General features: G+C 43.1%; 25 protein-coding genes and 1 gene segment (V, D, J or C); 12 read left to right on the top strand and 14 right to left on the bottom strand.

The window, feature by feature from the left end:
* Positions 1 to 15478: 15478 nt before the first annotated feature.
* Positions 15479 to 20001, bottom strand: LOC128459308 (protein FAM104A). Its single transcript, XM_053444442.1, has 3 exons — positions 19442 to 20001; positions 18836 to 18953; positions 15479 to 18157 (listed from the first exon to the last, which is right to left on the bottom strand). The coding sequence occupies exons 1-3, from the start codon at positions 19456 to 19458 to the stop codon at positions 17942 to 17944; spliced, it is 351 nt and encodes a 116-aa protein (XP_053300417.1). The 5' UTR covers positions 19459 to 20001; the 3' UTR covers positions 15479 to 17941.
* Positions 20002 to 20738: 737 nt separating this feature from the next.
* On the top strand, positions 20739 to 29701 carry hid1a (HID1 domain containing a). Its single transcript, XM_053444403.1, has 19 exons — positions 20739 to 20921; positions 21639 to 21788; positions 23253 to 23423; positions 24021 to 24137; positions 24868 to 24974; positions 25107 to 25223; positions 25479 to 25686; positions 25775 to 25831; positions 25914 to 26054; positions 26255 to 26345; positions 26435 to 26586; positions 27213 to 27291; positions 27424 to 27588; positions 27686 to 27913; positions 28005 to 28156; positions 28237 to 28323; positions 28549 to 28640; positions 28733 to 28891; positions 28978 to 29701. The coding sequence occupies exons 1-19, from the start codon at positions 20856 to 20858 to the stop codon at positions 29039 to 29041; spliced, it is 2403 nt and encodes an 800-aa protein (XP_053300378.1). The 5' UTR covers positions 20739 to 20855; the 3' UTR covers positions 29042 to 29701.
* Positions 29702 to 30381: 680 nt separating this feature from the next.
* Positions 30382 to 33824, bottom strand: LOC128459283 (proton channel OTOP2). The gene is made up of 7 exons (XM_053444411.1): positions 33697 to 33824; positions 32757 to 33151; positions 32542 to 32678; positions 32390 to 32448; positions 31913 to 32037; positions 31026 to 31831; positions 30382 to 30926 (listed from the first exon to the last, which is right to left on the bottom strand). The coding sequence occupies exons 1-7, from the start codon at positions 33747 to 33749 to the stop codon at positions 30756 to 30758; spliced, it is 1746 nt and encodes a 581-aa protein (XP_053300386.1). The 5' UTR covers positions 33750 to 33824; the 3' UTR covers positions 30382 to 30755.
* A 996-nt stretch (positions 33825 to 34820) lies between these two features.
* Positions 34821 to 36236, top strand: amn (amnion associated transmembrane protein). Its single transcript, XM_053444415.1, has one exon. The coding sequence runs from the start codon at positions 34821 to 34823 to the stop codon at positions 36234 to 36236; it is 1416 nt and encodes a 471-aa protein (XP_053300390.1).
* A 151-nt stretch (positions 36237 to 36387) lies between these two features.
* Positions 36388 to 40267, bottom strand: LOC128459285 (E3 ubiquitin-protein ligase TRIM16). Of its 2 annotated transcripts, XM_053444413.1 has the most exons (6): positions 38831 to 40267; positions 38500 to 38595; positions 38168 to 38401; positions 37778 to 37949; positions 37319 to 37393; positions 36388 to 37244 (listed from the first exon to the last, which is right to left on the bottom strand). In XM_053444413.1, the coding sequence occupies exons 1-6, from the start codon at positions 39233 to 39235 to the stop codon at positions 36709 to 36711; spliced, it is 1518 nt and encodes a 505-aa protein (XP_053300388.1). In that variant the 5' UTR covers positions 39236 to 40267; the 3' UTR covers positions 36388 to 36708. The 2 variants fall into 2 exon arrangements, with proteins under 2 accessions (XP_053300388.1, XP_053300389.1); XM_053444414.1 differs by lacking the exon at positions 37319 to 37393.
* On the top strand, positions 38807 to 52180 carry LOC128459282 (proton channel OTOP2). Of its 3 annotated transcripts, none has more exons than XM_053444410.1 (7): positions 38807 to 39040; positions 49380 to 49750; positions 49847 to 49983; positions 50077 to 50135; positions 50543 to 50685; positions 50781 to 51628; positions 51719 to 52180. In XM_053444410.1, the coding sequence occupies exons 2-7, from the start codon at positions 49381 to 49383 to the stop codon at positions 51887 to 51889; spliced, it is 1728 nt and encodes a 575-aa protein (XP_053300385.1). In that variant the 5' UTR covers positions 38807 to 39040; position 49380; the 3' UTR covers positions 51890 to 52180. The 3 variants fall into 3 exon arrangements, with proteins under 3 accessions (XP_053300385.1, XP_053300384.1, XP_053300383.1); XM_053444409.1 differs by lacking the exon at positions 38807 to 39040 and adding an exon at positions 48584 to 48679; XM_053444408.1 differs by lacking the exon at positions 38807 to 39040 and adding an exon at positions 48603 to 48679 and having other exon boundaries at positions 49259 to 49750.
* ush1ga (Usher syndrome 1Ga (autosomal recessive)) lies at positions 40404 to 47418 on the bottom strand. The gene is made up of 3 exons (XM_053444416.1): positions 47110 to 47418; positions 43124 to 43577; positions 40404 to 42598 (listed from the first exon to the last, which is right to left on the bottom strand). Exons 1-3 carry the CDS (start codon positions 47271 to 47273, stop codon positions 41798 to 41800), a joined length of 1419 nt encoding a protein of 472 aa, XP_053300391.1. The 5' UTR covers positions 47274 to 47418; the 3' UTR covers positions 40404 to 41797.
* Positions 52181 to 52742: 562 nt separating the features above from the next.
* Positions 52743 to 55499, top strand: LOC128459306 (Golgi apparatus membrane protein TVP23 homolog B). Its single transcript, XM_053444439.1, has 7 exons — positions 52743 to 52822; positions 53026 to 53093; positions 53178 to 53322; positions 54108 to 54197; positions 54366 to 54482; positions 54589 to 54717; positions 54799 to 55499. The coding sequence occupies exons 1-7, from the start codon at positions 52811 to 52813 to the stop codon at positions 54823 to 54825; spliced, it is 588 nt and encodes a 195-aa protein (XP_053300414.1). The 5' UTR covers positions 52743 to 52810; the 3' UTR covers positions 54826 to 55499.
* Positions 55500 to 55854: 355 nt separating this feature from the next.
* LOC128459290 (5-hydroxytryptamine receptor 3A) lies at positions 55855 to 58731 on the bottom strand. Its single transcript, XM_053444419.1, has 9 exons — positions 58493 to 58731; positions 58259 to 58404; positions 57978 to 58022; positions 57788 to 57894; positions 57539 to 57708; positions 57084 to 57199; positions 56683 to 56893; positions 56440 to 56598; positions 55855 to 56302 (listed from the first exon to the last, which is right to left on the bottom strand). Exons 1-9 carry the CDS (start codon positions 58566 to 58568, stop codon positions 56046 to 56048), a joined length of 1287 nt encoding a protein of 428 aa, XP_053300394.1. The 5' UTR covers positions 58569 to 58731; the 3' UTR covers positions 55855 to 56045.
* A 6025-nt stretch (positions 58732 to 64756) lies between these two features.
* LOC128459294 (inward rectifier potassium channel 16-like) lies at positions 64757 to 65902 on the top strand. The gene has a single exon (XM_053444422.1). It carries the CDS (start codon positions 64757 to 64759, stop codon positions 65900 to 65902), a length of 1146 nt encoding a protein of 381 aa, XP_053300397.1.
* A 3718-nt stretch (positions 65903 to 69620) lies between these two features.
* LOC128459289 (inward rectifier potassium channel 2-like) lies at positions 69621 to 71066 on the top strand. The gene has a single exon (XM_053444418.1). The coding sequence runs from the start codon at positions 69621 to 69623 to the stop codon at positions 70926 to 70928; it is 1308 nt and encodes a 435-aa protein (XP_053300393.1). The 3' UTR covers positions 70929 to 71066.
* Positions 71067 to 88417: 17351 nt separating this feature from the next.
* Positions 88418 to 98777, bottom strand: LOC128459295 (dual specificity mitogen-activated protein kinase kinase 6). Its single transcript, XM_053444423.1, has 12 exons — positions 98440 to 98777; positions 94507 to 94576; positions 93892 to 93940; positions 93694 to 93807; positions 93316 to 93435; positions 93106 to 93222; positions 92349 to 92400; positions 92109 to 92236; positions 91578 to 91655; positions 90986 to 91125; positions 90663 to 90708; positions 88418 to 90399 (listed from the first exon to the last, which is right to left on the bottom strand). The coding sequence occupies exons 1-12, from the start codon at positions 98456 to 98458 to the stop codon at positions 90322 to 90324; spliced, it is 1011 nt and encodes a 336-aa protein (XP_053300398.1). The 5' UTR covers positions 98459 to 98777; the 3' UTR covers positions 88418 to 90321.
* Positions 98778 to 100457: 1680 nt separating this feature from the next.
* On the bottom strand, positions 100458 to 103760 carry btbd17b (BTB (POZ) domain containing 17b). Its single transcript, XM_053444426.1, has 3 exons — positions 103655 to 103760; positions 101871 to 102156; positions 100458 to 101532 (listed from the first exon to the last, which is right to left on the bottom strand). Exons 1-3 carry the CDS (start codon positions 103746 to 103748, stop codon positions 100458 to 100460), a joined length of 1455 nt encoding a protein of 484 aa, XP_053300401.1. The 5' UTR covers positions 103749 to 103760.
* A 2931-nt stretch (positions 103761 to 106691) lies between these two features.
* LOC128459291 (G-protein coupled receptor family C group 5 member C) lies at positions 106692 to 110891 on the top strand. 2 transcript variants are annotated; one of them, XM_053444421.1, is made up of 4 exons: positions 106692 to 107129; positions 107958 to 108972; positions 109404 to 109496; positions 109601 to 110891. In XM_053444421.1, the coding sequence occupies exons 2-4, from the start codon at positions 107994 to 107996 to the stop codon at positions 109642 to 109644; spliced, it is 1116 nt and encodes a 371-aa protein (XP_053300396.1). In that variant the 5' UTR covers positions 106692 to 107129; positions 107958 to 107993; the 3' UTR covers positions 109645 to 110891. The 2 variants fall into 2 exon arrangements, with proteins under 2 accessions (XP_053300396.1, XP_053300395.1); XM_053444420.1 differs by having other exon boundaries at positions 106693 to 107129; positions 109404 to 109507.
* Positions 110892 to 112537: 1646 nt separating this feature from the next.
* ccdc137 (coiled-coil domain containing 137) lies at positions 112538 to 115967 on the bottom strand. The gene is made up of 6 exons (XM_053444427.1): positions 115806 to 115967; positions 115033 to 115178; positions 114732 to 114951; positions 114096 to 114178; positions 113470 to 113549; positions 112538 to 113377 (listed from the first exon to the last, which is right to left on the bottom strand). Exons 1-6 carry the CDS (start codon positions 115853 to 115855, stop codon positions 113177 to 113179), a joined length of 780 nt encoding a protein of 259 aa, XP_053300402.1. The 5' UTR covers positions 115856 to 115967; the 3' UTR covers positions 112538 to 113176.
* A 2412-nt stretch (positions 115968 to 118379) lies between these two features.
* On the bottom strand, positions 118380 to 148830 carry LOC128459296 (tetraspanin-10). The gene is made up of 6 exons (XM_053444424.1): positions 148753 to 148830; positions 123167 to 123668; positions 122414 to 122652; positions 120259 to 121639; positions 119577 to 120145; positions 118380 to 119451 (listed from the first exon to the last, which is right to left on the bottom strand). Exons 4-6 carry the CDS (start codon positions 120346 to 120348, stop codon positions 119145 to 119147), a joined length of 966 nt encoding a protein of 321 aa, XP_053300399.1. The 5' UTR covers positions 120349 to 121639; positions 122414 to 122652; positions 123167 to 123668; positions 148753 to 148830; the 3' UTR covers positions 118380 to 119144.
* Positions 123294 to 125981, top strand: si:dkey-282h22.5 (uncharacterized protein LOC107988040 homolog). Of its 2 annotated transcripts, none has more exons than XM_053444441.1 (4): positions 123294 to 123400; positions 123543 to 123644; positions 123779 to 123905; positions 125356 to 125981. In XM_053444441.1, the coding sequence occupies exons 2-4, from the start codon at positions 123551 to 123553 to the stop codon at positions 125633 to 125635; spliced, it is 501 nt and encodes a 166-aa protein (XP_053300416.1). In that variant the 5' UTR covers positions 123294 to 123400; positions 123543 to 123550; the 3' UTR covers positions 125636 to 125981. The 2 variants fall into 2 exon arrangements, with proteins under 2 accessions (XP_053300416.1, XP_053300415.1); XM_053444440.1 differs by having other exon boundaries at positions 123776 to 123905.
* Positions 129947 to 130907, bottom strand: LOC128459299 (immunoglobulin kappa variable 3D-7-like). The segment is given in 3 exon segments: positions 129947 to 130101; positions 130513 to 130657; positions 130750 to 130907. Coding segments are annotated over 3 exon segments (252 nt in total).
* Positions 133167 to 142489, top strand: LOC128459302 (immunoglobulin lambda-1 light chain). Of its 3 annotated transcripts, XM_053444434.1 has the most exons (5): positions 139279 to 139431; positions 139524 to 139819; positions 140963 to 140996; positions 141303 to 141332; positions 141996 to 142489. In XM_053444434.1, exons 1-5 carry the CDS (start codon positions 139392 to 139394, stop codon positions 142319 to 142321), a joined length of 726 nt encoding a protein of 241 aa, XP_053300409.1. In that variant the 5' UTR covers positions 139279 to 139391; the 3' UTR covers positions 142322 to 142489. The 3 variants fall into 3 exon arrangements, with proteins under 3 accessions (XP_053300408.1, XP_053300409.1, XP_053300407.1); XM_053444433.1 differs by lacking the exons at positions 139279 to 139431; positions 139524 to 139819; positions 140963 to 140996 and adding exons at positions 133167 to 133323; positions 133416 to 133745; XM_053444432.1 differs by lacking the exon at positions 140963 to 140996 and having other exon boundaries at positions 139524 to 139853.
* Positions 134981 to 160065, bottom strand: LOC128459300 (immunoglobulin lambda-1 light chain). 4 transcript variants are annotated; one of them, XM_053444429.1, is made up of 4 exons: positions 159914 to 160065; positions 159495 to 159821; positions 136165 to 136197; positions 134981 to 135474 (listed from the first exon to the last, which is right to left on the bottom strand). In XM_053444429.1, exons 1-4 carry the CDS (start codon positions 159951 to 159953, stop codon positions 135149 to 135151), a joined length of 726 nt encoding a protein of 241 aa, XP_053300404.1. In that variant the 5' UTR covers positions 159954 to 160065; the 3' UTR covers positions 134981 to 135148. The 4 variants fall into 4 exon arrangements, with proteins under 4 accessions (XP_053300404.1, XP_053300406.1, XP_053300405.1 ...); XM_053444431.1 differs by lacking the exons at positions 159495 to 159821; positions 159914 to 160065 and adding exons at positions 151780 to 152103; positions 152196 to 152353; XM_053444430.1 differs by lacking the exons at positions 159495 to 159821; positions 159914 to 160065 and adding exons at positions 143635 to 143960; positions 144053 to 144210 and having other exon boundaries at positions 136165 to 136198.
* LOC128459303 (immunoglobulin lambda-1 light chain) lies at positions 148578 to 150680 on the top strand. The gene is made up of 4 exons (XM_053444435.1): positions 148578 to 148734; positions 148827 to 149156; positions 149461 to 149490; positions 150186 to 150680. Exons 1-4 carry the CDS (start codon positions 148695 to 148697, stop codon positions 150509 to 150511), a joined length of 726 nt encoding a protein of 241 aa, XP_053300410.1. The 5' UTR covers positions 148578 to 148694; the 3' UTR covers positions 150512 to 150680.
* On the top strand, positions 154597 to 156685 carry LOC128459304 (immunoglobulin lambda-1 light chain). Its single transcript, XM_053444437.1, has 4 exons — positions 154597 to 154754; positions 154847 to 155176; positions 155482 to 155511; positions 156192 to 156685. The coding sequence occupies exons 1-4, from the start codon at positions 154715 to 154717 to the stop codon at positions 156515 to 156517; spliced, it is 726 nt and encodes a 241-aa protein (XP_053300412.1). The 5' UTR covers positions 154597 to 154714; the 3' UTR covers positions 156518 to 156685.
* Positions 160066 to 161641: 1576 nt separating the features above from the next.
* aatka (apoptosis-associated tyrosine kinase a) lies at positions 161642 to 193921 on the top strand. The gene is made up of 15 exons (XM_053444402.1): positions 161642 to 162074; positions 162210 to 162321; positions 174443 to 174576; positions 180202 to 180343; positions 183693 to 183772; positions 184254 to 184372; positions 184479 to 184566; positions 184683 to 184816; positions 185490 to 185574; positions 185685 to 185806; positions 186163 to 186312; positions 187077 to 190470; positions 190558 to 190717; positions 190807 to 190989; positions 191565 to 193921. Exons 2-15 carry the CDS (start codon positions 162240 to 162242, stop codon positions 191591 to 191593), a joined length of 4902 nt encoding a protein of 1633 aa, XP_053300377.1. The 5' UTR covers positions 161642 to 162074; positions 162210 to 162239; the 3' UTR covers positions 191594 to 193921.
* Positions 193343 to 244842, bottom strand: LOC128459281 (brain-specific angiogenesis inhibitor 1-associated protein 2). 3 transcript variants are annotated; one of them, XM_053444406.1, is made up of 15 exons: positions 244570 to 244842; positions 231397 to 231472; positions 227556 to 227642; positions 215104 to 215165; positions 213998 to 214069; positions 211406 to 211543; positions 203267 to 203419; positions 201424 to 201666; positions 200592 to 200823; positions 200217 to 200418; positions 200028 to 200096; positions 199789 to 199942; positions 199236 to 199273; positions 195174 to 195217; positions 193343 to 194657 (listed from the first exon to the last, which is right to left on the bottom strand). In XM_053444406.1, the coding sequence occupies exons 1-14, from the start codon at positions 244639 to 244641 to the stop codon at positions 195190 to 195192; spliced, it is 1626 nt and encodes a 541-aa protein (XP_053300381.1). In that variant the 5' UTR covers positions 244642 to 244842; the 3' UTR covers positions 193343 to 194657; positions 195174 to 195189. The 3 variants fall into 3 exon arrangements, with proteins under 3 accessions (XP_053300381.1, XP_053300380.1, XP_053300382.1); XM_053444405.1 differs by lacking the exon at positions 244570 to 244842 and adding an exon at positions 231590 to 236656; XM_053444407.1 differs by lacking the exon at positions 244570 to 244842 and adding an exon at positions 231561 to 231701.
* A 964-nt stretch (positions 244843 to 245806) lies between these two features.
* LOC128459305 (charged multivesicular body protein 6) lies at positions 245807 to 250681 on the bottom strand. Its single transcript, XM_053444438.1, has 8 exons — positions 250476 to 250681; positions 249759 to 249868; positions 248684 to 248771; positions 247958 to 248044; positions 247553 to 247618; positions 247137 to 247217; positions 246307 to 246382; positions 245807 to 246203 (listed from the first exon to the last, which is right to left on the bottom strand). The coding sequence occupies exons 1-8, from the start codon at positions 250539 to 250541 to the stop codon at positions 246154 to 246156; spliced, it is 624 nt and encodes a 207-aa protein (XP_053300413.1). The 5' UTR covers positions 250542 to 250681; the 3' UTR covers positions 245807 to 246153.
* A 2279-nt stretch (positions 250682 to 252960) lies between these two features.
* Positions 252961 to 280632, bottom strand: LOC128459284 (protein tweety homolog 2-like). The gene is made up of 14 exons (XM_053444412.1): positions 280133 to 280632; positions 276859 to 277031; positions 272287 to 272398; positions 266237 to 266457; positions 263661 to 263756; positions 262076 to 262148; positions 258874 to 258943; positions 258696 to 258751; positions 257198 to 257290; positions 257017 to 257109; positions 255854 to 255996; positions 255548 to 255733; positions 255384 to 255462; positions 252961 to 254050 (listed from the first exon to the last, which is right to left on the bottom strand). The coding sequence occupies exons 1-14, from the start codon at positions 280259 to 280261 to the stop codon at positions 253970 to 253972; spliced, it is 1605 nt and encodes a 534-aa protein (XP_053300387.1). The 5' UTR covers positions 280262 to 280632; the 3' UTR covers positions 252961 to 253969.
* Positions 280633 to 282463: the final 1831 nt, after the last annotated feature.

The following is a 282463-nucleotide window of genomic DNA, read 5'->3' as shown; positions in this document are numbered from 1 at the left end:
GATGATCATGACACCAGACAATAATTAAAAAGTGACAGATTTCTATAGATAGACTACGAATCATTAAACAAACCTCGTTTTACCCTCTGACAAAAATGCATTTGGCCACCGGCTCCCAAAGGAAACATGTGACGCTTAAGATAGTTAAAAGCCTTGTGTTTCGATCTGTATCTACAGCATCAACAATGACAAGATGAGAAGTGCACTTAAGTAGGATGATGTTAAACTGCCATGACTTCTCCCAAAAAAATTTAACAATCTAATTACAACTAAGAAAAAATTACCTACTAAGCATTTTTTTCTCTTGCATTGAATATACAATGTCACAGTGGCAGCCTCGACTTTTCCTTTTCTTCCAAGCATCCCCTTCTCTCCTCATGTCTCTTTGCCTGCTGTCATAAATCCAGCTCTGCCATCATACCAACGAATCAGTTTATATGACATGTATATGCTTTTCGTATGAAGTGTCCAATTAAAAATGTCCTCTGCAAGGCCTGAACCAGTGTTCCTGGTTGCCATTCGCCCCCCTCCTTAAAGCAGATGGCCTTTCTGTCATATTAATTTCACATCCCGATGGCCGATTGTGGTTCCTACATAAAAGTGATGAGCCGTATTTCAGTGCCCCAGCTGATGGGACTCCCAAAGATATGGGTGCTCCTTTTATGGATCTTCAAATATGCAGTTATCACTCTCGCTGCCCACCTGACAAGTCTGCAACGTCTGCCAGAGATAAAAGTTTAACAACGGCAGATCACCGCAACAATGCTGAAGTGGGGAAGAGGAGAAACAGCAGCGGACGCAAGCAGCTCAAAGGGCAATCTGTGCTCTAAACTCCTCCGAGTGATATGATGGTAGAAGATGATTCTTGAGAATAAACGGCTTTGCGGAATCTTTTTTTAGGAATTGCTCAAACGTTGCTGTCTGATCCAACATAAAAGAGAGAGAACGAGAGAGTGAGAAAAAAAAAACAGATCTTCACCATCTTTTTTTTTCTTTCTCCACTTCAGATTCAGCCATAGCAGTAGGTTGTCACATTTGATTAAACTACTATATGCATATGAGAATGAGAATGGGAATCATTTGTAAAGACCAGGACCGACTTTAAATATAGTCCAAATACAGTGGATGTTGTCTCATTATTAATCTGCTCCGGTACATGTCAACATGTCTTTTGCATTGGGATTTTTTTTTCTGTCAGAATTGTAATATCTTTGTAGTAATTTAAAATGAGGGTTTACAAGTCTCTGCCTGTGCATGTGCATCGCTTGCCCCTCTGACAAAGATATTGCAAAAGATTAGGTTATTAGATTAGGTTATAAACAAATATTATTGTTTGACCAAGGAACCATGTTGCCCGTCTTCAGGAGGACGTGACACATGGCCTCGACCAAAGGACAGAATAATGTGTGGAGGAGTGAATGGCTGCACATGCTCATTAGTTTCATTAATCACCGGGGACAGAGATGCCTAATGATAGAGGGACCAGGGACTTCACCGAGGGCAGGAGGAAAAGGATGTGACAGAGATGAAGGATTCCTGGAGAATAATAACATTTGGAACATATACGTTTCTTTTAGATTCATTTAAATTGAACTGTTTGGGGTAAACGTGGCTCTGGCAGCATCACAGGGATTGCTGGAGACAAAATGCACAGTGTAATTAATACCATGCCTAATTGTCACTCTAAATTGTCGTATCATTATAATTTAATGTAATGCTCTCACTCAGAGTGTGAGGGGAAACTGGGCCGAGCCTGTTCCCCTGAGGAAACAAAGGATCTCTGTGGGGATCAAATAGGTGTGCGGCATTTTCTCACAGACGTTTGATTGTGAACTGAGAGACTCCTCTTCCTCTCGCATTCTCGGCCGTCCCTTGCCCAATATAGCATGCAGTTAATGGGAGTAGCCGAGTCTCGCACCAGATCGCTGGGTGGAGAGCGACGGGGGTAGCTCAGCCAGCTCCTCTGCAGCCTGTTCGATGGGAGCGAGAGGCCCTGAGCTTGGCCGTCCCTCTGCAGCAGCAGCCGAGGCCCCTGGGATAGACGTGCACGGCGAGGGCAGGCTGTTTGATCAGCACATCTTTTTAATTGGCTCCGGGCACCCTGGAGTGTCAGCATTGCCACGGAGTAGACTCCTATTGCATCTTTCCTAATTACAATCATTATAAATTCAAGGCACATCATAAAGGATTAAATGAGACTTGTGTGTGTGTGCGTGCGTGTGTGCCTAGGTGAGTGTGTGTGTGTGCGTTATCTGTTAGTGTGCCTGTGCATGGGTGCGTTGTCTCCTTGATAGCTAACATGTATAGCTTAATTGTTTTTCTCCTAAATAACAGTAGATGAGTAAGGGCCTGAATCCTGGTCCACTAATCAAATTATATGAAAGGGAACTTCATAACATATTCACTCTGAAATACCGTGGCATGAGATACGTCTCTGTACGTCTGTTAAATTGTCATTAGGAAAGAAAAAAAACTTTGGGGGGTGTTGAACCTGCAGCTTTATTGAATATTCACATCTGTCCCGCTGTGAACGACAGGTTTAACAGGAACAGTTTGTCCTATTTGAAATAACTGATGTCACACAAACCGCGCAACTCTACGGAGAATTATTTCTAACAGGCTTGGAAAACAAATGATCTTGAGAAAACGTCAATGTTTTATTCATCACTACTTTGAGGGGAGCAGAACTGGTTCTTTCTTGTCTTAAATTAGACTTATAGACGATGATGATATTGTGTCGAAGCGCAGTCCGTTTTTGTTCCCTATACTCTGCGTTAGAGAGCGAGAATAGGAGGGGGATCAGTTCCCTAAACAAAGGAGGCTTAAATCTATTAAATATCTACCAGTGCTACTTTACCCCCGAGGGACCAAAGCAACAAGGCAGCGTTTCTTCGGTCTGATATTGGAAGCTAGAGTTCACGAGGGCAAAACGCATGCGATGACTATGGAGGGATTTTAAGAGCTGGCTCTGTTCGAAAACATGCCCGTGAAGCCTCAGCACACACCCTGACACAAACATTAAAATCATATGACATATGACGGAGAAAATTACTACAATTTATAATGGTAATAACCATGTCTGACCAAGGTTTGAGATGAATATCGCAGTCATGAGCCGTTACAAGAACCTCTGCAGCATTCAGGGACAACAGATAAGTGTTGGACAGAAGCCTCTGAGCACAAGCCAATAGTTACGGGGATCGAGACTGATAATGTCTCTTGTGGAACACAGTGGGACTTCTATTCACATCAACATCCAATAAAACTGCAGCCGCTCATATAATAGTTAAAGGACATTATTGTACAGCAGTGAATGGACATGCTGTGGGGAGGCAGACACAACAACTCGACAATGGATGTTACAGAAAAGCCACAAGGTTTACTCTAATTCTTGCGGTTAGATGTGAGGACTAAACTAGTCCCAGATGGAAATGTGTAAACAGAGAGAACTGCAATGTTTCGATTTGTCAAAAAATCGGACGCAGATGGAAGAAACGCTGTTATTTTTCCTAAATGAAATGAATTTGGATTTTTCCTTTAGTTCCTCAGCGTTGCTCGCAACCAGCGCAACAAGAGTGAATACAGGGAAGAGGTCGGACATTGTGTGGATATATTTTGGAGTGCGATCGCTTGGCTCCTACCGAGTCACGGAGGATGGACCACAGAGGAGTTGTGGCAGAGGAAAGAAAGTGAAAAATGGATCAGACAGATGAGTGAGGGTGGGGCGTCTATTCAACCATCGCTGTCCGGAAGAGTCCATTCATCATTCTCACGTCTTGGTGTCACGGCTTTACTTTGGCAATGGCCAGAAGTGTGGCAATGAAGACACGGAGGATTGATGAGGTGCAGGCAGGGGTTGGCTAGCAGGGGTTCGGGGGTGGAGATGGTCAAACCAGATGTGGTGTGAGGTGGGCTAGGACGGACCACAAGCGGGCACCTGATGAAGGTCATGATGTTACCCACTGCCCCCATTAACAATATCCATTTGTGGACACGCATGAATGTAGGCCACGCACAGAGACTGTGGCATATTCATGCATATTCCAGACAGCCTTCCACCAGCAGGGACGCTTCCTCGTGATGTGGACACCGACCTTCCGGAACTCATGACACTGCAACTATACCACAAAGACAACACACTGTGGTTAATGTAAAAACCTGCACAGGTAGACGTGTGCTCATACATTTTCTTGCCAGGACTTGATATCTCTCTTATAGCTCACCACAAAGACTGGAAATGACAAGAAACTGTTCGTCTGGCTCTGTCCAAATGTAAGAAAACCCAGCACCTCTAAAGTAAACACTTGATGTCTTATTGGTTTAATCCACACAAACTAAATTAAAATCTAAATTTGTCAGTTGTGGTTTATAATTATAATTATAAATTATTTTGGGACCTCCTGTGTCGACAGTGGACATCTGGGTCGAACACGTCTCCATATAAAAACATAAACAGCAATACTTTTTGAGAGCGATAAATAAAAAATATATTTCTTTCACCGTGTTCAGTCTTTTTTTTACCTATTACTACCTATTGCATTCTTTATGCAAAAGATCTTGTCTATAGTGTCGGCTCATTGTGAGGTTTTAATCATTAAATCAAGCTACACCCAAGTTCCCAGCCTTATAGAAATCAGTCCTCTTAATGTCTGATTTTGTTTTCATCAGGAACCATGAATTATTCCCTGGGAAAGCTGTTAATATATAAAAACGCTACCTCACAATGTTAAAGAAAGTGAAAAAAAATGTAAATAGATCCCTAAATATAATGGGTTCTTCCCTGACCCATGTTCCATCCATCCAATAAGTTTCGTGGAATTCCTTAAGGTAGATTTACCAAAAAGAAAACAACAACAAACAAACAAATAAAGAAATGGACAGGGGTGAAAACTTAAACTCCTTGGTCAATTGAATTGAATTGAACTGAATAAAATTTAAATTAAATGTGTCAGGCTGCATCTTATTGACAAAATTAAATATTAAACCTCTGTTAATCTCTTCTCTGCCTCAGCTCCACACAGCAGACACAATGATACACACAGTTGATATTCCTGGACTCCCCCTTGTGGTTAAATGTCACACAACTGTAAAAGACTACAGTCTGCCAGACAGGGAATACACCGAGAAGTGAGGGGGGTAACTCAGGCTGATTTAAATTAGTGCCAAGAGTAATATCGAAACGTGTTTCCTCTTCCTTCCCTCCCTCTCTTCTCACTCTGCTGTGTAGCGTAGCCCCTGCTGGCACCGGGCGGACTCCGAGGAGTGCGGTTCTCCCAACTCAGTAGCTGATCAGAACCAGGTGGGTCGGCCTCCATGTGCTTTCCATTTGCACAGGATGTAAATGGATTCAATTAAATCCAAATGCACAACCTGTCAGCCAGGGGGAAGTGGCAGACTTTCAAAGGCCATTAGATTATGGACAGGATTTGGAATAAAAACTTCACTGGCCCGGGATTGTGCCATTAAATTGGTTGATGTGAAACTATTGAAGTGATTTGAGCTTGCATGCTGACTGAGCGATAACAACGTGGGTGCAAAATCTGTCACACGCACACACCCTCCCAAATTGTCATTAGCAGCCCACCCCATTCTTTTTCCGTCCCTCTCTCATACACACAGACACAAACGTACAAGCGACATACGCAGGGCTGTGTGTGTATCCTCGGACATATTGCGAGTGGCCTCACAAACTTGTCTGCATTAACAAACGGGAGCTGTTACAGCTTTTAAGCCAAACTTCTCCATCAGTCACGGCTGTTAAGAAGCCCAGCCGTAAAAATTAAAGACTTCCAGCAAAGCGGACCAACTGTAACACGTCTCCTTTGTTTTGATTGGCCTGGAAAAATGTGATGTCCACTGTTAACATTCGGTTTCCTTCGCCGGCACGTGTAAACATGTAAAATAAAGTAAATTGTTAGCCTGCTGAGGTCAAATAAAATCACTTTTATAAAGCAGCTCTGTACAGATGTGTAAGGCCGAGCAGATGTGTCACCTGCAAAACAGTTTTCACTCGTCATGAATTGTGGATCGGGTGTGTGTGTTTGTGTGTGTGTGTGTGGGGGGGGCTGATAGTGTTGAAAACAAAGAACTTGGAGACAGAATAGAGGGTTCACTTGACCTCCTATGATTTGAATGTAGAGAGCCTTTACTTTACAGGCCTGATATAGAAGTGAATCAATGGGACATTTCTGAGCCATTATTATCAATCACCATTGCTTATGACACCCTAATGAGCTCATTAGATAAGATGAACAGCAGATTGATTGCAAAATGGGCCAAGTAAAAAGTAGGATGTAGAGAAGCAGAAGGTGATGGAGGAGGAAGGAAATAGGTCTCATGTTTCTGCAGAAAGAAGAATGGGTGAGAGAAATTAAACGAGTAGGAGACAGGCCATGTGTCTTGGACTGCATTTTTATTCTATCAAAGTTTGTCAAATTCAAATTCTTTGCATCTTTTGAGACCGCTTAACCTCCTACAGAGGCCATAATAAGATCACATAGAGGACCACTGAAATATCATCAAACCTGTTGACAAAATGATCCCACATCTCTAACAGCTATAGAGATTTTTGGACTCGGCGTGTGTCTCCCACACACATGCAACTGCTGATGTTGGCCGTCTATGATCCACAGAGGAAAGCAGCTCAAGGTAATTCACTTGCTGCTGTGGACCCGAGAAGGAGGGAAAGGCGACAGGTCAGAAAAGTGGAGAGAATAAAGACGAAGTAAAACAACAGAGGGAGGGAGTCGCGGAAAGTCAGTGGAATCGCAGGAAGAAAAGAACACAAAGAAGGAGGGGGGGGGGGGGGGGTGGAAAGGATGTGTACAAGAGTGTAAACGATGTGATTTGAGCAGACATTTGTTCCCCTTGGGCGCGCATGATAGGCCATTCTGTCTGAATCGGGGGGGAACGTAAGAGAACCCTGCTGGTGCTGGATTTTGGCTGCTGTGGCACTAAAGTGGATTGAAAAGTGAAAATATATGTAAGAGAAGGTCAGTATAAAAGCAGCAGCAGCAGCAGCAGCAGCCTTCTCTGTTTCCATCCAGGACGGAACAGATGTGCTCACGACTCCAGCTGTTGCCAGATGTGGATGCGGCACCATCTGCAAGAGCTGTTAGCGCGTGTGCACGCTGAAGTGTGCGTGTGGATTTAAAGGGAGGGACATAGAGCTGCAGCTCCCATGAGTCAAACTGAATAACAATAATCGCTGTTCTTTAAGATTTAAGTCTCACAATCAACTCTCTGATTTCTCACTGTCACCCTCAAGTTACAAGTTGGTTGGAAAATACAGCTGAAAGTTGAAATGCTGTATACCTTCACATTTCTGCATTGAAAAGCAGATCATAAAAAGTTGCTGCAGAATAACACTTTCATCTTGTGTGTGGTCGATTACATCCTGATGACTGCGTCTATTCATCAGTACATCCACACAGACAGCATTCATTACAAGGTGAATCAAGAACATTGACAATGTACATTTCTATATTAGCGCACATATATATATATCATCTTTGAGTCTTCTTAAGGATTATGTGTCCATTCATTTGGCTGAAAATAACCAAGAAGTAAAAAGAAAATATGATGAAGGCTAAAAAGCCAAGAGATTAAAAGGAATAAAAAAAGTGGGAAATCATTTCTTGTGTGATCCTCGACAATAAAACCTAATGAGACATACGAGTGTTATGAGACCCCGGGAGATGGCAGATTAAAAATGTGCAAGGGCGATTTCCACCAACAAAGCGGTCGCTCCACTGCTGTGCCCTGCTCCACCAGGCAAGGAGAATGGTCTGAATAGATTTCAGCAACCTTCATAAAGCCCAGACTAAAGCCACTTCACAAAAGGGAATAGAAACCAAGCCAATCAATTAATACCCCCCATCAACAATGAGGGGCATAGAAGGGGAGAAATGCTTTCAGACCTGGTGTACGTCTGAAACTTGCTGGGTTCCATCGTCCTGTGACATTGAACAACAGAGTCAGGGTCTACTCACTGCATGTTCACGGCTTCTTTCTTTGTGTGTGTGTGTGTGTGTGTGTGCAGGTGTGCGTCCCCTAATGTATGTGTGTGTGGCTAAGTGCGCGTCGAACGGCTACATTCAACAGGGCGCCGTGCTCTTTAAATGCCAATGAAAATAAAGAGAGGGAAATTGTAGGCACTCCGAAGCAACAGGGAAAAAAACCAACAGAGCGAGACGGAGAAAGCAAAACCTTCCAGCGCCAAGAGAGACTTCATAAGGTTTAGCAGCCCTCCACTCAAATATATGGCGGCCATAAATCCTCCACTTAATGTCCTTTGGGCTCCACTTTTTATGGGTAGTGACAATGACAGTGAGTGACTTCTTTTAAAAAAAATGTTAATCAACGTAACAAATTTCAACAAGGCTGCCTGGACAAACTCCAAGGTTTGCTCTTTCTAAAACTCCCATTCCAGTAATGCAAGTTGACATAACGCTCTGTTGCACTACACAAGACGTTCTAAGGGTTGTGAAATATTGTGTTTCCACCGAAGTATGGAAGGAGTAAATCCTTAAATAGAACGCAGACAGGTCCAATACATGATACTTGAGTGTTGAGAAGGTCCACGCTCCATGAAACAGTTTGTCTCGGGTTTCGTGTCTTGGCATTGATTCCAGATTTTGTCCTAAAAAAGAACATTTATTGTGACAGGCTCGGAAGCAACATGCTCCTTAAGGATAAGAAGTGAAATACGCCGCCCAGGGATCGAATGTTACAGCCCCCGTTGTGAAGAATGGCTCCTTTCAGAATGGTAAATTATTAATGCAGAAAGCTGAGGAGACTATTTTAATGTCGCTGGTCAAACTACGACATCTCAACTCCAACCATGTATCTGATTAACATGTCATTGCTATAATGTCTTTTCATGCAAATAGTATACATGGATGTTTTGTTAAAAGTGGTTCAGTGAAAGCTTAGGTTTCACACTTAGGGAAATATGCTTATTTAAAAAATTGCAACAGCAGCCGTTAGCTTAGCATCCGCACACGACAGGTGTGGTGCAGCCCTGGTGGGACGCAGTGACAATATCAACCAATCAGCATCCCCGAGGCTCACTACATAATACCTTACATTGTTTCTGTACAAAAATCTAAATGTTACAACAATTTGTCATTTGAGCCCCATCAGTCTTACGAACTGTCAAATTGACCGTTTATGATTTTTTGGCTCCGAGCAGTTGCCAGGCAACCAGTGGAGAATCCTGTATTTCTGAGTGCATCCTCTATATAGTGCCCTTAAAAAAAAAAACACACACACAAAGAAGAAGTACGTGATGCCCACAGCACGCACACCCCTCTCTGTAACTGATCCCACAATGCAGTGCTCCACGTGTCATGGATAGAAAAGATGACGACGATTTAGATAGAGTTTGCATCGCTGGTTTACTTCTTATTATTAAAGGAGTGTTATTAACGAATGAAGGAGTGGAAGGACACAGTTTTGGTTGTAGTCGGCACAAATGGCAAAGGGTGACTTCTACACCTGGTTGTGGGTTTTGTCACTGTTTCCCTATTTCCAGTCCTGGTGCCAAGCGACGCTAGAACCACCTGGAAGCTGTGGTCTTTTATTCTTTAGACCGTCATGAGAGCGATCTCCATCTTCTCTTCTATCGCTCCACTAATAAGTGTATTTCCCAAAATGTCAAACCATTACTTTAAAGTGTTATTGCCACTATTGAGCATTGCACTTTCATAAAGCTTCGGGGCCTCAGAGGAGAAAGATTTGAAAAAGGAGTGGTCAAGATCGAAGCAGCACATGCCAACATATCCTGACAAGCTTCAACAACTACAATGCCCACAATGCGACTCAGCAGTATATTATCTGACCCCCTCCTGCCTCTTAATTCCTAGAGACAGTGTGACACTGAGTCAGCATTATTAAGTAGTGCTCCTCATGACGGCTAAACCACATGCGAGCGTCCCTGCAAAGATTTCCCCCTCGAAATCTGGAGGAATAAAGTCTCACAAGGTGGAAATATTCAGGAAAAAAACAAAAAGATGAAATAAAAAGTTCAACACCCACCTAGCCCGTAGAAATCTATCAAAATATCGTTGTTTTGCTAAGAATGTCTAACACAAGAATAAACATTTTCCCTTTTCTTGTTTGCATTATTGAAGCACACCCCATCAAGGCGTGTTGGACGAAAAGGCTCGTCTTTGTGTATTTATCGTTCATGGGAATGCGTTTCTTTTCTGGTTTGGTGATTTCTCGTGTTTTTACACCCCCCCCCCCCCCCTCCCACACACATAACCAGACTTTGTAACTGGCCCAGCATAGACAAGCGTGCTCCTTCATTCACTGTGGCATCGGGGGTGTTTCGGCAATCGTGTGCATGCCCAAACAATACTCAGTCCAAGGATTACTCACTGTTTTCTTTGGAGAGTCAAGTTTGTTTTTTCTATTTTGTCCATATATCCATGACTCCATACACCCAAGCGCTGTGATGCTGTGATGTCAGGCCCCACCCCCCCTGAATGTTTCGGGTTGTTCGCAGACAGTCTTGATGGCTCATCAAGTTGTCACGGCCTTGCAGCTTTTTTACTGCATTCCTTTCTTTATGTCCTGAGAGGGTTTTCCTTTCTCTTTTTTCGACTGAGCCGTAAAATGAATCCGTGAATAGACCAAAAGGTTCGAGGTGCACTCAAGGCCAGGTACGTTGTGTTGATATCGGAGGAGTCATGCCTTCCCTCGGAGTGTGATGCCACTTTGGGCCTGGCCTTCCTTTTTTGGGGGCGGCGGGAGGTCGCAGTCTTTGAAAGTCCGCCTTAGTGTTTTTTATGTGTGTAAAAAACAAAAGGGTTTTGTGCAACATGAGAGATTGGGAGTGTGGGAGAGGGAAAGAGAAGGAGAAGGCAAGTTTGGTCGCCATGGCCTTGGTTTCATGTTCAACAGAGGAGTGATCATCCCGAGGAGGAAGGGGAGGGGCGGGAGTGGTGGTGACTGAGTGACTGCTAGCCCAGCAGACATGATAGATGTCTTTAATAACCTCTGGCTGCTTTTTTAGTGTCCTCCAGGATTTGTTGTTATTAAGATCCAGGTCTTATTATGATGACCACCTCTTTCACCGTCTCCCACATCACGCTGGGCGTCAGTCCAGGCAGTCAAAATAAACACAAAGGCAAAAGGCGCCCCCTCCTTACCCACCCTTGGACTTGTGCTGATGTGGCACTTGTTGGTGGTGCCAGCATGTCTCAATCCCGACCCAGGAATACGCGGCTTCACAAATAGTCAGCGGTTTAGGAGAAAACAAATCCCCCCGCGTTGTGATCACCTGTTGAACCAACTGAATTCTGCACTGCCAAGCCCCTTGGACACCGATCTAACATCCCCACATAACAGCGGAGATTGGAAAGGCACGTTTAGGGTAAATGGTTATGATGATAATGGCTTTATTAAGCATTTCTATTATGAAAAGAAAGGAGGTAGGAGTAAAAGGTGATCATTGCCAGTACATGTAGGACCGTGGGACCCATAAGAACTCATGCTCATCGCTGCTGAAAGATAACAATTTCAGCAAATAACAATCACAAACACTCTTCTTCAGTGTGTCTAAGTAGCTTCAAGCTCCATCACAAGCAGAGATTTGGTAAGGGCCCATGTTTTATTAATTTTCAGATGAGCTCAGCTATTGATGGCGTTGGCCGCCCATGGGTTCAATTAGGATAATACAAGGAGATGGGCAGATTATGGGCAGCTACTTAAGTGCGAGTATATCTCTTCCTGACAGTTATAGTCCAAATGCAACAAATTGCACCTTGGTGGCTGTGAGCGGCGCCATATCGGTCCTGCAGTGATGAAACATGCCAGTGCGGCAGGTCAGCCATGTAGAGACAACACCAGGCAGTGGGAGCCATGCGGCTGTCCTCTCGGAGCACACAACACAAGCCCAGCTGCAGCCGATTCCCATTCACTTAATAGGGGCCATTTAGAAAACAGCGCTACACGGTGCTGCGCTGAGTGCCCGGCCAACCAGTCCCACTTAGCACGACTCTCTCTAAACTATTACTCCCCGGCAGTCTCCGGATTGAAAGCCTGAGAGTGTCGACAGCTGAACAGGGCGAAAACTGAAGCACGTAAACATCACGTTTTACAAATGCAAAGACAGGGTGTGGGAATATTCTCTTGAGCAGCCATAAAAGGAGGAATGGTTGTGGTCTGTGTGTGGGACAAGAAACTGCTCACAGCCTTTCTTTCTGTCTTGTGGGGTGAACATTTATTATGATTGATCGCGGCCTTGACTGTAACTTCGCTGTGCAATGAAAACAGTCTACTGTACATTGTCTCTGGAGCACATTGTGTGAAATTGAATAGCGGGGCCATAAAGTGGAACTGGAGACAGTGACCCAAGCAGGCCGAGCCTGTCGGTTATCTTGCTTTTCTGCTCGGTACGCTCGGAGCACTGAAACTGCACGCCGCTCTATAGAGAGCGGCTGAACTCTGTTTGCTTTCCTCTGCTTAGGGAAATGACGATTGTTTCTCAGCTGCATCAGGGCAGCGTGTTTAGGCTACAGTCAGTGAGATAACCCAGTCCTCCTCTCAACAGCCTGACAGCAACACTTGGGGGGAAGAGTGAGCGCTAACAGGAGCCGCGTGGGCCAGCCCAGAGAGGATGAGGAAAAGGATCCTCCTAAATTTGTGTTTTTACTCAAGAGCAATTCGTTCCTGTCTGAGTGCCTTGCCTTAATAGCCAGGCATTTTGTATTTTAACAACCTACTCTCCGCGAAATGAATCCCCTGGCTTCCTCTGACAGGTGGTGGGCTGTCAAGACACAAAGCAAAAAAGAAGAAATCTAGCTGTAATCCAGTTTAGTCTGTCAACACAGTTGTAAAGATAACGAGGAAGGCGTGCGGAATAAAATGTAGCTTGCCTACTTAGGGCAATATCACCTGAATATCAATCCATCTTAATTCCTGACCTGTGAAGCACTTCATCATCCCGACCCACCAACCCTACCCTCTCCTTGTTCGCCTGCCACAAGCCTTCCCTATTCCCCGCTCCAGCCAGGCCGGGGCAGTAGGGCACCGCTAATGTGCTCGGCAGGTCATTAATTCTACCGATGGCCACGGGGGCAGCAGAGCAGGCGAGCTTTGTTGTTTGATATCAGGTGGAATGGTTGATGGGGGAGGCAAAGCAGATGTTTGTGTTGGCTGTTGAGGGAAAACAGCGACGTCGATGCCAACCAAATCACCATCCCATGCCAGGCAACAGCTGCCCAAACACAACTCAGCCAAAGTCTGGCAAAGGGAAGCCAGGGTGACCAGATCAGCTTCAACTCTTCTTTACCCAATGAAATTATTATTATCACTTTGGAATGTTCAAAAGCCTGTCACATGAAGGACTGTGCCGTGACCGGTTTCCTTTTTGTTTCCCCAATCTTCCTCTTGGCTGTGAGATTATTCATGGAGATTTTCGAAAAACTGAAGGTGAAATGATAACTACAAGACACGCGGGAGTTTGTGAGCTTGTCGGTGGTTTGTTGTGTTGTTGTGAGGAGCTGATGTTCTCTGTGCTTACTTTGCCTTTGAAGACAGATGAGAATCTCAGCAGAGAGGACACAAAGAAAAGGAACCATACACTAGCCCAGATTTTTTTCCGCTGGCCACAGTAAAAATATAACAATGTATGCGCATACATAGACCCCAGAACAAGGACAGTTCATTTAACTCTCTCCTGCCTCTCCACTCAACTGATATGAGCCATTCATCACCGCCCACCTTCAAATCTGCGTGCTGCATGGAAAGGACAATGAGGGTATGCATGTCTGTGTGTCTGCATGTGTGTGTGAGTGTGTGTTTGTGTGAGGGAAAAGAGATTAAGGATAAATATCTTCCACGAATCACACACATTTTGATCCTGTTGAAGAATTCCCCAATATTTATCTGATTCAGACTAAGAGGAGTGCATTTAGTGTCAGGGAACACTGAGAGAGTGCTGCCCTCTACTGTTCTTTTCACAAACAGGAACACGTTTTAATGACCAACGATAACGGTTTCAAAGGGTGTAAATACATTTTACGTCCAAAAAAAGTGTTTTAACTCTTCTGTCGCGTTCGTTTCATGTTGATTCATTTTGTGTTCCCCATTGAAAAACGACTGACCAATTCAAGCTGATCATAAATCCATGACAATGCATTTACGAACACCTACTGTGTTGTTAGACTTTACCAACTTAATTCCTTGAAAATAACAGAATCTTGTTTCGGCTATTTAGGGCCTGCAGACCACATGAGCATGTTTTCAGATTTAAAAAAAGGGGGATAATATATGGATTATTCTGACTGTAAGAACCCTTTGTGTCCAAAATCTAACAATGACATTTGTTTGAAAACCTTTCATATTTTTAAACAGTGGCACAAAATAACATCTGCTGTTGCCGTGTGCCCATCACATGAATAGACTTGTGCCTCAATAACCCTAGTTATTAATTATCATTGCCTTGAGATCAAAGGATTAAATAAAAAGTTGATGAAAATCATCCAGGCCCTGGTTAAACAGAATAATTCAACGCTTTGAAGCCCCACATTTAAACTCGTGTCTGTACAAGTTATTTAATATATTCTCTTCTAGAACTGCCTTGTTGTAAACACACATTTCTATTAGTGAGTACTCGTAACTAGAACATTATGAAGAGGTTGAAAAACTGAAAACCACAGACGTGTCCGTGTATTCGCTTTTTAGGGCAAATTATTTCTTAAGTATGTTCTAAAAACAGAAATGTGGATGATCAACGGTAAACGGCTGCTAATTGAATTCTCAGCTCCTTAATTACACTTACCAGATGTGATGTTTTCATCCAGATACAAAAGCCTGTTTAAAAAAGACAAATACCTCATGATGATGCTTAGATTGGTTTACTTAGTGTTCACTAATTATGCCTCCATGTCGCTGCACTGTGTATTTGGAAGCCGTCTTTCAAGATAACGAGAAGGGCTCCACCTGAGGAAAGACCCAGAAAGATGGTTAATCCTGGATTATCATTGGCTCGTTTGTCACCTCCAACCTGGTTGAGGTGGAGCGAGGGTATCAAAGAAGGCGAGTAATGAGGACCCACAGTGGCCAGCGAGGTAACCGTGGTTACGTGCTGTGCATTAATGCATGTAATCTGTTACCGCGTCTGTGACAAGACAAGGACATGTAGTGAGCTAATTAAAGAAACCTTTCCCTGCTCCTCCCTTAGACACAGGTCATATCTCATTAATGATGCTCTCAATGCATGGGGAGTCATTCATTACCGGCCATTTGGAGGAAGAAGAGGAGGCGGTGGGGATTCCTGCATGCACGTATTGTATGGCATGCAAAGCTGACAGGTATTTCCTCAGAGAAACACGGTATGAATACCGCCAGACGAACCAAGCATCCACATATTTGAGATTTAAATTTAAAGAAATTCCACGTGTTACCCTGACACTTTACGCTTCTGTAAGTTATGTATATCATGCATATGAAAGAGTAAGAAAATGCCTTTGTTCAAAACATTTATTTTTATTTTTTAAACGAAGGGAATTTTACAAGAAAAAATATAATTAATGGCAAGTTAATGTCATGTACATTTACCAGATACAAAAAATATTTCATTGAAAAAAAATAAAAAACATTAAGCTACATTTACAAATATCCATTTCTGACACGCCAGCCAAAAAGAACAGAAAATTTAAACAAAAAATAAACAGCTGAGCTAACTCCCGTGATAAAAGCTTCGGGAACGACACCCGACAGGAGGAGGTCCGCACAGCGTCGCGGTCAGTGCTCGTACCTGGATGTTCAGTGCACACGGACATTAACACCGCGACCATGGAATGCTAGTGCACAGGCAGAAAGGCTCATCTGCAATAATAACAGCATTTTTGTGGCTTCAGTGATATTGCAAACAAAGCCAGGGCAATGTCTTTCTTGTTTCTAAAGGCTGTACTGTAACCGCCTCAGGATTGACACAACTGTATTTCCCTACAAGCTCAAACGCATCATCGTAAAGGGGGGGAAAAAACATTTGAGTGAGTCTAAAAGGTTATTGAGTTCATCGGTCTGACTGTGGTCGTTTTGAACTTTGTGGCCACTAGATAACAAAAGTTAGAACTATCACTATTCTCTCAGAAATCTCCACAAACATAATGTAAACCTGCTGGTGGATATTGGTTCGTGTCCACGCTCAACTTGTTAACTAATTGCTGACCGGCACAAGAACAACATCACTCCCCTGTGAGGAGACACAGTGACGTTACCTCCTTTGGTTTGCAGTTGCATCAGTTTATAATAGCAGCAGTGTTCATCTCCGATATCAAACCCGAGCAACATTTGGCAAAGCTGCCGATTATAAAAGGATTACTCCCTTGTCACAATCCATAGACTTATTACTCACCAGCACCAGCGGGGCAAGTCCTATAAAAACTGAAATGTTATGGAATGAGTGTTGAAGTTGAAATTACGCCATTGGTTGGCCGAGCGACTGCAGGAGTTTCCCCGATTAGCCAATGCACTTTGAATATAATTTTTAATGACATCGTTAGGGGGCCTTCTACAGGCATTGTGGCCAACTAAGCATCGTTCTAGCTGTATTTACTTACTTTTAAGACTTTTCTAGAATCAAATGAGTTTGGGGATTTAGTCTTAATGGGCCTTTTCTAAGTCACTACTTCATTCAATGTATGCGAGGTCAGAGATTTAGAGAAAAGCAAACAGATAAAGGGCTAAAACCTTCTGACAACAGGCAGAATGCAAATACGATGCAATCAAGTCATAAATATATAGATAAGCACATTATGTCATCGTGCACATTTTCAGGCAGGCTTTGGCTCCTCTCCTTTAGTTGTTAACAAGTGGTTCCACAATAGTTTACGACCTCAATTTGCACATTGACTATTCATCCAGCCACATACTGGACTAGGTTTGGACCTCGTCTTGTCTAATGATCATCAGAAGGCCAGATGTTTAAATCTAGAGCCGACAAGATATATATGTATTTTTTTTATACGTGATGTGAAGAAAATAAAACAGAAAAATGATAGCTTGGAACCAACATATGGCTACACTACCTCCAAGGCTCTGCACTGTTTTAAAATCAAGATTGAAATTGGAATTTGAAACCAGATTGGTATCTCAATAAACAGCTGTGCTAATAGTTGAATATGGGATAAATGTGCGAGAAACTTTTACTTTCAAAATTATTTAAAAAAAACAACAGTTTGGCAGTGTCATTGAATCAGTTTAATTTGTAATCTGTGCAAAAATCCTACTCACTTATTTCATGGACTAACTCTCCATGACATTTGACTGAAATCTACGTACAAGATTTAAATTACTCTATTAACTATCAAAATAAGGACAGGTAAGCACTTCCTTAGCCAAGTTAACGCCCATGGCTTCTACAACCCCAGAGTCCCTGTCTGAATATGAGAACCAATGAGCAGTCCAAGACAAGTGCAAGTCATCCCTGAGACTGGTCCATGAACTTCCACAGACTTCAAATTCAGCATATAGAAACCCTGCTGGGAGACTAAACAAGTCAAACTGACAGGCCTAAGAATTGGGTTTGGTGCCATTTGTGCAGCTCCAGTAGCTCTACTTTCACACAACATTTAAGACAAAAACACAGGGGTTCATCATCGTCATCAATCAGTCAGTAAAAAGGCTCTTCGAGCAGCATGTAAACCAAACTGGTCAGAAATCAAGTAGATGACAAGACGATTTTTAAGTGGATCACACAGTTATTATTGCTAAAATGATTATCGCTTTGACTTATTTGAATGATGAACACCGTCCAGATACCTGACCAGGAGCTGGTCTCCATCCACAGATATGTAGAGCTCTGAGATTTCACTGTAACCGGAGATGGGTGGGGAAGAGCCGAGTGAAGTGATTGAGCATGTGGTGCTCCAAAAATGCTTCAGGGCCTTGGCCCTCCGGCCGCTGACAGATCGACATAAAGTCCTCACGTGTCTCTGAGATGGACACGGCTCTCTAGGCTCTGGAAGTGCGCCTCCCTCAGGAGGCGGTTGATATGCAGGTAGGACAACAGGTCTGTTGGGCCGGCCAGTTCTGAGGAGTCACCAGAGCTGAGGGCACTGCAGGGGCCCACAGCACACCGACTGCTGCAGCTCCCGGCTGCATGTTCTGGACTGCCGTTACTGCTCTCACTGTTGGATGACTGAAAGACAGATGTCAACATTAGCAGCGTCCTTGCAAACCTTGTCCATTGTTTAAGACAAGACAGATATGAATCTCTCTGCATCCAAGGCTAGTTCTGTGTTCATGCACAGTGATGAATGAAGGTCCACAAGGTTTTGCTCTGACAGAGTTACTGGAGTTCACTAGGAATATAGACCGTGAGTGGAAAAATATAATAAATATGCAATCTGCACAACTAACATGCAAACCAATATGTTGACTATGTAGAAAGCTGGACTGATTGAAGTAGAAATATGGATTCAGTCACAGAAGATCAAGACAACTGTAGCACCTCCTGTGTTGACATGACATTTGTCCACTTTAAAGCAAACTCTACTGTGGTTTGTTTGTGGTGTTAAAGCCACATTGGCCAACACGAGGCACTAGATCTGTGCAGCTATTGTTGTCCAAACTGCCCAATACATTGTACCCGTCTGTGAATATAAGTTCAGGTTCTGCTTGTTTGTACTTGAATTGGTCACTGCAAATAAAAAGGCACCAATGTTTTTGTCATTTTTGTCTCACACCCAGTGAACCAATAAAAGTAACCCAGGTCCCCACTAAAAAAACAAAAAACTGCTGCTCCTGGAAATGTGTTTGTTTTGCTTATTTTTCTTCAGTATTAACATTCCCCCCCCCCACTGACACTTATCTGTACCTCGGAGTCCCAGGCATCCCGGCCGGGCTCCGGAGAGAGAGGCTGAGCTCTGCTTTGCCTCTTGGCTTGGGGCACCAGGTGGCCACCCTCCTCATCACCAGCACTGCGCTGTCGTTTCCTGCAACGCAGCAAGCACACAGACATTCAACTCACAAACATATGTACAGCATCTGCCATCATGGATGATCGGTCTCGCCATTCTTTCAGAGAAAAGAGCAAATAGCATCTGACACCAGGGTAAATCTAAGGAAGGTATACTTGTAAGCAAACAATAAAATCATCAATCATATTTTTCTGGTTCGGTCAGTGTTTACTAAACATTGCTGACACCATATAAATCATTCTGTTGTAGCCAAAACAAACGTTCTGTTACCAATATGCGAGATCAAGTAAAGTAACATGTACAATTGTCATACATTTCTGTCGTTGGTAATAAATGCACGACCGGCTGCTGCTAGCACGTATGCATCCTTATCACCTGCTAGCATAATGCTCTGTCTTTGTAATGGCTGCTGGGAGAGACGAATAAAGGCCACAGTCACTGTTATATAAAACCAGTTGATCGATCAGTAAGTGATCGATTCGCAGCGCGAGGGCTTCGCTCACCTGTTTTCAGTCAACATATGACGACGATTAATCGGTTTCTTCTTTGTGTTTGTGCTGATCGGACCGGGGGAGGCGGCTGGGTGATGTTATCGACTTGGTAACGTAGCTTGTGTGCCGTCAGTCGACGGCCTACGACCCGAGTTAGCTCCACTAAACGTGCCTGGTTTAGCTACTAACGTCGAGCAATACAGTCATTGTGTCCTCACTAACAAAACGATCGAGTAAAGCAAATAACCACAGACACTAATTACCCACAACGCGCGTTAACGGGCTAGCTAGTTTACTAACCCTAACCCCTGGCGCTTCACCACTGCCTACAAGCTAATGCTAACGTCACAGCTCGCTAGCCTTCTTAGCTGCTGTATATTCTTGATTAGTTTTCCCACTAAAGCAGATACTGTGGAATTGGCTTAGTTTATCTCGCGTCAGGCCAAAAGTCTCTGTAGCTCCACCCGAGTTAAACTGCGGCTCTTTCAGCTCGATGTTCGCCCGAGATACAACCAACCGCAGCAGCCGTGTTTACATGTCACCGCGCATGCGCATAGACCAGGAACGATGCCTTTAAGGGCTGTCGGACAAATACAATATCCACAGTGCTAGTGTGTTAACAATGATTTGTCAGAGTATAATAGGGAGAGAAACGTTAATTATAATACGTGTGATAACTATATTGAAAATAATGTTGACTGATGTTGTCAACCTTATTTATTTGGATCTTGTAGGTTGGAAGTTAACCAGTTTCGGGTTGAACTAGGGCGCTTACGAGCAGCACTTTAACGCAACTAGTAAAAACTGTGCTGATCTTGCTCTGGAATAATTAATGTTTAAAAAATAACAGCTCATTAATGTAATTTTATATTTGAATTAGCAAAAAAATATCGAGTTTAATAATTTGTGTCCTGCTATGAAACTATGTTTAACATAAATCAGACATTGTAATTGGCAATTTGCCCTGACACGATGTGATTGTCCCAAATAGAGGTCGCTGTTTACAATAGAAATGTGCTACTAGACACATTGTAGCCGGATATGAAAATAAAATAGCGAATTGTGATTGCATTAAAAAATACATATACATCTAGAGTGTAACATACAGGACTCAGCAGCCCGAGTCCCTATACAGGAAAGATGGCTATTTTATTGCAAAATGTGGACCAATTTCCAACCTACAATTACACTAGAAAGTATATATGTTGGTTTTGTATATAGCTGCTAAATGTATAACGGCAATACATATAATTGAATTGAAGTGTTGACATCTTCCCAACCCGGAAGTTACACCACGGATCCTGCTCGTCCAGCCAACCAATCGTGCGTAAAAACGCCTCCGCCAATGACTCAAGCGTAGGACGGAGGTGAGATTATCAGGGATCCTCGGCGGCGGCAGCAGGTCCTCTGAAGGGAAATAATCGCAATGGGCAGCACCGACTCCAAACTGAACTTCAGGAAAGCGGTGATTCAGCTGACAACCAAGACACAGGTAACATGCGCCGCCACGCAGCGGGATGAAGGAGCGCACTTAGAGAGAGAGAGAGAGAGAGAGAGAGAGAGAGAGAGAGAGGAGGAGGAGGCGAGGAGCGCATCATCACCGAGGAGGAGAGGAAATAACGTTTTTCATGTGGATCAACAACACATCTCCGACAGTGTCATGTTGCATTCAGCATTTCAAATTCTCATGCGTTTATCCCGCATGATAGAAATGATAATAAGACGATTGTTATATATTTGCATCCACCGCGTTGATCGTGGTTGGATTAAATGTCGTGTCTGCCATGATCGCCACAAACCTTCAACGCAGCCCTGAGGCTGAACGCTTAGTTTGGGCGACAAGATAAATGATGGCGTAGCTAAATAAACGCTGATGACGTGGTTCTGCAAATGGGCACACTTTGCAGATGCGGCAGGTGGACCGTGCGGAGATCAGTGTGCCAGATAAAGCTGTTCTCCTCACTGCTGCCAGGGGAGAGGGGAGGCTGTGTTTACATTGCCATTAGGCAGGCCAGGCCTCTGGGTGAGCCGTGTAACACAAGACTAAGCAACCATGTGTGCATCATCGGGAGAATGACGAAGTGGTGCATTGCAATGAGATGCAAGGCCATTGTATTTGAGAGCTCACTGACATGAAATGTTTACTCAGCTATAGTGGAAGTGAAATATTAGAATCATACAGCATATGTATGTGTGTGTGTTTTTGCAGCCAGTGGAAGCCACAGACGATGCCTTCTGGGACCAGTTCTGGGCAGACACCACCACCACAGTCCAGGATGTTTTTGCACTGGTGCCGGCTGCAGAGATAAGAGCTGTTCGAGAAGAGTCCCCCTCAAATTTAGCAACCCTCTGCTATAAGGTAATACCCGTAAAGCACCAATGACATCAGTGCAATGTATTTTTCGTATGCCGACGGGATGTGCTTACTTTAAAACTACCTCGTGGGAGAATATTATTTTGAATCAATGCAGGGGTGTGTGTTAGAGCACAGCACTGGCGTCTATCAGTGCCTCTCAGATGTGGGAACAAGTGAGTCAACTCCCCTTCCTCTCCCCTGGCTTCCTGTCTCTCGCTCCCAGCTTCCATTCTAGGCCGCCTCTCCAAATCAAAACAGACATTCTGGTTATACTCACAGCCTAATTAAATAAAGAGGAGGAGAGGAGAGCCCTCGAATCAGAGCCGATTCAAAGGGGTTTGTTTACCTAGTTCAGACAGAGGCTGCAGCCGACTGTTGATTTAAGGCAGACGATTAATCATTGTCAACAGGAAATCTTAATGGCCCCAAAACAAGAGCCCATGTCCTTATCTCATAGACAAAATAGTTTAATTATGAAAATAAAAGTGCTGATATTTAGTGTTCTTTCCAGTGTAAATTATATAAGGGATAAACAAAGACCTTAATTAGGCGCTTGTTGGTGAAAATCAAGACTCTTCAGTTTTGTTGACAGTTGCCTTTGTTTTGCATCTTCGTTCTCCAAAAACAAGATAGCTAGTGTCAGGTTAATGGAATCATGAATGAGAGACGAGAGCCAAACGATTATTTCTATATGAAATCTGCCAATGATCGCTCATATGGATACAAACTAGAAATAAAAAGAAAACTAAATTTAACCAAATATATAAAACTTGGATTAATTAAGTAAACATAATTTATGTAAAGTGAAAACATAATGTAACATATCACATGTAACAGTCTTATATGTCTTTGAATGGCAAACATATCAAAATATTTCATTTACAAATTACTTTATGTTGTTTAAAACATTAAAAAACAAACAGCACCACTATAGTTTTGATGGATACACATGCAGGAACAATGTTTTGTTATGCTGTGCAGAGTATAGACAACAGGGTGATGCCTCATTAACCAACTGAGAATGAGCTCGATGTTGCTGAGGCAAATTGGATTAAAAAAATTCAATAAAAACATGAACCTTTATTTGTCTGGACATGAAATAATCTCATTGTGTGTCCTGCTCAGTCGACATGTTCCCATGCTACACATACTCATCACACTTTGACTTTATCTGTATAGCACTTCTCATACAACCAATGTAACACAAAGTGCTATACAAAATAATACAAATAAGACAAACTATATGCCCAGACATCCACCCATTACCATCCACGTTCAGAACAAGACAATATTAACATGAGCAAGTCGATAAGTGAATAAATAAATAGAATAAAATGATATTTTTGTAAAACAGGCTTAGATGTATGAATCAATAGAGAGATTAATTAATAAAATCCAATTAAAAGATCGGTCTTGACTTTGCTCCTATCCCCATGTGGTTCCTCACCGTGTCTCCTGTCTCTTCAGGCCGTGGAGAAGCTGGTGCAGGGTGCAGAGTCCGGCTGCCCATCAGAGCGAGAGAAGCAGGTGATCCTGAACTGCACTCGCATCCTGACCCGCATCCTCCCATACATCTTTGAGGACCAGGACTGGAGAGGATTCTTCTGGTCGACCGTGCCTGGCGCTGGGCGGGCCGGGGTGAGTTGGCAAAAGAAAAGGGACACTTACTTCAACACAAACTAAAAAGACATAAATACAAATATTTATAAGCATCAAAACAAGGGGGTTTCATCTCTTTTTTAAACATCAATTACCTCCACCAAGGTAAAAATAAAAATCTGGATCTAAAGTGAATTAAAATGTGGGTTCATCAGAGGACAATCAGGTGGAGGTATGCACCAGACTGAGTGCCGTCCCAGTTTTCAGAAAGCAATACTGTTGTTTGTGCAATCTTACCTTGGACATAACGTGCTTTTGTTTGTTATTGAGACATAACAGCTTAGTTACAAAGATTCTATGTCCTCAGACGCTTATTCAGTCCGGTGATGCAATGCAATGAATGTGCAGAGGTCACCAGCCCGTCCTTGTCATGAATACATCTGTCACTCAACTCATTCCACCTGAAAAGAGATAGATGTGCGTTTTCAGGGAATATAATGGTGCAAGGTAATTTCAGATGTATGGAGCCATTTCTTCTGAGCCATAAGCCCCTTTTAATTGATTTTTTTCAAGGAATTGCAAAGAATAATGTTTAAGATCTGGATTTAATCTCAGAAATCGATCCTCCCTTTATAGACGGATGAGCTTGACGACGATGACGGAGCTCGACCACTGGCCGAGTCGCTGCTCCTGGCCATCGCCGACCTTCTCTTCTGCCCCGACTTCACGGTGCACAGCCACAGGAGAGGCCCAGTGAGTACACCCTGTCCTGAAACACTGTGTGATCTACTGTCATCAGCTCGTCACCATCAACGACATAACAAAAACTGCTGCTCACACGTCGAGACAACAAAGGGTCACACATACACAAATATTTCACTATTGTCTTGTCCCAGATCCTAATCCTTCACCTGTTAGAAACACTTTGTGAGCACTGTTTCCTTCTTCCTGCTCTTAAGTTGCTCAACCACCCCATTGACGTAGAAGTGTCACCAGGAAGAATTCCTCGTTCCTCAAGAAGAACACTGAAGCTTTGCTGATCACAGTGAATGTTCTTGAAGGTCTTAAAAAAGTCTCACATTTAATAATCTGGATTTTAGGCCTTAAAAAGTCTTCTTACTTCACTTTAACTTTAATTATGGGGGAAGTGGAATTACAGGACTCTGATATTCCTGCCTATGTGTCGTACTTGAGATAAATGTTTCCTGAAAAGAAATTCTGGTCATTGATGATGCGTCAGTAGGAGGAAGTGAAGTGGAAAAACAAGGGGATGGTGGTGGATAAAGCCTTTGTCTCCATTTAACAAGACTCATAATAATGACTATCATTCCGTTATCTTTCCATTATCTGTTTTTTTGTTTGTTAATTTAATCTTGTAGTTTTAGATGCAAAAACCTATCTGTGCTTCAGTTACACACAGCAGACCCACATAATGTCTCACACTGTCATCCAAACATTGTGTCATGTGGTTTGTCCCATCTAGGACTCGGTAGAGAGCATGCAGTCTATAGACAGCTGTGAGTACATCTGGGAGGCAGGGGTGGGCTTTGCACAGTCCCCCCCTCTCAACTACATCCATGACCTGAACAGGTGAGTCAGCCGGCCGGTGTTTTACCTGTGCTTCGAGTGCGACACAGTCAAACACGTCTATCTCATCCACATGTTGGACTTAGCAGCTTTTGGTTTGTCCACCTCTGTATCTTTGTGTCTGATCGTCTTCAGGGCCGAGTTGCTGAGATTGTTACTAACCTGCTTTTCGGAGGCCATGTACCTGCCACTGTCATCGGACAACAGCGTCCTCAACCCCTGGGTGACCTTCTTCTGCTCCGCGGAAAATAGGTAACGTGCAAAAGCGCTCGATTGGACAACATCCCTCAAACTGTCAAGTGGTTTGTTTATTTAGTTCCATCAGACTTTTGGATTAAAGAGATACAACCTTGCTTTATGAGGTTATTACAGAGCTTTCCACCATATTTCACATTAAGTTAAGATCTCAAGTTATTATATTTTTCTGTCTTTATGTCAAGCTACTCTCAAGAATTATGCTGAGATGTATTTTCATTTCTCATCACTTCATAATGTCCTTGTCCCTAGACATGCTCTGCCTCTGTTCACCTCTCTGCTGAATGTGGTGTGCGCCTATGACCCAGTGGGCTACGGCATCCCGTACAACCACCTGCTCTTCTCGGACTACCGGGAGCAGCTGGTGGAGCAGGCCGTGCAGATCCTCATAGTGACGCTGGAGCACGATGGAGGGGTTTCCCACCGCCCTGCGTCGCCATCCAGCATCGAGGATCAAGAGGTACGTCGCCAAGACCCCGAAAGACAAATCAAATCATATGTGTGATGTGATCAGTGTCCTTTAAATAAATCTCTGTATCTTTGTGCAGTCGACAGGGCCTGAGAACCTGTTCGTGAATTACCTGTCGCGGATTCACAGGGAGGAGGTACTAATCATTTCTCTTAGAACATGTAGATTGTCCCTGAAAAGAACAATCGATAAAGCTTCTTCTCTTCTCACGCCTACAGGACTTTGACTTTGTGTTGAAGGGCCTAGCTCGTCTGCTGACCAACCCTCTGACTCAGACCTATCTGCCAAACTCCACCAAGAAGATACAGTTCCATCAAGAGCTGCTGGTTCTCTTCTGGAAGCTCTGCGACTTCAATAAGGTTGGTGAGAGCTTAGAGTGCAGCTCGGACCGCAGGAAAAAAACGATCTATCTATCTATCTATCTATCTATCTATCTATCTATCTATCTATCTATCTATCTATCTATCTATCTATCTATCTATCTATCTATCTATCTATCTATCTATCAATTAGGTGCTTTCTTTTTTCAATTCCCTCCTCTTTCTTTTTTCCATTGCAGAAGTTCCTGTTTTTTGTCCTAAAGAGCAGTGATGTGCTGGATATTCTGGTTCCCATACTCTTCTACCTGAATGATGCCAGGGCTGACCAGTGTAAGTCTCATCCCACTGTTGTTCCCGCAACACACTAAACACGGTCTCCCCTGTGCATTTTAACCTGTGGTCTGTTTTCTCGGGTGCAGCCCGTGTTGGACTCATGCACATCGGCGTGTTCATTTTGCTGCTGTTGAGCGGGGAGAGGAACTTTGGCGTGCGCTTGAATAAGCCCTACACCGTCCATGTGCCGATGGACATCCCGGTGTTCACAGGGACTCACGCTGACCTGCTCATAGTGGTGAGACACCGACGTAACATTATCTTAAGAGTCAAATGATTCAAGAGTCTTTGTGGTTGTTGTACTGCTGCAGACAACAATACTGCAACTAACTAACGCAACAACAGCAACAACATCTAAAGCAAATGTTAGTTGCTGTAGACATTTTATAGATCTGTTCCTGCCAGCCTCCTCGTAAAATGTCCAGAAAATCAATCAATCAATAAATCAGGAACATTGCTGGAAAATCCATTGAGCATTCCTTTTCTAACACGGGACAGACACGAAACAGAAAGGATACAAATATCTTAGAATCGAAATAAGTGCCATGCACGTAGAAGATGCAGATCTCAACTTTGAAAGACTTTTTTGAAAACCGCTTTAGAAAAATAAATAAAGACAAAAAAGGCTACAAGTATAGAAATTTACAAATGGAAGAATAAAGTATATAAGAAACTATGTACATAATTAAAATAAGGCATTATTTTTGCAGAAGGAAGGAACTTTTTGTCAGTCATGAGGTGTGTGATGCACATAATGTCCTGTATCTCTTGGAGGGGGAGGGGCTTCAAGTGGTGACGCTCTTTATTGCTGGCGACTTATTAAGAGACGCTGTGTTCACATCTGTCTCTCTCTTTGTTTTGTAGGTGTTTCACAAGATTATCACCACAGGCCACCAGCGTCTCCAGCCTCTGTTTGACTGCCTGCTCACCATCGTTGTGAATGGTGAATTTCTCTGGCGCCATCTGTTGGGCAATGCTCAGATTTGATTTGCAACATCCGCTATGATAAAGATGTCCAAAAGTAGTAGTTATTTCGATTTTTACGTTTATTATTTTTCTTCTGCTTGCTCTGTAGTGTCTCCCTACTTGAAGAGCCTTTCCATGGTGGCAGCAAATAAGCTGCTCCACCTGCTGGAGGCCTTCTCCACCGGCTGGTTCCTGTTCTCCGCAGCCCAGAACCACCACCTTGTGTTCTTCCTTCTTGAGGCTTTTAACAACATTATCCAGTACCAGTTTGACGGTGAGGGAACCCTGAGCCAGTGAAAAGAACATTGTTTGCTTTTGCAGATTCAGCTGTTTGTATAAATCCGTCTACTTATTCACCCCCCCCCCGCTAGGAAACTGCAACCTGGTGTACGCCATAATCCGCAAACGTAACGTGTTCCACCAGCTGGCCAACCTGCCAACTGATCCCGCTTCCATTCAAAAGGCTCTGCAGAGGAAGAGGAAGTCACCGGACGTCATTTCCCGCACAAGCTCCCAGGAGACGGTGTCCATGGAGGGCTCCCGTCCTGCTGTGCCGGCGGAGCCTGGTACTCTGAAGGCCAGTCTGGTCGCCATACCAGGTACAGTCATGGATATTAATATTTGAATGTCAATTGGTGAATCTATTGCCTTTTTCACGTTAGTTGAAAACCCGCAACCCGTTTCCCGCAGCCATTGATAAACTCACAGAGAAGTCCCAGGTGTCAGAGGATGGCACCATGGTGTCCATCCCAAAGGCCGACCAGACACACGCTGTCCACCCGGACCAAAGTGCAGCAGCAGGGACCAGTGACACGGAGTCGAACTCAGGCAGAGACAATGAAGTAAGTGCACGTGTCTCTGTCTATGTGCATGTTCATTTAGGAATGTGCACGTTTGTAATTCTATCTCTTCACCTTTTCAGGATGTTTTCTACACTGAAGCTGAAATGGAAAGGAGGCGTTTGTCGAGTGCGTCTTCAACATCATCTTGGGCTCCAACACCAGACTGGGTCAGTTACATCCTGTCCTCTCATCCTTGCCTTTATTTTGAGATGGATCAGAATTATAATGCTTATCCTCCACAAATGATCCGATCTGTAGACGGTGACATGTGATTTCCACAGCTGAATTCATACGCACCTATTTTTCATATGTAAAAGGCAAAGTCTGGACAAAGTTTGGATATTTTCCAAATAACATGGTTTGAGTTATTGATTTACCTCTTTTGGCCTCAGGTTCTCTCCTGGAAGTGTAAGCTACCCTTGCAGACGATCATGCGTCTTCTACAAGTGTTAGTTCCTCAGGTGGAGAAGATCTGCATTGACAAGTATGTGAACACATCTTTTATCTGATGTAAAATCAACATCCTGGGCTGAGATTCTACATTTTTTTTTTAATTGCGCTCACTTTTCCCTGCAGGGGTTTGACCGATGAATCCGAGATCCTGAAGTTTCTCCAGCATGGCACATTAGTGGGCCTGCTGCCTGTTCCTCACCCCATCCTCATCAGAAAGTATCAGGCCAACGCAGGCACTGCCATGTGGTTTCGCACTTACATGTGGGGTGTTGTCTATTTGCGGTGAGTCCCACGTGAGAGCTGAGTAAAAATCGTTGTCTCTTCACTCTGAAGACAAGTCGTGTCTTATTGTTTTTTTGATTTTGCAGCAATGTGGACCCTCCTATCTGGTACGACACCGATGTCCGCCTCTTCGAGATTCAGAAGATGTAGACAGAAAAAAGAAACGCGGGGCCTGCTCAACGCCAGGGGTTCCTCTTCCCTTCATTATCTGCTGGTTTCCCAGTAAACCTCACTGTGTTTAACTTTCCTCCGTAATCGTCGTTTTTCAAAATGCTTGTCCCGTACACCGCTGACTCGGGAAGGAGAGTCATTCAGATGAGTGAGGAGATAATGTTCAGAAAAAGGGGACAGACGATTGAAGAATCGCCCGATAGGAGGAACTGATATCTTCAGACCTCAAGACCACAGAATGTCTATCGAAGCACCGAGACGACTGGCGCTGAAAGCTGAGGCGCTTCTCTTGACAGCGTAGACGTGAACCCGGAAACGTGGTTTAACTTTTCAGTCAGACTTGTTAGAGGAGATATCGTGTTTTTTTTTTCCAACTGAGGCTTGTATCATACGTATCCTGGATGGCACAGTAGTGTTGTTTCACGTTGTCGTACTTGCCATGCTTTTAAGTGAACTTGCACTCTTTACAAGTAGTCTTATTATGGTTGTGGTTTTAACGTGATGATGTAACTGAGATTAGAGACGATTCTACAGATGTTTTTATGTATATGAGAAGGTTTACGTGAAGAGTCGGCTGGATATGCTTATGCTTGATGTTGAAACTGTATTTTTCCTTAAATTTCCCTGAAAATATATATTGGTAAGCATCTGAATTCTGTGTTATTTACCATCAACCCTCAGTATGTAGCGCACCACAGACCATAGAATAGACAACATGAAGAAAAGTATTTTTTTTCTAAAACATGGTTTCTGTCTTTTTAGCTTGTTCTTACACCAATATGTTCAATTGCTAATTTTTCCATTAAGTTATTTTATGCTAAAAACGGGGTGAAACATGATTGACAGCTGAGCCTGGAAGTTCTCACTTTGAAATGCCAGCTCTGCAGACTGACAATTGGAAGCCAGCTGACGTGACAGAAATCTCTCTGTGGCCTGACCTAAATATTGAGTGGGGTATAATAATACTGCCGTGAATAAGCATTTAAGCATTGGATTTCAACTCAAGTAGGACAAAGACTCCCCGGGAACACAGATCATATCTTTAGAGACTTATCATTAAAGAGTCATGGATCCTGTCAAAAATATGAGACAAAATGACTGATACTAGATACTTATACCCCTCCATAGGAAAAATAAACTATATGTAGCTGTCGTGATCAAATATTTGAAGGGGGGACACAAAGTGTTAAGAACCACTGCCCTATGGCCACAATTAGTTTTTGCAAAGTTCAATATCAGAAAGTATTATGAACAAAATTAAAGAACCAATTAATACAATATAATATAAATGTACATACTTTAATGTTTAAATGGGGCAGCAAATCAACAGTTAAGACTTAATTCATGCTGATGGAAATTCCTCAATTCTCCAAGATTACAGTACAATGGAATAAAATGTAAAAGTGTATTAAGTACCAAAAATATGACAATATAAATAAAGCTTATATCGAGTAAATGTAGAACCTGTGCTGAGAATTTACAATAGGAATATAAGTGACATGCAAAGGAGAACTAAGTAGAGGTAATATTGCAGATAATGTGCTGAACATGAATAGAAATATTGCACACAACTTCGTGTGCAATATAGCAATGACAACTAAATCACATTTATTAATAAAAGATACATTTAAAATAAGTAACATTTGTCACCAAATATACTTTTTATAAATTACTCAATTCTATACACAAAAAGCTAAGAGATCAGGTAGACTTCAAACAGACTGGCCACTGAGTGCATGCGGTAAAAGATCCCAAAAGGAAGTCCGACGTTCACAATCGCAGCCCAAGCTGTGAACTTGTAGAGTTTCGCCTCCACGGGGTGATCGAACTGGGGACGAGCGCCGAACGCTGGCATGATCCACATCTGTCAGAGAACAGGTGAACAAGCCGGACACAGGAAAAAAACTGGGTTGGTTGCGTTTATACTCGATATTTTGTATAAATAATCAAAAAAACAACTTACTATGATGTTGGCGAGCAGCAGAAAGGCACACACTTCCTTCAGTATTCTCCTCTTCCAGTTTGGCGTGTCGACACTCGAGTTCAGGAAGTAGTTGGACTTGTTGCCCTCCATCACAACCATCGTCTCTATGTGTTCGTGGACGCTCTGGGCGTTTGTGTGCAGAGCCGCCTCCTCCATCACGTGGAAGGGCTCCCGGTGCAAGCCCTCGATGATGAAGTAGTTCTGGAGGCCGAGCTCGAGCACCGTCAGCACGGCCCACGCCAGGTCGAGGGCGTTCAGGTGGCCCCTGGCCCCCGTCGCCGCCACCGCCACGATAGAGAAGTAGCTGATGACCAGCTGTCCCATCGAGGCTCCCACCAGCAGCGCCATGTCCAGGGTGCGAGTTGGGTTCTTCTCCGACACGTGCTCCCTGCGGTCGAGCCTGTAGACGACGCAGCCGATGGCGGCGGCGATGGACATCAGGCTCACTATCACGATGTTGGAGATGAAATGAATCATCAACGCCTCTTTTCTCTTCTCCTTCTCCTCCGCCAGTATGCCCACCTCGTACAGGATGAACGTCACGAGTCCCGACAGAAGCAGGAGAATTCCCGTCACGGGTCCGAAACACACATCCTTTGGACGAAACTTGACCTTGTGGGAGCTGTGGTCGTCCACGAGGCGACCCACGTTCTTCCACATGACGTACGCCATCGCAGAGGCAAAGAGGCTGTACTCGATGTTGAAGGGGTACAGGTAGTAGAAGGCCTCACTGAAGGTGTCGCACATCGAGTGGCTGCATTTGCACCGTCGATCCCCGTAGTTCGCTGAAATGTTGACGACAGGTTAGAGTTATTATTCTAGGAGGGATCGCGAATTTATCCGATTACAAGTGCCGACACCGATACCTCTGTACATCTTGTGAGAGACGCTGGTATTTACATCTGGAAGCTCAGTCTGGTGAATCGATTCCTCGGTCACTGCTGCCATCCACACGACCAGGTTCGTTGACAGTGTAAGAGTAAGGCCACACCTGTAAGAGTCAAACATATCCTGAATCCGAAGGGCACATATCAGCGTGCACAACTCCACCAAGGCCCAACACCTCCCATAAGGTCCCCTAAATGTGCCTATTCTATTTTGAAAATCAAGATCCATTAATTATTCCTTGTAAACTGTCTCTCTCTCAAAAATGAAAAACATTTCCTGGATCCGACCCCTGATCAGCACCATAATGTAACGAGGTCGTCCCTGACCCATACTGCATCATTCCACCAATGTTCATGGAAATCTGTTCTGTTGTTTTCGTGTTATCCTGCTTAAAAACAAACAAACGGGTGAAAAAATAACCTCCTTGGCAGAGTTAATGAGTTGACTGGTCTTACCGAGTAAAATTCGTTTGTATCTGTACACAGTCTTTCGCATAAGTCCACAGGAAGTATGTCTACAAAAATATATAAATTTAAATTGTTAGGTTTTCACAACTCATCCAAATATGTAATATTCCTTAATGTTCTTAATATTGAGATGCAACAACCTGGGAAAGCAGAAACACAGCTTGCACGACAGGGAAGGCGACTTTAACAGCCGATTCACAGTGAATGTAGCCCACATAGTTGACAACCTTGAATGAGTCCATGAGGAGACTGAGGACGCCGAACAGCACAAGTCCAACTGGGAAATAACGCAAAAAGGTCAATCAGGCCTTTAAATGAATCTCATCTAAAAACTGGGATCCAAGAGAGTTCTCACCTCTGAGCCACACCGGCCCCGCATGGCTGTCTTTGAACTGGGCTTGATCCTTTCGAGAGGTGAAGACGCTGTAGATGAACATCCACAGCATTGTGAGGAGGAGGAGGACGATGATGAAGATTTGCTGTTGCACGGTGGTGATGACCCCGCTCATAGCACTGCCGCTGACCAAAGCACAGCCCACTATCAGGATGTTCATGCAGATGATGCCCGACAGGAGCCAGCCGCCACCGTGGTGGGCCCGCTCCATCCCGGCCTCCACATGGTGGACACAGTCCGTCACTGGCTCCACACTGGGAGACTGGGACAGGCTGGGCAACTCGTGGATGTTTTCCAAATGTGTTGCCGTTTCTATGTTCGACGGATGGGCCTCCACGATGTCGTTCTGGGTTTTTCTGCAGAGAACACATTCAGGTGATTTTAACAGCTGTGAATTCCAATATATATTATTCAAATTCAGAGTAAGCACTGTGTTGGACCACAGAACAATTCATCAATCAAATTTTATTTGTATAGCCCATATTCACAAATCACAAGTTGTCTCACGGGGCTTTAACATGGTGTGACATCCTCTGCCCTTAACTCTCAACAAGAGGAAGGAAAAACTACTAAGAAACCCTTTTAACACGGTCAAAAGAACCTAGAAACCTCAGAGAGCAACATGTGAGGTTTTAGCAGCATTGGTAAGAGTAAACATTTTAAAGCATAACTGAAAGTCAATGAATGGAAGGATTATTGTCAGTAATGGCCAAGTATCTGAGGAGAAATATATGTATGTATATGTATCAAGCAATCCTGCTGCAATCATGGTCTATGGTCGGCAGCCAGCAAGATCATGATCCACCATCAAGATTTAAAGAGATAAAAGACGTAACTTGTCTTAATGCGCATAAAGGAATGCATGTTTGTGTAGCCGTTGATTTAACAATTTAAAATTTACCCCGAGAAGAGTTTGTTGCAGGTCCGGAAAATCTGACGAGCTGCAGTTTTCATGACGGAGGATGAAGATCACAGGGACTGCAGATGCTGGTTTTGGGACACGTTTGAATTCATCTTTGGAGATGGACAGAGATGCTGTAAAAAAAAAAACAGAAAACTGTGTGAACCTGGTCTCTCTGCAGGTCCGACTGCACAGTGAGCTGCAGCCTCTCCACACAAGCTGCAGTCAATGAGGAAGGTCAGGTGATGGTAGTTGGGGCTGATTGGTTCTTTCACCTGTCCCCTCTAAGTATTCACTGGTGTTAAAGTGACAACAGCTGGAAGAGAGTCAGCGAACTCTTTTTAAAGTCAGACTGGTGTGTGTTATATCTCTTTGCATGTTTTGAAACTGCATTTATGTTTAAAGTGTTGTCATTTCTGTTTTATTCACTCAAGCTCTTTTGATCTAGACTCTTAAGATGTTTACTTTTTATACTAAAGTCAATGTTATATTATATTGAACTGTAAATGAGAGACCAGGAACCAGGACAATGTGTGGGCTTCCTTGAAAGAGCATGAACTCGTTTAAGTTTGTACCTCTGCTCACTCATTTTCAAAAAGGTGTCCTTGAAATCATTAAGTGTTTAACTTTATGTTTGTGTTTTTTTTTTTAATACAGCCTATGTTTTATTACAATTGGGAGATTTTAAATTAGAAAGGATGATCCCTGATTCTTTATTAATTAATCAGCTCATAGTTGACATAACAGGTAAAAAGACACAACAGGTTAATCTGAAATGTTTTCCCCACCTTGCAGCTTTAGCTTCTGGACTGAATTAACCGAAAAGGATAACTGAATACAAGAGATTACAAAGCCTACATCAGTATAACATGTATTTTCCGGATAAACAAAAGAATATATTCAGGGTATTCATACGTGTACATGCAGACAAAAGAAATGAAACGCAAATAAAGACACGTTAAAGTAGGTCTGTTATTGCAGCTAAAAGTGTAAATCTTTGACAGGTCACCTGGCATGAAGAGGTACAGAGCTCATCAACTTTAAAGCTGCGTGCACTCGTGTTGGTCACACGGTTGGAAACAAAGGTCACCTGGTGTTGGCTCAGTCCCTCACAAACATTCAGGATGCTGAAAACACCAGACGTGCTCCTTCTCCTCTGTCTTGTCGGGGCCGCGGACGCCCTGTACAAGCAGTGGATCCCCAACACCAACTACGAGAACAAGAGCAACTGGGACACAGGAGCGGTTCCCTGTGGCAGTGACATAGTTCAGTTCTCGGCCCAGAGGAGAGTGTCTGTGTTTCTGGAGACCGCACATGCCGTGCAGGAGCTGAGGCTGCCGGTTGACGGAGAGTTCATCCTGTATGAAGGAGCTGGGTTCTATGTTGTGTCAGGACAAGATCCAGACTGCGGAGAAGGTGTCACTGCCCAGTTCAACGATTCAGACTCCCTGCAGTGGTTTGACCCGGCCCTGTGGCAGGCAGCCGCAACACAGGATGAACTGCAGGGTGGACGCTTCCTGTTCTCGGTCCACGAGGAGAGCGTCCCCTGCCAGTACGATGATGTCGTTTTCAAAGCCCTCTCCTCCTTCAGGGTGGACACCAGCTCCAGTCAGTCCAGCATCCCAGTGAAATCCGTGTCTGTGCTGGGGGAGATGTTTGACAGCAGATCTGAGTTTTCACAGTATCTCAGCTCACGTTCTGGTCGGCTGCAGTTTCACGGATCCTCCGCAGTCACTGCCGGGAACCCAGGCTGCCGGGATCCTTCTGGCTGCGAGTGTGGGAACTCTGTGAACCGTCAGCGGATCTGTAGCAGGGTGACATGCGTGTCCCCGAACTGCAAGAAGCCCCTCTTCCCTGTCGGACACTGCTGTGAGGTATGCGGTGCCATCATCAGCATCCATTATGCCGCCAGCTTCGACCTACAGAGCTACAGGCAAAGGATCCATCAGCTCTTTCTTCAATGGTCACAGTATGAAACCATCCAGCTGGGCATGTCTAAAGTCTTCAAGTCCCAGCGTTTGATGGGGATCGTCCCTTTCGGCAGCGCACCCGAGATCCAGGTGGTTATTACGGATGGAGAGACGGGGGCCCGGTCGGAGGCTCTGGCCTTGGAGATCTTGGAGGATGCCCGCTCCCATGGCCCTAAACTCGGAATCGCTTCGACCGACCTTCAAGCCTCCTCTGGCAACAACCAGTCTGGAGGCAACACGGGGATGGTGGTTGGAGTTGTGTTTGGAGTCTTGATCATGATTACGCTCATTATCACCGTGGCCGCCCTGATTCACAAGGGCGTCGTACGAATGCCATCGATGCCGTCAGTGCCGTCTCTGAGGAGCTTCGGGAGAAAGACTGAGACAGTTGACCTTGGGGGGTCTCTTGACCACGGATTCAACAACCCGATGTTTGACGACCTCAGCATGATCCCTGACCTTCCGGCTCTAAACGGGAATGAAATCAACTCGATTTCCATCACTCAGACAGGTGGTGTGTACTTTGTGAATCCAGTTTATGATGAGAATGAAACTGACTTTAATGCCTGAAGCCGACTGCAATGTACTTTAGGTATGTTAATGATTTCCAAAAGTACTTTCGCATTAACTTGAAGGTTTTACACACCCTCCATGGACATTGCCTTCTCCCACGGCGTTATGATATAATGATTCAGCAATGTAAATAAACATTCACAAATACTGACAGTAATTGAAGCTTTTATTAACTGAATGAACTTGTAACACAAATAAAATCATTGTTGGAAGGACAATTGTGTATTTCTTTCTCCCAGCAGTAAAAAATACCATAAAGCCGCAGCAAATACCTGACCTATCTATATTGCTGCACAGGGTTCTTGAGGTCATGATGCAGAAATACCACTAGATGGCACTAAATTTAACTGTCAGTGACATATATGAGGAAAATGTACCTTGTTATGTAAAATCAATAAACATTTATGGGACTATTTTACCTGTACACGCCCACTGTGATGGCACCTGCTAATTATTTGTTAAACATGGGTCATTCTGCATTAACCAGGCAAACTACATTGTCTTTCTTTGACAGCCAGACGATCACATATAAAGGCTCAATGAAATCCGCCTGGTACCTGTGGAGCAGCTCCATAGGACCGCTCACATCGTAGAAAGACACAGAGCCTTTGTGGAAGTCCACAAACAGGCCGATTCGTTTGACCTCAGTGACCTCCAGAGACGTCTCCAGACCAGCGTGCCAGGCAAAGAAACCTCGGCTGTTCCTCCCCACGCACCAGGAGAAGTCGTTCCCGGTGATGCAACAGGTGCCGTGCTCGGCCTTACGATCGATGCTCTTGTAGGTGACCCCCACGTGAGAACCCTCCCCGCTCAGCTCTACCTCAATGTAGTGCCTCCCCGAGTAGACGCTCTGCGAGGTCAGCGCCTGCCGCCAATACTCAAAGCGCTCGTGGTGGACCGGGTAGCTGTGCTGCCAGGGGCTGGTGTTGGTGAGCTTTCTGTTGTCCTCCGTTACTCGCAGGAAGTGGTGGGCGGTGTCGGGGTCAAAGGTCAAACCGATTGTGTCTGCAACACAAGGGACATGCAAGTTGTGACTGGTAGCTTATGAGCCAATTGTCTTGATATATAAGTGCATTTACATTTCAAAAAGTCGTCTCGGGTCTCTGGATCAGCCAGGGATGGAGATTGCGATTCTGGCTTCGAGGATTTAGTACCTGGTTTATACAGAATAAATAAATACAAAATTAATCAATTAAATTCTGACACATATAGTGAAACAGATTCTACACTCACGCCAAGAGCTTTCTAAGGCTGTATCATATACTGTGTAAGTGTATATGAAGATGCATCTCCACTTTCTCTCGGTATCCAGAAATGAAGCCAAATATTCCAGATACGCATGGAAAAGCCTTTAGTTTTGTAAGTTGTTGATGACGGTGCCTCGGTAAAATCAAGGGACCATGAATGTATTCCTCATGTCATGGCAAAGCACCCTGCACTTGAGCCATTTCACAACAGACACATTTTCCAGCAAGGCTAAAAAGACCAGGAGCAGCCGGATGATATAAGGTAACATGTACAGTATAATATACACTCACCCCCTTTTAAAAACATGCTCAGTTGGTCCCTGTAAGAGGAGAGAATCACATCACACAGCTCCTGCGTAGGACCAGTCAGGGCTTGGACATAGGAGGTGAGATGGTCCATGCGGTTGATGGGCACACTGGGCAGACCCACATCTGAAGCTGCTTTCCTCCACTCGGAGTATTCCTAGAACAAGGGCGTGTCAGGAATTGTGATGTGAAACTAAGCTCTGCATCCAGACTGTTTGCTGTTAAATAAACTAAAATCCCTGTCTGTGTTTACACTGTCAACACTTACAGAGACTCATGTGATCACATTCATTTGACCAAAATGGTAAACACCTACTCTGCCATACGTTCCCTCTATTTGAAGACACCAAATCAAATATTTAACATATTTTGTACCTGCAGGAAGTCGACATCAGACTTGATCCTGGACATTTTGTTAATTTGAGCCAAAGTCTTCATCAGCTCCGTTCTCTTCTGCTCCAGATGTGCCTGGATGCCATCCGCCTGCCTGAGTGCTCTTCTCTGCTCCTCCTCCAGCACCTCCAGCACCTCTCTTCTGGCCTCCTTCACAGCCGCCTGCACGCTGGCAAACTGCTGCTCGACGAATTCACAAACCTCCTGCACCGAGGCCTGAAGGTATGTGGGGGGGTAAACAGTTGTGGAACATGATAAGGAGAAAAGAATAACATCACTCGAACCAGGCCATTATGGTGAAATATGTAATATACCTTTATTAGTTCATTGTTGCTCTGCAGCTTTGCAATGGTTTTCCCAGCTGCTGAGTTGTTCTGGTTGATCTCCTCTTGTTTCTTCTGCATCTCAGTCTGCAAACAATCATCACAAACAGATGCTGCATCAAGTTCTCAAATAGGAATTATAAAGTAACCAGTTCAAGACCATTACTGCCATACTCAGATTGAGTGATAAAAGGGACATGGTTTAAAATAATTTATGCAATTTTTTAAATAGGACTATTCAAAATATTAAATTTCACAATATTAAATGCTCTGATTTGTGTGTGTGTGTGTGTGTGTGTGTGTGTGTGTGTGCGTTTGAGACCTCGATCTGTGTGCGTGCCTCCCCTACAGGTGCAATGGTGTGCCCTCTGTGCGCTTGGCTCTCACAGTCCAGACACACACAGCAGCCGTCCACCAGGCAGAAGCGTTCCAGAGGAAGATGGTGAACCTCACAAATCCGACAGTCGACGTCGTGCAGGGGATCCACCAGACGGTGGTTTTGAAACCTGGTGTTCTCCACATGTGGCCTGAGGTGAGCCTCGCAGTAAGAAACCAGACAGGTCAGGCAGGATTTTATGGCCTTGCTTGGGCCGTCCATGCAGGAGTCGCACGGCACATCCTGAGTCTCACACATCTGGACGGGTGACTCCTCCGTTTCCTCCTTTTTGTTGGCATTGTGTTGAAAATCCTTCGAATTCTCCTCTTTGCCGCTGCTGAGCGTCGCCATGAGTGTTTCTCCGGTCCACTTAATCTTGATATTGCTGACACACGACCTGCACCGTGCTTCTTGCTGCTTTGTTCTTGCCTTTTCTTAGTTCTGAAGACCCACGGAGTACATGTGGAAACAATTGAAAACCACACCTACGGTATTTTGCACGTAGCCGTTGTTCTCCCCCCCCAACTATGTCTCTCTGCCCTGTATGCAGCCTCACTAAGCTAACGACAAACAGCACATTGCGATGATACAGAGGAAATGATGAGCTCATCATGCAGCCGGGGAGGGGAATCAACATCCTCTCATTTACTTTTATCTTCACATTCTCTGCTGAAGGTTTTTTTAAACAAATGAAAACACTGCCCCTGGGTTCTGATTCTGACTGGATATAAGGATATTTGCATTATTTATGGTTATGGTCTTAAATTTGTCTTTCATTGGGGAGTTTAATAGTGTTTTCTTTTGATAACAATGTTCGGGAGCATACAGACAAAACTGCTTATCTACTGTACAACTTCCTGACTTCGTGCCGTGCAGCAATGACGCTGTGTTTTGTGTATGCGAACGGCAGGATTATCACTTTGGCATGTAGATACCAAAACAAGTATTTTTCCACTCTTTGTGTCTGTCTCACACACGCACTCACACACACACACTTCTGCCAAGAAGTGTAAAATGATTGCTTAGCAAACACAGACCGAATGTTCAGTGACCTGTAATAATATGTCATAAGGGTGTTTATCTTTTTGTTTGTATTTAAAAAAAATGATTGTGTGTTAGGCAATGGTTCAACAAACATATAATGTTAAGGATCATCCAAATTCGAGCTGTAACATAAATAATGTGTAATATGAGTATACTCTTCGTTTGTAAACTTATCCTCATCCAAAAATACCAAGGAAAAAACTCCAGTGACCTTGTCTATATGGTTTATGGCCTTTCTTAAAACATGTTACTCTTGAATTTGAGCTTCTTTACTGATGAAATATCAGACATACGTGCAGTACAGAAAGAACATTATACGGATGATCAGTCAAGTTAATTACTGAATGAAAACTATCTGTTTCTAAAACTAAATAACATTTAAACAAAAATCTCTCTATATATATATGCAAGTGCAGTTGTAAATTATTTCGACAAACTAAGAAAACAGATGGAAGATAAATGGTCAAGGCAGATATGAGTGACATACAAAGGTTTATAATCCTCCTACAGTATAAACATTATAAATAATCATTTCTATTATAAAATAAGCTCAATATGGTGTTTTTACAGGCTTTTACAATATCACAACAGTAACTTCAATGAACAGTTGGCCTGCAGAGACACAAAAATGCATCGGCAAGGAAACAGCGTGTGAAAATGAAAATGCTTCTCAAAAAGTTATGGTGAAGGTTATTAATAAAGTTACAATGAAGTCAATGTCGAATGTTGTTTTTTGTTATGACAAAAATAAACTTTTAAGCAAATGCACAGGCACAATCAATGCAGGCACATGAGGTGGTAGGATTTACCCCACAGGGGCAAACGCATCCAGGGGACACAAACCCCACAATCAACTCTTTGTTGACGATGCCACATGGCATACAACGGCACGGCACGGCACTACACTCGATGACCGTCTTTCAGTTTGTTAAACCACGCAGCACAGAGGCCTCCAACCAATCGACTTACAGAGATATTTTCAGTGATCCTGAGGCCGAGGCCGACGCTGTACAACGAATCCCGTTAACAATTTATCTCGCTCGTGTCTTCTTGCTTTGACGTATTCATCTTGACAGTATCCTTTCTGCTTTGTTACCACTGGGTTAAAACGGGAGGTAAATCATTAAGTCCTCCCTGTGACATTCACTCCACAATGGTCCACTGACCTTTAAGGCTGGATAAGCACACAGCTGGAGAATCCATGTTTGTAACCGAAGAGGGTTTCTTTACACAACACATTTTCTCAGTGGCTTAACGGCAAGAAGCAACATGTCCAAAGCGGTCCATTATTATTTGGACAGTAATATATTTGTTATTTATTGTCTCAAATCCAGGAAAAATGAATTTAAAACGTATCCCTGCAAGGTTATGATCCTGATATATTAACTTAAAAGAGTGATTGAGAATGTTCACAGGCTGTCTGGATGGTCTTCTCCTGAAAAGTTTAGCCATTTTACCTAAATCCCAATTAAACACATAATAAAAACCAGAACAAAGGTCCCAAAATAAGCAAGAAATCCACTGACTGTAGTGAAGCCTAGAGTGTGACTCTTCTGCTTGAAGCCAACCAAGCCCCCCGATTACAGGCATTTGTAGAATAACGATGCAGATAGCCCAGGTATGAGGTGGTGCATATAGAAATGTCGGTTTGCAAAAGCAAGGTGCAGCTGCTCGCCTCTAAACATTGCAGATTCTTCTTCTATAGAAAGGTACATAAGTCCCATACTCTTCATCTGAGGTGGGTTGAATGTTGGCACTCCCTCACGTATCTAGTTTCATATTAAATCCAGTGTGCTGGAGCACAGAGACAACTAGAAAAACAATATGTTGTTGTTCCTTACCACACTGGGCAAATGAAAATGTCAGACATCACAGCGTTGTATCCTCGATGCCGTCCGGCTCCTCTATGGACTCCAGCCGTCTCTTACAGGCATCTAGGATCTTTTTCCTCGGGCCTAAGGGGATGTGGATACTCTTGAGGTCGCGGTCAGAGCACAGCAGCAGTGCTTCGAGATCAATCTTCTCCCTCTTGAAGATGGAGTTAAACTCGCCCATGCTCTGTGCAGCCAGGAAGACTTCCAGAGGACTCGTCTCGGGCTCGTCATCGTCGTCCAGCCCTAACTCCACTTCATCCCAGGGCAGCTCCTCAGCGTTCCTCTCCTGTAGGCTGCGCGCGCTGCCGATGCTGTCTTCGTCTAGACTCGGGTATGGCTGCAGCCGACTGCGTAATCGCACGTTGCTGCCCGACTGGTCCGCACTGGCCTCATCCCGACCACTAAGGTCAAACAGCCCACCACTCACATAGTTCCTCCTGAAGACCATGGTGCCCAGACCGGGCCGGTTGAACAGGGAATCATGTCCCGAGTCTGTGCTGATCTCAGAATAGTCCACATCGGGCCTGTGGAGATCTGGCTCGCTCATGGCACGTGAAATGGCATCGTCATTGTCCCGGGGGAACATGTCCCGGACATTGCGGCGGCCGCGGTCCTTTGTGTTCGCGTACGTCCCCTGTTTGACAAACATGACATCGTTGCCCAGCTGAAGTCCAGAGAGGGAGCGGACACTCTTTCGTCCGTCCTCATAGATTTTAAAGGTGCCGTCTCCTTGTTTCCTCTTATCCAGCTTCTTTTGGATCTTTGTCTTCCCTCGATTTGTGGCATGGAGAGTAGCCTGGCAGTACAGGGACACAACAGGGAATATTCTTAAAGCCAGTGAATTACTTACATCATCACAATCCTACTTTAAAAGCTTTGAGAGTAAATCCCATGTTTTTCATACTTTTCTCATAGGTATTAGTTTCATGCTATATATGCTATGCAATTATTAGCCACGCTAGCAGCAAAGTGCTAATATCCCTGTACCTTAATGGTTGGTCGGTCAGTTGACCATTTTCACCCAGAAGGAAATATCTTGATAACTTTTGGATGGATTGCCATGAATTTCTTTGGATGATGAATTGTAATATCTTTGGGAATTCCTTCAGTTTCAATTAGCAGCATTGAACATGGATTGTGACTACAGTAAAAACTTTACCTGTGTGAACACTGTGATGATGGTTAACAGTCATTAACATTCACGCAATGAAGACGAGGGAAAGATGAGAAACTGAACAATGAGAACATGCAGCTGTTTGAGGGATAGACGAGGTCAAACTAATATCTAACGATGTAGATACAGTCTGATAAATCTCCTGACCTGTGAATATGGCACACTGACGGTAGCAGCATTGAAGTTGTACAGCTTGTGGCTAACAGAGCTGCTGTTGTAACTGGAAAAACTCATGACGTCCGATGCCGACGCCTCAGAGGTCTCCCGGTGGAACTTTCTCTCCATGCGCTTCTGGTGTTTCTTCTGCATCTTCATGCACTCTTTGATCCGCCGCTCGGCCTCACGAAACGCCCGATCCTTCAGCTTTCCGACCAGCTTGGGGTTGAGGCCCGTCTGTTTGGAGGCGATGGAATCCAGGTAGCGGACGCAATCCATGTGGTTCTTCGTGGCGGCCATGTCCAACGGCGTGTGGTAGTCGTTGTCCAGGCACCAGATGTTGGCACCGAAACACACCAGGAAGAAAAGGCAGTTGTGGTGACCGTTGGCGGCTGCCAGGTGGAGCGGCGTGTTCCCCCACATGTCACACTTGTCGGGGTTTCCTCTGTGGCCCAAGAGAAACATATTAGCAACAAACTCATCTCATATTTACTAAACAAATGTTTTCCCTCTGTTTAAACTGTGAGGAAATTCATGTAAAAAGCAATCCCCCTTGGTCTGTAGTTTAGATGATTCACTCATAAGTTAAGATGTGATTTTTGAATATGTTTTCAACACTGAGCTGCCATCTGTGGGGTAATGAAGCCTAATTTAAAATGTTACAGTCTAAACGCCACATCTCACACCTTTTCCAGGAAACAACCATCGATTTTTTTGAAGGAAACTCCCTTTTTTAAAGACTTGGCAGATAGGATGCTTTTACTTTGAAATCCTACACAATGAATCAACTGTTATGCAGGGCCATTCCCGCAATCCTTGGCTGACAGGCCACGACCTCAGGGTTACCTCTGCGTGCGCTGCACTGTTGCTGCCGGCCTGTAATATGACCACCGGCTTGCCTGCACCACTGCTACACAACCTGTATCCAGTTTCAGGGGGAGGCCGAATAGGTTCACTCACTCAAAGAGCACCACTGCGCACAGCTCGTGATGTCATGGTGAATTCCTCATGTCAGAACATATAGTGTAAATGCTGGTTGGACGATATGCAAATCAGATGTGTATGGTGCTTTGTAAATATCCTTTCCCATCATACACTGTATTTCTGACTTTTTTTTTGCATACCGAAAAAATCTTGTTAAAGATCAAATATACGGAAAGCGTCTTACTGACAATCACTGACATTGAAAGGTAAACAGATTGTTTGTGGCCACGAGAACTAAAATATAAGATATACAATTTGAACATATCCTTCATGTCTTTGTGTTTATTTACAGCTTAGAGACATCTGGTTGGCGCCACAGCTCCTGCGTTTACATGTTTACTGAACTGTCTTGTGTCTTCCCTCCGTCCTCCCGACGTTGCCACGTACAGACTGCTGAATATTTGATACGAAAGACGTGAGACTGTCGAGGTGCAGATTTATTATTGATGCACATCGTTGCAAGCTTTTCACGCAGGCAACGTGTGACAGCTCTGCCGGACCCAACATAGGCAGCGATTGGCAAAAGCCCCACTCTGATTTCAGCTCCCTGCTCTTTCTTTCTTTCTCTGGACAGGAAGTGGTTTTAAACGATAAAGCAAATAAAATGACTTTCAGGCTCGTCGGCTGCTGTAGTACAGAGGAGTGGCTGTTATCAGTGTGCACGACAGATTGTGTGTGTAGATCAGCCCAGGAGGGGACAATAAAACAAAGCCTGTGACACCGCTATCCCTGCAGGGAATATACATGAAGGGGCTTAAAATAATCCATGCTATAAATTGATGAGAAAAGATAAACAGCAATTAGCAGCGTTCAATTTTTATGTTGAGATGAAATATTTATCACCCTCTGCTCTCAGATTAGACAATACGCCTGTCATCGTTAGGGGCCATCGAACACGATAGCTTTATGTGCAATAATTTATGTGTGTCCTTGTAAAATGTTGACCTCAGCTGTGATAGGTCTGCTCAGCTATTATGGGCTTTTTGCATCTTCACCTTCTTTTTGACAGCTTGATGTTATACTGCAGGGCGCCCGGTACAATATATATGCCAAATATAGAACATCAGGGCTTCGTTCCCATGAATATTACACAGCAGCATTTAACTTAACTCCGATACATCCCCGGGTCTCATGAATCTGGTGCCTCTGTGAAACATTATGGCCGCTATTAATGTTTAATTTTACTACCTCGTGTCATTCAGGAGAGCGTGTTGTTCTGCCATCTGTGTCCTTGGAAGCTGAATGCCTCCAGTGCCTTGTTTAAACTCCATCCGTGGGAAATGGTGAATTGACAAATATCGGCCACGGGACAGCTGCTGGGGATTATTTTTCTGCCTTTCTTTCCCCCGAAGTTCTGACATTTTGCGTTCAATGAACTTAACGCTGGTGAATGATGTTGCTTCACTTCTACAGTAAAGTCTCTAACACACTTGACTCAATTAAGCTGACTCATAATGGGCCCCTTTTTCTGGCAGGCAGGCAAACCAGGTCAGCCAGAAAACACGAGGAGTGGGCCGTTGTGTGTCTCCTTGTCCCAACTGTCCATATTAGCATATTCTGCTGATGAAAGGACTGCATGCTTTCATTCGGTAGTTGATTCAATCTCCCCATCAAACAGCATTAAGTCATTCAATAGCCTATTTTTAAGGGGGGAAAGGCAATGTAACAACTAAACCGGTTGATTGAATTTCAATGTTTATGTTTGCTGATATTCAAACTTTTATTTACAAGATGTGCAATTATGTTAAAACTAATTTGTGCATTTTCTTGATTTGAATTATATATCTTTGGCTGTATTTGTAAGTTCTTAATTTGTAGTTATTCACAACACAGTTTCTGGTGAAGACTCTAACATATCAAGTGACAAGGGTTTGAAAATGAAATATGCATGATTGCATGTCTTCTTCTATGTATACCCATATGTTTATTGGCAGATATGTCCGCACTGGAAATATTTTTGGCAACAATGGTGTGGGATTGGCCCTCAAAAAGTCTCCTGTGTAAACATTGTATTTCCTAATGAAACACACACATCAAGTGAAACACAAGTGAATTGTATTAGTGGACCATTGGAATAACTGTGTTTACTGTGTATTTTGTCAACTATACTCAAACACTGATTGCTATTTGAGATTTACCTCATGTATAATATATTTAAAATCCTGTTTTATAGGCCAACAAAGATGATTCATATTAATGCTGACTGCAGAGCATCGGCTGCACAGACCAGTCGACCTTGAACAGTGTCATCATGTTGAATGGTATGGAATTGTTCACTGCTTCTAAAATCAATAGTGCAACGAAGCTGTGATAATAACAAATCTTTTATCACGATGCATTGGTATTAATCAAAGTCTATATATGACCCCCAGGAGCTGTTTGTGCGGTTACACTCAACCATCCGCCTTTGGAAAAACCTCAATTATAATCTTATAAAACCCTAAGCTGTCCTAAATATTTACCTATGAATTTAGTACACATCGCTCTATGTAAGCTTTAGAATATATTGTAATGTTAAAGCAAATACATCCCTGTTTGTGGTTATTTGACTGCTATTATCGTGTGAGTGTTTTCTTGCCTCTTTTGTTTCATGTTCAAATATAATGTTGTACCAGCATGGGCTTCCAGACCTGCCCAAATACTGTTATGACACAGGTGCAAAAACAAGTCTTTGTGCACATATCAGGGTCTGAGAAGTAACCCTCATTATAAGTGGTGTTTTGTCAGTGCAGAGATGCATTTTCTTATTGTTTAACCACAAATTTATCTTCAAATACATTTAATATTTATATTTTTTTTTAGGTGCTACACCCCAAAAAGCTCAATATTTGCCTTATTCTGCATAATCCTCAAACACCCCTGAGGATCATCAATATTAACATGAACTAGTGGCATCATTGAACTGTTTTTGAAGACTCATTGCGAGGTGGTGTCAGTCTAAAAGAGGTTTTACGCACGCCACACTCAGAATAGTCGTAAAACTTTCTACCCACCCCCTCGCCACGATGAGCCGCAGGGCCTCCAGGTTGCCGTGAAAGGCAGCCCACAGCGTCGGTGTCATGCCATCCTCATCCGGCGCGTTGAGATCCTTCCGCGTCGCCTCCTTCAGCAGGTCCAGGTACCCGTCCCGGGCCGCCTTGTGGTACCTGTCATTCATGGCGCACCGTTTGTCCGCCCTGCTCGACTCCTTTCCGCTTCATCAACACCATCGTCGTCGTCGTTGTCATGCGGGCATGTGGTGAGGACAGACCGGCTGGAGTTCTCCCTTTCGCCCGCACCGGTTCTCCTCCAGGGTCGGTGGATGCTGGACGGCGCAGGAGCGACAGGAGGAGCGCGTCGCCGGTATCCAGGGACGCAGCGGTGCGCAGAGCGTGCAACAGCGCCCCCGGTGGTCAAAGTGGTCCAGAACAGGGACTTCTCTCGTCTCTAGAGTAAAAACCCCACAAAATACACATGCCAGTGGGGAAGCGGTGTTAAAAGGGCGCTCATAAGGGTTTCAGAAAAAAGACATACTCATTTTGTTGGCTATGAAATTTGTAAATGTGTCTACACGTTCATCTGTGGGGGATCTGATGGGATATTTCCATTTTTGCTAAATAAAATCAAAAAACATTCCTTTCATGGTTTCCAAGTCATTCAGGAATGAAGGTGGAGACACCCCCCCCCCCCCCCCCCCCCGCACCAAAGTTGTGAAATGATGAGCACTGTCATTCAAGGATGTAGCATTTTTCAACTGTGATTAAGAAAAACAGAACGTCCGTTGTGTCATTGGTTTTTCCAAATCCTTTTTCAGTAAACCATTGTTCTCATGTATATTTATGTTTCTGGGGAGATTTACAATGAAACCTGACCGTGGACGAAAAGGTTTCATGATGCAACAATGACAAGTACCTCCGCTGTGAGCCCCACCCTGATGAAAAGGATATAAATTTCCTTAGGTAATGGCCTAGGCACATCTGAAGCAGTGGCTCAGAGACTGAGGTCCTCAAGCCCAATAGAAACTTCCATAACAATGGGCAAAGATATCGGCGGGGCTTTTCAGGCACCACACCTTAGGCATTTTGCTGTGAGACTCAGGGGCACATCTATTTATTGAGCTGAAAGTATTCCCTCCAAGCACTAGATCAAGATTATTCAACAATTAATGCCTGCTACGCCTGTAAGAGAATTTCGATCACGTTTCTGTAACACATGCGCCTGCAGGTAGACACAACAAACATAGCAGCAATTATATTCACAGCTACTTTTATTTTGTGTGTGCGGGTAAAAGTGACTGACATTATTAACTCTATTTGTCCAAAATAAAAAAGAAGAGCTGTTAATCTGAAAAAAACAAAAACGGTTTCTTGTATTTTGGAATTTGTGAGAAAAGGTTTTTCCTAGAAACATCTTTTGAACTTCAAATGGTTATTTTGTGCATAACACACTGTGTTTGGTAATAATATGATGTTTTTCATAACAGATTTATTTAGATTTATGACTCACTCTACAATAAAGCAGAGTTTTGGAGGCATATAAAAGCTGTGGTGATTCAGACTGCCTCCCAGGATCACACTACACCAGGTAGGCTTACAGGTTTCCTGAAACCTTTCCTTTATCTTTAGAAGGACTTTTGAACTGCTCATTTTCGGAAGATGATTTTCCATCGTTATACAGCTGTTTCAATTGTCCTGATATTATTCCTGATTTTAGCAGATATGGAGAGATAACTTTAATGAAAATGATACAATTAATCCCTACAGACATGGTTTGGGATTTTTATTCCGTACAGCCCTGTTGACATGCATTGCTTGCCAAAATAAGAGCCACAAAGGGAGGAAATTAAATCCCATATGTTGATTTGAAACTGCCGTATTGTGTGACACCTTTGTTCATTAACTACCCATTTCTCACACCCCAGCCACAGACTGTTTGCTCGCCTCCTGACTCACGATTACGTGGAATTCATATGAATTGTAGTGCATTACTTCTAGTAGCATTTCCTACGAAATATTGATGAGACCAGCCTGATTGTGTAGCACCGACAGGGTGACCATTATGGTGATTTTTTGTCCATGGAATGTTTCACTTGGGGCGTGATCTTTCTTTAAAGGAAGCCAGCTAGTGGGTGTACTTGTTTAACCTGTAATGTCTTGCATTCAGCCAGATGCAAACAAGAGAAATCACTCATTTGTGACTTGATCTGGGGGAGAAGAAACATGTGTTTGAACACTGGCCATCCCTGCGACTGCTTGACTGATGGCAATCCCTGTGAACCATGCAGGATGACGGCCAAAGACCGGGAGACGGAGGAGGCCCACCTGTCCAACAACATCAACGTAGAGAGTCAAGCGGGGAGAACATGCGAACCCGAACCGAACATCCCTTCCAGTGTTGTCGCGAGGGAGAAGGGCCAAAACTGGGGAAGGATGTTGTCTGGGATCATCTGCCTCAATGTTTTGATCCTGGGTTGCACCTTGGCCAGTGGCAGTGCTCACAACGATGTGAACATCAAAACGACCGACCTGCAGATGTACCTGATCGTCCTACTTCTCCTCACCTCCCTTTGGATGATTTATTACATCATCTTCACGTCCAGGAAAGAAAATGCTGTTTTCTACCAGGATGCCCATGCTGGACCGGTATGGCTCAGGGGTAAATAATGTTCCCATTGCACTGGAATTACGAGTTGTTTCTTTAACAAAGTTATTTTTAAGGTTTAAAATTGTCCCCTGTTCTTCTTTCCTGCAGGAGGACTTGTGCTGTTTGGTCTGCTCAGTATTATCATGGATATTTTTAAGATAGCCAGCTATGTGGGCTACCTCCACTGTGACTCGGCTGTTAAGGTTGCATTCCCTGTGGTGCAACTGGTTTTCACACTTGTGCAGGTAAAAACGTGGCTAAATGTTACACGGCTCACTTTGTAGATGCACAAATTTAATGTTGTAAAATATGAAGCTAATTGTAAAATCAATTTGCAGACGTACTTCTTGTGGGTCCACGCAAAGGACTGTGTGCAGCTACAGAGGAATATAACACGGTATGTGAAAAATTCCTTTCTCTTTGTCTTGGTAAATATGCAGGCATTTTTAAGGGGCTGATATTGATCAATTCGGTGCTTTAAATTTGGATCTAGTGAATGTAAATGTGATTCATGAGGAGACTCTTTGGCCTCGTGGAAATATTTGCCCTACTGAGTCCTATTCCAGTTTTATTATTTTTTTTAAACAATGAACATTCAGAAAGCCTGAATGTATCCATTTGCTGAAGCTGAAAAACGTATCATTCATCAACTATCAGCTAGTTTGAGCTCAAAATTGCTATACAACAGCTTTGGTTCAAACTAAATTTGAGTATCGTGCAAAATGGCCCAGAAAACCTAAACATGTTTTTTGCTGCTGTTATTTTATATTTTTTCCCTCTGCTGTGTCTCCTCTTTTTTTCTAGTTGTGGTCTGATGCTCACCCTCTCCACAAATCTGGTCGTGTGGATGACAGAGGTCACCGAGGAGTCCCTTCACCAAACAACGGCTCCTGATTATCCAGAGAACATCACAAAGCACTCTAAGCGAAGCGAGTACATTGTTAAAGGTAATCGATTTAAGTGACTAAAAATAAATATATCAGTAATGAAAAATACAACTTCATAATCTTCCTCTCTCCCTGTGCTCCGTTTTGTCTTACAGCAAGTTACGGAGACAGTGAGTGCAAGTGCAGCCACACGTCATGTAGCATCTTCAAGGAGGCCTATTACTACCTGTACCCCATTAATATCGAGTACAGTCTCTTTGCCTCGGCCATGGCCTACGTGATGTGGAAAAATGTAGGTCGAGTAGCCGACGAACACGGACACCACAAAATCAAATTCAGTCTGAGGGATATATTCCTCGGCCCCGTGACAGGAGTTCTCTTAGTTGTGGCAGGTCTGGCAACCTTCATCGTATATGAGATAGAAATGCAAAAGGCAAGCAGTGATGACGATGATAATGAGAAGGCCATCATGATGCATTTTGTCACGAATATCATCATTGTGAGCTTGATGTCCATTTCGACCGTGATTGGCTGCGCGATCTACAAGGCCGACCATAGGGAGCATGTTTATGATAAAAACCCCACCCGCAGCTTAGATGTGGGGCTGCTGGTGGGAGCGTCACTGGGACAATTCATCATCAGCTATTACACCATCGTAGCCATGGTCGCAACCGAGGCCAAAGGATACTTGAACAGGCTCAACCTGGCTTTGGCTATCCTGATAGTGATCCAGCTTGGCCTGCAGAATTTTTTCATAATCGAGGGGCTGCATCGGGAGCCCTTCCACGAAGTGCACACAGTCACTGTGGTTTCAAATCCATATGTGCTGCAGCCAGGCAAAGAGCTGAGCAACCTGGAAGAATCAGATACAGAAATAAAGCCAGACCCTGCATCCACAGAGCACGGCCTGCACGGCCACGCGGCTGAGCACAGACACAAACTGTCATGGAAGAGACGGGTGCTGAAGGAGGTCTGTGCGTTTCTGCTTCTGGGAAACGTCATAGTAAGTACCACCCTACCCTCGCTGCCTCAGGTTCACTGTTTCAAAATTCACTAAATTCTCAACCTGCCCTGTCGTTCCTTTCTCTCACAGCTGTGGATCATGCCGGCGTTCGGTGCTCGTCCCCAGTTCGACCACGACACCGAAACGGAATTCTACAACTTCAGCATGTGGGCTGCCGTGGTCAATGTTGGACTTCCTTTTGGGATCTTTTACCGCATGCATTCAGTCGCCAGTCTGTTTGAGGTTTTTTTGACCTCGTAACACTGCAGGAGGAGCAAAGATGTCGGGCCAACTGTTTTAAAACAGTTTTTTACAAATTGTAGATGTACTTTGTTCTGACGATGCTCTGTTATTTCTCTGTAATGACGTAATTAGTTCTCTCTGTCTGTGAGGTACTCACTCACTTCGATGTTGCTCATTGAGTTATTGCCTATATATTTGACAATAAAAATGTATTCAGAATACTATTATCACACAAATATTGACATTAACCTTGTGTAATTGAATGCTTCATGCTGTATGTTCACAAAATAAAGGCGAGCAATAAAATAAGCTGAAGGAAAGGGAATGATTTATTGCCATATATTATTATTATTATTATTATTAGTAGTAGTAGTAGAAATAATAGTAGTATTAGTATTATTAGTATCATGCTGCTTAATGAAAGTAAATTCAGATTGCTGGTATCTAGTCTAGCCCACTTTAAAGACAGGTTTTTATTTGAGCTGAACACAATTGTTCATGATGTGTTGGCTGGTTTGTAGATAATTAATCTGTATCTATTTTGATCGACAAAGAATTGGTCACATCTCATATTCCAGCCTGTACATTTTGTTTTTCTTACATTAAAGTAAAATTAATATCTTTTTGGAATCTTGGACATATTTGCGGAGACTTAATAGGTAGTAAGTTATATGATTTTCTGGTTGTATGAACCAAATATTATTAAACAATTAATCAAACGCTGTAAATGAACATATGACCAAAGCCTCTGAGACAAACAACAAGACTTAAGTACAAGTGGCCAATTTAATATTTAAACAAATAATTGAAAAGTTGGTAGCGAAGGCTTACCTTTGAGTCAGGCATGTTTCAAGCCACATTCACCTGGGGGCCCTTAGCACACGGGTTTGTTTATAACCACGTCACCAGGAAGTACATCCTGAACTATCCCAATTCAAAATGCAGAGACAGGTAATCGGACAGTAAATTCTATTCAGTGACAATTAATCGTAACTTGTTTTGTTCTACTATGGTGCTGACAGTCTTGTTTAATATCGCAGACTCAAACATTCGCGACTTTATCGGATGTAAAACACGAAGTTAGCTAAAAGAACAAGTGGCGAGCTCGGTTTGTTAGCGTTAGCGTCAACATGCTAATGTTTGTGAATCCCCAGGACTCCCAGGACGCGCCTCTGTTCGGGGAGGATTTCGACCAAAGCAGACCACGGTCGTCTAGAATCAAGTGAGACGTTGTAGTTTATATGTGTTTCGAGCCAATGTTTCACTTCAAACTATCCGGACTCAAGTGACAACCTGTGTGTTGCAGACATCCTCTGGCTTCTTTCTTCCACCTCTTCTTCCGAACGAGTGCCATTTTGATCTACCTGCTGTGTGACGTCATCAGCAGTCGTTTCATCGTCTCGATGGTCGCCATCATCCTCCTGCTGTCATGTGACTTCTGGACTGTGAAGGTGAGGATTCCAGGTTGGGTGAGCTCATCTGCCAGTGAGTCTTTTGATTAGTTGATTAATCGTTTTTTGGTGTCCCATTACCATTATGAGTCCACACAGTCCAAAGCTATGTTCTAACATTGCTAGACATTGCTACATTGTCAGACTCAAATTAGAATGGCACTAAGGTAGAGTTCATACCATGGCCAAATTACAAACACTCTTAAATGTCAGTCCCCTAAGCATGAACATTTTTCTTTTTACCAAAGAAAATTCCAGGTAGGTACAAACCTACTTGGCTAAATCCTTTCTGATTCTGATGCTTGCTTTTTTTCGTTTCATAAAGAGCTATGAATTATTCTCTCAGACTTTTACAAACATGTTGCAAGTATCAATAAAGTGGGGGAAAACCCTCTTAGATCCGCCCCCTGATCCGGAGCGGCTCAAAATTGAATTGGCTCCTTCATCTCCCATCCTTTCTCTTTGTCTGGTTTACTAACATATAATCAAACAAGCGAACGCATAACCCATAAATGGTAACCTATTTGGTGGAGGTCAGTATAGCTGTGACGAAATTAAAGAAAAAAACACATTAAATATTCACGATATATAAAGCTACTATGATAGAATATTTATACATCACGTTCAATATTCTGTTTGTTTTTTTAAATGACAAAAAAGATTAGTTGATAACCTTCAAATGAAGCCTGTTGGATTAAAAAATATATTTTTTTTCATCAATTTACTTCTAATATTTGATCCTGTAATGAATATGATTTTTATGACAGTAACAAGTATTTTTCCAGAACGTATCTGGCAGGTTGCTGGTCGGCCTTCGTTGGTGGAATCAGGTGGATAAAGATGGAGGGAACCACTGGGTGTTTGAGTCGAGGAAGGTAAGCAGAAGAGTGGGCTGGTGTGTGCACAGGAGATAATCATGGCAAGATATGGTGTATGTAGTTTGATGTGGTGGGTCTATACCATATAATATAACTACATGTCCTTAATAGACAATTACAGGTCGTGTAACATAAAACAATTGCACTGTTGTTTCCTTTCGTTAGCCGAACACCACATCCAGTGCTGATTCACGGATCTTCTGGCTCGGACTTATCGTGTTCCCCATCATTTGGTTCATCATGGTGTTCAGCGCCATCTTCTCCTTAAAGATTAAGTGGCTGGTCAGTTCAGAATCTCTCTGTTAATTCCTCTCGGTTTAAATAGCTGCACAGACCTTTTTTTTTTTATGTCTCATTCCTGTTTGTGATTTTAATTTTTTCCCCACAGGTTATTGTGATAATGGCCATGATATTACAGTGGGCCAACTTGTATGGTTACATCAGATGCAAGGTGGGCGGAGAGTCCAGCCTGAGAAGCATGGCAAAGAAATACATTGGCGTCCAGATTTTAAAACAGGTGTGTCAATTTAATTCTAGGCTTATTCCTGCACATTTTATCCAACTTATTTCCACATTAATAATTTTTTTCTCACCAAAGGCAATGAAGAAAGGCGAGGGACAATAACTTGAAGGGAACGTCGCAACCAATGTGCAGAAGAAGACTGGATGAACACATTTTATTTACTTGATTCCAGTTTAAAAGGTGGCTGGTCCTTTCTGAGGGTAAAGGGATTTTGTATGTGTCGTTTCCTTTGAAATAATTGTTTGAAAACTTTAGGAATAATTCCCAAAAGTTTTCTGTAAATTCCAATTAAATACAGTTTAGTTCCTTGAGCAATTTTCATTAATTTATTCTGATAGTGCATCAGTGCAGAGTTAAGAGAGATTTTCAGTGATGTCTTCTACCTGCTTTATTTAGTGAGGAAATCTCACTGACATCAAGGTGTCTATTGCAAACTGAACAAGTGACGTTAACACAAGATACCAACAAGACAACTCACTACTGAAAACAACCATCCAACACGCACAGAGCCAGTGACATGTATACTTCTGGAAACATTAACATGAAGGAGGGTGATGTTACAATGTGCAATTTTGAAGTTTTGTCTCTGTTTGACAGCATCTATGAATGTGAAAGGGATATTTTGGGAACACAGATAATTTTGTAAGTGGCTGCTAATCAAACATAGGATGTGGATATTATTACTGATGTAGGTTTTCGGGATTTGTACAAAAACTGCTCGTTTACTTAGGGCTTCTGTGTAAATGAGACAATAAAGTTTTTCACATTTTAGAAAAGTGAGACTTATTAATGGCTCGTTTTAAATGATGTGTATTTGAGCATCACTTAATAAGATGAAGTAGTTGTCTGCTGGTGTCGGAGATTAAGCATCAATTAAATAATAGTATCCAATCTTTGTGCATCAGATAAAAATACTTGATACAAATATTAGTTTTTCTTATTATTTATAATTTTAATTGTCATGTCTTGAAGCAGTTTTGTTTTTATGTTGGACGTAAAGTTTTGGATTCAACTTGAGCTGATAAGCAGGTGGAGATCAATGCTTTAACAAATTCAACCACTAGGTGGCAGCAAAGCATCACTTCATTTGTATTGGCCCTTTATTTGAAGTTTTTATTTTTTCAGTAGAAGAAAAATCAACAAAAAGGGTGAGATTTATTTCTCATTTTCAGAAACATGCTAACACACATCAAACATGATTAAATACAAATCAGCACCACAACAAATGTGTGCTGGGATTTACATCTGTCTTAGCATTTAAATTCTTCCGTTTTATTAGATCTAGCAAAAGTACATTAAAGTGGAGGATGGTCACTGCAATATTAGTACCAGAAATCGAAATGGTTCACATTACATGGGTACTTTATCATCACAGCAGTCATTGAAATGAAGTATGTACCGCCTAAAGATAAATAGAACCAGAAAAAGGTCTGGTCCAGCTTGTTGGCTAGCGCCTGGTATCTCTCACTCTCCTCTTCCTTGGCTTCCCATGCTTGCAGGAAGTTCACCACCAACCTGAGCATCTTATTGGACTCCTCCGAGCCACTCAGCGGAACCACACTGATGTCGGCTTTGGCCTCTGGAAGGATTGAAGTAGCATTAGGAAAGATGGAATGTGTTCCAAAAAGTTGCACACATTTTCTCTACCAAACAGCAAGAGTAAAAACACTACACACATTGCTGCACAAACTTAACATATAATTGTTTCTTCCTCACCATCATCCTCTTCGTCGTCCTTGTTAACTTGTTTTTTTGGGCCTGACCGCTTTGGACAGCAGCAGAAAATGAAGCCGCCATCTTTGGCCACCCGAGTCAGAATCAGGGACACCAGCATGCTCAACACCAGAAGCACCAGGCAAACACAGAAGTGGGTTCCTGCAGCACAGACAAATGGTTAGAGGCTCGAGCATTTTGTCTGGCATCGTGAGTGTGTCTGCATTCAACTGCGAGGGGACTGACGGATGATGGGGCTGCACTGGCCGTCTCCGGGGAGCCTGTCGTTGAGGATGCCGAGGAACAGGGTGAAGCTGAGCACCAGAGTGACCTTGAATGAGTTGCGTTCGCCGCATCCCAGTGGCAGGGCGAAGCTGACCACATCAGCCAGGACTATCAGGATAGTGGGCAGCAGTAACGTGATGAAGGGGTTGAGGTATTTGATGCTCAGTGACACCTGAGGGGGACGGAAGGCACAATGTCATGGCTGTAGTGAGTTTATAAAGAAAGAATACTTTTCACCTCCGCCAAGGACGTTAAGTTTTCATCCCTGTCCATTTTTTTTTTTACCACTGTTGCAGGAATAGTGTGTCAATCACTACCGTGAAATGACTATGCTTGACCGTTCCTCATGTTGATGAACGTACCATTATGTAATTGCGGTCGTCTCTTTTTTTCTGCAAGACCACACTGTTGGTTTCCCAGTCTCCTGACTTGCCATCAACATTCCACAGTTGTCCCAGTCTCAGGATTGTACCACATCCTGAATGACACAAAGTCTTCTTTAGCATGGTTTGCTCTGCACAATATTTACCCAGGTAGGAAATACATAGGCAGTCATATAAGGTTGGATGAATTGAAATGAATTAATATTGAAACTGATGAAAGAAGGCGCCAGTGCCACACGCTTTTCCCTTAACCAAATTATGCATCTGCACAAGTTTCTAACTAAAAGACAAGCTGTCATCTTTTAAAGATAGATACATAGAATGTGAGAGGAGCAGGAGAGTCTCACGAATACACACATATTAAACACATGTTCCACATCCTCCATATCTTTGATAAAATATCGTATTGGCCTTTGTTCATGTGACGAGCTTACCGTCGACGGACCAGGCTTGGATAGCGACAGGACATTCATCAGAGGCAAAGGGGTAGTTGAACAGATTGACCTCACAGTTCACCTCAGCGTTGATGGTCACAGAGTGCTTCACCGTGCCATTGCTGAGCACCAGCAGATCATGGGAGCTGTGCTTCATAGTGGTCAATATTCTATAACGACGCAAGGAGAGGACAGGAACACGTCAGATGAACTCATCCACAAATTGACCGTGGTTATAAAGGGACTCACCCGTTTGTCACATGGAGCTCTGGGGTCCAGATTTTATCAACTGGCAGGATCACTTCTTCAAAATCGTACATCGACGTGTCCCACTCCAACTCAGGATCCTTCCATATCTGCGGGTCAAAAATCAAAATGAATGGGACTGAACATGGGAATTTGTATTTTTGTATTCACTTGAAAGTATCTTGGAGCTTACGAGAGTTGCTTGCAGACGGCTGATTAGACGGAGATTCTTTGTGTCCTGGTAAAAGAAAGACAGTAAATGAAGTTAAGAAAGTGTAGTTATGATATATTCTCTGCACATTCAGCGGGTTTAGATTAACACAGCATAGATAATTAAGATATTTCGCATGCTAAAGCACATCCTCTTGATTTATTCTAGTAATCAAAATAATCAAGCTTGTGGTTCGTTGAGATCAAAAAGGGGAAACAAGAGGAAATTCTCAGTTAGCTCCAAACCTACAACACAATACTTACAACTGACAGAGTTTGGTACTCAATCAAGGGTACACCTATCACATGGGTGCAGTTGCCATACTGTGGCTGAGAGGAAATGTTTTTATTTATCAACATTTCAGCCAGACATCGGCGACTTGTGCAGCGGGATTCAGCATCTCCACTTCCTGAAATTGGAAAAAAAGGTTTGGAATGCAGTCAGGTATACTACTACATTTTTATCTAAAAATAGCTTTGTATGGAAGTTAGACTTACCAACTGTGAGTAAAACCAGTAAGAAGGTCGCCTTCATCACAATCTGGGTAAGAAATGTTGATGTTTCTAAAAACATCACTGCAGGAATCAGACTTTATGACAGGTAACTGCAGAATAACTGATCACTGTGTTCCAGGATGTCACCATCCCTGTCTTCAGCCTCACATCTCACTTAAATAGGCCCGTCCGAGACAATCAAGCACACATTCAGAACACGAAGGCACCAGACAATGCGAAGGACTCACAATAGTGTATAAGAGTACCCTTGCGTAATTAATTACACGGAGTGTTCGGCGTTCCCCTCAGGGATCCTGTGTAAACAGTGAGAACAAAAGTGGAATTGCTCTCACTGTGTGTTTACCTGGCCGCAGACACAGGTAGCTCCAGCTGCTTTTTGTTATCCAGGCATGGCTGCGGCCAATAATCGGAGACATGTGTTGAACTGAAAGAGCTGGGGCTCCAAGTGCTGGGTGCAGGACAAAGACCTGAGACTGGCGGGTTGAAGTGTGGTCGAGGGAAGGCCTCACAGAAAGGCCATTAAAAAGCATTGTGCTGACAGCTGTCTGGATTATGAAAGCAGCAGTTTTTTCACATGTTGTTTCTGCCATTTGCACAAACAATTATAATGCGTAACTTGCTATGTCACGTAATACCTAGAAGGATCTGCCCACAACCTCGACTACACCTCCACAATATGAAGTCTGTGTATTCTGTGGGTGGTGTGTGTCATGTGTACTATGATGGAGAGATGTAATCTACCTACTTCTCTTACAAACGCCTGTCTGTCTGTATGTGGAACCCGTATCTCGAGAACCGTTCATCTCATCGGCCTCACACTTGGCATGTGTATTCCTAAAGGGATAGTTCACCCAAAAATGAAAATTCACTCATTATCTACTCACCACTGTGACGATGGAGGGGAGGGTGAAGTGTTTGAGTCCACTTCTGGAGTGAGTCCAGGGGTTGCAGCCAAATCCAATACAACTGAAATTAATGGTGAGCAATTCTTCAAACGTAAAAAAAACAACATTCAAATTCAACTCGACGTCATATAAACCATGTTTTTAGCCTAAATGTCCGGGGGAGGATAACAGTGGACATTTAGGCTAAAAACAGGATGTAAATGACGGCATCTTGAGTCGAATGGGCCTTAAGTCTGTGGACTGAGCTGAACACGTCTTCTTCTACGTCCTGTCGGCAACTGGGTCAAAATGGCCTCCAGATCATTTTGAAAAGGTAACATATTGACGCAGACAATCACGATTATTGCAGGTGTCATGGCAGCGACATTTATAGCATCACTTTAACAATAAAAAAAAAGCACAGTGTTGTGTAGTTGCTGCAAGGCTTTATATAACGACCTGATTTACAAAGCTTTTATTTTGAAGCCGACAGTAGTAAATCATTCAAACTTATAAATATATATGGCATGAAATAATAAAGCCATTCAGTTTCATTTGATGAAAAACATTGACTATTCAAATTGAATTGCCGATAAACCAGGTAGAATAAACACAAAGTTAGCTAACTTCCCTCTGCAAATAGTCTGTTCATAAAAAGCTTTGCACACAACAATAAAAAAGTGACAGTATATTGTAGAACTGCTTGAGGAGGACTCACTAATGAAACTAGGATTAATTCTGATGCTCTCCAGAGCGTCACCACAGGCCAAACAGGCAGGTTTAAAACAGACACTGCACCAGTATTGCTGCAAAACAGAAAAAACAAATGACAAAAACAAATGCAGCAATCTTTGAACTGCCGTTAGTTCTTGAACATGGGGCGTGGTTTCATACCTTGATTGACCCGTGATCGTTATCAGTCCGAGCTGAGGTTATCACCCTCTGTTCTCCCCTCTGGAAAATTACTCTCTCACAAGATTTCCACACAGCTCCGGCCGCCTCGCTCCTAGTGGCTCCAGCTGAAGTCAGTGAAGTGATGAAGGCCCATTGCTGCCTCTGTTGACTCAACCTCAACCCCTCACCTTCACGACCCTTTAATGCAGCCAGCAAATCGTATATTGTACTGCATAACACAGAGTCACACTCAAACGTGTACATTATTATTATTAAGTTATATAAGCTTTAATTTTCTTGATAAATGTTGTGGTAAATGTATCGTGTGATCTAAACTTGTATTATTATTTATTGGGGTTTTATCAAGTTTATTACATGTGCGTCGACATAGCTGAAAGCAAGAAATTGTGTTACTCTGTGTGCATGTATATATATACAAAATAACACAAAAAGGTGTTGATGGATTTTTACCAAACTTTTTTGGATCGTTACAGAGGAGGGTATCTCCAGAGGATTTACTTTTGGAGCTGATTGCTCAAAGGTCAAAGGTCGAGGTCAAGAAAATTATTGTTAGAAAAAAACATATTCTGAGGTTTCTCAAAGGTATCTCTGTATCCCATAAGACTTTATACACAACCTAAAGCTTATAAAAGGACCACGTTGTAGAAAATGATGTCATCATGACATCACTATGACATCAGAAAATGATGTCACACAGTGTAGTAAAACATACGTTTTTCTACACAGTAACATTATTATTAGAGACACAATCAAAAGCTTCTTTTGACTCAACAATCATTGGTCATGATATGGTATGAATAACATCTTGATGATGTCATAATGAAATGGCATTAATACAATGTTAAAAAGTCTGCATTGCCTGGTTGGGATATTTACAGCTCATATGCAGGAAGATCTCAATAAAAATGTTCTTTTAAAATTGTTGATCTCCACATTTTTGATTTATTAAGTCATCATAATGTTGTTTCATGTCTTCAACACTAACATTACCTCACTGGCTATCATTGTGTTCCGTAGCAAAGAAAGTAGAGCCACTTCCTGTCCTTCTGTGTTTTTCGCTTATTCATTATATAGTCGCAGATGAGCTGTTGAGGTTATCTCTCAGAGGAATGTGTCTTATCTCTGTCTTCACATCAAATCTAACAAAAGAAAACCAATACATGTTGAATCAGGTCAGTTGGGACTGAAGGGAAGGTCGCAACACCGAAACAACCTTGTTTCGGCGTTATTTACCTTTTTGTTACTGCTTAGGATGCTCTTATGGCCGTAATAAATGTGGTTTAAAAGTAAGTGCGGTCGCGGTTCAGTTGTGATCTTTCTTGTCTCGTCAGAACCAACCTGAGGTCAATTGAGACAAAGAAAATCCTTGTGCCAACGGCAGTGAATCTACCTGCTGGAGCAAAGGTTAACCTTCTGTCTAATGAATGAAAGAAATCTAAAGGAAATTGACTCAAATATATGTGGCTGCCATATAACCTTGAATATCATCGACGCTTATCTGCCTTTAACATCTTGGCAGAACATCTGCAGCGAGAGAACTGTTTTAGTTCTGACGCTAAAATATTCCATGGGTCATAAATTCTACCCGATCGTCCAATAGGCTTTCAGACTTTGAAGTTATTGCTGTGATATCAGGAGAAAAGGAGACTTTGCCTCAGGACCAGCCCCCCCCCCCCCCCCCCCCCCCCCCCCCACACACACACACACACTCTGCAACCAACACAAGGTGGAGTTTACTTTGACTGAACGTCTCCTAATGCCTGCTACAACTAATGGGCTCATGCGACACCTGGTATCCTCTCATTTCCTCTCTCACAGTAAGTTGCATTTTGAAATATATTTTTTTAATGATTTATTAAAAATTGAAAAATGAATAAACAAGAGTACTGACAGCGATTTTCGATGTGATGAAAATAATTGTTCATGTTTCAACGAACTTCATGATACATGTTGACTCTATATCTTTTTTTTAACTCATATGTGATAAGACTAGCACGTCAGACACTTAATTTATAAGCCAGAAACACATATTTAAAACACACATATTTTTCCCTGCTCATTTTGCTACTCTGTGTCGATTGAGTGCTGGTGGGTAGGTGGGTGGGAAGGACCCCAGTGACCTGCTGTTGTCCAGGTAAATAATGATTTGCTGTGTAGAAATCTGGCTGCAGCATAACTGTCACTTATCAGTCAAGTAGTCAACATGTCATACGTGCTTGTTTGCAACAGCTGATTTTATTAATCTGTACACTTTCATCTACTTATCTATCGAATGCTGACAGTAGTTATGAGATTACGTGTTTGAATGGGGCTGTTTCATCTTATCAATCAATCAAATTTTATTGGTATAGCCCATATTCACAAATCACAATTTCAAATTTGTTATCGGAACTTTATATGGGAATTAAGTAAAAAAACGAAACTCTTGCAGCAGTTTTCTCCTTAATGTGTCGTGCATGACGGTGCAGATTGCAGATTTATTTTGTGACGCATTGTTTACTTCCATGCTCGGTTCCTGTTCACCCAACAACAGGATCCCACTCATACAGTAAAATCTCATTAACGCAGACGGGAACTGTAATAACTTGACACTGTTGGAAATAACCCTGAAACCACAAGGACACTTTGCAGTTACATTAAATTAGCACCATTATCATAAAACCGAGATAAACATCAAAGGCATGTCCTGAAGCGACTCAATTAAACAATAAAAAGTTGAGATAAAAGATTGTCTGACTTTGTGCGAGGAAGAGCACAGCTTTGATAACAGCCTCATTGATCACATGGACTCACCGTTCTGCACTGATTAATGCTTGGATAAAAAACATTTCATTAGCAATAATTTAAACTGCTGTCAGATTACTGAAGAAAAAGCCCTGACTCTGTTGTATTTTGTTTGTCATTGAAACGAAGGTGTTGTGGTTAAAGTTTAACATGGGCAGTAACATATAGAGGTGAAAGCTGTTAGGGGATAATAATTTACCCTCATTGGGACAAAACAAATAGATTAATAACTTCACTGAGGTTTCGCTTGATTAACCGGGACAAACTTTCTCAGAACAAGTGGAGTAATAACATTGATTGCATAAACACTTTGCCTGTTCACCAAGGTTATTGATCTCAAGCTTGAAGTAAATACATATAGACATATAAGTGGATTTATCAAAAAAAGTACATCTGGGACTACCCCTTGTTTCCCTGCCATTGTTCTGGGTCACACCAGGAAGGCAACCGACTTTTCCAAAACTCAAAATTAAATAGAAGAGACGAACTGAATAATAAGAGATTCTTCCGCCAGAGAAGAAAGAACCCTCTGACACGAAGCTGGTTCATGAACAAGGTCAAGCATGAGGAACTTTCTTCTTCCGGGAGAAAAAATATACGGTTCTTAGGTTCATGTCAATGGGAAAACATAATATAATTTGGAATATGGTGAAAGAAATAAACACAAACGCACTTTTTTTATCTTTATTTTTCTCCGTGTAATCATTTTTATCATGATTTTTTCCAGACTTATTGAATTCAAAGCAATTCCCATCACAAGTCCCATTCCAACACACACACATACATACAGCGTGTTGTCTGTCGTACACCATTCATACACTGTCCGATTTATATAAAAAAGTGTCTCAGTTGTTTCAATACATACACAGAAACATAGGGAGAAAAATAGAAAATTAATTTTTTATCAGCAGGAGATTAACATGATAAACATGATTTTTGTTGGGCGGATTTCCTGTTTACATAGTTGTCAAACCTGATATGTGAAATGTGTCGTACTTTACAGTTTATGGTTTTATGGTTCCATTCAGGTTTGATCCCAACTGTGACTTAAAATACGATAAGATAAGATAATAAGTAATTTACTAGTCCCACTGACTATGGGGACCTTTAAAGTATAACAGTAGCAAAGTCAAAAAGTAAGTTATAAGTAACAAGCAGTACGTAAGTGCAAGGAATATAAAATATATATATATATATAGAAACATATGAATGTATTTAAATGAATGAATATCATCATAAACTTTAAGGCTTCCACCACACTGAATGATAAAGTGTTTAATGGCTCTTATTTATTGTTGTTGTTCATTTTTATTGTTACAAGCAGAATGGAAAATGTTAATCACCTGCAGGATTGAGGAGACCTTTTAGCACACCCGATTTGGACTGTCTCCGAACTGTAATGGAACTCTTGGTAAATAATCAACCAGGAAGAAACGCCCCGTTCTGGGCACTGCTCGAGTTACTCTCCACTGATAGCTGGAGGCACAGATTGTCCCAGGGCTCAATCAGGAAGGGCTCGGTGGAAAAAACATGTCTCAGAGACTTTTACATTTTGGTCACGTGTAATGAGAAAGATGCTCTCTTCCTGGCACATGAGTAAACACCTTCATCTGAAACTTGATTTTCCATCTCATCCCTGTGTGTCTGCAGAAAGCGGATCACAATGAGTACAGCACTGGGCGAGCACGTCACCATCGATACCAGCTACACCACCATCCACACGCTGAAAAGGCAAAGTGGAAAGGAGGGCAGGCGGCTCCGCTACATGAAGAAAGATGGCGGGTTTTCTGTGGTTTTCCAGAAGGCCCCCGGAGACTGGAGCCTATACCTGATGGACTTCTTCACCACTCTTGTGGAAATCCGTTGGAGGGTGATGCTCCTCGTATTCTCCCTTTCCTACATCCTCTCCTGGCTCCTCTTTGGCCTCTGTTATTGGCTCATCGCGTTTGTGCACGGAGACATCGACGACAACGACAACGAACCCTGCGTGTACAATGTGCGCGGCTTCACGGGAGCCTTCCTGTTTTCAATGGAGACCCAGGCGACTATAGGCTATGGCTTCAGGGGGACGAGTGTGCACTGTATCGTGGCGATTATTTTGGTGACAGTTCAAAGTGTATTCAGCTGCCTCCTCGACACCATTGTCATTGGCGCTGTTGTGGCGAAGATGGCGTCCGCTCGTAAGAGAGCTCAGACAGTGGGTTTCAGCAGCTGTGCAATAGTCAACCTGCGAGACGGAGTGCTGTGTCTGTCATGGCGCCTCGGAGACTTCAGAGGAAATCACATCCTAGGGGGGGTAGTCAGGGCCCAGCTAGTCCGCTATGTAAAACACCAACAGGGGTCTATTGTGATGTCCTATCAGGACCTGGACATTCAGAACAGGGACATTGTCCTCGCCACACCAGCCACCATCATTCACAAGCTGGAGCCCGGCAGTCCCCTCTACAGCCTGGGCCCTGACGACCTGCTGGGGGACGACTTTGAGCTGGTGATGTCTTTCACTTACACGGGGGACTCCACGGGTATGCTCCACCAGACACGCACCTCCTACACACCGGCAGACATCCGCTGGGGCCAGCGTTTCACGGACATGTTGAAAGTGGGCAGGAGGCACTACAAGGTGGACTACTCTCTGTTCAACGTGACCACGTGGGTGTCGGTGCCCCTGCTCAGTGCAGAGGAACAGGACAGAGAGAAGCTTCCTGCGGAGGGCCGCGGTCCACTCCTTCCGCCGGGCAAGAGAAACGGACACACGCACCAGGTGAATCATGACCTCGCGGTGGAGGTGGTGCAACAAACCGCCTTGTAGCTAATACGTCACAGTGCTGGCTGGACTGTTCCCAGAAGATTAGTTTCTGTCAGGACAGCATGATGAGATGCGCTCTTGTAAATATATTTATATGTGATATTCAAATGTTTTTTGTAAGCTTCAAATGAATGAATGAGTCGTGAGTCAAATAAAAGTGACATTTTCCTCATTAAAGTATTGAATTAGATTATTTTTCTTCTCACGTGTGTTATAGTAACACTGCGAGGTACTTCATGTGATGCAGGTGCAGCTCTACACTGCCACCGTGTGTTCACTGAGTATACTCAATATAACAGCACAGATTTAAGAAGACTTACTCCACTGGAACCAGTGTGTTTGTCTGATTCTCATAGATAGATAGATGGATAGAAAGAAAGATAGATAAATAGATAGAAATATAGATAGATAGATAGATAGATAGATAGAGAGAAAGATAGATAGATAGATAGATAGATAGATAGATAGATAGATAGATAGATAGATAGATAGATAGATAGATAGATAGATAGATAGATAAATAGATAGATAGCTAGAAAGATAGATAGATAGATAGATAGATAGATAGATAGATAGATAGATAGATGGATAGATAAATAGATAAGTAGATAGATAGATAGAAATATAGATAGATAGATAGATAGAAATGTAGATGGATAGATAGATAGATAGATAGATAGATAGATAGATAGATAGATAGATAGAAATGTAGATAGATAGAAATGTAGATGGATAGATAGATAGATGGATAGATAGATAGATAAGTAGATAGATAAGTAGATAGATAGATAGAAATATAGATAGATAGATAGATAGATAGATAGATAGATAGATAGATAGGTTTTGGCACTACACAGCAACACTTATCTCCAAAAGAAAAGTAAACTGTGCTGCTGTCCATTGAGAAAACTTCATTGTCATCTTCATCTCCAGCATCCAACACAAAAGGCTGCGAGCCCCGGACAGGCGCTGCAGCTTCTCATTGGCTGCCTGCTGTGACAGGGGGTGGGGGACAGACCCACGTGTTTTCTTCTTTTTTTTTAAGTCGCTCTTTGACATCTATGTACCTCACTGCTGCTGGAGACGGTTATGGCAGAATTCACAGCGCCCGACGGGAACTCGAGAGAGCACAGTAAAAGAGAAGCGGGAGTAAAAAGACAGGAAGTGCGCATATTCTGCGCACATGGGACTTATTCCAGGAGGAAAGCGGCAGATTTGCACTGCGAGGACCAACAGGTAGGTGCAATGATTTCTCCCTATTTCCCATATAGTGATACATGTGTCCTCAGTCTGTGATAACTCGGGGGGAGTGTTGAGCGTTTATTAATTACGGGAATTTGTTTTGAAATTTAAAAGGAACTGTTTCCTTTTTCATAATATTAATCATGACAACAACAACATATTTTCTTATTGATTTAATATTAAAAGTAATAATAATCTATTGTTGTTATTGTTATACTGGGACAACGGGCACTGCATAATGTTGCAGTTCTTGATATGAACTAACTCATATCTTTGCATAAACTGATTTTATTGATGCTTTACTGAATCCTGAAAATAATGAATAGAAAAAAAAAAATTCTGTGAAACTATTCCTAAGTACACGCACTATTATAAAACAACCTATTTAGCTAATAGCTGAAAGCAAAACATGCCGATCTGCTGAATGACCGTCCACACTTATTGATTTTGTGTAATAAAAAATAGAGCAGCTTTATGTAACCAGTTTCCATCTGCCTCAGCTGTTGGCACTAATTGAGAACACATGCAAAACAAACAATCACAGGTTGTGCAGCCTCTGGAAGCCTTCGCCCGTCGCCGTGCACCAACCTGCAGTGATAAGTGAGGCGATATGGTGAGCAGGTAAAAAAGCAGCCATAGTAAACAGTGGAAAAGACAGAGAGAGAAAGAGAGAGGGACATCAGTCAGTGATGTGTTCAGTATCAGTGTGTTAGAGATTGGATTTGCACTGGAGCATCACCAACGCTAAGTGAAGGCTGCGTTCGATAAAAGATATTACACAAGTACCCTCTGACCTGTCGTTCTGTTGGACGAAGAGGGGACCTCTTGGTGTTTACTTATATTCAGTGGCTGGTATAAATTCTAGGCTGTAATACAGCCTCGTGTTGCCTGCGTCAAATACTCTGTGAATAAAGACAATTTGATGAATGACCAGCATCCTGTAAAGAAGGAAGGAAACTGTGTCGTCTTTCTCAGACGGAAAACGTTCGGGTTTTCTGAATGTTGCAGTTCAATAGTAATGAATGGAGCACAAAATCAGACAAATACAGCAATTTGCAATATCAAATGAAATTGCCGAAATCCGGAAAACAAAATGTTCTGACCTGCTCCGAGCTGTGAATGAATGGAGCCCCGTAATTCCCAGTAGTGAATTAGACAGGTTGCTATTTGTAGTCAACCCATCAGTGACATCATCTGTTGTGAAAAGCAAAGAGGATGATGGATCACATCCCTTTACATCTTACCTCTCGTCACTTGATCAAAACAGGCACAACAATAAGGAGATGGACCAAAATGACCAATGTCCACAAGGCGTCCTCTTTAACAACTGCGTCATGTTTTCAGAACTTAAATCAAAGACGCTAGTAATTTTGATGTTTTTTTTTGACGAAAAAGGCTCCTGCGCTTGATTTAATTTGTTTATACCTAACTTATCCATTAATTTTCACTTTGACACAATATAGAGCTACTAAGATGAGACGGAGAGTTATTTTGGCACTAGCAGAGCATGCCTGGCTGGCCGTGGCGTTTTGTAGCCTGTGGTGTTGCATTTTAATGGACCTTTCGGGCCGCCCACCCACACACACACAAACCAGGTCAATAGCTCTTCTAATTTAGCTGTCCTTGTCGCTCTATTACATATGATGCAATCTGTGACTTTCAGAGAAAGTCTCCCATCCTCTCCGAAAAGCTGCTGGTTGTTAATTAGTTGTGGCCGTGCAATGCGTATGTCGTAGTCGACATAGCGTGAAGTGAATAATTGGTGAGCAGGTTTTAGATGGAACATTTTTAAGCATTGTATTCTCTCGTATGTGCGTTGACGTTGGAAACTCATCCGCACATAGCTGATACTTGTACACTAACTTTGTTCCAGTGGCTCACAGGATCAACATGAACTTGATCTGTAATTTGACTAAGCTACCCATGGACTGACCTGTGTAATTAATACTTAGATTAACCAGGGCAAACATCCTCTCCCACTTTGTCAGCTATCTGAGCGCTTGAATAATATGTCTTATCTAATACTGATAATGCCCACACAATGGTTTCCTGTGCTTTCTGAGTGCACTGTATAGGCTGTGTATGTTCTCAACTAATGCAAGAATGGTGTTGTTAACTATAAGTGTGCGATCCATTATTTAGACAGCAGGTAACCACACACTGACACGTACTGATCTTTGCTCTGGTTCCTGCCAATTACTTTAAAACGTTTTCCCTCTCTCTCTCTTGGTAATTACCACAGCCCACTTCACTGATGAGGTCCAAACCAGCCGTCAGAGAGGAGTGACCTGCTCTCACCAAAGGTGCATGCCTGCAGAAGCACAGGCCCAGTCTCCGCCGATCCCCAGCAGTCCTGCTGTTCACATTTTCTGCTTGAGTTTGTCCCCAGGATCATTCAAAACTGTTTCTCCAACGCTTCTACCAAAAACTGAGACTGTTTTCCAAAGCAGAACCGGCCCAGCCCTCCCCGGCGGAAGTAATGGGGAGTGTGCGAAGCCACCGCTACAGCATTGTGTCCTCTGAGGAAGACGGCATGAAGCTGGCCACTATTGCCGTCCCGAATGGCTACGGAAACGGCAACGTCAACAAGGTGCACACATTGCGCCAATGTCAGAGCCGCTTCGTCAGGAAGGATGGTCACTGCAACGTGCAGTTTATCAATATGAGTGAAAAAGGCCAGCGCTACCTGGCAGATATCTTCACCACCTGTGTGGACATCCGCTGGCGCTGGATGCTGCTCGTATTCTGCCTTTCTTTCCTGCTGTCGTGGTTGTTTTTTGGCTTTGTCTTCTGGCTAGTTGCCCTCTGCTATGGAGACTTAGAGAATGAGACTCAGATGTGTGTTTCCAATGTGGACAGCTTCACCGCTGCTTTCTTGTTCTCAGTGGAGACCCAAACCACAATTGGCTACGGCTATCGCTACGTGACAGAGGAGTGCCCCGTTGCTGTCTTTATGGTCGTCTTCCAAAGTATTTTGGGCTGCATCATTGACGCTTTCATCATCGGTGCGGTCATGGCCAAGATGGCCAAGCCCAAAAAGAGGAACGAGACCCTGGTGTTCAGCCACTATGCAACAGTGGCCATGAGGGATGGCAAGCTGTGCCTGATGTGGCGAGTGGGGAACCTGAGGAAGAGTCACTTGGTGGAGGCCCACGTCAGGGCTCAGCTCTTGAAGTCCCGCACCACCGCAGAGGGGGAGTTCATCCCCCTTGATCAGGTGGACATCGACGTGGGCTTCGACAGTGGCATTGACAGAATATTCCTGGTGTCTCCGATCACCATCGTGCATGAGATCGACGAGGACAGCCCGTTTTATGAGATGAGCAAACGGGAGTTGGAGACGACAGAGTTCGAGATCGTTGTGATTCTGGAAGGCATGGTCGAGGCTACGGCCATGACCACTCAGTGTCGGAGTTCGTATGTGGCCAGCGAGATTCTGTGGGGCCACCGCTTTGAGCCGGTGCTCTTCGAAGAGAAGAACTACTACAAAGTGGACTACTCACGCTTCGAAAACACCTACGAGGTGCCCAGCACGCCCGACTGCAGCGCCAAGGAGCTAGCAGAGAGGAAGTCCAACGAAGCCAGCTTGAGGAACTCCTTTTGCTACGAGAACGAGGTGGCTCTTGAAAAAGTTCAGATGGAGGAGGACTTTGAGGAGGATGTGATAAGCGATGTTGAGGTCGGCGTGCCTGAGGACACAAACACAAATGCTGTGTCAGACTCCGAATGCAATCTGGACTCTTTACCTTTAGAATCAACTCCCCTGACGGCAGAATCAGAAATATGACAGCAGGGGACAGAGGGTTAAAACACTACCACAGGGTATGTTGAACTTCGGTCCAGACTGCTGTTGTCAATAATGCATGACACTTTGAAAAGACTGTGATTTGAGTTTGAAAATCTCTATGCAGAATCTTATGCACAAGATACCAACAAAGTACAATCTATGCATGTAGTCATAATGGTGGTAAATGAAGTGGCTGATGGGGTAGATGGCTTCACTCAACACACTGTGCGGTCTGTTTCTGTGCATACTGGCCTAAATGGTTCTACTAAAATAGCCAATTGGGTTGATTACATTTGTTAATTTATTCTAGTCTATTCGTCCAGGATGCACATTTTGCATTGAGCATCCTGCATGTAATACATTTTTTTTTTTGTGTGTCATAAAAGTCACACAATATGTTTTTTCAGGCTTAAATAGTTTGATATATTTAATTTTCACTGAAAAAAAAATGGGAGTTTTCAGATTGGATTTCAAATGGCAACTTAAATGTATGCATTTTTGATCGTTTTGATTTCAACAATCCTTTTAAAGGCGCCTGACTTGCACAAAACAGGCTGCTGTTTGTTAATGAGCAGGTCTCTTAGCAAACTGTGCGTCTAAATGTCGTTCGGTGTGATGGTCTGGGTTGGTGCTCCTGACGCTCACGATGAGCGCCGGCGCACTACGCTCCTCAACCCGATCGTCTTTTCAGAGTAAAGCATCTATTGCAACGTGTGCCTTAACAAAAAGTCTCAGTCCCGGCGGAGGCGGTCAGGAGGTTTCGGCTTCGACTGAGCACACACTGCAGTAGATGTCATGGGAGGAGGCATTCAGAGGTGATTCGCAGTATGGTCCCACCTCTCACAGGTCTCCATGTTCTAATGTGCAATACAGTCCAGTGGTAGAATGTGACAGGAGGCTTGAGCCGAGCCGAGGTCATGAATGTCGATGATAAGTGCTGCTAAGATACATATTATGTGTATAGAGAGAAATCTAGGAGCCAAAATGTATTATTTGTCTTTTAAAGTTTCCACTTTGACAATTGCAGACGCAGCCTATAATGTTATTTTTAGATGTAGACGAGCATGATTCTGTCAGTGTGTTTTCCAGAGCTTTAGTGCACTTTCTTCCTCACCAGAGAATTTTACCCCCCCAACAGAAATTGCTGTTTTAGTTTTTTACCCAAAGCCAAATGTGTACATATATATATATATATATATATATATATATGTATATATATATAAGAGACAAACCATCTAATCTGCTGGTTGATTTGAAACCTGAGCTTCTCCTCATCTAACAGTGTCTGGCTGTTGCACCACTACTTGAGTTGATTTCTTTTTTTTACATAGTCTCTTCTGCATATAAACATCAGTGTTCTTGGTGTGGTAGAACCCTTTCACTTCACCACTGCAGGTCTTGTGAAGTTATTTGTCGTTGCTGAATGGGACCTTGTCTCAATAAAGATCCGGTCGGTCGACTCATATTTTTCATTTACTGTCACAAATCCTTTTTTTCTCTTTGGGTGTTGCCGTGACACGGTCATGCTCAGATAACGTCAGTGGGAAGCCATATACTGTGCTGCTTCTCTGGTAAGGAAATCTGCTCACATCGGCCCTTCTCCTGCTTTATGTCTTCTTTTTTTCTACCATGGTCTTCCCACCTTCCTGCACAAACTAGGGACTGTACAGATTTTTTTTTTTTAAATCTTTTGTAATTTATAATGCAAATACTGTATATTGATATTGCAGTTGTTGAATACTGTTTCTGTTCTTTTTTTTTTTTAAATAAAAACGTTAAACGTGTATGACTTTTGAACTGCTTAATAAATAGTACCCATCATTCTATGTTTAGCTCAGGGACTTATATACAGGGCGAGGATTTTCACAGGATTTGCAACTTGACCGAAAATGTCTGTCACCTGCAGCTGGTGAGCAGAGGCCGGCTGAGTTTGAAGCTGGGGCTCAAATTCCACACTTTTAGCTGTCAAAGCTCTCACCATCATTTACTGTGAAGGTCCTCAGGGACCCTGATGCTATATCAGTCTGCTCCACTGGAAATGATTCGCCGACAGCAGTGGAAAGAACACCTCCTCCTATTTATCTCTTTCAGTAAACTGTGGAAAATAAGTGTCTTCTGGGCCCTGAGGTGTCCTGATGAATGGTGTGAATGTGCAGATTTAGCTGGACTATAATCTGCTGGAAAGACTCAATCCTCCCTGTATTTTTTTTGTTTTCACAAAATTCTCGCTTCTCTCAGAGATTTCTGAGAACAGTGAAATATTTGTGGTTGGCGATCTTACCATAAAACCATGCAGACTAACAAATTGCATAATAATCTAATAGAGAGGAGGCAGCCAGCGTTGTGTGATCATCAACCAACTCCTCTAAATATGCTAAAACCACTAGAAATGGATGACCCCGTGTCTGCAGTATGACACATCTGTCAGCATATTTAGTTAGTTTCCATCCACGGCTTTGTTCCGCCAGCATGAGACGTAGTCGGGGGACCTATTGATCAGACGCGTCCACAGGGAGGCAGTGAGCCGATTTGATCTGGTTCTCCATAGGAAGTGGGTGCTGCCTCTGGGCTTTTTCCACATTAGCCAATGAAATGGCTACAAAGCTCCTGCTTGGAGTGAAAACGGGGACTATTTTTGTTTAAAAAAATGAAAATGTCTCACTAAATATGTCTTTCACAGCTTAAATTTTAAGTTTTTTGACGGCTCTACGTGCGTTTTGATCATTTATCTCTAGGTTCCCTTCCAAAGGATCCTCTTGATTTCAGACCCATCACCTAAAGTTCTGCAACCTCTGCGGTGACATTTAACGGCGGCTGGATGGCAGCTGTTCAGCGGCTGCACTGTTTGAAAGAAATTGACAACCCATGTTGGCCCGCAGAGTTCCCGTCAATGTCGATGATGACTTCTCTCTCGGGCGAATTCCCCTGAACTGGCTTATCAACAGGCTCGACCTTCACATTGGCTGGGTGAACAGAAACGTAAACAGTTGGAGCAGCATATGACACATAGCACTTGATTTATCTGTTTAACGTTAAATAAGGTAACAGTTTCCATACACATATTGGCCATCGGACATGTTCCATGCTCGGGACCTCAGCGTGAACCGATAAAAAGTACAGATATGACCAGTGGATGGGTAGCACACCCCTGGTGAAAGCACAGGGACACCCCTGTTTAATCTCAGTGACTGTCACTTAGGAAAAGTTTATACACATAATTTGTACAGAGTGTTATAATCACGGGCACATTTACTGCTCAGGAGGAAGTGAGCGTCGTCCTTCCTGAACATATTTAGAAAGAGTATTATATCAGAAGAAATGATCTGACCCTGGTCTTATATGGGACACATCCACAGCCTGTCGCTTTATAAATAGCTGCAACTACATGCTCGGCCTAAATTAATGTCTTGTTTGTGCCGCGGAGGTAATTGAAAACATTAAAACTGTAAATCAGATTACATATAACAACAATCGAAGGATTAAAACTTAATTTTTTTAAATAGAACAGCTCAGGTGACCAAGGGAATAACACAATTATAAAGGGAAAAAGAGAGAAAACAGAAAGGCACCATATAATGGCATTTATTTATATTTGTTCTAATAAAGCACACGACATCACACGCATACAACTTCAATATCAAATACACAAGAAAAAAAAAACACAAAACATAACAGTGACATTTGTAAATAGCATAATGTCTCTGATCGTCAACTTCAATTCATGAAGGCTAAAGGCCCCCAAAATGTCTGAATTCCCTCAGTGATCATCTTCCCGCTGATCACTTGTGAAACTGGTAAGTTCGGTGTCACCTGATGAAATGAGTTGTTGAGGTGCACGTTCGGTAGTTTGCCATGCTGCCGATCCCCATCTGAAGATTCAACAGCATTTGACAGATGCGTCGTTTCTGTTACGATACGTCACTTCGGAGAAAGCGGTGCAACGATCTTGGCAGTGAAATGAGGCCGTAGTACCAGTGACGTCCACGAACTGTAACCTCTCAGTCAAAGTGACTGATTGCCCCGACGTGTCTGGATGTGGGACAGCGAGCTTTTCTCCGAGGATTAGAGCCGATGCAAGTCTGTGGAATGCGCCCGACGGTGGCTGTGACCTTGCTTTTATAGCATCTCCTGCTTAATGTTCTTCTCATAGCAAGGTGGGAATTGACAGGAAGCTGAGGCCTGTGATCAAATACAAACAGCTGCCTATTGAAATGCAAGCATATTAGAAATCATAAGTAATTATTTGTGCCCTCTCATTTGCCTTGCAGCACAATTGGCGTAAAACTAAATACGTTACACATCCTCCTAGAATCTAGTGGGATTAAATAAGGTAATTATATAATTCTGATGGCGATTGCATAATGCCTGCAGTGGGTTTCACGGTGCAGCAAAGACCTGCTGTCTCATGCAGCCAGCCGGTCGATGCGTGATGGCAGCGGGATGAGGGAGGACTCATGGCGCCCGAGGGGCCAAACACGCTGATGTTCATCTGATGTCTTTGTGACGTGCAGCCTGCAGGTGATCATGTTGCCATCGATTCCTGTCCGACGCCGCCGCTGCCGAAAATGCCAAACCAATTAACGTGGAGAAATGCAACCTGAAGTCAGGGGTTGTGTGCCAACATGGATTCAAGACGAGGTGGTGGATGCAAGCACACACATTGGTTCAGGGGCTCATAATACAGCCGAATATCGCATTTGTACAATTAAAGTTTGTGAAGGTAAAACAAATTGTTGTTTTGCATGTAAAGAAAAGCTTTTTGGTTGAAATCCCACATAATTCTGTGCAATTGATCAAATAAAAATTTGCCGATGAAGCCTGATTTGAGATATTACAATACACTCAAGTAAATTATCCAGTAAACAGAATTGTTTTGCTGGACTCATAAAGGTTAGTTAACGTTTAACAGCACCGGAGTATCAGATCACGGATTTCATCAAACAAACAACAGCTGACACACTTGCCAGTATCGTCTGCAATGGTTGTGTGTGGTGGGGGGGGGGGGGGGGGGGGGGGGGGTGGGGGGGGGGGGGGGGGGGGGCGGGGGGGGGGGGGGGGGTGAAGAGGGGATTTCTGGCTAGCGACAGTGAAACCCTGAAGAAATGTGTCTCCTCATCATACAGTTATTTTTAGTATCAATAAGTGGTTTACTTGCTGTATTTTGTAAACGGTAAATATTTCATCTGTCACTTCTTTTTAAATAGATTTACAAATACTTATATGACAATGTCTCTCTTGCCCTGTTTCCCCTGTTTTCCTCTGCTTACATTTCAGTCTAGCTTCATATTTATGAACTATAATAACCTGACATGACCTCATAAACACACACACACAGACACCCCCTCTTTCTCTCTCTCTCTCTCTCCTCTCTCTCTTACACACACACAAACCCACAAACACAAACCTCCTGACACTCATTTCGGCTCTGACAGCTGAGTGTCTCATGACACTCAGGGGAGGACTAAGAGAATTCAGCAGGTACAATATGTTGGACAGGATTCAGGATTTTTCCATTCCCCCAAGCCTGCTGAAAGTGAATATTTATATTTATCCTCGGCGGGTGTGTCTGGTAACATAAGCACCAACAAAAAGACATTTGGCACATCTCAGCTTATACGTGCAAATGTGCATTGACAGTCTTGCACATTGTTGTTTCTTGGTCAGTAGGCGGCCGTGTGTCCATGCCACCGACCTTTATCCGTCTGGCTCGGGTTCTTCTGACCTTGACAAATACACTCAGAGCCAGGAAACAAAAGTGATACCTACTTTATGTTCATTGTTGGCTCTAGGCCATGGCGCACCTCGCACTGAGAGAATTTGGCTCGGTACGGTGTCACGCTGTTGCCTATGGAGGTGCAACAGCATGTTAGCCACAGCACTGCGCACTAAGCCTCCCTGACCTCCATTTACAATACCTGGCTCCATGATAACAGGCCCTGCCTGGGAACAGAGATTAACCCGCAGAAAAAAACATTTAAAACCAGTAAATATCACTGATCTGAAGGTGACTGATCAGCAACACTCTTCCGTTTGTTTTAGATATTTCTTGTTTTTTTCCACATATCTTTCTGTGTTTGATAATCCTGCAGTGGCCTTTGTCAAGTGTCAACCTCAAAACAAAAACTCTTACATATCAGTGAGCGAAGCCTGGGGGAGATGATGACAAATACAGTAATTATATAAAAGTGTTCGTTGGTAAACATGGGTGATGTCCAGGATGGAGAATTTAAAGCACAGGGGACACTTGAGCGGGGCTTGTTTATTAGGACAGCTGAGGAGATATGGATACCTCTGAACCATGTCCAGCCCTTCAGTGATGAAGGTTACCGCCAAACTGGTCCCACCAGCCATTCATACATTCCCACTTCGTAGACTGACAACACTGCATTGTCTGCCAAACTGTCCTGGCTGTATTTCCTTGCTTTTGAACAAGGATCACTCTCTTTAAAAGGTTTATACAGTAAATTCAGGTGGAGAAATCATATCTAGGAAGACTATGCCCCACATTTATACACTAAGACACATTCACAGAAAAGATCCACAAGCCCGATTCTATACCCTGAACTGCTGCTGGCTCCAAGTTAAAGACTTCCCACTGTATGCTGTGCACCTGTATTTGTGAATGGAGCTGACATCTTTACTCGAACTGCTTAGTACACCAGCCCCCCTCAGGAAGAAGCAGCCTTCCGCACACGAAAGAGCAATAAGAGTGGAAAAACCACAGCCAGGGTTACTATAACAATATCTGGGCAACCAGCGACATCATCCCCGGCCTCTGGAGGACGGACTGGGAGAGAAAGAAATTGGAAGCAAACTGTTGATGTTTGCTCGGTGTCCAAAGATAGATGTGGATGATGATCGAATGACATGATTATTTTTGGGGCTCATATTGACAAGCACATGCACATTTCTTCATGACTAAAATGTTTTACATAGCTTTGCTCGGTATATCTCTGTGACTCCTTTTGATTTTATTTATTTGAAATGAATCGTGCATGTAACATAAAATATAAGTTTTGTCGTTTGATGAATTATATCAGTGAAGAGTTAAATGAGGTTATTGATTCTCACCAAGTTAAAGTTAAATTACCTCTTGGTTTTGAAATCTTTTGAAACTGAAACAAGGAAGTTGGAAGTGTTAAACCTTAAAGGTTCAGTGTGTAGAATTTAGTGACATCTAGTGGTGAAGATGCATATTCCAGCTGAATCCCCCTCACCCTCCCCTTCAAAACATGAAAGAGAACCTGTGGTAGCTTTCAGGTAGAAATGGTGTCAGAGATACAGATCCCTGTCCGGGACCAGGATCGCCATCTCATCCAGATCATACTGTACCTGTTCATCATGGGAGGGAGGAAGTCGGAGGCACAGCGGCGCACTCACCAAGACACAGAAAATCAGGGCACAAGGCAAAAGCGATCATCCTCCTCCCCACTAAAGATTTAATTCACACAGAACAGGATTAGAGGATCCAATCAGTGGTGACATTGAGCCTGGCACCCAGTGGAATGGGACACCAGGGAGGCCTAATCACCCGCCCTGCCCCGCTCTGCTGCACCGAGCCAATCAAATCCCCTTCGGATGAAGCAGATGGTCGATATCATCTCCGTTTTCTAGGTGAGATTATCTCCCCGGTATCAGACCTTACAGGTGAATGTTTTCCTGCGACATCCGGTTGCTGGATGCTGACTTTCCCATGTTGTCAAGCTATACCTGAGACCCAGAATGTACGAGGATTTAAAGCCATGTAAAATGCAGGCTGACAAAGATTTTTAGTTTTCAAGTCAAATCTAAAATATCACAAATTAAAAGTTGTTATTGACTTAACACAGGCACGCACACGATCTTTCAATTAAATTACATTTTTCCCGTTAAATAAGCAAACAGCTACTTCATTCTAAAAATAACAAGTGATCTCCTCATTCTGATCAGAGTGCAATTCTCCCTACCAGAAGATTACTCCTTACGTCACAACACAATTTTCTTCCCTGTCCGGTCTGAGATTACAGAGGTGGCTTATGCTTGGTTTAAGCAGGTCCGCCATAAGGGAAACAATACAACACAAGCCCTGCAGGAGATGACATGTGCCATCTGATTAGAGAGTCCTCAGACGAGAGAGAGAGAGAGAGAGAGAGAGAGAGTGAATAAGAGTGGGTCAAGGTTGACGTGATGGGCAAGTTTCTAGTGATCAGAATCAAACCCAGAGGTTTAGGTCACACATTATTATCATCAGCCTTATCAGCTTAAATGTAATCTGTTTGCTCCGGAATATCGGTGCCTCAGAATAGCATAAATTGTGTAATATACAACACTGACACCGAAACAGCAGACGCACACGAAAACACACAACATCTCTCCTGGTGCGGTGCCAAAGAAAGGAGCCGGTCTCCATTGGGGTCTAATTAATGCGATGTACAAGGCTGACAAGTGTAACGGAAGCTGTCTCTACTCCGGCAAGGCGCCGAAAACAGGGCAGGCCGTCCGGTTCCTCCGACAGTGACGGGTAACAGGAGGAGAGCGGCGCGCCACCGAAGAATGTCCCTGCCTCGGAGTGAGGGTTCAGCGTTACCCTCAACAGCTCAGGTGAACAATGTTGAGTTCTGATCTTTTGACTTTCCTTGTCACTTACACCACCGGACGTGCAGCGCGAGGACCTGGCGATTAAGAGTCAAGCTGCGGACACCAACACAGGCCGAGTTACACAAAGGATAAAATAAAGGAATGTTTGAAACGAGTTTTCTTTTTTCTTAAAACCATGAATTTGGAGACAGAGCACATACAACATCTGCCTTTGCTCAAGGACCAGGGTTATTTGTCTTATTTCAATATTGGATGATTTGTAAATCTGGTCCAATTTCAAATAATTTGCAGAGTCTACTTTAGGAACAATACATCAACCCATTTATAAGGGACACCAACTTCCTTTCAAGACTAATCACTCTTAAGAGCGTTTTCATACCTGAACATCTGAGCTTCACTAAGCAGTTTGTGGAGTGGACTTGAAAGTTCAGTGTCTAAGATTTAGTGAAAGGGATTATTATTATGAATTAGTATTTAAGCAATTCTGCGAGCCATTTCCACTTTTCTTTCTTCTATCGTTTAATTCACCCAACTTCTTGCAAAAATTCCAAACTATCCCCAAAAATAGTTTTCACAGTGCAAATGAGCCAAACAATGGTTTAGCTTGATCCGACCTGAGACCACCTCTGTTGTTCGGATTAAATTGTGCTCTGACCATACTCCGAGGCACCTTTCACATCTGTCATAGTTCGGACTACACTGAAAAGTCTGAAAGTGATACCCTTAGTGGACCTTAAAAGGCCTCAGGATGAGGACTGTCTGGCTGGCCTTTCCACTTCTCCCACTCGGGACTTATTCCTCAACATACCCTAACCTCTGCCTCGACAGTCGGTCTTCTTTTTCCAACGTCTCTGCATCTTGTCATTGAACAAATGTAGCCAGGTGACCCATATGATGCAAAGGCATGGTAACAGTGGCTGCAGAGAGATATCCTCAGAGGGGCCGCGTGATCAAGCTTCATGACCGAATCAGGCTGCATCCCACTTAGAAGACTGCATGAGGTTTATATATAAAATGATGTCTCAGCGGCCAGGTTCTTTTTTAGCCCTGGTTGTTTTGCATTAACAGGCACAGACATGCAGCGGGGCAGCGTTGATGAGAAGCGTCTCTCTACACTCACTGTCACTGGGGATGAGCATGTTTCCATTAGACGAGCTGGGCTCTAAACGCATCCACTCTCCTCCAAGAAAGCAGCCCGGGTTAGGGGGCCACTGCTCTTTCACTTCTCCTGTCCTGCGCTGGCGGCCTCGCTCCCCGGCCACGAGAAACCAGGGGCCATGTGATGGCAACAAACACAACACTCCTCTGCTGACGTCACTCCAATGTCAACAGTAACAGGTGGGCAGAGGCAGGGGAGACACTGTTTAGGCTTAAGGGAATCAGTCCCCAGGGTTAGTGTATATGACTGTATTATGAGCACGATATGTTTTCGCCTGATACTTTTTTTGATTGGCGGTGCTGAGGAAATAAAGCCTCTCAGATGGTGACCTATTTATTGGTTCGAAGCAGAAAAACATGCTTCTATTATCCCTATTATCAAGAGTCTGTTTGTTAAGAAGAACTTTGGAAATAAGGAAAACTAAAATAAGAGTTAAGCGAAAGAAGGGTAAGAGCGGGAGAAAAAACAGAACCTTATCATTTACAGCTCTTTATAAGATTTTAAGAAATAAGTAAAGTAGCTACCGTGTATTACAGTTGCACTGACAAAGGTGGTCTCACTGGATGCCAGACGAACTTAGCCCCGCCCACAACATTTGAGGTCGGGAAGTTCGGTCTGGATTCGCTCCGTTGGGGAGAAATTATGCCCGGTTCGAAATGGACCGGACCAATCAGATTGTCAGGGCGGGCTTTATACGATGATGGACAGATGATCAACGGTAACGTAATCAACTAAGTCATCAAAGAGCGCTTGGGTTGACTTTGTTTTCCACAAACATGCCTGCTGCTGGAGAGCTGAGATGTGTAGATGCTGCCATTGAGTCTGTTTTAGGAGACATCGACAGCGCATTAATTTTGAAAGAGGAACAGAGAAACGCGATCAAGGCCTTTGTAGATCGAAAAGATGTTTTTGCCGTCCTTCCTACGGGATTCGTAAAAAGTTTAATCTATCAGCTGGCCCCGATGGTCGCGAAGAAGATGGGACACGGGAATGTCGCGTTCCAACCGTGTTATTAAGTTCTTACAGGACCGACAAATGCGGTACGATTTGTTTGATGTGTTGTGGAGCTGTAATCCTAAACGGAGAGCTTGTTCGTAAGTGCATTCACCTTTACTGTAACCGACTGCTACACCTGCCACTTTATGCATACTGTTTTATTCTGTTATTTTGTGTTGGGCTTATTTTGTTTTACACGTAGCGACTCCCCTCGCATAAATACCTGCAGTTTAAGGAGCGGACCATGTTAATAGACGCACCAGATCCCTCGCTTGCGGACCAGTGCAATAAGACACCTGCCGTCCAGCGCCGGCACAAGGATAGGAGCAGGAACTACGACCGGACGCCGGCTGTGCGGCATTTCTCAAAAACTATAGTTTAACACCCCTCGCCAGCGGAACGAGGTAAGGAAGCTGGTCCCATTTACTTTGCTGCAGATCGTTTTTACTGATCTTCTTCTACATCTTCCAGCGTGCGTGCAGCTGAGTTCTGTTGACAACAACTATGCGTCGCTTTACATACGTCACATACTACGTTGCTCTGATTGGTTGTAGGTCTATCCAATTGAGCGAAGAGGAATTTTATTTCCTGGTTCGGTTGAAACACGCCCCATAATCACAGCCCAATGGAGTGGTATCAGACTCACATTCTGACTAGAATTGTGAGTATGACAACGTAAGGCTAGGTCTCACCAGTATTTAAAGGCCCATTTCTAAAAGTTATAAATCCACTTTGACTCGAGCCCTGAATGCCTCAAGTTGAGCTCTACGTGCATTGTTGGTTTTGATGTTAAACGTCAGCATGCTAAAATGCTTACAGCAACAATGCTAACATGTTCATATTTGAAAGGTATGAAGTTGTATAAAGTAGGCCGACGGCTACGCCTGTTCCAGATGAAATAAATTCTCATTCAAAATTCTATTAACATTTTAAATGACACTAATAGACCATTTTCCCAGCGATGACCCAGCGATGATCACAAGGTTCTATTATTTTTTCAGTGCAGAACATAGACTGTGTACAAAGATTGACGACATAAAAGTTCCTTATTCGCCCTACTTTCTTATTTCCCCCTGGTGGCTGGCTTCAGTATAGAGCATGAATCCTCCGTGTAAGTGGATGGAACACGGAACATCTATAAAGTAAAAATACACATCTAACTTTTTTCTCCAATTTGTGGTGGTTTATATCACATTCATACATGTCAAAGTGCTATTTTTTTCTGTAAGTTTGTTTTTTTGTGCTTATTTGGTTACCATAAAAACTGGGTGAAACGTCCTGATTGACAGCTGACACTGACTCACGATTGGTCAAGCGGCAGGACCACGATACCGTGGCTCCTCCCCCTGCTTGCTAATGCACAGACTCTAACTCTGTCCATGACGTCAGTGTTCGAATATTTTGGTTTCATTTCTGAGTAGTGGGAGGAAGTGGAGATGCATCTTCCATCTTTATATACAGTCTACGATGCAGAGCCTAAATGACTATTTCATGTCAAAATGGCAGCTGTGAGCCTTGAGCTTTTCTCAACATGAAAATCACAATGTCTTCAATTTCTGTGCTGCTAAAGGTGATGCTGCTTGGAACAAGAAAAGTAAACTGCAGGAAGACATGCTGAATGATAGCATTACACAAGCTAGTGAAAAATTATTTAAAAAAAATTATAATAACATTGAACTAATGATGGAACTGCTTCTCATCTGGAGACCAGCAGTTGTCAAAATCATCCTGAGGTGACCGCAGTCACAGTATTAGACCGGAGGCTCCAACCAATATTGAGTATCCATTCATGTTGTTCAGGAATATTCTAGTAGTTTGAGTAGTACTCGAGTGCAGTGTGTCTCTGCTCATTTGCTCGGCTGCCTACCACAACATAACTGGTGGATCAATAGATGCTGGTCAGTAATGCTGGAGGTCATCAATGGAAACACACGGAAGCACATTTATGTAATCATGCGAAAGGGAGATGTCAGGACAGAGAGAAAAAAAAAAGAAGGTCTAGTTCAGTTTAGAGAGAACGAAACCCTGTGGAATCATGAATAAAATCCCAGCGTGTGTGTGAACAAAAACAACTTGACGCGAGTTCATTTGACCAGATGGAGACAGCTGTGATTTGACAGGGCGAGGCAGGAGAGGGTGCCCCGCCTCGCTGCAGCTGCTCCACCCGTCCGTCCCATGCTACGTCTTCTTCCTACAGCAGCGAATGCAGAGATATTACATTTCAACTTGTTTGGCCGTCCCGAGTTTTAAAATAGTCCAAATGTTCCGAATCACGCAGTAAACAACACACGCCCTCCCTCCCTGTGTGTACGGCCGGCCAGCATCTTGTGAACGTGGAAACTGGACTTATTCACAGAAGCGATTCTACGGACTATCACTGACAAATACAGCCTCCGCTCGTGTTTCATAGTGAATGTGGAGACTTCATGCTGTGTATTTTTTCCCCGCCGAGTGGTTGGCAGTAGATCGCTTGACTAAACATGGCGTCGGCAGGAAGTTGGCACCTTGGAGAGAGCGCACATCACTCACCTTTGATTAAATATGCTGTCATCTGCAATTTATGATGGTGGTTTCCTCTTTCTCTCACACGCACACACACACAGACATATCAACCTGCTCGTAAAAAAAATCACGGCTAACTTAGGCTTCTCTTTTGTGTGTCACTGTGATGGACAAGGTTCGATTACGTCAAGCTTTAATCCGGGCTCAACTATCAAATCTGTCCATGTATCAGCTTCAACAAAAGAAAAGAACTAACCGCCACACAGCGATTTCACTGGTTTCAGCACAATCCAGCAAACTTTTTCAACTGGATTGTGAGGGTGTGTACTAGAATATACTTCAGGCAAACGAACGATCAGTCAACCAAGGTTCAGAAATCTTTCTCTCGCAGGGGGTGCCACTCGTGATCCACGATGCCCTTTCATGTTTCTATTCAAAGCCTCAAATAATCAAACAATCAAGACCCAGCGCCGTGCCCTGGTATCAGTAAGAGCTGTATCATAACTCCTTTCCAACTGGGTTCAGACGTCTGAGAAGCTGAAAAATACAACAGAGCTGCTGGCCCTTTTTTTTTTATTCCCAGAGATCTCACGAAAGCATAATTATGTAATTGCGTCATCCTGTATGAGTCCCTCTGAGACATTTTCCATTCTGCAGGAGATATATTCATGGCCTAGCGTCCGCTTTGTCACCCAATCCTTTGAATCCCGAGAGCACAGAACTCCCCTCGAGGCTTCGGACAGAAGGGAGGAAGTTTACATCAAACATGGCACAAGTACACTTGAGGTTAGACACTAGCATTGGCATTATAACATCAACATCAGTTTTGAACATGCTCTTTATGTTGCAGAACTTATCTGAACCCTTCTCTCCATGTAATGACCCAGATCACACAGGGGGATCGATACACTTTTTTGTACTCCGGTGGAAACTCAACTTACTCTTGTTTTGTACTTAATTATAGAAATGTTGGGCTTTATTAATAGATTTATTTGGCAGCTGTAGTTACCAGAAGCAGTTTTGAATCAAGTGTAGTCACTACTTACAGAACAAAACAGCCAGGTCTTTGTGATGAGCAGTTGTTGAGAAGACAAACTCCTCCATTTATTTTAAGTTGCACGTGCTTCAGTTCTGGTAAACATGTTTGAATAAATAAATAATAATTCAAAGGCATGTTGTGTAATAACATAACAATGACAGACCCATTGTTTGGCCTCATGGTGAATGTACTTTAATACTTCCAGTACATTTAGGGAGGATCTTCTACAATGGATTTAGCAGTACTGTGATAGTTTGTGATATTGAGTAAAGGATATTTTTGGATAAGTTGCCTTATATATCTATTTCTTAACTTCTGTTCTTTCATTAAATCATTGATGAGCCACCACAATGTGGGTGTATTTGAAAAAGAAAACCTTACGCATTTTAATCAGAAAAGATAGAACGGCTGCTAAAAGACGTGCACCCTGAAAAGAAGTCAGACGTAGCATTTTTGTTTATTTTATTATTTGTGAATTTGTAGAGATGAGAAACCCTGAAACTTCAACTGTAAGGAGGATACTGAAGGCTACTCAGAGGGACGTGTCTTTAAGAGCCCCCTTCAACACCCACTACCCCTCCTTCTGCCCCTCTCAAACCGAGACTCCCGGTGCAACAGGAGCCCATCAACAGTACAGTGTGTTGCATTAGATTGTGCAGCGTCAGCCCGCGGCCTCAGAAGATTCAGTTTCATAAAGACTCTCTTGCCCACGGAAAAAGGAACCCCATTCTAACGTCCCATCGCAAATCACCCTGTGTCCTGCAAACTTCAAACTCCGCCATCTGCTGCTTGTACATCTGCCTTCTAAGGGCACGGTGACGGCCACGTTCTCATTGGCAAGGCACAGAGACAAGAGGGACACGGGGGGGGTTCAGATGTCCCGAGTTTACCCACAACTCCCATTTGTCCATTTTAAATATTCACGATGCATAATTATTATAATTAGTCCAAAGCAGTTGTCAGCAGGACGATTGTATAGAACATTGTGTGTGTGTGTGTGTGTGTGTGTGTGTGTGTGTGTGTGTGGCACTCTAATGAGTTGCTGGGTGGTGTGCAAACCACAGCCAATGGATTTCCATCTCCAGGACGTAGGCAGGTCAGGAGATCGTGAGATCTGGCTTACGATGAAGATCATTTCTAAAATGGAGTGGACGTACTTATCATGTCTTGTCTGGTCCTCTTCTGTCCATCTGTAACAGTCCCATGGGGCAATAGCAAACAGAGTTCCCAAACTTTACTTCTCTGGGCAAAAATAGGCCTCAATTTAATCAGTTTTCGACAAAGACTAGATTCTTTATTTTTGTACAGTTTTGTCCTTATATATTTATATCGTGTATAGTGTGATACGTTGCTGTTGCTACACAGGAATTTCCCTGTTGGGGATCTTTTAAGTCCATCCATCCATCCTTACTACATGTAGTATGGTAGAAGAATGGAAAGCAGCTGTCCTGCTGGTTATTCGCTGCCATCTTGGGACAATTGATTATCAATAAATACAATTTTTCACAATAATTTATCAGGATATATAGTCAACAACTAAGTTTGAAGAGTACGGGTTAGATTCTTACTTTTCCTTTTTTTTATTATGCTGTGTGTGTGTACTCTATGAATGCATGTGTACATATACATTTGATTTTTCAAAAAATTTAAACTAAGGTTAGGGGCTTCGATTTTTGTGTACTTCAGTGTTTTACTTTAATTATCTAAACTAAAAAATAAATTGGTACATTTTTGTTCTCCTGAATGTTGCCTTATCTAAGTAAAGAAATACTTCAACATAATGCAGAAATCGTCCAATGATCATGTTGTGAAAGTAATAAATATATATATTTGATGAGCTTATTTGTTTTATATGTAAACTCCAATAACTAAGCAATAAAGTATTTGAATAGTATATGTCGTTAGGCATTCTCCATCATTCGTATAATTCATTTCGTACATAACAAGCATGGTCGTGCGACCACTCACTTTCATTGCCACGCCGCTGCATTCCTATAACGACCATCTGCAGTTCTAAGTAGTGGTGAAACTCTTCTGCATCACAGTCCACACTGAACTGAGCCAGGACAGTGATTCAACTTGATGCTGGCTACTTTCTCCTCACATGACAATGTTTTGAGTGGCGTTATGTAAGTCCTCATCAAAGGAGTTCTCTCCTAAAAAAAAAAAGAAGTGTGTCTTTAGTTTGGCTGCCCACTGCCGCACAGCCCTGGACCACTGCCTGCAGTCTGCTGGCATTGAGTTTTCCCATCCTGGCATGAAGTCATCTTGGTCCTTTGACTGACACACTCGGAGCGGAGTGGTCTGTTGTTCATGGCATAAAAAAAGCACTCAGAAAGTGCCATCAAAATGAGCCTCTTCTCTCCATTCATCACACATCCAGAAGAATCACGACCTGTCAAACAGTGTGCGTCCACTTCTGTGCACTTACATAAGGGTGTTTACACACATAGAAACTGGATTATTGCTGGCAACAGATGCACTTCAAACATTAATTGTGCTAATTGAATCTGGAAATGAGCTGCACTTAAAACTGTGACGTTTGACTGTTGTAGATCCTTATGTGCAACAATTTGTCCTGACCACAATTCAGACGCATAACTGCAGAAGCTGAAGGTTTTACTTTCTTGGCAGGTGAGTTCAAGTTCCAGTATAGCTCTGGGTACCATTTCCATCTCTTGCTTCAATTAGTCTTTCATTACATAATAGCGTCTTTACAGTATCACATGTGGGAGGATGGAAAACAGTCTAACTGACAGGTGAGAGTGGGAGGCTGCTGTGGGTGGAAAACCAAAGAGGTGTTTTTTTTATCAGCTGCATCCACCAGATCCAGTGTCTCATCTTGATTACAGTAGGATTGCAGGAATAGGTATGTAAGTGGGTCCGTTAGTGGAATAAAGTATTATAAGACCAAAACCGACCATGCAAGTACACAATTCCTCAACACCTTCTGTCTTGCCCGTGGAACTCCAGCTCAAGTCAAATAGTTTATACCAACTCTTTCAAATCAATCATGAATTTGATTTAATATTAAATTCTCGAGAGTAAATTCCTAAAAGTTAGGAACTGTAGTTTTACGAAAAAGGATTAGAATAAAGGAGTTAACCATGCATTTGACAGAGACTATTAACAGCATATCCAACATGAATTTACCACACAAACTATTAAACTGCTGATCCTGAAGAAATCATGACAAGAATACTATAAAAACAGACATACTGAACAATAAAGCCTTTATTTATTTTTTGTTTTTCCCATAGTTCAAGTTTGTCATTCCCACCCAATAAAAAGGTGACAAATAGAGTGAAGGAGTAAGAGGTAGAGCAAGTGTTCCGTTCTCATTGTGATCAGCGTAAAAACTCACTTTTACACACCAAGGGAACGGCCATCCAAAGGCCAACCAACAAAAGAAGCAACAAAAGAAAAATTGTATTGAAAAAAAAACAGCAGCTTCTTTGTGGTGTTGCTTACTTTCCCTTATTATTCACAATCATAAATACTCCTAACTCACTGACTTTTGATAAAGGTCGCCCTACAGTGTAAACCAGAGAGGCATTGAGTTCTGGCATGCGCAGAGGCACAGCAATTATCATTACTATCATCACCATCATCATCACAGTCTCTGAACACTTGGAGTGGGGATAAGGGCTTCTTGTTGAGTCCAGGGGGCTCTGCATAGCATGGTCTGACAGGGGAGATAAGGGCCGCCCCCTATTGAACTGAAAAGAGAGCACTCGAGGAGAGTGTGACCTGCTCAGGTGAAGGGGGGGTCGTCTCCTTGAGAATGGGGGCACAGAAACCTGTGGAGCCAAACAGCGACGTCTGTCCAAAGCAGGCGCACGACAGTCATGTGTGTTCGTGAACACGCCTCAAGCTGGATTAAAACTAACTACTACCAACCATTCATCTACACTGCCAGGATTGGGACAGTGCCATGTTACATGAAAAAAAAGAAGAAAAAAGGATAGTATTTACATCTACAACGCATAAATTATTTCCCTACCATACTGAATGTGTAAGGCATATTAAGGTCTCTGGAAAAAAAAAAGGAAAACGTTAAGTGCCTCATATGTAAAGACTATGCAGATTCCAGAAATGAGATATGTAAGCAAAAGGATTAATAAGTGTAAATGTTGCAGAAATAAAATAAAAACGAAGGCCAGAACGAGTCCAAAAAAAAAAAGAGGAAAAAATTCTAAGTAATAGGAAAATGGCACGAAGACATAGGCTAAAGCCGTGAGCTTGATTAGGCAACCCCCAGATACTTCCAGGCAGTAACGACGGAGCCTGCTCTTTAATACCCAAGAAAGAAGAAGAGTACTGAGGGGTCACTCCATGGAGGGTTACACCCAGGATTCACTGATTCTATGAGATGCTTTACATTCCTGCCTCGCACCGCCAAGCCATCTAGGAATGATTTGCAACTCCTCTTGCCCAGAATGTGACCTTCGACATTTCTTACGTTTTGTCGCCGCCATGGAGCCTCCGACGGCCCGGCCCATGGCAACTGCAGCCCTGTACACTGACCAATCGCCTCAGGGCAGAACTGGGTCATCAAATAAGGCCTTAGAGTCTGGTAAAATTCACACTTGTCAACGATATACAGTATCAAAACTCTGTGTAATGAGAAAACATACAAACGCATATGCAAATATAGCTTTCAATATGCAACAACATACACATTAACTGTTGGTTTTGCAGATGAAATTCAAATTTTTCATACATTATTTGACAAGATAATGTCTGGTTCTGTTCATTCTGAAAAGAGAAAGGAAAAGAAAAAAGAAAAAACAAGACAAAACCAATAAATCAGGTTCGGTTCATATTTCGCATGTTGGATAACTGCGCACAAGGGAGGCGTGGAGGAGGGAATTGAACCTCTCCAGTTGACCGTATACGTTCATGTTACCGCCACCCTCCCACTCCAGTGCTTCTGGGCTTCTGTCAGTCTTTGGGTCGCCCCCATCCCCACCCGCCTGCTGTGTGTAGGTGCATGTGAGTCGGTCATTCCAGTGAGGTTTAAAATAAGTATAGGCCATTGGTTCGTTTGTTGAGAGGTCCCGCCTACCCTGATGGGGTGGAGCCTGGGGGAGGGGGGGGGGGGGGGGCATCCTGGCCCATCAGTCGTCCAGGATGACCTTGACAAAACTGGCCACATCTGTCTCTTTGGCGTCATGAAGGGTGAGAAATGGATGTTGCTGCATCAAAAGGAGGAAAGAACGGAGTTAGAAGCATGCTCTTGAGAAACAATGTTTTAAAAGAAACCTGTGCTGTTATTTACTTGTGAAACATCATCTAAGTGTTGGTGGGTTAGGTGGGCAAGACTGGCCTCTTGTGGGCAAAAGCAAGAACCTGGCCACACTGACCATTACAACAGGGAGATTAATGGTGAAAAGCGCCATCATTTATAATCAAACCTGTTGGTGTTGAAAATGAAATTAAAATAAGAAAAAACACAAACCATTAATTCTGTATAAGCTGGTCTCTCATTTGGCTTCTTTCTTAAGCTGTAAAAACAAAAAGATTAATTCAAGAGAGAGAAAAAGAGCATTTAAATACATCATAGCTTGATATAAAAAAGGGATTAGAAATTGATAAAGACATTGGACATCATCTGAAGCTAAACTGCAGCTCTACTGTACTTTAGCCACTTCTGTCAGTAAAAACAGAGCAGACACTGACCCCTGCTGGTCATCACAGCTACTTTTGCATTTTCTTTTTCAAAGGCAAGATGAAAATGCAACACATCATTGACCATAGTCATCGAGCGTGAGGCTCACTTACCACTGGGAGATGAAATCTACAAAGTCTGGGGAGAAGCGGTCAGCAGGCAGCTGTGGAGATGGCTCGTCTACCACCTGTTTGAGTTGCTGGAACGGGGTGCCCCATGAGTCGTAGGGGAATTTCAAAATAGCCAGCTCAATCTAGGAGAGACAGGAGGAAGGTGCTTTAACGGCAATCATACATGTAGGATCTTGAATTTCGTGATGGCATGTTTTGAGAATACTGTATTTACTATCATGATAAATGTTTACTGCAACTCAAACCATTGTAGACATTTTAGAGAAGTATTTACTCTTACCCTTTTTATGTGTAGCTTAATTAGGTTTGTATATTTATACTTCTTGCAACCATCTTTGGTCATACAATTGTCATATAATTATGTACATTTAGGAGGAAACAAAATGTAATATATGATAGTAACACAGTGAACTCACTTTGAAGCCTTAATTTTATAGAAGAAATTGTTTAAATCAGATTAAAGAGCAGTTATAGTCTTGAGGTGAGCAGCAATAACATTACTACAATCTGTAGTAAATTAATTCCCTGAAAACTGCACTAACTAAAAGAATGACAACAATCCATCACTACTCACCATAGTGATACCAAGACTCCATACATCTGATTTGACACTGTAGCCTTTCTGGTTGAGGTCAGGATTGATCCGCTCGGGCTGAAATGGAAATATAGATAAATACCAACAACATCGATAATAGCTATAAATAAGTAAAATATTAAAATACAAAAAAGGAATTAAAATTCTAAAAATCACGGTTACTCTCTACCTTGAATTAAATCTAGTCAAGAATTAAAAGCCACGTAAAGAGGAGAATACTTTGGTGAAAAGAAATTTGTCAGTCCCAATATATTTTGGGGTTTTGTGATCGTGCGTTCCAGACAAGATGTCAGTGGAAGCCTGATAAACATTAGTCTGGGATCCAGATCTCAAAACGATCACAGCTACTGGCCTGTGGACTTTTGGCTTTACTCCAGCTGATGATCAACATTGGTCAGGCCTCAATGAGCGTTCCAATCCTGCCATACATTTCTAAAAAAATCCTTTCCTTAAATCTCAGCATGCCGGTACCGGAAATCCGCTCCCTGATTTCCCCAAGTCCCAACTCACCGCCATGTAGGGCTTGCAGCCTGCGTCCAGTGTTTTGGCCACGGAGTCCACCAGGTGACCACTGATGCCAAAGTCGCACATTTTAACTTGGCCCTGCGTGTTGATGAGGACATTGGAGGGTTTCACATCTGGAAAGAGACAATGTTGGGAGGATCATGAGAGAGCGAGAAGAAAGGAAACTAGGAGAAGCATCAGCGGGAGACCTGAAAAAAGTAACCACTGACGATTTGAACTGCTCACCTCTGTGTATCACTGACAGGTTATTGTGCAGATGCTCTAATGCCTTGACAATCTGTGGAGTAGTAGAAGAACATTTCAGGAAAAAGACTGAACTCCGCTGAAAAGATGATCACATGAACTGATGCCACAGATGGTATCTCAGTGAAACCAATGAGCGTTTACATACACATTAACATAAATTAATTATCTGTGGTCTATTGTTGGTTGGGTTTGGTGTTGTGGATTTCCTGGAGTCAAATTAATTTCTGTTTAACAACAAACCTGCAGTAAAAAAAGTGATTGTCTATATTAAAAATGCAAAGAAGAATCGTGCCTTAATATTTTAAATATTAGTTATGATAATATTTACAAGAGATGGTTGTAGATTTGGGGAACTATAAGGGTTAATAATTGTTTTCTTTCTGAGAATTACATACGAAAAATCCTTAAATGTTTAATATGTAATCTGTATACGAACACTAATGTGTTTTTGCTTTTAGTGGTAATCACGTGATGTGACACTTTCTTTGCGAATCATAGTTTTTTTATAAACCCAGGACTTCATCCAGACTATATTACAGGTTGCCTGGCAACCTGACTGTGACAACAAGACCCTAGAAATTCACTGCACCTGGGTGTTGTTCGCCAATAAATGACTAACTACAGATAACCCATACATCTTGTACTTCTCAGAGAGAACAAGACTCCAGAAAAAGGTTGAAGACCTTTACTTTATAAATCATGTTAACACACTGGATATCTTAGGGACAGTACGTACTGCTACTGTGATCTTTCCCAAGATGTCCTCGGGGATGGTTTTGCCTTTCTCAATAACATTCTTATAGAACTTGTCCAGAGACGTGTCCATTAGCTCCATACAGATCCACACATCCCCCTGGATACAAAAAAAAGTGCCAAAATTGAAGAAACAAGATTAAGACAGGGTGTCACAGCAGTCAATTGATTTATATAAAAATATTGTCCTCACCTCTCTGAAGAGGGCGCCATAGAAGGTCACAGTGAAGAAGCAGTCAACTGTCCTCATAGAAATGTCCAGGTCCATCAGGAGTCTCTTCTGCTCCAGACTGTTGACTGTGGCACGAATTCTCTGGTAACACAAACATCATAGATGGGCTGTGTCATCACAGGCACATGTAGCTTGAATCAAATGGTGTCCAGTGTATAACCCTATAGCCCTGCACCCCTCTCTTAATATAACATGTCACAGATCTAACTGATCTGAGCGGAATATTTACAGGATGAGCACATATCTTGAATAAATCTGTGAGGCTTCCATTTATAAAAAGCATGGTGCATGTACACAGATGCCAAATCAGGTAACCTGAGTGGCAGCCTAGCACCCTACCTTGACAGCCATGATAACACCACTGGGCACATGTTTCATCTTGTCCACCACACCATACGCTCCCCTTCCCAGCTCCGAAATCTGCTCCAAGTCATCTGCCTTCACCACGAAGTTCTGCACAGGAGGAGGCATACATTACATTAAAGGATGGATTCAGCTCGGCCAAAAAATAGAGTAGGCAATGAGAGCCAGCTTTACCTGATCTCCAATTGTGACGCAAGCTTTAGAGTCAAGATCTCGAGGGGCCCTGCAGAGAGACGGCAAAACAATTAAACTACCTGTGAAAAAGGCACACAATAATTCAACCCTAATGGAATATTCATATGCTGAGAGAATATGTGCATGTTTATTAGTGGAATATAAATCAATTATTGGCAGGGTGTCACTCTCTTTGAATCCATGCAGCTGTACATCTGAAAGAGGAGTTATAAAATGGAGGGCGAGACAGTGCTGCATCCTCAAAATTAAATGAATGCTATAAAAGTTTTTGATAAAGTGTTAATATGTACCTCATGTAATTGTGACCTGGTATGTTTAAAATGTGTTAATCTCTATTAACGAAATGTAAAGAAGGACCATAAAGCCCATATGATAGTGGAGTGGTGGAAAGATATTTGATAAAATATGACATTTTTTTATGTACATCTTTTTATTCTTCCTTACAGTCTGATATAAACACCACCACTGCTGTTTCTGTGATTACCTAATATAAGCTTATAAATTGACCCAACCAGTGCGTCAGTGAGACCCTAATTTTGCAACTCTCTAAGGATGGTATGGCTGCCATTGTAAAAAAAAAAAAAGGAGGCTTACGCTGGTGCTGCTGGTGGGGGCTGCGCAAACACTTCTTTGGCAAGCTTCAGCCCAGGGTTCTTCTTCTTCCCTTAAATACAAGAACACCATAACAATCTCAGACCCAATCAGTAAAGCTACAACAAGCGAGTATAATTTGCAGTGTTTTGTCTGACCGAGGCAAATTAACTCCACATCTACATAGTCCATATGCAACATTAGTCCGAATTAAAAACAAAGGCTTCTGAATCAGAACAATCAGTGCCAACTAAGTGTCCATATTGGCCTATTGATATATTGTTTTCTATTCTCGTAGTAAGGAGTGTTTTCAAGCTTGCAGTCAATTTGGAGTTTCCACTGACACAAACCACACCAAATGATCTGTTATCTCACTGGAGATTAGGTGTACTCAAAGCTGAGGCCCAGCAACACAGAGGAGGTGGACTGAGTGACTTATCAACATCAGTATGATGACTCAAATGCTTCGGTGGGGGGCTTTTTCCTGTCACATATTTTTTTTTACTTTAAAGGGGACATATTATGCCCATTTTACCACAGTTGATATGGTTCCTTGGGGTCTTAATGAAATGTCTGTAACATATTTTGGTCAAAATACCACAAGGATCATTTAAAACAGCACCTTTTTACCCTGTCTAAAACAGCCCTCCTCAGATTGACCTGTTTTGAGTGCCCCGCCCCCCTCCCACCGGTGAGCCTGGCTGCGAGAGCCCAAGCTCCCCAGCGCACCCCCGCAGTGGGAGCAGTGGGAGCTTGAGCTGGCGCAGCTTTTGGGACCCAAATTAACGTGTAGAAGCACTACAATAGTGGAATTTTCATAATCTCTCCCCTTTAAGCTGGAAATTCATTTATCAATATGTTTTCCTGTTTTTTCTCAGATTAGCAGCCCTCACATATTCTACAATTCTGCTGTAAACTGTGCAGCTCCAGGACATTTCTTTGTTAAGTCAGTGACAGCAGTCCATTCATAAACACAGTTTACCAGCAGCCTTCGGGACTTCCCATCAGGGGCCGGGAGTCTCTGCCAGAATGACACAGCTACCGGGCTTACGAGCAATAACAGGGGAAAAAACAGCCCAACCCTCCCTGACATGAACATTTGTGTTCAGCATGTTTGCTCGTGTTGCAAGGTCAACAGGAAAAACATAAAACACTTTTCTTGACCTTTATCTGCGTGTGCTAGGACTTGGTCAGATGTTCACTGGGATTATATGATGAAAAACAATATGGTCCCCACTGGTTATCTTCTGTTCTTGCTGCAAACAAGGATCAAAGCAAGAAGTTTAATGATTCTACTCCAGTTCAGAAAAATTGGCTAAATGCACAGATAAACCTAGCAAAAGTAAAAAATAAATAAACTGTCACTCTTTCTGTGGGCCTGTATTTATGAATGAGTGACTCACACAGCTCCAGTCTGGAGGAAGTATGATTGGGCAAACCCCTCCTCAGCTAGATGAAGCTGGAAGGGAAGTGAAGTTTTTAGATTCCATGGCCGACCACTGAAAACATCTGACAGATCCATTTTGTGTTGCAGCCCTAAAATAGGCCTACGGTGTCTGGACAAACTATGATAGTTCCGCTTGGTAGAGATTGAAGTGTGATTTAGTCACACATGCTGTATCAAAAAAAAATTGTTTGCAGTTCCTCATCGTGGGATAAAGTAAATGACCATTGAGCACTCAAAGCCATCACAGGAAAATGTTTTGTTCATGCAACAAGACAAATGAAGAGCACAAACACGGTGGTGCAGTTGAAAAGCATCCCACACATGACATAAATTGGGTTTACTCAAGTTGACATATTTAACAATCCTTTTCTCCTGCAGAAAATAAACTGCAGATTGTCCATTATATCTAACGTCTAAGTGTTTGGCCCTCTCAGGAAGCAGTCCTGTTCGGGGAGCCAGTGGGTGGTGTGTGCAGTGACCCTGTAGCCATGGCTGTGGGGTGGGATATGACTCATGGCCAGTCAGACTGGACCCATCCGCTGAAAACACAACAACTGTCAGGACCCTTTGGGAAATATGATGTCACTTCACTTGGCCCGTTTGGAGCTCACTGTCCCTGTTCAGGCCAGCCGAGGCCAGCTCCACTCAACAGCCCTCTCCTGAGCAATTCACTATTCTGATTATGGCGTCTTCATCAGATTAATAGTTTTTGCTGCCGTGTTAGCAGTGAACTGGTGCACTTTAACAGGAAATGCAGTCATACATAGAAAACCAAAGATGTTCAGTGGAAAGTACCCACGGTGCAGTAGTGCATGTACGTAATGGGAACAAGAATTTCTGGATTGTGCATTGGATCAAAGTGCCAATAGCTGTGTGGCAAGTCACCATCAGGAAGCTCGGGAGCTCAGAGTGTGGGTCCTTATACAGACACAATGACTCATGCACAGATAATCTTCCCCGCTACCCTATCAGCTCTGTGAGGGAGAACCCAATCTCCGAACATGCCTCGGCAATACAATGAGCAGCGCTGCAACTAACTTGCAACCACTCTAACCATTAACAGACAAATACAAAAAGGCACTTCCACGGAAACATCTCGGGCTTGCCTCGCATATGCACACAACTTCAATATCAGCGGCGTCAGAACCTGTGCAGCAGCTATGGAGCGTCTGCTTGCAGCCAGCGAGCTGTCAACAAACAGGAGAGAGGCTGCACCAGGTATTGGTGCTGCAAGTCAAAACATGCCACGGTAGGCCAAAGGCTGCGAGTGCCTGAGCTGCAGCACAGCCAATCTGCACAGCGCTCTGAGGAAGCCGTGTGTACTCCCGACCATGGTAACGCTAGTATGATTGTGTAACAGCAGCAGCGGTGAACGTGAAATGTAAATTGACATCATCGCCATCATGTTGGAGGTGTGTGTGTGTGTGTGTGTGCATGTCCATCTACAGTTGTGAGGGCCAATTTTGGTTCAATCCTATCATTGTGAGGACATTTTTGGGTGGTCTTCACCAAGTCAATGGACTGCTTGAGGGTCAAGACTTGGTTTTAGGGTCAGGGTTAGAATTGGGGTTAGGTTAGGCATTTAGTTGTGATGGTTAAGATTATGGTAAGGGCTTGGGGAAAATGCATTATGTAAATGAGGGTCGTCAAAGGGTTAGGGTTAGGGGGACGTGTCTGTGTGTGTGCGTGTGTGTGTGTGTGTGTGTACGTGAGTGACGCAGAGGAAGGACCATGACTTTTCCAAGGTGTGTGTTTTATTCAGTAATTACAAAACACCCACTCGCTGACTGACAGGCGGAAGCCAAGTGTGTGATGGCGCCCTGGTTCCTTGGTATTACAAAATAAAAACACCACAAGGAAAAGGGGAAGTTTGCTTCTTTTTTTTTATCTGTGCAGATGCTTGTGCGTGTTTGTATGAGTTCCCATTTGTACACTGAAGCTGATAAGTTCGGTCAAACCTGAACAGAACCCGCCGCGATCGATGAGTCATGAGGCCGAGAAACACAAACACCTGTGGACCCTGCGTCGCTTCCACCCGGGGGGACAAACTCCCGTGTGCGCGGTCACTTCCAGCTCCGGGACGACTCGGTAGGGAATCACAGCCCCGGCAACACTCCCGTCATTAGCCCGCAAACTAAGTTAGCTAGCCACCGTTTGAAAACGACGCGGTGCGAGTGTAGCCCTTAGCTTCAGATATATTAACCGTTAAAAAGACATGCTATCGCTAGCTTCCACCTCTGAGACACGGGGATGTGAAGGGGCTGAGCGGCGGGGACACACGCTAGCTAGCTTCTACTTCTTTTACTTCTTCTCCCCCCCCAGCTCACACACATGCAAGCCTTCCACCTGGCGAGGTTACATTTTTTTAAACATAGCGAGCAGAACTACTTCCATGTTTGTTTATTTTTTGGTAAAATACAGTTTTGAAAAGAAGTGTGTGTGATGGTGGTGGTGGGGGGTGAAGATGAAACCAAACAAAAAGCACTCACCTCCTTTGGACAGAGACATTTCCCCTTTGCTGTGATGAGGGGGAAGGGAAGCACAAAGACTTTTGCCTTTTTTTTACTCCCTCCCTGCATCTACCCTTCCACCCGCTCAGGATCGCTGGCTTGCCGTGCACACACAAAAAAGAAAAAAAAAAGAAAAAGAAAAACTAGCAGCGATTAAAAACCCGATGTTTCGTCACTGTGCACGCGCAGCGCTTCGATCTGCGGCTCGCGCGTCCAAAGCTCGATCGGCAGATCAATGCACGAGTTTAAATCGAGTCTCCGCGGCTCGGACACTTCGAGTTAACTTTGCTAACAAGACCTGGACTTCTTTTTTTTTTTTTTTCGGGTGGCCAAAGTCTGACAGCTGAAGAGTCAAGCAACGTGATGACGTACTTCCTGCCGCGCGCCGGGCATCATGGGAGGTGGAGTTCGGATCGGGTGAGCGCCTTTTTTCTCAGAACTGTGGACTGCTCCGAACTAAGCCAGATAAATAACTTCCAACTATAGACTGTATATAAATATGAAATAATACCTACTTATTTATTAATATATATATACAAAGAACTATTCATAATATCAACAATACATTTTTATTAATAATGATTGCACTTTAACTCAGGTTTGACATTCTTAACTGTGCAATATTCATTCCACTTTATCTAATACAATGGTTCATGTGCAATTCATTCACTGTGCATATTGCACATAGGTCCTTGCACTTATATATTGCATGATACTTACTGATGCCTACTTTTGACTGTTGCTGCTGTAATATTGCAAATTTCCCCAGTGTGGGACTAATAAAGGATAAACTCATCTTATCTGTTATCTTAACTTATCGTATTAATGTCGATGTTTTTATTTTATCAAATACTACTACTACTACTAGCGCTAGTAGTAGTATTTAATAGTTGTATACGGTCTATGTGTTACTCAATAAATAACTCATTAAAATCCACTAGATCCATATTTTTATTTGGATCTGCCACATATTGCACAAACTCTTGAATATCAGTTCCCTAAACATGTCTCTCTTTTTTCATCAAGATCCATTAATGGTTAAATGAGAAATCAAGGGAAATGTTATTTTGCAATGGTAAAGAAAGTTAAAATATCCCTGATTTGGATCCACATCAAAACGTTATGTGTTCTCTACCTTGACCAATGGCGCATCCTTTTACCAAGTTTTGCGGTATCAATGGGTACCTTTTGCATAATCCCACAAACAAATAAACAAACCAATAAACAAATTTACAGGGGTGTCATAACAAAACATATAACCTCCCTGGCAGAGATGATCAAAAATAATTGTGAAAAGATCATACATTCATTTTGCATCAATTACAGGACACAACAGAGATTTACTTTATTGTATTTTATTGGTTTCAGGATGAAAATGCATACTTTTCTAAAGTTGCTTTAAAAGCAAGAATATAATGCTTGTGTAACTGTAAATCATTGAAAAAAATACCACTGGATCAACTGTCTTGCAAGTCAACTACTGTAAACAAAGAAATACTGATAATAGGATTGCACTTTAATTCCACATTTTTGTTCGTAAGAACATTTTTCAATTCAGAATTGTGAAATGCCTAAATTTAACTTCCATTACAGTTTATTTTAAAGTAATTTTCTACAGTACTTTTGCCATCACACAGATTTAATACATTCAAGGAACAAACAGTCAGACTATAATAAAATACTTTAACAGATACAGTACAGTGAGTTGGTTTACTTAGTATGCATGAAATACCCCCCCCCCCCCCCCCCCCCCCCCACTACCACTGATGTTATAATCAAAGCTGAGCTGTCAAACTCTGAATCCTTTATTGTACCAGACAACTCCCTGCTAAATAGTGGGAAGACGACTAAATGTACAACCTAAATAACAATGGAGATGTCACAGACCTGACACATAAGCATGCGTGCCTGTGATATGACTGCACTTTTCTTTAGAATATGTTCATGTGATTGTGTGGGTGGAGGTTGGATGATGAGGCCACGCCAATTTCCTGCCTTCATTTCCTAGCGACGAGGAGGGTGTGGTAGAGGGGTTTTACAATAACGTGCAGATAGAGGGAGCTGTCCATTAGGTATTCAGATGCACGGCGCTGCAGGTCAGCGTCGACCAGGAAATCCCCGGCCTCCTCTGTGCTTTGGTGGAAGTTGTAGACGTGGCGAACCACCACTTTTCCTTGCTGTTTTGCCATTACAATCACCGTCTTCTGGAAACTCACTCCAGCAAAGTCTGGACTGGAGGTGGCTGGTGTTACAATAATGCGAGGCCGGCCTCCGTCTGTGCGGGTGGGCTGCATAGCGCCCAGCTCAGTGTAGGTTGACCTGGCACTGAGCGGGAGCCAGCGAGGGGAGAAGAGAGCGTTCCATGTCACCCTCTTACTGGAGTCATGGCCGCTGGGCCCGAGCTGAGTCTGGAAGCTGAAGCTGCGGTCATCACGAGTGGGGTTATTGATGACCCAAGGGGAACCCCAGGAGGAGGACAGGTAGTTGCGGGGAGTGAAAATGCTGCAGTTGACATCAAAGTACTTGGCCAGCTGGATAGGCGAGGCGGCGTGAAATTGGAATGCCAGGTAGAGGAGATCGCGGATGGACTCGTAATATTTGAGCATGAGGGCCGATTGCCTCTGAAGACGGAAGAGGTGCTGGGGGGGGATCATGCCATACCGAACAGCCTTAAGAGCACTCTCCACTGTCGAACTGACTGGCTGGTTCTGGCTAATCCAGGCCTCCAGGGCCTCGTAAAGCTCTAGCTCACTCTGCAAAATGAGGTCAGAGCGCTGGAGCAAGGAGAGGAGCAGGTCTTCACTGATGGAACCCCATTCCCCGCTCTGCAGCACCGAAGATAGGTTCCAGGACAGGTACTGCAGGCAGCTGTCCCGCAGGGCCAGGTCCCCGATTTGTTGTGCGTAGTTGTACCAACCGACCACATGACCCGTTGGGGAGTCACTAGAGAGATGCTGGGTCATGTATTGGGTCAGACCCTGCTGCAAGCCCCACACATGATACTTGCTGGCCAGCTTATGCAGAGAGATGGCCTGATCTAGCCGCAGTGAGATGTCACCGCAGTACAGATACCTGCAAGAGAGAAACAACCTGAGCTAGTCATCTTAAAATGAAAAACTGATACAAAAGCTCACTGCATTGAGAAGCTATGTGCTCTGAGTCACTGGAAAAACCCACACTGTCCGATATTTGACTGAGCCTCAAACAGCAGGTGTAAATTTAGAATAATTCGCAGGATGGAGCATCCCACTTCTCCAAATAGAAAGAAGAGAAGCAAAATGGTGGGTAAAGACCTATAACTCGGTACCTGTGGCAAATTGAAACGCATCTGTATGCAGTTTCTCGAATGGTTTTGTTCAACAAAAACTCATTAGCTCTAGGCAAATGGCTCCACCGTGAGTCACCCTCACCTGATGAACTTGTCAAAGACAGCCGCACACTCGGGCGTCTCCCTCAAAACCACAGTGCTGGTGTTGCGGCTGAGCAGCAGATCCTCGAACACGTCACTCTGCAGGGTGAGTAGCAGGCTGTGGGCCTGGATCACCTTCACCTCGTCCGTGTTGATGGTCTGCACGCGGAGGCTGACATCACTGCCGTTCCCCAAGGCCAGCAGCGTCTCCATGCGCTGCACCAAACCCATGGAGTTGTTCAGCACCGTGGCCCCGCTGTCCAGCGCTGCCTCCTGCTTCAGAGCAGCTGCGGAAAGAGCACGAACATGGACAATGACAGAACATGACAGAGACTCTGTAACCACCGTTAACATGCAAAGGACATCTCTCTTGTTCTCTTGCAATTGCAATTTTCCAGAGAATCAGCTATTTCAGGATTCATAAGATTGTCTTAATTCACTTCTGCATTCAGAAATGATACCTAATGGCCCTATTTTTTGCATCAACCTGACTCTGATGTCTGGGATTTCACAGCAGAGATCATCTTCATTTGCTCAATAAACACAGAAATGGAAAAGCCCATCCCAACCCTTGGACTGAACCACAACTGATAATACTGTGTGTGTGTATGTGTGTGTGTGTGTCACGTAAGAAGCAGACTTGCAAATCCTTCTGTTCTTCGGGTTTCAATTAACAACGGAAAGGGAGCATAAAGCCAGGTGGCTGACTCAGAAAACCTCCGATAGCAGGTGCCTGGGAAAAAGGATCCTGAGTTATCCGCACCATTGTAGATGGCTGCTGCTTCTATGGGCGCTCTCGACTTTAAGTACAAGTGGCACTTACTGGAGAATCTAAACATGAAAGACTCAGCATGACAAGCTGCTGTTTCCATTCCGCACTGCCACAGCCATCAGCAGCTTTGCTAGCCTGTTACTGGGGGTTTAATGAGACACTGGGGGAGCGCACTCAGCTCCCCGGGATGCCTCACAGTCTTCATTTCGCCACCACTATCAAGTGCCCCAACTTCAAAGTCACCTTTTTCCGATTAGTCAGCCAGCACCGTGAGTCAGCTGAGCAGGACTGAGTTAGTGGTAATGTGTACGGACAAATTATTGTGGCACAAATTAATTATAACTGGAGAACAAAACAATCTTTGAAGAAATGGTCTACTCTTGATTCTTTAAGCAAACAAAACAAAGGCAGATTCACTTTAAAGTCGACACAAACCAACAATGAAAACAATGTATGAAGAATGATTCCCCTGTGTCTTTCACCCAAGCTGAGAAGAAATGAAAACATTAAATGGAACATTTCATACACAGTTCCCCAAATATCTTGGATCAGATGAATCTGTGCTCAAAGGGAATTTCCAATGAAATCTAATGTGACAGCAAAGGAATGTGGCCCCAAAGCTTTGGTCGAATTCAGCCAAAGTCAGATCTTCTTAGGAGTAAGAAAAGCTCCCCCTCAGTGTTTGTAGTGCACTGTATCACTGAACCGGCACTAAGCCAGGCAGCAAATGCACTCGCCTGTCTATCCCTGCACCCAGCAGACAGATAGATGAGGACAGGAAGAGTAGAATAGATGAATATCCATCCCCTACCCCGAGGCTGAGTGAGAGACACACATTCATGCTGTGCCCTACTACCCACTGACGGTATGGGGGAAGCTGGACTGAAATAGAACAATGCAGTTTCAACTCACAATTTGGGTTATTCACAAAAAGATAAAAAATAAATAAAAGTGGGTTGACTCTTCCAAAGCAAAACAATTTAACCAGTCATGCTGTTTTTTTTTTATCTTACCCCCTGTAACCGTGACTGAGTGGAAGTTGATGAAGAAGAACAGGGTGCCCACATAGACCCAGGCAGGGATCCCTTGTTCAAATGAGCGCACCATATCTTCTCAGCTATTCCTCTTCCTTTCTCAGTGCCACTCTTTCCTGACCCGTCCTCTCGCTGCTGTGCCTTGGTCGTGTGAGCGCAGAAAGGTGCGTTGCCCCTCTTGTGACGCCCGGCTCCCTGTCCCGCACTCTTTATGTAGGACGCCGGCCTTTCCCTGGCGCATCTCGCAACCCCACAGACTCCATTGATTGGTGGAATCTGGCAGGGGCGTTGCTATAGCGACAGCTTTGATTTTTGAATTTCTCCCCTTTTTGGATGATGCATGGCATTGACCAGCGGCTTAATGGTTGTTTTGTTTTTTTATTCTATTTTGTATTAGTTTAAAAGTGTGTGTGGGGGGGGGGGGGGGGGGGGGGGGTGAAGCACTATCAACAATCAATATTAACACTGTTTCATGTTCTAATGGAACTCAGAATGCTACACTTTTTTTTACACTACACGGCAACATTTTGTTTATGAAATCTATGCTAAGTACAATCAGTGCCATTTAATTAATCTATTAATTACAGCTTAATTAGAGGAGGTTGCCACTGAGACTATCTGCCAAAAGTAATTGAAGGGCTGATATGAATGACCTATAAGACAGTCAATCAAATTTCATAATCCAGTTTTTTATCTGACAGTAATTATTTCTGATCGTCTTATTTCTCAGCATCTTAATTAAAGTAATCGGAGGATAATTCCATTGATGCTGGGTCCACTCAATTTAAGACGAGCCCTGTTTATAAAGCTCAACTGCCAATCAGGATTCAATATTATCATATCGTTTACTGAGATTTAAATTGTAATATTTTTTGTTTCCCCTGTGAAAAATAAAACTTTGTAGGTTCCATGTAAGAGCAGTTGTGTGACTACAAACTTCACACAGTGCAGAAGGTTGTGCAAAATACAGAGCATTTCCTGCTGGATATGCATGGAGCTAATCTTGCTCTTTGGCAGGGAACATACTAACCTCAGAGCTATGATAATCAATATGAAATGCTGTACTGACTCAAAGTGAGCCCAAAGCCCACGTGACATGAGAGAGTCATGCATCCTAGAACAACATGCACTAATACAAAGGGAGTGAAATGGTAGTCAGAGAAAGGGGTCTGTCAATACGGAGATCCCTGTTAAAACTCTAAGATATGGATCTGATATTAAAAAAAAGAATAACAATCAATGCATCCGACCGAGCCATTAGTCCAGTTGCAATAGTTATACCAACACACTGCATTCGGGATGAAGGTGTTTACAGTAGAAGAGCTCCAATTCTATACAATGCTCACTGTGGTAGGGACACAAAGAGGGATTCGGGTTGTGATGAAGCCCTGAGGGTGCTGCGGTGGAAATGCAGGAGAGGAGATGTCCCGCGAGACCCCAAACCTGAGCCACTGCTATGAATAACCTGACAGGTTCGCGGAGGAGAGCGGTGCTGAGGTGCCCTAATGAAGCACGCTGCAACAAACTGGACGAGGCAATATGGACCAGGCTCGGTGGATCTCCTGTCTTCTGAAAGTGACTGCAGCTGCACAAACATATACAAATACATCCTTTTTATAGTCTATATCAGTGTTATCAATATGTTTGAATGCAAATAGGCAATTTAAAGTGTACCTGGACAATAAAATATGATTCAGGCAACAGTTGTTTAACTACCGAATTGGACCCAGAGCCCATTTAATTCTGTGTGCATCTGAAAATTAGTATGTCCTTCATTGAGGTCACATTGCTTTCCCCCTCAAGTTCAGCTCCTATTAAGAATCTGCTAACAGGACCACAGTGCAAAGGAATGGATTGACTAGATGCTGGATTTGTGAGAGGACCCCCTCGGGACAAGATCTATCAAGGGATCGATGCACCACAGGGGAGCACCATCACACAGTATAAACAGTGCATTTAGTGCAGGCTGCATGCCAGAGTTTGTTTCAACAAAGTGTCCTGGATGACCTTACTCTTGTGCCCAACCCAGAGCACCAGATAATCAGGTCTCCAAAACATGACAAATGTGCTGAAAGCATATCAATGTGTAAAAGGTTTACTTGCAAGAATGGATGAAACGAAAAAAAACTACATGAAAAGAGTTATACATTGTATGATTCCAAGTGACACAGCGGAATATGTAGAGAAATTATCATGTAAAAATGTTAATCTAGTAATTGCATCGGGTGGTTGCTCGATATTCTGCAGCACACTTTTTCCTTGTTATGATTTACAATTTTAACACTCAATAATGGGCAAAGTAAGAATTTAACTAGTTTTGTGATTCTTGGCCAAGGAAGGACCATTACTTCAGAGACAACACTCTGCTCTTACACTGTATTTTCTGATGGAAAAAGCGTTTGTAACTGTTCATCTTGTCAACAACATTTCACATTTGAATTTTTCTTTTGACTTTCAAATCCCAACAATGGAATCACACCCCAGTATTTCAGCATTTTACCGTCGAGAGCGTAACTTTTATTCTAAAAGCTTAAAATCAATGGTGTCAGTCAATGCTCTCATTTATCAAATGGCTGTTAAGTGGCGTGGCCGAGCGGCAGATCAATCGCAAGATCTATTTTGTTGTGTAACCTAATTCGATTGTGTTTCTCTGAAAAACAAAGGAGTCCTCCAATGACGAACAAAATCCAGCAGGTGGAGCTGCAAACTGGATAATGACTGCTCAGAAGTACTTTTACAGGGGAGGAAAAAATACGGGAATAAATGTCCTTTTTAAAGGTATTAATGTGATTATTAAAACATGCACTTGGTGCCAGACTTTATAGTTTGATCATCCTTAAATCCATCAACTGTGTGAAGGGCACTTTGCTCCAGGAAACAGAAATTGGGCCAAACTCAGAAACACACCCTGAAACTGACTAATCACAAAACTGATCAAATCACTGAACGCAATTAATCACCACTCATCAGTGAAATGAAAGTTTCTGCATGTGAAGGGGGGGGGGGGGGGGGGGGGTCACAGCTCAGAACATGTGTCACAGCCTGTGTGCGCGAGTGGAAGTGTCACAGGAGAGGTGAGTGGTGCCTTTGTCTGGATGTAAACCGCCTGAAACAAATAAGTAGGGCTGGCCGCTAATCTCGCAGAATATGCAAAGCTGCAAACACCCTAGGGGCTGCAGGAAGAGACAGGGCTGGAGCCGAGACACGGCAGGAACGAGTGCATCTGTGGAATAACTATCATGAGGAAGGAGTGTGCGGATGGAGCACTGTGTATGAGTGAAACTGGGAAAAAGAAAATCGTGGATCGACTAAGTGGGTTGTTTAACTTCTGTAATAATTTCCAAACACAATCGATAAAAAACATCTAATTCGGGAACAACGCAAGTGTGATTACAGCGGTGGGATATCCTCTCCGGAGCTCAACTACCTGTTGGAGCTGCTCTCATCCGTCCAGGTAAGAAAATCCCCCAACAAACAATCCCCTCACACTAACAATTATTGTTCTGATACGCCTGTAGAATTATTCGATTTTTACTTTGTATTCAGTGTTGTGTTTTTGTTTTAGGAGCTAAGGGGAATGCCTCGTTTTTTTTATTTTAGCTTTGTAACTTATCAATAAGTAATAAACAAATCAAATAGATTTGTCAATGGTTTTGTTGGTTGAAGAAGTAGAAGCATTTTCTTTTAACCTATAACTTCAGAATCCTAATTTAAGGATTTACTCAAATTGTAGATTTTTTTCAATGTGAATGGAAAACATTAATACCAATACAACATCAGTCGGTCAAACAATAACACCTTATTTATAAAGCAGTTGTTATACAAGCTAAATGTAAGTGCTTAAGATATAAAGTAGACCTAAACTAGGGCAGAGGGAAAATCATAGAAATAGATAGAAAAATACCTAACAAGATGACAAAATATAAAATGTGTATAGTGGCGAAAAACTACAACTAAAACAGAGCCTATATAAATTAAGTAGTTCAGCATAGATAGATTGTCTGATCTGATTCAAATTCACATCTGATTGATAATTTTGCTTGTAAATGTTGGATTATTCAGTAACTTAGATAAATTAAAGTTGGCACGATAAGCCTTCACACCACTGGGTTCAGTTTTCATTGTGGAAGTCCCCCATAGGCCCAGTACAAGGATCACTCTGCTCCGTCAAGGAGCAAAGTGATGCATGCCAAATCTAGAGTATTTTATTTAATAACAAGTGATGCAAATAATACAATTTCCATTGAAATCATGTTTAAATAATCAATGTGTTGTGTGGCAGGTTTTCAAATAGAATAAAAGAATCTGCAGCGAAGCCATGGAGCCAACCAGTGCTCCGAGGGGATGTGGCTCCAGCATCAGCTCCATATATTACAACCTGTGCGACCTCACTAAAGTGTGGGGGGTCGTGGTGGAGGGTGTTGCTGCTGTTGGCGTGGCGACCTCCTTTGTCCTGTTCATCATCCTCATGGCCTGCTTACCGTTTGTGACAGACAAGAAGAGAAAGGGTACGATGGCTTTCCAGGCCGGCATTCTAATCTTTACTCTGGCACTCTTTGGACTTGCGTTTGCCTTCATCGTGGGCCGGTCCTCCACCAGCTGTGCTGCACGCAGGTTCCTGTTCGGAGTGCTGTTCTCAGGCTGTCTAGCCCTCCTGGTGATGCATGGGCTGTGGCTTTACCTGCTGGAGCGGAGAGGCCAGGCTCCCAGGGTCTGGTTACTGTGCCTGGGAGCCCTGGGTCTGTGGCTGGTTGAGGTGATCATCAACACAGAGTGGCTCATCATCACCTTGGTCTGGAGGCCACAGGGCAATGTCACTGTCCCTGACGTGTCCTGCAGCATTGCTAACCAGGACTTTGTGATGGCACTCATCTATGTAATGGTTCTGCTGCTAGCTGTGGTGCTGATGGCAATACCCTCACTGACACACAAGCAGAAGCAGTGGCGCAGAGATGGAGCCTACATCCTGGTCACAGGGCTCCTCACTGTGGCTATCTGGGTAGCTTGGATTGTCATGTACATCCATGGGAACAGAGTGGCCGGGAATCCAACTTGGGACGATCCCACTCTGGCTATAGCTGTTGTGTCGAACGCCTGGTTGTTCCTCTTCCTCTACACTATCCCAGAAGTCTGCTTGCTGACTCTGACAGGCCCAGAGCAGGAGGAGCCCCATGATGGAGAACATATCTATCCCTCAAAGAAACTGGTTTATGACAACATCCTCAAGGATGTGGAGACGCCTCATCAGCACGTGTACCTGGAGAACAAGGCTTTCACAATGGACGAACCTACAACAGGTACGACATGGCAGTAATAATGAAATAGGTGTTTAAAGAGTGTGTTAAATAGAGGGGCATAAAATATCTACTCTACAGTATTGTACATTTGTTTGGTGGAAATTATCAGTACCATGGCAATAATCAGAGAAGAAAATAAGAATAATACTTAACCGAAAAGCAGGCTAAAAGTTGAAGATAGTCCACAAATAATTAAAGACAAAGTTGTAGCAGCTTTGCATGTTTGGACGGTTTTCTTCCTGTTCCATTTGTTTATCCAGCCTGCGAATACTGATTCACATAACTAGTCAGGTTTGGGTAAATGACTGTTCTCTTTATCTTCCAAGTGTCATTCCTGTTTTACAGTTTATGATGAAGTCCGACCTGAGACAGAAACAAGTATAGTCCACTGAACAATGACCATTTTCCTCTTCCAACCTTCTCTTTACCAGTGCCCACAAAGCCAGTGTCTCCTTATGGGGGGTACTATGGTCAGGTGCGAAGCTGTGTTTACCAGCCCACTGAACTAGCCCTGATAGCCAAAGGTATGACAAAGGTGAGTGTGTTCATGATACTTTACACCACCAAAAAAAATCCTCCTCATCATCACAACTGAACTAATCCTTCCTCTCTCTGGGCGTTTCTATAGATGGACCAAGACGCTGGGATGTGTCGACCCACATCCCCCTTTAGGAGTTCAGGAGGCATCAGCTCCCCGCCTCATTCACCAAATTCCTTACCATCCTAAGGAGTGTCCCACAGGAAGACTGTAGAGAACACATTGCACATTTAGTTTTTAAAGCGATGAAATTATTCCCCAACAGGGGTTTGTTCAAGCGTAAGAGTTCCTAATAGCAAATGTAATCCATCGTCCCTTTCTCTTCCTCAGGAAGATGCTTGAATCTGCTTAGTTTCCTCTGTTTGTGCAGTAGGCAGAGTTTGATAAATAAAATATTACAGTAACTGGAGACGGGCGGCCGATGTATTCATAGCCGATCTAAAGATTTCCATATGGAAAGGTTCACAAGTTTAGCTCCTCTATTTTATTTCCATTCTCACCAGTATATGGAAACTAGTGCTTTCATCTTTACTGTCAACTGTTAAATAAGAAATCCAGAAAGAACAGATTCTACTGTATGCATCTTTCTTTGAGCTAAAGTCAATCTTAGGTGACAACTGATCAACTGTGTTGTCGGTTTCAGACATGAACTTCTTCAGTGCATAAAAAAAGAAAGCAGCTTATTCTAGTCGTGTAAAAAAACTAAAGAGAAGGATCAAGTACCAGGGAAAAAAAGCAAGTGGCTATAGCCTCAGTTGTGTGCAGTGTAAAGCCAATGTATTTTTCTATTCTGGTATTGATTACATTATAACCAAGGATTTTTTTTGTGCCGTCACAATCTGCTGATTCAAACTCGTCTGTTGCTAGGTTCACTTGAGAAATAATGTCATTCAGACTTCCTTTGAAAGCCGTATGATTTTGTAGCATCTTGGATTTATAAAGAAATTATATATATTGTATGTATAAGGTGTAAATTGTAACGTATTAAACCTGTAAAGCTTACTAAAGGCCGATGGATCATCGGTTTTCACCAGGAAACAACAAGAGGAGGCAGCCAGGAGGTGTCAGGCATTGCAAGAGGAAGTGTGACCAGGATTTACATCTGGAACAACCTAGAACCATTATTTACATATTTTGCTTGATAAGGTCGTAGTGGCTGGCACGCACTTTGTGCTGAACAATTTTTTCACTGCTTTACAAGGAAAAAACATGGCAGCAATAAATCCATGTATTGCTCTTCACAAGTTTGAATCTAGGACTGCGATATCCTTAGTAGAGCCGGGTCGATGCATGATTGATTCGAGTTTGGAGCATAACACTGAGCTTTGATGGAGCGTGTGATAGAAACTGCATTGTCTGAGAGCTGCAACAATAAAATGCTGCCAGGAGCTTTCGAATCAAGGATGTTTGTTGCATAAGATTCAGAGTGGAGAGTCGATAATCATGAGTAATGGCACAATTCATACACACTCCTCTATATACAGACTGAATGTGAAGTATTTACTGAGGCCGTTTTAAAAAACACAACTGTGGATATACAATGTGGTCATATTAGTTTTAGGAAACCAAAAATGGACAACTACATTGACTTGCGATTAGTTCTTCCTGTTCACTACACAGAGGGGAACATTTGTTCACATTAATTACTCACACACACAGACACACAGTTAAGGGTGAGCTGCGGCTGCCTAGCAGCAGGCTGACAAAGCTCTCTCCCAATGACTCCCTCCATCCCGTAGTGTCAGCATCCACAGGTCATTTCTCACAAACTAGAAATCAGTCAGATCACAAACAGCTCCATCTGATCTCCAGTGCACATGTGAAATAAAAACTTGCCGACAGAGCTGCTAAAGAAAAAAGCTCCATTCAGATAAGCAGTGCAGCTTGTCAACAAAACAAATGTATCCAAATGTGAACAAAACAAGAGAACAGACGTTTGAGAGAATGTTTTCTTACAATTTCTAACAACAGTGAAGTCTTTGCTAAGCAGTTACTGTCCAACTCTAGAAAAAAGGGGATATGCAAATACAGTAAACCTCGCTTAAGCGTTTATTGTTCAGTCTATTAGACTTTAGTTCCAGATCATTGCATTGTGCTTAACTCGCACAACCAGCATCTTTCTCTGACAGGCAGCTGCTTTAAATCCCCTGGCATTATGAATGGCTGTCTTGTGCACATGGACACGGCTGGTTTCGTGACCAGTGAGTGGCTGGGCTCAGCTCGAGGGAGTCGGCACTACCAATCACAGGCAGCTGTCCCCACTTACTGCATTTCCCTGTCACTGTGACAACCCTCAGAGGAAAAACTTAAAACCTGCTGGTCAAGCTGAACAAACCGAAAAGAATGAACCCACAGGTTTATTTTATTACCATCACGTGATTCTATTCAGTAGATAGATACTGCAGTGTTTGCTTTTTTATCTAGGATCCTCTGAAAGGTCAATGTTTCAAACCAAACATCTGAATTTGTATAGATCGTCCCCTAAGGCCAATAATGAAACAGTGGCCTTGTTCACGAGGGTTAACTTTTTAGGATTACAAATGGAAATAGCAGTGCCAAGTCTCCCACATTAAAAAAGACTGATGTTTAATTTATCCCTGGATTCAGGCTCTACCAGATTTTACATTTTGTTCCGTGAAAGCTTTGTTTATATTAATTCCACCGAGGTTCATAGATGTGAGGTCCATCAGCCTGCTGTTTAGATGACAAAAACAGCAGGCAAGACAAGGCGAGGCAAATTTATTTGTATATAGAACCTCTTAACAACTAGGTAATGCAAACTGCTCTTAGAAATTTGAGAAAACCCATCAGATGTTATTCAAAGATCTACAGGTCATGTAACTGAAAGCTTTAAGATAAATACTAATTGGACCCGATAGTTAGATTCTTTTCTGAGCAGCCTCAGGAGTGAACTTTGAGGTACGTTGAGGTTTAGATGGAAAACCCTGAGATTGCTGCTGATGAAGATTATGCGATATAATTAAAAGCTCCGTAACATCTATTAAAGAGACATCACGGTGAGACTGGTTTGTTAAATTAATTAGTTTTTTCCTTTATTTATTAAATTGTGCTCGACTTCCACTCTAAAATATGCTAAAAGACTATTTAAATTAGTTTTGACAAGCACATCTTGTATTGTATGGCATGGGGTACAACCAAAAATAGATTTTATGTAATAAACAAAAAACGGTCAGCCTGCATTTGCCTTCAGTCCCACATGCAAACTGTAAGAAACCAGCTGGAAACACTGAAGACTGCCATCTGGTGGAACTACAGAAAACAAACAGAGGTTTATATTTTCCTTGAGATAACATTATTTTTATTGTCCATCACATCACATCACACTTGACGCTTTAGCGGTAATCTAACGATGGAAATATGAAAACAGAAAAATATGAAATCCACCTATCTGTGTTTAATAGTTGGGCGATCAGTTACACTAATCATAGCATCCAGATCCCCATGGAAGTGAATATGAGGCAGGGGATCGAGGTGCAGCTTACCTCCAACGGTCGCCTGTGGAAGCTTCTTTCCCTGACAGAGAGCTAAAGTGTGGTGAGCCATCTTTCTGACACATACAGTCTGCTGAATATTAATGTTCACTGCGGTCATTCACACTTTCTGTAGTTCAGGAAATATGTTGCTTGAATTCATTGACATGAGAGGTCAATCAAAGTCTTTGATATTTTTCAGGCTGTTAGCTCTGGCCTCCTGGTGATGCTGCCTCTGTTTCTTTATGAAACGGTAGGCCTCCACTGCTCGCTCCCTCTCCTCCTCCATCATCCTCTTTCTGGCCATAGAGGGCTTAACTGTGGAGATCACCCTGTTACCCAGGAGAGAGTTGAGGAGCAATCCCTTTGTAGAGCTCTAGATAATGAAGGCAGAGGAAGAAAACAGTTAACCACTTAATCAAGTATTAAGATCAATGGGATAACGTAATAAATCCAGAGAGCTGTTACCTGAAGTTTGACCGGAGCTTTCTTGGGTTTGGCGCTTAGACACGGTGGAGCCATTGACACTTCCCCAAAGGGAACATGATCTACGATACAAAAACTATCATTTAATTATGATAAATTATAGAAAGAACTTCTTTCAGCTTCAAGTTTAGCTGATGTCATTTCATTTTTGGGCCACTATGCACCACGTTGTAAATATTAACATGATTATAAAGCGGTTATGATTAATTGTTTCGCAAATACTTGCCCAGGCCTATATCCGTCAAACAAACAGGTATCCCATATCAAACACAGAGGGACATAAGCAGTCATCTGGAGCTGTCTTTGTGTCCATCTAACACATCGCAGTCTTGTAGATATTCTAATTTCCCACAGAAAACAGCCTTCTACCACTGAAAGACTTGTGGACAAAATAATTTACTTACAAGGTTGAAGAATTTAAATTCAGTAGGTCCCATAGATATTTAGGGAAGAATCCGCTACCATGCCAAACACATTGCAACTGCAGAGATGGTGAAATACCTCCTAATGATCTTCAACATGTTTCAACTGAAGGCTGTTAATATACATTCTTGGGCTAAATGACAGAGGAAAGAACAACTATATCTCACACCAGCTTAATCACCTACCCACAAACATCTCTTTCTCCATTTCGGCCTCTTGTCTGGTCAACTTTTTCTGCTGTAGCCTCTGTATTCTCCCTCTATCATGACTGTAGAAAGACGGCAAGAAATAAATAAATCAGACATTTATCATCCAATGCATTATAATACAAGTCTGTCTCTAAGTGTGGACATTTAAATGCATGCTGGCTTTTACAATTATATTTACAGGGTGAGGCAGAGATAATTGGCAAATTAATCGGCAATTACTTTATCAGCTGAGACTTTTTTTTAACTTTGAGTTACTGCTCCTCTACTCTGAGGATCTGCTGTTCTTTGGTGAGAAAACAAATATATATGTGATATGTGATGGATAGTGAATATTTGAAAGTATTTGTCCAAAAGACAGCCCTTATAGGCTCATTTAAATTCATACTGAACCAACCCCCCCACACTCTTACAAAAGTGCTGTGGATCTTCTGTACTGGGAGGTGAATCCCTTCCCAATCCCCATGAGACTTTAATGAAATATTGAGTGCTGATTTGGTCAAATGAGAAGCCCTAAAGAAGCTAAATTCCTTGGTTTGGGGTCCCAATAAAGGGAGATATTGGCGAAGGCAGTTTAAACTTTTATCAACTATTACAAACAGCTGATTTACTCACTCCTTCTTTTTCTCCGACTTGCCCCCGGTCTTCTCTTGTTTGTCCGCGTCCAGCTCGGGCTTTCTGTCTACCTGGTTATTGGTGAGGAAGAGGACATGTTTTGTCTCAGCCTCCATGCGCTGCAGGTACCCCTTCACGCTCTCGTGCTTCCCCCTCTTGAAGTGTGGCACAGGTATGTCTCCATCCTGGGACTCCTCTGGTTTGCCTTTGGGGAGGATGGCTGTAAGACAGAAAGTCAGTCCTTCACTGTCTACACAACAACGTCACCACCGAGGAACGTGTTAAATTCATATTGACCCACCATCTTTTAGCTTTTTGGATTTCAATGGCCCACTTTTCATTCTCTCCTTGCTCTTCATTATCTCTCGGAGCCTGAAGGGGATGTGTTCGAGGTGGTCCTTCTCTCTGGGTTTCTGTGGTTTGCCATCTTGCTTGGGCTTCTTATCGCTGACATTTAGAGACATAACAGTGCGGATTAAAACAAATTGACAGGACACAAATCCAACAGTGAATGCATGAGACGCTAGATGCACTGAGGATTTGAGTTTGCTACATAACAATGACATTTGATTGTTTTCACAACATGCATGTTGGTTGCAGACGAATCAGAGCGGACGGTGAATCATGTCTGACAGAAAGACAGACAGAGAGAGAGAGAGAGAGAGAGAGAGAGAGAGAGATACAAACACGCGCACACAACAGAAACACACAGTGGCCAAATGTGCTTTAACGACTGAGATCGTTTTAAAATGCTTCCGTGCATAAACATCTTGGTTAAATTAGCTTCAGACAAACAAACACGGACATCTACTTTAACTTGAGCTTCTTATATCTGATATTTAGACACAGCCCAGATAACAATGACACATTTTAATACAAGTAAGCATTCGGGTGTTGTGTGTAACAGGCTCTTGTCCCGTCTTCCACCCAAGAAAGAGTTTAACTTAGTTCACTCCGTCAGAGAGCTAACAACAACTAGCTTCGGTAGCTAGCTCGACTGCACTCCCTACACGTAAGCTAGCTGCTGTAGCTAACCTGCTAGCGGTGGCTCCGTTCAAACATGAGCTTCGTTACCTCGGCGGTTCTCCTGACGTGCGGCTCCTGTTCCCCCTCTTCTTCGCCATGTTGCTGTGTGATAGTTCGGTTTACGACAACACAACAGCGCACGTTGAACGAGCAGCGTGCACGACCTCTAACCTGTGAACTCTCAACCCCCCCGCCCGGCGCCAGGGAGCGGTGAAGAGAAGAGGCCCCACTCTGTCGCTGTTCTCGGTTACCTAAGTCTGTACGGTCGATAGGCTGATTTAATACATTGTGCCTCTTGTTTGTTGGTTAAAATTTCCCATCAGCTACTTTATGGAGTTGTGTTTGTGTTGAATACAATATATATATAAAAAAAAAAATGAGATAAATCACTACAGGTTCCTGGAAGGTGAACTAATTCGGTCTCAGAGTGATGCACTGTCAATAGACGATCTTTACCGTGAAGGAAACTCTGATTGGATTTATAAACTGCTGCTACTTCCGCGTACCACCACGCGGGGGCAGTGTAGATGACTCAGACTTTGTTTTTATTTTGACTGCTTCAAACTTAGTGATATCAGTAATAATATGTAGGTAGGTAATATGGGATTTATTTGAGCTATTTCTGACTTCTGCGATTTATTCCGATATCTGTTCTACACATTGGATCAACATATGTTACCTTTGTGTGATCCTAAAAATGTTTGTCCTCTGAGGGTTGTCACAGTGACACCAGAATAAATAATGGAGATATCATACTCAGAGGAGACATGAAGAATTTTGGGATAGGTCACTTGGTACTCTGGGACGTTTGTAATATGACTGTATTTAAAAAAGGCTAAATCACCTTGCCTTCATGCATGTCAAGCTCAATATTATTGTTATAGTTATTATTATGATATTTTTTGCATCCAAGTGCAATTACACATTTGTTAAGGTGCACCAAATACAGTGTTTGCTCTGTGTATGCAATAAATCCTTTAAAACAAAATGTAGCATATTGCTGACCAAAATCGATAGTTTACGTGTAGTTAAATTATTTACACAAAAGTATCTGATTGTATACTGGAGCTTAGCGAAAGTTCCAAACTGGTCAGCTGATCGTGGGCATTCCCAAACATCCAATCAGGTCTGCGCGGGTTCCTTCAGCCAGTCATACAGCAGCTGTCAAACTTTAAAAATCCCTTCTCTTCTCTTCCTCAGCCAATGCAGTGACTCGCACAACCCCTCCTCCACACCAATCTCCTCCAGTCCTGAGAAGAACATTCATCACCTCTTCCGGATCCCGATGACAATGGATCGCGGGCTATGGTGGCAGCTGATTGCCTGACATCATACTCGTTACTCGTGGCATCCATTGCACTTCTACTCCGTCCTTGAAGAGGGATCCCTCGCATGTGGCTCTTCCTGAGGTTTCTACGTTTTCCCTTCAAGAAGATTTTTTTGTAGTTTGTGAGGGGTTAAGGACAGAGGATGTCACACTTAGGAAGTCCAATAGGACAATGCTCATAGATGGGCCATCCAAACAAACGATTGACTGATGAACCACCACCAGTGTCTAGACCCCGGGGGTATTCCTGTCCGACGCTCTGCTCCACCCCCTTCTAATCCTTATGACATCACACGGGGGTCTAAAATGCCAAAGACTATAAATATTCACATTCTCCGTGCATTGTCAAAATAAACTTTGTTAAATTGAAAAATCAAGTCTCTCCTGATTGAACTGTGTTGTTAGGTTGTGGGAGCAGAAGCAGATTCAGCAAGTCCTCTCAGTTATCTGATTATTAAGGAGCAGAGTGTTTTAATTAGTAATTTGTCTAATTAGTAATGTGTCCATTGTTTGTGCATGTGTGTTTAAGATTTATTTTATAATCATAGGGATGAATTTGATGATAGTTGGTTTTCAAGGACCACAGTCTCAAGTTAATAGTGAATGCAATGCAATGAAAATTGACCTTGAATGTCCAACTTTAGCTGTTACGGCAGAAATGTGAATTTGGATGTGACCAAAGCTGAAGCGAAGCCTGGAGGCAAAGGAGCCGTCGCCTGTTAAAGAGCAGGCCTCCAAAGAGGGGCCGTCATCGGGTGCGTCTTCTAGAGAATTTGTCTTCAAACAAGGCAACATCTCCTTTTTGTTCCTCACTGCTTGTCATCTCTCTTCTAGACATCACTGTGATCTGCACGTGGGAAGCCTGCAGCCATCTGAAGCTACATGAATTGGCTCAGTCCGGGATCATCTGACTCTCCTCACTGTGAAATTATTTTCATATTAAACGTCATCATCAATATCGGCTTTGTGTGAATTCTAGTATGTAAACTATGTATCGGCATAGCGTTGATGCTGCTCTTTGTTGTTTTAAACATCATGTATTTTTTTCGTAAGACTCAAGCACGTGTCTTATATGCCATGGAGGTTACAGTGGGAGCTGTAACTGGAAGCTTTGCTTTAAAGACGAAGTTTCTGCACAACTGTCGGCATCGTGTTTATTGTCTTTAATCAAATTTAGAGTAAAGCTTTGTGGTGTTTAAAAAATAATGTAAAATTAAATTTTCTTGTTCTCCTTTATTTTCCTCCTCTTCAAACAGTTTTGCATGAAACCAATGCGACTGTGTCGGAAGTATTACACTGTTTCCATTATAAGGCTTTATTCGTCCCTTTTAAATGAAGAGTAGAGCAAATAGCTGATGAATCTTGTTAAGCTCATTAACATGTTATGTTTTGTTTGTTTAATATGTACAATATCCACAGTATATACTAATGACAAATTGTGGTTTTACAGTGTTCACAATAATGTACTGATAGGGAAGTGTTGATCTTTTCATTTAACCTGTGGCACAAAATCAAAGGACTGCAATTTTTTAAATATCACATCATAACTTCTTCAACAGCTCATGAGGCTAAAAATAAGCTTCTGTTATGTTCAAGTCAACCTTAGTGAGATGGTGACAGGTTCTTATCCTGGTTTGATGTCGGGACACAAACACAACTTGTCCAAGAGAAGAGACGGTTTTCCAGCACAATGAAGGTGTAAGGCACATACTATGGATTCAGTGGTAAATGCTGAGTTGGTCTCATCCACCCATTTATTATCTTTGCTGCTTGTTCTTTATCTGCAGCGAAGTGTGATTTGTGTCTGAGCTTGTGTTCATGGAATTTGTTGTTATTTTAAAACAAGTATATTCGCTGGGCGAATAATGCATTCTGCATTTAGCACCTCGACATTTTTTGTTAACTAAATGTCTAATTGTTTTGTCTTTTCCTCTGGAGCTGCACAGGTTCAGTGAACTTTCTTGACAAGCAAGCTGAAAGAAAGTGCTTGTGGTTGTGTCAAACAAACAAAGCCAGAATGCAAACAAAGCAGTCAGCCCTCATTCGATGTCCATAATAGATCACATATACACTTTTTGCCTCTGGATGATTTCCAGCAGTCGCGTAGTCACAAACAGAGTCAGAATTTGGACCCCGAGTACGACGACGGCGACCGTCCCTATCAGGCCGTTGTGCTGCTCGATCCAGCGGGAGATCCCCCCCAGACATCCGCCCAGGAAGATCACACTTTGAGCGGTGAACTCATCGAGCAGCTGGGCTCCCACGCCACACTGCGAGTTCCACACTGTGCCGTTCTGCAGAGGGTCCACACAGCAGGTCGCAGGAACACCGCAGGCCAGCACTCCTGGAGCTGAGCAGTTATAATATCTGAGGGAAGAGGAAGGGGGGGATAACATGCTGACTATTACATAGCTTATAAATGCATTTCTACATCATGAACACAAGTCATGGTGTATATTTTTATGTATATGCAGGTTGGTCACACTTCTCACATGTTGACTTCCCAGTCGCGGTAGTTATCTGCCCCACAGCACTGCAGATTGGACTGAATCTCGTCTGTGATGAACCTCAGGTCCAGGTCATCCTGATAGCGCGCCATGGCCGTTAACATTCCTGACCGCAGGTAGCTCCCGATCTGATCTTGGAGACTGTAGGCAACAATGGCCGCCAGCATCTGGGCTGAGATAAGCACCAGCACGGCGACGGAGAACAGCTTCAGTAAGCAGCAGTTCTCTCTCAGGGCGCCCACACAGCCGGACAGGCAGAGCACAGTCAGCACGAAGCCCAGAGTCACAAGTATCAGCATGGGGTCGGTGCCGATGCTGCCGATCGACTCCTGGGCGAATGACTCTTTGGTGATGAGGCCCCACATCCCCAGGCCCAGAACCACAAGGCCCAGAGCCGTAAACACCAGGTTACACAGGAACAGGAAGTATTTTAGGAAATAGTCCATCAATGAATATCTGTAGTAGGTTTGGATCCTTGAGAATACAGGGCTGTCGTGGTCCTGTTCATTGGTGACATAGCCGAGCTCCTGAGCACCCTCTTTGGACGAGTCTGCCTACGGACACACAAGGATACAGGTAAAAGCCGTAGTTTTGAGAACAAAGAGGTGCCAGATATTCAGAAGGAAACATAATGTGAAAAAGCAAGAGTTCAAATGCAGCCCCTTACCTTTGGTATGAGGGGACTGGACTCATTCTGCGTATTGTCCCTCCTCGACCACGGCAAAGGAATCTGTCTTATATCCAAATATCTCCTCATGTTGTCGACCAGTGGGATGTGATGATCCTCCCTGTGCTTATATCAGGTCTGAATGACTAAAGCTAATGTGGAGCACAGACGGAAAGGGGGGGGCAACAGTGGAGCATGTGAGCTGAGGTGGAGTAACCACGTTCAGCCCCGGGCTGCTGTGTTCCGTGAGATTTCTTCATCATGTGAGAGTCACAGTGAGGGGATTACATGGTCAGCGCAGCATGAGAGACTCTCACACACACAACAGTGAAACTCAGACCAAGAAGGACAAGAGACTTTTGACTCGTGAAATTTACTTGCGGAAAATTACTCAACAGAAGCCCAACATTGTCCTTAAATCAAATCAAGCCGCACTAAATTGCACAAACTCTTTTATATCAGTCCCTTAAATAAGCCCCATTTCCTTCATGGATTAGGAGCCAGGAAAAATAAATATCCAGGCCAAAGTTGGTGAGTTCTTCCAATCCTCAAACCTACCACCAAGTGTTAAGAAGACAATTATACTCTGAGGAAAACACAACCTCCTCAGCAGCGGCAAGAAGCAAATAAAATCAATTGAAATGAATTAAATTCTCAATTCTTCATTTTTCATAATAGAAATGTTGCTGATAAGAGCTACACGGACCATGAACTGATTAATGAAACACAGATCTGACCTTGCAGACAATCAAATAATTATTATATTCATATTTATTTAAACCAGCTTTTGTCTGGGTTGTACGGATGAACAGAGTGAGTTACTTTTGTTCAGGTAGTGAGCGTACAGCAACAGAGGAACTGCATTTTTTGTCTGAGCTGCCATCCATGCATTAATCCCAGCGAAAACATTGAACCACATCATGCACTGCCCTGGTTTTTGTTTAGAGCTCTGAGGGCATGGAGCAGCAGCTACAATGTGGGAGTGATTATTTTCCACCTGCCAGACTTTGAGGCCGAATGACGCACGACAACAGCTCAGCTCATCATCCTGCTCGACTCGTGTCTATGCCCAACACCAACATTTGATTCAGGAGGAAGAGCGAGAATCCACATGTTTCACCTTTTGGTTGGAGACTGGCTCCTCTGATGAAGTCATTATGGGAAGATCTGCTGCTGTGGGCCAATAACCAGCAGTGAGTGAGTTAAAAACAGAAAGACCGAGGCCTGTTTATCTCACACTCTGGCTCTGCCGGTCCTCTGCTGTCAGACTTTCCTCGGCCTGTGACGATCCAAGCGGCAGAGCTGGAAGAAAGTCAGTCTACTCCTGCAGAGCGGTGGACTCCAGAAATTAGTCCTGTCATAAATCTCTTTCCATATTAATCTGTTGAAACAAAAAAAAACCATATTACATTGTTATAATAATAATATTTATTATTATTATATAAATAAAGGTTGAATGTCTTTCGCTCAGAGGTTTATATATAATCTTGCATACACAGTAATGCAGGATCTAAAGTATCTTTAACATCAGTGAAAATATTAAACTCGACACACGAACGATCATGAGCCGTTAAATCATTTGATGGAAAAGGAAGTGGGCTTCACAGCTCAATAAGATTATACAGATTTGCAGGTTACGGTGACATGCTGACAGAATCAAAGATAAATCACAGTGTTTCCCAGTTCATGAATCTTATGAGAGGCTGTGATTTAAGGTCGGGTTAGTTCCAACTCCTTTAGCCGAAGCCACCATATATTCTTTAATTTTTTCAACACACACCAATATGAAACTAAAAAGCATGCAGTACACTATGTCGTCTCCATGTGACTGTGGCCCAGCCAGATTCCTTTTGTTAGCAGCTCCCCTTGCAGCTGACCTTGTGTCATTACAAATAAATCAGCATAGAATGCAGCACAGTGTTCCAGAAGGAGTAAGACACTCGATGCAACAAAAGTTATTTCATTTCTTACTGGATAAATAAACGCTTGAGTGTCCAACCGCCTATAATCTAACAAATATGTCTTGGGTTGACAAAAGGTGAATTAATCCGACTCTGAGCAAAACAATTGAGTGGATCAGTGAGCAGCCTGTCCGAGGTTAGAGTTTCCTGTAATAACTACACAAGGAATTAAAGAAGAATACAAGCATTATTACCCCGACATCCATATTATCCTCTCTCCAGCTGCTTTGAATTGCAGCCCCTCGGGTTTTGATCTATCAGGACAACTGAAGGGATCAGGGCTGGCCGGGATTGTCGTAGCCCAGATGCCGAGCAGATTGGATTACGGTCGGCCGCAAGAATGCTCCGCTGGCTGGAGCCACCCTGCTACATCAAACACCTCCCCTGGATTAGGGCCCATCGGGAGTGCAGTCCCCGAAAACACTCACAGCAGCTAAACGACACATAGAGGATAGATGGAGCACAGATTGGGGATTATCAGGACCTCCCACTCAGGATCTTTGTTTTTTTACACTGCAGATGTGGTACCTGCAAGACTCATCTGATAAGAGCCCCTGGGAACCGTGTGTGTATGTATGTGTGTGCGTTTGTGTGCACCGGTTTTTGTTACCACTTTAGGATCTTTATACCTGTATAATGATGTTCAACTTTCTATAGTTGTAGTATAGAACATTTTGTTTACTAAGGGAGAATTTATTTCCAAATATAGATATTATATTTATCATTCTATACTCATATTCTGCCTATATACGTATAAACAGTAAAGTCGGGATATATATGGACTCAAGGTTAAGTTTGGGTTAAGTAAGAATTGCCCACGTTTAAGGTTAGAGGTAAGTTTTGGTTGGGTGTTCTACAATGAATGGAAGTCAAGGCATTGTCCCCTGAAATCGGTGTGTTTGTGTGTGTGTGTGTGTGTGTGTGCGTGTCTGTGTGCATGTGTTCACCATGTTGTGTCTTCGTCCAGTGTGCTCACATGCTACAGAGTGTGTCACAGCCCTTCTGGAGTGGGCGGGGGCAGATGGTGAGGGGATTGGCTGCAGGAGTTAAGGGAGGCCTTTATAAGAGCGTGCTGGCCAGGTCATGGTTTCTCAGTGTGTCACTGTTGAACAATTCCATCACACAGACCGTGGTCCTGCTCTGACCTGGAAAGAGCAAGAAAAAAAACACTTCACCGAAAGGTAAAATCCAGTGCATGATGATAATTTGCACATTTATCTGAATTATAACTTTGCCATGTCCACTAGCAAGTTTTCCTTCTTCACTTTCCTGTGTACTTGTTTCTCGGTAGCAACCGCCTCCAATTTTCTGTTTTTCTTTCAGTGAGGAAGATGAGGATGAAGGGGGCTCTGGTCCTTCTCTGCATGGTGTCAACGTGTGGAGCTCAGAAATGGACACAGAAAACCCAGCGCTGGGACGCTGCAGGTCAGGGACATCACACTCCACAACCTGCAAATGATTAACAAATTAATTAATGTTAGATGTCGAAAAAAAAGATTGTGTTCAAAGTTCTGTTAGCAGCTAAACACAGTCTTAGTTAACGTTTCTGTCTTCAGCAGAACACACCTACGGCAGAAGTTGTTCCAACCTGACTCAGGTTCTGGATAACTGGAAATTTGCTATTGTCAGCCAAGTGAAAGATCTGCTGATTAATGACCATGCCTCCGTCCTCCCTGAATACAACAGGTGGGTCACTCAAGCATCTTACTGGACTAACTGTGGGCCATAGTGGCGTGCTGATGCACAAACAAGCTAGAACAAAAAAAACAAGTTCTAATGTTGAGTAAGAGATGGGGGATGTGCAAAGCATAACAAGACGAGATGAAAGATGAAAGTGAAGATTTGATTCTTCCTCGCAGTTGTACTAAATCAGGTTGTTGCTCAACTCGTTAAGCTTTGCGTAAGACCGTGGACCTGTTGGAGCCAGAGGTGGTGAATTGCCAAGGTCCCTGCAAGGACAAGCCTTAAGCTTCGTAAATGACCTCACCCGACGCAGACCGTGCCAGAGGAAGCTGGGAAATGTTTCAGCCTCCTGTTCTGGTGAAGAGATCCTGGCAGACAATACTCAAAGTCATTGAACTTTTCCTCTGGAGACAATTACGCCAACATCTGGGACCACATTTAATAGAACTTTCCAGAATAACCATTTCAGGTGGACTGCAGGCCAGTGAAGGCCCATTGAGGGAAATATCAGAGTGGAAGAAGAAATTATGAGAAAACCAAGTTCTGATGCACAAATCTGTTTTCAGAGGCTTCTTCTCTAAACTTTGATTTATCTTGAGATATTGGTTCATTATTGAAATCAAAACATACTAGAAGCTTTTTGGAGAAATATGATCCTCAAAGGTTGGAAATCACATTTTGTCCTCTTTAACAATGAGTTGTATTTTTTCTTTTTGTAAAATCATTTTAAAGCAACCTGCAGTGGTGGGATGAAACAAAGTACATGTACTTCCTTATTGTAATTAGCTTTTCAGGTTCTTTTCAATTATACTCCATATATATATATATATATATACAAACACATATCTGTACTTTCTAGTCCAGAGCTGAAACTTGACTAAAATAATTTAAAGGGCCTTTACATTAGCTGTAAATACTTTAAGTATAGTTAATGCAAGTACTTACTTTTACTCAAGTAGAAGGGTTGATGAGTTTACGTTTACATTTTCGTAAAAAGTTTGAGTATACTTGAATAGTAATTATAAAATGTATTGGAGTATAATTTAAGAACAGTTTTTCCCTCTGAAATATTGTGGATTGGATGCATATAGTATTAAATGAAAATATCCATGTCAAGTGTAAGTACATACAAACTATACTATACAGAAAGGGCTTGTACTCAGTTATTTTCCAGCAGTGCTGCAGGCTCTGTGTCCTTTGTTAAAACTAGGCCACAACCTTTTAAGTTTGTACTGGTCTTTATGTCTGTTATCCTGATGTTTCCCACAGATGATGGAGCTGTTTCTGTTTAACAGCATGCCGTGACTTTCATATTGCGGTGGCCCAATTTGACTGTGTTCTCCTCTCACACTTACATGAAAGCTTATGGGGCATTGCAGTGCCAGCCGTTTGTTGACTGGCCGTACTGAAACCATTTATTTGCACCTTCCCAAATGTCTCCGCATTGGTCCAGGATCCAGCCACTGTCAGAAGCACTGGGAGACCTCTACAGGAAGTTTAACTCGCTGAAAGACGAGCTGGGGAGCCTCGGCACAAAGTTTGACCTAGTGGAGGCTTTTGTGGACGACCTCAGGAACGGCAGATCCACTCAGCCTGAGCGACCCGTACCCAGGATTCACCCCAGGGTTGGACTGAGGTCTCCACTGCTGGCACAGATGAGGGCTCCTGGCAGGAGGATTGTCAGAGGACCAACACTGATCGGAGCGAGGAGGAAAGGGCTTCAGAGACCTTAGACCCCTTGCCCAGTGGTTAGATATGCTGATGCGTTGAACAGGAGCAGATGTGTTCATATATTGTTCAGAATACAGAATATCTGGTATTTTATGTGTGTGATGTGAGAAAAGATGACGTAAAGAAAACTTAGTAGAAATGTACTCACCTTCGCCTCTCTGTGCAAAGTCACTTTCAACCACAGGGAGGCAGTATTTATCAAATTATCCCTGACTGTTATCTGGCCGCTCTGTGTAAAACCTTAAAGTAACATGACGTACTGCAGCTATGCATCCTCTTACTACAATACGATGAGCAGAAGAATGTTATCAATGAGAGTTAATTATGGTGACGAGTTTGTAAAGATAAAGGTGGTGGTTTTATCCCTTTTGAAATTAAAGTAACAAAAGCGTGACAATAGAATTGACAATGTTTTGTTGTACAAATAAAAGCTTTTGCCTCTGCTGACAGTAACGGACGTAGTTGAGGCTTGGAGGTCGAACAAAGCTCCTCATAGCAGTGGAGCAGCGTCAGTGTTGCATCCTCCAACCATGTTGTCTGAATACAGATGGACAACACGCCTCCATTTCCTCCCACTTTGCAGAGAGGAAGCTAAAATAGATGGCACATAGGAATTCTGCCATTTTCCTGCAAATAATAAATGTGGAGCTAGAGTCTGCATGATGGAGATCAGGGGATGGGGGTGCAATATCGAGGTCCTGACGAAGCACCCTCTCGACCAATCACAAATCAGTCTCAGCTGTCAATCATGATGTTTAACCCCTTTTTATAGCATCAATAACTAATTGAAACCACAGCTACTGGATGAATTAACACTCAAACATACTTCATTGTGATTAGAACTACCGGAAAAAAAAGGTATTTGACATGTACATTTAATGTAATCAACTATGTCATCAAGGTGTGCTTGGGTTGAATTCGTTTTCAACAAACATGCCTGCCGCTGGAGAACTGAGATGTGTAGATGCTGCCATTGAGTCTGTTTTAGAAGACATCGACAGCGCATTCATTTTGAAAAAGGAACAGAGAACGTGGAGGCGACGCCAAAGCACCGCGCTAGTCCCTATCACGCCGGCGCTTGGCTGTTCACACCGGACGCTGAAGCGACGCTGAACCGCCGGGCAGCGCTAATAATATCACCCGTTGATCCAGTAGTATTCAAGCATATACTTACTTGTTGCTCCATCATTAGGCAACAGCGTCCCAACATTTGTCTTTTCTGGTGTTGTCTTTATACAACATGTTCCGAGGATCATACAACTCACTGCACTTCTCCACTTCAATTAATAATTTAATGTCATCCATGTTGAAGAACTTCTCCGCTGTTTGCTCCGTTAAATCTCGAGTGTCGAGGGTAAATTACGTATTCTCCACTCAAGCCTATGTGGAGAATACGTAGCCCCCCCCTCTCTCTTTTTATCTTTATCACTGCTTGTGTGGCTTTAGTGGATGGGCAGAGGGGGACATTTAATAATCTCATTGGTAAAATTAAAACTCCAGGACAACAGAAGGGGAATTAAAAGTATGCGATGCATATTTGATAATTTATATCATAAAAAAGATGTCATCAATATCGTTTAAAATCATTTTTCAGTGTGTTTCCTGGCGCGATACGCTCGCGTCAAGCGCAAAAAATAGACTCGACACCGAAACGATCGCAGCCGGTGTGACCCGCACAAAGGTTTAACATGGGAGTGGATGGGAGCCAGCTGTTGTAGCTGTAGTAAATAACTCACAATGCGTTGCTTAACGTCACATACTACGTTGCTCTGATTGGTTGTAGGTTTATCCAAAAGAGCGAAGAGGCATTTTATTTCCTGGTTCGGTTGAAACATGCCCCATAATCACAGCCCAATGGAGCGGTCTCAGACTTATATTCTGACTAGAATTGAGTATGACAACGTCAGGCTAGTAAAATCAGGCTCTCCGATGAAATATATTTTAACACAGGATTTTAGAAGAGATCTCAGATAACCTGATTTCCTCAGGTAGATTATTGCAGAGTCTTTGGGCCCTCAAAGCAAACACTATATATTTAGATTTTAATCTGGTATTTGGAACACAGAGAAGACCTCTGCTTGAAGATGTCCATGTACGTGAGGGGTCGCAAAATACTAACAGGTCTGATATGTAGCTGGGAGAAATGCCACAGAGCGATTTAAAAGAAATCGGCCAAATCTTAAAATCTCTTCTAAAACATGGAGGAAGCCAGTGTGAAGATGCTGGAACAGGAGTGATGTGGTCTCTTATGGTTCTGTTTGAAAGCCTGGCAGCTGAGGTCTGTACGGTCTGGAGTCCATCAATAGATTTTTGGGCGAGGGAAGTAAAAAGCCTGTTTCAATAGGAGAGGAGTGATGATATAAAAAAAATGTAAAATCATCTGCAGGCAGCCACTAGGGGGTGATCGAGTAACTTTGGCTTCACTTTAGGGGAGCTGGCTTGTCGGCCATCTTTACAGTCTGTGCTCCGAACCCTCTCATATGTCTGCAGTCAGCTCACTTTCCAGGTTCAAAGGCCCCTTTCAGCAAACACTGACAACTGTCTGCACTCTCATCACTGCTCTAAGATGAGTGAGGGTGGTGATGACATTTCTATAAACCATTTAAATGCTTTTATTAAATTGGTCCCCTCCTACATCACTTAAATGATGCATACCATGCCTCCCTACCTACATTTAAATGTAAGTAAAAACACGCCACCTTGAGGTCAATTAAAAAAAAAATGTATGGAACATTTTCAACACTTCTGCAGCATGAACATTATTTATCATTTACTTACACTGTCATGCTTCATTCTGTCACATTCACGAATCATTCAAAAGAAAAAAAACTATCTGATCTCATCAGCAGTTGACACGTCAGAACAGTCAAATGAGCTGCAACTGAAACAGAGTTTTTATCAGTGAAGCGTAACCTCTCAACCTCCCCCTCTTCCTACCCAGGATGCACCTGCAGGCCGCCTGTCCCGATTTATAACTTCATGTAAATGAAAAGGTCAAGGGTCAGACCTGTGTAGAATGATAGGAAACTGTCGCTGACTGCAAACACACCACTGTTTTAATAAGTGCTATTTGGAAAATCATGGAGATTTTAACTGTGAAGTGTTTATATTATGTTCATATCCTAAATAGAATATTGTTTTTGACCAATTAAAATCTTGATGAAGTTGATATTAACTGACTTAAAGTGATGGCTCACCAAAAATAAAAAAATTCTCACTAATGAAAAAAATACATATCAAGCCTCCATACAGCTCCTGTGATGTCATCCAAGTGTCCGTAAGCCATGACATTCAAATCTCACCTGAAACAGCTTCATTTACACCATGTTTTTAGTCTTAATATCCTCTGATATCCTCGTCTGGGGCCACGTTCACACGTAGATCACAGAGAACATTCAAACTCAAAACATGGTGTAAATTACCTCCTTTCGTGTTATGTTGGATTTGGCTGCAGCGCTGTTTACCCCAGTAATACAAAAGTGATTTTTGGACTCAAACACTTCACCCACCCCTCCATCGACATAGTGGTGAATAATGAGGGATTTTTCATTTTTGGGTGAACTATCTCTTTAATATTACAAAATTGGGAAACTCTTTAAAACACATATCAATGAATATATTCACAGGAACTGAGAAAAAATTATATAATAAATATTCTTCCATTAAGAGGATTAAAGTGCACATGACAAACCATGCAGAGTTAACCAAAGCTCCTCCTCCTGTCCCTCTCTCAGTTTCAGAGTTGTATTAAATTGCTCCTCCAGCACCTCCTCTCCTCATCCTCCAAACCCTCTCATCTGACCCTCATCAGCCTCTCAAGTGACAAGGCCACTCTCAGCACACACTGACAACATGCTGGGGACCCTCTGCACTCTCATCACCGCTCTAACATGTAAGGAGGCTGACTTACTGCAGCTCCGGCCTCGTGTTGGATTCATCAGTCTGTGTGTTTCTCTTGACTCCGTGTGGTCTTGTTGTTTCCAGGTGTGAGTGGTGTGACGGTGGTGACACAGAAGCCTCCTGTTGTGACCGTGAGGAAAGGAGAGACAGTCACCATGGACTGTAACCTGGGGACTGTTACTAACACCGCTGCTCGCTGGTATAAACAGATTCCAGGAGGAGTTCCTTAGTTTGTACTGTGGTTTTATCGTGGAAATAGTTCTCCAACCGCCAACCTGGCACATTTCTGTGTCAAATAAAAAGTGTGGTATCAAGGCAAAGCTGGTATACAAAAACATAAGAATCTTAAATTCACCAAATAAAATGTTAAATATGTTACAGAATCTATAAACACACGTTTATTATTTTCTACCCATTTTGGTCGGAGGCAAAATATATAAGAGTTAAAAAGTTCTTACCAGTCACAATCAGCTTGGTCCCTTGTCCGAATACCACAGTGATTCAGTTTGTGCACATGGCTGTACAAAAACCTCCTGACGCTCTCTGAGGGGAGTGGAGCTGAAACTTCCTGTTGAGACCAACGTTCACTGTGAACGTCTCATTCTCTTCATCACTCTGTTTATCTTCCAAAATAAAAAAATGTGCTGCACTTGTTTCAAACATTGTGTCTGCAGGAGAATTCATTGAATCACCCTCAATGTTTTCTTGACTTATAGTGTTTGATGTTGGTCGAGTGTGTTGACAGCAGCTGTGTGTCCTTCACTGAGGTTTTTGTCACAGTGTAAATCACTGTGATACGTGTTCACTAGCAGAGCTGTCCCATGTTTGACAGTAATAAACAGCAGAGTCTCCCTCCTCCACGTTGTTTATGGTCAAACGATAATCTGATGTCGACTGATGATTGGATGTGAATTTGGGAGAAGAGAAACCAGAACCATAGGTTGGAGAACTATTTCCACGATAAAACCACAGTACAAACTGAGGAACTCCTCCTGGAATCTGTTTATACCAGCGAGCAGCGCTGCCAGTAACAGTCCCCAGGTTACAGTCCATGGTGACTGTCTCTCCTTTCCTCACGGTCACAACAGGAGGCTTCTGTGTCACCACCATCACACCACTCACACCTGGAAACAACAAGACCACACGGAGTCAAGAGAAACACACAGACTGATGAATCCAACACGAGGCCGGAGCTGCAGTAAGTCAGCCTCCTTACATGTTAGAGCGGTGATGAGAGTGCAGAGGGTCCCCAGCATGTTGTCAGTGTGTGCTGAGAGTGGCCTTGTCACTTGAGAGGCTGATGAGGGTCAGATGAGAGGGTTTGGAGGATGAGGAGAGGAGGTGCTGGAGGAGCCATTTAATACAACTCTGAAACTGAGAGAGGAACAGGAGGAGGAGCTTTGGTTGAGTCTGCATGGTTTGTAATGTGAACTTTGATCCTCTTTATGGAGAAATGTTTCAGTTATCCATTATTCTCAGTTAAGGTGAATACTTTCATTGATTTGTGTGTTTTACAGTGTTTCCCAATTTTGCAAACTTAAACGGATAGTTCACCCAAAAAAGAAAATTCACTTATTATTCACCACTATGCATATGGAGGGGAGGGTGAAGTGTTTGAATCCACAAAACACTTTTGGATTTCAGGGGTCAACAGCGCTGCAGCCAAATCCAACATGACATAAAAGGAGGTGATTTATATCATGTTTTTAGTCTGAATGTTCTCTGTGATCTACGTGTGAACCTGGCTCCAGAGGAGGATATCAGAGGATATTAAGACTAAAAACATGGTGTAAATGAAGCTGTTTCAGGTTCGATTTGAATGCCAGGGCTTACGGACACTTGGATGACATCACAGGAGCTGTATGGAGAACTGATATGTATTTTTTCAGTAATGAGTTAATTTTAAATTTTTGGTGAACTATCCCTTTAAGTCAGTTAAAATCACCTTCATCAAGATTTGAATTAGTCAACAACAATCATCTATTTAGGATATGAACATATTTTAAACACTTCACAGTTAAAATGTCTATGATTGACCAAATAGCACTTATTAAAACAGTGGTGTGTTTGCAGTCAGGGACAGTTTCCTATCATTCTACACAGGTCTGACCCTTGACCTTTTCATTTACATGAAGTTATAAATCAGGAGAGGCGGCCTGCAGGTGCATCCTGGGTAGGAAGAGGGTGAGGTTGAGAGGTTACGCTTCACTGATAAAAACTCTGTTTCAGTTAAAGCTCATTTGACTGTTCTGACGTGTCAAATGCTGATGAGATCACATTGTTTGTTTTATATTGACTGATTCGTGAATGTAACAGAATGAAGCATGACAGTGTAAGTAAATGATGAATAATTTCCATGCTGCAGAAGATTCGAAAATTTTCACATTTGTATTTTAATTGACCTGAAGGTGGCGTGTGTTTCTCTACCTTTGAATATAGGTAGGTAGTCATGTAATGGATCATTTAAGTGATGAAGGTGGGGACTAATTTAATAAAAAGATTTAAATGGTTTAAAGAAATGTCAATCACCACTGTCACACATCTCAGAGAAGTGATGATAGTGCAGACAGTAGTCAGTGTAAGTTGTAGTGATCGTTGCACTGGATCGTTGAAAGAAAGGCACGGGGGGGGGGGGGGGGGGGGGGGCTCATGCTTCAACACCCTGGTCTCATCTGCAGGATGCACCTGAATGCCTCCTGTCTTTATATAGCTTCATGTAAATCAGGAGGTTCAGAGTCAATTCACTGGACTGGAAACTGATGAAGTTATTAGTATTAGTCAGTTCTAGCTTATGAATATTCATTGTTAAAATATGTACATGTGCTTGTGTCCAACAATAGACGACCCTCATTTTAAGTTGCAGTAAACGTATTAATCTCCCATCTCTAGTTACTTCAACGGAAACAAAGAAATGTGAAGATTCAAACTTTGCACAAACCAGCATGAGTGACATCTGTAGGATCTTGGACAAATCTTTTAGAAACGATGACCAGAAGTGAGACGGTTAGTGAACCATGAGTTTAACCACAGCTCCTCATCCGGTCAGTCACTCTCTTGACTGGAGAGTTGATCCTTTTCTTTTCAGGCATCACAAATTCTGGAATTATTATTGGTTACCTCAGTCTGCACAAAAACACACACCAGAGAGTAACAAGTGGATAAGTTCAGAACATCTTCACCGGCACAAATGAAAATTCTAGGTTTAATATCAAGGTGTTTGCATGTTTTGTGCAGCAGCGTCTCTCCATGACTCACTTTCCTCCCTCCCATGATGCACCTGCACGCCTCCTCTCTCGTAGCTCCATGTGAACAAAGCGGTCAGGGGTCAGTGAAATCCCAAAGTTTAAAAGGAAAAGTGTTGAACCAACTTAATTGTATTATATCCAACACAAAACGTTTCTGTGATATCAATTTAGATCCTGTAATCAAATCCTATTTCAATCTTAACATTCACACTGTCCTATATGCAGAGAACATGATATTAACTTATTCCATTATTGACTGATGGATTTAATGATGGATTTAGTTGGGGGGAATATATATTTTGGCCAATTGGAAATTCATCAAAATAAAACCAGTATCTAAGTGTCACATAGATCTAACTGAAGCTCCTCCTCCTGTCCCTCTCTCAGTTTCAGAGTTGTATTAAATTGCTCCTCCAGCACCTCCTCTCCTCATCCTCCAAACCCTCTCATCTGACCCTCATCAGCCTCTCAAGTGACAAGGCCACTCTCAGCACACACTGACAACATGCTGGGGACCCTCTGCACTCTCATCACCGCTCTAACATGTAAGGAGGCTGACTAACTGCAGCTCCGGCCTCGTGTTGGATTCATCAGTCTGTGTGTTTCTCTTGACTCCGTGTGGTCTTGTTGTTTCCAGGTGTGAGTGGTGTGACGGTGGTGACACAGAAGCCTCCTGTTGTGACCGTGAGGAAAGGAGAGACAGTCACCATGGACTGTAACTTGGGGACTGTTACTGGCAGCGCTGCTCGCTGGTATAAACAGATTCCAGGAGATGTTCCTCAGTTTGTACTGATGTCTTATCATGGATGGAGCTCTCCAACCTATGGTTCTGGTTTCTCTTCTCCCAAATTCACATCCACTCATCAGTCGACATCAGATTATCGTTTGATCATAAACAACGTGGAGGAGGGAGACTCTGCTGTTTATTACTGTCAAACATGGGATGGCTCTGCTAGTGAACACGTATCACTATGATTTACACTGTGACAAAAACCTCCTCACTTCACACTTCTGCTTTTTCTCCTGCTGACACATGTTGACTGTGAAGCCATCAGGTGATGCTCTCTGTACACAGAAGTTCAAACATCTGATTATACGTTTATATAATATTACAAAATGTAAATGTTAAAACATCCCCGATTATTTTCCTGGATAACTACATAATCTAAATATTTCTGTTTTTGATATGATTTATCAAAAAAACGTACACCACTAAAGCACAAATCGTGATCTCAGTAAAGCTTTTAAAATTGCTGGAATGATTATTGTCTGCATAAAATACTAATATAACTTTCCGCTCATCATTAAACAATCAGTTAACAGGAAGTGAGCAACAAAGTATCAATTTGTTCATTTGTGGATTTAAAATTCCTCAAAGTAATAAAATGGTGATGCACATCTCGTGATGGTTGAGGTGATTAGTTATTCTTTACCAATCTAACTGCTACCAACTACCCTTCCTTAATTTAAATGCTTCATTCCTCAAAGTGTGATGATTTATACAATTTCCAAAAATTACACAATAAATTCGAGTTCTAATCAGAGCAGCTCACAAACAGGACGTCAGCAGAAATGTTCTCTGTGAAATAACATCAGTTTTAACCCACAGGTATTAAACTCCCATGTTTAATACTGCAGATAATGTGACAGCTTAGTTAGGAATAATTAAATGACCTGTTTGTATATTTTTCTAACAGATGCATTGTTGTCTTTTTAGCATTTGTCATTGGAGATTTAGAGGCAACTGAAGTTTTCACACTCTGACTCATGGGAAAGAGAAAACTTGTTGTATATGTTCCCCTCCATGTCTCCAGTTTCCACACATACTGCTGATTAGATTAAAACCTTATTTTAAATAGAGCTAATACTCGTCATTTATATTTAATAAGGGCTATAAATAAGGAGCACAGGTACACTGGTGCATCCTGGGAAGTTCAAAATTCATATTCAGTTTCTACAGGTTTTGTAAGAACGTTACTACATTGATTCACTAAACCAAAATAAGGGAAAACAAATTTTGCTCTGAAACATTTTGTACCTTTTCAAGTATTAAGTAAATTTTACAGACAAAAACAGAAACAAACTTTGCTGTCATTTGTGTTGAGAAACGTTACAGCAGAATCAGGCGCTGGTGAATTTATTGTTAATGACATCAAAATATCATTGTCTCAGCTGCAGTGAGAACAAACTATTTCAGACGTGTTTTGTACTTAAGGATTTTTTATTGAAAGCAACAGTTGCAAAGTTGATAGAACACCACCACCCAACCCTCACAACGTGTGTCACAAGCATACAAATGCATTTCCTGAATGAAACAAAGCACAAACAGGAGAAAAGAAGCAGGTTTTAAATGGTCATTCTGCTCCTCTGTTATTCTTCAGTGGTGCAGACGGACTTGTTGATGTTTTTCTCTGACGTCTGGGAGCCCAGAGACACTTTACATGTGTAAATCTTGTCCATGTTCCAGTCTGACGTCTGGATGGCCAGATAGCTGCTGATTTTGAAAGTCTGGTCCGGTTGGTGGACGGCGGTGCTGGTAGAGATCCCACTGCTCACTGGGCTCCCATCGACCAACCAGGTCACTTCTGCAAAAGGCACAGGCTGACTGGACAGACAGAGCAGACTGGCTTTGTTGGAGCTGAGCTCAGCACTGGACGGAGGGAAGACAGTCAGGACAGGAGGAGAGAGGCTGGAGCCTGGAAATACAACAAGGACATTAATTACTATAAATACACTGATTGATGGAAAACATGACAGTCTCAGTGAAGGATAAAGAGTTTTCATGCTGCAAAAGCATTGACAATATTTACAGTTTATCTTTTTTAATTAACACTATTTACAGAATATAATCCATAAGTCTCTCACTACATTATTCATTCATTGATTGTGTCTAACAAAATCAAATTGTTTACCAATACAACTTTTTCATTCAGTGTGAGAAATTATTACATTTCAGTTCTTACTTTTTCTGTTTATCTAACAACCAAAGATATTTTCAAAAAGTATTAAAAATCAAAACTAATCATTTAAACCAAACAACAAATACAGTGGATCATCACTGTTTATGTAAGTGTAAATATATTTTACAAAGATTACATTTCTCACAACATGTGGAACAGAATAGTATATAAATATATTCTTATTAAAAACAATCGAATCATTCGTAGAAAACATTTCCAGTCTTGTGATGATTGGCACATTTCTGTGTCAAATACAAACTGTGGTATCAAGGCAAAGCTGGTATACAAAAACATAAGAATCTTAAATTCACCAAATAAAATGTTACATTTTTTAAGAAACTATCAACACACATTTATTATTTTCTGTTCATTTTGGTCGGAGTCAAAATATCAATTGTGTTTATTGAGGAGTTAAAAAGTTCTTACCAGTCACAATCAGCTTGGTCCCTTGTCCGAATACCACAGTGATTCAGTTTGTGCACATGGCTGTACAAAAACCTCCTGACGCTCTCTGAGGGGAGTGGAGCTGAAACTTCCTGTTGAGACCAACGTTCACTGTGAACGTCTCATTCTCTTCATCACTCTGTTTATCTTCCAAAATAAAAAAATGTGCTGTACTTGTTTTAAACATTGTGTCTGCAGGAGAATTTATTGAATCACCCTCAATGTTTTCTTGACTTATAGTGTTTGATGTTGGTCGAGTGTGTTGACAGCAGCTGTGTGTCCCTCACTGAGGTTTTTGTCACAGTGTAAATCACTGTGATACGTTTTCACTAGCAGAGCTGTCCCATGTTTGACAGTAATAAACAGCAGAGTCTCCCTCCTCCACGTTGTTTATGATCAAACGATAATCTGATGTCGACTGATGAGTGGATGTGAATTTGGGAGAAGAGAAACCAGAACCATAGGATGGAGAACTATGACCATGATAAAACCTCAGGACATACTGAGGAACTCCTCCTGGAATCTGTTTATACCAGTGAGCATAGGTGTTAGTAACAGTCCCCAGGTTACAGTCCATGGTGACTGTCTCTCCTTTCCTCACGGTCACAACAGGAGGCTTCTGTGTCACCACCGTCACACCACTCACACCTGGAAACAACAAGACCACACGGAGTCAAGAGAAACACACAGACTGATGAATCCAACACGAGGCCGGAGGTGCAGTAAGTCAGCCTCCTTACATGTTAGAGCGGTGATGAGAGTGCAGAGGGTCCCCAGCATGTTGTCAGTGTGTGCTGAGAGTGGCCTTGTCACTTGAGAGGCTGATGAGGGTCAGATGAGAGGGTTTGGAGGATGAGGAGAGGAGGTGCTGGAGGAGCCATTTAATACAACTCTGAAACTGAGAGAGGGACAGGAGGAGGAGCTTTGATTGAGTCTGCATGGTTTGTAATGTGAACTTTGATCCTCTTTATGGAGAAATGTTTCAGTTATCCATTATTCTCAGTTAAGGTGAATACTTTCATTGATTTGTGTGTTTTACAGTGTTTCCCAATTTTGCAAACTTAAACGGATAGTTCACCCAAAAAAGAAAATTCACTTATTATTCACCACTATGCATATGGAGGGGAGGGTGAAGTGTTTGAATCCACAAAACACTTTTGGATTTCAGGGATCAACAGCGCTGCAGCCAAATCCAACATGACATAAAAGGAGGTAATTTATATCATGTTTTTAGTCTGAATGTTCTCTGTGATCTACGTGTGAACCTGGCTCCAGAGGAGGATATCAGAGGATATTAAGACTAAAAACATGGTGTAAATGAAGCTGTTTCAGGTTCGATTTGAATGCCAGGGCTTACGGACACTTGGATGACATCACAGGAGCTGTATGGAGAACTGATATGTATTTTTTCAGTAATGAGTTAATTTAAATTTTTGGTGAACTATCCCTTTAAGTCAGTTAAACTCACCTTCATCAAGATTTGAATTAGTCAACAACAATCATCTATTTAGGATATGAACATATTTTAAACACTTCACAGTTAAAATGTCTATGATTGACCAAATAGCACTTATTAAAACAGTGGTGTGTTTGCAGTCAGGGACAGTTTCCTATCATTCTACACAGGTCTGACCCTTGACCTTTTCATTTACATGAAGTTATAAATCAGGAGAGGCGGCCTGCAGGTGCATCCTGGGTAGGAAGAGGGTGATGTTGAGAGGTTACGCTTCACTGATAAAAACTCTGTTTCAGTTAAAGCTCATTTGACTGTTCTGACGTGTCAACTGCTCATGAAATCACATTGTTTGTTTTGTATTGACTGATTCGTGAATGTGACGGAATGAAGCATGACAGTGTAAGTAAACGATGAATAATTTTCATATTGCTGAAGAGTCTAAAATGTTCACATTCGTTTTTTAATTGATGTGAGGGTGGCATGTATTTCTTTACTTTTAAATATAGGTAGGCATGGTATGCATCATTTAAGATTTAGGTGGGGACTAATTTAATAAAGATTTAAATGGTTTAAAGAAATGTCAATCACCAACGTCACACATCTTAGAGCAGTGATGAGAGTGCAGATTGTTGTCAGTGTAAGTTGTGGTGATTGTTGCACTGGATCGTTGATAGAAAGGCACAGGGGGGGGGGGGGGGGGGGGGGGGGCTCATGCTTCAACACCCTGGTCTCATCTGCAGGATGCACCTGAAGGCCTCCTGTCTTTATATAGCTTCATGTAAATCAGGAGGTTCAGAGTCAATTCACTGGACTGGAAACAGATGAAGTTATTAGTATTAGTCAGTTCTAGCTTATGAATATTCATTGTGAAAATATGTACATGTGCTTGTGTCCGGTAATAGATGCCTCATTTTAAGTTGCAGTAAACGTATTAATCTCCCATCTCCTGTTACTCAAACTGAAACAAAGAAATGTGAAGATTCAAACGTTGCACAAACCAGCATGAGTGACATCTGTAGGATCTTGGACAAATCTTTTGGAAACGATGACCAGAAGTGAGTCGGTTAGTGAACCATGAGTTTAACCACAGCTCCTCATCCGGTCAGTCACTCTGTTGACTGGAGAGTTGATCCTTTTCTTTTCAGGCATCACAAATTCTGGAAATATTATTGGTCACCTCACTCTGCACAAAAACACACACCAGAGAGTAACAAGTAGATAAGTTCAGAACATCTTCACCGGCACAAATGACAATTCCAGGTTTAATATCAAGGTGTTTTCGTTTTTAATGCAGCAGCGTCTCTCCATGACTCACTTTCCTCCCTCCCAGAATGCACCTGCACGTCTCCTCTCTCGTAGCTCCATGTGAATAAAGAGGTCGGGGGTCAGTGAAATCCCAAAGTTTAAAAGGAAAAGCGGTGAACCACCTTCATGATATTACATCCAACACAACATTCACTCTTTCCTATATGCGGAAAACATTATATGAACATACTCAATTATTGACTGAAGGATTTAATGATGTATTAAATTGGTGGGAATATATATTTTTGCAACTTGAAATTCATCAACATAAAACCAGTATCTAAGTGTCATATAGATCTAACTGAAGCTCCTCCTCCTTCCCTCTCTCAGTTTCAGAGTTGTATTAAATTGCTCCTCTATCACCTCCTCTCCTCATCTTCCAAACCCTCTCATCTGACCCTCATCAGCCTCTCAAGTGACAAGGCCACTCTCAGCACACACTGACAACATGCTGGGGACCCTCTGCACTCTCATCACCGCTCTAACATGTAAGGAGGCTGACTTACTGCAGCTCCGGCCTCGTGTTGGATTCATCAGTCTGTGTGTTTCTCTTGACTCCGTGTGGTCTTGTTGTTTCCAGGTGTGAGTGGTGTGACGGTGGTGACACAGAAGCCTCCTGTTGTGACCGTGAGGAAAGGAGAGACAGTCACCATGGACTGTAATGTGGGGACTGTTACTGACAGCTCTGCTCGCTGGTATAAACAGATTCCTGGAGGAGTTCCTCAGTTTGTACTGAGGTTTTATCATGGGATGAGCTCTCCATCCTATGGTTCTGGTTTCTCTTCTCCCAAATTCACATCCACTCATCAGTCAACAACAGATAATCGTTTGATCATAAGCAACGTGGAGGAGGGAGACTCTGCTGTTTATCACTGTAGCACATGGGACAGCTCTGCTAAAGAATGGGTATCACAGTGATTTACACTGTGACAAAAACCTCCCCACTTAACACTTCTGCTTTTTCTGTTGCTGACACATGTTGACTGAGTGTGAAGCCATCAGATGATGCTCTCTGTACACAGAAGTTGAAACATCTGATCATTAGTATACAGTGCCTTGCATAAGTATTCACCCCCCTTGGACTTTTTCCCATTATGTACTGTTACTAACTGGAATTCAAATAGACTTAAATAAACTTTTTCCCGTTTGATCAACAAAACATGCATAGTACTTTGGAGGTGCAAAATAAATTTTATTGTGACACAAACAATAATGAGAACAAAAAAGTTGACATCTGTTGGGTGCATAAGTATTCACCCCCCTGTGTCAATACTTGGTAGAACCCCCTTTCGCTGCAATTACAGCTGCAAGTCTTTTGGGGTATGTCTCTACCAGCTTTGCACATCTAGAGATGGAAAGGTTTGTCCATTCTTCTTGGCAAAAAAGATGAAGCTCAGTCAGATTGGATGGAGACCGTCTGTGAACCGCAATCTTCAAGTCTTGCCATAGATTCTCTATTGGATTGAGGTCTGGGCTTTGACTGGGCCATTTTAAGACATTAACATTCTTTAATCCAAACCATTCCTTTGTAGCTCTGGCTGTATGTTTAGGGTCATTGTCCTGCTGGAAGATGAACCTCCGCCCCAGTCTCAAGTCTTTTGCAGACTGCATCAGATTTTCTTCAAGGATTTCCCTGTATTTGGCTCCATCCATCTTTCCCTCTATTCTGACCAGTTTCCCTGTACCTGCTGAAGAGAAGCATCCCCACAGCATGATGCTACCACCACCATGTTTCACTGTTGGGATGGTGTGCTCAGGGTGATGGGCAGTGTTGGGTTTTCGCCACACATAGCGTTTTGCATTGAGGCCAAAGAGTTCAATTTTGGTCTCATCTGACCAGAGCACCTTCTTCCACATGTTTGCTGGGTCTCCCACATGGCTTCTGGCAAACTCCAAACGGGATTTTTTATGGATCCCTTTCAACAATGGCTTTCTTCTTGCCACTCTTCCATAAAGGCCAGATTTGTGGAGTAGACGACTAATAGTTGTCCTGTGGACAGATTCTCCCACCTCAGCCGTCAAACATGGGACGACTCTGCTAAAGAAGAGGTATCACAGTGATTTACACTGTGACAAAAACCTCAGTGAGGGACACACAGCTGCTGTCAACACACCCAACCAACATCAAACACTATAAATCAAGAAAACATTGAGGGTGATTCTATAAATTCTCCTGCAGACACAATGTTTGAATCAAGTGCAGCACATTTTTTTATTTTGGAAGATAAACAGAGTGATGAAGAGAATGAGACGTTCACAGTGAACGTTGGTCTCAACAGGAAGTTTCAGCTCCACTCCCCTCAGAGAGCGTCAGGAGGTTTTTGTACAGCCATGTGCACAAACTGAATCACTGTGGTATTCGGACAAGGGACCAAGCTGATTGTGACTGGTAAGAACTTTTTAACTCCTCAATAAACACAATTGATATTTTGACTCCGACCAAAATGGACAGATCATAATAAATGTGTGTTAAAATTTTTTACATTTTATTTGGTGAATTTAAGATTCTTATGTTTTTGTATACCAGCTTTGCCTTGATACCACAGTTTGTATTTGACACAGAAATGTGCCAATGATCACAAGACTGGAAATGTTTTCTACGATAATAAGAATATACTTATATACTATTCTGTTCCACATGTTGTGAGAAATTTAATCTTTGTAAAATATATTTACACTTACATAAACAGTGATGATCCACTGTATTTGTTGTTTGGTTTAAAGGATTAGTTTTTAATTTGAATACTTTTTGAAAAGATCTTTGGTTGTTAGATAAACAGAAAAAGTAAGAACTGAAATGTAATAATTTCTCACACTGAATGAAAAAGTTGTATTGGTAAACAATTTGACTTTGTTAGACACAATGAATGAATGAATAATCTAATGAGAGACTTATGGATTATATTCTGTCAATAGTGTTAATTAAAAAAGATAAACTGTAAATATTGTGAATGCTTCTGGAGCATGAAAACTCTTTATCCTTCGCTGAGACTGTCATGTTTTCCATCAATCAGTGTATTTATAGTAATTAATGTCCTTGTTGTATTTCCAGGCTCCAGCCTCTCTCCTCCTGTCCTGACTGTCTTCCCTCCGTCCAGTGCTGAGCTCTGCTCCAACAAAGCCAGTCTGCTCTGTCTGTCCAGTCAGTCTGTGCCTTTTGCAGAAGTCACCTGGTTGGTCGATGGGAGCCCAGTGAGCAGTGGGATCTCTACCAGCACCGCCGTCCACCAACCGGACCAGACTTTCAAAATCAGCAGCTATCTGGCCATCCAGACGTCAGACTGGGACATGGACAAGATTTACACATGTAAAGTGTCTCTGGGCTCCCAGACGTCAGAGAAAAACATCAACAAGTCCGTCTGCACCACTGAAGAATAACAGAGGATCAGAATGACCATTTAAAACCTGCTTCTTTTCTCCTGTTTGTGTTTTGTTTCATGCAGGAAAATGTCTTTATATGCTTGTGACACACATTGTGAGGGTTGGGTGGTGGTGTTCTATCAACTTTGCAACTGTTGCTTTCAATAAAAAACATTCTGAACAAAACACGTCTGAAATAGTTTGTTCTCACTGCAGCAGAGACAATGATATTTTGATTTCATTAACAATAACTTCACCAGTGCCTGATTCTGTTGCAACGTTTCTAAACACAAATGACAGCAAAGTTTGTTTCTGTTTGTTTCTGTAAAATGTACTTAATACTTGAAAAGGTACAAAATGTCTCAGTGAGCAAAATGAGTTTTCCCTTATTTTGGTTTAGTGAATCAATGTAGTAACGTTCTTACAAAACCTGTAGAAACTGAATCTGAATTTTTAACTTCCCTGGATGCACCTGTGCATCCGCTCTCCTTATTTATAGCCCTTATTAAATATAAATTACGAGTGTTAGCTCTCTTTAAAATAATGTTTTAATCTAATCAGCAGTATGTGTGGAAACTGGAGACATGGAGGAGAACATATACAACAAGTTTTCTCCTTCCCAGGACTCAGAGTGTGAAAACTTCAGTTGCCTCTGAATCTCCAATGACAAATGCTAAAAAGGCAACAATGCATCTGTTAGAAAAAGAAACAAACAGGTCATTTAATTATTCCTAACTAAGCTGTCACATTATCTGCAGTATTAAACATGGGGGTTTAATACCTGTGGGTTAAAACTGATGTTATTTCTCAGATAACATTTCTGTTGACGTCCTGTTTGTGAGCTGCTAAGGAATGGTAAAGCAGTTAGATTGGTAAAGAATAACTAATAACCTCAACCATCACTAGATGTGAGTCACCATTTTACTACTTTGAGGAATTTTAAATCCAAAAATGAACAAATTGATACTTTGTTGCTCACTTCCTGTTAACTGATTGTTTAATGATGAGTGGAAAGTTATTTGTATTTTCTGCAGCAATTCCAGCAATTTTAAAAGCTTTACTAAGATCACGATTTGTGCTTTCGTGGTGTACTTTTTTTGATAAATCATATTGAAAACAGAAATATTTAGATTATGTAGTAATCCAGAAAAATAATCTGGGATGTTTTAACATTTACATTTGTGATATTATATAAACGTATAATCAGATGTTTCAACTTCTGTGTACAGAGAGCATCACCTGATGGCTTCATAGTCAACATGTGTCAGCAGGAGAAAAAGCAGAAGTTTTAAGTGAGGAGGTTTTTGTCACAGTGTAAATCACTGTGATACAGCTTCACTAGCAGAGGTATCCCATGTGCTACAGTGATAAACAGCAGAGTCTCCCTCCTCCACGTTGTTTATGGACAAACGATATTCTGATGTCGACTGATGAGTGGATGTGAATTTGGGAGAAGAGAAACCAGAACCATAGCTTGGAGAACTATGACCATGATAATACCTCAGGACATACTGAGGAACTCCTCCTGGAATCTGTTTGTACCAGCTAGCATAGGTGTTAGTAACAGTCCCCAGGTTACAGTCCATGGTGACTGTCTCTCCTTTCCTCACGGTCACAACAGGAGGCTTCTGTGTCACCACCGTCACACCACTCACACCTGGAAACAACCAGAGCACACGGAGTCAAGAGAAACACACAGACTGATGAATCCAACACGAGGCCGGAGCTGCAGTAAGTCAGCCTCCTTACATGTTAGAGCGGTGATGAGAGTGCAGAGGGTCCCCAGCATGTTGTCAGTGTGTGCTGAGAGTGGCCTTGTCACTTGAGAGGCTGATGAGGGTCAGATGAGAGGGTTTGGAGGATGAGGAGAGGAGGTGCTGGAGGAGCAATTTAATACAACTCTGAAACTGAGAGAGGAACAGGAGGAGGAGCTTCAGTTAGATCTATTTGACACTTAGATGATGGTTTTATGTTGATGAATTTCCAAGTTGCAAAAATATATATTCCCACCAATTTAATACATCATTAAATCCTTAAGTCAATAATTGAGTATGTTCATATAATGTTTTACGCATATAGGAAAGAGTGAATGTTGTGTTGGATGTATTATCATGAAGTTGGTTCAAGACTTTTCCTTTTAAACTTTGGGATTTCAATGACCCCCGACCTCTTTGTTCACATGGAGCTACGAGAGAGGAGACGTGCAGGTGCATTCTGGGAGGGAGGAAAGTGAGTCATGGAGAGACGCTTCTGCACTAAAAATGCAAACACCTTGATATTAAACCTGGAAGTGTCATTTGTGCCGGTGAAGATGTTCTGAACTTATCCACTTGTTACTCTCTGGTGTGTGTTTTTGTGCAGAGTGAGGTGACCAATAATATTTCCAGAATTTGTGATGCCTGAAAAGAAAAGGATCAACTCTCCAGTCAACAGAGTGACTGACCGGATGAGGAGCTGTGGTTAAACTCATGGTTCACTAACCGACTCACTTCTGGTCATCGTTTCTATTAGATTTCTAAAAGATCCTACAGATGTCACTCATGCTGGTTTGAGCAACGTTTGAATCTTCACATATCTTTGTTTCAGTTTGAGTAACAGGAGATGGGAGATTAATACGTTTTCTGCAACTTAAAATGAGGGTCGTCTATTGCCGGACACAAGCACATGTACATATTTTCACAATGAATATTCATAAGCTAGAACTGACTAATACTAATAACTTCATCAGTTTCCAGTCCAGTGAATTGACTCTGAACCTCCTGATTTACATGAAGCTATAAAGAGAGGAGGACTTCAGGTGCATCCTGCAGATGAGACCGGGGTGTTGAAGCATGAGCCCCCCCCCCCCCCCCCCCCCCCCCCCCGTGCCTTTCTCTCAACGATCCAGTGCAACGATCACTACAACTTACACTGACTACTGTCTGCACTCTCATCACTGCTCAATCGCGTCGCTTAGGGCGGGGGGCCTGGCGCCACCTAGTGTCAAAACTGAGAAGTACAATACAGTGGGCCATAGTCCATTACATTACAATTCATTTAGCTGACGCTTTTATCCAAAGCGATTTACAATCAGTTCAAGGGAAGGGGAGAGCGGGGTAATGTGAGACACCCCCTGTATCTAGGCAACGGACACAATTGTGGTCATGTGATCATTAAGTTTTCAAGCCCCTCCCATCCCCACCCTTGCCATGAAGGAGAAGTTGGTGCAGGTGAAAGTAAATTTTCTTGCATCAACTGTTGTGTCAAAACAAATAGATTCAGGTAGAAAAACTTATATCATACATGTTGGTGAACTTTCAACATATAAAATCATTTGATTGATGCTAGCTGAAGATTAGCCTGAATTGCTAAGAGATGTGAGACATGTAGCACAAGTTAGGTTTAGTCTTAAACATATTTTTGTGTAATATTACATTACATATGTTTTATTGTTAATGCCATAAACATTGTATAAAAGCCATCATTTCTAGAAACTACACCAGGAAGACAACCTGGGGCCAAACACCCCTCGCAGAGATGGAGAGTGCAGCCGCTGAGGTCATGCAAGGAAAGAAGTCCTTAAGAAAAGCTGGACGGGATAGAAATATTGAAAAGACAACCCTCAAAAGATTCCTAAAGAAAAAAGAGAAAGGGAAAGTAAAATCAGTTGCCTTGGGTGCAGTAACTGAGGCAAAGTGAATATTCACAGATGAGATGGAGGTGCCGTGAACTGGCATTTGAAAATGCAGAGAAAAACAATATCCCTGTCCCTGCCAATTGGACAGAGAAACAATGTGCAGGTAAGCTAGGGTGTGCTAGAGATCACATGAATCATAATAATCATAAATGTGCTTAATTGACCTATTACAACATGTGTTGTTATGTTAGTTTTAAAGTGGAAAAAGTAAGTGGATCACTTTACCCCCTTGATTTCTCTGGTCTGTCTCACTTTACCCCTAAGCTGGGGTAAAGTGAGAAACAAGACCACTTTTTTAAAAACAATCATATTTTTTTAAATGTCTTCAGGACAAAGGACAACTGCCCTTTGTCCTGAAGACATTCTGATAATTTCCATTGCTAGGAAACATCCTGAATTAATGGGAAATGTGTAAATTTTACTGATATATAATTTTAGCTCCGCTAGAGGGGAGCAAATGTAAAAACAATTCTCATATTACCCCGCTCTCCCCTTCCCGAGGGTACAAACCCAGACCAACAAGAATCAAGAAAGTACAATTTCTTCAAAAATATAGCAAAACTACAAAGTTCTATAAGTAGGTGCCATTTAAGTGCTACGAAATTATTAGTTTAGAAAAAAAAAAAAATAAAAAATTTTTTTTTTTTTTTTTTAAATTTTAAATTTTAATTTTTTTGAGGCGGGCCAATTTAAAATGGATGGCGGGCCGCAGATGGCCCGCGGGCCGTAGTTTGGACACCCCTGACTTAAATGATCCATACCATGCCTACCTAACTATATTAAAAAGTAAAGAAACACACGCCACCTTCAGGTCAATTAAAATACAAATGTGAAAATGTTCGACTCTTCTGCAGCATGGAAATTATTCATCATTTACTAACACTGTCATGGTTCATTCTGTTACATTCACACATTTTTCAATAGAAAACAAACAATGTGATTGTATGAGCAGTTGACACGTCAGAATAATCAAATGAGCTGCAACTGAAACAGAGTTTTTGTCAGTGAAGCGTAACCTCTCAACCTCACCCTTGTCCTACCCAGGATGCACCTGCAGGCCGCCTCTCTTGATTTATAACTTCATGTAAATGAAAAGGTCAAGGGTCAGACCTGTGTAGAATGATAGGAAACTGTCCCTGACTGCAAACACACCACTGTTTTAATAAGTGCTATTCGGAAAATCATAGACATTTTAACTGTGAAGTGTTTAAATTATGTTCATGTCCTAAATAGAGGATTGTTGTTGACTAATTAAAATCTTAATGAAGGTGATTTTAACTGTGACCTAAGTTGATGGATCAGCCAAAATTTAAAATGTTCTCATTCCTGAACAAATACCTATCCATCCTCCATTCAGCTCCTGTGAAGTCATCCAAGTGTCTGTAAGCCATGAGATTCATATCCAGTGTTGGGGAGTAACGGATAACATGTTACGTATTTAGAATACAAATTATGAGTAACTTCATTTCCGTTACAGTTACAATTTAAATAGAAGCTATTCAGAATACAGTTACATTGTTGAAATCAATGGATTACTAATGGTACTTCTCTGTTTCACGAGTTTATTCACTCTCCATATAAATCAATGGAAATGACGCAAATGCAGCTCGTATATCCACCGGAGGCAAAGCCCCCAGGAAGCAGCTGGCCACCAAGGCTGCTCGTAAGAGCGTCCCTGCTCCGGCGGTGTGAAGAAGCCTCACCGTTACAGGCCAGGTACCGTGGCTCTGAGAGAAATCTGTCGCTACCAGAAATCTACGGAGCAGCGGATCCGCAAGCTGCCCTTCCAGCGCCTGGTCAGAGCAATCGCTCAGGATTTCAAGACCGACCTGCGCTTCCAGAGCTCCGCTGTCATGGCTCTGCAGGAGGCCAGCGAGGCTTACCTGGTCGGCCTGTTCGAGGACACCAACCTGTGCGCCATCCACGCCAAGAGGGTTACCATCATGCCCAAGGACATCCAGCTGGCCCGCCGCATCCACAGAGAGAGAGCTTAAACTGCTGCTGCTCCACTGACTATAACAACGCCGCATTCCTACTACTTATGAAATGAATTCAATGTGGAAGTAATCCAAGTACTCAGAGTCCGTTACTAAGATTAGTTAATGAAACGGAATACGTTAAAGATTACATTTTTGGGCATGTTTTCTGTATTCTGTAGCGAAATATGTTTTGAAAGTACCCTTCCCAACACTGTTCATATCTCACCTGAAACAGCTTCATTTACACCATGTTTTAAGTCTTAATATCCTCTGATATCCTCGTCTGGAGCCACGTTCACACGTAGATCACAGAGAACATTCAGATTTAAAACATGGTGTAAATTACCTGCTTTCGAGTTATGTTGAATTTGCTGCAGTGCTGTTTACCCCTGAAATCTAAACACAGTGGTGAATAATGAGTGAATTTTAATTTTTGTGTGAACTATCCCTTTAAGTTTGCAAAATTATGGAAACAATGTAAAACACACAAATCAATGAAAGTATTCACCTACAGTGAGAAAAATAGCTGAATGAATTATTTATCCATAAAGAGGATCAAAGTTCAAATTACAAACGATGCAGACTCAACCAAAGCTCCTCCTCCTGTTCCTCTCTCAGTTTCAGAGTTGTATTAAATGGCTCCTCCAGCACCTCCTCTCCTCATCCTCCAAACCCTCTCATCTGACCCTCATCAGCCTCTCAAGTGACAAGGCCACTCTCAGCACACACTGACAACATGCTGGGGACCCTCTGCACTCTCATCACCGCTCTAACATGTAAGGAGGCTGACTTACTGCACCTCCGGCCTCGTGTTGGATTCATCAGTCTGTGTGTTTCTCTTGACTCCGTGTGGTCTTGTTGTTTCCAGGTGTGAGTGGTGTGACGGTGGTGACACAGAATCCTCCTGTTGTGACTGTGAGGAAAGGAGAGACAGTCACCATGGACTGTAACCTGGGGACTGTTACTGACAGCTCTGCTCGCTGGTACAAACAGATTCCAGGAGGAGTTCCTCAGTTTGTCCTGAGGTTTTATCGTACCTATAGTTCACCAACCTTTGGTTCTGGTTTCTCTTCTCCCAAATTCACATCCAATCATCAGTCAACATCAGATTATCGTTTGATCATAAACAGCGTGGAGGAGGGAGACTCTGCTGTTTATCACTGTCAAACATGGGACAGCTCTGCTAGTGAAAACGTATCACAGTGATTTACGTTGTGACAAAAACCTCAGTGAGGGACACACAGCTGCTGTCAACACACCCGACCAATATCAAACACTATAAGTCAAGAAAACATTGAGGGTGATTGAATAAATTCTCCTGCAGACACAATGTTTGAAACAAGTGCAGCAGTTTTTCATATTTGGCAATAAACAGAGTGATGAAGAGAATGAGACGTTCAAAGTGAACGTTGGTCTCAACAGGAAGTTTCAGCTCCACTCCCCTCAGAGAGCGTCAGGAGGTTTTTGTACAGCCATCTGCACAAACTGAATCACTGTGGTATTCGGACAAGGGACCAAGCTGATTGTGACTGGTAAGAACTTTTTATTTGATCAATAAACACTATTGATATTTTGTCTTCTGCCCAAATGGAGAGAAAAGAATAAATGTGTGTTTATGGATTCTGTAAAATATTTAACATTTTATTTGCTGAATTTAAGATGCTTATATTTTTGTGTACCAGCTTTTCCTTTATACCACAGTTTTTATTTGACTCAGAAATGTGCAAATGATCACAAGACTGGAAATGTTTTCTACAAAGGATTTGCCTGTTTTTTATGAGAATATACTTATATAATATTCTGTTCCACATGATGTGAGAAATTTAATCTTTGTAAAATATATTTACCTTTACTATAACAATGATGATCCACTGTCTGTGTTGTTTGGTTCATGGGTTCAATTTTCAACGTATCTGAATTCTCTTTTTGTAAAAATCATCATTAGATAAATAGAAAAAGTAAGCACTAAAATGTCATAATTTATCTCACTGACTGAAATAGATGTTTTGGAAAACAAATATGATTTAGTTAGACACAATCAATGAATGTATTAATGTTTAGAAAGACTTATGGATCTTATACAATTAACATTGTTAATTAAAAAAGACCAACTGTAAATATTGTCAATGCTTCTGCAGCATGAAAACTCTTTATCCTTCACTGAGACTGTCATGTTTTCCATCAATCAGTGTATTCCTAGTACTTAATGTCCTTGTTGTATTTCCAGGCTCCAGCCTCTCTCCTCCTGTCCTGACTGTCTTCCCTCCGTCCAGTGCTGAGCTCAGCTCCAACAAAGCCAGTCTGCTCTGTCTGTCCAGTCAGTCTGTGCGTTTTGCAGAAGTCACCTGGTTGGTCGATGGGAGCCCAGTGAGCAGTGGGATCTCTACCAGCACCGTTGTCCAACAACCGGACCAGACTTTCAAAATCAGCAGCTATCTGTCCATCCAGACGTCAGACTGGAACATGGAAAAGATTTACACATGTAAAGTGTCTCTGGGCTCCCAGACGTCAGAGAAAAACATCAACAAATGTGTCTGCACCACTGAAGAATAACAGAGGAGCAGAATGACCATTTAAAACCTGCTTCTTTTCTCCTGTTTGTGTTTTGTTTCAAGCAGGAAAATGTGTTTGTATGCTTGCGACACACATTGTGAGGGTTGGATGGTGGTGTTCTATCAACTTTGCAACTGCTGCTTTCAATAAAAAATCATTCTGAACAAAACACGTCTGAAATAGTTTGTTCTCACTGCAGCTGAGACAATGATATTTTGATTTCATTAACAATAACTTCACCAGCGCCTGTTTCTGCATTTTGTCTGAATTTTCATCCTCGGAAGCATCACCTCACCACCCTTTTTTTCTCATTCCCAGGATGCACCTGTGCATCCGCTCTCCTTATTTATAGCCCTAATTAAATAATAATGAAGAGTGTCAGTTCTCTTTAAAATAATGTTTTAATCTAATCAGCAGTATGTGTTGAAACTGGAGACATGGAGGGGAACATATACAACAAGTTTTCTCCTTCCCAGGAGTAAGAGTGTGAAAACAGTTGACTCTGGTTCTCCAATGACAAATGCTAAAAAGGCAACAATGCATCTGTTAGAAAAAGAAACAAACAGGTGATTTAATTATTCCTAACTAAGCTGTCACATTATCAGCAGTATTAAACATTGGTGTTTAATACCTGTGGGTTAAAACTGATGATATTTCACTAATAACATTTCTGTTTACGTCCTGTTTGTGAGCTGCTCTGATTAGAACTTGAATTTATTTAGTAATTTCATGAAATCGTATTAATCATCACACATTGATGAATGAAGCATATAAATGAAGGAATGGTAAAGCAGTTAAATTGATATAGAATAACTGATCACCTCAACCATCACTAGATGTGAGTCACACTTTTATTAAATTGAGGAGTTTTAAATCCACAAATTAACAAATTGATTCTTTGTCGCTCACTTCCTGTTCATTGATTGCATCATGATGAGTGGAAAGTTATATTAAAAACTTTTCTGACAACAACAATTATTTAAAACATTTAAAAAGCTTTTCTGAGATTATGATTTGTGCTTTAGTGTTGTTAAAGCCTATCATATATAAAATCACAAAAAATAAGATTTGTGTAGTAATCCAGAAAAATAATAAGGGATGTTTTGACATTTACATGTTGTTATATTATATATACGTATAATCAGATGTTTCAACTTCTGTGTACAGAGAGCATCACCTGATTGCTTCACAGTCAACATGTGTCAGCAGGAGAAAAAGCAGAAGTGTTAAGTGAGGAGGTTTTTGTCACAGTGTAAATCACTGTGATATGTTTTCACTAGCAGAGCTGTCCCATGTGTTACAGTAATAAACAGCAGAGTCTCCCTCCTCCACGTTGTTTATGGACAAACGATATTCTGTTGTTGACTGATGAGTGGATGTGAATTTGGGAGAAGAGAAACCAGAACCATAGGTTGGAGAGCTATTTCCATGATAAAACCTCAGTACAAACTGAGGAACTCCTCCTGGAATCTGTTTATGCCAGTTAGCAGAGTTAGTACCAGTCCCCAGGTTACAGTCCATGGTGACTGTATCTCCTTTCCTCACGGTCACAACAGGAGGCTTCTGTGTCACCACCGTCACACCACTCACACCTGGAAACAACAAGACCACACGGAGTCAAGAGAAACACACAGACTGATGAATCCAACACGAGGCCGGAGCTGCAGTTAGTCAGCCTCCTTACATGTTAGAGCGGTGATGAGAGTGCAGAGGGTCCCCAGCATGTTGTCAGTGTGAGCTGAGAGTGGCCTTGTCACTTGAGAGGCTGATGAGGGTCAGATGAGAGGGTTTGGAGGATGAGGAGAGGAGGTGCTGGAGGAGCAATTTAATACAACTCTGAAACTGAGAGAGGGACAGGAGGAGGAGCTTCAGTTAGATCTATTTGACACTTAGATACTGGTTTTATGTTGATGAATTTCCAAGTGGCAAAGATATATATTCCCCCCAATTAAATCCATCATTAAATCCATCACTCACTAATTGAATATGTTCATATAATGTTCTCTGCATATAGGACAGTGTGAATGTTAAGATGAATATAAGATTTGATTACAGGATCTAAATTGATATCACAGAAACGTTTTGTGTTGGATGTAATATAATGAAGTTGGTTCAAGACTTTTCCTTTAAACTTTGGGATTTCACTGACCCCCGACCTCTTTGTTCACATGGAGCTACGAGAGAGGAGGCGTGCAGGTGCATTCTGGGAGGGAGGAAAGTGAGTCATGGAGAGACGCTGCTGCACTTAAAACGCAAACACCTTGATATTAAACCTGGAATTGTCATTTGTGCCGGTGAAGATGTTCTGAACTTATCCACTTGTTACTCTCTGGTGTGTGTTTTTGTGCAGAGTGAGGTGACCGATAATATTTCCAGAATTTGTGATGCCTGAAAAGAAAAGGATCAACTCTCCAGTCAACAGAGTGACTGACCGGATGAGGAGCTGTGGTTAAACTCATGGTTCACTAACCGACTCACTTCTGGTCATCGTTTCTAAAAGATTTGTCCAAGATCCTACAGATGTCACTCATGCTGGTTTGTTCAGCGTTTGAATCTTCACATATCTTTGTTTCAGTTTGAGTAACAGGAGATGGGAGATTAATACGTTTACTGCAACTTAAAATGAGGGTCGTCTATTGCCGGACACAAGCACATGTACATATTTTCACAATGAATATTCATAAGCTAGAACTGACTAATACTAATAACTTCATCAGTTTCCAGTCCAGTGAATTGACTCTGAACCTCCTGATTTACATGAAGCTATATAAAGACAGGAAGACTTCAGGTGCATCCTGCAGATGAGACCGGGGTGTTGAAGCATGAGCCCCCCCCCGTGCCTTTCTATCAACGATCCAGTGCAACGATCACCACAACTTACACTGACTACTGTCTGCACTCTCATCACTGCTCTAAGATGTGTGACGGTGGTGATTGACATTTCTTTAAACCATTGAAATCTTTTTATGAAATTAGTCCCCACCTTCATCACTTAAATGATGCATACCATGCCTACCTACCTATATTACAAAGTAAAGAAACACACGCCACCTTCAGGTCAATTAAAATACAAATGTGAACATTTTCGACTCTTCTGCAGCATGGAAATTATTCATCGTTTACTTACACTGTCATGCTTCATTCTGTCACATTCACGAATCAGTCAATACAAAACAAACAATGTGATCTCATCAGCATTTGACACGTCAGAACAGTCAAATGAGCTTTAACTGAAACAGAGTTTTTATCAGTGAAGCGTAACCTCTCAAGCTCACCCTCTTCCTACCCAGGATGCACCTGCAGGCCGCCTCTCCTGATTTATAACTTCATGTAAATGAAAAGGTCAAGGGTCAGACCTGTGTAGAATGTTAGGAAACTGTCCCTGACTGCAAACACACCACTGTTTTAATAAGTGCTATTTGGTCAATCATAGACATTTTAACTGTGAAGTGTTTAAAATATGTTCATATCCTAAATAGATGATTGTTGTTGACTAATTAAAATCTTGATGAAGGTGATTTTAACTGACTTAAAGGGATAGTTCACCAAAAATTTAAAATTAACTCATTACTGAAAAAATACATATCAGTTTTCTATACAGCTCCTGTGATGTCATCCAAGTGTACGTAAGCACTGACATTCAAATCTCACCTGAAACAGCTTCATTTACACCATGTTTTTAGTCTTAATATCCTCTGATATCCTCCTCTGGAGCCAGGTTCACACGTAGATCACAGAGAACATTCAGACTAAAAACATGATATAAATCACCTCCTTTTATGTCATGTTGGATTTGGCTGCAGCGCTGTTGACCCCTGAAATCCAAAAGTGTTTTGTGGATTCAAACACTTCACCCTCCCCTCCATATGCATAGTGGTGAATAATAAGTGAATTTTCTTTTTTGGGTGAACTATCCGTTTAAGTTTGCAAAATTGGGAAACACTGTAAAACACACAAATCAATGAAAGTATTCACCTTAACTGAGAATAATGGATAACTGAAACATTTCTCCATAAAGAGGATCAAAGTTCACATGACAAACCATGCAGACTCAACCAAAGCTCCTCCTCCTGTTCCTCTCTCAGTTTCAGAGTTGTATTAAATGGCTCCTCCAGCACCTCCTCTCCTCATCCTCCAAACCCTCTCATCTGACCCTCATCAGTCTCTCAAGTGACAAGGCCACTCTCAGCTCACACTGACAACATGCTGGGGACCCTCTGCACTCTCATCACCGCTCTAACATGTAAGGAGGCAGACTTACTGCAGCTCCGGCCTCGTGTTGGATTCATCAGTCTGTGTGTTTCTCTTGACTCTGTGTGGTCTTGTTGTTTCCAGGTGTGAGTGGTGTGACGGTGGTGACACAGAAGCCTCCTGTTGTGACTGTGAGGAAAGGAGAGACAGTCACCATGGACTGTAACCTGGGGACTGTTACTAACAGCGCTGCTCGCTGGTATAAACAGATTCCAGGAGGAGTTCCTCAGTTTGTACTGTGGTTTTATCATGGATCGACCTCTCCAACCTTTGGTTCTGGTTTCTCTTCTCCCAAATTCACATCCACTCATCAGTCGACATCAGATTATCGTTTGTCCATAAACAGCGTGGAGGAGGGAGACTCTGCTGTTTATCACTGTCAAACATGGGACAGCTCTGCTAGTGAAAACGTATCACAGTGATTCACACTGTGACAAAAACCTCAGTGAGGGACACACAGCTGCTGTCAACACACTCGACCAACATCAAACACTATAAGTCAAGAAAACATTGAGGGTGATTGAATAAATTCTCCTGTAGACACAATGTTTGAAACAAGTGCAGCAGTTTTTCATATTTTGGAAATAAACAGAGTGATGAAGAGAATGAGACGTTCACAGTGAACGTTGGTCTCAACAGGAAGTTTCAGCTCCACTCCCCTCAGAGAGCGTCAGGAGGTTTTTGTACAGCCATGTGCACAAACTGAATCACTGTGGTATTCGGACAAGGGACCAAGCTGATTGTGACAGGTAAGAACTTTTTAACTCTTATATATTTTGCCTCAGACCAAAATGGGTAGAAAATAATAAACGTGTGTTTATAGATTCTGTACAATATTTAACATTTTATTTGGTGAATTTAAGATTCTTATGTTTTTGTATACCAGCTTTGCCTTGATACCACACTTTTTATTTGACACAGAAATGTGCCAATGATCACAAGACTGGAAATGTTTTCTACAAATGATTTGCCTGTTTTTAATAAGAATATACTTATATACTATTCTGTTCCACATGTTGTGAGAAATGTAATCTTTGTAAAATATATTTATCTTTACATAAACAGTGATGATCCACTGTATTTCTTGTTTGGTTTAAATGATTAGTTTTTAATTTTAATTCTCTTTTTGAAAATATCTTTGGTTGTTAGATAAACAGAAGAACTAAGAACTGAAATGTAATAATTTCTCACACTGAATGAAAAAGTTGTATTGGTAAACAATTCGATTTTGTTAGACACAATCAATGAATGAATAATGTAGTAAGAGACTTATGGATTATATTCAGTAAATAGTGTTAATTAAAAAAGATAAACTGTAAATATTGTCAATGCTTCTGCAGCATTAAAACTCTTTATCCTTCACTGAGACTGTCATGTTTTCCATCAATCAGAGTATTCCTAGTACTTAATGTCCTTGTTGTATTTCCAGGCTCCAGCCTCTCTCCTCCTGTCCTGACTGTCTTCCCTCCGTCCAGTGCTGAGCTCAGCTCCAACAAAGCCAGTCTGCTCTGTCTGTCCAGTCAGTCTGTGCCTTTTGCAGAAGTCACCTGGTTGGTCGATGGGAGCCCAGTGAGCAGTGGGATCTCTACCAGCACCGCCGTCCACCAACCGGACCAGACTTTCAAAATCAGCAGCTATTTGTCCATCCAGACGCCAGACTGGAACATGGACAAGATTTACACATGTAAAGTGTCTCTGGGCTCCCAGACGTCAGAGAAAAACATCAACAAGTCCGTCTGCACCACTGAAGAATAACAGAGGAGCAGAATGACCATTTAAAACCTGCTTCTTTTCTCCTGTTTGTGTTTTGTTTCATGGAGGAAAATGCGTTTGTATGCTTGTGACACACGTTGTGAGGGTTGGGTGGTGGTGTTCTATCAACTTTGCAGCTGTTGCTTTCAATAAAAAATCATTATGAACAAATCACGTCTGAAAGAGTTTGTTCTCACTGCAGCGGAGACAATGATATTTTGATATCAGTAACAATAACTTCACCAGCGCCTGATTCTGCTGTAACGTTTCTCAACACAAATGACAGAAAAGTTGTTTCTGTTTTTGTGAGTAAAATGTTGTTAATACTACAAAAGGTACAAAATGTCTGAGAGAGCAAAATGAGTTTTCCCTTATTTTGGTTTAGTGAATCAATGTAGTAACGTTCTAATGAAACCTGTAGAGCCTGAATCTGAATTTTGTACTTCCCAGGATGCACCAGTGTACCTGTGCTCCTTATTTATAGCCCTTATTAAATATAAATGACGAGTGTTAGCTCTATTTAAAATAATGTTTTAATCTAATCAGCAGTATGTGTTGAAACTGGAGACATGGAGGAGAACATATACAACAAGTTTTCTCCTTCCCATGAGTCAGAGTGTGAAAACGTCAGTTGACTGAATCTCCAATGACAAATGCTAAAAAGGCAACAATGCATCTGTTAGAAAAAGAAACAAACAGGTCATTTAATTATTCCTAACTAAACTGTCACATTATCTGCAGTATTAAACATGGGGGTTTAATACCTGTGGGTTAAAACTGATGTTATTTCTCAGATAACATTTCTGCTGACGTCCTGTTTGTGAGCTGCTCTGATTAGAACTTGAATTTATTGTGTAATTTTTTGACATTGTATAAATCATCACACTTTGAAGAATGAAGCATTTAAATTAAGGAAGGGTAGTTGGTAGCAGTTAGATTGGTAAAGAATAACTAGTCACCTCAACCATCACGAGATGTGCATCACCATTTTATTACTTTGAGGAATTTTAAATCCACAAATGAACAAATTGATACTTTGTTGCTCACTTCCTGTTAACTGATTGTTTAATGATCAGAATCAGAATCAGAATCAGAAGTATTTTATTGCCAAGTAGGTTTACACCTACAAGGAATTTGCTATGGTAATAGGTGCTTACAATTAACATAGAAACATAAAAACGCAATAAATACAACATACATAGGTAAGCAATGAAAAATAGAAAACCAGTATATATTTACTCACTGTTTACTTCTTATTTACTCGTTTTTTTCCAATATCTATACAAAGTAACATTTATTTCGACATAAACATTACTGAATAAAAATATATAAAAGATAAAAAATGTAAAAAGTGATATGCAAAATGCAAAACAGTAAACAGTGTCCGATTGCAATATGCAATGTGATGCAGTATAGTATAATATGATGTAATGTGTTCATTTAACAAATCCTAAAGGTGAGGGGGCGGAATAAAAGTCTGAGTCAGGTGGGGGTCCCGGGCCTTGTTTATGAGGCCAACTGCAGCCGGGAAGAAGCTGGTCTTGTGGCGGGAGGTTTTGGTCCTGATGGCCCGCAGCCTCCTGCCCGAGGGAAGAACCTCAAATAGTTTGTGACCCGGGTGGGAGGGATCAGCCACAATCTTACCTGCACGCCTCAGGGACCTAGAGGCAAACAGGTCCTGAAGAGATGGCAGATTGCAGCCGATCACCTTCTCAGCAGAACGGATGATCCGCTGCAGCCTCCTTTTGTCATTGGCAGTGGCAGCAGCGAACCAGATGGAGATGGAGGAGGTGAGGATGGACTCGATGATGCAGGTGTAGAAGTGCACCATCATTGTCTTTGGCAGGTTGAATTTCTTCAGCTGCCGCAGGAAGTACATCCTCTGCTGACCTCTTTTGGTGATGGAGCTGATGTTCAGCTCCCATTTGAGGTCCTGGGAGATGATGGTGCCCAGGAAGCGGAAGGACTCCGCAGTGACGACTGGGGCGTCTCTCAGGGTGATGGGGGTGGGTGGGGCTGGGTTCCTTCTGAAGTCCACAACCATCTCCACTGTTTTCCGAGCGTTGAGCTCCAGGTTGTTCTGGTCACACCAGGTCACCAGATGGGCAATCTCCCCTGTAGGCGGACTCATCCCCATCAGAGATGAGCCCAATGAGGGTGGTATCATCCGCGAACTTAAGGAGTTTGACGGACTGGTGACTGGAGGTGCAGCTGTTGGTATACAGGGAGAAGAGAAGAGGGGAAATAACACAGCCTTGAGGGGAACCGGTGCTGATGGATCTGAGTTCAGAGACATGCTTCCCCAGCCTCACGCGTTGCCTCCTGTCAGACAGGAAGTCTGTGATCCACCTGCAGGTGGAGTCAGGCACACTCAGCTGGGAGAGCTTCTCCTGTAGCAGATTCGGGATGATAGTGTTGAAGGCATAGCTGAAGTCCACAAACAGGATCCTGGCGTAGGTTCCTGAGGAGTCCAGGTGATGGAGGATGAAGTGGAGGGCCAGGTTGACTGCATCGTCTACAGACCTGTTGGCTCTGTAGGCAAACTGCAGGGGGTCCAGGAGAGGGTCAGTGATGGCTTTGAGGTGACGAAGCACGAGGCGCTCAAATGCCTTCATCACCACAGAGGTCAGGGCGACGGATGATGAGCGGAAAGTTATATTAGTATTTTATGCAGACAATAATCATTCCAGCAATTTTAAAAGCTTTACTGAGATCATAATTTGTGCTTTAGTGGTGTACTTTTTTTTGATAAATCATATCAAAAACAGAAATATTTAGATTATGTTAGTTATCCAGGAAAATAATCTGGGATGTTTTAACATTTACATTTTGTAATATTATATAAACGTATAATCAGATGTTTGAACTTCTGTGTACAGAGAGCATAACCTGATGGCTTCACAGTCAACATGTGTCAGCAGGAGAAAAAGCAGAAGTGTTAAGTGAGGAGGTTTTTGTCACAGTGTAAATCACTGTGATATGTTTTCACTAGCAGAGCCATCCCATGTTTGACAGTAATAAACAGCAGAGTCTCCCTCCTCCACGTTGTTTATGATCAAATGATAATCTGATGTCGACTGATGAGTGGATGTGAATTTGGGAGAAGAGAAACCAGAACCATAGCTTGGAGAGCTCCATCCATGATAAGACCTCAGTATATGCTGGGGAACTCCTCCTGGAATCTGTTTATACCAGTTAGCAGAGCTGCCAGTAACAGTCCCCAGGTTACAGTCCATGGTGACTGTATCTCCTTTCCTCACGGTCACAACAGGAGGCTTCTGTGTCACCACCGTCACACCACTCACACCTGGAAACAACAAGACCACACGGAGTCAAGAGAAACACACAGACTGATGAATCCAACACGAGGCCGGAGGTGCAGTAAGTCAGCCTCCTTACATGTTAGAGCGGTGATGAGAGTGCAGAGGGTCCCCAGCATGTTGTCAGTGTGTGCTGAGAGTGGCCTTGTCACTTGAGAGGCTGATGAGGGTCAGATGAGAGGGTTTGGAGGATGAGGAGAGGAGGTGCTGGAGGAGCAATTTAATACAACTCTGAAACTGAGAGAGGAACAGGAGGAGGAGCTTTGGTTAGATATTTTTGACACTTAGATACTGGTTTCATGTTGATGAATTTAAAAGTGGCAAACATATATATTCTACCCAATTAATTACATAATTAAATCCTTAATTCAATAATTGAATATGTTCATATAATGTTCTCTGCATGTAAGACAGAGTGAATGTTAAGATGAATATAAGAGTTGATAACAGGATCTAAATTGATATCACAGAAACGTTTTGTGTTGGATGTAATATAATGAAGTTGGTTAAACACTTTTCCTTGGATTTCACTGACCCCGGACCTCTTTGTTCATATGGAGCCACGAGAGAGGAGGCGTGCAGGTGCATTCTGGGAGGGAAGAAAGTGAGTCATGGAGAGACTTTCTAAAAGAGTTGTTTCAGTTGGAGTAACCGGAGATTGGAGATCAATATGGTTTCTGCAACTTAAAATGAAGCATCTATTGCAGGACACAAGCACATGTATATATTTTCATAGTGAATATGCAAAAGCTAGAATAGACTCATACTAATAAATGAAACATCAGTTTCCAGTCCAGTGAATTAAGTCTGAACCTCATGATTTACATGAAGCTATATAAAGACAGGAGGCCTTCAGGTGCATCCTTCAGTTGAGAGAGGGGAGTTGAGACGTGAGCCCCCCCCCCCACCCCATGTGCCTTTCTATCAATGATCCAGTGCTGCTCTCGTGTGGGAAATCAACATAACTACACTGTCCACTGTATATTTTCTTATCCCTTTACATCGGGTGGTGCAGATTAAACAGCACTATGTGGGGGCAGTCATCTCAAATCCAGATTTTTAATTTAGTTAGACAACGTTGTGTAATAGACGACAACCAACGCAGGGAAAATCGAAACCAATATGAATCAGGCGACGATTAACTTCAATATGAAACAATGCACATTTCATTCTCGTTCATTTGAAATGTACGCACGATGCACAGTCTTTCAATGCATCTGGGTTTGTATCGTCATCCTGATAGACAAGACAGAACAAACACGTCTTGTTGAGTTATTCTGACACATTGTGCTGTTAACTACTCACTCAATGCAATACACCACAAAGCAGGAACATCAACCACTAGAGGTCAGAAAAAGTATATTTTGCATGTGTTGCTCATTAAATGCTTTTTTCAAAAATGTATTTAATTATATTTTCTATTATTCTATTTTTGAAAAAATTCACGGATAAATTAATTTGACACGGTTCTATTTATTCCATTTGTATGTGTCCTCTTTCAACTTATTTTTAAATATCCAGAGAGATTATCGTTTCATTTGTTTTACCTCTTTTAATTTCTTTACCTCTTTTACTCAACTTGGATGGATGGATGGATGGATGGATGGATGGATGGATAGATGTATAGATGGATAGATAGATAGATAGATAGATAGATAGATAGATAGATAGATAGATAGATAGATAGATAGATAGATAGAGATCTGACCATGCGTGTGCATGTCAGAGAAATATGGCGCAATACGGAAATGAAGTGGGATTTGTTTTCAAAATAAAAAAATAAAAGACAATACCTTTTATTTTGAAGGCTTTGAGCGGAAGCACCTTTACTAACTAATAACTCTTGCTTTCCACTGGTGCAAAATGTCTCGCAGTCCTTATGAAACCAACGGACCCTGTTGACCAAATCATCTCCCTTTTGTTTAGGTTTTTTGGAATCAGCTGCTGTGCCCGTGCAGGATAACAATCGGCACGTAAACCGGGTTGAATAGCAAACCCAGGTTTTATTCTGACAGGGACACAGATGGGATATTTCCAAATCCCAGGATTTGATTCGCTCTAAGTGACGGACAGGACTCAAAGGTGCATTCAACCTGGCCAGTGGGGGTGAAGAAGGGGATACTGTTGTTGTCTACGAAGAAAAAGAAGAATAACCCGACAGATGTGCTGAGATGGAAACCACTGCCAACATCTGTTCGAGCTGAAGGTGGAGCGGTGGTTTTCGGGGGGCTCTCTGTGAGGTGTGAGGGAATAAGACGCTGCGCATCACTGCTTCTGCTGCAGGTTACTTGAATCTGAAATGACCTGAGTCGGGAATTTATAGCCTTTGCATTGTGTTTGTGTGTGTGTGTGTGTGTGTGTGTGTGTGTGTATAGGCTCTTGTCTTCTGCGACGCAGCGAGGAGGATGGTCTTTGCCCTACATGTGATTGTCATGTCTTCGGCATTTTTCAACCCCAGCTTCGCCTTCAGCTCTCACTTTGACACAGGTAAGGATGCAAGTGATGGATGACTGGAATCCATTTGCTGCAGACCTGCGTGCAGATTTCTACGTCTTCTTTTTCTTCTTTTTTTTGCATGATCAGACTGTTCTCTCCTCTGTGGTGCTCGATGCAAGGCCAATCACGGTGTCCTGCCGCTGCAGTATTGCACATGTCATCTATTTTGAGTCTCTAGCAGAAGCATCATCGCCATAACATCAACCACAGTCAGCTCAAACCTCAGATTAGCTCAGATGTGGATGGTTTACACTCACTCAGTCCTCTATGGTGACAAGAGGGTTAAACGTTGTCCCTGCAGGGAATCTGCTCGGTCCCACATGTGCACCTCTGCAGCTGTGTGTTTGTGTGTGTGTGTTTGTGTTCTACATGTATGACCAGCATGTGTGCATCATGGTGACCGATCACAACATGACAGAGGTGACCCACTGTTGTTTGAGGTCTGCGCTACTCTGTGCCCATTGGGAAGCTGGCGTTCAATCCTCCCCTGGGTGCTGGGGCTGATGCCTGGCAAAGGACAACCCAGGTGCTGCTGCAGTGCTACGGGACCACTGAGCAGGAAAGTCATGGCTGTGCAGTGAGGGCCCGGAAATGGAGCAGAATAAATAACTGTGTGCAAAGAGTAAACAGGATCGAGAGAGTCCCCGGACTGGGGTCAGTGTGCTCAGCATACAAATGACAGTGAGCCCAATGGCTCTCAAGTGTCAGGCTCTATCTCTCCTCACCAGACTCCGCACATTCTCGCTGATCCTTCTCCTCCCAATTATTCCACCCTCTTCTTTTATCTTGTGTCTCTCTTTCCTTCTCATTCTGTGTTTTTAGTGTGTGCTGCTTCTTAGTCACTGACAGTGCCTTCCTTTTGAAAGTCAAATTAGTTATTTGCCATGTGTTAAGATGTCCTTGTGCATTGCAACATTATGCAATATGAAATAAGAGATATCTGTGGCCATTTATGTAAAGCAATGTACAACGACACTATTATTCTCTCGTTTAAGATGTTCTGTAAAACAAACATAGGGTGTTGGTGTTTAGATATTTATTCTGAGAGCAGTTCTCACCGTTGACTGTGTAGTGGATGCTTTTCCGGCCATCTCTGGTCCTGTGCATTGAAATATGACACAAACCTATGAGAGGACTGTTAATTTGAGGCATGATAATTGTTTCCCAGTTGGAATGTGGGTCAAAATGCCTCCTCACTGTGGCTCTTCTGGGGCATCTTCTTATTGAATTGTTTGGGCAGGGATAGGTTTGGAACATTTCCTCTCAGGAATGTTCAGTGAAACGTTCATATTTTCTTTCTTACGGACTCCGAATCTCAGGGACATTTCAGGATGGACTCTGACAGCACGTGTCACTACATGAAGCCGGAGTAGACAATGCAAATCGCCAAACCGCTGTCATATTTATCTTGATTTTCCATAAGAATAGCAGCTCACCAGTGATCCTGTACCTTTCCCCCTAATTGGACAGAGAATCAATGTTGCCTAGGTGATGGAGGGGGGCATGTGGAAAGGAACCAATCATTCTCATGGCCAGTGCTATGTCCAGAGAACTGCTAGAGTCCCATCAAGAGGGTGAACAGCACTCAGTCAGCTATAGCTGCTGAACAGGCTGTCCTCATATTTTGCAACCAAAGGCAGGGTTAAAAATAAAAAGCACCACCGATGTTCCACAATTCCCCCGTTTTGGATTGAGCAAGCTCTTTAATTAAACATGAAGTGCTGTCCTGTGCTTTGCTGAATTGACTATGGCCCAAATCTCACAGTGAACTGTAACGTCAACTCAAGTCATCGTGCACAGCCGCACCGCCTCCCTTAGCCTCCGGGTATGCAGGAACATAGTGTGCTCTACCTCTGCACACAGTCGCACATAAACAAACACATACCAAGGCAGAGGGAAACAACCATGGGGCCACTCCGTCATCAGATGGCATTATATAAGTTGGTGGTCGGGGACGGACACACCATAGCAGGACTCCTGACTACAAATCATCCTCGGGGGAAACCACAGCCCAGCGTCTGTGGCAACTACTGCAACCAGCACCTGGCATGCTTCTGCTTCAGCACCACGGAGAGCTCTCCCATCAGGCGAGCGGAAGAAGAAGAAGATAATGCATAAAATTCATACTCCACATGCAGGGAAGCTTGCATGTGTCCTCACGTGCACATGGACAGGACACTGCAGGCTTTAACCAAGGTGATAGTGATGCAGTAAGGGAAAGATGTGAAGAAAGTAGCATCTAGACTCGCTCCCAGGGCTCCTCCCAGTGCCTGGCTCATTTGATTATTTATCTCTCCCCGTGTAACACCAAGCTTTTTAGTTACATAAGTATGCCTCTGGGGGATCTAGGAAAAGAATGAAGTGGATTTGAGCAGTCAAGGGGAACCATCTACGTCTCCTTCATGTGCACGCTGTGTGATGATGGGGGGGGTGTGGGTTTATTGGTGTCACACTCGTTGAAGGCCTGTGTGTGCGCTCAGTTTGTTTTAGAGAAGGACTCGTGCAGTATTTAATTTGTCACCAAGCTCTCCATCCCCTCTGGTTGAATGACTTGTAAATGCCAGAGAGCCATTTAGCAACACCTGTAGTGGTCGTCAAAGGTACAGTGGAGATATATAGGAAGCACGGTTCAAGTGTAGCAGACGGATTCCAGGGATGTTTTATGGGACTTATAAAAAAGACAGAAGAGCAAAGATCATGTAAGCATTGTCTTATGTTCAGGAAGACAGCTCCGAGCAGACGTGGGGGTGGAAAATGAGTTGTGTGGATTCACTGCATCTGTATTAGTGGGAGTATGTGCTCAACAACATGGGAGGAATAATGACCGCATGGTAGCCTGCATAACTCACACTTACTTGTCTGCTCTGGTATTTTGCACTGAAGCACACACACACACGCACACTAGCCTTTTCTGCATCATAAGACTCGGGCTGAGATGTTGAACATCTCAAGTGCATATTTCTAGGTCTACAATCGGTTTGCACATGCATCTTATTTGTGTTGATAGAGTCCTAAACTCACACAGGGTTCAAACACTTCTTGCTGGAATGTGTGTATGTATGTGTGTGTGTAAAACCACATCTGCATAATCTTTTTTTTGACAAAATCAGCATTTAACTTTGTGACTGTGGCTTTTACTCAGTCCAGATATAGCTGCACATATAAAACCATAAACCTCTTAGTGACTGCATATATAAGTGTGTTTCCTGTCCATTTGACCGTACTAGGTGGGTAATAGTTTTCAACTCTTCCCAACAGGAAGTCAACTAGCTGAATAATCACGAGAGTGCTTCTCCTAACTTTGCTGCTGCTAGCGTTAGCCATAAGGGGGGTCTACCTTTAGATGGTTATGCACGGTGCTGAAATTGTTGTATTTTAGTGCATCCTTACTGCAGCTGACTGTTTCGTCTGCTCTGGTAAAGTATTACATTTTTGTTGATTTGAGTGGAGCATCTGAATCTGCATGGTTGTTACGTCCGGATCTGTTTCCCGCTCTTGCTGGACATATAAACAACTGCTTGTCAATAACAACTGTGCTGCATATCTGCTAAAGGTGCCTCTGCCTTGGTTTTATTACTGCGCCGTGCTAAACCCCCAGATTAACAACTGGTCTAAAACGATGCACTCGAGCAGTCTTTGAAACCCCTACTCGGTTGTAGAGATCTGACAACATTAACTGTCCCTTTGAGAAAAAGGTATGTAAATGTAAAAACCTTCCGATGTGTTAAAGACGAAGAAGTGGCCAATCCCCACAGTTAATTAACTGATGATAGAGAAATGTTAACACACGCTTAGGGTGTTAACATTTCTCTATCATCAGTTAATTAACTGTGGGGATTGGCCACTAAATGGTTAAAATGATAGATCCCTCACACAGGATTCTTAGTGCAGGTCCTTGTCAAAATGTAAATAACTGTGCTGCATCCTGTTGCAGAGAGGATCTTCAATCCTCAGTCATGCTTCCTGTTGTACTTGACTCAAGAGGATAAACAAGCTTTCAGTCCATTTATTCCTTTAACCGTCTGTTTGCCAGAGTGACAGCCAATGAGCGGCTTCGGTTCCATTTGTGCAGAACGGCAACAGATTCTCTTTGTGCTTCATAATAATCACTGACCAACAGAGGTGACCGGCCTCCTCTGCAGTGATCTATTCCCACGGTAATCATAATAATACCTCAGATGCATGAATTATTGATGCAGAATACCACAGCTAGCACCTTTACATGCGGCATACGGGTTTAGCAGTCACATAATCTGTTAAATTGTCTGTAAACATCAGTCTGTCACAAAGTTGAAAGCCAGACCCTCTTTATTCCAGCAGCGTGCCCTTGCCAGGGCTGTCAGGGGACGGCCATGACGGGTCCGTAATGCTGATCCATGGTGGTCCTCCTGGGCTCTCACTCCCAGTTAATGACAGTTATCATGGCTCTCTGCAGGCCTGTGCGTCCCTCTGCCATCTGCAGTCATTCACAGAGAGCGTGACTCAGGAAGGCCAGAAAGGATGTAAGTTTGTTGGAGGATACCATATCCTGCCATTAATTATGTCATGCTGTTCCCTCGGCTGTCAGCCCCTTCCTGAGACTGACATATCCAGGCACGCATGTTTGCCTCCTTTCGCTTTCAATGCTTGCACTCCTCTTGTTTTTTTTCTGAACCTCACAACTGCTGCATTAATTATTTTCCTCTTTCCCTCCTGTCCTCACTCTACCCTCTTCATGCAGACTGTGACAGAGGGTTTCTGTTGGACGTTTCACCCTCTTGGGAAGCCAGGCTGTGTCAGAGCAAAGCGTCCTTCTCCCTAAATGCAGCCCACTGACCCCCAGGGGCTTCTAAGCAAGAGTAGGACAAAACCCTAGAGCCACTCTGCGTCCCTTAACGCTGACACAGCGAGCGAGTCTTTTAAAACAGAGACTCAAATTACATCCTAACACCAAATGGGAGTTCACCACTTGAGCCGATGACTTATCCACACGGATTGTCCTTTTAAGTTACACGCGCACTAAAGCAGTGGAGAATCAATATCTGCATCCATACAGCTCCCTGTCAATTACGTAAAACCTCTTATTCAGCCAAGCCAAATCTTCATCACTCTTTATGCGTTGATGGCTGCACCTCTTGTCATACTGCTAGCGTTCCACTGGAGCTCTGCAGGTGATAATGCATGTAAAGAACTGCTCTGCTTGTGCCTCTTCAAACGACCTGTGATCAAACCTAAAGCTCATATTTCTCCACTGTCTCTACATGTCCTCTCCTGCCTGCTGTATCCTAAGCACCTCCCCACCTCCCTCTCCACTCTTTGCTATATATGTGTGTGTGTAGCTGGTGTTGTTGGAAACCACTTGGTGCAGCCCTAACAGGGCAGATGGAGGAGCTTGTTTGCCCCTGCAGCACTGTCCTAAATGTAAACATAAGCCCAGTGAGATTTGGGGACTTTCTCTCTTTCTGCTGCTCCTGTCGTTTCTCATTCTGTGGCTCTCACTTCCTTTCGTTCCTCCTTGTTATTTGTCACAGATTTTCGAAGTTAAACAATCGGACACATCAAGACGAGGTGGAAGAATTGTGGATCCTTAAATTATCGCAGCAGCTATATGTGGTCATTTTCGCTGGCCAGCTTATTCTTCCTAACGCGCACCAAGGTCGGCCTGAGAGGCTGCTGACCACAAATCAATCTTTAGACTTTTACCCAACACATTAGTGGCATTACATATTCCTCACTTTTATCCACTTTATTGAATACTAATTGCGGTTCAAGCTGAATCTCACCCCGTCTCTTTGTCTCCACCTCACAGAAGACTTGAGTGCAGTGGTGTGTAGTTTGGCACGGTGCCCGCCCTGCAGCACTGTCACCACTTGGTCCCTCGGACAAAAACATGAGCTGATGTGCGTGCGTGTGCATTTGTAGCATGTATGGCAAACCTGCCAGCAAGGAAGGGATGGATGGGAGTAAGAAGAGATGGAGGAGGAGAGTGTAGAGGGCGGAGAATGCAGGAACTCAGAGGGAGGCAGATATTTAATTCTTTCTATCTCTGTGATGTGTCGGAGCTCCGTCTCGTGGACTTTGTGGAAGGGTTCCTGCTGTCAGGAGCAAAAACAAGCCGACTATTCTCAGTTACCACAGAAACTCTGAGTTATCTTATGCAGCCCAAGTGCAACACCTTGACCATGCTTTCTGCGTTGGTGCGTGTTCTTGTGTTAGCGCGCGAATATGAACACACGGCTCGGCCCCGGCCTTGTAATTGCCGATTGTGGGAGGATAACATCCGTATTTTCTCTCCTCGCCCTGTTTGTCCTCTGTCCCTCTCCTCCTCGTGTATATTCTGAACCGGATAGGTGAATGCACGATGAGCGCTATTACGTATTAGCAGGTAGTTACGAACTGGCAGCAGTAGAACCGCTGTTTAGTTGCTTCAGCTGCACAGCAACAGAGAGCTCTACCTCAGTGGTGCATGCTATATTTATGATCCACCATGAAAAGCTCAGCGGCTGTGCTTAACACCCCACATTCTCATTTCGTACACACCAACACACACACACACACACATACACACACACACACACATTCTATTCTTGCATTTACATGGTGAGCATTTGACTGCTGTGTGGAGAGAAGGAACACTCTGCCATTACAGCACAGGTTTTGTCCATTATTTAGTTTCGTTTTGTAAACCTGAATTATCAGGCTTTTTTCTGTGGCACTGAAGCAGTCAGCAAATTCTTTTCTGCCCCTGATGAGTTGGAATGTGTGTTCCTTTTCCCACTCTGGTGTTTTGTGAGGCCGTCGTCTGAATGATCGATGCCAGACGTCATCAATCCAAACTGGAAAAGTTAGGTAACTTTATTTGTACCCGTAGCTAAATTTGTTTTACAGCAAGAAAAGAGGAGGCATCCATCCAAACACAATTCAAAACACCCTGACTAAAGACAAGACCACAAAATCATGACAAAAAGTGCTCCAATACTTCGCTATCAATAGAAGATTGGATAAGTCACAGGTTAGTTGAGTGAAACTGAGCTGGGTTTGGAGTCAAATGGCATACTTGTATAGAATGGCACTCAGTAAAGTCCAACAGTCCTCTAATAAACTGAAATTCATCAGATCAAGATATTTCTTTTTTTGGATCTGCACAAAATTGCACACAAAAAAATCTGTCTGCTAAACATGCCCTATTTCTTTCATCCCAATCCATGAAAACTTTGGTACTTTGAGAAATCAATGAGAAACGACCTCACGTTCTCACAATGCTAAAGAAAATAGAACAATCCTGGTTCTGCCCCGTGATCCAGATCCTCACCAACATTTAATGGGTTCTTCCTTGAGTCGTACCCCACTCCTCTTTAGAATTGTTTGGAGATTGGTTGCATCTTTTTTCTGTGACAAACAAAAAGGCAAAAAATGGCACTCAGTGATTGTATACCCCTTCGCCAAGGCCCAAAGGCCCTCTTATCTTCAATCAAGCTGCACCAAATTGTAAACACACAAATACCAGTGCCAAAATCCCCATTCTGGATCTGCACCAAAATTTACAGGGCTCTTTTCTGACCCATAGCAAATCCTTCTGTGGAAATCTGTCCAGTGTTTTTTTCTTAATCTTGCGAACTAACAGATAAAGAAACGCAGATGAAAAAAGAACCTCCTGGGTGGAAGCTTATTCATAAGTCTTATTTTTGGAAAAATATAAAGCAGTAGCGCCTCCTCATTGAATCTTTAAGTTTGGACACCAGCAGATTTTTTCCCTCCCTCTCTCTGGCTCCCACTGTGACCTATCCTGATTTCAGGGCTGAGTTGTGGGGGTGGCAGGGCGACTCCATCGCTCTCCCCTCCCGTCTGTCAGGACATGGCTCATCTTCCTCCAGTCTTTTTAATATAGCGGGTATGAGCCCGGCTTAAAGTGCTTTGTTTTCATTTCGCCATGCAGCCGGTGAAATAATGTGTGCTTCTCAAATATTTATGGAGCACCCCGGGGTCGCCTCTCTCTCACGGTTCCTCGGAGAGACAAGGGGATGGATTCTTCAAATGTATTTTCCTCTGGGTGACCAGTTTAGACTGTCTGGCAGTGAACGGTGATTAAAAACTCCAATATGAAGTGAAGGCCAGCTGCCAATGAGATGTAATAAACAAAGGTTTACCAACCATTGCATTATACACAAAGAAATAGAAGAACTATGAAGATAAATGGAGCAAGATGAAGACTGTCCACCCCTCCATTTATAAATCCATTTTCAAACTGCTCATCTTGCGCAGAGTCAAAGCCAAACCCCCTTTGTTCATTCAACTTTCTCCCCCAGGCTGATCATGCAATCATGCACGTCCACTAATTCCAACGCACTGAAGCTTAAAAGGCTTTTTTTCTTTTGGATCTGAACGCCTCAGTCAGGCTGTGTCGAAAAACACCACATATTTACCAACCTGACACCTCCCAGAGCTCAGCTGCACCTGTATCACACCTGCAAGAGGTGGCACAGCGTGTACGTGCACATGTGGACCTTGTGAGTGCAAACAATGGTTTCACCACTATCGTATCTTTCCAGCAGCAGTGTCTTGTCGAAGTCGGTGTTTGAAGAGAGGAGACGCGGACCCAGAACTTGCAGCATAACAGAATTTATTACACAGAAGTTTCACAGGTCAGACGGGCACCATGGTTTGCCCGGAGAAATCACACAGGCTGAATAGTGAAAATCTGACTTGACTCTGCAAGGCAAGTACTTATATAGGGGAGTTGTTTACTACAAACCTAGAGATAAAATGACGTCACACAACATGGCCTACTGCCTAAATTTGGGAATGTGTCGTACCTTAAGATTTAAGGACCGGCTGAAAACCATCTCTCCCCGTATTATTCCATAGGCGGTTCAAGGATAGTTCAGACAAGGAGAAACACACTGAACACATCTGGAGATAATACTTAAAGCTTTGAACATAAGATTCAAAGCGCCTCAAGATATTAACATGTCATTGTGATCTATGCCTATGCTGGAGAAAATCATTAGCTGGATATTAACATACCATATTAGGTTTGTAACTGTGCTATGGATATCTATTAGCTACGGGAATATACTAAACCACGAATATAGAAGAACAAATTCAAGTAATTTGCTTTCTCCTGCAATTAGAGGTGCTGTACGCGATAGGCTCTGGATATTCTACAGAGTTTCTCCCGCCAGCCGCTGAGTAAAAACTGTGGATAACGGGAACTTCCTTGACTAATCCATTAAGTGTAAAAGAGTAAAAAGCTGATCCAGGTCTGAGTAAACCATCTGCTTCAAGCAGAGGCTTGACAGTGACCTCGGCCTCCGGCTGGGTAACCTTTCACGGTAGTCAGCTCACAGAGATGATTTAGGCTTTTTGGTGAGAATGTGACCAACGGGAGGAAGTGGACAGGATCTCCTACATTCTATCGGTCATGTTCCAAAAAAAGGCATGACTTAGTGATGGCAAACTGAAACCTTGAAATATTGATTGGTCTCAGGTCTTGAGCCTCCCCGCAGTCCGCCTACTGTCTCCTCCAAAAATGACAACATGTGTATTTTATGTTGTGTCCTTCAGCGAGCTCTGAGTCCCCATGTCCTCTGATTCAGCATGTGTCATCACTGTCTCCAGCACCATCTGCACAGTGTATTCACAACCTTCCATTTATATATCCTTAGATTTAGTAAACAATTTAGTTTTCACTTATTTCCGCAGCCTTATAGCTTTTCAAGATAGTTTTAAGCTGTACTGCACATTGCTGTTTGTTTTATTTCTCTGCTGCATGAACAGAATGTTGTTAGGAGTGAACAAGAGCTCTGAATGTTCATATTTAAAGGAAAGCAAATGTGAGGTCGCCACTGCAGGCTCTCTGTGTCGTGGTATGTGAAGGATCTAGAAAGGCCACAGCTTGGTTTAGCTTTGTAATCTCTTTCTTTTCCACTTCATAGACACAATGTGCGCGCACACACACACACACACACACACACACACACACACACACACACACACACACACACTCTCTACCACAAGCTGTCACGCATGGTACAGGCAAATATGGGCAGTGAGTCCCAGTGGATGAGGCATCAGCAAAACAAAAAATTCTTCCACGAGGGGGGAAAGAAGGATGGGAAAGGATAAGGTTCCCCACACTGTAAAAGCCAATCGACTAATATATGTTGGCAAGGCGAGGTTGTTACTATGGTGATGGATGCATCAGTGCCCACACACACACACACACACACATGCTGTATTTCCTAAACCAGACCTCAAGCAGGAACCTGGATGTATTGTGGGTCTGTTTGCACGCTCCATCTGTGTGTGCAAGCGTGAGCGTCGGCTTTGTGGCCCTGACCCGAGGGTGGAGCTTTGGCTGGAGCGGTGCTGTTTTGTGTACCCCGCAGCCAAATGAGGCAGGACCACCAGATCTCAACCCGGTGAGCTGGAAAAGTGCTCGCACACAAGCCTCACGGACCCCAACCCTGACTCGCACCAGTCAGCACCGGAGACCTGTGTGTGTTTGTATCGTATGATATGTTTACAGTACACCTAGAAAGGGCAACTGCAGGTCTGGTGAAAAATAGATAACAGATGGGGGAGTTCTGTCAGATTGATAAGGCCAATGATGAAAAAATTTGTTTAAAATACTGCGTTTCCGTTTTATTTTTCCAAGAATACATGTTGTTCTCAGGTGAATACATCCGATTCAGTGCAACGTGGGGAAATTAGAAATAATACTGTCTGAGGCAAAGAGGCGAAGATCTTATTCAGAACGTTCCAAGCGTTGGAGGAAAATGGAGCGACGCTTGCAAGCTAGTTCAGGAAGTCAACCCGAGAAATGTCCTCCCTCTCCGCAATCCTATATCACACACACCCTCCCGATCTCGCGGCCTATTTAAGCTGCAACGATTTCCCATCTCTCCCATTTGCTTGTCAATGCCTCCGCTGCATATCGCTGCCTGTTGATTCAGCCCCTCCGCCAGCCCACCATCCACCGGGAGGCTCCAACAGGGGGTAAAAGATATTTGCACATTACTCCCCATTATATTCTCATAACCATATCTGGGGAAGTGATCAAATCAGAGCCTGGACGCCTAAACCCTAACTATGTTCTGCTGCTGTTATAAAACTTGTAACCGTGGGTTTGATTGAAATATCCAAATGTTACCATGTATTTAAAAAAACAACTTCTAATTACTTCATATTTTAACAGAATTAACACATGCACATACGTTTAGGTGTCCTGTAAAAACAGCTGTATGTTTTTCCATTGAACGTGAGATAAATGAGACTTCTCAGACTCGGGGGAATGGAGTTTGAAAGAGTTGGGCCTTTATCAGGACAGCATTTGTTCTTAGACAGCTACAGGTGAACCTATGATTGGTTAAAGATGAATGCGGTTCATGTGGCGGTGAAGGAAAAGGGATAGAATCGGGGATGGATGTGTTTAAGTAGAGGGTGACAATGATGGATATTGCAAGTAAGTTGTGTCGGTGGTTGTTATCTGTCCCTTCCAACATACCCCGAGTTTCTTTCAGTCGCTCAGACTGACAGAATGAAATCAGATGTTGGGGAGTTGCTCTAAACCCTGACATCTGGATTCTCTGGTCTGTCCTCAACTTTTTTCAGCCTAAAGGACAAACTTGACACGCGTGCTCCACAATCGCACACAGGGAGACAATGACCGGTTGTGCAAAATGTTCACAAAGTAGAAATAATTGCACACAGCCACTATCATCCATGTGTCTGTGTTCCATTCGGTCACAGAGCCACACTTGGCATTTCTCAGAAACACTGCGGATGAATCTGACCGAAGGAAAAAATCTAAAGCTAATTATAGCACATATTTCCATTCATCACGGCTGTTTACATGGAAACGGAGGGTTACACGTACTGAGTAGTAACTACTGTAATTAAGCTACAGGAGCCTCTTTCCTGTTCAGACTCTATACACATGAGAAGGAGACAGAAGAGGATGCTAATGGTGAGTCTCGTGCTGCTGTCATCAAGCTGCCAATCAGAAGAGCACAAATCATCTCTGTGTGTACAAATCGCCTCCATCTCCATTTTGATTGTAATTTCCTGTATGACACCAGCCGTGTGCCGTCTCCACCGTCTGTAACTCTGGTGGTAATTTGTATCGTTGCAGATGGGGCGCCGCTGAGCGAGCTGTCATGGCCTTCATCACTGGCGGTGGTAGCTGTCTCCTTCTCTGGCCTCTTCACCTTCGTCTTCCTCATGCTGGCCTGCCTCTGCTGCAAGAAGGGAGACATGGGCTTCAAGGTGAGCTCAGGGCTGCCCCCTGCTGGTTCCCCAGGGTGAGGGGAGCACAGACTTGTGTTTACATATGATGCATCAGGATCCTGACAAACAATGTGTTAACAAAACTGGTTGTTGTGCGACTGAATTTAAAGCGAAGGTATCCATCATCCCCCCCCCCCCTGCTGCTCTAAAACAATGTGCCAGTTTTAGTTAATACAATATAATTATTTTTGTTGAATATACTCAATTACATAAGTGAAAGCATCCTAACTTATTGAGTTGATTTCTGTTGATGACCTTATACAATTGAATTTATTTTCATATATGAGATGTAGTTATATTTTATAATATAACTCAACTCTATTAAGTTAATTTGATTAAACACATTTATTTGACTTTATTGAATTGATCTTGATATCTAAGGGGGAACATTTCTGCCCCATATTTGTTTTAGTGAAATCTATTTACATTTGTGATGTACCCACTGAATTTTATTAAGAAATTCAGTGGGTTTATTAAGAAATTCATTGTTTTGTGTTGAAGTCTAAAAAAAAAAAATTATATAGTTCTTCCTAAAGCCCAAAGTTTCATATCCTGAAAGATTTTTTGTGTCTTTAGAAAACTTCTTGAGACGCTAGAATGAGATACAATTTTGGAATAAAAATCACTAAACGTTTGACCGATTCTCAAGGAGGGGCTCTTCATTTTCTCCAGCCCAATGTCCGCTGAGATTGTTGGATGGATGATTTTCAAGGACTTGCTGGAGGCATCAGAATTGTATAATTATAGATACTTCAGTGCTGATCAGCCCAATTTTCTAATCTAAATATTTTGCTTAGAGCTGTTGCCTCGTTGTATAAAGTAAATGAAATGAATTTCATTTCATTTCATCATGAAATGATGAAATGAAACACTACCCACCCTCCCAAAGCTGGCCCACATTGTCTCTGTGTTGCCTTCAGCTGCCAGCATGACTCAGCCACGCCGTGTCGACCATCAGCGATGAAGTGAGCGGCTGATGAGGGCGAACGGAGACTGACAGAGGCAGGGGGGGGCATATGGAGAGGAGGGGAGAAACTCAAGAGCTTCAAGTCTCCCACTAACAGGCTGCTCGTTGGATAGAATCAGAATCAAAACGTTTCTAAATTTTCGCTTGTGCATTTTGATGTTACTTACTCGGATGAATGGATAAATCACAGCCCCGACTGAACAGCGGCCTTCTGTTAAGATCCCTTATGCAGATCTTTTGGCGAGAATGAAGACCATGTTTGGCTTTTTGTTGTTAGTTAGAAAGATGCATAAAGCAGAAGGACGGTGCAGGAGAGAGAATGAGAGCAGAGCATCTTGTTTCTTGTTTGAGTGGTGAGCGACAGGCCTGAAGAGTTCATCATGACCGGTGAGAGCAGCCTGTGGTAGGTACATGCTGCAGGGGCAACTGTGTGACTAATGAGCACAGAATAGAGAGGCACCGTGAACAGATTCTGGACTTTCAGGATTTTTTTTTTTTCTGTCTTTCCTGGACCGGGTTGCATTTGCTAAAAGTGTGTAGTATATTAATAACCTGCAGGAACAGTGGGAGGTTAGCTGTGGGTCTGCTTTCCATTCACTTTGAAAGGACTTGTGACAGGAGGGGCGCTCCAACTGTAAAAACAGCATCAGACAACAATTAATTCACTTTGTCAACCGTGGCCCATGCTGGTTCACCGTGCCACCCCGGCTGAGCTGGTTCAAGTTAAAGAGGCGAGGATCTTTTTACAAGAATCAATTTTAAGTCTCTGCCTTTTGCCACGCCACTCTAAACAAATCAATAGGCAAGGTCAGTAGGCAAGTGTTTCCTCAGATGATGAGCTCACAAAACGCTGATGAAGGTGGGGAGTAAATGGTCTTTAAATGATCTGTATTTATACCGAGCTTTTACAGCCTCGGTGACCACTCGAAGCGCTTTGGTAAAAAAAGCGCGTAAAAGTATTTGACATTTTAGAAGAAGCTAACGGACAGATTACAATAACAAGAAAGCACATTCTACTGGGAGTTTCCAGTTGTCAGGACCGTCGAAATCCATCAATCATAAACCATACATTTTATTCTTTTGAGGGTCGGGGGGGGGGGGGGGGGGTTGGCAGGTTACTAGGGTATCGCAGTGCTTTCAGACATGCACTGAACTCAGGAGATTATATACGGACATTCTTGTGATGGAAATCTCGAGATTCAAGAGGCTGGATGTTATCTACGTGTATTTAATAAGGGTTTTTCTGCAGAAAGGATCAACACACCGAGAGTCCTAAGGATCTCAGAGTGAAGATGGAGAACAGTCAAATACAAGGGTCTTAAATAGGAGGACGAGGAAGTGTGCCTGAGCCAGTTCAGACTGGTTCTGTAGGGTAGTTTAAGACAGGAACTAAAGCACAGTAACAAATGATTTACATACATTTCCATTGGGATCTTTTGACAGTCAATAAGTAATGGAAAGGTCATACAGGTATGTAAAAAAGGTCATACAGGTTTCAGGTCATAAACATTTAAGGTCATGGAGTCTTAGACAGGTCTGCAAAAAGTTACTCTTCAACTATAAAATAAGTTTCAACCACTCTTAGATAATTTTTCCAATACATTTTCCGAGGGAATGTTTACGGGAGGGACATGAACGTTCTGATAGATGTTGTTGTGAACCCGTCCGAGCAGCGAGTCTCCTGCTCCATTGTCCATGTTCGAAAGGTAAACTTCGAATGAAACTCCAGACCCAATCCGGCGGTCAATCCTCCGCAGGTCAAGAAACGGCTAGAGCTGGCCACCCTCTTGTTGTGATGTGACAGCGCTAGAATGTCAAATATTATGAAAATGTGCAGGTTATACAGGCTGACTGGAGTCCATAAAGTATATGTTTGTCTCTGATATTGTTCATCGTGACTCCAAACACGACACGCTGCTGTAATGGTTCATGTACTTCAGGCTTTGAGTTATCAAATCTTCATGCCACTCTCGTCCTTTGGCAGCCTCACGGAAGGGTTAAATGGTTTCCACTCTTTATCTCGCTCTCTTGGCACCAGCTCGACACTCAACATTTCACTCGTGAGGTGTGCTTGCTCGAGTGGGACTGAAAAAAAAAAAGACAAATACGTCGTTCCAAAAAGCTTCATTATTCCTCTCCATCGCGATGCTCTTACTGGAGCGTGCAGTGTTTGAGGCTGGATATTAAGTGCTTTCTAAACTGAAGGCTCTCCGGGGAGCGATGCAAGGCTGACTCACAGCCAGGTGCTTGCTTTCACAGCTCGCTCTGAGGAGAGTGGCAGATGGTTCTCCTGAATGAGAAACACACACACACACACACACACACACACACACACACACACACACACACACACACACACACACACATTCCCATGTATGCACACTGGACACATGTAAACAGACACACAAACGCAGAGTGATTCAAATTAATAAATTAACCTCTCTCTCTCTCTCTCTCTCTCTCTCTCTCTCTCTCTCTCTCTCTCACTCCCTCCCTCTGTCTCTCTGTGTTTCCTCCTGTTTTCTCTCCGCTGTCTCTCCTCTCTCCCTCGGTGGTTGCTGTGGGAGCTAGGTTTTTTTTATGGGTACACCACTTCATTAACCGGGGACTGAATGGACGGGTGGATGGCCCGTTGCACTACTTCAGTATGGTTCCCCAACACAGCCACAGTGTTACAGCCACAGCTAGATTGACTTGGCTTGTTGCGGGATGTGGCTTCATGTGGCGGGAAATGCTCAGGACAGGAGTGAAGAGATGACTCGACTTAATGGCTTGGAATATAAAGAGAGTAGACCCCTGATTCTAAGAGATTTTCCATAATGCTCTGCTACAAAGTAAAATTATATGAAAAGGGACGTAATTGCAATCCTGGTATTATAATTACTGGGCTTCAGTCACTTCTTTATCTACCACCACTTCATCATAATTTCTTTGCTATTTTTTAATATTGTGTTAATGCATGTAAACAGACTATTTACAGATAAAGACATTCATTAGATTAATAATTAATAATAGTCTGCAATATAGTTTTATCCCACCAGGACTCTGAGCGATATATTCAGTTTAATTATTAATTAATTATTTATTAATAATAGTATAAATTATTGATCATATTTTAGCATTGTTGCCTCACATAAGGTTCCCTATGGGTTTTTTTGTGTGGAGTTTTCTCCGGCTTCCAAAGACTGGATCTATGTCATTGGAGACTGTAATTTGACGTGAATGGTTGTTTGTTTCTGTACGTTGGCCTTTTGGTGAGCTGGCCATCTGTCCGGAGTGTACCCCGCCTCTTGCTCAACATCAGCTGCAAACGGCTGCATCCCCCCTGTGACCCTCTAAGGATAAGGGATATAGATCATGGATGGATGGATGGATTTTTTTACTCAGGAATTGTGCAGCTGCAGCTGCTGAACAAATGCTGCAAAGGGCGTGAGCAAAGAAACCGAGGCGCATGAGCAAATGTAAATACACAACAATGGTGCAGTTGTAATTGAACTGGATGTGTGGGATTCTAAAGGTCTCCTATGAGTTCATGCAGTTGTTTTCCTGTTGACTCATGACAATAGTCTGGTAGTAGTCTACAGTGTGATGTGCCTCATACTGCGGCTTATGCAATTTGTCAACTGTTCATATACCGTTTCCTTTGGGTTTGTATCTTCCACTGCAGTTTCTTCTTAGTGTCTTTATCTACGTCTGTTTTCCACTCAGACGCGTTCACAACCGGACACAAATCTCTGCAGCGTTCAGGTGAGGGTCGGTGCAGCAGGCAGGAAGCAACGTATAATTGATCACGTGATTTTGTCTATAGCACACTGGCACCGGCTGTCTTGACTTCTTCCTCGGTGTCTTCATTGTGTACTGCACCGCGTCTTTGATTTTGTAATTGTTTGCGTTTCGTCATCCAGCCCCCTTCTCACTCTGGGTCCATCTCCCAGAGGATCTCCTGCTGTGTGCTCACTCACTTTCAGCAGACTTTAGACGAGGGGACTGGCCGGAGAAAGTCTGCAGAAAGTTTCGGTGGCTTTTCAGGCGGACATTTGCGTACACACAGATGCGTCCTCTGGAGAATGTCGGGATGATCTCTGGGGTTGAGTGCATGTCTGAAAGCCTCCAGTGAGTGAGTGAGGACAGTTCCTAAAGATGTGAGGCTACATGTGAAGGGAAAGAAGCAACTCAAAACCACATTGATATCTATCCCTGTCCACTGTTTTTTTGTACTTTTGTGGGGTATTACTTTACAATATACAATTAATTTCTCTACTTAAAACATATGAAGGCGTAAAAACGTGGGCACACATTGCAGCACCACAGTGTCAGTTTGTATGAGTCAGTGTTTTTCACAATAAGAGCCTTGGTTTGTACATGGAAGTTTACTGCTTATGGCAGAGACACAACAAGAGACAGGGGAGCTTTGTGTAGACAGTTTGAATAGCACTATGCATTGGTGTGTTCCCCTACAGCGTCTCAGCAGTGACCCACACAGAGCATCCCACAATGCACATGTCTTATGTATATGGTTGGGTGGGCGGGCCTCAGTGCATCTACATGCCCTCACAGCGGAGCCATTGTCTCCCACCGTCTCAGTGGCGGGATGGTCTGGAGCCGATGACTAATCCCAGTTTGTGTGTTTGCACTAGGAGTTCGAAAACACAGAGGGAGAGGAGTACCAGGCAGATCTCTCCGTCCTGGCCTCGCCTTCCGCCCAGAATGGCCCAGAGGTCTACATCCTTCCCCTCACTGAGGTCTCCCTGCCCGTCTCCAAGCAGCCGGGCAGATCCAGTAAGACGCTGCACAACACCATCTGCACATATAACAGATAACAGATTATACAAATGACCTGTGTAGCACCCCAACACTGTTTTTGAGTTCCTTCCTCATGTTTTCCATTTTTTTATAATCTTATTGTCTCTTTTATGTTTTGCAGTATTTGTATTAATTCCCAGCTACTTAGCGTCTTTAAAGTGAGTTCCTAACACACCAACAGTTAAAACTGGAATGGTCCAACACTCCCCTTATGAAACGACATTTAAATTCACTACATCAAGATCTTTATTTGGATCTGCTCTAAATTGTCTTTTTTAAAGTCAAGATGCATGAATAATTTTTTTAGAAGTCAAGGGAAACTGTGAAGAAGACCATATTTTGAAATGTTTAAAAAGCCCCATCCCTTTACCACATTTCATGGAAATTGATTTAGAAGTTATTTTTTACTTAGTATTATGCTTACTAACAAACAAACATGCGCTGACGAGAACATAACCTCCTAGGCTGAAGTAGCATGTTGTTGGTTTATGGCACATCTTTCCAGCTCTATTGACTTGGATGGGATACATTTTTTTAGCTGGAACAGATGTGTTTCCTCTCATTTCTTATCTTGCATTTTTTGTCCCTGCATTCTCAGTCTCTCATTGTAAAGAATCCGACCTTTAATTTTTCTGGAGCTCTTTGTGTTATATTTAATACAATCCAATATGATGCATCTTCCTGTTTTACATGATTCTTACACAATCCAGCACCAGAACATCAGCGCACGTCCATGTTATGTTGGATTAAAGAGGGTTGTGTTTTGTTTTCTGTATCCATGATCCTTCCCGGCCAGGTCACAGCCTGCTTATTTTCTTCAGGTCATTCTGCCTCAAGCACACGTGCATGTGTGTGGTGTGTCGTGTGTGAATCTCAGTTAAAAGATCCATGGGTGCTCAATGTGCCTCTCCCTACATGACTCACTGGCTGTTTGTGCTGCACTCATACAACCAGAAGGGAGGTGAGTCGGGGCTCAGCCTCCCAGGATGTCATTTCCACTAACGATTGGACAAGGCCGCCTCAGGCTCACAGCCAATCACCGGCCTCCCCTCCGTCCTCCATGGATACCGCTGCATGATTGGTCCAGGTGTTGCAGGGCGAGCAATGGATAAATGGCGAAAGGAGGCGAGATCAAGACAGAGAGAAGAAAGTCTCCTTTCACTGAGTCAGCGGGAGAATCACACATTCTTCTTTTCTTATGTCCTAACAGTCAAATTGCCATTTTTATTTGAATGTATAATGTTTGCAGCCTTTGAATTTGGTTTGCTAATTTATGACAAAGGTCAAGGACCGAAAGGACTTTGCCTTTAACATCATGTACGTCACAAGTCATTACCGCCCCCCCCACTATCATACATGTTGAAATGAGCCTAGTGATTCCACAAAAGGTCAGTTTTACTAGTGAATCTATGAATGGTGTATTCAATGAGCCAAGCATCACTCATAAAGGCATATTTAAACAATATTTACCATTGATCAGACAGTGCTGTTTCTCACTTGTTGCTCTAATCTTTTATTTAAGAGGTCACATAGAGCTTTCCAACTGAGGCTTGATGCATCCAAGTGAGTGTCTAAAATGATGGTGTGTCTGAGTGTGTGTGTGTGTATCATTCCATGAGCCCACTGATCCTGCAGCCCCACTGGACCTGAACACCTTGGGAATGCAATGAGTGGGACGGGAATGCGCACTCACGCTCACACATTCCACATTTGGAATAATACCACGTCTTCACTTCTCTCTCTCCATCTGGAGCGAGGTGGCGGAGGCTGCAGAAGTGTGGGTCTGTTGTCACTGTGACAACCTCTGCCTAGCGTTCCAGTGGAGAATGGGCCTTATGTGTGCCTGTATATGAGTGTGTGTGTGTGTGTGTGTGTGTGTGTGTGTGTGTGTGCTTGGTTGACTGGTACCAGGAGACACAGCATGAGCGTGTGAGCAAGCCAGCCAAACAATGGCCCTGATTTAGGCCGGCTGGGCGGTGGGCGAGCATAAGGCCGGGCTGAAACGTCCGAGGAACGCACCAGCGGAGGACTGGCATTATGGGCAGAATACAGTGAGGGGTCTGTGACAGGATGAGGAGAGACAGGGGAAGAGTGGTGGCATGCACCAGGACCGAAGAGCGGGGAGGGGGGTTGGGGGCTTCAGATAGGGGCGGTGAGTGTGTATGACAGAGGTCTTTTCTGCCTCTGACAGAGCAGTGCTTGTGTCCCGCTTGGCTGAGGAATGCTGCTGTCCTGGGTGACAGGGGATCATTATGTGGGCCTCATGTCACTACTGGACGTCTTGAAGCTGCACACAGAGCTGGCGCCTCACACAGCACACCACCGACATGCGTGACGGTCACACCAGGTGCGATACATGAGCAGACATTCTCAGCGCTCGGGGGCAGAGTCTCCTCTCAGAACTCCCGCGTCGACCCATCAGCAGATTCGGTCCACCGGCTCGAGGCTGCGGTAGTCTTTTCCATCTCGCTGTGTTTATTTGAAGATTTAAATACAGTCCGTACAGGAACCGAAGAGTTGGGTGTTGCGCCTGACAGCTGGAGGGCTCCAGACGGGGACATCATGTGTGTTTGTGTGTCCCAGTTGGAAGATGAGCTCGGTGGTAGTCGGTGCGAGAGGCAGCACGGAGAGCTTGTTCAGCTGTGCGAGGGCTTAGGGGTCAAACCCCGCCGAGGCTCTCTCACGCACACACACATGCTGCGACCGCGGGCTCTTTCTCAAGTACACACAATGGGGCTAAGACGCCCGGGGTGGAGGCCGGGGCCGCGGGCTCTCGGTTCTCACACTCTGGAGCAGCACCACATCCCAGCCTGGGACTCGGACTTGAGTCACGGCGCTCAGAGTGGCTGGCCGCTCCACTGCTCCATCATCATCTCCATTCTTGAAACATGAGGATTCACAGAGGTATTTGATTTTGTGAACAACTAAGTTTAAACTGCAGAATCGTGCTGTGTTTGTAGTGAATTGTATATAGTTGCTTTTTTTTAGCACAAAGTATTTTTTTTAATTATCTGGGAAGTAACAGGTTTGAGTGGATTTTCCTTCCGGGCGATCTCTCCTCCTTAGTTGACTTTTTATTGAGAAAATGTTTGGCTGAGCGCAGCTTCTATTTTGTGTGTTTCCCTGCTCAGCAATTTTTATTCTACATCTTCAAACTTTCTAGTTTTTTCCTTGATTTACTTTTCACAATAAGTCTAAAACTTTTTTTTTCAGATATCTCTTTTGAGCATTTTCATCATAATCTCTCCTTTCCAACCACAGCAGTCTCTTTTATCTCATCTAAATGTAATCTTGCATCTTTTTTTGTTTTACTGTCTCCTTTCAGTCCAGCTGCTGAAATCCTCAGACCTTGGGCGCCATAGTCTTCTATATCTAAAGGAGATTGGACATGGTTGGTTTGGCAAGGTAAGACACGCAATTTTTGTTCTTTTTAAACAGACACAGTCGCACACAGTGTGTGGGCTCTGAAACGACATCTTTGTTCTCATCATCACATTCTTTGATTGTCTTTGCTGCATCTTCTGTCATTACTGCACTAAATGTACTGTGATGTTCTTTCTACTGCGTGAGGAATGCGAGGGTAATGTGAGGATGATGATGTCAGTCCGGCGAAGCTAATCTCTGGCGCTTGTGTCAGGGTGTTGATTCCATGGGAGGGAGAGTAGAAATTCCCAGTCCCACTGAATTTGTTTCTCAATTTACTGTACAGTACATGCTGCTGCAACGCTTCCTATGTTTTGCTCATGCATTATTCCAATACTAGTTTTATTCGATCTCACTTTATAACCGCTGGCTGTTGCTAACTGCGGTCAATTTGAGCCCAGAACTCCTAGAGATTGGTGGAAGTTTTTTTTCCAGCTATTTCCTCGTGTGTGCACTTACTTAGGTTCTGCTGGGCGATGTCAATGTGGGTCTCAGCACCACCCAGGTGGTGGTGAAGGAGCTGAAGGCCAGTGCCAGTGTCCAGGATCAGATGCAGTTCCTAGAAGAGGTGCAGCCATACCGGTCGGTTCACCAGTCCATAGCAGTTTTAAGTATTTTTTATTATTATCAGTATTAATCTGATTATTGCATGTATGACGTGCTTCTCACGTTCCTTCTCCTCCACCAGGACCCTCCAGCACCCAGCCCTCCTGCAGTGTCTGGCACAGTGCTCCGAGGTTACTCCCTATCTGCTGGTCATGGAGTTTTGCCCTCTGGTGGGACATGGTTTAATTATTTGTATCACTCACACCACACTATTTTCTTTTTTGGTGTAGTGTCGTTTGTTGCATTCAGAAGCTCACACTCCCTAATCTCCTTCTCATCCTCTCAGGGTGATCTGAAGAGTTACCTGCGCGGTTGTCGAGTCGCTGAATCCGAGACTCCCGACCCTTTGATCCTCCAGCGAATGGCTTGTGACATTGCCTCAGGGCTTCTTCACCTCCACAAATACAACTTCATACACAGGTACAGCTCTATGCATCTCAATCAACCTGAAACATTGATGCCCTCGAAAGGAAGAACCAGAATGGTCAGTCTGCCCCCTGCTGTTCTCTCCCTGCAACAACATCCTGGTGCTGCCTGAGTAGTGGTCACAAACTCCAGCATCAGTGATTTTGTTGCCGGGGGTGAGCCCCTCTCACTCTCAGCCATGTGGTGGCTGCCATCGTAACCAGTCAGTGGCTGGTGGGCTGGAAAAGCTCCCGGTTTGTGGAGGAGGTGATATGAAGTGACTTAATTTAGTCCGCCTGTACATGGTCATGTAAAGATGTAACAAACCTTCACATTATTTTCAACATGGACACATTATGTGCTACCTCCAGCAATGAGGTTATGTTTCATATTGTTTGTTTGCAGCAGGATTACACATAAACAACTGAGCGGATTCTGTGAGATATTTTGCAATAGCTTTCAGCATAGTTACAATATCGTATGTTTCAGTAAACAGAAAAATGTGAAAACCCAGTGTTTGCTAAAAAGAAATAAAGAACTTTCCACTGCATAATGTTCGGACTGACAAGCGTAGAGTAAAAGTTCACCCGAAACTTGTTAAAGGGTATACTATGAAAGAGGGGTATTTTAATGCACAAAAGATGCATTGTTTCAGAGAAGTGAATTTCTTCTATCTTTCCACCGACAGCGACTTGGCCTTGCGAAACTGCCTGCTAACTTCAGAAATGTCTGTGAAGATCGGAGATTATGGCTTTTCTCACAGCCGATACAAGGTCGCACTGACTTTTGATAGTCTCTACCTTTTATTTTTCCAATTTTAACTTATCTTTTTAGTACTTAACTGTTTTTGTTCTTTTGGTTGTTATTTGATTTTCTTCTGCAGGATGACTACTACATCACACAAGACCAGATTTGGGTGGCCCTGCGCTGGATTGCGCCTGAACTCATAGACGAGGTCCACGGAAACCTGCTTGTTGTCGACCAAACCAAAAGCAGCAACATATGGTGAGATATTCCAAGAGGGACTTTCTGTCTCTGTTTATTGAGAGAACATAATCATTACATTTATCAGATTAAAAACATGGTTCTATACTGTACGCTGTATTCACGAATTGCATTCATGTCGATTTGTAGGAGATCGTATTGCCAGAATCTTAATTGGTTGTTCGTCTTTTCCTTGTTTTCTTAATTGTGGGAGGATTTATGCATAAAAAACTGAATGAGATATAAATGTACAGCAAAGAGGTACTGGTCACATAACATAAAGAAGGTCTGGAATGATGCAATTGAACACCTCATTGATCATTATCTGACATATGAGGGGCGAACACGCTTAATGGTTATTTCCTCCCGTGCTGCAGGTCACTGGGAGTGACTGTGTGGGAGCTGTTTGAACTGGGAAACCAGCCGTACAGACACTACTCGGACAGACAGGTGCTGACATATGCTGTGAAGGAGGAGCAGCTCAAACTACCCAAACCCCATCTGCAATTCCCCCTGGCTGAGCGCTGGTGAGACACGGTTGCCTGCCGACACAATCAGGGATTCACACTGTGCATACACATAAGTCAGAATGTTGTGTATCCTGAAAGCACCAGATATACGTTTTCTACTTTAAGAGGCGTTCGATTATCTAAAGGACCAATTGCTTTCTACGAGTCACTATGTCCCGTTTTTAAAATTGGTTTCTGCTCATGGTGGTGCACAAGTTCATTGTAGCAATATTTCTCTTTGCTAGCAAGAGCAGATGATCAATACTCTTCCTATTTTTTAAGATCCCCCTGGCATCGACCAGAGTTGAATCACCTCATTCATCTTAACCAGGGGAAGCCAGCCAAATACGGTTTATATTTATTTATCTTTCAAAATTGTTTGCCACTGAATTTCAATGGGTACCAGTGCTGAAGAGCCTCTCTCTCACCCACCCACCCACACACACACACAAACACACACAGAGTAAACCTATCCTGTCAGCAACTTCACTGCACTTCCTTCATACACACACATTATTTTAATGGCTAGTGACAATAACAAGTGGTATTGCTGGGTGTTGTTGGAGAGTGTTCATTTCAAAAGTTCTCTTGTATATTACCTCATTGTTCATCTAGAATCAATTCTTGACATTTTGCCTATCCCTCTCTCCTTTTAAATAAAAACCAAAAGGTATAAAGAATTGCTTCCCAGTGTCTTCACATGATATCTGACTGGTAATATGTTTCCATTCTAATCTCTCTCGCTTTGTTTTTCTTCTTTTCTCCCTCTCCTCTCTGTCCAGGTATGAGGTGATGCAGTTCTGCTGGCTTCAGCCCGAGCTGAGACCCAGTAGCGAGGAGGTACACCTCCTGGTCACGTACCTCTGTGCCAAAGGCTCCAGTGAAGCCGAAGAGGACTTTGAACAACGCTGGAATGCCTTGAGACCCAACCTGCTTGGCAGTACCTTTCACACGGCCACGTCCACGGCCCTAATCCTGACCCCTTCCCCCCCACCAGCTGACGTCTCTGGTGCAGACCAAACACAGGCAGTGGAGCTGGCCTCCTCTGCATCCTCCTCCTTCCCCCTCCTGGAACACTTCAATGACAGCTACCAGTCAGACACTGGGGATGACCTACTGACCGTGACAGAGACCAGCCATGGTCTGAACTTTGAGTACAAGTGGGAACTGGCTCGAGCCGAGCAACCGTACTGCTCTTCCTCCACCAGTGGGCCACTGGGGCAGGGGAACCCATATTACCAGGATATTTACTATTCAAGCCAAGGAAGCACCTCAGGAGGCTGCAAGACTGACAGCCTGACCTCAGGTACATCCCTGTCTTATTACGAACCCGAACACCCCGGTGTGGTCCCAGTGTTGAGTGCCCACAGCCCCTCAGTCAGTAGTGAGTACTATATTCGCATAGAGGAACCAGTTGAATGTAAAATTAACCTGGATGACAGCCTTGTGGACTACAGCCCAGGACTAGAGGCCAGCAACAGCAGGTTGTCCTCTGAGAGTCGCACTGGGTCATCAATGGCTCAGCCCAGTGCCTACTGGTCAACTGCTGACAACGCTAACTCTGCTGCCTACGACTCGGATTCAAGCCCCACTGTTCACCTAACCATCGACCCACTGCTGCGACAGGCACCCAGCGCGAGCCCTGTAAAGGTACGCCACTCCCACAGCCGGATCTCATCCAATCAGGAGGACGCGATCTACTGTGCACAGTCTTCAGCATACAAAACCCGTCTGTCTGAACCAGATAACTCAGCAGAGACAAACCATGTGCATCCGGTGGGGCGGCTGGAAAACACACGCAGTTTGTCAAATGCAGTAAGCAGCCCCAGCTTAGGCTTCTGCGATCCCTACCTTGAAGCAAGCACCGGCCGTAGCACAGTTAATGACAGCTGTCCTAATGTGATGGGTCCCCTCAGAAAGACGCTTCCCATCGTTAACCACATTAGCATTGATGTAGAGACAGACGACGGCCTGCTGGTGGCCCAGCGGAGAGGTGAAGACATTGAGGATGACCTTTTCTCAGACAGTGGTAACTGGACTTCGAACCATTCAGCGAACAACAATAGCGTGAGTTTTGAAAGCAGACAGACAGAGAGCGGGCAAGATGGTTATCTGGACCTTCCCTATATTTCCCATTCTAACTCGACAGAATTATGGTCTTTAACCAAGGCCTCCACCAAAACCTTCCAGAGCTGCACGTCTACTGGGACTCTGGAGGCAGGAGGAGGAGACGCTGGTTGTGATGCTTGTAGCGAGCCCACTGAATTGAGTTCATACATTCACTTATGTCACAAAGAAAAAGATGAAGCTGCCACTCCAATGGAAAGGAACCTCAATGCAGGAAATAGAAAAAATATCGATTCTCATACAAGTTCCAGTGTAAATTCCAGAGGTACAGGTCGCGGAATAGTGATTGGGAAATATGAAAAGCAATTGTTTCGTAATGGAGACAGACTGTACTCTGAGCCTAAGATGATACCTGAGACCAGCTATGTAAAGTCCCCATCCTCTTTCCAGGATCCTCAGGCTGGTCAAGCAGGAGGCTTGTCAGACAAACACAGGGCTACCTTGTGGGAAGGGGTTTCATCAGGAATATCTCTTGGTCTTGGAGACAAGAGGCTAAACTGTCCAGAGACATTGGAAAGCGGCAGAGCACTGGATGGTAAAGTGAGGGTGAGAGAATCCAGCTTCAGCCTGATTGAGATTGGCGACTACAGTGAGGACGACGATGACGACCTCACAGATATTACATCAGGTATCTTCGCCGACTTCAATCTAGATTATGCTGAGGTGGAGGAGGACGAGCTAAGCCCATTGAAGAATCTGAATGGAACCCCCGACTCTGTAGACACCCTTAATCTGTCCTCATCGATGGCAAGCCACAGTGATCAGGCCTTCAGCCCCGACCCCTTTAATACCCCCATCTTGCCCAAATCCCTGGACAGTGGCTATGACACTGAGAACAACGAATCTCCAGAGTTTTTTTTCAAAGAGCTTGGAGATCCACGAGGTGCTGATAGGAGCCCGAGCCTGGCTGGAGACCCTGAGTTTATACAGCAGGTGGGTTTAAGCCAGGGTGCCTGCACTTCCAACAACACCTCAGAGCTAAAGTTTAAAAGCCTGACTGATAAGAACCCGTACAGGGACTCGGCCTATTTCTCCGACTATGATGCTGAGAATGAGAGGAGCCCTCAAGAGAAAGGCAGTAAGTTCTTCGCGGGTACAACTGACAATGAATTCCACACTGAGAAATTCAACTCTATGAGAAATAACGATTCATTCCAGAGGAAATTCAATAAAGAAGAGAACCTAACAACTCTCAGACACATCAAAAGTTGTGCTGTTGTGAACCTCTCAGAGGCTGACCCAAACTCGCCCCATCCCCTTCCCAACCCCGGGATGTCAATGCTAACACCGTTCCCTCCGGAGATGGGCGGCTGCCTGACCAAAGAGTCCGCCCCCGCGGAAGAGGACCTCGGACTGGAGACGGAGCACTCAGGAGAGGAGCCTTCCTCAGAGCTCAGCGCCTCCATTGTGTCCGAACCGGCCTCCACTGTCCAGGACGCCTCGGCTAACCACGTGCAAGGGAACAGAAGAGGGGACGATTACTCCCCAGTCCGGTCTCTAAATTCGGACTCCACCTTAACTGATTGCGGAGACGAAGCCGCCAATGAAAATGAAAATGGTGACGGCTCCACAGAGGAGGAGGAGCTGCCCGAATTCAGTCACATCAGGGAGGAGACTGAGAACAGGAGGGCAGGCGTGACTCTAAATGAGGACGATTTTGAGGACATAGATGCAGAGGAGTGCGACTCACAGGACAGTATATGCGAAGAATCCAACGGCCCTGTCGTCCTGTCGACCTCCTCATCGCTGCTGGAGCTGTGTGGAGAAAACGTAAGAGCGCCACTGGAAGAGGCGGAGGATGAGGACGACTCCGATGACAGCGAGTCCGATGAAGAGCTGAGGACCTACAACATCCAGGATGAAGACAGCGAGGAGAGTGAGGAGGATTTCATCCCAGTGCCGGTGGTGGTAAGCGACTGCAGCCGGGCCCGACACCTCCGCAGCCTCCTGAAGATGCCCCCCCTGCTCACCCAATCCTGTGACGAGTTAGAGAGGAAGAAAAAGGCGGTGTCCTTTTTTGATGGCGTCACAGTGTTCCTTTTCGACCAGGTACATTGCTACATGTGTATTGCCTGTTAATGATTTCATTTTATTATATCAGAGCTTGTGAGAAATGTTTTCGTTGATGTCCTCCAGGAGAGTCCCACAGGAGAACTGGCCGACTACACGTTCGCCACAGGAACGGAGGAATCTCCAGAGTACTCGGACCATCGGCCACATCCTGACCCTGAACTTGAAGCCCAGGCCGGTGGAACATTATGTGACTCTGAAGAAACTGATGGGAGCTCAGAAAAGGGTGAGTTTGTCAGGGACATTAAAACACCACACACTCGTCAGGTTGATTTATCCCAGATGCTTTAATGGGACTGTCTGGTGTGCTTTCAGATGGTAGTTATGAATGGGAAGATGACCTTTCGCCTGACCCCCTCCCAGAGCCCCAGTCCTCACCCACATCCACCTCCAACAGTCCTGAGGCTCCCAAACCTGCAGCTGTGGCCCTCAACCGTTTTATGGTCTCGCGATTCTCCATTACACAAGTCTCTGACTCCCACATAGACTCAACAACAGGTTTGTAGTAACACTTTCATGCACAATTTCGACTATAGACCATATTCACGCGGCGGCCATCTTCCTCTGACGCTAAGGGTGGGAAGTCTGTCTGGGATGTCGAGTAAGATAGATGACCCAAAAACTTAACTTGTTTACCGCTTTTGACGAATTGAATAATGCGCAGGTGAGCATGCTAACATCCCAAATAACAATCCAACAATAACAACCACCAATCCATGAAGTCGAAGGAAAGCTCAGCATCTCCCTGGCAACATCAGCTTTACATTTAAGTTATCAGATAACAAACAGATGCATTGTATTGTGCTGAGGTTAAATAGCAGCTAACGCTATAAGGTGCTGAGCAAGTGCATCACTAAAAACTTGCCCCACATTAGCTGTAGGCAAATAATTAGTGTTAATATGCCATGTAACACTTCCTTTTAAATGACTTGCATCCTGGAACACAGCAGTGCGACTTCAAGACTCCCCACCGTACTGGCTGCTGTGTGAATATGGGCTGTTGTGAAATATTTACACGCTCACCTTAACCTGTTTGGTTACAATACTTATCTCCAAACAATTTTTTCCAACAGGCGGCTGTGAACATAATCCTAAAGACTGAGCGCTCCTGTGGTCCTGACTGGAGGAGGCCGAGTCCTGGTCCTCCTCAACACACAAAAGCATTATTATTGTATTCAGATGTTTTACAGAGTTTTTTATTTTTATCGACGTTTGGGGCATCTGACTGCGGAGACCTTCCCTGAGACGGTGCCTCATACTGTAGTGAAACACTGTTGATGATTTGCACACTTTGTTCTTTATTTCAGTTCTATGATATGATATGATGAGAGAGAGAGAGAGAGAGAGAGAGAGAGAGAGAGAGAGAGAGAGAGAGAGAGAGATAGAAAGCTGCTGGTATGGCAACCAGGGAAACGGATACACAATCTGAGTCTTTTGTTCGCAGAACAAAACAAAACACTATTCAAGTACAGTACAATGACAATAACCTGTGCTCAGTGCAGCATCGCTCTTTGTCGGTCACCTCACAGATCATATAATTTATGAATTTAAAAGAAAATAGATAAAAATTAAGTAATGACACGCCAGGCTTCCTTGCTGCTCCTCTCATCGGCTGCCTTGGTCTATCTGCTTAACATGAAGCTGGCATTTTATCAAAACTGTTACAACTTTAATGATTGAAGCCAGAAAACAATGCTTTGTGAGCGTTGCATAAGATGCTGTTCTAGAATCGGACCCTTTTTTAAACAGCCGTGGGTGGTGGTGATGGTGTTGAAGGTGGAGGCGCATAAACATGATTTGTCTCTTACTTCAAGTCGTGTCTGAATCATACCAATGCTGGGAAAAGATTATTTTATGACTGGAAATATAACTAGGTGTTGTCACTCCCTGATTATCACCACCACGCACTCCGGTTCATAATGACGGACTGTGTTGTCTAAAGTTACCATATCTGTCCCAAGCACTTTTCTCAAGCCAAACTGGGTCTGTATTTGTAGAAGTGATGGCTCTGTTGCTCAGCATCTCTCCCCCCCCCCCACACACACACCCTGGAATGCAGTATCTAAACATGTGAGATTCCCCCACTCGCGTCCACAGTGCCGGCTGCTCGTTCACTTTATTTTTGTGGCACATAAGCTTTGTCCAGGTTGCATTTCATCAGCAATAGAACTATCAACGTGCCAGTCATGAATGTTGAATGTCATCTTTATGCATTTTGTTCTACATCTATGTATTGTCCACAATCTCATACATAATGTATTCTATTCCAGTTGTGCCGAATGCCTGGGTCTGAGGTGTACACAAAAAAGAAAGACATTCAAAATAAGACATATCTCACATATTGTATGAATGTTATATCAACATGTAGCAGGTAGCTTGACTTGAATTACTACTGCTGCATCGACGGCCCCTTCCCCCTCTCTACGCTTCTGCAGCTTAAAGTGCCAATCCCGTTCCTTGTCACCTTGCCTTTTTACGTTCTGCAGGATGAGAGAACTTTGCTGTCGTATTTTTTAGTACAAGCACTTGAAGGGATGCAATCCGGGGTGATGGTCTCTCTCTCAAATTTGCCAAAGAGATACTTCAGAGCCCATTGGCTATAAAGTGGCGGACACATTTAAGAGAAGTTGAGGTGGGTTGTTCCATGCACCAGTAGTAACATCATCGCTGTTTCCATTTCTCCCTCACTTATGGCTATTGTACTATCCCAAACAAATAAATCCAAATACTTTTTCCCCTCCCGTGTCTGTTATCTATCTGTATGGTTAAAGATGTACAGTTGTTTTGTAAAAAACATAAAAATAAAGTATCACATAAATAAAATATGAAAACATGACAGAACACATAAAAGTATGAAGTTTGTGCCCATTTAGATTTATTTTGGACAGGATAATTTATATGCACTTTCTGTACAGTAACAGATATAATACAAACAGGGACCAAGGTGAGAAATGGACAAACAGAAAGCTATATAAAAAGTAAAAAATGCATTGGAAACTTGTTTCCCCCAAATAAGCTGTGTAATAAAAGCGCGATCATATCAGTCAGTGTAAAGGACTCATCCATGGGAAATAGATTTTCATGATTTAAGTGTTGAATTATTGCAGGCTGAAGAGGAACTTGAGCTCATACATCCATACACATTCTTGCTTTCCACATCTCTTACTATCCTCTCACACATGCATAAACAGATCTGCCTCAAGCTCCTCTCCCGGATGAGTTTATAATACTGAGAATGATCAAAAGCTGTGATAATACTGTACCTTATCGGATAAGCTACCACTCCCGCAAAGCTAATTATTTAAAAACAAAATGACCCACTATGTACGCGCTGTATCTCAGAGAGTGACATTACAAGCAAACACAAAAAGGGCAAATAATCCCAGCTTCCAGAATGAGTTCTGTATGGAGCCCCGAAAAAAAAAGAAAAGTAAAAGGCACAGTTCCCACATCTGGGTGTACTGTATCACAACTAGTAAATATAAAGTGAGCTACTATATCACTTAACAAAAGCAGAATAACAGTTTACTCAGCAACTGTCTAGTCCTAGCTTTCTGTGGCAGTATCCAGTCTACACGTTGTGTCTTCAGTGCATATAACAGTGATTCACTGAACCCACCGTGTTATATTCACCCTCGAGCCTCACTTAAAACAACTACTGCAGAGTGTGCCTCTGCTGCTTAATGCAAGTAATCCTAAAACATAATTTACAGTGTTAAAGAAAAAATCCCATAGTAGAAGTGCAGATAAATAATATTTCGACAGTATCGCTAGTAAAAACCTATTAGCCATACCTCATCCACAACTGGTGTGATCTAAATAACTAATAAAGTCTACACCGCCACACTTGAATGTTCAGGCTCAGACATTCAATGTCTGTGGAAGCAAATTTAACATGACCGGAAATTCTCAAGAGGGAATTACCACAGCAAATAAACTAAGTTCTTAGTAGAGTAAAATGGCCAGTGAGGAAAGTTGTCTTTATTTTTTTTTCTCCCAATCACACAACTTCACAACATGCCAGCGTCGGCCCTTTTTCTTTCCCCTCTCGTAGAAACAAGGGCCCGTGAGTGGACAGAAAGGGGACAGCAGGCCGCTAGTAGAAGATGGGTGCAGATCGGTCGTCGTTGAAGGTGGGCCGGAGGTAGACCTCCAGGGCGCGGTCACTGTGGGGAGAGGAGGGGTGGGGCAAGGAACAGTGACAATTAGGTTGCACACGGTACAAAGTTAAGAGAGAGAGATACACGCTCGGCGGCGCAAACCACACCCGAGGAAGTCTGCCCTCTAAAAGGTTTTGTTTCTTTAAAGCAAGTTCAGCAAACAGCGGTGGCAGCTGGTGTGAGTTTGAGCAAGCATGTGGTGAGAAAACTGTCAAATAAGGAATAAAGAAGAAAACAAAAACAAAAAAACAGGCATGCATGGCAGGGTTAGTGTCTTCTCTGCATAGGAACACAGATAAAATAAAGTCATCGCTAATTCCTTTACAACCCAAGGCCTGCTGGACTGACTGAAATCAAATGCTGCCATGTCCACGTAGAGGCAGAGGGACAGAAAAGAACCCCCCCCCCCCCGCAACCTACTGCAGCCAGACAGCCAATGACAAGCACAGAGAACCAGGCGGCAGTAGAGGAAAAAGGAGAAGTGATTGGTCGGCTGAAAGGCAATGGAGGCTGGTGACTTACGGATGGTCCTGTTCCCTCAGAACTGGGACAATTCTGGACCCAAACTGGAAGGTAAAGAGAACCCTTGGGTTTGAATGGCTCATGTCTCAGATCATGCACGGCTCACATTTTGTTTTACGACACTGCTGGTTAGTCTGGTGCACGACGAACATATACAGGTTGATAGTAACAACTTTTGACTGAGATGAGGGATGGGGGGGGGACAGCAGGTACACACAGTTCATGCTCCACATGCGACGTACAGCGCTGTATGCTCATTTTCAAATCTAAAAACGTGTGTGCTTTCACTGTCAATGCAATGCAACCGACAGGCAGGTGTTCAGAAGTACCGTCCGCTGAAAGGAGGGCACCGTTTTCTGTTACACAACTCAAAACACGAGCCCGAAGAAGATCTACAATACGACCAAAAGAGGAGGCAAGGCAGGCGGATACATACAGTACACACACACGCGCCACAGCACACCACCAGACCCACACACACACACACACACACACACACAGACAATTTTCTTTCACAGAGCAACACAGATGCTATGGGGGTTACTGGGGGATCAGGGGTGAGGGTGAAACATGCTGAGGGGCGGAGAGTTTCAGACCTTTGAAGAGTTTGAAACAAGGAAGTAATTCAACAAAATGTCATGTCACTGACAGAACAGACTTCTCGTCAGACCAAACTGTTTATTAATATATAGAGATATGTTTTATTTAGAATACCTTTGTAAAAACTCACCATACATTCAAGGTCAATTTTTAGTAATCACATTTTCTGCTTTCCCTCCACAGCATGCATAAGATAAACAATTCAACTAATCAGTAGTTTTTCTCATCGTTTCTGCAAATATTGTAATTTTTTTTCATACAAGGACAATAAGTTAGATTTTTAAAAGAAAAGACCAAAAAACAAAAAAATAAATAAACTACATATTCACTCAGGGAATACAATCATAAATAACAGTGAGAGCTGCAAAGAAAAGCTGTGGTTTTGTCGGTTCCCCCTAAAACTAATTCACAGCTGTAATTGAGGATACTCAACAAAATGATCAGAGACCCCTACCAACTCACTGTAGCTTCAGGAAACAGCAAAGTGAACAAATGAAAATGTGTTTTTTATTTCATCTGTTTTATACTGGCAGTTAATTCAACCAAGAAAAAAAATAACTTTCTCTGGGGCCTGAGGGTGTCAAATTTAATTACAATTTTAATATTAAAACCTGTTTTTGCAATGATCATAATACAGTGCAATTTGGAGGACTGACTGAAACAATTGATAATCTATATATATGTGTGAATATATATATATATATATATTTATATACATATATCTATACATATACTGTGAATTGTTGAAGCTCAGTTAGAAAATTCGCTTTGTTGCACAGAAAGTATGCGTTTCGATAGAAAAGAAAAGAAAAGCAAAGTAAGGCAAATATGACACACACACCCTCTGGACAGAAAATCAAGTCTAGCACTGACACGAGGAAGCACAGCGCCACCTATGGGATCTCTCAGAACAGAAACACAGTAATCTGCTGCACAGCCTTACTTTGAACAAAGCTTTTTTTGAGCGAGTGTGCAGATGTATGTATGTGTGTGAGTGTGTGAGTGTGAGTGTGTGTGTGTGTGTGTATTGGGTGGGAACTTGATAACACAGGGCCCACGTGTGCTTATAAAAAGGCCATTCAGCGAGTGGCTTTCAGTACAATGACATTGAAGTCGTTTGGCACTTGTACAGTACATGAACATGTCCTTTAGTTTGACAAAATGACACAACCATGTACATGCATGAAAGACAAGCAGTAGCAAAGGCAGTCTCTTGAGAGATCAGTCCGTGATGGTGGACTGTGATCAGAGATAAAGAGTATTCAGAGTCCATATCGCTGCATGCCGAGCAGGTAGGGCCCGCTCTGGCTCTCTCGCTCAACGCAATCCTCCACCCACCAACCGCTACTGTCCGCACCGACGCCACCAGCAGCAGCACCCAGGACGGACGGAGGGAGCAAAAGGAGGGACCCGGGGAGGAAGAGAGGACAGAAAGGAGGGATGAAACTGGCCTCTTCCACTTGGAGAAGGGGTGTGTGTGGAGGCAGAGGACGAGAGGTGGAGACAAGCGGACAGGAGGAGGGAGGCTAAGAGGAGGGAAAAGATGGGGAGGAAGAGGCCCCTGTGCTATCCGGAGCTGTCTGTGTCTGTCTGTATGTCTGTTCTCACACAGTCGAAATCAATTTGCCATCAGGACTGTCACTGTGGAACAAAGAGAGAAGGAAGCTTGCCAGGTCGGACACACTCAGAGAGAAATGGAGAAAGACAAGACAGGCACAGGGAGGCAGGGTAGTGTTTAGGAAGCATGTAGGTGGGGGGGGGGGTCAGGAAAATCTGCGTCGCCCCCACCTACAGGCAGAACTCCAAACACACCCGCCGTGACCAGGAAGATTGGACTTCCAATTCCCTCATCAACATGGTTTCGCCCAGATATGGTTTCTGATTGGATGTCGTTGCCCTTTTTGAATTTAGTGAATGTTTGTCATTAAAAAAAAGTTGACTAATTACTGTTGATGAGAAAATCATCAAGTCATCTCCTTAGCTGGAGGCACCTAGGGTTAGATTAGTCTGTGAGGGGTGAATACACCCTGCAGGACAGTGTTGTCTCAAAAATACTGATACACAAAACCACACACACACACACGTACACACACACACCCTCGCACGCACACACGCACGCACACACACACAGAGCAGACGGGAGTGTGTGGAACAGCTACATGTGGATACTGTTGCCCAAAGCCCCAGACTGATGATTGATGAAGTCAGCATGAGGTCTACTGTCACAACAGGTACTCAAAACAAAACTGCACAAACACACAACCCACCTCTCTCTTCTCTCTCTCTCTCTCACACACACACACACTCTTTTGCAGGAGCACACACAATTCTACACACGTACCCAAGTAAAGCACACCCTGATTGGACAGAAACGGGCACAGGATACATCTGAACCCTGACCTTGCACGACCCTGGTGAGTCAGCTAGGACTTGAGGGGATCACAGTTAAAATGCCCTTTATGGGTCACGAGGGCTCTGACTATAACCTGAGACACTGACCCGACTAGACTGTAGTCAGTGTTACGTCAAAAACACGGAAAGAGCAAAGAGGACAAAGAAGACAGTAAAAAGATATTCAAAAGGAAACACTGAGCATACAAATGACGAGGTCGGAATAATAAAATAAATGGGGAGCCTGAGATTAACTATATATATATATTAACTATAATCTTCATGAATTCTGAACTGATTAGTTGATCGAGAGGAAATCAATGGCTGACAGTTTAGATCTGCTGTGTTCAACATCTTTAGATTTTGGACTAAGTGTCTGACAGGTCTATTTATTGAAAACGACTACGGGAAACAGTGTTAAAAACTAATGAAAATAATAATAATGAAAAAAGGATCAATAGCAAATCATAAAAAACAAAGATAGTTGCAGCCTTACTCCTGTAAATATAGGTAAGTGTACTTTATATCAGACGCTCTGTGGGACCTTATTATACCAAAGCATCACAACGTATTAAAAATATTAATTGTATACATAAAATACTATACTAACAGGTCTTAAAATACTTTATAAGGTTAAGGAGACATGATGGAGTGAAAATACTGATTTAAATTCAAACAACAATTCTGAATCTATTAAAGATTTAGTTTTGTAGGGCTGTTTTTTTTTCTCATAAACTAATATTTGCTCCACCACCACCAGTTCAAAAGCCTCATCGTCACCAGCACACTGGAAAAAACTGCACTTTGTATAACAGTGTAATTTTTGACTCTACACCAAACCCAAAACTTGTGTGGGATGTGGACGTTGATCAGTTGCCTTGCTGTCTCTTGTGTGCTCCAGCTTCTGCATGCAGCTCAGGTAAAATGACATTTGTCTGAAGTTCTCGTGTCTATTACTTAGCAGATTTCAGTTCATCCACCCGACTACCCAAGATATAAAAACTTCAGATGGCATCAGCAGTCATACAGTATCATTCTTCTCTAAGATGACGGGGCAGAGGAGGCACTTACCTTGTGGCAAAGCGGCCGTCATAATCCTCAATAGCAGGCTGAAAAGAGAGAATGGATTTGGTAAACGGATTTGTATTTATATAGCGCTTTTCTAGTCTTGATGACCACTCAAAGTGCTTTACAGTACAGTTTTACATTCACCCATTCACACACACTTTCATACAGTTCATCTATTCACAGCACTTTGTTATTCTATGGGGGGCCATTCAGGGTTCAGCATCTTGCCCAAGGACACTTCGGTATGCAGATGGGTCAGACTGGGGATCGAACCGCCGACCTTCAGGTTGGAGGACGACCACTCTACCCCTCAGCCACAGCCGCCCAGAGAAGTGACGTTCATTTGTGTTTGCATGCTGTACTTACATACAAACACTAGGTGGCAGCAAATACTGAGCAAAAGTCTTATCTTATTATGAGATGCTGCAGGATTACTCATATCCAATTATGCAACATAAGTCTAAAACAGATGGGGGGGCCCGCAAATTAACTGAGCGAGTGTAACGAGTGTAGAAATTGTATTATTCACGGGTGACGGAGTGGAAATTGGACCTACCTGTGGGGCAAAGCCTGCCATGCTGTAGGGCCGTGGGCGGGTCTGTGCTAGGCTCTGTGCCAGCAGTCGGGCGGTCAGGCCATAGTCAGGGGTGGGCAGCGATCCATCGTTCTCCAACAAGTTCCCTGTGCTGCTACTTTTCCCGTGGTGCAAACTGGGGAAGTAACAAAAGGTGTCAGACCTGGTACTCGTTTGGAATCATTAAGTCGGCCGGGCCGTTTGTGAAAAGTGCAACGTACTTCACTCTGAGCTTCTCACTGTCGCTCTCGGGCAGAACACGCGTGTAGGAGAACGGGAACCAGCCACGCCTGAGAAGTGAGTTGAGACCTTGTCAAACCTTTCAGAGCACTTAATGTGGGAACTAATGTTTATGCAATCTTACCCGAGTGGATTCGGGCAAAAAGTGAATTAATGAATAAATCACTTACATCTTGTTCTTCTCATTCTCCCCGTAGTGCCAGCCGTCCCGGGCTTCAGGCACTAGCAGGGTAATGACGTCGCCCTCGGAAAAGCTGAGCAGGGTGCCGTTGTCTCCGGCGGCGTGGGAGAAGATGGCCTGGACACGAGCGCGCCCATTCTTCTCCAGCCCTGCAGCCATGGAACTGGATCTGGGAAGGGTCCGTGTCTCACCTGAAGGTTTTGCAGACAGGCACAGTGGACAAATATAATGATTAAAGCAATTAGGAGTTCATTGAATGAGATTCCCAGAAACTCAAGTCTCCGGTGACAAGTAATATTCATGGGTTGGGGTTAGGGCATCATCTTAAATGTGCTTTTGCTTTTACGTCCCTCTGATTACTTACCCACAGGGTTCTTATTCTTGGCGGGGGCAGGCCTGCGCACAGGGAGGGTGTTGGAGTAGACATCGCTGACCTGTCTCTGAGGCTGAGACTGGGGCGGACCCTGTGCCTGAGTCTGAGGGGACGAAGGCCTGACTTGAGACACGGACATCGTCCCTCCATCTGTCCAAAACTCCTCCCCATGGACTCCTGTAGTCCCATTGACCATGGACATGCCATCAGGGCCAATCAGCCTCTGGAATAAACAAGCGGACAAACGGGTTAAATAACAGAATGCTTAATACTGTCTTACCCTCTGGAAAATGACAGCATCCATCATAAAATGTTTTGATCGAACTTAAGTGATGATTAACATCTGCTGTGTTCACATATATTTATCCTGATAAAAACACTGCAGTTGGAGAAGTGAACTCTAGTGAGAATCTAGTCTGTTCGTCGCTGCAGATTCTAAACAGCTCATTAAGTTGAGTGGCGTCTTTAAACCGAGACTAGAGAGATGTCTCCCTGATTTGCTTCTTGATGGAGGGCTGAAGGGGGATTCACTGACATTGGGACAGAGCTGTTTGCTCCTTCACGGTGGTTTGGTGCTGAAGAAAATTAAGGTAAGTTCAGTCAAGTTATACAGTTTAGAAAAGTAAGGGGATTTATGTATTTTGTAAGTGTTTGATGTTATACCCAAGGCGTTCACTACAATTAATCATCAGAATTTGTATTATATACTGCATATTTATTATTATATAATAATACAAATTCTAAATAATCACAATAATAATTCATAACATTAAACATGCTTTTCTGATCAGCAAACATGCAAAGAAATAGAACTGTAACTCACCGCTGGGTGTCCGAGGCCACTGCCCATGAAGACGGCCAGCTCTGGGGGCACAGGAAGCGGCACGGCTCCAGGGATGGGGTCGGAGATGACCAGGTTGGATTTGGAGGTATGCAGGGGGCTCGTGCCCCCAATGGAGGCAGAGCCCATCTGCTGGGCTAGCAGCATGGCCCTCTCTGGCAACTTGTTGGGGTCCGAACAGGCCTGTTGCCACACTGGAATCTTCTGGGTCAGAAGGTCTTTGCCCTGAAAGGAGGAAGAGGTTGAAGAAGCACCAGAGAGAAATGAATACAAATACATAGATTATGCAGCACTAAAGAGAAAAGAGACGTCCATGGGGCTGAAATGTGACCCGAGAAAAACAAACAAACAGTTGCAGCCGTTTCTTTAATAAACCTTCAATTTTCCCCTATGTTCTAAAAACACTCGGTCCTCAAAGATATTTTCCTCACTGTGTATCCTTGACCACTGCCCTGGGCACAGCCATGATGATGTGCTGTGTGGGTGAGTCAGCGAGAAGGAACACAAACACGCTGTAACACAACATGCTGCCCGCTGCAGCATCTCACATGACCATTGTATAGAACCAGAGGTAAATGCACAGGAAGGCCCATGTTGTATATGCATGTACCGTATTTAGAAACATGCACACACACAAAACACAGACAGTGTCCCTCTGCATGTGCTAATTTGTAGCTCTCGCAGTGTCTTTCTCTCTCATACACACACACAGCAGATCCTCTGGGAAAGGGTTCTTCAGTTTGCTGAAGGTGAACTCTTCCCACGCACACCCCCATCCTGATTAATGACTAGACTCCATGTTGAAACACAAAGCGGCAGCATAGACCCCACACACGCACACGCACACACACACACACATACACACACAGCGAGCCCTCTTCCAGCCACATCTTCAGGCAGGCATTTCACACCCACCAGTAATCCCAGGAGACCGATGTAGTCCATTACCCAAGAGTTTTGATTTTGATGGGTTATGGATAGGCATACATTTGTAGCATGCACACACACGCGCACACACAAACACACACACACACAGACAGACAAACAAAAACGTGACTGAATCCTGCTTGATAACTATCCATTACCTTTGATGGACGATATCAGAGTAAATCTGTGAGCATTTAAAAACATTCTTCGATACAAATCTCAGCAGTGATGTGAAAGTAACGAGGAGCTGTTAGGACAATCTCTAGTGACTGTTGTTGTTAACAACATGTATGAGGAGTAATTCACATTTTGTCGCCCTGTTGATTGCACTGAGCTTTAATTTAAATTTATCTCGCTCTAGATTCAAGTCATTGCTTTTTAAATTGAATGACCGAGGTAGTTCTCACAAAAAAATAGGGGGGGGGGACACACTCTGCGGTGTGATGATGGATTACAGCTTCAGATAGGCTTGTCAGCGGGGCATTGTCTGCAGTCTTAATGAATTTTTAAAAAGACAAGGCCCCTATGATCGGTCAAAGCTAATGTGACTTTGAATTATAAATCTCCTCCTATGCTTTTTCTTGACTGAACAACGGTCTACAGCAGGTGAGCTCCAAATCAAACAGAGATGACTGATGGGGAGTATTTGTCTAAAACAACACAATAACACAAAGAGAACAAGTTAAATTTGATAAATTGCTTTTTATCTTGGTAGTCAAAAGAGAGAAAACTGAAAAGTTCACACTGCATGGCTTCCTGTCTTGTGAGTCCACAACTACATGACTAACAACGTCAACAGGGGATCACACAACGCACAACCTTTAAACCGGGAGAAACCCCCCCGACCTCTTAGTCATTTTGTTCATCTTGGCCTTCGACAGGCGCCGCCCGGACTTACCTTGCCGTGGTAGGCGCTGCTGTTCTTGGCCACGGCACACTGGCGGTCGACCAGGAAGCAGTACCTGCGCCGCTCCTCGGACAGGGCCGTCTTGTAGCCGTCAGCGATGAAGGTGTCCAGCTCAGTCTGCTTACTGCTGATGGTCTCCACAAACTGAAAGACACAGAAAGAAGCACAGTTAACCGAGTGGAATCATTTGTCACACTATCTACAGATTTCCTCTGGATCATATTTATCAGTGATGAACACCATAACTACCTCGTCCTGTGTGTGCACGTTAACTGAACATGCTTGCACTATATTCCATACTGCCTTGTGTCGATGCCACTATTCTAACAAGATATGAATCATTTATACATGTATACATTTCTCCTTCCTTCCTTAAACAATTTTTTGTCAATGTCAATGCACTTGATACTGTGTGTGTGGTTGTGTATGTGACGAATACAAGTTGAATTTGAAAAGACAACGGATTTTCTGGTGGGATAAATAAAAAGAAATTAGGCCATTCAAACATTCATTGGAACGTGGTGGGAAAAGGTTTGTATTTGGCCATCTGAAGTAGTTAGTCTCCTGATCCAGCAGAGGGCGATCACTTTCAGCCTGGCCTACAGCATGCCCTCTTGACCCTTCGTCGGTAAAGCCAGCCAGTATTGTGACATTGTTTTGCGGTGACAATGGAGCAAGCGAAGCCGTCCAGAGCAGACGATCGTGACACCAGACATCTGGCAAGTGGCAAGCGGAAGTATTTTGGGCTCTACGCCGCAGACAGCAAAGTATCGACTGTTTGTCCAAATTGCACCATGCAAATGCCTTATCACAAATCTGTGGGCCCAGCGGTCAGAGGAATGTCAAATATACAACCTTGTCCGATTTGCAAGTCATGTGAAATTCTTTAGAACTTGATTTTTGGAAAAACTGACACGAAAAGACACGCAAAACCTCAAAAAGCCCCTTATTTACATCAGGTAGATCAGTGGTCAGAACGTCTGCACAAGGAAAAGGACCCAGCTTTAACATCAGCAAGTCCATTTTGTAATGACACGCTGCTTCACATTCACACAGTTCCTCACATATCCAAACTCGGAGCTTCTCAGCACAGGACTAAGCAATTACAGGTTAAGTGCACCTTGGCAGTGATAGCTAAGCAAGGAGAGAGTCTTACTGCGGAACTTTGCCTGGCCAGATTTTCCCTGCCGAGTGCTTACGGAGACGAGCCAATTAAGGCAGAAGATCCGGCGGTGGGGCGGAGGAATAGACTTCGGACAATAACAGATAAGAGGTGTATTGATGCGGGTATGAGAGTGGGCAGCAACGGCAGAATGAGATAGAGAGAGAGGTAGAGATCCAGAGCTGTCGGTTTGTCTTAGCACGAGCTGTCTAAAAAAAGGGAAATGTCACTGGTAAATGTCTCACCGAGAGAGAGAGAGAGAGAGAGAGAGAACACGCACACACACACACGCGCACACACACACACACACACACACACACACAGGTCAGTGACAGTGGAGAGAAGCCACAGGGAGCCTTATTCTGTAGAACAAAATGTCATTTAAGGTTTTTTCTTTGTGTCCGTACACGTCAGGCGCTGTAGTCACCAAACTGGTAGCTGAAGGTTTTAGATCCCGTAGCCTCAAAGTAGGTCGACTGACTGGGTTCAGTTTCATGGCTCTAACACTGAAACATCTGCTGATAAAAACTGACCTAGAAATGAGTGTTATATTTACTTCTAATGATTTATACAAGACTGAACTTTTCCTGGGGTTATTCACAGGTTTCAAGGGGGTATATCTATTCCCATTGAATCAAGTAACCACACCTAACAAGGCTAAGTTTGTAGTGGTATATGAAAACACCAGACTCGTTGTGTGGTTTAGTTTAAAAGACCCGTCAACCGTTTATTTTTGACTTTTGGCTTTAGAATTTTTTTATTTCAGGTGACTTGTGTTCTCGAAGCAATAGAGTAGAAGGTTTTATATTTCATACATTCCTCAGGGAATCATTACCCCCGCCAAGGAGATTATGTTTTCATCCAGGTCCATTTGTTTGTTGGAGCAAGATTATGCAAATGCTAAAGGGATGGCTTACCATGAAACTTGATGGAAGGATGTTGTATTTCTAGAAATGTTGGGTTGAGAATCAGGATCAAGGGGCAGATCCAGGAATTATCTTTCTATCGCTTTCTTTAACATTGTGATATGAGGGATATCTTTGACTTTTCCCAAATTTCACAGAAAATAATTCATGATTCTTGTTGGAAAAAAAACAGGCATATTTAGGGGACTGATCCAGGGTGCAGATACAAATTAAAACCTGCATATAGTGAATTAAATGAGTTTTCATAAGAAGGACCTTAACGAATGCACTCTACTGACTGCCATTCTAAGTATGTAGACATTTGACTTGAGAATAAAGTCTAATTGTTGTTTCACGTAGTAATAGAAAATCGACCTGATCCATGGTGTTGCTGTTGGTGCTGCTGTGTCACAACTTCAGTTCAGTATTGTTCTCACATTATTAGAGAGAGAGAGTTTTACATTTTCCCACATTCCTCAAAGACTCATTACGTTTGTTAAGCCGGTGATCAGTTCCTGTGGTGCCATCACACAGTGCGGATGTATTTCACTTAGTAACCACCAGAGAACAGCACTTCCCTCACTGCCAGCAGCCAAGACGTTACCTCACAGGTATTCACGGGACAAAGTGGATTAACTGAACACAAACATTTTGAGGGATGGCCTTTCTGCATCAGCTCTAGAAGAAATCCATGAGGCAACTTTTAAAGGATAATGCTTCTATGAATGCAGCCGGACCTGACTCTATTCTTTCTGTTCACCTTAAAATAAAATTCACTTCTTATACCACTGGCCCAGTATGTTGCTCTAGCTCTGCACATGCAAGCACAGTGTTCAGGGAAAGGCTTTAGCATCTTCTCAGCAAGGTGGGTCGTGAAGGCAGGGACAAAGTTATGCTCCTGTAGATATGTCGCTGGAGCTGCCAACTTTTCTCTCCCAGCCTTTTTGTATCCTGTGAGAAGGTTACCAGAATGTGATGTTGTTTTGGTGTATGCATACTGCAGAGAGCGATAAAAAAAAAGACATAAAGAAAGAGAGAAGGTAGAATGGAGGATAGAGATATGCCAGAGGGACACACACGGCTAGTTTAGTTTGTGAATGGGTTTTTGGTTACACTCGACAACCGTTTAAAAGATTGCAACAAACTTGGCTGCCCCTGCTCTCTCTCTCTCTCTCTCTCTCCGCGGTGGAGTGACCCTTTTTTGTTTCTTTTTGCAGCCTCTGACTCACAGTCTGCAGGCCCCCCCCCCCCCCCCCCCCCGGGCACCTCGGAGCCGAGCTAATGGGAGCGACTCAACCGGTGCGCCCTCTCCTCCTGTCAAATCCACACGGCCCAATTCTCCAACCACTGCAAAGGTCACCAAAGTAACCCAAGACAATGAGTGCGGTGGGAAAAGCCCCTGCAGACACCAGTCACCATTATGTCAGAGCGAACCTCAGGTTACATCGCAGCAGGAATGACTCGTTTGGCAAAGGTTATGAATATAAATGAAAAACCTGCTGCACGTCAGTCCAGTTCTTACACTCAGACTTTAAGTGATCAGCTGTTTGTGAGTGTGTGTGTGTCTGTGCACCCTTACACACTGACAGATTCTAGATTTTGTTTCAATAAATTGTAGCAAACTTATAATTATTCAAATAAGCAACCTTCAATTTTGTCATCGTTTAGATATTCCTATCTCCTCATTCAGTCAGACTCTCACTTGTCATTGGCTTGTGGATACTTGGATGACACCACATGAGCAGTATGACGACAGTGTCCCATTTACTTCAATTGGATTGGATTTGGCTGCAACGCGGTTTGCCCCTGAGACTCCAGAAGCGTTTTATGGACTCAAACACTTCACCCACCACCTCCATCGGCATAGTGGTGAGTAGATAATGAGGGGATTTGAATTTTTTCGCTGAACTATTCCCTTTAAGACCTTTGACCCAAGACAGTGCCACAGGTGTTTGATTTAAACAGGACAAATACTTTAAACGATACACTGTCTTTTCTAATGAATGTTGTGAATACTGTTATTTTGCTGGCTTTCTATTGAACTTCTGTCCGTCCTGAGAGAGACGTGCACATTGATTGGAGAATTAACAGAAAGGGATTCACAACTTTTTCACAAAGCCACAAAGCAGGAGTGTTTATACCCCGTTTCAGTCCTGTGGGGATTCAAAAGCACTTTGCCGCACAGCTGAGAGCTGCTTGGGTCCACGCTTCTGTTTCCTCATCATCAGCAGCTTTAAGATTAAAAAAAGAATGGTGTTGTATTGTAATGCTCGAGGGCACAACAGAAAGAACCTACACCCACAGTTCCTGCATGAATCTGACATGCATGCGTGTGGTTCAATGCATCTGCATGAATATATCTATCCACAATTCCCGGTCTGAATTATTTGAGGTCTTTTATATTTTATGACAAAGCTGAAGAAATGAGCTGATGAAACATCTGGTGACATTAATTCCAAAACCCATCTCCTCTCTATGTGTCTGGGCCCTTATTAACAACCTATACGGTACGGAGGAGGTTTATCTAGATGAAACTCTTTGCTACGGCACGATGGTCCACTCCACTGAACTACATAATGAGCTGATTAGCATTTTGGCAAGGGCTTTGCCCATTGATGAGGTGGCACAGGGAAAGTGTCTGACGGCAGAGAACAGGGAGGAGAGGGAAGACAGACAAAGAGACGGACAAAGAGAAGCGGGAAAGACAACAGTGAGAAGTGCAAGAGAGAAAGAGAGAGAGAGAGAGAGAGAGAGAGAGAGAGAGAGAGAGAGAGAGAGAGCGATGGAGACTGCGATCAATGAAATGTGGCCACCATCTGTGTCCGCTGCCAGACATACTTTACTTTTTAATGAAAAAGAGAAGAGATATAAAAGAGAGAAACTCAGCGGCTCTCATCTGTTAAAATAACACAGATGTGGGGGGATAGGAGGAAGAGGGGACATCGAGATTTCCCGAAGCAACTTTACTTGTACTTTCTCGACTGGAAGAAACCAGAAATCAGACAAAGTCCCCATCCAAACCTTTCTAAAGTAGGTGTATGGTTGTCATTGTGAGGCGCAGGAATGAAGGGCCACGTCTCTCTCTCTCTACGTGTCTTCTCTCCTGAGGACTCGGGCACAAACGAGTTGACTTTTCTCTAACACACCCACAGCCGTGATATAATCAGTGGAAGGGAGCAGACTGAAAATGAGAAGGGGGAGATTGATTTTCTTTTTGACTGCTAACCGACTGTACGATATGAGTGCAGAGCCGCAGATGGGCCCAGGTGATCAGTCATACAGCCTCAGACAGATTGTGCAGTAATTCTACAGCTCGGTGTGTCCAACAAGTTCAAATTAATTGTTTTTATTTGGCTGCGCTAAGTCTATTTTACGTCACTTAGCCTTAGATCCACAGTAAAATATCTTACATCCTACAGACCTCCTGACCTTTGCTTGGTGCCTTTTTCTGCAATCATTAAAAAAGAATATCTTCTCTAGATAAGTGTACTAAGTTTAAATTGTAACAAATATTGAAACCTACTGGGGCTTACAGGAATTGAAAAAAAATGTATTTGAATAAATTTGAATATTTTCTCTGTGATGGTGCCATGGGTGGATACAGGGGTGGGGCCAGGGGGACAGAGGAACTAGCTTTAATCTGATTGGCAGCTGAAGTGGACCTTACCTGTCAGCTAGCAACAAGCAACAATAAATATGACAATTGGTTAAGCATTTTAATCTCCTACGACACAAGGTGCTTAAACAGGTGACAATTTTCTAGCTAACAGTACACAGGAAAATTGTTAATTGTGCAACGTACTGAATAAGGAATTGTGCACGGAAGTTGGGTCGTATAATTAGTCCCTGTGTGTAAAGTATGGCACATTTATGGCCCCTAAATTAAGTAAAAAATCTAAAATCCTCCACTGAATATGTTGCAGAAGCTTTTCCTCTTACACCACCATCAGGGCAAACTTTAATGTCCCTTTAACCTTTCACGATGCTTGATCACACCACCTCTCCTCTGCAAATTGGACCGTAATTAGGCCCAGAGTCCAACGTTTGGATATTTTTAGGTGTGATGAGCAAACTTCTTCCCGGACAAACTTCCTGCCGATTTGCAAAAAGAGGATTTCATGTATATACCTGTTCCTGTTCGTCAAAGTGTGCTTCATCTCAGATGGGAACAGAGGCTTAATTATTCACCACATCAGGCAGCCTGAGACGGACAGGAACATGAAACGACTTGTCATTCTTGACTGGAGATTTTCTGGCTTAGTGAACTCACACACCCCGCTCCATACAAAACCAGACTGCCAACTTTGACACCTTAAGACAACACTTCATACATCATCTCCTCATGGCATCCCTGACACACTGGAACAAACTCATAAACAGACAAGTGTGTGTGTGTGTGTGTGTGTATGTAATCTCTGGATAGAGGTTTCCTTCTAGAACCCGAGCAGCAAACTTTTAAAACTCTACCACTCATTCACAAGTGTTGGACAAGTCCAGATTCTAGTTCTTAATTTGATTCCGCGAGGGCCAGCCAGGCTTCCCAGCGAGACCCAGCAGCAGCACAGCAATTACCGTGCAAGCCTCAACCTGTTAGTACAAGATTGTTGCCTCCATCCCCGCAGGCAGTCAGGACTTCCAGCCACCGGTGAAAACAGGGTGAAGTTGCCCTGTCGCCACTTCCTGCCTTATATTTCTACGTTTGAGATTCCTGTTGTTAGAGGACTAAACAAACGAATAACTTGGAAACCGCTCCACAGAGGAGGCGTAGAGGAGCAGGTTGACGCAGAGACGAATAAGCACAGGTATTTGCGTGTGAGTGCACACAGGCACTCCCTCCACTGTCAAGTCAACGGTGAATCACTCATTCAAACCCATCACTAGTCATTTCACCGGAGCTGCTCGGCGGGAAGTCGCTTTGCTATGGAAATATCCACAAGAATGACGAGGACTAAAGTAAACAGCGGTTCGTTTCTCTCTGTGAATCAGGCGACTGCTTCGGTTTGAAGGGCTTCTGAAATGTCGCTCGTCAGACTCCAAAAGAATGAAACTGAAATGATGGATGTGGATAAAAGCATTTGAGCATTTCATCCATTAGTTACAGCAGTGGCACAAACACACACCCTCTGCGTGTCACGTCACCACCACAGCACGCCATGCCAAGCCACACCTTTCTCAGGATTACCGTTCAAAACAGACTGCACACTAATATCCACTAGCATAATGTATCGTATGTAGTTTGAGTGTGTACTTAAAATAAATACATTTACATATATATTTATAGTAAATATTTACTTGAAGTGCAGGAAGATTTAAAAGAAGACATACTATCTAGAAACAAACCAATTTAATGAAGCAACTTTAACTGCTAATGCTTTCACAACTGAAGAGTGAAAAGCAAGATTCAGCTGTGAGTGTTTTATTTTGAAAGGTCAGAGTTTGAGGGGCTTGAACTCGTCCACTTCGGGTTATTGAGTCAGCAATTGTTAGTTGCATATACAAGCTGTGCTTTTATTCATTCTGTTCTAACCCTGATCAAAGCTCCGTGCCGGGAACACACTGGACGGATTGAAATAAATGTGTTCCAATACATCAATTAGTGTAGCTGACTTATTATTTTACTTTTTCATTTGTGTGTGTCTGCGTGCCTGCTTTTTTTGTGTGTGTGTGCGTGCTGTGTGTGTGTTGATGTTGGCAAGGATACAAGAAGCATTTTCAAACCTCCACTATTTGCCTTCCCACTCAGGCCACCGCCTCCACCCCCATCCTAGCTGTTTAGTGTATTCTCTTTACTTTATGAAGAATAAAGTCATTATTTCGCAACCAAGATTAACAAATCTCTAATCCAACCGTCACCCATGTGCACACAAACGCTGCCCCTATGAACGGCTGGAGGATGTGTGCATTGTAGTCCTCTTCAAATTGATACAGTTGTGTGTTAGTATTTATCCTGTTTTCTGGTTTGACACGACTTTGAATGGACAAATCTTTATATATTTATACCGTTGTAAATATCTGAGTATTAATTTGACGTTCGTGCACAAAGAACCCGGGCGAGAGACTCACCTGCATCTCCTTCTCTCCATACTTGGAGGGGTTCTTGCTGCCCTGGCTCTTCCTGCGCAGCTTCTTCAGCTCGGCCTGGCACTTCTCCAGACTCTCCCCTTTGCTCTTGTGCTCCGTCTGGTACTTCTTGAGGGCAGCCTACGTGGGGAGACAGGCACAGCACAAACACACAATTAGGACCACAAATTACAAAAGGTCACGGTGGAAGGAGGTGGGACGTAGATGGGCAAATGCGCAACACCCTCACAACATTAGGGTTTTGTTTTTACACGACTAGCAGTCACTGGTTTCAACTCAGTTCAGCGCAGGAGTGCAAATCCTTTTTTTACTTGTTCATTTGTGTTATAATCACTGCGTATTACTGTTGTGTGGCACTGCAGATGCGAGGACGGTCTGTTTTTTCTAGACTCCCTCTTGGCATTGGGACAGGGCCTTGGCATCTGAGCGCAATCTTATTAATTAAAAATTAAAAAAATTCAAGGTTCCTTTATTTTTGCAGCGACACAGCTCGTGGGTGTGCCTCTTATTGTTAGTGAGTCATGCCTGCAAAGTAAGACAAATAAAAATGATAATAATGCTTTATTTGCAGAACAATCTAAATGACTGGCGTGGTCCTTTTCTATAGCCGGAGTTTATTCATTCACTTTATTCAATTTGCTCATTTCATTATTTATTTATTGAGGGAAAAACAACTTTGTTTCCGGGCTGTACGAGCTCTGTTGCTATAGTAACTGTGTCTGGTGTGACAAAGCTCATGTGGGTTGTTTTTTTTCTGTACGAGGCAGAATTGGCGGAGAGGAGCTCGTGCATGAGGGTTCAACACCCACATTTGCATAGAGTGTAAGACGCTGAGGATGAAGGTAGGAATCCTCCAGGCAGGGTTGTTTTGCTGGCGAAGGAGCAGAGATGAAGTCGGTGCCGGCACCAGAAGACTGAACCGGTGAAACATGCAGCGTTTGGATCTCAGTGGAGACGGGCGGCGTTAAGTCTCACAACAGCTGGATATTTCCATTCCAACGTTATCTACCATTGATGGATCCCTTCATGTCACAAGCTTCTCTGAAATATTGATTCAGCCATATTGACAAAATTCCTGACCAAATGGACTAACCACTGCTTTGCACCGGTGTTGTCTTTGTTTTGCCAATAACAGTGACTGCTTCTCTCACTCCGTCCTTCGTCTTTGAGGTAAATGAGCTGAGCCAATGAGTGTTGCTCTGCAATCACATTTACATTACGACTCGGAGAAAATGAGGCTCCCTGGAGGAAAGTCCCAGCGCAGCTCATAGATCATAGGAACGATTAGAGAAGACACTATTGTGAGGAAAGTTTTTATTGAAGTTTGCAGGGCCTGATCGCCTCATTAAGCTGGAAGGTTCCTGCTAATTTACAAAGCAAAAGCCTGTTTGACGTTAGTTACCAAGCCCTTGTGCCCACGACTATCACTGGAGGCACACGGAGAATATGTTTAAACTTAAATAGGACCAGAGTGGGCGGCAGATGAACCTTAGTACACTTGGAGAATCCCAAAAGGCTGATCTGCCAGAAAAGCTCCTATCATTAATAATCTTTGTTTTAGGTTCATGCCCGAATTCTGACTTCGGTGTAATGACTAGAGAGTGCCGGAGCCATTACGTGAGACGGGAGAGATGAGACACAGAGGGAGAACAGAGAGAAATGCACCACTGGGAACATCACATGCACATGCTGGGGGGATAAAAGGGGCTTTTCTTTGAGTCCTTTTTGAACAGAATCAAAATTTCGGATGTTTAATTCACAAAGTGTGAAGCAAAATGATTGCTATTATCACTGCGGCGGATCTGTCGAAAATTCATTAAAAGTAATGGATGCTAAAACCGCAGGGACGCACCAAGATAGGGATGTGTGGAATGGCTGATGCATCTGGAAGCATGGATCATCTCTCTCATCTTTTGCATATCACTATAGGCACAGAGCCCAAATTTGGCGGATGTGCACAGAGACAAAGTTTACACAGAGATGGTTCTCATCAGAACACTCAGGGGTTTTATAAAGTCTGATTTTATCCATTCGTCTTCTCGGAGACGTTGAGTCCTGTTTTCTGTGTATTGGTAAAAGCAAAGGTGTGTGAGCAGCAGCTCGTAACGTGGTCCTTCCACAATACACTACAATGTATGGCCATATCCTCCCATCCCCCAAAACAACGAGCACAGTGCTGCTCTACACTCAGGCTACAGCCCACTCATTCTAAAGATATCACATGTAGACCAGCACCACAATGCTCTCCCTCACACACACACACACACATTCTCCAGAAGGGGGTTATTATAAATCGGTCTACCCTTGACAGGTGAGTAGACGTGAAATGTTATTTCAAAACATCCTTCCTTTTTTTTCTTTCGCCCTCAGACACATCCTGTAATTGTCTCAGAGACAGACTTTGATCCAGATGTTAACACACAGCTCTTCCTTCCCCTCCGTTTTCAGTCTACACTTAAGAGATTTGAGGCTAGATGACATAAATCATTAAAAACTAGCTAAAAACGCGGAGTGCGCTCATTGGATTGGAGGCTGTCCTCTGGCTTTGGAAAGCAGAGCCAATCAGATACTCACAGTCAGATAACGAGAGTCCAGGTCCACCTTCTTCTCCAGCTCGGAGAGCAGCTCGTTGTGGAAGGATTTCAACTGCATGGGGAGAAAGCACAGGAGCAGCTCAATAACACGCTGATGATAATCATGTCGATGGTGAAAGGAAAAGAAGCTGCACGTTAAGTTATTCACAATAGATCAACAAGCTGTTAAAAACACATTAAGATTATATTTTTAAATAACAGTCCTCGCCTGTGAGGCTCTCTTTCAGCTTGCAGATCACTGTTAGTGAAAACTAGGCTAATAGGATAATAATTACCTATTAGCATCGTACTTTAAACCTGTGATCCCCTGACATTCCTTTTTCATCTGCCAAGGAGGTGACGTTCTTGTCTGCGTTTGTTGTTTAGTCTGCGGGATTTCACAAAATCTACTTGACTGATTTCCAGTTTGTGGAGCGTTGGTGCATGACCCAAGGAGGAAGCCTTTAAAATTAGGGGGGGGGGGGGGGGGGTTATGCACTCTGGTAACTGCCCCTCTACACTGATCAGCATCATTAAAACAAGATACTGCTGTTTAGGTTGTGACCAATCGTTGTAGACTGTTACGCTTAATATGAACTCCTATTCCTAATCTCTGCCGTTTTATTTCTTTCAATTCATTGAATGCAGGTGGTTTATACATAATATTTGTGCATAACGTGTCTAGTTTAACTACATTGATATGATATTGATTGTAGCAGACAGCGTAAAGTGAACGCTAAGCTAAAAGTGCACCGATTTCGTATAACTTAAACAAGCGAATTACCCAGAATGCCACACTGTTCAATTAACTCACTCGACTTACCCAGCCGCCTCCAGGGTTTGCGGTTTGGATTTATATGGGGTCAGCATGTGTACTCGTTCAATTCGAGTTCATGTTGGTTTAATTGTCATGTTTTCCATGCACTGCCCGGAGGATCTCCAGAGATCCCAAATTAAAACATATTATTGCTGTAGTAGCTTGTCGTCCTGTCTTAAGTGTTGTTTAAATATTGCATTACAGGACATTTTTGCATTTCCATGGCATGAGAGGATGAGGCTGTGTTGAACCGCAAAAACTAAAAACCCCTTTGAGCCGAGAATACCAACCATCTCCTCGAGCTGCACTTGGATCTGTCTGTGGACCTCAGCCATCTGGAACAGCACATCCCCTGCACAGAGAGGAAGAGGGAGAGAACACATCAACAACACTCAAACGCACGACCATTTTCTACTGCAGAGGAACAGACAGGAGGAAGGTAGGTGCCGAGAGAGAAGAAGGAACGAGAAAAAGCAAAGAGAAACCCCAGCGTGCAATGCTCATGCAGTATAACACGACACACGTACACGCACAGGACAAGTGACTTGTAACGGGGACAATGAGGAACAAGATGGAAGTTTGGCACGAGATGAAAGCGAGAAAATAAAATGGCAAGTGAGGAAAATTAGGGGCAAACAAGAGAAACGGAAGGAAACTTAAATTCTGTAAGTAATGATGTCTGGTGGAGATCAAACACATCGCCGCTCTTCCTTTGTTTAATCTTAACGTCAGGCAATGTGATTTCTAGAGCCAAAAAAAATACCCCAAAACAAAAACAACTCAAAGTTTAAAGTCTGCACATAACAGGGAGACGACGAGGAAATAACCAAAAGGGAAGAGATAAGGAGGTTCATGCAGCTAGTGAGTGTTTCGTTTTCATATACCTACAGGCTGCCTCTTCTGAATGTGCAGTGCATTGTCAAGAAAAGGAACACAAAGAGCTACATTGAGCGAAGGACACATAAACACAGAGACCTGGTGAAAAGGCAGCATGAGATCCACATGTACAGAAGAATGAGACACAGACATTTCCCTGACCGAAAGATCCAAAGCCCCTTAGATTTGACAACCGCTGACTCCTTACATATAAGTTATTGTGATGGAGTGACAGGGCCACACTGACGAGAATAAAGTCGTGATATCACGAGAATATAAGTATCATTTAATTAGAAAACAGTGATAATGTTACGGGAATAAAATTGTGACTTTAAAGTGAAATAAAGTTTTGATATTACAAGGAAAAAGATTCATAATTAATGGGAATAAAGAAAAAAAGACACTCCAAGCCTGTGTGGTTCTTTCTTTAGAAAAGCCAGTTTCTTTCTCAATCTGTCCTGATATTTACGATAATTTGGGGCTGATGTGCCAAAAGTATTTAGCCATTTATGAACCCTATACTTAAGTATAACTAAACAATATGCTCCACACTATGCTTTTAATGCAGAAGACAGCTTAATCTTCTGATTTTCACACTGTTAAATGACAAATTACAACTATTCTCATGATATTATTATCACAAAATTACGACTTGATTCTAGTAAAATAAGTAGGCTGCCTTTTGCTCATGAAATTATAACTTCATTTTAGAAATGGCCCTAAAACCCAGTTGCAAGTTGTGGCGTATTAGTGACGTATTGATAACGTTGTAATTTTACTGCCATTTTTTAAAAACAGGATTTCGAGCTAACTTAAAACATTTTATGAAATCTGGTAAATGAGTTTGATTAAAAGAAATCAGACCATTGTAAAGACAACACTATTGCGTGAAGGACGTGCACGCTGAAGTGTGCACATCAGATGTTTTTATCCCCACACAGCCACTCTTTTAGCAGCAGACCTGGAAGAGCACATCTCGACCCATCTCCAAACGCTTGCCGAGTGAAATGCGAAGGTTTTTCTCAGAAGTGGTTTCAGAAACAAACTTTACAGCTTTACCAAAGAGCTTTGGAGTGGTCCTCTTCTCAAAAGACAGCGAGTACACAAATGCAAATCGCTGCGGACAAACAACACTGAAGTGAAGGACGGTGAAAAAATTAAAAGGGGGAAGACGAAACATAAATGCAGCAGAGCAAGTTTCAGCTTTCGACTATATGGGAGGGAAATGCAATGTGCACAGTAATTAACCTCCAAGAGGTGGAAAACTATCATTTAAAGATAAAGTGCTTTGATATGTGTAATGTGTTTGGTCCCATTTTACTTCAACCCCCTATTTAGCAATTACAAGGAGTCTATAATCAAGTTAAATCAATAGCTTGTGACACACCATAATGAGGCTGCAAGTGAATATAAAACAGTTGTTTATTAATGTACAGCGTGATGTGTCTGTTTATGCGGCATCTTTCACTTGAGGCCAAATCTGCCTAAAACAACAATGTAGTGCTTCGTAAATAAATTGTTAAATGCCTTACTAGTAATGTAGGCTAAATAGAGAGCTAAAGTAAAGTTAAATATTGATTCCTGAAAAGCAATCACAAAGCAAGGGTTTAAATTAAAATACTAAAATGAAAAGTGAATTGATCATTTTTTGTAAAAAGCCGCATCGACCATCTCGTCTCACGTGTGAGGTGTTTGCGGCAAAATCCAAGACTATGTTGCGAATAGATGTTAAGTTCAATCACCCCCACCGCCTCTTTGACTCCTGTGACAAACTGGCCCTTTGCTCATGGTGTAACCTGGCTACATGATCTTGAGCCTCACAGGAGCAGAGAAGCAGGCCAACGCATCCTGTCAGTTCCCAGCAGGCCGGCTAAGCAGCTTAGAGATACTCATCCCTGATCACAGCCCTTCACGGCTTAGAAACCCTGGCATTCTGCTGGCGGCTTCAACTAGCTGGATCAATTAAATTAAGTGAGCAGCCATCACTATACCCAGCCTGCACACACACACACACACACACACACACACACACACACACACACACACACACACACACACACACACACACACACACACACACACACACACACACACACACACACACACACACACACACACACACACACACACACACACACACACACACACACACACGGACACACACACGGACAGTGGCAGCAGAACAGGGTGTTTGCAAGAGGCCAGAAAGGTAAAGAATAAATGAATCAGCGACAGATCCCATCTTGTCATCCGTGGTTTCATTACAGCACGATGTACAATGCCAAGAAAAAGAAAAAAAAAAAGAAAAGAATTCACACTTTGGAGATGCAAATAGTTACCATGGCAACTTCGATATCATATCACGCACACAACTACGGCGATAGAGAATTGCGCCGCAGCCTTCCCCGGCAAGTTAGCAGCAGAAGGTTCAATCAAGAATCAATAGGAGGCATGATATGGAACATCCGAGCGTGTTGTGCAATGTTATTGTTTCACTGAGGAAATATTTGCCGGGCATGACACAACCTGTGAGACTCGATACAAGAGAGGCTCCGGCCTGGCGAGGACATCCGCATTCCCAGCTGAGAGTGATATGACAGACAGGTCGATAGCACCGGTGACAATCCCCCCCCCCCCGTAGGCGCACACGGAAACACGCAAAACACACAAGCCCACCGCCAGTGAATAAACCCTCAGAGACTTGTCATTATTGTATCAATATTTCCCAGCTCACTTCAGCCGCGCCCGTGTCCCAGGCTGAGAGGAAACAATGAGTTCTTTGTCGGGAGGCGAGCTCAGGTTGATCTGCACCTGCAGCACAGCGACAAGCAGCCACATGCCCGTCGGCTTCAAACCACCGAGTCGGGGGAGGATGCGTGAACGCAGCCCTCTGGTGCATGCGGACAGACCGTCCCCCCCTGAAGTATGACATCAGTTTGTGTAGATGTATCGACTGCTTGTGTAACAGCAGCGATGATACACCCACACAGGTAGAGGAAAGGGAAGAAAAAACACTGAATAACAGAATGTGGGCTATGGAGCAGAAAAAGAAAAAACATGAAGAAAAAAAAAAGTGGAAGTTTGCGATGTTGAAGGGAGAGAACAAGAGAGAGACAAGAGATGGAGGGAGGGAATGGAGGTGGATGTAGATGCACTGAATCACTGGTGAAGGTCAAGCCGGATTCACTACGGGTTGTCATGGAAGCGGGATAATGCTAGGGTCGTTGCCATGGTAGAGAAGCAAAGGGCTGTGTTACAAAATGCTGCTCAGTCATCTCCACCCCTACGATCAGCTGTCATAACATCAGCATCCCCACTTCCCCGGGGAGGAGGAGGGGAGGGGGATCCCACCTGGGGAGTCGAGTACACAGGTATGTGCATGTGTATAAGTGCGCAGTATGTGTGTGTGTGTGTGTGTGTGTGACTGACAAGTACAGGGATGTTAATGGCTTCCTGCATGGCATGCTCAGTCACGGGGGGGAAACAAACAAGGTTGAGAGTGTATCGGGGCAGCGAGATTGTGTGCGACAAGTAGGTAATAGCTGCGAGTCTGAGTTTCAGCGTCCATGTTTACGTGTGAAACAACGACGTGGACGTGATGGCGGTTTACAGCTTCTATAGTACAGCCACCTCTGCTCTGATAAGAAACACACACACAAACATTCTGGAGGAAAAGCTCTTTTCCTGCTTTGCTCATTCACATAACCTCTCAGGGGGAGAAAACTTCTGATATATGACATATTACTCAAATTGAACACTCAGCTATTGCAGCTGTTCAACCCAGTAGCTTAAAATAAGCTTGCCCAGCAATGGTGTCATGCATTTAGGCCATAATGAAGGCTTTCACATGCAGGGGCACTGTGCGCCTGCTGAAGAGGAGTGGACCAATGTTGACATTTATTCCAACAAGGTCCCGGGTACAGGCCGTCATGCTGTGCCTGCCCGATGATGCTGTGCAGCGTGTAGCAAATCTTTAAGCTGCTGTTCCACTATAGCCTCAACCACAGCACATTTTAGAACTGACAAAAAAAAGCTGTATGTCAAATGTTAGTATCTTTCCTTTTACACAGAAATAAAATGTTAATTTCTTATTCACCTAAAATTCATGCCATGAACCTTGAACACAGAAAGTATTACAACGAGCAGTTTACCCATAGTTACATCAAATACTACTGTTCAGTTACCGAAGAGGCTTAGAATAAGAACAGTTAACCAGATATTATATTGTAGTTTTTGACTAAAAAGGATTTAGACAGTGGGTGCAGTGCCTTGGCTGTCTTATTGAGTTATAACATATACGGTATAGAATGATGGACGACATGGCTGCCTGCTCCACTAAGCCGCAGTATTCATAAACCCCGCCTCCTCTATGCAAATAGGTGGAACATGGAGCCAAAACTAAAAAGTACAAGATCACGCAAATATATTCCGCAAAGACGCATTCTGTCATTGTAGGTGGTTCTTGTCTCATCGATGTATGTCCAACTGTCAATTTGCCTAGTAGGTTAATTTAAAATTAGTTAATTGATGATATGATTAACAGCTGAGCCTGACTCATGATTGGTCGAGAGGGAGTACTGACAGGACCTCCCTACCGTGGCTCCATCCCCCCAAACACTACACTGTGCAGGCTGCGGCTTCTAATGTGGATATGAGGATTATTTTGGCTTCAGGTCTGGATGGCATCCATGTTTGTATGTACAATCTAGAGCCTGAGCATAGAGCTTAAGAAAAGCAAACACTAACTAACAGAAACATAAACAATTCAACACTCAAGGCCACGATGTCCTGGGCTGGTTCATTGATTATATTAGTCATTAGAGGCCATGAGATGTAGTCAGACGTTGACCACGAGAATAACAGCAAATCAGTGAAACACAAATTTGTCGTAGCTCACATCGTTTCCCCTGATTGAAGTCAGATTTCATCGCACAGTTGATGCTTCGTAACTCAACCGAATCCTGCAGAAGGATTGCAGCCTCAGGTTATGACTTAAACTCTCCTAAAATGAATACACCTCCTGAGGGAAACTTTGATTGCTGCAGCACAAAACACCCGCTTGATAACATATCACTGTTTGTTTCCTTGACACTGACGGCACAAATGATGAATCACGAGCACTTTGCCTGATTTGACGAGGTCGGGAGGAGCACGGAGGGAGAGGGGAAGGGGAACGGATGTCAGAAAAAGACGATTGAGGAACGATTTTAGAGATGATGGGGTTGTTTTTGTTTTTTGGGCCAAAAAGTACAACATTCAAAGTGAAGAGAGCTGAAAAATAAATTGGGGCAGAGAGAAAGAGCACTATGAAGGTAACAAGTGGAGTGATGGGGAGAGTCCCTGGATAATACAGTAACTACAAGTGATGCCTAAGAAAGGAGACAACTGTGAACCCATACAACAGTTTAAGTTTTAATAATAGAGCGGTTTTCTCCAAAGCTGGATAATAGAGCTCCTTGCACTTGAGTGGAGGCAATAAGGAAAACAGCAAAGTCATGCAGCTACCTGTTGAGGCATGAGATTTAAGGAGGGGTTGAGTGAAAAGTGTGTGTTGTTTGATCCAGCAAGTTAGCCCCTGGGTCTAGATGGTTTTCTAGCATTCTGCAAAGCCCTTAGTCATTTAAATCAGGTCACAAATCATGTAAAACCCAAGGGCTATAAATGACAAATTTACATTCTATGCTCCATTTAAGGGGCATTTTTACCTTTTACAGAAGTTTTAGATGTCACCCAATTCTGTTCAAATATTGCACCTCTTGTCACAACTGTAGAAGTCAGCGAAAACGTTCCTTAATATTTTATGTTATTTCATATTATATAACGTATGCGTGTGTGTGCACAGTCACACAGTCTGCAGACTGTCTCCAGAATCTAGATTTTTAACTCATTTTAAAGTAGGCAGCCTAAAAGGATGTTGCAAATGCAGGATTTAATAAATTGAAAAAAACTTTGTTCCTGCTACTATCATATTCTATGTGAGCATTGGACATATGCAAAACACAGCCCATGCACTATAACGCTCGATATAATTAAATCAGGCCTTTTCAGGTATATCACTGCATGACTAAAGCAGATACTTCAAGAGCTGCACAGTCATCCAAAACCCACACATCTACAAAATCCACATTTGCATGAATCATGAAACCAAACCACCCAAAATGTGGACGTACTGGTTTGATCACATGTTCACATTAGCACAGAGAGGACTGTGGTGCTTTGTGTCGTCGCCCGTCCACATCACCGGTTGGGAATGTAAATAAAGTGTGTGTGTGTGTTTGTGTTGTGGTTTTCTGAGAGAGTCATCTGTGCAGTCCTGTTCACAACACCTCAGCTGTATCTCAGCTCACCTTCAGCACATGTCACAGTCATGAACAAATGAAGGGCAATGCAAGTGTGTGTGTGTGTGTGTGTAGATCGAGAGTGTGGGGGCCACTGGCTTCCCATCATGCAGTGCGTGTCTCAGAAATAGAGCAGGAGAAGGCAGGGACCCCTGGGATGGTGGCACAGAGCTAAGAAAAGAGCTCCTCTGCTCTCATTTAAACAGGGGCAGGTGCTGGAGGAGGAGAGAGGTAGGCCAGACTAAAGACAGAGCGACAGAGAGGGGGAACAGAGCGACAGAGAGGGGGAACACAAAGAGAGAGAGAGAGAAAGATGCATGTATACAGTGTGTGTAAACGTGGGTGCTCAATCAAATACAGAACATCCCAGGTAACACAACCTTGCAGATGGTATTCATTTACCAGCAGCTATTTAACACTTATGTCCTAGATAAATTAACCACATCAGTTTGCCGCCTCATTTTCCCTGTGTGAACCTTTAACTGGGAAGTTCTTTTTTTCTCCTCCCCAGGGGCCCTTCCCCCGGCAGCAACTCTTAGGCAACCCATCGCTTTAGTACAGTTTAATATGGCCTCCTTTTTTTTCTTTTCTCCTAATGCATGTAATTTCCCATAAGAGGCATCTTTGTGCTGAATCATACGTATGTGTTATTAAAATGTGGCAATTAGCAAGGTTGCAGAAGTGGATAAGAGGGGAGAGATATTTGATTTCCTCTGGCTGGGGAGGCTGAACTGTAAACACCTCGCATTCCTGGGGAGGTTTTTTTCTTCTTCTTTTTTTTTTAAGCAGACAACTGAGCCGAACAGTCGAGAAGGAGTTCATCTCATTGTTCAGGAGAGGAAAGCCATGTGGGATTTAACCTACTGTGATGCATTTATGCCGGTGCTCTGTACATGCGTGCGATGTAGGGCCGGTGCTCTGTTTACTTTCACACCTCAAACTGTGAAACACGAGCCATGTAGGACAGAACTGTGGAACACACCCAGCCGAGCACAGAGCGGCTCAACCCTGCTTCTACCTGAGGACACCGAGAGAACAAGCTGATCGTAGCAGTGAGTCGTAACACAGGCCTGCAGCCAGAATCCAATCCTCCCTCTGTGTGGAGGGTATAATAGAAACAACTATTCTGTTGCAGTCGTGCATTACAGTGAACTAGGACAGACGCAATATAAACCGTGGCTCTTATGAACTCAATGTTTTATTGTTTCTGTCCATATTACATGAAAAACATCAGCTATTTTCTTTTCCACTTTCTTTAACATTGGGAGAAAGGGTGTTATCCCAGTAAATAATTCATGGATATTGATTAAATGAAATATATTAAATGAGTGTTTGGAGTTTGGTGCAGAAGTAACTGTAATGTAGCTTTGGAGGAGGGCACCATTAATTCTGTTATACTTGTACATTAAAAGGCCCTGGATGGTATAATGTGTTTTTTTAAATGCCGATCCTGTTGACAGTCAAATTGTAACATACATGAAAGTAAAATGAATTTACACAATTTTTGAGCCAATAATATTTGTAAAAATGGCAACCTTCGCTGATTGGTTATGTTTCTGTCAGACACACTGAAGAGGAAGGAGGAATGATGACATAATTCATGATATTAAGAATTGCAGGAGGAGTTCAAACCCGGGAATTGCCTCCTCGGTAACAGGCTTAGTAAGTAAATAAAGATCACGATGGAGCAGAGCATGGTTGGTAAGAATGGTCATAAATATAACCAGCCCCACAGACTATTTATTTCCTGTAGTAGGGTTTGAAAACCTAATGCCACTGAGGCAATAAGTGCTCACTCCTTCTACTCGAAAAAACGGATAAACGAGGAGGAGGATGGCAGAAACAGAGGGAGAGAAGGGAAAGAGAGGGGGATGAGGAAGGAAGAGCAGGTGTGTGTGTGTATGTATGTTAGTGTGTGCGCATGTGTACGCATGTGTGTGTGTGTGTGTGGGTGGCAAAGTGACAGGCGATGATTAGCCCAACCAGAGGAGGATATGTGGGAGGGAGTGCGTGGGAGTAGTGGGGCTGGCGTGAGAGAGAGCAAGAGAGAAAGAGAGAGAGAGACACAGAGAGAGAGAGAGAGAGAGAGAGAGAGAGAGAGAGAGAGAGAGAGACACACTCTGTCTCTTTAGGCAGAGATATACACAAGTGGATTAAAAGAGCACTCATACTGTATAAACACAGAAAAATAACGGGAGGTTTATGTACAGAAATAACACACAATCGTGCATGTACAACAGCCATGAACACTCGGGTGCACGTATAGTGCATACGCACAGGGGTTGGGTTCCTGTGGGAACGTATTGTGTTGTAAAGGAATGAATCAAGCCGCTTGTGGATGTGTTGTTTATGAAACAGCAACAGAGGGCATTATTTCACGAGGTAATTTCATCCCCTGTTTTAAGCATAATAATTATTTGTGTGTTGATGTGCGTGTGTGTGTGTTTGAGAAAGGCAGGAGGGAGAAAAAAAAGCAAATGGAGTGCAGCTGCTGACTCTTAGGTGAGTAGGTGGGACCAATCGCAGCCCATCTCTTACTGAGCCTCTATGGCATTAACAGGGTTTTCTAAAGAGGTGCAACAAGAGCTCCAACTGGTGCAGGTTCGTGTGGGCGCGTGCGTACACACTGATACGTGGCAAACAAGTCGGCATTTGTCTTTTTAAGGATAATCGGACAATCAAGTCAACATGACACAAAGCCAAATCTGAAGTGGAAACCTCGTTGCTGTAGCGTGAGTCAGGTACCTAACACGGAGCTCTGAAGCTCGTGTTTGCACTCGTGTCCATCGTTGTCTCCGGGCAACATGGTGAGGCCTGGTTTGTATTAAAATGCAAAGAAGCAAACAACGATCGTCAGGGCTGAGAGCGAGGGCCTCAGAGACCTGCAAGGTCCCAAATATACCACTCTGCAATCGCCTTAATAGGAGAATTCTTTTTAAAACCTCCATCAATACACATGAGCTTTTGAGGCACAATGTTGGTGTGGGAAGAAAAAAGAAAAGAATAATTTATCCACCCTCTTAGAAGCAATTTACATACATCACAAGGAAATATATCGAAAGAAAATATAACAGCGGAGGGGAGATTTAAAATGTTTAAAAATAAGATTTAAAAGCTTACTCCTGAATTAGATGTAAAATATGTCATTTTGTCCTCCAGGGTTCTTAAATCAATTACAAAAGACTTAGTTTGATGATGTCATGAAGCAGCTTGGAATCATGGGATTTGTTGTCTTGAGCACGACTCAAATCACAAATCACTGATGAGGTAATGTATCAAGTATAATTCACATTACGCAGCAAGCAGTAGTTAATAATCATGATCCATAATGAGTCCCTGAGAAAACAGACAACTGACTAACAGCATATTTCCCCTTACTCGAACGTCCTTTGCACCAGAATATACAACAGCACAGTAAACAGAAGAGTAAAAGCGAATATGATGCAATTAAACGGTGACCAAAAGGAAATGTCCCGTGAACTAGAATACAATTGTGGTTTCCTCTGGCTTTGAACATTGTTAAAAACATATTGAATAATGTAAATAGACAAGTCAACAATCTCTACAATATAGGTCGAGTCATTTGGAAACAATTGTTACATAACATATCTTTCAACTAACGTTAACGCTAAAAACAATATCTCACATTCGTATCCCATGTGTCGTCAAACTTAGCACACAGGCTGTGGGTTGTGTGGTTAACCTCTGGTACTGGCTTTTCTTCCCCTCTGTTGATAAATCTGTGCACTCCCACCAGTCAAACAGGAAGCCCTGGGCTCAACCCCAGCACACGGTCGGAGAGAGGAGGTCGAGGCACTGGCAGCGACCTCAGGGTGTGGCTAAGTCCAAAAACAGCTGGAAAATAAAACGGCACCCTTCCTGCTGTTCCCCCTGGGAACCATTGTGTTATGCAGGAGAGCTGGTATACACTGAACAATGAAGGACCTGGGTTGACACCTTTTAGCTTTCTTTTTTTCCTTTTTCAACTTAGGACTGCACAAAGCAATTCAGTCTGGGCTGGAGCTTGACGAACGCAGACAAAAAGAGACAGCTATAAAGACGAGATGAGTCGTTTGACCGGGGGAATGAGTCATTTCAAATAGCCTGCTTCCTCCAAGGCAGGTCTTCTGAAAATGGAATAAATTTTAAGTTCCCTTATTGTGACAAAAAAAGATGAGTCCATAGCTTCCACACACATAATATTGCCTATGTGCACAGTTTCCAAAACTGACATTTCTATATGTGCAAAAATAACGAGGAGACGTTGGATAATAACTATTCTTTACGGTAGTAGATCCTCTAGCCGTCAGAGCCAATGTGTTGTATATTGGTGCGAAGAGGAGATTAGATCAGCTGTCAGTTAGATCACGTCAGTTTGCTCGCTTCTCACGACAAGTTCAACTGAGGGGCGTTTGGCTTGAAAGAGCTCGCTACTGTAAGCCGAGCTCGGTTCAACATGGAGGGAGTGCTGTAAAGTTTGGAATCAGTGAAAAAACATCACAGGGGCTGCGAGGACGAGAGGGAGAGACTGAGGGAGAGCTAGCGAGAGAGAGAGAGAAAGAAACAGAGAGAGGGGGCTGCTTTCTGAATAAAACATCCTGGGAGAACATTCATGTCAGTCTCTGTCGGCTGGGCGGGAGGAAACCCAAACTGGAACACAGCTCCACCCGACAAAGGCTCTGTCAAATCAACAGCCACTTCCAGGTGTATCAAGCGGTCGAAAGCACAATCAGACCAAAGGGAATCTCTTCAAACAGGGGCTGATTTCCCACGGGCTGGTGACAGCAAATACAGATACACTCGCCGGCTCCCATCACCTAGGAAACTACTCACTATGAGAGGACCTGGTGTTGGATCTCCAATTGACCTTATTATTTGTAGACAGACAACACACACACAAAAACACACACCTAATTGACACGGCAGGCCCACATCACATTACGTGCAACACATCTGACATCTGCTATACTGATACACTTTTCCGCGCAGAATAAATACATATCACCCTGGAAACACATCAAATTGGCAAACTCCTATGGCAGTCGTATTAAAAAGGCTTTTCTCAAATCGAATCCTCATTTCAGATGACGCATTGCCATCGTCTATACTGTTGTAAATAAATGATATTCCGCTCCCGCCTCACCACGGTGAATCCGACAGAGCTGCGCTCACATCTCATCATCCTCACCCATGTCTATTCTCTGACAACATTTCACCGACAAAAGAAAGTTATTTCCTCCAGGACACAATCTAACAACAAACTCAAATGCTTCAGTAAAAAAATTCGAATTAAAAAAATGCATCAGCCCACACACTCACTCTGAATGGCATTTGGCTTCCGCTGCCACATTTTTTTCGCACGGAGAGTTAAATGTTAAGACGTGTGGTTGTGTGGAGCCGTATCAAAGGACTGACGGTGCTGCTGAAGGTCAGTGTGACCGAGGCCAGAGCCAAGACAGGAACAGAGAGGAAAATCCCCCAAAAAAGAAAAGAAAATTGAGGTTATCAGGTATATGTCGGCCACTTACCCAAATCTTTGGATCCTTGACTCTCACTGGCCAGTTCACCCATTCTGACCAGAGCATCAAAGTAGCCTTTGGCAGCAAATGTCACATCTACAAGCAAAGAGAAGCAAGAATGGGAACAGTTTTGTTTATTAGGGCAAAGGCTACACAAACAGTGTCTTTTCAAACATTATGCAGTTAGGATTTGTGTAAACTCCGTTGACAGTTCCCTGGCCAGTGATGCAGAAACCTGCTCCCTCCTCTTCTTTCACAGCTTCTCACCACACAGTAGAAATCAAAGGAGGCACTAATGTTCCCACCTACAGTAATTACTCAACATCATCTTGTTGTGCATGCTTGATTGCGGCCGGGAAATTATTTTTCTGACAGAATCTGTACTTGCTGGGGAAGTAACAAATATAAGTGGTTTCCTGCTTTGTTTTGTTTCAGGCACATTTCCATAATGAAAAGAAAAGATAGTTTATTATAACCCGAAGGTGTATGTGATTATTAAGATTAATATTTAGAAGATTTGTGAGTTGTGAATTATTGTTGCTCAAAACAGAGAAAAATTGGAAAACATTTACTTTGCTTGGTAAATATTTGGAACAGCTCGTCTATTGGTGACACGGGCCACAGATTGCTGTAAGTCCCTCCTGACCTCATGCTTGGGCGTATTGTGTAATGGCTGGTGTCTGAATGGATGGTGGTGTGTGGTAAAAAAAAAAAGAAGCAAAGGGTATCCTCCCCTTTAATCCACTAACAAACGGGCCAATGGGTCCGCGAATAACATTGTGTCCCACCGAGGAAACAGCAATGTCATGGTGTTAACCACCACTGGCCTTTTCTGTTCTCCATTCCATTTCATCTTCTTTGTCGGTCACATCCCAACAGGGTGACGCAGTGACTTGGGGAGACTGTTGATAAGTGGATGGATTAGGGTTCATACACCTGCAGAGACAAGGCTTCAAACTGTTGGGCTGCCCCTCCGCATCATTGGACGCTTTGGTTTATGTGGCCGCCTCTAAAAGAACTTCTAACGCCTGAATTGGAAATGCCCCAGATACTGCGGGAAAAAAGCCAGGCATCAGTGAGTACAGGACTCTATAGCTGTGTCCTAATTCAGGGGCTGCTTTCTTCAGAGGAGGCGGTCTACCCAGCCCACGAAGGGACCGGTCTTCGCGGGCCACATAGACCGCAAAGGCCAAACTGAAATTAGATGGTCTGGTCCACAGAGGCTTTCCTAGATCTGCGTCACCATCTCGTCCCGCCCTTATTGCTGTAGCCAGTTAACCAAGCTGGAGTCGGACACATGCAACTTGATTTTTCAGCATGTGAACCATTGGCTGTTCGGTTGAGTTGAAGTCTGATACTCAAGCACTGGATGTCTAGTCCGTTACCCCTTTGAAAAACAGTTGGCCCCAAGGGCACAATGAATCCTGGGATAGTTTGGGCATTTGAAGGAGCCTTTAAAATGGGACAGCCTATTCATGTCCCTGTGATGCAATCTCTCTTAAAATGCTGCGTCTGAAGGCTGTAGCTCCTGAATTGAGACACAGCTTGTGTACTGATCCGATATACCCCTTCTTTGTTTCAAGTATTTAAGTTTAACCTCGATAAATCACTTATTGTTTGCCGCTCTTAAACATCTGTTGCACTGTACTGCCACTACAAATTCCTTTTTTTAGAGCAGCGAAGAAGAAGTGATTTCTGGAAGTGTAGCGTTAGCTATGGCTAGCTGTTGTGTATTCCTAGATTTAATTACGTCTGTTCTCTTTCAGTTATGACTGTCAAAGTTGGTGGTAGGTCTATTACATTTCCCTCTAGCATTGATTAAAGATAAATAAATGGTGCTTTAAATGTGTAAAGTGTGACCTGACTGCTCAAAGTAATAAACCGATTTAGTCAAAGGTCACCAAAACAAAAAGGTGTCCCACACATGCATGCATAGATTTGTGCAAACACGCACCAATGTGCACAAAACATTTGGCCTTCACCCCTTGATCTTTTGCACACAGACAAACAATCAGTGAGGTTAATCCAATCACAAGCAATATCTGCTCTTCTCTGTCACCGACTGGAAAGATCAAGAGATCTCCTAGCTTCCGAGATCAATAACCACCTCTGCCCCATTATTCTGACTGCTGCAGCGCCGGCCACCAAAGGTCAAACAAGACAGGAGTCTGCTTCCAGTGATTTCTGCCCTACTGCCGTGCAGACTGCCAATCAGTCCATCTCCAGTGAATAATGGCCGTTGCTTTTTTGGAGGTGAATTCAACAGCAGTCCAGGTGACAGATGGGCCCTGTGCCTGCAGACAGCTGCCAGGTGAGAGACACACTGACAACAATAGCCTGGCAGGGGCAAGCTAATTCCAGAAGACAGATGTAGCCCTGCGATAGGGGAAGTCTCCCGGGCTGGGAGCCTCGCAGCGCTGCTCCGAGGCTGAGGGACATATGCTAATGCTAATCCCAATTACAGCTGAGTCAACGGCAGATAGCGGCATGTGTTTCCTGTGTGTTCTCTCGCCGGGGGAACACCTGAGAACTGAGAGCAGAGGACCCCCCCCCCCCACCCCAACAATCAGAAAAAACATCATGGCTGATTTGTCTTTGTTATGCCAAACAGACCTCCTGCCACGCTTGATGTGGTAAAGTGTGTCTGAATGTGTGCGTGTGTATGATTGTAAATGCGAGGTCATACACGTGTTTTCGTGCGAGTGGGAAAGTCGGAGCTCCAGCAGATGTACAAAGAGATCTCCAAGCAACGGACACTGTGTATGTTCAGTGTTCAGGGCGGCTGAGTAGATAAGCTGGATCGGTGCGGATCCTTAACTTTTATCTAATGAAATGTGTGGTGAGGGGCTCACAGCAACAGACGGAGCGGATTACCGGATCTGTGATTGCAAGGCAGACAGACAACCTGTAGGGGAGGGGTTCATCTCAGAGCTACTGATCCAACACTCATCCTTCACTCCGGAGGAACAACTCGCCTCTTAATCAGGACAACCATTGTTTCGTGTACCTGCCTCGTCCTCCTAACGTCACTTGTACAGTGAGCTCATGTTTGTGAGGCGGTTGAAGTCCTTCAGTCGTATGCATCTGTTGCTTTAACACCTACCAAGCGCTGTGAGATTCAGTAACTCACTGCAGTGTTGAAAAAGCTGGAGCGTTCCCATTCCCACACCTCGAAAGCCTACCCATGAAGCCCATTTTTGGCATTTCTGGTGTTGAATAATTTCAGTGACTGCACCATATGGGTGGAAGCGTGTCCTGCCATCCCCTGCCCCCGCAAATCAGAGCCTCTTAGTCCCTTGGGTCGAGCCAATATCGCAAAGTGGGTTTTTAATGGCTCAGTGAGTCCCTACCAGTCTGTCTCTTACCTACACCAAGGCCAGGATTAGTTATTGTTTGTGTCAGGAGAAAAAGAGCACAGGCTCGGGAAGGGGGGAGAAGTTCCACTAATTCTCGGATTAGTTGGGCTGAGGGGGTTCTGCCTTGTGTTAAAGTTAAGGGGCGTTTAGGGGGAAAGTTTTGGGAGACTGTTACCAGGTGATCCATACATTCACACATTCATCTTCTGTGAATTTTACTGTCATCCACACTTTGCATCAGATTAGATGCGTTTTGTGTTTCTCTGAATATACCTCCCATAGAAGCAGTACACACCACATGATAAGATCTGCCGTTTGGAAGGGGAATAAATACTGTCCTTTAGTCAGCCAATCGGACAGATAGGTAGAGAGATACTTACAAGGAAAAGGAGAGAAGGGCAAAGAGACAGGGAGAGTGCTACCTTGGCTTTGTGCCTGAACCTGCAGCGAAACAGGGAGCACAGACAACATAAATGAAGGAAAAAAGTACTTACTGGCAAGGGCCTTCTCGTAGTTCTTCCCCATGGCAACAAAGTTCCGTAAGCAGGGGTTGAACTGCTCCATGATGGTCTGAAAAAAAAACACAAGAGATGGATGGGAGGTGAAGGTTTCACTTATCAGCGGAGCATGGTCAAGGGCAGAGAAGAAAGACTTGCACCTCGCTTTATTCATGTCTGTCCTTCTTACATTTCCTGCCTCTCTCTCTCTTTCTCTCTCTCTCTCTCTCGGACACAAACCTCCCTCCACTGCACAAAATATGTTTCTCACAAAACAGCCATCGACAGAAGCTTTGGACTCACTCTTCTTGAATGTTAATGGAGGGCAGAATGAGGGTTTCTCCACCCACATCCTGCCCTCCGATGGTGAGAAATAGTTCAGGTGGGAGGGGGCAGGAGAGGCTGGCGGCTGATGGTGGCGTTGGAAGAGTGGGTAGATGAATATGCCGACTCGAAACAAAGATACTTGTCTTGACAGGGATGCATGTCCTTGAGTTTCAAAGGAGAATTCAATGATGGGCACACTCATTATGGCTACTAATGTGAAGAACAGTGAAAATAACATACAATGCTGATGGCTTAGACTCAGCATCAGCATCTATACTTGAACCTACATGTGTGTCTAACGGAACTAAGGCATGTAAATAGTACAAATATAGATTTGCAGTCTCATACTACACTGCAGGCTGAGTCAGTCTAAATGCAGAGAAAGCACGACGATGCCCGACATCTCGCAGCCCCATCATTTCCTCTACTTCTCATCCACCTTCTCATCTCTTTCCTCCTCCTGTGCTCCTCCAGGGCTTCCTCCAATTAACCGATCCCCAGTCAGCGAGTCAGGAACAGCCAGGGGGACAGAGAGACAACACGCACACAACACTGCTGCAGCAGCAGTCCCTACACAGGCCGTCAATACTGCAGAAGAACATTGTGGCAGAAATGATATAGCACGGTGCCACCGGCGTCAACCTGAAACAACCCCAGCCGTTCCTGAAAACCCGGTGCCTTGTACTTTCAGCCAGACCTCAGCATTTTTACTTTTGCCTTCATCGCACTGTCTGTCCTTTTGTTTTTTTAATGAGAGCCAAGATTTGTATGGGACTGCACATGTGTGTTTGTGAAAGTGTGTGTGTGTGTTTGCTGTGGTTTGTGTATTCCATCAGGAATTGCAGTTCAAGTGGCTCGAGTGCAGCACAGCCCACCTACAGTAGACATACCGGTGAGTCAGACACAAACCACTAATACTTTCATTACCATCAGTAACAATTTTACTACGCCTCTCCATGACTGCGTTTACATCTCAAGCCAGGATGGCAACAACAGGACTAGAATGCAAAAATACTACACAAAAAAAATAAAAATAAAAGCAGCCAGTCATCCCCAAATACAACAGTAACCTATGGACCTTGAATTTATAGTTTGTAATTAGATTAGATCACTTGACGGTCTGTTATACAAGACTAATTCACATTTATGCTCCTAGTTTTAACAATAAGCAATTTGTTTTATTACTAATTACCCTTCCTATTCATTATGTGATTGTTTTCTCAGTAAAATGTGAAAAGAATAATGATGAATACCATCATGCGCATTTGGAGCGAGTGTCTGCGCGGTGGGAATCGGGGAATGGGGCCGTGATAGGGTGGTCCCATCCATACACACGTGCTCGACCAATCACAAGTGAGTCTCAGCTCTCATTTGGGAAGTTTCACCTTGCAACATATACAGCTGGACATACATCAATAATACCTCAAATGACAGAAACCATCTTCGAGGTAAATTTATTGAACTTTTACTTTTGGTGCAAGCTTCATCCAGTAACATGGAGGAGGCGGGACGCATGACCTCTGACCTACTACAGCCACGCACCAGATGGTGATCCGGACCCTTCAGCTTCACTTTAGGCGGAGCTGTCATTTTGTTCATCTTTATACACAATCTATGGTTTCTATCATTGCTGCAATTTACAAGCAAACCAACCTGCACAAATGACTGCCTTACTTAACTGGCTAAACTCAAAGTTAACCATCCTCCCTGTTCCGTTCCTACTTCTTCGTAATCTCTAAGGAACACAGCAAGGTTTTGGAGAGAAACTTTTTTCTGTTGTTCCTCTAGGGAAAAAATGGTAAAAAAATTAAATAAAAATAAGACAACATATTGTTTTTCATAGAGATCATTTTAAATGCTACCAAAAAGCAAAAGGCCGATTGAGCATTAAAAACTCATTTACCGGCTGCTCGTGTTCAAAGCGGCTGCCTTTATTTACAATCTGGCTGTGTTAGTCTAATAGGCTGGGAGCGTAATTGGAGGAGAGTCCCATCTTCAGGCAAACAGCGCAGCTCATATAAAAGGTATCCCCGCTCCCTCGCTCACTCTCGCTCTCCCTCTCTGCCTCTGGGAAGATAAAAGACTAACTCGTCCCCGAGGACCTCTCAAAGGAAATGTTTATTCCTAAATGTTCTTTCCTTCTGCCTGATTCTGATGTAAAGCGCATCTCATTGATGATGATAAGGTCACATGGTATGTGTGCATCACAAACACATCTCATACACATATTCATGCATGTGTGCGCGTGTGTGTGTGTGTGTACTCACAGCTACATTAACTGGAGGCTTCTAATAAAGAGTGATGGTGTTTCAGAGTGGTGGGAGGATTACATAAAGCAAAGCCCAGTACAGCATCATTACAGCACACTCACCCACTGAGGAGGCCAAAGGTATCTGACACAGGTCTTTCTTCCCTGTGCACGTGTTGGAACAACTTCACATAGAAGAGTTAGATGATTAGCTACTGGTATAACTCTTATTCTTATTGTACATGTTTTCTCATACATTTCGCATCTTAAATGGCGTGCAGTGAAGGCAAAGTAGTTTCCGTCTTCCTCTCTTCCCATTGTTGCTATATTTGTCATCCCAGTTCTCTTGTACTACATTGTTATCCTAATTGTGGCGGCTAATTGGGAAATGGCGCCAGGAGGCACTTGAAGTTGTGTGACACGGCGAGAGGGAGAAAGAGAGAAGGGGAAAAAAGAGAGATCAACATAGTAGAAAAGGATGTAATATTTACGAACAAAAGGTTTGTAATCACGGTCTGTATATCGCTTCTCATTCAAACAGTCCCTGAAAAATCTTTCAATTAGAGACTTATTATATGTCACAGCTGAATTGTAATCTTCTCCTAAGGACAGACGGGGAGACTGTCCATTTTGTGACTACATGAGGATGGAATCAATCCATTATTTGCACACAGGCGTATTTTAAACCAGACAATTAAAGGAGGGCAGGAAAATGTCTCCAAAAGAATGAGTCCAATCTGTTTGACACTCATTTGTGCTGTGGGCTGGGACAGGAAGAATACGGAGAAGCCGGGAGCACGAGCAGAGAGGATGAAGATAAGAGAAAACATTATTAAGAGGATTAAAAATGTTCCTCCCTGTGCCCTGACCAGGCTTCTCCGCCACGCAGCAGCAATTGAAACAAGGTCGGAGCAAATTAAATAAGGTGTCGATTAAAACTATGGGATATTCATCAATCACTGCCTACTCGGCTCACTTCTTACACCTACACAAACACAGTAATGACATGCATAAAGAGGGTAATTTCAAAGTACCACCAGCTGATTAGAGCCAGAGGGAATCACGCACAATCAGGAGCCAGGACGCCATCATCTGCTCCCTCTCACCCTCCTCGCGCTCCCTTCTCCCGATTTCCCTCTTCTACATGGCAACCAGCTGCAGGCCTCCAATGCCCGGGATCAGGAGCACTGACACCACCAATTACTGTATTTGAGTGGACTGTGCTAGGACATGTCGTGTGGTGACAGGCAGCAGAGCCGGCCAAGAGGAGCGTTGCAATCAGAGAGGAATGTAAAAGAAAGTGGATAATGTGCATATGGACTAATGACAACCTCACAGTTAGTCCTTTCTTCCTTAATAAGAAGCACTGTGTGTGTGTATTGTGATGGTAGACCTTTTACTGGTTGACTCCACTGATCAATGAGGATGTTGGACCGAGACGGGATCTGGGTGTTTCACCAGCTCAGCTAAACTCTCCAGGGGTTTCCCCATTGTTGCCGAGTCGGAATGACTGAAATGGGCTTGAACATACTTTCCAGAGAGAAAACTGCTATTTGTGCAATATAATGATTCAATATCATGTGATCCTTAAAGAAAACACAAGCAGAATTCCTTGTGGAATGTAAGTAGAATTACCGCCCAGCTGTTTTATGCCTCTGCCAACCATAGCAGTTACAGTCATTGTAATATATCATGTTCAAAAGGTAAAATACCTTGTGAGCCACCAGGACCTTAATCTTCGATCACCAAAACCAAACAAATTAATCTGTGAGCCTAAATGAACGTTTGTAACAAATTTGAAGAAATTCCCTTATTGTGGTCCTGAGTTTTCCTGTTCACAAAGCAAAAACAACGTGCTTTGTGAAGTCAAATCAACATTGACCTTTGACCTTTGCTGACCAAAATGTGAAGATATTCCTCCAAGGCATTCTTGAGATATCATGTCCGTAAGAAAGGGACGGGCAGAAGGACAAGCCCAGAACAAAATGCCTCGGGCTACTTGCTATCGGCGGCTTTGACATTAAAATCCACAGCAAACAAGGGAATGGTGAGTAAACCATTTATTTCTTCATTCCAGTCAATTTAAAATAATCTCCATCAATCCCACTTAGTTTTGCCCGAGGGCTTATTATTGCAAACACATAGCTCCGCATCTAAAACACTTTGTGGCTCAGTCAATTCTAGAAACATTGGTAAAATGACAAGTCAAATGCAATTTATTTATTTTTGCACGTCTTCGCTGTGACCACAGGAACCAGTGTGAATACAGTGAAGCTGAAAATGCACTAAAATGTCAACAGCGTGGATAGGGAGCCCTAAGTAATAACTGCAAACAGAGGTTTAGAGGGTTGTAGTCAAAATCATGTTGAAAGGGTAAGAATGAATGAATTATACATGGTGAAACCAAACAAACAATGGAATATAGGCGTAAACTTACACGTCAACCATATGTGGCACTTTGTTGAGATATGTGTGGGTATTTCTTTAAGGCCTGTGAAACATTCTATTTGTTTATTTCTCTTGGCCTGGCTTCTTATGCCTAGTGAGTCAATTTGGTACCGAGACTGGTCACAGCACATCATAAACAGAATGTCAGACTGGTATGCTCGTATTGGAAAGACGACGGCCATTTGTGAAAGGTTGCATTCCGAATCCGAATCCACTAAAGCAGAAGAATGCCAGGTTCTCTTAAAGATCGTGCTCGGAGGCACAAGCTCCCATTCTCTCATAAGGGCTGGTAGCAAACCTTTTATTAGATGAGAGAAACTTAGATTTACAGATTAACCGGTTTCGACCAACATAGTCAGCCAACTTCTTACTTTTCATTTTCTGAGGTACGCACGTCCATACAGAAAAGCACACAGCGAGGCTCAAGCTTATTTCTGAGGCAGGTATACACTTTGAATGGATAGCATGAAGAAGTTTTGCTTCTTGCATACCTAAAACCTCAGTGCAGTAAGCACAGCATGTGCCTTCAGTGGAAGCCAAGGGGAACATCAAATCCAAGAACACTATTTGACTTTAGTTCTGTTATGTCGTAGAGCAGACTTCCAACAGCATGAGCTGGACAAGTAGAAGTGTACAGAATATACTATTATACATTTAATCACGTCAAACCCAGACAGTCATCTATATTAAACAAATCAAACACATTGTATTTAAAACTGCAAAATGTGCCATCACTCAAACAATTCAGATTTAGCAATATGTAAACATGATGTGCAAATTCTAATTATTTATCTCAGTTTTCTACAGGGATCAGTCGAAGAAATGTTATTGTCTTCTTTAACTGGGAGAAAAAACTAGACTGGCACACAGCAGTGCATATTCTCCACCAAGATCCAAAAGAACGTGTCCGTGTAGCTCTTCGAAAAAAATAAGGTAAAATGGAAGTATTCTGATAATCCCCACCACATTGCACAGACTCATCCATTTTTTACATAAATAATCCCTTTAATCTGAGCACAACTTTTAACATATTCTACATAACTTCCATACCAGTTAAAATCATAAATTCTCCCGACTCGGGTTATCCAATCATGGTTCGGATTCAAATCAACTTTATTTGGCAATTATAAGGCACATGGAGCACGTCAAGACAACAAGTAATAACAAGAAAGAAACAAGGATGACATCAGTGCACTGCCACGGACAGTTAAAAACGAGTGCAGTGTACTGTAATTATAAAGTAAGAGTTGTGCATATGATTATAAAGGACTTAGACCAGTTTAACGGCTGTGAAAATTGATTGTAGGAACGTAGATAAATACTGAATGAGTGTTTGGAGGTAACTAATACGGACATAAATTATATATAGTTAAGGTGAATTTTATGTTCAGGAACAGGTATCAGCAGATGAATGAATACTGTAGTGTATGAATAAATATATATGCAGCAGATAAATATTTATACAGATTATGAACAGTTAAAGTAAATACTGATAATGAAGAATATACATACAGGACCAGGTAGCAGCAGATGAATAGATAACGTAGCGTACGAATAAATATATACACAGCAGACGTGTAAAAGATGAATAAACATAGCAGAAGATAAGTTAATCTAAAGCTGATGAGTGAGTACGTAAGTATCTTGTCCTTTATTCTAAATAATCAACTATATTCCAACATGACTTCATCCATCAACTGTTGCTAAATGATGCATCTTCAAATCCTGCCGGTTGCCTATTTCCGCCATTGCAAACACAAACTGCCCCTTGCCACTTGGGTCCGTATAGTGCATACACTAAGCTACAGGTGGTGGGAGTGGACCGGTCTGTGATCTCCTGCTAAACTATGACTGATAAAGAAACATTTGAAAGAATCCGTCATATAAGTGGCAATAAAGAAGGTGGATGTGGGCTGGATCTGTAAACTTCCTCAGGAGGACGCCGCTCCATGCCACATCATGCTGCGGGTATAAGTGCTGTGTCATGTTTGTGGTGCCTCCCGTCTTGCAAGGAAAAGTAGCCCATTACTCAAACTTTTGTCAATGTTTGTCTTTCCATAAAGCTCCGCAAACAATGACAGATACATGAATACAGGCTTTGCTTTTTAGCCAATGACATAGCAGCAGCCAAACGGCACAGTTTAGTCAAATGACCGGTTGGCAAGACGAGAGGGTATATGACTGTCTAACTCTTAACCTAGGCCTCCGCAGTTATCTACAAAGGGTTGTGGGTGGGCTGGAGAAAAACTCGGTCGCCTCTAAGATCCTTCGACCCGCCCCCGTGTCTCCTGCTGTCAGCGCACAAGAAATCATATGCTCGCTAGGGACCAACTACAGTATTTACTGTGTTTGTTTGCTCTGCTGTCATCAGCCGCCAGTGTGACCCCCCCCTCCCCCCCACTCCTCAGGCCCGGCACCAGCCGCTCAACTGACCCGACGCAGGCGCTGCATGGTTAACCAGACTTATTTGCAAGCTTTAGTTCTTTGACCAGCAAAGAGACACATTCACTTTGGTTGAATGAAAAACCGAATCTAAGAGCGTTAACGAAATGTGAAACACTTTAATGCAGGAAGGTAACACGACAGCAGAGGTTGTTGTTCATTCTCAACAAGACAAACAAACAAACAAAAAAACACTTAAAATAAAATGCACAATAAAAAAAAACTGAATCTCAGTTCATGTTACTTCACTGGTGAGATGAAGAAAATATCAGCAAATTAAGATTTCAATTTTTTTTTGACATGGCAGCTTCAAAGCCTTCCGAAAGACTGCTCGTGAATAATGGATGAATATTTAGCAGGTTCCGCTGCTGACCTCCCCCCCGTTAACATTTCAACAGACAGAAAATCATGTTTCCAAATGACGACTCAAAACGCATTTGTATCTGCTATTTTCAGGCGCACTACACAGCCAGTCCCTTTTAACTAGGAGCTCAGTCGATTTGAATGCAACACGGAGGTGGTGCTATTTTCCCCCCACTGTCTGCTCTTGCATCTCAGCAAGCTTTTGACTGAAATGTAAATCCTGCCGTCTTTTACTATACATCCCACATGGTAAAGTTTCACTCATTTTCATACACAAAAAAAGGGATTTTTCAGACCACGTGGGGTTTGCACATCAGTAACTCATACTTTCTGTACAGTAGCGTACATGACTGGTCGGGGGCTCACAGGAGCGCCTTGGCCGCCAGCTCGACCGGTCCGTCGATGCCAGTGACGTACATTAACACAAGCCACAGACATGTTAACTATAGCTCGTGACCCACACATGTGAAGCCATTGTCCGCTGCCACGGCACCAACTTTAAAATCTCTGCCTCAGTGTCCCTTTCGGGCGGTGTAATTACAGCTTCACCCTCCACAGTAATTAGGGACTACTTCAACAAGGATGTGGAATGTCTCCATCTATTTTTCTTTCCTCGCCCATCTTCTTCTGGGTTCCACTCCCACAATAAAGTGTTTTTTATCTTTCTTTAAAGCAAACGAGACGCTAGTGTGCACTGCTTTTGTGGCGGTTAAGTAGATGTTTGGACGATGGCCATGTTAACAGGGAGACTTCAAATCCACCTTTTCCGTCGGCGACAGCTGCGAAGCTTCTTTTGCAGTCGATGCAGTGCAGCCTTGGATCTGAGCATCTCCAGTCTCTGTCCTTGAAAAGGCGTGATGAGTAAAAAGAGCGAGTGTCTCTAAACCATCCGCCCCCGGACGAGCAGAGAAGGTGGGTGTGTGGAGCAATCGTCCTCTCTCTGCATCGCAGTCAGAGGCACAGGGAACAAATCGGCTGTTCTACAGGCGATGGATGTTATGATATCTCCTGCAGTGCATAATGCAATCTTTTCAAGGCCCTGGGCACACGCACGCACAAACCTGTTGAAACACTATATTCTGGAGGCAGATGTTCAGGAGCCAAAGTCATTTCAAACTCCATTAAATCGCGTATAATAAGGCGAGTGGCGCCTGATGTGATATACTGCTGGAAAAAAAGGTAAATAAAGTGATGGATGGCGCCTCCGTTCCAAGTGACTTCAGACGGCTTCTTTATGCAGGACCACAGGGACAAAGCACAAACGTGTATAAACAGAAGACGGATGTTTCACTCCGGACCATTTACGGGGCTTTCATGGAGCATTTCTCATGAAAAAGCGACACATTCCACGTTTGCCCTCCGTCTCTCTTTCTAAAACAAACACATGGCAGTCACATGACCCCCATCCCTCTCCCTCGCCCGTCTCCAGCCCTTCACCAACTGCGAGTCTTCTTGCACAGTGATATGACAGAAACACATAAGAATAGTGGCACGTTGTTGCTAAGAGACCACCTGTTCAGATCTCCCACATGAAACTGTGGTCCTCTGATTATCATCATCAGAATATCATTCATTTGAGTGTAGCCAATGTCACGACAATGCTGCGGGCGAGAGCGAGAGAGACCTCTTGCATAACAGGTCGTCTTTTCAGGCTGGAAAACAGCATTTCAGATCAGGATAGAGAGTAACAGAGAGTGTACAGTATTGCACTCGGGGGTCCTTTTATCTAAATCAGCCAATTGAGAGAACGGTAGCCACTGTTTTCCACTCTGTGTTGACAATCAGGGAGTGGCGCCGCATGGGAAAATGAGTGTTGTGCTGCGGGCCGGGAGAGACGGGGCACACCCTTCTATTTCCCTTACCTGCAAGGGCGTGTTCAAAAAGAAAGAACTGCACCGCATGTATCGGGTAGGGAACACACGGCACTTACACTGTGGCAGGGCCTGAGTAAATACAGGTGAACTCCACAGAGTGAGGCAGGGTGTGTTCAACTGCCTGCCCAGTTTATTGCGTTTCCCTTGTGTTTAAAGTTTGGTGGCCATGAAAACGGCGTTGGACTCAACCCGTCCTTCTTCAGCCTCCGGTTCGATTAATCTGTTTGTTCACTTCAACTTGTCTCCCCCCCCCCCACACTTCCCAAGCCAGGTCAGCGCTCAGACTTAACCCAATGGCATGCTAAGAGGCTTGACCCAGGGCGCCGCTTCTCTCAGACACTCAACGACACGGCCAGCTGGTGAAGAGGACTGTGATGTGAACACACACACACACACACTCACACACACACACACACAAAGCACGCAAACCCCCGAGTGTCAGTCCTAAGTATCTGTCTCTCCCCGTCAGCGCGGGGAATGACTAGATGTCTGGAACTGCCTGTTAATCTGAGGGAGGAGAAGTGAGGTGAGTCACGGTAGATCACGCTGGGATTGCCGGGTTTGCAGGGTTGACTCCCCTGTCGAGGTAAAGTCATGTCAATGAAACTGAGGAGTGGCTCTGGCTTTCACCTAAAAAGGAACAGCGCGAGCAGAGAGAGAGATTCAGAATCTTGAGTATCGCCCTCACCGTGCCTTCGAGTCCCAGCCTTGCTAAACACACACACAGACAAACACACAAACACTCATGAGTCACAGCAGAGGAGTTACCCCCCTCTTCTCCCCTTGCGATTACTCAGTATCTGCCCAGCTGCTGGCTGCAATGACTTAGCAGCCGCCGTATGTTTTCACATCTCCTCTTCCTCGCAGGTTTGTGCGTGCATACAAAGTAGACAAACACAATAACTGTCTATGGGGGCATTCAAACTGGCATCGAGCAGAACTCGCTGCTGGAGTGTCTCAAACAGTAGAAGCTGCAAACTTTAAGCAACTGCATATCAAAAAAAGGGGGGGGGGGTGCAAGTAAGGTAAGGTAAGAGGTAAGATAGGCCCAATCATCGTATCCTTCTGTCTGTGCCAGCTTGTCTTTGCAGTTCCATTACCTACGATCTAATTTGAATACTTATGCAACAAGCCCCGCAGCTTCAACGTCCCCTCAGTGTGGCTGACAACCCCGTGAAATTAAAGGTGACAGTCTGCAAATCAGCCTGAGACAATGAGTCAGTTGGCATCTGACTGACATCAGCAGATTTCCGCGACCTAACATGCACTCTATCCCTCCAATAAAATAGCATCATTTGGGGGGGAAAGGGGAGAGAAGACGATAAAGAAAATGTAGTTACAAGGGAAGAAACACCTAAAATGCCAGCGTTGTGAAAGATGTCCGTTTCATCCCGGAAATATGGTGGAAGTCCTACTGAATTCATCTCTAGAAGAAACTTGCTTTCACACTGCAGGGTTGGTGAAGTAAGCGCGAGGACTGCTAAATAAGCAGCGACTGTAACACTCTCTCTGACCTCCTGGCTTTTGCCACTGGGTCAGATCCCCCGGCGTGGATGAGGGACTCCGGTCGCTCCACTCCAATGCCCATCAGCGCTCCTGGCTGTCAGGGCTCTTGACGGGGCGCCACCACCCCGGAGAAGGAGCCCCGCTGCCGGGCTGGCAATTGAATGAGCGAGGACCTGCTCCTCCCTATGAAGGGTTCAGGATCCGGACACCTACAACGTGTCTATGTCGATTTACCCACATTAGCATGGTATGAACAATCCGACGAGGCCCGACAGAGCATGGCCTCCAATCCTCAATGGGAGGGATGCACTTGAAGGCTGCGTGACCAATTTCAGCACCGAAAATAGCCACATGAACCAGTCGCCTCCCTCTCCGGCTCCTAAAGAAGCACCTTTCAGACGGCCTCTGCTCACCTGACCTCCTTTCTGATAGGTGTTTATTCCCTGTCGGAGCGCGAGCAGCTGCCCTCCGCTCATTTTTGGCCTTCCATGAAAGGATCTGCCACTGGCTTGGAGCACGAGAACAATCAAAAGCAGAGGAACGTACACCGATGTTTTACGTCTATGATGAGAAACATATTGAGAGAGACCATCTGGAGGGAGATCACCACTGGGCAGGTGCGGAGCCTGCTACTCTGAAACACGGCAAAGATTGTGACTCAAGTCAAGTGATGTGGTTAATGTACGACTTGATCCACACAGAATCGATTCATGACGCAACCCACCACAGGCCTGCATTTGCTGCTTCTCCTCATGACATCATTAGAAAGCATTGTCAGTTCAGTTTTTGGACTGTTGCTTGGACAAAACAAGGAATTTAATAGACAATTTAGTTGACCCAAAAAGGAAATTTCAATCTTTATCGACTCACCACTCTGCCGACAGAGGGGTGGGGAAAATGTTTGAGTCCAGAAAACCCTTTAGTGGGTTTCAGGGGTAAACAGTGTGGCAGCCAAATTCCTTACAACTCGAAAGGAGGTCATTTATTACCTGGTTTCACCCTAAAAGTCCCCTGTGATCCAGGAGCGAATGTGGCTCCAGAGGATATCAGACCACATTTAGGCTAGAAACATGGTGTTAATGACACCGATTTGAGTCAGATTTTAATTCCGGGATACGAACACTTGCATGACACCACAGGAGCAGTATGGTGGCATGTTATGTTTCTTTCTGCTGCTTTTTTTTTTAACATTTAAATAATTAATTTACTTCAATTTTATTGGCTGCAATGCTGTTTAGCCCAGAAACTCTGGTTTTTGGTGTTTTGTGGACTCAAACACTTCACCCAACCCTCCATCGGCATAGTGGCGAGTAGATAGGGCATTTTCATTTTTGGGTGACCTATTCGTTTAATAGTTGATCATAATCAACTCAATCCTTAAAAAATAGTCTTAAAAATGAATTGCTTAGCTTCTTTCCTTCCAGAATTAAGCAGGGGAAAAGTATCACGTGGTTTAAAGACTAATACACTCAATTTGTTTTGTAATGGTGGAACAGGTTTGAGTGTTGAAATCCCTGTGGGGCAAATGTTTACCCGTTCCAACAGATAAGCTCAACCTTCTTTGTCCGTCAATCACTGACTTGTGGAATGCAATATGTTCCCATTTCAGCAAGAAGCCCCACAGATCCATGAACTGGTATCTGAAAAAGAAAGGCCTAATCAACACTATCAAGGCGGATGATAGGAGAACAGTCCATGGCTGTGGACTGAGTGAGGGATTTAGTTAGAAACCCTGATGAGCTCAAGTGTGGAGGTGGGAAACACAACATTTTGGCAAGTGATCCAGACAAAAACTAAAAATAACTGATCCGCGTCTCCGTAAAGAGATTATCAATCAGGGGGGGGTTTGAATGCATCTTTATCAATAACTAATAAATTATGATGCGTTCGCAGGGTGTCTGAACACCTGGGTCTGGCATCGTCGCTTGCACCTGAAAACTTTATCCAGTAGTTCAGTCTCACCTTGTAGACATTTTCCGTCATGCGGTGAACCTCGTCCGTGCGAGACATCGTGGAATCTTCAGCCAGGACCATAAACGCGTCTTGGTCCTCGAAACGTGTATCCGCGTGAAAGAGAGGGAGAGAGGTAGGTGTGTGTGTGGGGGGCGTGTGTGGGGGGGACACGCGTGGAAAAAGGGGGCTTCACGAGGTCGATCAAACAAAAACCCACAGCGGCGAGGAGACGCGCCCGCGAGAGACCGACTCGATACTGCGCTCCCGAAAACCCCACGTCAACTGAACACACCTTCTGCTGAGCGCCCAGCTGACAGCCCGCTGCTGCCTTCACGGACCCCCGCCACAGCTCGGACATCTCGCTGTCGCCGGCAGGAAGAAGCGTGTTAAAGGGAAAATAAAACCCGATAATAGCACAACGGGCTGAAGTGGCAACAATACAACAAATGCCCCGATGTGAATCTCGTCAAATGGCAGCGCTGTTTTTTTATTTGTGAGCTTGTTGAATTCGCAATTTTGTGTGGTTTACTGTATAAATGCCACAGGCCACCAGCAGGAAGATTAGCAGGAAGAAACTGAGATTTGATTAATAACTGAATAATATTAAAACACTAAAATGTGAGGACTACAATACGATATTATTATGACAATCACTACCATGTGTTAACCTGTCATTTTACAGTTGTCTGATTACACTGACAGCATATGTCCGTTATGATCAGCTTAAAAAGACTTAGTCCACTCGGTAATCTGAATCCATAGCTATATAGAGCTATAAAGCTATAGAGCTATAGATATATAGATAGATGGATAGATTACATGAGGCGATAAGCCAGTCATACTTTGTTTTCAGTAACACAATGGGTGATGTTTTTCTCACAGGGGATAATTTGTTAGCTTCGCTGAACATGCTAATTAGAGTCTGAGTGCCCACTTAGTGCAGGATGGTAAATAGGATATTGGCATTCTTGTCTAAACATCTCCCACAAATCAGCAACATGAGCTTTTTACTTTCTTTCGGCAGCAATGCAATCTCTATTCACTGATGTGAATGAAGACACCTGTTTTGCACAGTGCAGAGTTAAAAACCTAGTGAGGAGCGCCACCCTCTGGAGAATGCAGGTCACAAAATACTTCTATTCTCTGGGAGAAGAGCGATAGAACCAAACTTGATTAAAAACACTTTTAAAAAGAGGAAAACGAAAGGAAAATATCGTTTTTTGAAAGAAAAGTAAAGAGAAGAAAGTGTTGCCAAAGCTCAATTTAATGTGTAAAACATCAGAATTGAATGTGTAAAACATCTAAAACTTGGTCCCGGCCTTCTGTTTCATCTGAACCAGCACACTTTTAATATGACAGTGATATTTTCTAATCCCAGTCAGACATGTACGAACAGATCGTGACATGTCCTTCGTGTAGATACTTCAGGGGAGCAGTTAACCAAAGTACAAACAGAGTGCTGATCCTGTCAAACGAGTAACGGTTCACGGATGCCAACGATTCCCAGATACTAAGAGTTGAAGAGGAATTATCATAACAAAAACAACCTGCTCCAGGAGCCCAACAGTGGATATCAACCACAGGTTCAGTCTGTTAGGCCCCCTGCATCTCTCTCTCCAGCTTGGTCTTTGCTTCTCTCCTCTCTGGAAAACCAAGTTAATAAAATCCAATCAGTCTGACATCAGTCACATACGTATGAATCACGGAAGAAATCCTTTTTGGTGCGAAAAAAAGATTCAACCGTACCTGGTTCAGCTTTAGCTGCCTCTGGGACTTCTGGTATCGGCTCAGTAGGGACCTCTGGAAGTGCTATGTCTTCTCCCTGAGGACAGACACGGACAATGTTATGCAAACTATTGAAAGCATGACAAAAATATTAAGTTGTTTTGCTAAAACAATGTTTTTTGTGAGGGCTTTATAACCTGTACAGAAAGCCATTTTATGTTTTACTGCAAGTGATTCAACCAAGACGTATTTAATGTCACATGGAAAACATTAAAAAAAAAACGGTTATGATGGAATAATCTTGCCCTTTGCCTTTATTCTCAGATTGTCCTAAATAATGATTTGTTCTGATATTTTACGCGACTGAAAATACATCAATATATAAACACAAGTATTTCCACTGTCATAAAACTGATATAATATCTGTAATTGAGAGAAAAATAGTTAAATATCGTCATTGTCTAGTTTGAGAGCGTGTGTGTTATTTTGAATAATGATAAGATTACAACAGAAGAAAAAAAGGTTTTAATTATTATGATTCAACCAAAATTATATTCACTGCAGTTTCAGTTACAGCCTGTTATTGAATTACAATGATACTCGGGCTTTATCAGAATTCTTCCACTGAAGAGAGAAATTTTGTCATTGGTACGATTCCACACTTGAAACTAAGGATCTCTGAGCTTTAACCACAGCGCTTAACCAGTCGACGTGCTACGTAGTTACCAGCTGAAGCCTGTGGTTACACCAGACCTCAGAGTGTGTAGCTACACAGTGAATGTGAAAACCATGCATGCTCCACAAACATCCCCCTCACTGATTACAGGTTAGTCATGCAGATTAACACACACCTGAGTGATGGCTTGCAGCTCTGCTAAAACAGAGTCCTCGTCGTCCTGCGTCAAGGCTCCAGCCAACATTTCATCTATTTGCTGCAGAAGCATGAAAATAAAAGAAATTAGACAAGACACTGGTACATGACCTTCAGAGGAATAATGAACTGTGGATGAACAAGAGTCATTGTGTTGTTGGAAAGTTCTGATTTAAGTGAGATGCATCCCTTAAACGTGTGTATAATATGTAGATTCAATAAGCAATAAATATATCATAGCATTGTTAAAATATCATTTAAAAAGGCTTTAATATTTGGCCACCACTTGCACTGCCGTTTCAATTAATTTAAGTTGATATCAGGCTTATATTGTTATTAGAACAGTAGAAATAGCTCTGTACAGGTGTATTTAACTGACATCAAGCTGATGCTTACCCTTTGATATTCTATTGATTCCTGGGTCTCATCCAGGATTCGCTCCACATCTTCTATCGACATGATCTGTCACAATCAAGAAAAGAACCAAGATCACACACGGCAAGAAAAGCGATTTTGATGAAAAGAGTTTTCCACATTTTCCTGGCAGGCCTGTGAATTCCACACGTCTGCAATCAAGGCGCCGCTTCCTAATCTTCAAACAGTGGGCACCAGCTAGGCCAAAACAAACCACCAGCTGTCTGTGCTGCTCAATCCTCAACGAGGGATCACACTAAATAAAAGTATCAGCTTGACAGTGGGAATAAGGACACTGTTGAAGCATACATCGAAAGATATTTTTACACCAATAAAGTGATCAGCATATTTCTTAATACAAAAAGGCAGAAAAAAAGCTATATCTACCTCGTGCATACTCCGTAGACAATCATTTCCAACCTTAAGCCCTTCTATGACTTCCATCTCAATTTGCATGAACTCAATATCTTGAACCTGTTGAAGAGATTTGTAAATAAAAACAATTAGTATACAACATTTTCAAACAAATGTGGTTCAATACGATTAAAAAATATGCTTATTAGAATAATTAAATCCATGCTATATTGATTTGTTGCAGATTACAGAACAGGATGAGATCACACATCACTAAGGTGGAATGAATCAGATGCCTCTAACATTAAATTATTATTAATGTTTTCACCCCTGTCCATATGTTAGTTAGTTTGTAAGAGAGGGATTTCTACAAAACTTTATAGAAGTGTGTGTCAGAGAAGAATCCATAAAATGTAGGTGTGGATCCAGAACAAGGGACGGATCCAGGATTTGGATCCAGAACATTGACATTTTCAGTTATTTCCCTGAGAATAATTAATAGATCTCGATGAAAACATTATAAGCTATATTTTGGGGTCTGATTTCTTAAAGTCTGTGCAATTTGGTGCAGCTTGATCAAATTTAAGGGGACAACTGGGTCCACCCAAAAAATAGAATATGTTAAGAATTGAGAGAAAAACAATCCTTGCTCCTCTAACGGTGACAAATTGTTAATTGTTGCTGAATTATAACACTGCAGCAAAGCCCAATAGTGATCTTTATATCGAGAGGGAACCAGAGTAATCTCAAACAACTTACCATGCGCTCCAGGTTTGAAAGCTGATTCTCAGTCTTTTCTAGCAGCTGATCCTGATATCGTTTCTTCTTGAGAAGCAGCAGTGCTTTGCTATGATGGCAAATGAAAAAGACGAGGGCTGTTAAGCTGCATTGCATTTATACAAAGAGAAGCGTCACAGCCTTTTTGATTTGAATGGGTTGGACCAAACAACAGGAGTACCTGTCAACCTAATACAAAACAGATTGGTGCCTCCAATAAGGTTGAATCAACATCTGAGACTTCTCTAGAATTACATTACATTACATGTCATTTAGCTGACGCTTTTATCCAAAGCGACTTACATTTTTAGAACACTCAGCATTTATGAGGGGCCATTTTAGGGGTTCAGTATCTTACCAAGGACACTTAGGCATGCAGATGGGAAAGAGTGGGATTCGAATCGGCAACCTTCTTGTTGCAGAACACCCGCTCTATCCCCTAGGCCACGCTCTCCCCGAATGGTTTTAGTTTCATTGAATAAAGGATTTACTGCAGGACTGTCAGACTGCATTAATCTAAGCTAAGTGTCATTAATAAACTGACCATTGAGTACAAATGTACTGTGTTTTGTAATTATTTTTTAAAGCTGGTCCACTATGGATTGTATATTCTTTCAAATGGTTTTTGTTTGGTTTTGTTTCTTCTTTAGAAGCAGCAGTGAAGCGCTTTGATGACCACTCAAAGCGCTTTACAGTACAGTTTTACATTCACCCATTCACACACACATTAAGACAGTGCATCTATTCGCAGCACTTTGTTATTATAGGGGGGGGGGGGGGGGGGCATTCAGGGTTCAGCATCTTGCCCAAAGACACTTCGGCATGCAGATGGGTCAGACTGGGGATCGCACTGCCGACCTTCAGGTTGGAGGACGACCACTCTACCCCTCAGCCACAGCCGCCCGCCACAACGCTTTCATTATTTACTGGTGAGTAACTTTTTTGTGATGGGAATTCATGATGATTAAGGACATGTATAATTATATTACACTATTAGATCAGATCCGTTTCAGAAAGGTGCACACTGCCTCGAAGGCAGTAGCTTTCAGATACTCACTCTCTCCTGCCATCTTTCAGCAGCTGCTTGGCGACAAGTCGCTCCTTCTCCAGCTGCGAGGTGATTTTCTTTTGGTACTGCTTCAGTTTATCTCTCTGCTGCTTCAGTTGCTGAGAAAAACCCACAGAGACACATATATGAGAAGTACATGTAGAACTTGCATCAAGGAAATTAACTGAGTGCACAATGTATCAAAACAGGATGACTAATTTGGCCAGATAATACACACTACACCAAGTGACACACATGTCTACTGTCTGAGTTTGTACAAATACACACAATATAACCTTGAATGTGTATCACTGAACAATATGATAATATACTAATGAACATTCTAATCCCATTTTTAGCTTTTAATATACCGTCAACAATGACATTAAACACATGTCATTTATATAAAGTGAATGTTTTGACAGCATCTAACAGAGAGAGAGATGTTTCTATTATATGTTAAGTTTTTATTTAGCTTAAATGTTTATATTTCTAACAGCACAGTCAGAGTCCTATCTAAATGTGTGTTGTTTTGCCATTAAAGCTCCTTTTGAATAGAAATTGATTTGAATTGGGGGGGGGGGGGGGGGGCTATGTCTGGCTGGTAAAGCATTGATTACATTTAATCCAATAGTAAACACATCGGCTAACCCGGCTCAGCTAAGACTAGCCTTGTGTTCCCTCTTAACGGTAGCTGGTCTGATGCTAACGCCGCTAGCAGCTCACCAAAACGGCTCTGTCCTGCTCAGTCACACGCGAGGGTCGAGTCTTTCTCCCAAACACGTTTCCCATTATTTAGCCACAGCCCCCCACCGCACCCTCCTTCGTCAACACACATGTGGCCATGGTAGGCATCCCCGAAACGGCCAGCACGGTCAGACTAGACGACGACCACCATGGCCACACGGTGCTGTCTTGTTTACTACGGCAAGCGATGCGGGAAGTTACAAGAGTTCGGTTTAACTGGAGCTAATAAATATCACCCAGTGTGAGTTTCCTGGTGGTGTGGTGAGTAATTATCATATGACAAGGCTACGGCCTGATACAAGCAGCACAAGTAACGCCTTTTAAATGGCTCAACGTTGCCCCCCGATACCCCTTAAACATGTTCACATTGACCGATCTTCACAAAAGTCGAAACAAACAAAAAAAGAAAGTATACAGGAGCAAATTGTGCATCTTCTTCAGTGCTTAGTTTCTCATGGGAATGAGCAGGTAAGCCAATCCTTAAAGTTATTGTTATTGCATGTTTGGCAGGCTGTCGTTTTGGCAGGACTTCAACCACCTATTCATTGCACAAAATCGAATAAGTAAATTATTTAAATAAAGACAAAAATGAAATGAGTATATTTAAAAAAAATGCATATTAAAAAAAATATATAGAAAAATAAAATTAAAAAAATAATAACATAAAATTAAATAAAATTAAATACAATTTTAAAAAATCATAAAAAAAAAAAAACTGCGCGCACATCCTGCGCAGAAGACCATTGCGCACATCTTGCGCAGAAGCCCACTCATCTGCGCAGAAGACCATCTCGCACATCCTGCGCAGAAGCCCACTGTGCACACCTGCGCAGAAGACCATTGCGCACATCCTGCGCAGAAGACCACTGCGCACACCTGCGCAGTGGTCCGCAGGAATTGCGCACGCAGCTTATTTTTTTTTTTTTTTTTTTTTATAATTTAATTTTTTTTTTTTTTTTTTTTTTTCAGTTTTTATATTTAATTAATCTAAATTTATACAGCGTAATATATTTGGCAAACTGAAATCCTGCCAATTTTAAGAGTCCAGTATATTGCCGGCATAAGATGAGAGGGAGCGGGAACCTGGGACCTTCTTGTTGGCGGACGCCCCCTCTACCGACTAGGCCGCAACGCCTGCTGATTCCTCGAGGAACTAAGCAGAATAAGAAGAGAGACATGTCGTGAGGCTGCCCCCTGCTGGCTGCTGCTCTCGTTTGCATTGTGCAGCTTGTGATTATCTATAAAAGAAAATCTTTATTATCCTTCAAGTACAATTATTATTGATGTTGGTGATATTTTCTTGATAAATGTGTGGAGGTTTTCACTCTCATACCATGAAGGTTACTCTGTCTCTCCAGTTACTAATAAAGCTCTGTTCAGTTAGACACACAAAGGGATATAAGAACTGGGGTTAATGAAAATGCAACAGAATTCAAAACCAACACAAATTAGTCCTCCCCACGTTACACTAACTTTTACTCAACCTGCGTCCCTGAAATTCAAGTCTGTGTCCCTTCTGTATTTCCAAAAACACTTTTAGCATTTTGACACAAAACCCTGGCATGAAAATGAATTAAACATGGACACTACAGGGGTTTATCAGGCAGTCCATGCCCAACATACCATATTGCCATCTTTCTGCAGCACGAAACTGAGAAACGAGAACACATAACACATCAGTATCATTACGTAGGTTTCCATGGCTGTGACCAAACAGCTGCACTCCAGCTGTTGTCCTGAATGAGCTTTGCTAATGAAAGAATACTGCATAGTCACATGCAGTATGCATTGAGAGCACAGCATCCTGGTTTAAATGTTACCATCAACACATCTCCTTTGATACTCTGTGTGCTACAAGCATACTGTGTCAGGGTGAAAGGAGGAGAAAACTTCCTTTAAAGTCGTACACAACACAATTTGGATGATGGGTACACAGTTTAAAGACCTACCTCGTACATAACTAATTGTCAATTGTCTGTGCACAACTTAATTTCAAATTTATATTTTCCAAACAAATTTGTGCTTTTTTTATGCATAGCCTCTGCATAGTATGTTTTAGCATTAAAATGTGCATCATTGTTAGCTGTATAGCCAGTTACAGTTTTCAAGTAAAGTTGAAAAAAATAATAAGATCAAACTATTCACACAATGTGCTTCTGTGCCAATATCAGCAAACAGCTCCAGAAGGTTTTGAGGTATGACCGGCTTTAACATGCTCAAATACTTACCAAAATTTGCAGAAAATTAGAAAGTGGTCAAAATGTACGTATTCTGGAGGAATTTTCAATGGGCGTCGCAAAATGGCTCAACGGTCCCCCCCGAGCCTCCCGAAATGCGTTCACATTGACCGATCTTGAGAAAAATCGATACACAGGTGTATCATGACTAGACAAACGAAGGAATAAACAGTCAAAGTAAGTGAATGATAAAGGAGCTAAAGATGAACAACACAACAACACACACGTCTGCATACAGCATTTTATGTTCAAACATTATTTTTGTTTGATATGTCATCCAACACACAAAACAGCATACATCAGAGCTCTCCAACAGCGTTAATTAATGTCCTTCCAGTAACTGGTGGCACTGGTTGTTTTTATGCTATTGAGCATATACAAATTTGGTATAATTACAACACAGCACATTATTTTGCTCACAGTTTTCTCCTTTTTGTGTATTGTTTCACACCACAGTTATAGAGGCCTGGATTTGAAGTAAATCCCATTCTGCTGTGTTTATTTAGTCCAAGGAAATATTCCCACATGCAGCTGCAGTGCAGTCTTCAAATGTAGCAAAACAGCAAACATCTCTGATTATTTGATTCATCCGTGAAAAGCAGGACGTACATAGCAATCCAGTGAAACAAATGATCCAAAATTTGTGGCTGGAAAGGGAGAAAAAACAACCAGGTCTGTTCACATCACAACTTCAATATTTGATATGGTTTTCATTGACATCTTACACAAGGCCTGATATATGAAGGAATTAAATTACCACAAAACAAGATGGACCTTTCAGAAATCAAATACATGGATGGGTGGACTGTGAATTTGTCATTTATCAGACATCTCACCTCAAATCAAAATCCAGACCATATTGATCATATTCACGCAGGCCACCAAATTATATAGGAAAAAGCACACACACAAAAAACAGTCTTTGATCCATTCAGTTTAAAAGGCTCTTACTCTGCTTACATTTGAGCAACAAATATCCACACATCTTGAAAGCAGTAACAGTTGTGAGATGAAGCTCTCCAGGGGCCCTTCACTCAAAACTGCATGCAGTGCTTTCACAGCACTGCACTGGTGTGCACTGCTCATTGGCGCACATGTCCTGCTTTCATGTCTCGGACTGGGACGGCAGGGTTTTCTGTCCAGTAAACAGGATTATTCCACAAAGACAGCCGCCGCGGATTAGAACTCAGAGTCTCAATCAGTGCTTCTCTGAAAAGGGATTCAGGGGGCAGCAGGTTACACCTGGAAGTCTGTCCCAAAGTGTCTGATCTGGGCGTCAGTCATAGATAGATAGGTGGTCCTCATACTGGGCGAGTACTGCAAGAAAAAAAAATGTAAAAACACAATTTAGCACTTTTGCCTCTGATGGCATCATAAGATATCATCAAATGGAATGTTAATATTACAATAATGTAAGCTTTGGGAGCGCTTGTTTTTGATCATGAATTGGTCTTTGATGAGGAGTCAGGGGATAAGGTGGAGGGGGGGGGGGCACATGGAATACGTCACAATGACACAAAACAGTCTGTTGATTAAAAGTGTCAAAGGTCACACAGCTGACGTACTGTTTGGCGCAATGAAGAGGGGGTTGGGTTATAGGTTAAACAGTCTGCACAGCAAGCAAGATAACAGAGACAAGCCCACGGCGTGTTTCAAGAAGTGAAATGGAAATGAAACCAAAACAAGTTAGGAAGAAGTTAGACAAAAAGAAACTTACGGTTTATAAAGGTCTGAGTCAAAGGATGAAAATGTAAAACAGTTGGTTAAAAACACTGGTTAATATTCTGAAGTATGGAGACACTGCCAAAATAATCCAGAAGTAAAATGTGCTGTAGAGCAAATTCACAAAGAAATAAAAACAACAACAAACAAACATAAGACTACACATATCTATCTCTGTAGCTCCATACAATGTTGTATTGTTAATTCACTGCAAATATCTTTCTCCAAAGTTTCAAGCATCTGTTACAAAAAAAATTGAAAAACTAAAATTGGTGCCTGTTTTTTTTTTTATTCTAAACAATGGTTCACATTCTACCTCTCTCTCTCCCTCCCTCTCAAAAGATGTTTCCAATCGCTGGGGTGCTGTCAGTGGAGTTCAACCAGTGAGTCAGCCACGCAAACAAAAAACTTTACCCGTAAGAATCTTCAGAAGGTGGATTTTCACCAGTGTTATCTATTATTTAGCTTCAGTTCTGGAGACGCACACCACACACTTTTAGATGAAGATTAAAAAAATGAAATAAAAGCTTGATGTGAGGATGAACAAGCAGCAGTGCTCTCTCTATTCAACCCTAAATCATGGTCACTTTAAACACACGTAAGTGTATGCATTAGCTTTAACCATTAGAAAGAACTAGTAAAACAAACCAAGGCCATAGGGATATGAGCATACACTTGGAGCTTAGTTGTGACACTGTCTGCATACTGATATGGCAGATACACTTCTGACGATGGCCAGCAGAGAGCAGTCTTCCATCACTGTAACCTCCCTCACTTAAATGCTGTCAGTGTGAGGTTGTGTCCATTGCCAATGCAGTGTAATGTTCGTGGTGCTGCTCGGTGCATGTGTAGGGTTAGTGTTGCAGCAGTGCTCAGGTCAGTGGTGCCATCACACTAGGGACACAAGAGCCCCGTAGGGCCAACGCACCGAGGGAGGCGGGGATCCTCTCCCTATCAGTGGCACGTTCTCATATCGGGGGCTCCCTCCAAACAGCATGGACTGATTCCTGTGACAAGAGAGGAGAATGAGGACGGTGAGAGGTGAAAGACAGCGATTGCAAAAGACACCACCATTGTTTCTTCTAAGCTCACATGTATTCAGGGGGGGGCACGGCGTTAGCGGCAGCCTGCGGAGGCGGTTGGAGGCTGGCCTGGCTGCCGTGGCTGCTGGTGTAGCTGCAGAAGCTGTGGATGTTGGACCTTCTGGGGTTGTAGGACATCCTCCGCGCCTGAGGGTTGAAGGGGTCCTCCTCGTCGATGTCATCGTACTCTTTGTCCCTGGGTGGCGACAAAGGAAACAAGAGAGTGCACGCGTTAACACTTTGCTGGAGCGCACTGCGGGGGGGGGGGGGGGGGGGGGGGGGGTGTAATGGGATGAGGGGGTCGCTCGGTGCTGACCTGTTGCCCATTAGCGTCCACATTCGGAGAGACGCGCACAGCATGGCAGAGAGTGCGCAGGCAGCCAGCAGAGAAAACAAGGAGAGGTAGAGGAGCCCTTCCACCCCATCATAGCACACGCCCATTAGGGCATCCACATAGTCCTGGACAGAGAAACACATTTTATATACACAGTGTCCTGTGATAATATTACCTTTCCCAAAAATCTTCTCCCTTTATTTGTATCGATTCCTCTAAACCCACAGAGATTAAATATTTAAACCGAAGTTGAAGCAACTGGAGGTTTACATGGGGACGCCACCTTTCCGGGATATTTGATTGACTTTCATAAATTTACCGGAGCCCTACTTAACCCTGGATCTGTCTGAATCTGATTTGCGCTTGTGCTTAACAGATGCCACCCATATTCATTTAAAAGACCAGGCGGGACACTTGTGATCAGAGGGAGACGGAGGAGGTTTGGATTCTGGAACACGGTCGATTAAAACAAATTGTTTAAAAGGTGAACATTGAGTCCATATCCGGTCTGTGAACAACGCTAGCTGACAAGTTTGTAAACTTTATAAATAAAACAATACCGTCTTTCCACGCTGAGAGGCTCATGTCACTCTGATGACATGCACGCTACACTCGCATTCCTTGTTTGTTGTCCTTGTTACATCTGACTAATGAATAACACGCTCTGAAATCGGGCTTCACTGTGCCATGTGCAATTATCGCTTAGAATTATTCCATTTGTATTTTTGTAAATGACACTGACTTTATAATGCAAAGAGTATGTATTACAGGCATCGCCATTACCCAGCTGCCCTGACGTTTTTCTCACACCCACATGCAGTACAGACCAGCACAACTCACAGGAGAGCTCTGTTGATTTAGGAGCCGACATCTGAAAGATTCATTTCAGCACCGAGATGTATTATTCCCCCCACCAGATGAAAAGTAGCTTGACTTTAAAGTCGGAAAAACGGGGGGGGGGGTGGATGGATCCTGTCTTGCAGATACAGATACAGAGCCTTCTGACAATTGCAATGGTGTAATATAAACACGTCAGTCTCCGCGGAGAACGTATAGCGATAAGGTGGAGAAGCAGTCAAGTGGCTTTTGAGCTGCGCTACAAGGCGGCCCTGTTAAAAAGCATCCTGGGTGGACTCTGACCTTACCTTATGCAGCCCGCGGCAGTCGAGCAAGGCTGTCAGCTTCTGCAGACTGAACTCGGTGGAGTTCAAGAGTCGCTGGATCCCCAACAGGTCTCTCTGTATAACAAGGCATGAAAAGGGGGAAAGAATGACACACACCTCCTCGCTGTCAGGGCGTAACCGTCTGTCAGGGCAGCCCACTTACCTCGGCGGTGGGGAAGACGGGCACGGAGAACAGCAGCAATCCCTGGATCTGGATTTGCATGGTGGTCAGAGAACGATGGCAGACTGTCAGAGACTGAGAGGAAAGAGAAACAGAGAAAGAAAAAACACAATCACCAACCAACAAATAGACACACACAGGCTGTCCACCACAGACAATGAGAGGATCATATCGAGGAGAGCATTGTTTTTGGAACAGCATGTCAACAAGTAATTTGGTGTTAAGTAAGGCTTTATAATGCGCTTAACAGAGGGGACACATTTATTTCCAGACAGATAGGCCCAGATTATCTTTCACCACCAAACGTCCTGCCCCCCCCCCCCCCCACACCCACCCACCCAATATGAAGCACAGACAAAAGAGCAATATTTATATCAAGTAGGCCATCAGGGAAAAAGATTATCCTTACCTACTTAACAGGCATTATTTTAATCCCTAAATGGATACTGCAACGATAACAAAGCATGTGGGTATTAATAATTATTGAACGTGGCTTTAGCCCATATTCAGCACAGCTCGTGAAAAAAAGAAACAAAAAAATGCCATTATAGTTTAAATGTAATAGATGAGAAATTGCGGAGTCCCATTATAACTCATCTTGAACTGATGCCGTGCAACTGGGTGTGGTGGGAAACATTCTTCTAACTTAAAGTCCAGTTCACCCTCCAGTTCATATGAGCGCGTTGGATTAAATCTTCTCAAAAGCCGATTTTATTGTCGCGTTGATGAATTTGTTTACCGCACGCAGCACGTTATCATCTGAAGCACCTGGTCGTGTACCGTAAGACCTTAATTGATGCCCCCATTCCAGCTCCAGCACCACATTGCATGGAAATGCAAACTAATTCTGCAATTCTAAAGAAACAAACACGGAAGTTTTGTGCTGGTTAAACAAGGTTACACAATAAGCATAAATCAGCTGGCCTTGAAATTACATAGTGTTAGAGATGGAGCTCTCCACGTAATCCCAGGTCGACTCACACAGTGCAGTTTTTTCATTTCTAGTTATTTTCAAAGCCAATTTTTAATACACCGTTAATTAACCTCTTTGTAACTTGTGAAATGTGTAAATGCATGTTTGAAAAGTCAAAGAGGTGATAGGAAGATTCTGTTTGAATTCAGAAGTTAATAAAAACCACGAGCTGAGTTGTTGTACAGTAGCCGACTTAAATTGAATAAATAACTAAAAAGTGTTTCTAGTCGAAGCAACCTGAGGCAGAGATTATGCGCAGGCTAAAAGATATGGCAACATCTTTGGAGATCCACACACACAAAAATAAAGGAAAATTCTGTGATCAAAGTTTATCACTTTAAGTAATTACTGTTTGGGGGCTCATTTTTCACAAAAGCCTATTAAGGCCCAAATGATCAAGCTGCCTGACAAGTAAAAAAACATAAATAAAAACAGCACTGTGTTATCCAGAGCGTGGGTCTCAGTTAATAAACAGACAGATTTATACTTTGGATATTTCGTCGATACCTGTTGGAAGGGGTTTGGTAGATTCGGACTGCAGAACAGATAATAGTGCACGACATCTAGATGGAGAGAGAGAGGGGCGGGGGGGGGGAGACAGCGAGGGGGATCAGCAATGACTCTTAACATTCACCAACACACTCACCAACGTATTTGTAAAGTCTGCTTAGAAGACATAAATCACCTGCACTGAGGGCGTCCGTGGTTTGGTTAACGATAAACTTGTCTGGAGACACACAGAAGTCACTGGTGCCCTGTGGGTGAGGGGGGGGGGGGGAACAACAACAAGAACACTGTCATCTTTGCAAAGTATGCCAGGCCAAAAACAGAAGTGCAATATTTATTCAAGCCGTGAACTAGATCCAATTTCTTGTGCTGCAATGTGTAAAACGGATTTTACACTGGGCGGTTATTGACAAATGCTCGGCAACACAAACTATTTGCTTTACAACATTTTTATCACCCTAAGACTCGTGGAGCGGGTGAGCGTCTGGAAATAAAAGCATGCACACAGATGCCTGGACGGACTGGAGCGTGCACAATCTCATCGCACACTCACAATCTCATCACACACTCCTATACATGCAGACGGTAAAAGACATAAACATGCATGCAGAGAAATGTGTGGTATGTAGGTTTTATCGATCCCGTCAGGATGTATAGAACACGTTGTGCTGTTGCTGAGTGCGAATGGAATCCCCTAAATGTGTTAGTGCTCTTTAAATTACCCATGGAGTGCTACTAATGTGCCTGCATAAACAATTAGGGGTCAGGATCACACAGTTGTGTGTTTTCCCAGAACATGCAATGGCAATTGTCCCCCCCCCCCCCCCCCCTAAAAAAAGGGGGAGGCAATTTTTTCTTTTTTAAACTGAAATTTGTCACACATGTGTGCATTATTCATAACTGGAGGGGAAAAACATTGATGCAAGTACAAAGGGATCAAGAAGTCTGCTGTGTTGTGGAATCACACACCGAAGCCTCAAGCCAGTTATATTCTGATGTATTCATGTCCTATGTTCTTTTTCAAGTCAGCCCCAATCAAAAGGTATCTTCTGACAGCCCGCAATTGTACAGCTCAGCTCGGCAGACTTTTCGGTGAGCCGAGATCTTTCTAACAAACAAATGATCAATAAAGAAACGACGGATGCGACAAAACAAACATGGGACTGTGACTATAAAGCGAGCACGGGAGAGAATAGGTTTATCCAACCCCCATGTCGTCCCTATTTAAACTTCTCCAAACTTACTCTCAGATTATCAACACGCCTCTGACCTGAACCGTGAATGCATTTGTTTTGTACAGCAGCATGTCAGCACCGCTGCTAGATGTCACCCTTCATCTCTACCTCATTACACTACCAGGGACATTTTATTTATGCTGCAGCTCATCAAATATGTATAAATTTATGAGCATTTTCTAGGACACCGCCATCAACTGTGCTCCTCTTAAGATGCGCCGTGCGGTTGTTGAGTAATGATGTACAAGTGTAACAAGTGCTTGTTTTTGCATATTGTGTCACATTTAAATGATATTACTGAAGTCGGGGCTCTTTGATAATCCACGTCTTTGATGAGCATCAGCCTACCTGTGAATAACTGGGCAGGGAGACTTATTGAAACAATCTGCCTCGGCTCAACTGTGACGTAACGGTCACAGAGAGCGGCGCTAGAGACGGACTTTAAGGTGGTGAGGGGTTAGACGTTGTAAGGCGGGGTCATGTTGTGCTAGAATGAGCTGGGATTAGCCACAAACGCTGTCCAAGATATTGGTAATCTGTCTCTGCAGTAAAGCTGAGGAGAAGGTCATCAAGACGCACAACATATGTCCACACTTGACACCCACGTGGTTAATTTCTTGGTTCACAACATCTGTCTCGCCTCCGTCATTCTGCCTTCACTCTGTCATTTAAAATGGCCGTCCAGATGTCAAATCCACTGGGATAATCCACAGATGCCAGGTCGCTCCGCGGGAGGCGAGAAGATTGAGGAGGGGGAGACGGGATGAGGGGGAGGCTGTGAAGCAAGTTGTTACCCTCTGTACCCCCGACAGTGTCCCTAATACCAGCTCAAACACACTTAGCCCAGATGTGCTGAACACATGGCTCACAGAGAGGAGGAGGACTGAAAGAGAAATAAAGCTAAGGACAACGGGAAAAAAGAAGAGATTCCAAAGAAGCCAGAGCTCGTAATTAATGCTAGGCACAGCTTAGGTTAAAATGTCGAGGCCGAGGGTTGATTAACCCAAAAGGCTGGGGACTTGTAATCAGCTTTACTGCATGACCGATCATAGAGAGGCGCCTGCTGTAAACTAAACAAACACCTTTTAAGCAGGAGGGATGTTCACGGACAAATTGACAGTAATACCCTCGGGAGTAATTGCATGAGGTGGGAAGCTAAACCCATGGAAGAAAGAAAGAAAGAAGACGGCTGTGGGTTCTGAGGCCTGTATCACAAAGCCACTTCGTCTTAGGTCAGGCTCTCACTGGGTTATCTGGTCGCACAGCTCCCAGCACCAGTCGTATAACCTGCACCAAGAAGCCGGTATCAGCCGACTCTGATAACTCTGGGTTTATCTATCCAGCTGATTATTTGAAAGGCGAGGAGGTGATACGGTGTGAGATGAAAGGCTGACACCAGAGCTGCAGAAACACTAGAAATAATAACCTCTAATTAAGGATAAAGCTATAAATAAGTGCGGCCGCTGTTAAGCATTTAGTGTAAAGTCTGTATTCTTTGTCTGATGACAAAACTAATGCATGTAAAAGAGTTCAAATAAATGGTTTCAGGAGAGAAGAGAAGAGAAGTTACTGTCTGCTAAGTTCTATCTGACACAAATGCATTAATTGTTGAGGGAACTATTCAAGTGTGTGAATTGTTATTCAACGGAGTCTTCTCATTTATTCTGAGCCGCAGATGATGGAAAAACTGTGTGAAAACATCAGTGCTGTCAGGAATCCTGTGGAGGATAAAAGAGTCTTTGTGCAAAAACGCAGCAATAATTGTCATTATATGGTTCTGCAGTTTGATAAACCCTCTCTTTGTTTGTCAGAGGATGTGCTTTCAAACCATAGCTGACCCATGGAAAGCATGAAACAGCAAAACTGATTTGTAAATATACATATATCACTCTTTATTATTCGTCACTTTGTTGTAAACTATTCAAACTCATGCCGAGATTGACAAGTGATCTGATTGGTTGACAGGTTTGGATCTGATTTCTCTGAAGTTAACATAAGCGATAACCAAAAACCCTGAGTGAAGATAGCTGGATAGTTCAAGACACACAGATCCCATTTCTTCACATCCAATGGACACATCAAACATTCATAATAAGAGCAAGCATGAAACGATTTTTAAGAAACATTCTTTTCTTGTTTTCTCACCACAGCTGTAACAGTTCCTGCTCCCAGTGAGGCCCAGCTCAGGATCAGAGACAGCATTACAAAAGCCATGACGCTGGAGCATGACAGCAAACCGGAGCGAGAGAGAGAGAGAGAGAGAGAGAGAGAGAGAGAGTGAGAGAGAGAGAGTGACAAGGAGATACAGACAAAGACAAGGACACACGGGGGAGAGAAACAGATAAATCAGTTTGTCTTTGTGATCTTCAGCCCTTTTTCACCCAGTTAATTTGATTTATTCTTTTCAGTTTTTTGGGGGCTTGGGAATCGTTCTCCTGCCGCCCGAGGACAGAGGCCGCTGCTGGTGCATCGCGGAACAGACGACACAGCTGAAATTCAATTTATTATGAGGTGATGTGAAGAGAAATTAACTCATGACTTCTTGGCGAATTCACTTGTTAGTCCTCAGCTCGTGAAAAAAAAAGATCCCATTCCATGTAGAAATAGTTTGGATTCGAGGCAGAGAATTGGTGCAACAAAGGTCTCTGGTCTCCGAGGATAATGCGACTGTAAGTTGACTTTCCGTGTTTCGTCGTTTTGTCATCGCTGCTCCGCTTGATTGCACCAGCAACAATTTAATTGGCCGAGCACTCCGTCAGTCACGGACGCATTAGCTGGCAATCCCTGAGTCCCTGTCAATCAAAAGCTGCCACGAGCTCTGCTTTGTCGACCTCTTGTTCCTCTCTGCCCCTTGTCTGTCGGAACTGGAGGACGGGTTCAGTGAGGTCTAAACATTGTGCATGTGGTTCATGGAAAAAATTATATTCTTCCCAATATTGAGCACAAGTGACCACTGGCCGAAGCTATACGAGAACAACGCTGTGAGCGAGAGGAGAGAAACCGAGTAAAAAGGGAAAGAATGGTCCCCAGACGGATGTAAAAAGGCTGCTGCTGCTCTGCTTCTCCACCGACTCCTCCGACCCTCTTGAAAGCACCAATAAAGAAGCCTGAGAGCACTTAATAATTAGTTAAGGGAGCAGTCCCATCCTGCCAGGGCGATCAATAGGCATTAGTGAGGCCCATCCGAGCAGGATGGGAAAAGAGATCCTTAGCATCATCTGCTAACACTGACACGTCAGCTGCACTAACTTGGGCGATGGGACAGGAAGCCCGAACTGTGGATTTAGTCCGATATCAGTGTTGGTTTAAATTACTGGCTGTAATTTACTAAATCAAATAAAACCCTATCCAATTGTTTCTGAATATGTCAGAGCTTTTGAACCTAAACTCAGTTTCTCTTGAAACTCAAGTGTTTCTCTCCCGAAATAAATTTAGCAGTGATCAGTTGTTTTGGTAATTCTAAGCCTGATGCTACAAGATTAACTTTAATTGGATGTGGATGCAGCACAAGACAAGTCACTGGGGAGAGGGGGGGGGGAAACAAGCCAGTGTCATTGTCAGTGTTTTTTGAAGATGCAATGCTATCACTGGCATTGATAATGGAGTGACCTGAAGTATACGGTGCCATGAGAGGCTGACTGCCGCCCTGTCTGCCCGCAGTCTGTGATCCCAGCCGAGGCCGGTGAGGACAGGAGCTGACTCAGAAACAAGCTGAGAGGCAAATACATACGTGATAAGCAGCCATCGAGTTTGCTTGGCCATCCCCAAGCACAAGGCCAGGCAGATGACCAGGTCCAGGATCAACAGCAGCAGGTAGGTCAGCCATCTATGAAACAGGAAAACGAGAGCACCGGCATAACAACCCTGATTAATCACGTCTGCTTGCGGACAGCATACTTTAAGCACAAGTGCAAGCCTCCAGGAAGTGCTGGCCTGACATATGTTCGCGACTGAATGTGTGCGATCTGTGTGCTGTATATCAGCATTCTTGTCTCCTAGTTAGGGCCCATCTGTTTCAGGTAATATCCAGCCTGTTGCCTTAATAATTCAACACCACAAATCCATAGACATGAATTTTTCAAGCTTAGAAAATGTCCTTCACAGGAATGGCCTGGACTTGAAGTGTGTGTGCGTGTGCATGTGTGTGTGTGTGTGTGTTCTTTATTGCTTATGCTTATGACTCATCCTCTACAACAAGTACCGGTAGAAATGTTAATTTAATAGAAATTACTAAAACATTGAGCTTCAGGACACCAGGCAAACATGCAAAGTCTAAAAAGATGCTGCTTGTTGACACTGACTCACTGTGGTGTATCTGTAATATTGTAGTAAATATTTACACCAAGGTCACTGGAGAATATGACGCACTCATGCATTGAGGAGAAGGTAGCCTGATAGAAAATAAAATACAGGCTGGCCATTCCTCTCCTCATGGAAGACGGCACATGGTTGGAGAAACACACTTCGCCTGATTTGCATAAACAGGTCTGCAGACATGTTGCCCAGAGCTCAGGGAGACGGATAAATTCAGAAACAGAATCAGGAAGAGAGGATACAATATTGGAAATCTGAGCCCCTTGTTCGAATTACCCTGGGTTGGCTGTAAAAGTAGCTGTTCATCAATAAGGCCCCGCCAGACGTTGCTCATTGCTGAAAACCCAATCAAGACCCGGGAGACGGGGGTCAGAATACACACTGTGGCGACTGTCGGCCAAAATACAGTGAGATCTGGTGTTTGGATAAAAAGAGTCAGGTGGGAATATGTGACTATTCAATTTATGATAACAATAGTGAGATAACACTTATAGTCTTCTAATTTGTCTTAATTTCTATTCTCCTCAAATTTGGTATTAAAGCACAGTCACCGTCAGGTTGCAAATGTGCTACCTTAAGGCAAAATTGCACAATTAAACTTTAAGATTTATTCCCTCAAGAGTAAAACCGTCTACAGAAGCTCTAAAATTACCCTCACGATTTGAAGCAGCAACAGCTTTTGATGATTCCAAAATTTGCATTTGCCTCCTGAAGCCCTGCTGGATACTCATTCGGACTACTTTATTGGTTTATTATATTTATAGGTGTATTGAATTTCATTTTCTGGCCTCTTCATATTTAATAATTTTGAAAAAAACAAAAAATACATCATAGACACAAGGGATTGATTTCAAAATGAAAACTGCAATCAATATATGCAAGGGTTTGCCAGTAAGATTGTTTTTGCTCATTAGTCGCTCTGTCATACTTTACATAAGCAACAAGAATAGGAGCTGAAAACGCACAGTGGGCGTTAAGCTCAACTTAAAAGAGCCCAGTCCTGCAGGAGGGCAAAGGCATAGATTGCGCCTCCAGTTGAATATGAATAATAATGTGAGTGGATAGTTGAAAATGGCGATCAACACTGTGCAGCTACTTGCTAATTGTCTGGATATCATATTCAAATATGGCTCATGTAGATTGTGTAGACACGGCGACTTTAGCCTTAGACAACTGAAACACAGTAACATGAGGTCACAGTGACCTTGACCTTTTGACTTCCAGGCACAAAGATCTAAACGGTTCATCTTTGAGTTAAAGCGAATGTTTGTGCCAAATGTGAAGGATTCCATGATGGCATTCCAGAGACATGGGGGAAAAGGTTTATTTGAGGCAAGCGTGACCTTGACCTTTGACCTTTGGCCTCTAAAATCAACTGACTCAATCCTCGAGTACAAGTGAATATTTGTACCAAATTTGAGGAAATTCCGTCAAGGGCATCCTTGAGAAATCGTGTTCACGGGAATGGGACAGACAGACGGACGTACAGACGGACCATCGGAAAACCTGTTTGTCGCCAGCACAGAGAGGCATAATAAAAACAAGGCAGGATAAATCAAACAAAGAGCACATTAAATCAATGTCGCCGTGGAAGGAGCTGTTGTTGCTTTATCCATAACCCATCAGTGAATCATGCTTTTACGACCCAGTATCCAAATGTCAGCCTAAACAAGGACATTAAACATACCAAACACATATAAACACGGGGAACAAACAAAAGTATAATAAAACCTGCGATCACGTCAGTGTCATGTCTGATTACATTATAAACTCCAAGTAATAAACCGAAAGTAAAAGTCTGATTTCAGCTTTCCTTTATCTGGCAATTAGAAACAATGGCTTTTCCGGTCTGCGTTCCTGAGGGGATATCACTAAAATCCCATCTGCTCTTTGTCTGGTCCGGATCTTGAACAGCATGTTTACTCCAGCTTCGCAAACATGAAATAAAAATAATGTCAAACGCCACAGGGGAGGTGCAGTGGCTCCACCTACCTGTAATACTCGACGAAGGCGGTCTGGTCCGCGACAGCCGCCAAGTCCACGTTGACTTTGCTGATGTCTGGCAGAGCGGTCAGCTCGCGGACCACGTTGTTTACCATCAGCTGCATGAAGCGCAGCGCCTGGAGGTAGTCGGACCTCGTGGAGAAGATCTCGTCCAGCCGCGCCAGGTGCTGTTTGAGCCCGGTTTCCACATTGCCCATAGAACCCGCTACCTGAAGGAAATGAAATAAACACAGGTATGAGATTAAAAGGAAGAAAACAGGAAATGTAAACGGTAACAGACCAAGTGAGGAGGAAGTGGGAGAGGATACAAATGAAAACAAGGTCAGAGGGAAACAGGAGTATAAATAAATTCATAAAAAAACGGATATTCATAAAGAGAAGATTGAAAGTATGGAAGAGAGGTCAAAGAACCAAAAGGAGCAGTCCCTCGAGAGAAGATTAACTTTTCTCTTCAACTGTGTGTTTTATTCAGATAAACAATGTAAGAGTGGAATACTGATAACGACACCAGGGAGACCGGTTATCACAGGGGTGTTTGATAGTGAGAACAGAGTTGGAGGAGGCATGGTGGAGCAGAGTAAATACATTTTCCTTTTCAGGTTCAACAAAAACAATGTGATGCAGTAAACGCCTGAAACTTCTCAGTATCAGCCGAGCTAGAAATAGGTACGTTGTAGCTCAGTGCTGACGGGGGGGAAGAGTTTCTCTCCACCGTAGCAACATTTGACTTGACGTACTTTAATAAATAATTTTTAAAAAAATACATAATTTGAACTGTGCAACGAAATTGGTCCGCCAGGGCCTTTTTGGGACAGTGATGTTATTGCTTCAAGCATTTTTTTAAATGTTTCATATCGCAAAAGTCTGCACGAGCTAAGCTAAAATGTCATGCAAGTCAATAAACCGCAGTAAATGATGAAAGTATTGAAACCGCAAAGAATCCATATGTTGTTTGAACGATGTGAGTTTTTAAGAGATGCCCTCTTTTCTCTGCTCCTCTCCTCTCCCCTCACTCATTCACTATTTCACCGCCCGCGAGGAAATGTAATGGCTTCATCGGGATGATGTAATGAGGTGAAAGACAGAGGCCTCGTCTTTCTGCTGCAAAAACAATGGAAACTTCAACAACTGTGTTTTTGATTCTAGATTGGATTTGAACAAGACAACACCGCTACCATTTTGGGGGAGTCCCCTGGTGCAACTTATTGTTGTTACCACGTTTTACACTACACTTACATAACCAAGTGTAATGAAATATCACAAGTTGAATTTGAATGGGCATGGGCAGTAGGTTGCCATCCAACGATGATTAATGTTTCAACTGTCAGAGTTTTATTTGAGATCAATGCATCACAACAATTTTCTGCCGCCAGTCGTTGGCCGAGGTCCATTTTCAGAGGGTCAAAGGCCCAATCCCCTTTTTAAACAATCTGTAACCCTGCCGTCAACATTAAAACATCGAGTAGAAAGTTAGCATCTTTTAGCCTAGCTCAAAAACAGGAAGCAGGGGGAAACTAGTCTGGCTCCTTCCGACTGTCACAAAACCCTCCAGCACCTCAGGGTTTATTAATTAACCAGCTACAATAATTAATTTGTTTAATGAGTACAAACAGACAACAACGAGAAAAAACAATTAACCGTTTTACTGAAGAGGTTTTTCGTTCCTGACTTTTAATTAGAACCTCCGCTCTTTGCCTGTCAACTGCACATACGTTTTAACCCCCCCAGTAAAAACAGCAAATTGCTCTTTTAACATTTCGGTTTTATAGAGAAAACAAATGAGATATAAAGTGTTGTTGAGCTTGAGACTGAGGCTAGCTGCTTCCCTCTATGTTTTAGCTAAGCTAACCAGATGTAACAACAAATATCGAATTGTTATTTTTACATGTTGTAAAACTATGCAAATGAGTCATCTAATTTATTTTTGCTGCCATATCAACTTTGTGTGTAAAACTTATTAAAGGGAATTTCTGATATCTCTTTTTATTGCTCCATACATCAAACAATACTGTCAACAGCCATAAAGACAAATAATCAATTTTTCACCATGTTTTTCGACATAAAATGCAATGACAAGAAAAGAAAAGAAAACAGGCTATGAATGATAAAAAGTATTTGAAGCGACTCCCTCAGTGAAAACCTTCTGTAAGGGAATAAGGACGAGTGCTACTGAAGTGGAGAATTCTGTCTCATTGTTTTAGAAAACGGCTCCAGAAGAGACGGCGGATGCAAATATCTCAAAATTGACTTTTGCATGAAAAAACTCTAAAACAATGCATCTGCCTGTAGTGTTACACCTCGGCAGATGACACATGCCCACCCACAGCACAATGACTTCACTGGAACAGCGTAGGCCATTTAAGATTACACTGAGTAGGAGGCTCCAGTAATTCTGACCAGCTGTTGTTTTCTGTGTTCTAATCTGCGGGACTTTCCAGGAGTCCCAGCGTCTCTATCTCTCATCCTCTCTCAGTCACACCCTGCACTTCTTTAACAAGCATTCTGGGTTCGACCGGCCGCCCGCGCGCTACAACGAAAAACTCGCCCAACGTTTACGACCCTCTTGATTCTACTGGGGTGGATGCTTCTGATGGTTTCTAAGAGAGAGAGAGTATCCACGTGAAGATCGAGGCAAAGATTCAGGCCCATCCTCCACTTCAGCACTCCCAAGGGGGGTTGGGGGGGTGGGGGGACGATTGCCAGTAAACTGCACTCTCTCCCCACCTCTAGGTTCATCATCTCTCACAGTTCCTGCCACAACACCCTGAATCTTATCTGCGAGCCATGTCTGCCTGAGTGTGAGAAATGGGATCCATCAGCTCGGCTGCTCTGGGTGATCTGCATTTCCCTAATCTGAACCGTCCCGTCTCCCTTTAAAATGGATTAAAAACTCACTTTCCCTGAAAGCGGGTCACAAGGAGGCATCTCCATATTGGACACGCCTGTTAAAATAAGACTGATTGGCCCACAGCGCGCAACTTTGCAGGCGTGCAACTTAACAGTTCCTCCTGATGCCTTCAGTGATTTTATACATCTGAGATTTATTGCATCGACCGTGACGATAAAACAATATGTGATCGGAGTGCTTTAAAGACAAGCAGGGTAAAAGAGGCTGCTGACGAGTGACGTTCAGGGGAAATGATGGACGGCGCAGGAAGTGGCGCAATCGTTCTGTTTCGAGAATCACAAGACGGCTATCGCTTCCAAAGAGGAAGAGCTATATATCTAAGTGTAAACCAGGGTTATAGATGGGAGTGGATGTGCCGTGATTGCCGTGTTTTCTCATCCATTATTTCCCGGCAGCACTGAAGAGCTCTCAATGATACGAGCCGAACACTGGAAGTGAGGCTAAAATAAAGAGCGCCCGCGAGCAATCGAAAGTCCCCTTCAGTAGCAAAGAGAGGATGGCCCTTGTCAGCGAATCCTCCCCTCTCTGACACACGAGGATCCCTTACAGTGTGTGAGGCTGCATAGATTGTGATGAGAAGAGCCTCAGAAAGCCATCAGTCCTGTCAAACACCTCTCACAAACCTCACAGGAGTGTCGTGAAACAGAGATTTGGTCGCTCTTGTTTCTATTTGCTCTACTTGACAGATCTGATATCCGACCAACGTGTGAAATATCTGTAAGGCCTCAAGGTAAAGGATAATAGAAATACCCACAAAGCGGAAAGAAAGGATTCGGTAAAACAGTTCAAATCAGGGGAGAGATTATTTTCAGTCTCGAGACAGAACACAGACAGAAGCAGCTTCAGCTTCACGGGATGAACAACCGGCCAACTCATCAAATCTGTAAGTGGAGTACATTACATCAGGCTAGGAGTTTGTGAGTGAGAAAGCCTTCGTCTCCCACAGGGAACATCTACGTTTCTCATGCACTCCATCATGCTACAGTATCCAATCAATACCAAGGAACCACAGAGAGAGTCAGTCGCCAGGATGTGAAATCATCAAATCTAGTTCTGGTTTACTTCCTGTGGATTTTTTTAAACCCTGCAGCTTTATTGCCAGTTTACGTGCACACAATGATGAAACTTAAATACGATATAAAACAACAGCCCTGAAGTAATTGATATGATTGTGATTTCATGATCTTCAGTTTTTGGTTGTTTGTTTGATCGAAAAGTTTACGGACAAACTAATGGCAAAATTCCACGGACCCTGGTGGAAAGATGCAGGGGAGACTAGCAAATTGTTAATTTAGCTAAAGATCAGGATCAGGGGGCAGATTCAGGATTTTATTTTTTTTTAATTAATACTAATAGTTCATGGATCTTGATGAAAAAAAAGGTGTGCGGATACAAATACAAATCAGGCTGTGGTGAATTAAAATGTGGTTTCATAAGAAGACTGTCAGGCCATGGTGGAGGTATGCAAGGTTATGTCAAACTTTATGGTCACTGGAAACAGTCAGAATTTATTATATTTCGTGCACCACATCACTGGAGGTAAAGTCTGGATACAGCTTTACCTCCAGTGAAATAAAAAAAAACTCTCAAAACATTATAACCTTCAGTAAGTTGTCATTTTGCTGGGTGTGCCTAATTAATCGGTAACCAAATGTGTATGTTTTAAAGTTGCTTTTATTAATCATGGCTCAAATAACCCCTCTCCCTGTATCACAAAAATAACTGTCATCTAAATGAACTACATCTGAATATGTTGTGTCACTGAGAGGGTGCACACAAATCTGTTTGTGTCCATACATTAATGTGATGTGCGTGCATATTAGGCCTTTAAGTGGATGTGTGATACTGATACACACACACACACACACACACACACACACACACACACACACACACACACACACACACACACACACACACACACACACACACACACACACACACACACACACACACACACACACACACACACACACACACACACACACACACACACACACTTCAGATACTAAGGCTGAGGGAGATGGAAAGAGGAGAGGCTTAACATCCATTACTGTACTGCAGATGGGAGTTAATCCTCTTCTTCCTCATTGTGATTATTGCTTCTTGCAGGGCCTTGTTCTGACTCCCTTGCTCGCCTTCCTCTATCCAATCCCCCCCCGCCCCTCCCACCCCTTAAGCCTTCCAAATAACTTCCCTGAATGCAGGTCAGGAGTCGTAGCAAAAAAACTAAAAAAATCCCTACTAACAAATCCAGAGGCAGCCGTCACCTCAATTCCTTCACTGTGACTAAAAGCGGATAGAGACCCCCTGCATTGGGGTGCCATTCTCTCAGACAGATGCACACCCCATTAATAGAAGGAGAAGCCCCGGTGTCTACCAGCTGTAAGTCACTGTTACCAAGCAGACTGAGATAGTAAGCCAGGAAAACCCAATGCTTTGTGCCATCGTGACTAATACAGTGTGGTGGTAATTGAAAAAAGATCCCTATGAGACATATGATACAACTGGTTATTCAGAGCAAAGCAAGTGTTCATTTCTCTAACAGCTCTGACACATTTACTGCTCAGTGAACTTGCAGCGATTCAACTGTTAAATTGCAGTTACTTTATAACCAAAAAAAAGTCCTAACTTGAAACTGATCCTGCATTTCTATCTTGGGGCAGCGGAAAGCGATCGCTCAAAACGAAAAAGGACAGTGAGCTGTGTTCATAGGTGGGTGCAGAATGCATGTACATTCTTCTTACACACACAGACACACAGACACACGCATGCTTTGACTTTTCACACGAGCAGATATTTTTCCTTTGCAGAGAAGCATCGTTCTGCAAACTCGGCCAGAAGTCCACCTGGTGCATGCTGCCCTGTCTTTTTGAAAGGAACAGGAGTTGGAACTCTGTTTTGTTTGTTACATTCCTGATTTGAATACATAATAAAAAACATTATGAACACTTGAACCATGCGTTCTGCCATTGGAACAGCAAAAATGTGGATTTGGCTCTTCCCTTAATGCACTCGTGCCATGTGCTTGGGATCACGGACGGATGATGGATGGATGAAATAGAGCCCTTAGTTTCTGTGGTGATGCAACTGTCGGGATGTGGATGAGATCCCGGTGTGATTCTCTCACCAGATTATTGATGCCACCCAGTGTGCGGTTGGCGCTGTAGAGCGAGTAGGTCAGCTGGTACACCCCGTCGTTGGTCTCACTGTTACCATAGAAACCCACTCCCACAGCCGAACTGTGAGAAACAAAAGGAGAGATTCAGATCAAATGAACACAAAAATTAATTCACTGTTTGTTTTATAATGCATCTTCTGGATTAGGGATTGCCTGAGGTTATTAGAAGATAATTAAGACAAATAAATCATAATTTCCCAAAGGGGAAACTTCAAGCCTTCAGGGGAGTAGAGTAGCTTGTGTATTACACCAGCAAAGGGTCTATGTTGGTTTCTATAATATGTATTACTTTACATTCATAGAATAAAACATGCCATTGGCAAATAGGAATTTATTAACCAAACCATGAATAAGTAAAAAAAGGGAAGTAATCTGTTTGGCTTATTGTGGTTTCTTCCGTGTCGAGACTTATATAATATAAAACCTCTATTTTCAGCTTTGGAAGTTTTGAATTTCTTATCCCACTCTTGGCTAAAAAACACATCAGAAATTCTGCTCCACATCCGAAAAAGTATCCGAGTGGAATACACAGAATCCCCGTTCCCCACCTCCCTGCAGCCTTTTGTGACTGCGCCTGAGCCTCTGTAATGTGGAGGATTAGTGTCCTAACCCCCGGAGTCGGTGCACTCCTGCTGCTCGCCGTCTGCAGGGACACGAGCAGCACGACACAATTTCATCCGACCGGACTGCGGCGAGGTCAGTCCACAAAAAAGTCGGGGGGTTAGTGGCAGGTTCAACCAAATTCTAGCGGCCGTTTCGGAGGAGGGAGCTCATCAATCACACTTGGGATAAGGAAAAGATCAGGGCGAGATAGTTGTTTGTGGGACACAAGCACAGAAAGTGTGTGTGTGGGGGGGGGGTCTTACTCTCACAATGCTTCATAAGACTATTAACACCGTCCATCTGTGCTGCGAAAGCCCCTAAATCTCCCTGAAACAAGTTAGGACACATGGTCAGGTTAACCAGCCCTTTAGACAACGAAGGAAGCTGGTTAAGTTCACCGACCGGATGTGGTGACTCGTTTTATTTTAGACGCAAACACATCCTGTCACTGAATGCGTAAGTGCAGAGGTGTACGCTTCGTATTGTGACCGCCCCCGAGCTTCCTGCGGATGTAACCTTGTGAGCATTATTAAAATCATCGCCTGTGTCTCTTCCATTAAAGGAGTCCCCCCCCCCCTTCGGGTTATGATAAGGGACACCGGAGACATAACAGTGAATCCTCAAAACCCAAAATGCGAGGACGTGGTCATAAAAAGATTTCATTCATTTCATCAAGAGGAAACTAAAAAATATAATTTCACGCCATTTGTGTTCCCGTGGATCTGCAGCAGCCCGGACAATCAGCTCTTCATTAACCCGGTGGCTAACCCTTGTGACACGTTAGCCACAATAAAGACCCACTAATGATTCAGCAACCAAATGGTAATGACACCATCATGGGGCAGCGCGGCCTCAAGGGAAGCATTAGTGCCTTTTCTTTTTTTTTGGGGGCTGCTGAAAAAGGCTGCAGCAGCTGGAGGAGATAACAGGAACCAGCACATTAAACAGTAGGACTCAGGATATTTAAGTGTCTTTGTTCCTCCGAGGATAGATAACTCCACGGCACACCCTGAGATAACTGTACCTCCGGATTCAGATCGTGCTGCGAGCGGAGCCGAACAAACGGCCACACAGGGCGAACAAATAATGACAGTAAACGCCTCGATTCTGTGCAGACCATCGCTCCGGTGGTACACTTTAATAAATCATACCAGGGTTAAAACTGGCACTGGGACTTGGGATTTTTCGGAATATCAGATATGATTTGCATCTTTAACCGGAGTTCAACCCCGGGTCGCTCTCCTGGGGTCAGAAATAATCTTCCACAGGAGGTGCAGCAGCTCTAAAATCCCCCTTTTTATTCCCGTTTAAAACCTTCAGCGAAACGGATATGTAATTCTTCTTGACAATCTTCTGGATAAAACTTCATCGGTGAACAACCGGATCTTTCAAGTACATATCAACTCATTTCCGCTAATGATTATCCCATGATCAAACAGGAAAGAAGGGCAAAATATGTACAATGGAGCATTTTATTGCATAACAGCGTCATATCCAGTTTAGCTAGAAAAGACATTATGGAAGCATCAATTCAATTAAGCTACGGCTAAAACTTTAACAACAACAGTCAAGTAATTTAGGTTTAAGATTAAGATTAAGATGCATTTATTAGTCCCAAACACATGCACAGACATGCAAAGGCACACTCATGCAGGTAGGGAAATTGAATCTCTGCTTTTGACCCATCTGGTGCAGTACACACAGAGCAGTGAGCGACCTTGTACGGCGCTCGGGGAGCAGATGTTGGGGGAGTAAGGTGCCTTGCTCAGGGGCACTAGACAGGGTAGGGAGACTCTTGGATTTTGGGACAGATATATCCAGGTTCGTCTTTTGTTGTTTCTCCGTGGAGTCGAACCAGAGACGAACCAGAGACCTTCTCTGCCCATAGTCCAAGTTTCTGCCACTAGTCCACCGCCTCTCCCGCCTCTTAAACATAAAAAACATGTCAATAGAAATAACTTTATAGGAATATCTGGTTAGGTTTAAGCCGCAGTATTGTCTCTTCAATGTCATTCTAATTCAAGTAGAGGTGATTGAACCAGATGCCGTTTGTAATAGTTTATATATTGAGCTTTACGTCTATTTTAGCATCCATTGTTGGAGCTGCTACTGAGCTGAGATGAGCACTTTTGAGCAAAGGACAGAAACCACAGGTCCTCTGCTAAACAGCGTCATGCCCAGTCACTTAGCATCACAACAGATCTTGTGTGCTGCAGCGGTGGTTCGGGGTCCGGACACAGAAAATCTAACAAAGTTAAAACCCAACACATAGATAAATGTCACAAGTTGAAGGAGCTCGGCGTTCGCAAATTCAATCAAGCCGCTTTGGGAGATTCGTTTGTTCCCATTTCAATTCTGCCAGGAGTTTTTTTTGTTTTTTTTTAAAGTATTAAATCATACACAAAAGTAGAATTGTGTCGGAGGACATGGCGCTGTAGGTTTCAGGTACATTCGGGCTGTTGTGTGCTCTGAACAAGATACTTAGAGTACCTGCTACGCTAGTTAGCTACACTAATTAGCTTCACTGGTTGAATCATTTAGAAAGTAAAGAATTGTAAATCGATTACGTGTGGGTGGCGGAGGTTTACATTCGCATTTTTTTTTCTTACAGCCTACTGCTGTCAACTGATCCGAAGCCAGTCACAAATGTAACCATGGACTTACATTTTGTACGACATAAACAGCCGATTAAGCCGAGTCATTTGACTTTGCTTGGTGTTCTTTGACAATTCCATACTTGTTAGAGTAAGTCCAACCTTAGGTCATAACTGCCTCCCACTAACAGTGAGTCAGTTATTTCTCTTTTCTGGTTCCTCTTCCTGAGAGAGCTGGAACCAATTACTGTAGACCTCACGCTGCCCCAATTAAGCAACACATTCTGCAAAAACTTAAAGAAAACAAAGAAGAGCTCTCCGTCACCTCGTTATGTAATAAGCCAGCTGTTGTGTATCTGTGGGGGCTTATACACATGCATTCTGTTTACTGTATCCACTAATTTATTTTCATTTATTTTTCTCTTTCGACCCAGTTCTAACAGGTTTGTGTGACTATGGAATAAACCCAGAATTGTAACCATGACCTCGTGTCGAGGACAGGAGAGAACTACACTTCTTGAATGTCTGAATTCAATACCTCCACTAAGGAGGTTATGTTTTTTTCAGTATGCATATTTTGTGTTTGTTTGTTTGTTTGTGTGTGTGTGTGTTAGCAGTATTACTCAAACACTACTGGACTTGCTTCCACAAAACCTGGTGGAGGCTGAGAAAAGAACCAATTAAAATTAGCTGAGGATCCGGATCAGGGGAAGGCTCCAGGAGCTTTTTCCTCTTCAACATTGCGAGATAAGTAATTGATCCATATGAAAAGAACCAGGCGTGTTTAGGGCACTGATATCGATAAGTGAGTGCATTTAAGGGGATTGTTAGGCCTTGGTTGAGATCAGTGCTGTACTGAGTGTTACTCTAGTGTGTGTGCGCGTGTGTTTTAATTGCTTGCATAAAGTAAATGAGTGAATTTTTCAAAGAACTAGCATGGGACTCAGAGGAGTGTATTTCCACTGCTCAGGCCCAACACAGTCCCCCGATGAAACCACATTTCAATTCAGGAGATCCGGATTTGTATTTGGATCTGCCCCAAATTGCAAACACACATAAATATCAGTCCACTGCACATGTCGGATGTTTTTTTTAATAAAAGATACACTCATTATTCCTTGATATATCAGTGGAAATGCTGGAAGGGTTCTTCCTGACCCATGCCATATCCTTCCACCAAGGTTTTGTGATTATCCATACTGTAGTAGTTGCATAATCTTGCTCACAAACACACCAGCCAGCTAGAAAGCAAACACACAGGGGTAAAACCACAACGTGAAAAAAAACAAAAACACAATGGCATTATTCCACCATTCAAACTCACCATATGAGGAGGCCTGTGAGGACAGCGGCCCAGGCCACACAGCGGTTATCGGGTCTTTTGGTGTCCTCGTCTATGTCCTTGCGGCAGCAGCAGATGCAGACCGTGTACACTGCCAGGATCAGGAGGCTCAGGCCCAGACCCACAGCGCCGACACACGCCAGAAGTATCAGAGACTGAGAGAGGAAAGAGGAAAAGATGCAAAACAGACAGCTGAGGTCAACCAAATAAGTACACGGAGAACTTTTCGGCAGCATCATCTCAGCGAATATCTTTGAGGAGGCGCGCGGCTATTACGTGTGGTCTCGCTGTGTCAAGCAGCCTGACCCCCCCCCCCCCCCCCTCAAGTTTGACAGCCTGAGTGAAAACAACCCACCAGGATCAAACAGCAGTCACGTGTGTGGAGAGACTTTTGATGCGAGTTTTGCAGCTATACCTCATCCAGTGATGGGCATTAACACTGCTGACTCCTGCCCACAGTAAAGGGAATAGAAACAGGAGCGCGGTGGACTTGGGGGCAGAGAGCGCTCACAGAGAATCTCGATTTGTCTGCCAAGTGAAAAGTTGGACCGCGGCTGAGAGGGAAAAACAGAAAGGAGCCGAGGCTGTGGGAGGGGAGCGTCATGTGATGCACTGGCTTTCATTCAGTCTTGTGATTCCTGAGAGGAGAAAATATTTAAAGCCTGAAGGATCGAGGGGGAACAGAGGGACACTGATGTAGGGAACATATAAGGAGACGCTGTATTGAAAGTGTCTGTAGGAGCTTCTGCACAGGAAACGCTCTTAACTTTAGATTCCTCCAAGATAATAAGAAAGAAAATCCCCAGGGAACCATGATAGTGTTATTCCACAGAGGTCTCAAGCATACATAATATTCATAATCTTCCACGGCAGAGAAGATGGGCATGATTTTATTTACTTGTTCCAGATTATACTGGGGCGGAATTGTTGGATTACAACAACCCATTTAAAATCCTGTTTTTTTATTGAGCAAACTTTCTTATACTTGTAGGCCACTTTAGTTTTTTTTACAAGTCACTTTATCTTTTCATCTTCACACCAACATCACGTGACGGATTTCCACCCATTCATTATTTCCTCAGTTCCAACTCACAACATTTGAGACTTGATTTTACTTGCAAATTATTAAGTGCTGAAGTTTTAATGCCCACTAGTTCAAAGGCTCTGGTTCTTTCTGACTAAGTGGAGCTCTTCCTTCGCTACGACATCTGTGACTAATCATTCTATTTGGATGACAATGACAATGTGAGTGAATTATAGATTATGTTCTTTTTGCGTCGTCTAACAAAGCCCTGCATTGTTCCAACTCCGTTAGGTTGCGCTGACCAATATTATCCTCTTAGTTCTTCTCCTCAAGTAGGTAAGCAAGTAGCAACTAGCAAAGAATACATAACTGTGTGTTGAGGCACATACTGAGATCAATGGTGGCCTCAAAAACTGTTTTCAAAATGAACGAGCAGAAGAAAATAAATCATAAAAAGACCGACCACAACTTGACATAACTTTAATTGCAACTGAAAAAAACATATATAGGTCAATGCAGAAGTGGTGTCACATGAGCGGCCCTACTTAAACTGGCACCGTGGGCCAAAACCTTAATCCAATGATTGCTAATCATTGGTTTTTTTAAGGACACCACTGACACTGACACAGTATGTGGAGACGCTGTGTGGAGAGTCTGTTCTGTTTCTCTTCAAATCTGTTTAGATTCCCTGTCACTGTAGCACAGTACAGATCCCTCATAAGCACAATACTGCAAGATTCACTCTTTCCTCCAATTTTCCACTCCATTGTTTTGTAATTAGACGTGCGGGCACTTCAATTTACAACGGCTGCATCGGCATAACAAGGCGGAGAAGAAGAGGGAGGACGAAAGAGAGACAGAAAACAGCTACAGTGTCAATAGTCATTGATTTTTGCCCCCCCCCCCCAAAAAAAAAGGATGTTTACATGAAGCTCTCAGAATAAATAGTGAGGTTTAAGGGTGGAGGCCTGTCTAATTTAATTAAACAGTATACATAAAGCTTTAGGGATTGCGTCTGTGCCTGTCTGGGCTGCACTTTCCATTTTTTTCAGCGTGTCAAATTAGGAACACGAGTTATATCTCAGCAGGGAGGATGGTGAAAATGACCACTGAACTCAGACATGCACCGGGGCAAGGGGAACATGCCTGTGCCACGTGTGTAGTCGCACCAAAACACATGAGCAACTAATCGCAGTCCATATTTCAGGTGATACGTTGCTGAGTCTTGAAAGAAAACGGAATCGATACACAATGTTGCTCACAGAGCATTTACCGTTACTTGCTTTGTGAGATTGAAAGGGGAGTGTAAGATATCGATGACATCACTGCAGCTGCCAAACTAAGCTGCTGTGATGTGGCCTTACTCGTTTAACATGGCAAGATTCTGTCTGAGCAGATTGTAAAGCAAGGCAGAGCCAAACATAGAGAACAGAAACCAAACAAAATAAAGGAGAACTAAATGAACTGCATTATATCGCAGTGTCAGAGGTAACAGTGCAGCGAGGGATTTCAGATGAAAACTATTCCATCAGAGACTTTTTTTTATTCACATATACAATAATGACTCTCATCCCGCTGCCTCCATTATTAAACACAACAGTTTTTGACAGGTATATGGCCTCAAATGGCTGCATTTACTCTGGGTGATCCATATCACTTTGTTTGTTTTATCCACTGGGGCAGTTTCTCTAGCAATCATCTCAACTTAGTTCAAGTCATGGAGGAAAAAGTCCCAAATCATCTCCAGTGAATAAGTTGTTTATGGTGCAAGAATGATCATCCGGTGTGATTTCATTTCTGTTACTGTGGATAAGGATGGTCACATGTTGTTAGGTAAAATAATAAAGCTGAACGTTTAAACGTATCAAAAACAAAAGAAAAGTTGTATCTCTCAAATGATTGTGTGTGCAAACTTAAATGGAATGTAAATAGAAGCCCGGCGCACAGTAGCTGTTTACCACCTGGGATTCTAGCCAACTTACTTAATACAGGTCATGTGTCATCATGTGAGAAGTGCAGTACAGTGTGAGTTCTTACTTCCTGACACCAACACTTTGCCTTACATTCACAGAAACAGTTTGGATAAAAGAAAAAGCTTATGTTGCAGTCACACACAGCAGTTTGTCCAGAATAGTTTCTAAAAGGTGCATTTAAATATGTTGTTGAACGTTGTTTTTTCTTTTCTGGTGAAATTCTCTACGTGCGCCTTTACGCATAACCACAGTTACCAACCTGCTGATAGCTCGCCTCCCCCGGTTTGAAAGTGCTGTCAACCGACTGGAAAAAGAAATTGAAGTGAGGGAAATTGTGCAGCCAGTATGTCCACCACGGAGCCACATAATCAAGCCGTGCAGTGGCCATTCCTGCTCGAAAATCCCGGACAGCGACGACCTTCCGTTTTTATTTATTTTTGAGACCTTGACACTCGAATATTCCCAGGTAGCAAAATAGAAAGAATACAAAAAAAAAAGAAAAAAAAAGACGCGTCTTCTGTGGAGGTTTCAATTACCACAGAAGGTTAAAGAGGAAGTTGTTCCCTTGCCATGACAACCTCGGAGCAAGGCCGACTGTTATAACTTCTCACTGCGGCTCCCATAGTTGTGCGTAAACTGCTGAGTTGCGCAACTAATGGGAAATATACAGCTTCGCTCGGTGAGGGCCAAGCGTCTGTATCCGAGACACGGGATCGAGTGACGACACGAACCTTCCTCCTTTAACAGAGAAGGCGTGACGACCACATCTCGGTCGGATGGGCCGTGCGGGCAGGCGCACTCAACTCAAAGTAAACAATACCGTCTCCATCCTCTGGACAGAAAAAAGGAGGATGAGAAGAATTGTCTCTGCGTAAAGACTTCCTGATGGCACATTGTTCCACGTGGACGTCAGTGGACACCACTCCTCTGTGTGCATGTTTTCCCCTCAGAGGGAAATGCACACACAGATTTGATGACATGTAATAAAAGTGAGTCACATAAAGAAGAAAACGACCTGCCCGCTCCCTGTGTGTCTGCCCCGGGTGCTGGGGTATTCAGTGTAGTATTTATGACTTCTGCTGTTAATGGCTGACCTCTTGTGGACAATGAGGCGCACTGAGGTGAACGATAACGAGCACGGTAATGAGATGCTTGCAACCACTGGAGCCGGATGTTGACTCGTGCTTGTATTTACAATATGAGGAGAATCAGGACAGAAACTAGAACGTGCAGGTTTCCATTTTGATGAATGGCGGAGGAACACAGTGTGAACTCACTGTCCACTGCAGGCTGGCGGTAGGTGAATACATCCCTTTTGTGTGAGGGTATAACAAAGCACTGTATAACTATATACTTGAATATGTAAGAAACACAATGAATACATGGGCTGTTGAGGAATATTCTGTATAGATGCAGGAGGCTTTACAACACTGTAGATCTGTAAAGGTTGCAGAGGATGTGGAAAAAGGTTTGAGATTTTAAATCCAACTGGATACCAAGGTCCTTACAAAAAAACCATGTAAAAAATCTAATTAGAAAGATGAGAGGGGTTACAGTGAACTAGTACAAAAGGTGGCAAAGAGCTGCAGATGGTGGGCAAGGTTGACGCAAGAGCTCATTTGCTGGAAGTGTCTTTAAACAGTGTATAACCTTCCTGCTGCAGCCTCAACCCAGATGGCAGCTGGAAAATGAATGCAAATACAATATTTGTCAAACAACATGTGAAATTGATGATGCATAATTATTTTTCGGGTAAAACAAATGAGCAGAAATATTTGAATTACACGGAAATACGTAGTTTTAGAAGAACTTTCCCCAGTGGGATTGTTTAAGTGTCAAAATGGTGATGTAGGAACCACAGGCATGTGCATTTCTTCCACGCATTCACTATAATTTAAAGACATTTAAGAATGTACAAGATTGCAAAATGCAAGTGATTGTATTTTGATGATATTGCCAAGCTTATGTAAATTGTTTTTCGTTGTTGTTTTATTCATGGTTCTCATGCTGATTGGGAATTAGAGGCAACACCGACAACCAGGAGATTCATTGTTTTATTGGTTGGTTTTTGTTTTGAGTTTTTTGTACTTTAGCCTGTTAAACTGGGAAAACATCAGCTTCTCCATCAAGACATTACAACTGGCGCTGACTCACACTCTGCATCTCGGTGTGTCTATTGTCTTTTTGTAACTGATAGTGAGCAGAAAAAAAGTTTGACGCCTGTTTACACAAACTGCCTGTAATCCAGATATGCTGTGGGCGCATCATATCTGTATATAGCTCCGATCTTTTGTTTGGAAAGAGTTAGAATCCCAATCTCATTTACTTACAATCTTGTTTACAGTGGAGACACTTGGCACAGACAGCAGATTCAACGTACCTGCACGAACAGAATGACAAAACCATTCCTCAGGAATGCAAACCACTCGCCTTTGGGAAATCAAACAAATAAGAAAAATGTGATAAAATAGAAGTCCATTGGCCATAAAGGCTCCATCGGCAGATAAAAGGGAAGATGAAAATATGTCATATGCATTTTGCCCTGAGGAGGAGTTGTTTTATCTACATGGAGTACAGAGCGGTTTCCTTG

Source organism: Pleuronectes platessa, chromosome 16, assembly GCF_947347685.1.
Source record: "Pleuronectes platessa chromosome 16, fPlePla1.1, whole genome shotgun sequence".
Lineage (NCBI taxonomy): Eukaryota > Metazoa > Chordata > Actinopteri > Pleuronectiformes > Pleuronectidae > Pleuronectes > Pleuronectes platessa.
Note: the sequence above shows the minus strand (reverse complement) of the source record. Positions and strands in the feature narration are given on the sequence as shown.

Bases quoted from the DNA above. Each gene is read 5' to 3' on its own strand.
- LOC128459308 (XM_053444442.1), bottom strand. The intron at 18,158-18,835 runs GTACAGATAAGT...TCTGTCTTTCAG, and splicing joins GGGATGCCTGGGACTCCGAG to TCATCCAACAGTGAGAGCAG.
- hid1a (XM_053444403.1), top strand. From the start codon at position 20,856: ATGGGCAGCACCGACTCCAAACTGAACTTCAGGAAAGCGGTGATTCAG. The intron at 24,975-25,106 runs GTGAGTCAGCCG...GATCGTCTTCAG, and splicing joins TACATCCATGACCTGAACAG to GGCCGAGTTGCTGAGATTGT. The intron at 26,346-26,434 runs GTAAGTCTCATC...TCTCGGGTGCAG, and splicing joins TGATGCCAGGGCTGACCAGT to CCCGTGTTGGACTCATGCAC.
- LOC128459283 (XM_053444411.1), bottom strand. From the start codon at position 33,749: ATGAAAACTGCAGCTCGTCAGATTTTCCGGACCTGCAACAAACTCTTC. The intron at 32,449-32,541 runs GTTGTTGCATCT...ATATTTTTGTAG, and splicing joins CTGTGTTTCTGCTTTCCCAG to ACATACTTCCTGTGGACTTA. The intron at 32,038-32,389 runs GTAAGACCAGTC...TGACTCTTACAG, and splicing joins ATACAAACGAATTTTACTCG to GTGTGGCCTTACTCTTACAC.
- amn (XM_053444415.1), top strand. From the start codon at position 34,821: ATGCTGAAAACACCAGACGTGCTCCTTCTCCTCTGTCTTGTCGGGGCC.
- LOC128459285 (XM_053444413.1), bottom strand. From the start codon at position 39,235: ATGGCGACGCTCAGCAGCGGCAAAGAGGAGAATTCGAAGGATTTTCAA. The intron at 38,596-38,830 runs GTCTCAAACGCA...GATTGTTTGCAG, and splicing joins AGGCACGCACACAGATCGAG to ACTGAGATGCAGAAGAAACA. The intron at 38,402-38,499 runs GTATATTACATA...ACATACCTTCAG, and splicing joins GCAACAATGAACTAATAAAG to GCCTCGGTGCAGGAGGTTTG.
- ush1ga (XM_053444416.1), bottom strand. From the start codon at position 47,273: ATGAATGACAGGTACCACAAGGCGGCCCGGGACGGGTACCTGGACCTG. The intron at 43,578-47,109 runs GTGGGTAGAAAG...CTTGGGCCACAG, and splicing joins CGGCTCATCGTGGCGAGGGG to AGGAAACCCCGACAAGTGTG. The intron at 42,599-43,123 runs GTCAGGAGATTT...CTGTACTGCCAG, and splicing joins TCAGTGTGCCATATTCACAG to GCTACTCTCCATGCCACAAA.
- LOC128459282 (XM_053444408.1), top strand. From the start codon at position 49,315: ATGTGTTTGAACACTGGCCATCCCTGCGACTGCTTGACTGATGGCAAT. The intron at 50,136-50,542 runs GTATGTGAAAAA...CTTTTTTTCTAG, and splicing joins CTACAGAGGAATATAACACG to TTGTGGTCTGATGCTCACCC. The intron at 51,629-51,718 runs GTAAGTACCACC...TTTCTCTCACAG, and splicing joins TGCTTCTGGGAAACGTCATA to CTGTGGATCATGCCGGCGTT.
- LOC128459306 (XM_053444439.1), top strand. The intron at 54,198-54,365 runs GTAAGCAGAAGA...TCCTTTCGTTAG, and splicing joins GGGTGTTTGAGTCGAGGAAG to CCGAACACCACATCCAGTGC. The intron at 54,483-54,588 runs GTCAGTTCAGAA...TTTTCCCCACAG, and splicing joins CCTTAAAGATTAAGTGGCTG to GTTATTGTGATAATGGCCAT.
- LOC128459290 (XM_053444419.1), bottom strand. From the start codon at position 58,568: ATGTTTTTAGAAACATCAACATTTCTTACCCAGATTGTGATGAAGGCG. The intron at 58,405-58,492 runs GTAAGTCTAACT...TTCCAATTTCAG, and splicing joins ACTGGTTTTACTCACAGTTG to GAAGTGGAGATGCTGAATCC. The intron at 56,599-56,682 runs GTCAGTCCCCTC...TCTGTGCTGCAG, and splicing joins CCAGTGCAGCCCCATCATCC to GAACCCACTTCTGTGTTTGC.
- LOC128459294 (XM_053444422.1), top strand. From the start codon at position 64,757: ATGAGTACAGCACTGGGCGAGCACGTCACCATCGATACCAGCTACACC.
- LOC128459289 (XM_053444418.1), top strand. From the start codon at position 69,621: ATGGGGAGTGTGCGAAGCCACCGCTACAGCATTGTGTCCTCTGAGGAA.
- LOC128459295 (XM_053444423.1), bottom strand. The intron at 92,237-92,348 runs GTGAGCAGTTCA...GTCTCTTTCCAG, and splicing joins CCTGTCAGTGATACACAGAG to ATGTGAAACCCTCCAATGTC. The intron at 90,400-90,662 runs GTTTGTGTTTTT...CTTTTGATGCAG, and splicing joins CAGCTTATACAGAATTAATG to CAACATCCATTTCTCACCCT.
- btbd17b (XM_053444426.1), bottom strand. From the start codon at position 103,748: ATGGTGCGCTCATTTGAACAAGGGATCCCTGCCTGGGTCTATGTGGGC. The intron at 102,157-103,654 runs GTAAGATAAAAA...CTCTTTCCGCAG, and splicing joins CTCAGTCACGGTTACAGGGG to CTGCTCTGAAGCAGGAGGCA. The intron at 101,533-101,870 runs GTGAGGGTGACT...TCTCTCTTGCAG, and splicing joins GTCTTTGACAAGTTCATCAG to GTATCTGTACTGCGGTGACA.
- LOC128459291 (XM_053444420.1), top strand. From the start codon at position 107,994: ATGGAGCCAACCAGTGCTCCGAGGGGATGTGGCTCCAGCATCAGCTCC. The intron at 108,973-109,403 runs GTACGACATGGC...TCTCTTTACCAG, and splicing joins AATGGACGAACCTACAACAG to TGCCCACAAAGCCAGTGTCT. The intron at 109,508-109,600 runs GTGAGTGTGTTC...GCGTTTCTATAG, and splicing joins TAGCCAAAGGTATGACAAAG to ATGGACCAAGACGCTGGGAT.
- ccdc137 (XM_053444427.1), bottom strand. From the start codon at position 115,855: ATGGCGAAGAAGAGGGGGAACAGGAGCCGCACGTCAGGAGAACCGCCG. The intron at 115,179-115,805 runs GTAACGAAGCTC...TCTAAATGTCAG, and splicing joins ACGTCAGGAGAACCGCCGAG to CGATAAGAAGCCCAAGCAAG. The intron at 113,550-114,095 runs GTAGGTGATTAA...TTTGTATCGTAG, and splicing joins GGAGAAAGAGATGTTTGTGG to ATCATGTTCCCTTTGGGGAA.
- LOC128459296 (XM_053444424.1), bottom strand. From the start codon at position 120,348: ATGAGGAGATATTTGGATATAAGACAGATTCCTTTGCCGTGGTCGAGG. The intron at 120,146-120,258 runs GTAAGGGGCTGC...GTGTGTCCGTAG, and splicing joins CCAGTCCCCTCATACCAAAG to GCAGACTCGTCCAAAGAGGG. The intron at 119,452-119,576 runs GTGAGAAGTGTG...CTCTTCCCTCAG, and splicing joins CGCGACTGGGAAGTCAACAT to ATATTATAACTGCTCAGCTC.
- si:dkey-282h22.5 (XM_053444440.1), top strand. From the start codon at position 123,551: ATGAGGATGAAGGGGGCTCTGGTCCTTCTCTGCATGGTGTCAACGTGT. The intron at 123,645-123,775 runs GTCAGGGACATC...TTCTGTCTTCAG, and splicing joins CCAGCGCTGGGACGCTGCAG to CAGAACACACCTACGGCAGA. The intron at 123,906-125,355 runs GTGGGTCACTCA...GCATTGGTCCAG, and splicing joins GTCCTCCCTGAATACAACAG to GATCCAGCCACTGTCAGAAG.
- LOC128459302 (XM_053444433.1), top strand. From the start codon at position 133,284: ATGCTGGGGACCCTCTGCACTCTCATCACCGCTCTAACAT. The intron at 133,324-133,415 runs GTAAGGAGGCTG...TGTTGTTTCCAG, and splicing joins TCTCATCACCGCTCTAACAT to GTGTGAGTGGTGTGACGGTG. The intron at 133,746-141,302 runs CACTATGATTTA...TCACTGTGGTAT, and splicing joins CTCTGCTAGTGAACACGTAT to TCGGACAAGGGACCAAGCTG.
- LOC128459303 (XM_053444435.1), top strand. From the start codon at position 148,695: ATGCTGGGGACCCTCTGCACTCTCATCACCGCTCTAACAT. The intron at 148,735-148,826 runs GTAAGGAGGCTG...TGTTGTTTCCAG, and splicing joins TCTCATCACCGCTCTAACAT to GTGTGAGTGGTGTGACGGTG. The intron at 149,491-150,185 runs GTAAGAACTTTT...TTGTATTTCCAG, and splicing joins GACCAAGCTGATTGTGACTG to GCTCCAGCCTCTCTCCTCCT.
- LOC128459304 (XM_053444437.1), top strand. From the start codon at position 154,715: ATGCTGGGGACCCTCTGCACTCTCATCACCGCTCTAACAT. The intron at 154,755-154,846 runs GTAAGGAGGCAG...TGTTGTTTCCAG, and splicing joins TCTCATCACCGCTCTAACAT to GTGTGAGTGGTGTGACGGTG. The intron at 155,177-155,481 runs CACAGTGATTCA...TCACTGTGGTAT, and splicing joins CTCTGCTAGTGAAAACGTAT to TCGGACAAGGGACCAAGCTG.
- LOC128459300 (XM_053444429.1), bottom strand. From the start codon at position 159,953: ATGCTGGGGACCCTCTGCACTCTCATCACCGCTCTAACAT. The intron at 159,822-159,913 runs GTAAGGAGGCTG...TGTTGTTTCCAG, and splicing joins TCTCATCACCGCTCTAACAT to GTGTGAGTGGTGTGACGGTG. The intron at 135,475-136,164 runs GTAAGAACTTTT...TTGTATTTCCAG, and splicing joins GACCAAGCTGATTGTGACTG to GCTCCAGCCTCTCTCCTCCT.
- aatka (XM_053444402.1), top strand. From the start codon at position 162,240: ATGGTCTTTGCCCTACATGTGATTGTCATGTCTTCGGCATTTTTCAAC. The intron at 184,817-185,489 runs GTACAGCTCTAT...TTCCACCGACAG, and splicing joins AAATACAACTTCATACACAG to CGACTTGGCCTTGCGAAACT. The intron at 190,990-191,564 runs GTTTGTAGTAAC...TTTTTCCAACAG, and splicing joins CCACATAGACTCAACAACAG to GCGGCTGTGAACATAATCCT.
- LOC128459281 (XM_053444405.1), bottom strand. From the start codon at position 231,997: ATGCTGATGCTGAGTCTAAGCCATCAGCATTGTATGTTATTTTCACTG. The intron at 201,667-203,266 runs GTAAGTCCGGGC...TCCTCCTTTCAG, and splicing joins GCAGCGCCTACCACGGCAAG to GGCAAAGACCTTCTGACCCA. The intron at 200,419-200,591 runs GTAAGTAATCAG...CAAAACCTTCAG, and splicing joins CAAGAATAAGAACCCTGTGG to GTGAGACACGGACCCTTCCC.
- LOC128459305 (XM_053444438.1), bottom strand. From the start codon at position 250,541: ATGGGAAACGTGTTTGGGAGAAAGACTCGACCCTCGCGTGTGACTGAG. The intron at 248,772-249,758 runs GTGAGTATCTGA...TTGCCATCATAG, and splicing joins CTGAAAGATGGCAGGAGAGA to CAAAGCACTGCTGCTTCTCA. The intron at 248,045-248,683 runs GTAAGTTGTTTG...TCTCTTCAACAG, and splicing joins TTTCAAACCTGGAGCGCATG to GTTCAAGATATTGAGTTCAT.
- LOC128459284 (XM_053444412.1), bottom strand. From the start codon at position 280,261: ATGGCCACTGCACGGCTTGATTATGTGGCTCCGTGGTGGACATACTGG. The intron at 257,291-258,695 runs GTATCGACGAAA...CTTTCCTCTCAG, and splicing joins TACCAAACCCCTTCCAACAG to TCTCTGACAGTCTGCCATCG. The intron at 255,734-255,853 runs GTCAGCACCGAG...GTCGCCACCCAG, and splicing joins TGGACGCTAATGGGCAACAG to GGACAAAGAGTACGATGACA.